This window comes from Aythya fuligula, chromosome 1, assembly GCF_009819795.1.
Source record: "Aythya fuligula isolate bAytFul2 chromosome 1, bAytFul2.pri, whole genome shotgun sequence".
Classification (NCBI taxonomy): Eukaryota; Metazoa; Chordata; class Aves; order Anseriformes; family Anatidae; genus Aythya; species Aythya fuligula.
The window spans coordinates 88,431,843-88,718,379 of NC_045559.1; the positions used below are offsets into that span (position 1 = coordinate 88,431,843).

General features: G+C 42.6%; 9 protein-coding genes across 12 annotated transcripts; 5 read left to right on the forward strand and 4 right to left on the reverse strand.

Moving 5' to 3' along the window:
• Positions 1-2,830: 2,830 nt before the first annotated feature.
• On the reverse strand, positions 2,831-13,356 carry SLC35A5 (solute carrier family 35 member A5). 2 transcript variants are annotated; one of them, XM_032205172.1, is made up of 7 exons: positions 13,039-13,356; positions 12,157-12,255; positions 10,627-10,760; positions 7,823-7,890; positions 5,694-6,489; positions 4,487-4,590; positions 2,831-3,337 (listed from the first exon to the last, which is right to left on the reverse strand). In XM_032205172.1, exons 1-6 carry the CDS (start codon positions 13,166-13,168, stop codon positions 4,522-4,524), a joined length of 1,296 nt encoding a protein of 431 aa, XP_032061063.1. In that variant the 5' UTR covers positions 13,169-13,356; the 3' UTR covers positions 2,831-3,337; positions 4,487-4,521. The 2 variants fall into 2 exon arrangements, with proteins under 2 accessions (XP_032061063.1, XP_032061052.1); XM_032205161.1 differs by having other exon boundaries at positions 2,831-4,590.
• Positions 13,357-13,623: 267 nt separating this feature from the next.
• Positions 13,624-36,328, forward strand: ATG3 (autophagy related 3). The gene is made up of 12 exons (XM_032207939.1): positions 13,624-13,771; positions 15,808-15,849; positions 19,001-19,050; positions 20,214-20,284; positions 21,927-22,034; positions 23,993-24,042; positions 25,874-25,955; positions 26,482-26,516; positions 27,206-27,361; positions 28,008-28,135; positions 34,118-34,186; positions 36,066-36,328. The coding sequence occupies exons 1-12, from the start codon at positions 13,700-13,702 to the stop codon at positions 36,145-36,147; spliced, it is 945 nt and encodes a 314-aa protein (XP_032063830.1). The 5' UTR covers positions 13,624-13,699; the 3' UTR covers positions 36,148-36,328.
• Positions 36,329-49,588: 13,260 nt separating this feature from the next.
• On the forward strand, positions 49,589-77,374 carry F5 (coagulation factor V). The gene is made up of 23 exons (XM_032193347.1): positions 49,589-49,679; positions 51,624-51,767; positions 52,530-52,751; positions 53,492-53,657; positions 53,970-54,147; positions 55,212-55,314; positions 55,699-55,910; positions 56,679-56,829; positions 57,207-57,419; positions 59,313-61,218; positions 62,887-63,049; positions 63,914-64,150; positions 64,641-64,851; positions 65,798-65,977; positions 66,485-66,601; positions 66,974-67,045; positions 68,113-68,204; positions 69,518-69,673; positions 70,435-70,579; positions 70,735-70,883; positions 72,042-72,224; positions 73,020-73,029; positions 77,289-77,374. The coding sequence occupies exons 1-23, from the start codon at positions 49,631-49,633 to the stop codon at positions 77,372-77,374; spliced, it is 5,145 nt and encodes a 1,714-aa protein (XP_032049238.1). The 5' UTR covers positions 49,589-49,630.
• Positions 77,375-84,023: 6,649 nt separating this feature from the next.
• On the forward strand, positions 84,024-94,626 carry SLC19A2 (solute carrier family 19 member 2). Its single transcript, XM_032201300.1, has 6 exons — positions 84,024-84,185; positions 84,268-84,873; positions 88,172-88,394; positions 91,939-92,131; positions 92,996-93,137; positions 93,356-94,626. Exons 1-6 carry the CDS (start codon positions 84,024-84,026, stop codon positions 93,479-93,481), a joined length of 1,452 nt encoding a protein of 483 aa, XP_032057191.1. The 3' UTR covers positions 93,482-94,626.
• A 2,247-nt stretch (positions 94,627-96,873) lies between these two features.
• Positions 96,874-106,692, forward strand: CCDC181 (coiled-coil domain containing 181). Of its 2 annotated transcripts, none has more exons than XM_032184197.1 (6): positions 96,874-97,041; positions 100,588-100,748; positions 101,302-102,276; positions 104,309-104,455; positions 105,097-105,251; positions 105,825-106,692. In XM_032184197.1, the coding sequence occupies exons 2-6, from the start codon at positions 100,611-100,613 to the stop codon at positions 105,985-105,987; spliced, it is 1,578 nt and encodes a 525-aa protein (XP_032040088.1). In that variant the 5' UTR covers positions 96,874-97,041; positions 100,588-100,610; the 3' UTR covers positions 105,988-106,692. The 2 variants fall into 2 exon arrangements, with proteins under 2 accessions (XP_032040088.1, XP_032040097.1); XM_032184206.1 differs by lacking the exon at positions 96,874-97,041 and adding an exon at positions 99,494-99,511.
• A 101-nt stretch (positions 106,693-106,793) lies between these two features.
• Positions 106,794-114,161, reverse strand: BLZF1 (basic leucine zipper nuclear factor 1). Of its 2 annotated transcripts, none has more exons than XM_032184219.1 (7): positions 114,079-114,161; positions 113,276-113,332; positions 111,807-112,246; positions 110,919-111,118; positions 109,835-109,963; positions 109,025-109,244; positions 106,794-108,208 (listed from the first exon to the last, which is right to left on the reverse strand). In XM_032184219.1, the coding sequence occupies exons 2-7, from the start codon at positions 113,292-113,294 to the stop codon at positions 108,023-108,025; spliced, it is 1,194 nt and encodes a 397-aa protein (XP_032040110.1). In that variant the 5' UTR covers positions 113,295-113,332; positions 114,079-114,161; the 3' UTR covers positions 106,794-108,022. The 2 variants fall into 2 exon arrangements, with proteins under 2 accessions (XP_032040110.1, XP_032040123.1); XM_032184232.1 differs by lacking the exon at positions 114,079-114,161 and adding an exon at positions 113,421-113,475.
• Positions 114,122-207,245, forward strand: NME7 (NME/NM23 family member 7). The gene is made up of 12 exons (XM_032184243.1): positions 114,122-114,192; positions 132,404-132,511; positions 136,001-136,167; positions 141,821-141,931; positions 145,661-145,711; positions 148,145-148,352; positions 151,271-151,376; positions 164,636-164,700; positions 165,568-165,636; positions 167,875-167,976; positions 190,262-190,369; positions 206,982-207,245. The coding sequence occupies exons 1-12, from the start codon at positions 114,190-114,192 to the stop codon at positions 207,012-207,014; spliced, it is 1,131 nt and encodes a 376-aa protein (XP_032040134.1). The 5' UTR covers positions 114,122-114,189; the 3' UTR covers positions 207,015-207,245.
• Positions 207,059-220,741, reverse strand: ATP1B1 (ATPase Na+/K+ transporting subunit beta 1). Its single transcript, XM_032184283.1, has 6 exons — positions 220,527-220,741; positions 218,622-218,750; positions 212,054-212,209; positions 211,067-211,251; positions 209,156-209,236; positions 207,059-208,487 (listed from the first exon to the last, which is right to left on the reverse strand). Exons 1-6 carry the CDS (start codon positions 220,624-220,626, stop codon positions 208,221-208,223), a joined length of 918 nt encoding a protein of 305 aa, XP_032040174.1. The 5' UTR covers positions 220,627-220,741; the 3' UTR covers positions 207,059-208,220.
• A 58,415-nt stretch (positions 220,742-279,156) lies between these two features.
• On the reverse strand, positions 279,157-281,158 carry LOC116487373 (actin, cytoplasmic 1-like). Its single transcript, XM_032184256.1, has 2 exons — positions 280,145-281,158; positions 279,157-279,418 (listed from the first exon to the last, which is right to left on the reverse strand). Exons 1-2 carry the CDS (start codon positions 281,078-281,080, stop codon positions 279,227-279,229), a joined length of 1,128 nt encoding a protein of 375 aa, XP_032040147.1. The 5' UTR covers positions 281,081-281,158; the 3' UTR covers positions 279,157-279,226.
• Between the last annotated feature and the right edge of the window lie 5,379 nt (positions 281,159-286,537).

Below are 286,537 nucleotides of genomic sequence, written 5' to 3' on the forward strand. Positions count from 1 at the left end.
GGTAAAGCAACAGGTTCACCCAAAAGCAGACACTTTCCTCAGGAACTTGGTCATAAGAAGTCAGACCCTGCTTGCCTTTCGTAACGTCAGAGAGGCAGACAGATGTCAAGGGGTCACAGGACCTTGTCACTTCTTCCTTGGCAGTACAAAGTCACCCTCCATGCCACCAGGTCTAGGCAGCACAAGACACAGTTCATCTTACCCCTCTCAGGTTCGTGACTGGAGCTAACTGGGGGAAGGCAGGCTTTTGACAGACCCATTTTGAGAGGACTGCTGCCTGCAGAGTGCTTCCAAGCATTCCTTTGGTTACAGCACTTCCACAGCTGAAAGCAGTGGACAGGGAAATTAAGAAAGAAATTTAAGAGGAGTGAAAAAAAAGAATCACAGAACCAAAAGGTTTCCAGAAGAAAGATCAAGTCCCATAGGTTAGCTTCAGAAAACAAGTACTTACTGTATCAGTGTGTTAAAGTCAGCTGCCTAATTATTTTTGCTTAAAGCAAAAGCAGAGGAAGAAGTACCTAACAGTCACCTCCTGTAAGCAAAAGGATGAACTCCTCTGGATTTTCTTTCAGGTGTTCATTTCAACTTTCCTGTAATCTTGTTTTTCCACACGACATACTTAAATGAAAGCCCTTTTAACTCACATTACAAAACATCAAACCTAAATGTCCTGTGCTGAGCAGGAGGAGGAGACAGTTAACTAACAAAACAGAGAGCAATGCTTAATCCAAATGGCCTTTTTCTGTTGTTGTTGAATATTTATAAAATTTGCAGAAGACTTATTATGATTCTGGTGCTGATTTCTGCCTTCATTACAAACCGTCTCAAAATTCCTAGGAATTTTTAGCAATGGTTTAAAATCCTTACTTTGCAACCTACCTCTCACTATGGAGAACTAAAAGCAAGGCTTGAAGGAAAGAAAAAAAGTTTTCAACGATGTATAGTTCTGTCGAAGACTACACGCATCAGGGAGCTACACTACTCCAAACACAAATCAGATCCAAAGTACTGGATCTGCCCCTGCAGCATCACTCTGAGCACAGGTTTATTGAGATTAGCTACTTCCATAGTTCTGAGCGGGCAGGTTCCACACAATGAGGAAAACTTCAAAACTTTTTCTCATACATATTTCTGGGATTTGATTCAGCTGAAAGACAGCTGTTTTCATCCTCAGGCTGTCTTTCAAGCACAATGGCTCAGTTTCTACATTCACAAAGTGGATGAAATTAAACAAGATAAAAATCACTTTAACTGGCTTGTTATAAACAAGAGAATCCGGGGGAGACCTCTCTTCCCAAGAGGTTTTATGAACTAATTCCTCAAATCTGCAGGAGGAACATAACATTTTCAGCAGCTATTAAATTCAAACATTTGTGAATCTGGGTTTTAACTCACAATGTAGAAGGAACTCTCTGCCCAATGCTTTCATTAAAGATTATGTGCCAAAGTAATGCTGGTCTCCAAAAAACTTCCTCATAAAAACCCCTATTACCATTTGAAAAGAAAAATAGTAAGCTTTCTGACAGAGTAGGTGAGCAACTATACAATGGAAATATTTAACCACTGTTACTGCAGTAGGATTCACATGATCTATTCACAAGGTATAGCTCTACAGAACAGCTCCCCCCTTGCTGACCAGAGCTGTTCTCCAGCTGTCTGTGGTTTGTAGTCACTTCCTCTAACAAATCTCATATACACGCTAAATTTGACTATTGCCATGGACCACATGGCTGCATAGAACTGCATGGTTATATTTTTGGGTTACTTACTTGTTATTGCTAAGTTTATGCTAAGTCCTTACCCATTTTTAGACAGCTGTTAATGTTCCTGTTGCTGTATAGGGGATATACAGTTCTCCTCCATTATTAAAAGAAACCTGCCTGGCCAATCCAACTGAATGTCTCCAAGACCTCCAACCTGTTCACCTGAAGACAACAGAAAGGTTTCTACATGTTAGATAGGATCTAACTCTAGAAGGAAAGTAAAAAAGTAAATGCTTCCATAGACCTCCATAGTTACATTCCTGTTATCTTTGTGAAATCTGAGACTTTAGCAAAACAAGTCAATCATGACATCATGCTTGTGATGGAAGTTATTAAAATGAAATTTATAGAGGGTAAAACTGACTAAGCAGGACAAGAGCTGAAAGCAAGTCTAAATATACTTTATAACATTTGCAGATCAATAATTTCCAGCTCTTATTTCTCTTAAGGCATACATTTCATGGCAGGAAAGTCAAAAAAAATGTTTAAAGATACTCATCTTTGGTTTGATGCTCTATCATTTGAGGTATGAGGCTAATTTTTATGCTCTGACTTAAGGCAAGGCAAAGCTGCCTGCAAAAGTTGATGTAAAAAGCTACCACTAGTAATGCAAAGCAATCTAAAACTAACAGTGCTTTCACTTTTCATGGGAATGTCTGCTAAAGTTGGTAGCTGTGACTGAAAAAGACAATGAATTCAGGCAAGTATATACTGCAAACCTGTATGTAATGGAAAGAAAAAGAAACCATCTTATTGCAACTAAGTCTTGAACAGTTTGAACTTTTTTTTTTTTGCATTGAAGTTTCATTTCCCAAAATAGAATATTACACACCAACAAAACTCATGTTTCTGGAATTTACATTCAAATATGCTTTCTTATTCATTCTGTACAAATCCAAACAACCAGGATTCCTTTTGGTGAAATGAGCTACTATGGTAGTACAACAAGATCAGCCATAAAACATTTTTCAGCTCAACATATTTACAAGGTTAGCTCATATAATCAAACCACAACAGTAATTTCACTTTGTGTAATTCTTAATACATGCTAGAAAAAGTTCATACTCCTGAAAAAAAAAAAAAAAAAGATGGAAGAAATCAGAATAAGAATTTCACATGCGTGGTTTATAACTTGACAGTCATCGGCCACAACTGGAAACAGGCTGCCCTGCTTGATGGATCAGTGACAGGAGGTATGTTAATTAATATAGCAATGAGCCATCAAGACAGTATGCGTAAGTAGGCACACAGAGCCTGGAAAAAGGATGGCAGAGGGGAACAAAGGCAGAACTGTCTTCAGTCCATGGAGAAATGCATCAGTAATTGATTAAGATACGCTGTGGTATGAGGCTCTGACACTGAACTCATTGCATACCTTCATAAGAATTCCTTCGACAGCTATCTTTCCATTATCAAAGCCTTGTTTTTGACTGTTCCCTTCATCCTCCAATTTCTAAAATTCCTTGAATTATTTTGAACCCATTTTTCATCTCACTGAAAATACAATCCAGCAGACTCCTCAACAGCGATTCTGAGTTCACCGTGCCTGACATTCCGCAGAATGATTTTGCTCTCTGCAAAAATGAATGCAAACTCTTATCAGTCTGAGTTGTCAGAGCAACAACAAATGGTATCAACACCTGCACCCTCCTGCTCAGTGTTCCAGATATTGCAGGGCATTGTTGCAGCTGCATAACATCCGTTTTCAGATAGTGGCCCCAGTGCAAAGTCAGTCTCTCCACACACCCTTTCTAAATGCAATAAAGACCCTATGATACATTCATACCAAGTAACACGCTTTTGTTTTATTCAGGATCTTTCAAAGTGAAGCCATGTAAGTTGCCAGTAAAATCTACTATTTTCTACAAAGGCATTCCAAATTTCAGTTCCCCCAGACATCGGGAGACAGGCACACACAAGTCTCATACTGGAAATGTGAGAGTGAAATTTGCTTTAGTCACATCAGAGAATCAGAAAGGACTCCACAGGAGCCAGTATGGAGTTACACTGGTGTAAAACAGGAATGAAAACAGAATTAAGACCATTCAAACTGAAAAAGATTCTCCTAGATTAAGAATACATTGATCCTTCAGACAAATTATCTGATTATTATACATTCTCAGGTCAAGGTTTGATGAGATTGGTTCAGGGGGACTCTCTCACTCAGCAAGGGATATTTCAATGTGAATCACCAAAATACAGTAAAACAGTCAATTTGCCTCTTATTTATGAGGCTATTAGTAACATCTTAAGCCCTGGAAAGAAAACTTCATGAAGCATTTTTACATTGGAAGATGCCAATCAACCCTTAAATCACTTCTGCAATGTGGACAAGTTTTATCATCTCTGCTTTGCTAACCAAGGAATTCACACAGGAGCTTGTGCAGTGACTCAGGACAGTCAACCGAAGTGATGAAAGACATACGGTTAGAGCCCAGGACTGCCCTCCAATGCAGCATGTCACCCAGACAACTGAGTCCAGGGTCCAAGCCTCTTCTTGTCCACTTCAGGTATAAACTCTGTTTATTTCAGCAGATTTTGAACTCCTAATTTGCACAGATGGAAAGAGGGAAAACAGCTCTCAAAAATAAATGGCTCAAATTAAGAGCTTGAATGTTTTCCTCATCCATCTCTGACATCCGGACCCAAAGTAGTCTCAATTGTTCTGCAAATGGGAAAAAAGGACCCTTCGCTATGTCAAGAAAACATTAACATTCTCTCACTATGAGTAATAGCATTCCTCTTAGCCAGCTCCACGCTAGAGCGAATCTTCATCTGTATCGATGTCACTGCTTGGTTTGTTCAGTCTCTCAAATTCTTCTCCATCCTACAGAAATAAGAAGAGAACAATGTGAGCAAAAGACATCTTGTTATTAATACATAGAAAGAGGAAGAGAGAAAGAAAAGAAGAAAGTTTATTTATGGTATCTCTATGATATTAACACCCAGTAATTTACATGTTTTACCAGTATGTTAAAATCTTCCTCTAACATATACACGTTCATAAGAAACATCCCGTTCATCTTTAATACTTTTTAGTGACTTGTCTCTAAACAGCTTGTAGTATTCATCAGGAAACTTGCTCACATAGCACTCTTTGTTTTTACCACAGATGCTCAATTGTAAATGCTAAAATAGATAATGCCAGCTACCCCAAAAAAATACATCTGTATCATTTACTGCTTGTTAAACAACAATATAAAAGGGTACCATGTAGAAGTCCTTGAAAGCATCTCTACCAAGTTTAATTTTTTCTAGAATTAAATGGAGACAGCACTCTCTGCTGGTTGCATCATGTGTAACAGAGCGGATCTGTACAGGCACAACACACAGACATTAGTTCCTTCCCACTCTGACTAATTTCTCAGCTCAATTAAATGAGCTGAACCTAAAGGCAAGCCCTCTGTGTCATGTACTAGTTGTCTAGATTACTATTCAAATTAGGGGGGAAAAAAAGTACCTGCAGAAAATGTTGTGTATGAAAAAAATCATGTTAAAATGTCTTCAGATATCTTTTGACTGCTACAGTATGAAGAATCTTAACAATTAAAAAAAGATAAATTTCTTTATGGGCTCAGCTACACAAAGATTTATCAGTTCTACATAAGTACAATTAGTTCCCAGGTGTCAGTTCCAACTTCTGTATGCCCAGGGCCAGTGGACAAATATATCTGGTCAAAGAAGTCACAAAAGAGGATTTGTATAAAAGTTGCTGAAGTTGCTCACAGCACTGTCTGTAGTCACGGCAGAAAAGCAACACTTACCTGAGCTTCATGAATTTAAAAAGTGGAATACACAAAATAATTTCCCAACAGTTTTAAAGATTTATGAGTCTGGTCACATGCACAACAAATCTTCCAAATATGCCATGGTGGAAATGGAGGTGAAACAATGGAGAAACCAGAGAAGAGGAGTACTGAAAAGCCTTACCCCACTTGACCTCTCCCACGTGTCTCCTTTGAAGAGCTTGCCCCTTTCCCGCAGAGTGACAATTTCCAGGCCTCTTGGTTTACTGGCATTATAGATGAATATGGAAAGAAGCACCACAGGAGCTTCCAAAAAGAATTCTAAAGAAGGCCTGAAGTCAAAAATGACGAAAGACACTGTGGTGATGATGACAGTGGTGATCTGAGCAGTCATAACATGGAACATGTTGTCTCGGAACTTCAAGATGAAGGCTACGGACAGCCCCAGGAAAGCTGTGACAAATATAAGAGCCACTGAGAAGACGTTGTGCCCATAAAAGAAGCCGCAGTTCCCTATCTGCCTCCGGTCCTTGGCCCGCAGACCCAGCATCAGCCCATTGAACAGCACCCCGAAGGCATACAGTTTGCTGTTCTGCGTGAAGATGCTTTCAGCAAGCTGGTCCCCGTCTTTCAAGATCTTTTCGTTGTAGATGTTAGCCAGGGCAGATATGAAGCACTGCACTAGAATAAGCAGATGTCCCAGACTGAGGCGGAGAGGTTTCAGTGCTCCTGCCATGGTGCTGGTGACGTTCCACTGGAAGCTGGGAAGGAAGCTGGGTGCTCCGCAGTTGCCCTTTTCAACACACGGTTCCTCAGGTCCCGTATAAAGAAGGCAGTGGTTAGATGGACTGAAAAACATATTGTGATGGAATCCGTGTACAGCCAAGCTTTGCTGATGGCCTCCAGTTCCCAGAGTCAGGGCGACAATGGAGAGGAATAAGATGACCAGAGACGCCCACTGTACCCAAGAGAGTTTTCGCCTAGGAGCAGACAAAAAAAGCCACTAACTTTAGAAACACAGTAGCACAAATTAAACGACAAGAGAACGAGCTCTAAAAAACACACAAAAGACATCATGCCACAGGTAAGGAGATGTAGACAAGTACAAAGACACATCTTGGGTTTTCGTAATTGACAGGAAAATGCCAAAACGTAGGGTTCTTTTCTGTGGCAAGTAGACCCCAGCCTGGTGATCACAGAAACACAAAAGGGAGAACACACAAAGCGCAGAGATAAATTTAAGGGAAGTCTTTCAAGATGGTAGTTCTAGATGCCAAACATGTGACCACTAAAAGCAACTATTGTCTCGGTGAACACAGAACACAGGTTTGATGAATTCAAAGAAAGTCAGACGTTCAAATAATTCTCTTTCTCTGGGAAACCTTCACAACATTTCACTTTTCCCCCATGATTTTGTGCACCTTTCTAATATTTTATGATGCTAGGAATGCAATTTAGAAGACCTAACAGTCTTAGCTATTTTACACTTTTTCACCCAAGGAAATCCTGTTTATTGCATGAAAAAAATAATCAGAATTTTGGAAGATTAAGCAAATGGTGACATTTTGAGATGTAAATCTAAAGAACTAAGAAAAAGCCTTTTGGTCAGACCATCAGATGCTCTTCTGGAATATTAGCGCCTGTAGAAAAGGCATCTTTGTTCAAAGTTGAACACAAGTAACCTTTTAGGTGGAGTATGAAAGCTAATATCCATTTCCCTGCTAGTCTTTTCTGAATCTAAACCACACCATAAAGAGCACGAGTCAGCCGAAGAACACGCCGGACAGAGAAATTGGCTTTTGTCATATGAATAACAAAGAACAGACGTACATATTTACTTTTAAAAACACACAGTTGACCAGAAACACATGAGGGCTGGCATAATATTACAGCATACAGCTGTGTCTTTCACTCTTGCATATCTCGTTCCTTCTCATTGGGTTACATTTACATTCAATTAGGAACAACAAACTGGCAAGAAGTACTGCTCATCACGAAATATGAAATTTAATGAACAAATGAAGGAACCCAAAACCAGACCTTAATTCTGGCCATTCAACAAGTATATAATCATGATTTCACTCGTTTTCTGTTACAGGTGACCAAATGTAGACACGTAGGAGCTCCTAACAAGCTATTATTTCCAATGCCTTGGTATGCAGAATACAAAGCCATCTCTCATCAAGTTGGTATAGCCATAAGAAAACAGTATTATGGCGCCTATCAGACACAGAAAGAATGTAACATAACCTCTTCATCAATGCTAGAAAGATAAAAAATTAAATCTCATTTATCTTCATAAGTACTACTTACTTTAGCACTATCCTGAAGAGAAGAGCTGTTGTTATAATGACAAAATTTGAGAAAAGTACAGCCATTGCCTAGAAAAAGAAGGAGAGCAACATTATAGTCCAGACACCACGTTGACACCAAAAGCCCACCAATTTTGAGTGGTCCTCTTTCTGCAAGGTGTTTGGAAAGCATCACCCTGGTGCCGAGTAGCACATCCTTAAAATGAAATTCAAGTCCCACTTCAAAGTATCAAGCAAAGTGTGGAGATTAAGTTTAACTGCAGCAGGAAGAGCTCTGCTGAAACAAAGATGTTAGGAAAACAATCCAGCTGGAAATGTACTTGGCCAAAAAGAAAACTGTTTATTTTTCTGGCAGATCAGTTTCCCCGTCAGGCCGACCACTAAGCTGCAAAATCAGCTGTGTCAGCACAAGTGAGAAAGGTGCTCCAAAAGGAAACTCTGAATAGGGGAAGGTGAGGCTGCTTCTGATGGCAGCTTGTAGCATCCAGACTTGGGCAGAAAATATACTTTTGCATGTCAAATGCATCTGCTTTATTGATTATAAAACATAAAGAGATGCTCACCTTGAATTTCATGACAGGATTATCCTGTATAAACAGTATACATATAAAAAAAGGCATCTGAACTCTTTCCTCCATTTCAACATCAGAGGGAGATTGCTTTTTAGACAATTTTGCACAAAAACATACACATGGATTCAGAAGTGCAAAGTGACTTTATCTTGTACTTTCTTATCTACATTTCCACACTCTCAGCTATTGCAGAGCCTTTCTCATTTATCAGAGGAAAAGCATATGCCCTTTTCCCATCACCTTAGGTGTTTGGTTTTTTTTTTTTTGGAATAGATTGGCACTACATGCTGAATAATAAATCTCACGAAGCAGTATGACAAGGTCTCAAGTAAGCTGAAGACTGACACAAGAAACACCTGCCTAAGAAATCACAGCTTTATTTTCTGCTTTGTGAAATTACAACTCAGTAAAAAAAAAAATATGTTAGATGAATATTGTGGAAGAAGGAAAAACACTGAATAAAAAGATGAATCTGGAACTGACAGAAATTACTCTGGAAAAATGTGGCTTGGTGCAAAACTGATATATAAATGATATGCAAAACGTTCCACGTATATTTTTGGTCTCACAGGCTAAGCCCCAACCATCTCTGGTAAAGTAATATGACCAAAATCTGTAACAGAACAGTTAAAAATGAATTGATTTTGAGTTTCTTTGTTCTCTGAGGCTTCAAGAGACCTCTGCTTTAGGTAAGTACAAGTAAGAAACAAATTAACCACAGATTACTATGCTACTAGCTTGCATGCTGGAAGTAAAGTTTCTAAAAATAAGTTTTACCAGTAACAGATTGAGCACAAAAGGGCATCCACAGTTACTGCTGAAGCCTCAGGAGAAAAGATCTCAACAAATCAACTGTATACCTCAGACAACTGCTCGCCCAAGTAATTACATAGTCCAAAATCTATTGTTTTAAAAGTCACGTGAAACAAAGTTCATCCAGGCACAGCCACCTTCTCTTATGCATCTTGCCTCTGCCTTTTCACTTGCGGGGTCTTGAACTCTTTCAAGGTATTCTACCTTATACGTATTTAGTTATCTCATCTATTATTTATGTCTGTATTACAATTTCAGCTGTCACTTAAAAGACACCAAAAATTCTGGAAGAGCACACATGCTCTCAGGGAAGAGAGACCAGTTTTGCAGTGTGTCCGTGTGCAATATACAAGCTGTGCATTTCACAAAAAGATCACCTTGACTTGAGCCAAAACAAATTGCTTAAGAAAGCAACAGTGTGGTGTAATCTTTTAAGTATCAGGTTTTGGTATTACAAATGTTATAGCTGAATTGCCTTCCCAAAGGAGAAAACATCAACTTATATTAAAACATCCAGAATGTTCATTTTCAGTATATTTTTCCAGCCAAGCCCTATTCCAGACTGTTCCGTCCTTGTCAAAAATGTACACCTAAAAGGGCATCATTTTAGAGGAGAAGGCCTGAATGAAAATGAAGAAACATTTATACAAATTTTTAATGTCAAACAAGTGTAGCCATGCTATTTATAGCAAGCACTAATCATTTGTTTCCACCTAACCGGTTTGTGAACCAAAAAGTACCCTAGCATGAAAAAAGAAAGCTCAAAAACTGTATGCTGAGAATCTGTAGATTTATCCAGAAGGCTGAATGTAGCTAGAAGAAACTAGCAATTAAACTTTATCCTTAAACACAACCACATTTAATGCACAGCAACATAAAAATGTATGTAAATATTGAGATTCAAACAGTTTTCTTCCTTCCCAGTTCACTTCCTATTGCTCACCTGCTTTAGCAGGTTACATTTATTTGCTTTTCTTTGGAAACGGTGAGGAAAGAATGCAAGTCAACATGTGAAGTCACGTACATAAAGCAACAGAAGACAGAAAATTGAGACTCAAATACTAGCAAAATGAGCAAATACATTTAAAAAGAAATACAGAATTGAAGAAAAAGAAGTGTAAGCACCAAAAAGACCTAAAAGACCTGTCACACTCTTAGGCAATTCAGCCTATTCTTAAATTATTTAGGATGGAGAAAATACAGAGACCTTCCTCTACTGACAGCTGTAAAACACGGATCATTGGCAGGGAAAAAAAAAAGAAAAAAGAAAAAAAAAAAAGAAGGTCTAGCTGAAGATCTAGAGATCATTCATTTACCTGCAAATCTTGCCTTGTCAATGTTACAACTGTAAATAGCTTAAGGTTAATGTTACCCATTAGTAAGACATCAGAAGATATTAATTCAGTACATGCGTACTTACTGGCTGGAGGTAGGTCAGCACATAGAAGACAATCAAGTTGTCCAAGAAGTAAAGAAAGGCAGGAATTGACCATTTCATGGAATTACAAAAATTCTTCCAGGAAAGACATCCAGAGGGATGATCCAAACAACCCTCTGGAAGGAAAACAAATTAAGAGGAAAGACATTTTTCTTGTTTTCTTTTAGTACAAGTCTATTCCAAACCCTTTTGAACAGGTACCACTGTTGTGTTCTTAAGAACACTGCTGGACTGCAAAAAGCCTCAAGTACTATAGGTCTCTGGCAACACAGAGGACACACCCAAGGCAGAACACGTAGCTAGAGAGCAATCCATCGCCTATGGGCATTCACCTTCTTGTTTCACCAGAGAAACCATCCAAGAATCCTTTAAACCCCCCATGAGAGTATTTGCCCACTGGAAGCAAAAAAACAAATATCAATCATTTGCTGAGGGCCAGAAAGCACTCCAGAAAGTCCCCACACAATAGTCACATCATTACTGGGCGATTATTAATCACATCTAGACCTGAAACAATGACTCAAACAGGGGATCTGTTCATATACCACCCAGAGGATGGCCAGTAACACCAGAAATACAAAATGAATCAGAACTCGGTATATATACAACACACAATCCGAGTCAAAAGAGAGCAAACGGGAAGAAAGCAGAAAGGACAAGGCACAAAGAATGACATTTTCTTAGGTATTCAGGACACGTGCTTTAGGGTTGTGCCAAACCTTAGACTGGTCTAGAGTTGACAACAGAAGCACTTTGTTAGTACAGATTTAAGATTACAGAATGTTATCTAATCCTCTTCTGAATTAGTCACACACTGAGATCAATAAAACTCAGAAATCTGGTAGAAAACAAAATAAAAAAAGCAAAAGAAAGCAGTAGGAAGGCCCAAAAATAAATTAGAAAAATAGCCTGCAATACGAAACTGGAAGGTAATGAAGCCTGACACCACTTTTCCTGTACAGACAGCAGCCCCAAGATTTGTCTTTGTAACAAAGCTACTTTGAATTCTTACATTCAAATGCTGCTTCTGACTGAAATACCACCACACACATAATCCCCTCCAGTGGAAGGTGGTGGCACTTTTAAATAGAAGCACTCAGAAGATTGGAAGGTAAAGCCAAAACCTTTAGTTAAAGCAATTTATAAGATTCTGTTCAGTCACATCTTCACAGTGAGGTGAAGTATCTATTATCCTACCCTGATGCTGTGCTAAAATTCTTTAAAAAAAAAAAAAATAGATTGTGTCTTCATTACACTATCTAATTCAGCTTACCTGTCCTCATTTCAGCTATCATACCAACAACTTGAGAACACATTAATTTATAGCACAAATTACAGTTGTAAGGAGTGTTGTTATAATTCTGTATGGAAGACACAATCCCAGAGAACATTACTAGCAGGACTTTTGCTACACTATTAAAGGTGAATCTTTTAGTCAAAGGAAAAAAAAAGAAGTACAGCAAATCTTAGAAAAATCAGTACATCTTAGTTATATTAAACATGCGTACTTACCTTTTTTCTTAACCCATAGTGCCAGTATCAAACAGAGGAACAATTTCACTACTTCAGAACATATGTTCACCGTTGTAGGAAGGTAATCGTACTTGTTATCTGTGGGATTCAGCAAATTGTAGAGAGTACACGGTCAGATTCTATCTCCTGCATTCACAATTAGAGAAGACACTATTTTAACCCCTCCAGTCAGAATTTTTGCTACTCCCCATAAAAACAAAAGGCTCTTTCAGCACTTCAATTATAAATACTCAGGTTGTGATGGTATACCACTGCCTGAACGCTCCCCTTCCTAGGTGAAATCCTCCTTCATTTGGTCTCGGTTTACAATGAAACTTTAAGGAAGAATTCAGGAATAACACTATCTTAAAAAACTAAGGGGAATATCTTCCCCCAGACAGCAAAATGCTATTTTTTCCCTCCAAGGAAAAGGCTTCCAGGATGACACAATATCTTTTAGGATTATACCTGCTCTTTGCTAGCGCGTTTTGCTAATATACACTGATGGGGGAAGCGTTACAGCAAGACAGTTATAACATGCACACTATTTCTTAAAACGTGTTGAGAAACATTGGTCAAGACGTTCACCCCCAACCGTGCTTGCACCATTTATTTGCTGACAAACAGCTCCTGAGGCGTTCGTTCCCTGCCGCACCTTTCCAGGGACGATCTCCACACGGATCAGACATCTTGCAGCCGCAAGGTGCTACTCTGCCTTAGATCCCGCGACATTTATGCCAGAAACCACGAAATTTATCCCGCTTTATGTAACAACAAGACGTTGGCGCTAAGAGCTCTGCAGGCTAGCATTTTGGGGACGCCTCGCCCGAAATGCCCGCTCGCCCCTAGCTGAGGCACCTTACGCCCACCGCCCGGCAGTACCTTCGTTGGCAGAATACTTCATCAGGAGGATGCGGCTGGAGCCCAGCGCTATGAACACCCCGCCGAGCAGGAAGGTGGCGGCGGTGCTCTTGGAGCAGGGGGCGAGGCGGCGGCAGCACCTCAGCTCCATCCCGCTGCCCTCCGGGCGAGGAGATCCTAAAACAACCGGCTCCCTAGGAAGCCACGCAGCCAGGTGAGGCTGCTCGGTGCCATCCCTCACCAGGGGCTCACGCCACGAGCCATGCTGTCCCCTCGCTTTTGCATTTAGGAGAGGGACGCACTATGAGGGGGTCCGCCATCATCGCCACCCCGCCCGCCGCTCCCTCAGCGCCCGTCACGGGGCCCCTCCCCCGCGGCGCTGCCACCTCACCTCACCCACCCCTCCCTCCCCTCAGGGCTCTTGCCCTTACCCCGTTACGTCACCCGTGCTGGCCTCTTCCCCCGCGGCGCGCATGCGCGGGGAGGCCCGGCCGCGCTTTGCCAGCCCTGCGCTCCGCGTCATGGGCGCGACCAGGGGGACGGAGGGAGGGGAGAGAAAATGGCGGCGGGTCACGTGACGGGAGGGAGGGCGGGCGGTGGGAGGTGGAGGAGGGGGGCGGCGCCGCGGCCATCGCTCGGCGGGGCTGAGCTGAGCTCGGCTCGGCTTGGGGCGGCCGGCGGCATGCAGAGCGTCATCAACACGGTGAAGGGGAAGGCCCTGGAGGTGGCCGAGTACCTCACCCCCGTGCTCAAGGTGCCGCAGGGGGCGGGAGGGCGCTGCAGGCGGTGCTGGGGCGGTGCTGAGCCGTGCCCCCCCCCTCCCCGGTGGGAGCCCGGGCTGGGGAAAGGGCTGCGGGGGGCGAGAAGGGCAGCGAGGTCCTGGAGGGTGTCCAGGGCAGGGCTACAAGGCTGGTGCAGGGCCTGGAGCACAAGTGCTGCGAGGAGCGGCTGAGGGAGCTGGGGGGGTTTGGGCTGGGGAAGAGGAGGCTCGTGGGAGACCTCACTGCTCTCTGCAGCTACCTGAAAGGAAGGTGTGGGGAGCTGAGGTCAGCCTCTTCTCACAGGTAACCAGTGATAGGACTAGAGGGAATGGCCTCAAGTTGTGCCAGGGGAGGTTTAGGTTGGAAACAAGGAGACATTTCTGCTCAGAAAGAGCAGTCAGGCATTGGAACGGGTCGCCCAGGGAGGTGGTGGAGTCACCGTCCCTGGGGGTGCTCAAGGGGATGTCCCTGGTGTTCGGGAGCCTTGTTTATTGTTTGACATTGGTAGGTGAGTGATGGTTGGACCAGATGATCCTGGAGGTCTTTTCCAACCTTAATTGTTCCATAAATCTCCTATTTAATATTTCTACTGTTAGTTATTTACAGTGTCAATCTCTCTGCCCGTAGTTTTGTAGCGTGACCTTCTGTATGCCTTACACCTCACCGCTTAGATCTCTGGGTTGAAGGCAGCGATATGCAGCTATTAAATGAGCTTGTCCCTTGGAGGTATCCTGCCTGGGTAGTGGATCTTCCTAGGCTCAACCACCAATGCGTGCTGCAGTGAAGCTGTGGTGTGGAAACATGAAGTGATGTGTTCACCATGTACGCTTGCTGTGGAGCAGCTGGCGCTTTATTCTGCTGTGAGCAGAAGAGGAATCTGTGTGACCAGATGTACAGCTAGCGGCCGGGAGGCAAGGTGGACCCTCCCACATGGGGGAGGTGATAATATTATGTGTATGTGTTCCCTTTACAAGGGGCCTGAAATAAGTGCTCCCATTCCTTACCTTCAAAAATAAATCAGGCTTGTGTCTCGCACTAGCTTGCATACCACAGGATGCTTTGAGATGAAAAAGATGAGATTGTTTACCCTCGGGGAGCAGAGTGTGGGTATTTTACATGTTTCCTTCTGTAATTCCAGAAGCACAACTTTGTGCGTGTTGCATAATGCATGTGGTTAATGTTGAGGTTTTAAATAGTAAGCTGACTCTAGTGTGATATTGCATAATGTGTTATCAGGAGTTCTTGGGTTTATGGTAATTAAACTGCTAAACTATAGCTGTTTGGGTTTCTTTGGTTTTTGTGAACTGCACAGAGTGATGCTATGATGTCTGCCCAGCAGCCAGTTTGCTTTTCCTAATGTTGTTCTTAAATGTCTCTATAGAGATATTATGGGAGAGGAAGGTGTCAGATGTGTTCATGAACTAGGTGTGCTTGTTCCCTTTATATAACACAGGTGGTAGAGTGCACCAGGGTTAAGTGTCAAGAATAGTTAAGTTAAGCAGTGGCTGGTTTTCTTTAATGCTTTCCTAGTGATTGAGTAGGCTGAAGTTGTAGCCAAATACCAGGTTTCTTAACTAAAAGCCTTCATATCAATGCATTGCACTGCTGTTTGGTGCTAAGAAACAGTCCCAAAGCCCTGACTGAGAGGATCATTAAATTCTATCTGGTTTTCTGTATCTTACTGGTCTCTTACTGGTGAACATAACACAAGGTGTTAAGGAGTCTTTTTTCTTAGTTGTTGATATAATTGGCAGCATCAAAAAAAAATACTTTGTATATATAATACACTCTTTTCACAACTTCCCCAGATCCTGCATCTAAGTAATTATGTCAGGCCTTACTTATACATCTTGCTTCCATATTTTATCAGCCCAGGCAAAGGCTACCTCCAAGTTGCTTCAGAGATCTCTGTGGACTGAGCTGGTTGCAAGATGAAAATCTCACAGATGTTTTTATTTACCAGTAAAGTGGGTATGTTGATTTGCCAGCAGAACTCACAACTTCTAACTTTTTTTTTTTTTAATTGTAGGAGTCCAAATTTAAAGAAACTGGAGTAATTACACCTGAAGAAGTAAGTATTTAGAACCTCTGAAATATCAGTACTTCCATATTTTCTAAATACAACTTTTACTCCAAATGATCACGCTCATCTCAAACTGTTTACACCTTTGTCAGTTCCTTCTTGAAACAATTTCCATACTGTGGAAGTTCTAAATGGCCTTGTTACTCTACAGTTGAAGTAGATCAACAGCAGAATTTTTGAAATGCAACGTGGCATCTGAATGTGAATTATCTTTTCCTGTACTACATCCTAAAACACTAATAAGGAAGCTCATGCTGGGTCAACAACTCCGTATATATCATGGAAGTAAACAGGAATAGATTTGTTTCAAAGGCCTTTTCCATAAGCAATTCAAAGGAGAACTTGTACTACTGTGTCTTGGAAACGGTCTTCTCTTTCTTCTGTTTTGGTTCCTTCCAGGGCTGTGGCTAAATCATTATATATGCTTGTTCACAGCAAGCATCCCTCTCCCAACCCCAAGAGGCTGCTTCAGAGTGATTGTGTTTTGGATTAATGCCAAGCAGTTGTAGTTTTTAAAGGAGTCTGCTATGAAGAAAAAACAACAAGAATTTTTCTAGAATATTAGCACTGATTTTGCAGTGCTATTTAGGCTTCCCTGTTCTGCTGTTTTTCATGTTAAAATGCTACTGTTCTGAAAATACGTTGTCTTTACAGAGGTGTAAGAATAGCGTTCAGACTGTTAGGTAGAATGAAAGAAAAGTGAGACTGTATAAATGTGAAGATGGGAGAGAACAAATTACAACTGGTACAGGTAGTGCATGTGGGCAAAAGTGTCTTTCCTAATGTCGGTAGCGAGCATTTTTCTGCTCTGTTGCAAGGCATGCAAGCGCTTGTGGTTTCTGTGACCCACGGGAGTACTACTCAGAAAAACAGGCTTAGCAACATGGTGTTCTGATAATTGTGTGTGCATAGGTGTCTGTGTATTTTATGTACTAATGTATTATAGATTAAAAATAACAGTTTATGGAGAAAGTGGATACATATCACGGAGGAATTAAACATTAGTCCATGTAGGAGAGAATGTTGCAGCAGGACTGAAAGATCAGATACCTTCTATAGAACATAGGAAGAACCATGCTGAGTTAAACTGCTTGCAGCATTTAAACACCAGTAAATGAATGTAAATAGTCTGTTATAAACATAGATGCTGATAAGATGAATAGAATGGATCCTTCAAAGCCATATTGAAGGGAAATGGTTATACAGTAAGACTAATAGTCCTGTTAAATTTAGATAGGACCGGAGCATGGATATGCTGATTGTCCCTTTGACAGTCTTTCCTATTCCCTGACGATTTTGATCTTAATATAGTAGTGATTGCTAAAGAACTGATATCAACTGTGATGATGGTAGGATGTTATCTTTGAATGAGTTTGGATTTCGTGAGTAATGAATCTCAGTTTAACCTGCTCTGCCTGTATGTTAGTCTGAGATGCTCAGCTTTGTGATAAACTTAGTGTGGTTGTTGTGGCTTGTCTCTGAAGATGAGTCTGTTAGTGATGAGGCTAATGATGACTAATCAAATTCAGCATCTGTATTTTTTCCATTTATCAGTGCAATTGATTTAATTTTAACAAATTCTTGCCTGTCATGAGTTCTTACTAGCTAATGCTTCAGAAAGGTGGCCATTTTCATTTCATATGTAAGTACAGGCAAATCTCAAATTGTTTTCTTGCCATTTCTGCTATACCAATTCAGGTATGATAATGTTAGTGCTTTAGAAATAGAAAGTGAAACCAACTTGGTTAAATTTGCTGTTTAGGAGAATAAATTTAGTGTTGTTTTTATTATTATTATTATTTTTTTTTTTTTTAGCATTCATAGACTTCCAAAGAATGCTTTGAATTTTTCATCTTAAATAATGTCCTTCAACATTGGAACTACAAACACTGTTCCAGTTCTCTGAACAGAGCATTTTAAGTGGTTCTAAAGTTTCATGTGTTATTTATTATTAGGTAAAGCCTAATAACGTGTTTTTTAATTTCCATGTGTGTTGGAAGGGATTACTGTTTTCTTTAAAATGAGTATTTCACTAGAGATTTTTCTTGGAAAATGATTGAAAGAAATCATTTTTGCAGAGATTAAATCTGCTAATCTGCATGCAATACACATTGTGGTATTTTCTACTACACTGATGTGCCTTGCATTGGAAGGCGTGATGAGAATATGACTGGCACTTACGCTCCAAGCCTGTTGTGTCACTCCATAACAGATTGTAGTCAGCCTGGAAGTACATTATTGTAACCTGGTGTTTTAAGACAAAGCAATTGCAGCAATAGGCTTGCACCTTCTTTTCAAAAGGCACTAATGCATACAGCATGCAAACTGCTATTCTTAAAGGCAGGTTTGCCTTCTACCATTTGTGTAGAAAAAACTAAGTCCAGTGGGTTATAATTTGCTGTGTGGATTTTGACTTGGTTATACAAGTCTAGCACAGCATACCCAATATTGCTTTGAAAAGGTGATGTGATTTTAAAAAAGCCGTTATGTCTGATAATAAGAACAAGTGGAGTGAAGATTGTTAAAAGCTATTTCTTTAGAATGAAGTTCTACACAAGTTTTTTCAATGTTCTAAGTACTTGGTTATCCATATCTAGTAAACGTCAGTCGGTGATACATGGTGATGGTCATTATCAGAAGCGTACTATTTATTCTTCTGTTGCAGTTCTCTCACTAGTTCAATGAAATGGTGGCAATGTTACTTCCTCTCTTGCTGCAAAATTGTTTTGAACACTAGAAGAGAAACACCTTGTAGCTGAAACTCAAGTAAAATACAGAAATATTTTTTGGTTTGGTTTTAGGGGAAAGCTTAAATTCAAGTATTCATCTTCTCATGTTAATCTCTTGAGTGTCTTTGTAGAACTTTGAGGAGTAGCAAAGAAAAGCAGCTTATTCATCACAAAGTAAACAGTGCTACTTGACCTAGGAAGCAATGCTTAGTATGCATTTCCTCCAGGTGAAGTTACTTTAGTCTTTGTGGGTCTTTATGGTTAGCTGAAAAGTTGTTAAAGCAATGAAATGATATAAACAGATAATGTAAATAAGAACTATTGGAGGAATATATGACTGAAAAGTCACTATTGCAGAAATTGCTTCCTTACTCTATATTTAACAGTACTTTATTTTTTTTTCTTAACAGTTTGTCGCAGCTGGAGATCACTTAGTTCACCACTGTCCTACTTGGCAATGGTAAGCGAAATCAAAAGAATTAAGGAAAGTTAGCATCCCTACCTATGCTTTTGTATGTTTCCATTGGATACAATTCATCGTTTCAGAGTAGTACACTGACTCTCACAGTAGAACTTATGCTATTTCTGTGATGAAGTGATACAAACTTTAAGTCAAGCAGGTCTAATTTGTTGTTCTGTGTGGTGGTAGTGGAAATGAGGATTTGTTTGGGGATCTTTTATTTGTTTCCCAAAGGCTGTAGAGGAAATAAGCTACCATGCATGCTTTCAGTGTTCAGCTGCAGCATCAGTGTGTCTCCCTGAGTTTGTCTTGGTAATGGTGATTGAAAAAGCAAAGGCCATGTCCAACTGAAATTGCTAAGAGCAAGTTGTATTTGGTATATTTTAAGCAAGAGCTTTTTGGTTAAACATTCTCAAGTTGGCCCACATCAGGTAACTTTGTGCTTGTCCTCAGAAATCCCTTATCTTCTGTGTATGGTAAGGGTGCAAATACGGTACTTATGTTTTATTAATGTCTTGCATGATAAAACTAATCAGTCTGTGCAGTTGGTATCATCAAGGTTCTTGGCTCTATACTGGGCTGCGAACAGATGAAGGAGGAATTGTTATGCTCGAATCATCGTTTCTTGCCTTTTTATTGTCTACTTCAGAGAAAATGTTGAATCAGGTCTGTGTGTCAGCAGTTGGCAACAGACTATTTAGAAGCTTAGACTCTTATTCCAAACCAAAAAACACAGAAAGCAAAAGCAAGTGCTTAAATAATGTAAGCTCTGGTGACTGTTGCCGGTTTTTATATCTTTACAAGTCTTTCTTGCTTTTTCTGAAATTAATCTCTACAAATGCTTGGGACTGTGTTGTTGCTGATCCTAGTACGTTTCATATAGACTAGATTCCTCTGTCAACCCATCTTTGCTTGTAGTTCCTAAGTAGCTATTGAAGCAGCAAATAGGTTTTGATCCAAGACTTTGTAGTTTAGGAGTGGCCAACCTTTTTGACCTCATACCTAGATCAAAATCTCTCTGTAGCCAAGAGTAAAGTCATAGCAAACAAATTCTGAGAAAAGGGCAAGAGAAGTATGTAGAATGTTCTTCATATAAGTTGAAAATAGGGTTCTTTTGCACATCACCAAATTCTCAACCTTTTATGGTGCACTTCATTTTGCAGGGCTTCAGGAGAAGAACTAAAAGTCAAGGCTTATCTGCCAACAGACAAACAGTTTTTGGTAACTAAAAATGGTAAGGCTGAAGTTTAAATATAAGTGTTCTTAGGATTGATAGCATGACTGATTGTGCTATCAACTCTACTGATTGTCTGTATTGACAGGGGAAGCAAATATCTTGCACTTTGGATGTTTTGGCTTTGGGATATTAAAAAAAAAAGTTCTTCCTGCGCATCTAAAATTTCTTCTTTAGACCAGTTGCTACTAGGGCTTTATACTAGTAATGCAGTTTGCCTTGCTGAAGTAGAAATGAAGCTTAAGTATAATAAACCTCCTTATCTGCCTGTCCTTTTTTTTTTCCGCCCTTCAGCTCACGTTCAGTTTCTAAAAAGAAAATAGGTTTATTTTCCTCTTTTTTGGGGAAAACCTGGGTTATGGAAGTGTACCTAGAATGTCTTTCATGGTAACACCAATGCTTCTAGTTCAGATGTGTAACTAATGTCAGTATTCCTTTCAATAGCAGTGATATAAAATACATTTATAAATCAAATTTTGATCAGTTTCACGGTTATGTATATATAATATTTGTGATTACCATGTTTTTAATAAAATGCATGAGAAAGATAAGGTTGCAACACAATCACGGCAAAATCATTTTCTTGAAAGAAAGATCTTGTATCAAAATATGTCAAAGATAATGTCATTAGAAGTACTTGCAGAACGGAAGGGATCCTGAAGAGATTTGCGCTTGCAGTGGGTTGTAATTTCATTCTTTGATTTCACTTGCAGGCTTTCAGAGTCTTGCAGGAAACTGTCATGTGAAAATGCTAATAGTAGTGTTGGATGGGCTTTGCTGAAATGGTCTTAATGGCTGCACGGCCAACTTTATTTCTTTTTCTCCTGGTTCCAGGGTCCCACATTGCTGTGACCCTTCGAGGACACATTTTAAAATGTTTCCTGTTCATGCCATCTGTGCTGGTAATGATGCATTGGCCTACCACATGAGTAAAGTTATGGGCTAAGGGTGAAACCAAGAGCCATGCTACAGACTTCATTTTGGAAGTCAGGACAACCTCTCTTCACTCTGACTTCTACACCCCACTCTTCCTGAAAATAAGCAATTTTTGACATAATTCTTGCTTTCTGCATTCTTTCTGTTATTTTTTCTGGAAACTTTGTTTAAATCTGGACTTGATGTACAGTGATATAATAATTCATGTGTCAGAAGTTACTCTAAATAACATTAATGCTAACCTCTTCAAAACTTCTAGATAATTACCATGATAAATTAGGTATGTTTAATAATAAATTGCTGATTCAAACTTGTAGCAGAAGACAAATCAATTCAGTAAACTTACGCTAATGTAAGCGAAGTTGTTCTTGGACTAGAAATGGTTTAGTGATGCGAAGAAAACTAGTAGGTTGTCTCCAGTTGTTAGTGAATGAATAGGCAGCCTAAAGAGACATGAGAGGTTTCTAGTGGGTTGCAAGAATAAGCTTTTTCCAGTCAAGTCAAGTGATGCACTGCTGTGAGATTAAACACCTTCTACTATATTTAAGTTTGTGCTTTTGCATTTGAAATATAGCTATAGAACTTCTTAAATAAAGATATACGAGAGACTAGCATATTTCAGAAGTCTTTGTAGAATAACTTCATACTTCCATCTGATTTTGTACAGAATGGCTGCAATCATTTTGATGTGCAATTTTTTTTGCAGTTCCGTGCTACAAAAGATGTAAGCAGATGGAGTACTCGGATGAGCAGGAAGCAATTATAGAAGAAGATGATGGTGATGGGGGATGGGTAGACACCTTTCACAATGCAGGTATTCAGTCTTGCTTCAAACTTTGCATTTGGTAATTGATAAGATAATCAGTTTCCACTATTAAAAAGTAAAATCTTTCTCAGATGGCTGTGTTCCATTATCTAATCTGGGAAAAAATAAGTTGCAGTGCCAGCTACCCACTTGCTCTGCGTATGGCTGCTTAGGTATTTAACTGAGTGCTTGTATGCCTGAAATAGGCTGTTTTTCAGGGGGTTGGTTGACAGTATTTTATTATTCTCTTGTTAAAGTACAACTAGGCTATTGCTGGGTTTAAGAGCTGTGTACCAGTTCGCTCCTTTAAAAGATCTTGTTTAGAGAATGTTGCTTTAAAATATTAATTTGAAGAATGTGCTAATTTCTACCGATCCTTTAACTTAGTGATGACCCAAAGAAACTTTAATTATTGTAGTATTTCACATCTTGTTAATTTGTTGTGTTTGAGTTAAAAGGGGAATCGTTAGAAAATAACTCTTATTTTAGTATCTGAGGTGGACTAGGGGGCTGAAAAAGAAAAATTAAATACAGTGATCACTGTGAGATGTGGCCTTTCTCATAGGAAATCTTCAGATGGGCTTCCATTTATAATAAGACTAAAATTACTGCTTAAGTGAATTTGTCTCGTTAGTATTTCTGGCAGAACCTCTTAAATCATATTCCTCTTCTCTTGAGAACTGCTAATTTTATTAGTTTTAGCCTTTCTTCATGTTTTGTCATAAGTTAATCAACTTGTCTTCCAATGATGCTGTTTCCTACCGTTTCCAAGGGTAGAATGTACTTTAGTCAGTACTTACTTTCTTTGGTGTATTTCATTTTGCTGTAGATGTTCTCACTAAATTGTTCAGCCAAGCTGAGAAGAGGAAGGGTGAAAGAAGATGCCCTTTTTTCTTTTATGAAACTCTTAAATGCATTGTACTTCATAATACAACACTCCACCATAAGGAAATCTTTTTGACAAAGCTTTGTCATATTCTTGAATTAAATATGCATTCCCCTTTCCTGCTTTGTCAAGTTTGTGTGTTTTTTAGGGTGGACTGATTTTGGTCACTATGCTGGGCTAACACAGCTGCAAGACTCTTGACTAGATGTAGCCAGGTTTCCAAACACCATCAGAGGAGATAATCTATTTCCACCTATCTGAATTTATATGCTTTATAGCAACATATTTTTCTGGTGGGTGGGAAACACTTTCTGTAAACAATCACACAGCCACTGGAAATGCATCATTTCACGGCAGCGTTGACCTGACATACCTGTTTCCCAAACAATTGAGGTCCAATCATGCACTTCTGGTGGGCAGTAATTTGGTTCCAGGTTTATTTTCTGTAATGATGAATTTCTCAGCTGAAGAGCTAATAAGTCTATACTGAGTCAAAGCAGATGTTGGCCTGTATCCCAAAGAGCAGCAGATGAGAGCTGCATTAAAACTAGGAAGGTAATGGGGAGGTACTGAAGAGTTGATACTACTGTGATTTGGGGTGGCTTTTTTTTACCATTGCTTCCTCAGCTAAAAGCATCGTGTCCTGCCATGATATTGCTTTGTCACGAACACTTTGCTTTCAAGATGCTTCAGAAGTACTCATAAATGCAAATACTCACAAAGCTGAGTATTATTGCAAAGTGAATGCCTATGCTGAACTCATTTTTTGTGTAAAAACTCCTTAAAATAAAAATCCAAATTACTTTGTGGTGTTCCATCAACAAAATTTGCTTGAAGTACCAGAACTGTGCTATTGTGTTCTACGTTAAAAGTATGGTCTCATTATAGATGTCCATCTCCATGCATGCTACCAACACCAAATAAACAGCCTTTCAAATGTCTAAAATCGTTGTGACATGCAACTAGAAAAATTATACACTGCTTTTGGTTGCAGGTCTCACTCTGCAATGTCTCAACCTATTTCCATAGTGTTCTGTGACAAAGAAACTTCTTTAATGCAAACTTCTTGTTCATTTAACAGGTGTAGTGGGTGCAACAGAAGCAGTTAAGGAGATCACACTAGACAGTAAGGTACTTGTTTTGAAATTTCTTTTGCTTTATTATGGGATGTAAAGGTAATAGAAGTCTTACCTGCAGCAATCTAGTGTTGCTTCTGAAAGGTTTAAATGTACTTTTATTGCTAGATATGTTGCCAGATGCTCATTGATCTTCACAGCCCACCATAGTAGCTAAAGCATGTGCATCTCCTTATTTTGATGTTTACCAAAGCAGTATTCTTACTGCAATGTCTTTAGTTAGTCTGCCAGAAATCTACAAACTGAAGATGATAATGTGTTTACAGTGATACTGTACTTGTGTCTCAAGAAGCTAATGTTTGGAGAGCCAGTGTAAAGAAATTCTTATATGGAAAAAATAATGCAGGAGTGTGAAGTATTCATTCATAACCTTGAAATACTTCTGCAAGCAAGTTTAAACACATTAAGTTCTATTCAACAAACTGGTGTCCTCACATCCACATGAACTAAAACTGCTTAAATATCTTAAAGTCATCACTATCGGTACTTTTCCAAAAAGTCACTCTGTAGCAGGTGCCAAATCTGAAACTTAAGCCCTTGGGAAACTGAGAATAGTTGGAAAAAATTGAGGGGTGTGTGTACGTACATATTTCTTAATGTGCTTAAGAGAGCCAAAGACAAAGTGCTTTAAGATTAGCTGATGGCTCAAGTGGAGTTCCAGCTATGCCTTATGAGAATTTGTGAAACTATCCATAAATCATTAGATTCTGAAGTTTAGGGGGGAAAGAGAATGGGCTCCCTCATATTACTGCACAAATTGTAAACAACTCAAAACACTATTGATATGATGAACTGTGAAATTCAACCATTTTAAATGGAACTGTGCTGAATATAGTAAAAAATACTGCTTTTTCACCACTTGGTTACATAAGGGTTGAAGAAACAGCCTTAATGAATACCTAAAAGTGATCTCTGTTTTTACAAAACAGTACTTTTAGAATATTATTGTGATGCGTAACTGTTGTGTTATGACTTGGATTTCAATTTTTATGTTTGGTATGCAGAAAAAATCTGCTTGTTGTATAGTACATCATTTCTTGGAGTACAAGTCCAATCCAGAATGATGAATCCTTTTATGATAATATGCTGTTTGCCAAAATACTTGACAACGTATTTTTGTACTGTTTTTTTTTTTTTTTTTTTTTTCTAGTGAGGAAACCAGTCTGGTAATGCTTACAACTAGGGCAGTTTCTAATTCTTATCATTTTGAGTATTGTCCTAAAGTCTTCATGAAACTAGCATAAACTGAGACCTCCTCCTTCTGAATTTCTCTAGAATTGTCTGTTGGATTCAAATGTTATATATCAGCACAAAATTTGGCTGAGGACTTGTCATATTTGTCATATTCTTCACCTCTGTTGGGCTCTGTTTCCTCAGACAGTGATATTTAAAAAAAAAAAGGGGGGGGGGGCTCTTAAATGTTTCAGAAATAATTATGGAACTGTTGCACAGTTGTTTGTGGATTAATTCACACAAAATACCAGTCTATGTGTTTAGTCATTGCCTTTCATTTGATGTAGGTAGATTGTTTGAAAAGAAATTGTCTGTTTAATACTATGTCTACTCTTTGCTTAATAACACAGTCATTCTGGAATACAAAGTCAGAGGAAAAATTAGTAGTGGATTTTTAACGTTATGCTAGGATGTCAAAACTAAGTTTGTTTAATAAGCAAATATGTGAGTTCAGCATAGTTGCTGAAATTGTAGGAGCTATTTTTCTGTATAGCTCAGTTGACTGGACCTAAACTTGCTGGGGCTGTTAAACTGTGTAGATGCATCTTAAATGCAGTTGTCTTAAAGCAGTGCTTTCAATTTAACTTCTGAAGGATAATATAAAAATACCAGAACGATCAGCATCTTGTGAAGATGATGATGAGGAAGATGAAGGGGAAGCTGCAGACATGGAAGGTATTTTCTTAAATTGGATGAGGGGGTGTATTTATTTCAAGCCTTTAACTATAGAACACTATAAGAAAATACAACTTTTTAATGGAATGCGTGTTTTGTTGTTTTTTTTTGTTTTGTTTTGTTTTTTAAAAAAAAAGGTCCCTGTTCGTTGTTACCTTTTGAATGGTATTATTGATGCATGTTTAACTTCTGTGATAAAATTTCTGTGAGTGTTGAGTGGCAAATTAGTTTGAGTAGCAGCACAGATGCAAGCAAAAAATAGGGATTTTGGCACAGCTTCGTTCTGGTTTCATATCTACGTTTAATCTGTCTACTAAAAACTACGTGTTTAAGGATTGTTCATTGTGCTTGTTACGGTCTGTCAAATTGTGTTAAGAGGTATAATGTGGTTTAGGGGTTGGGAGATCTCCCTGAATAAAACATCTTTAGGTATGTGTGGATATTTTTTTAATGGAATTGTTTATGAATGGGAAATATGACAGCTAACTATGAGCTGAACACAGAATTTTATGGGTCTTCTTTTCAGAGTATGAAGAAAGTGGGCTATTGGAGACAGATGATGTGAGTGAACAGTTCTGTCTTCTCTGTTGCAATGCTTATCACCAATATGAGCACAAAATAAAAATAAGGATGACAAATAGTTCACATAATCTTATTATAAGTGGTGGGATTTCTGAACTTGGTTTCCTGTGGATTTTTCTCCTGCCAGTCCACCCTAATTCTTAGGTCCTGAAATATTTCAGTTACAGTAATTTTGCTTTCTTTGCTGATCTGCTTTGTTCTGCTTACATGCAATGTTCTATTCACATGTGATTGTTCTTGAGGCTCACATGTGGTGAATTGAGTGGCTTGTGGGTTAAACTGACTACATGGATGCTGGAGTGTTACGAGGGAAAACAGGGTGTATAGTTATTTGGGGTACTTGCTTAAGATCTTTGTGACGTGCATAAACAGACCTCTGCCTTCTGAATTTCATTGGAATCATCAAAAAGTTCAAAAGCTATTGGTGAAAGAATGGAGGGGATAGGACTATGTAGTTGCATGCTTTTTTTGAGAAATCAGACTTAGGAAAAAAAATTGAGTGAAATCAGTATTCCTGCTTTGAAGACTAAAGCAAAACCCCAAGTCCTACATTTCTTAATATTAAGAATATTAATTTCAATTTTACGACCCTTCCTAACTGCTTAGGATGTGATGATGGAATATAAACAAGACTGTACTAATATTGTCATTTTTACCTTGAAAACCAGGCAACACTTGACACAAGACAGATTGTTGAAGTTAACAAAGCTAAAGTTGATGTTGGAGGGGAAGATGCTATTCTACAGACTAGAACTTATGACCTCTACATCACTTACGACAAATATTACCAAACTCCAAGGCTCTGGTTATTTGGATATGATGAGGTATATCTGTATCTTTTTCCTCACTTCTGTGAAATTAGATCATGTCAAATAACAAGGCTACTTTGTTATTGCTTTCTTATTCACTGAACAAATTCAAAGAAATGGTGAGAAAACCCATTACACAGTCAGGGTTGCAGACAGGGCTTTGGGGGTTGCAGGAAGTAAAAAATATTTTGCTGAAAAATTGTACTCTGTAACCAAGCACATTTGACAGAAAGAAAATCATGCACTGCTATTTCTTGAGCTACCAGAAATAATCCCAGTCAATTTACGTAAGTAAGCAGATGTGTGTTTTCATGACCTTTGGGGAAAAAGATTAGATAAATCACTTTTCCCTTTTAATGAATAAGTTTGAGTTAAAGTTGAGGACTTACGGCTCAAATGCCTAGATGAGAACCAGGTTCTTGGTTCTCAAATACATTGACTTTGCCATTCACCTTGTGTATTGTAAACAAAACATTGTGCAGTGCTGTTTCCATACCATATGGATCTTACAACAGTTCCTTTGACATACTTTCAGATCTGTTGTATGTTAGTTACCTGTAATTTACGGTACCTCATGTTAATGATGATAGAATTATTGAGAAGGAGCAGAAGATTCTTTGCCAATAACGCTTTTGTTCAAATGTTCCCTTTTTTCTTGTAGCAACGGCAGCCTTTAACAGTAGAGCATATGTATGAAGACATTAGTCAAGATCACGTCAAAAAAACAGTGACCATTGAAAATCATCCTCATCTTCCTCCTCCTCCCATGTGCTCAGTTCATCCATGCAGGTAAGTCTTTGTTCCTGGTGTGATTCAGGATGCAGGTATAAGGCATTTTGCTGGTCTTGTTAGGAATTCTGTTTAGATTTTTTGGCTGTATTTCCACAGGTGGCTGCCATAGTGGTCTGCTCATTTCTGAGGAAGTGTGAAAGGCAGATAACAGCTTTTCTCTGGAGTCACTCCCAGTGTTTGCTTCTGCAAGTGTATTATGAAGTTAGAGCTCTCTTCTGTGCTTAACTTGCTTTTCCTCCACTTCCCTATAGACTCCAGAAGATGGCAGACTACTAGAACACTTTTTTAAAAAAAAAAAAAAAAAATTCTATGCAATAAGTGGCTGCATAATGTGTACTCTGGGAGAAGAAAAAACCTATTTCATTTCAGTTTGAAATAACTTTCCTACTCTGTAATTGCTGCCTTCTTTTCCTCCAGCAGTCCTTGAAATTTTATGCTGATAAACAAGTCTTCTACATGCCACACTGAAATATTTGTTGAACACAAGTGCAAAACACACTCATGTTCTCAGTGTTTTCTGTTGCATTTTCCATGTTTCTCATCCAAAATGCAAGGAGTCTGTAGTTAGACTAGCTGTGCAGATATTTTTTCAAACGGGTCTTTGAAGGTACCTTTCATCTTAGATACTAGGCCTTTATCCCTTCTGAAGTGGCTTGGTGATGCAGAGCCAGTATCCTAGCGTAACTCCTCAACCTCTTGGTAGTATTAAGATCTTGGAGATGTGAGTTTGGGCTTTCTCTTAAAAAAAATAAAAATACATGCTTTATAATCTTGTATATATTTAAAATATAAATAAATAAAATCCCAGTTGCCTCTTTCAGTCTTGTAAATGTCTTTGTACCTGAAGAAACGTACATGGATCTTATGTCACTAGCTGAGATGTCAAATAATTAGCTTGTCATTGGCAAGCTTATGGTAGCTTTTGCAGACTCAAAACACTCTTATTACTGGTTTAGGCCATCTTTAATTGTATGATTAGTCTTGGGAAGAGCATACCATTCTTAACATAGAAAGAGCAGGGAAGCTTTGCACCGGTGGATGGCTGCTCTTGATCTTGTTATGAAGATGTATATTCACGTACTTCAGAAATCTGCATCTTGTCTTTCTTGCAGATCCTAGTTCTTTAACCACTGCTTTACAGCAGTGTTTGCTTTCATCAAGCACTAGGGGTTATGTCTGAACAACATTGAGCAGGAAAACCAGTGTACAAGTGGGAAACAGCTTTCTCCCCTGTACACCTGACTTAGAGAAATTTTTAAATAGTGAACTTCATTTTTGGTCTTTAAATCACAAGGTTTAAGACTGCAGTAACAATAGATTTGTCAAAGCATAAGCCTTGGTACTCAAGAGCAGTACAGGAGGGCAGAGAACTATTAGGGAAAGAATAAAAGGTGGAACAGAAAATGTCATTAAGCTTCTGTGATTAACGTGTGGCACCACCACCTGAAAATTGAATACTGCAGTACATTTCTGGTCATCAGTTCCACAGTCTGAGGTAAAGGAAGACTAAAACTGGAAGAGGTACAAAGAGGGTGTTAGAGATAACTGCTATCAGTTATGAAGCTTCTTCCAAATAAGGAATTACTTGAATAACATGCCACCCTTCAGCTAGCAAAATGCTGCTGAGGAGGGAGTTCTGGTTTCTGAGACCTCCATCACAAACCCTACAAAAGGAGAATAAATGATAGGTGGTTTTGGTTTTTTTCTTCTTCTAAATAGTGAAAACTAGTGGCATTGAATGCAACTCACTACTTGCACACTGAAAGCCAGAAAAAGGAGTAAATTCTGCATACATCTAATTAAACTAAAGTTGTTCAGGCAATATAATGAAAGAAAAAGACTGTTAAGAGTTGTTACAAGTGAAGTTACTGCTTCAGTGCTAGGGCGTCTCTGGGCTGTGTACTGCTGGAGACTTGAAGTATTACTAGGTCGCTCAGGCTTCTTGGGCATGTACTATGAATTTATCAGATAAGGAGGTGGACCTCTGGTGTGATGCAAAGGTTCTTGTAACATATGAAGATAAGAATCTTAGTATGTCAATCTATTTGTTACTCTGTCTTGTTTGCAGTAAGTAGGGCTTTAAAAAAGAAAAAAGTGCAGCCAGCTCTTTGCACAGCTAGTGCTTTTGAAGGAGTATCAGGTGGGATGAATGTAGGAAGGCTTAAGACTAACTAGGAAGATGACTATCCAAAGCAAAGACAAAAAAAATAATGCATGAAGCCATGGCTCGGTTTAGTCACTGCTGAAAGCGGTGCTGCTAAGTTGGTTGTGAAGAAGCTTCTGTTGATGGATGCAGGTTGGAGGGCGCTCAGAGAAGAAACAAAGATGACATCTGGGAACGACAGCCCTCATTAACTAGGTAGAGTTTATGTAGGGCAGTGACTACAACGTAATCTGTTCAATTTTGAAAATTCCTTTGCAGAGTAAGAACCAACTTAATACTAGCTTGTGAACTTGGATTGAGTTTTCTTTTCCAGGAGATCTGTGAGCGTATCTTTTCATTTTTTTCCTGTGAAGTGAATGAAGTTTCAATGCCTTTGTTATGTATTCCATATGTACTCTTGAAGAAATAACTTGCATCATTAAACTTGCTGCAATTAGTCTTTTAAGAACAGCAACAACAAAAAAAGGATATTGCAGTGAGACCAATTTGTCAGTAATCTTAAATGTAGCCTTCTCAAAAACAAGGCAGTCTAGTTGATTGGCACCTGCTTGACCTGGGAAAGGCCTGAGAATGTGAGAAGTGACTGATAGCATAGCTAAAATGGATGTTTCAAATGGGGTTCTATGAATTCTATGAGACTGCTAGGTACCAGTGCTGTAAAGACCTTGGCTAAATTAGATTCTCATGCTATCTGACTTTTGAAGCATTAGGTATGTTCTCTTGTTCTCCAAGGCAAGCTATTCCATCTTCCATCTCCTTAATATAATAAGGCTTACAGCTAAGAAAGTCTGGACTTCTGAGGGTTTTTTGTTTTTGTTTTTTTTTTTTTTTAAAAAAAGGCCCAAAGTACTGTTTTTTCTTAATTTAGTTGGGAAGTTCCAGTGTTTATCTAGCTCTGCTGCTGTTGCTTCCCTACATGTTACAAATATTGTGTAATGTAAGGTATTTGGATGGTGCTAACCTTGCTTGGCTGTTCTTGTGATGCATTTATCCCTTTGTCCTGCGTCAGAGAAAAGAGAGAAACGGGGTGGTAGAGTGAAGATGATTGCCACGGGCAGCTGCTTAAGATTGCTTCTATTCTGAGTAATTAGTTGAAACTGTTCATCTTGCAGCCCTGCTGGAAGACAAATTTATTGTCAGCATTTTTATGGTACTGGCAGGAACATACTCAACTTCCTCATTAACTGCTGGAAACTTTTAATCACAGTTCTCAATGTTCATATCAGTTTTATGAATAAATTATCAAACTCGTTAAGTAGGGCAACTCAATCACTTCTGGTGGTTGTATGTGTTTTGTGGGGTGTTTTTGGTTGTTGTTTTTTTTTTTTTTTTTTTTTTTCCCCCCCAATATGTCCGGATGGCTTTTACTGTTTCCATTTACTTTCCCATGTTATGTTTCCCTTGTGAAATTTATTTCTTTAACCAAAAGTTTTATTCACTTACAAAGCATGGGAGGGGGTTTCTTCACTTAAAAAGCAAAAACTCCCAATGACAGCATAAATGGTTGTCTTATCAGTCTAAGAAATCAGCAGCTTTCAATTTATTTATAGCCCCTGAATGCATGGTCTTAACTCTACATATTTCAATTTCTTTTCAATAGCAACAGTGGTATTTCTGACTTGGAATATGAATAACTCGTATCAACCAACTCTTGAGGTGATTCAAGTAATACCTGAAAGTAATTTAGGGGATTTTCGTAGGTGGTTCAAATGACTGACCTATTTGTTAGCTCAAGTGATCTAAAAACAGGTCCTGGAACAAGCATTGGTGAGCACCTAGTATTTAGTCACCTTGAATTAAGACAACCACTTGTCTCTGGGGAGCTCTTATTCAGAACTAAAATAAAAATAATCTTTGAGCTTTGAGACTTCTAGATAGGATATTTTAGGTTACATTTCTCCCAGTTATCGCATTGCTTTTACATGGAGGGGGGGGTATATGCTTCATGTTAATGCCTCAGAATTATCTAATGGAAGGAAACCAATTTCTGAGAATTTGCAAGGTTCTTAAAAAGGTTCTTAAAAAGCTTCTCCCAAGTAACTGTAAGAATGACTATTATGATGGCAGTTAAAGAATGTGAGATACCTTTAGTCCTTTTTAAAAAAAAAAAAAAAAATCATCATTAAGATGTATGTGATTGAACCTGTATCCTGTAAAACACTTCTAACAGCTGTGGGGCAACCTGGACTCTGTGCCAGTACAAAAAATAGCCCACCATTACAGATGAGGTCAAAACTTAAGCTTTAACAGCAGTGAGGTTCCTATATTGAAGTAACTGGCCTTGGTACCACATACAGCATGTGTTCTGCCATGGCATCGTGAGGATCCAGAATTGCAATCAACAGTAGCTGGCATGTACGGATCAACAGTACAATAAATGACAAATGCTGACCTTCTGTATTTCCCCAGACGTACATGTTCCTGTTTACAATGTGTCTTGGTAATTTTGCAACAGCTTCCTTCCTTGTGTTCACAGTCACTGTCAGAATGATTAACTTCAGAGGTGATTGCTGAACGCCAACAATTAGTCAGTTATTTAGATTTGCATAACAACATCAAAGCGTGTTCAGTAAGTTACGCAAAGTGTACTTGCCACTCTTTCTAGATCTCATAGGCACATAGTTGTACGGGATGGCTTCTTTAAACTGCTATTGTTGACTAGTTTGAAGTCTTGGATAACTGAGTGTCCACAGCACTATATGGTCTCTCTGATTGTGATTGCCTGCAGAATCATGAATTTAAAATAGGGTTGATGCATAGATGGAAGTAAGGTGAGTTTGGGTTATGAGTATATAAATAAAACTGCAATTAACCATACAGTAGTCCTCTCCTCTGATTTGGTATGTTCTTCATCCCGTAGGTTATGAGGTAGAAGAGCTATCCTGAACACAAGACCATTAGTCCTAAATTGTAACTGGTCTTGAAAAGATTTGAAGCGTTCATTGTTGGAGATAGTCAAAGCTAAACCAGACAACGTCCCTGAGTAAGCTGTTCTAGGTCACTATTCCTTGTACAGGGAGGTCTGGACTAGATGATGACCAGAGTTTCTTCTAATTCTTCTCATCTCAGCTCTTTTGTAATTCCATGTCATATTCCTATGATCAGCTTTGTACAGAAGTATTTGTGCGGTTCATAGTAGGTCTGGTAAGTCACTGACTTAACCTCAAAGTACAGTCACATGGAGAAATGTTCATCCTCCACTGCACAGTAGTAATCTGATTTAGAGAGTTTGTCAGATTAAACCTTGTCATGATTCTAGTCATGAGTGAGCAGAAGATAGTTTAGAAACTGTTGCCATAGAACCCATTGCCATAGAACTACAGCTGTAGCCGGGGAAAGTTTCCCTAGTCAGTCCCAGAGCATAAAAGTGTTTTATGCAGGGTTGGTTTAGCCTGGCTTTCCTAGGAAGCTCTGTGAATTATGTAAGTAACTTCCTCTCTTAACTTAAGCAAATTTGAAAGTTTATAGGAGGCAGTGAAACAAGTTGCAACAATTTCTAGTCATCTTCTAAAGGGGGTTCATCTGGGATTAACCCTCATTTCACAATTAACAGATATACTAGCGGCAAGCAGAATGCCTCTCACTATGCTACTCAGAATATATTGTAGTGTAGCCCATCCTCCCCTTTCCTTGTCAATGTAAGGGGCTGGTAAGTAATGTTATATTCATGACAATATTTTCAGTTATTATTTAATTTCTACCTTAATAAACTGAAAATTTCTTCCTCCTTCGCTGAAGGTAACCATCCAAAATTTAGTTTATGCAAAATGAAAAGGAGTTGTTTTATCTTTAAAATAATTTTTACTGTTTTTCAGGCATGCAGAAGTGATGAAGAAAATAATCGAGACTGTTGCAGAAGGTGGGGGAGAACTTGGAGTTCACATGTATCCTTTTTCAGTACTGCATGGTATTTCTAGAGACTTCTTTGCACTGTAAGGAGCTGTTACCTAAGGGTTCCTAAACTGAAATACAGCGGTGTGTGAAAGCAGTAAACAGCTGTTTTGGCAGCACGCTACAGATCTGGGATGAGATCTGTCCAAACAAACACCACTAATCAGTTGCGGGGAGTGGGGCAGGAACCACAGGGGAAAGTAGGTAGTGCTGAAGGGACAAGCGTTGAGTCTCTATACAAGTGGTAAGGAAGTAGCTAGAGGGTGGAACTGATAGTGTGATGCAGGAGGATGTATTAGGAGGTTGAGCTGGAGGTTCATAGAGTGTGGTCAGATTTGGTACGTGCATAAGTGTAATTTGGGAATCCGTGCTATGATGTTATCTCACAGTAAAGACTTAGAAATATGAGAGATCACAGAATCATCTAGGTTGGAAGAGACTGTCAAGATCACCCAGTCCAACCTCTGACCTAACGCTAACCAGTCCTCCACTAAACCATATCCCTAAGCTCTACATCTAAATGTCTTTAAAAGACCTCCAGGGATGGTGACTCAACCGTTTCCCTGGGCAGCCCATTCCAATGCCTAACAACCCTTTTGGTAAGGAGATGCTGCTTCTGTGTTAGATTTGGCTCTGAGATTCGTTTCTGACAGCTGTGGAGATCCTATTACTGCTCACACGGAGTGAAGAGAGTATTTGACAAACCTTGCTTTGGGAAAACACTAGGATGACAAAGCAATGAAGATGACATCGTTCTGAACATCAGTATAGAATGCCTAACAATTTCCTTTTAGTTAGGTGACTGGCATTATGCTTGTATTAATTGGTACTGTGCTTTACAATCGAAATAACCTTGGTATTAAAAGCAAGTACGTCCTTTCAGAACAGTAATCTAACTGCTTTTGCAGCTACAAGGCAAGCAAGGGAGGGGATTACTGAGCAGCCAGAGGCCCTGAATCAGTAAAATTCATGTTCACTGAGTTGACACTTGCTAAATTTGTGCAGCAAGCAACAGAAAATGAACTGGAAAATACTGCTTCTCAGTAGTTTGAAATAGCTTATTTTCAAGATTTTTATTATTTTTTTTGCTATTTCTAACATAATTGAGTGTTTTTAGCAGACAATTTTGTACATCATTATTGTGTAGTTCATGTTTGTCAAAAAGTACCGGTATAACATAATTATTGTAAGTTGTGATTTATTTTTCTTTTTGGTTGTCTGTCTGCCTCAGCCCCAATTGGACAGACATCCAGCAATATCAGACAGCAATTATCAGGCATATTCCACATTACAGATTGGGGCACAGCAAGTGTTTGAAGGTGACTCATTGAAGATGACTCATATAAGGGAGACTAGGAAGACTTCAAGGAAGGCAGACTTCAAAGCTTAGCAAAGCTAATTTCTCTACTTTCCCCCATCAACAGGAAGGAGCTTTTCCAAGGAATTGTTCAGAACAGCAACTTCTTTTTCTGAGCCACTGAGGAGCCTGATTTCCTTGCAGTTACAGGAAGGTAGCTAGGAGTTAACCTTTCTAGGTGCAGTTTACCTTGGCATTTGTTAATAGCAAATATTAAGTATGTAAATGGGATTGCAAATTTTTGTGTAGTTTGTAAGATTTATTGAAAGGAACTTCGGTTTCCGTGCTTTAACTTGAAAAAGAAAGGTCTGTGTATTTGGAGGAGCATCAGATGTTACTACTAGAGTTCTACTGTGTAAATTTCCCAGTCTCTGACTGTATAATTTTTAAGTACTGTTTTCCTATTAGCAAGAAAAACTGTTGAGCAGACCATTGCATGTGACTGCTGGTATGTTTAGGGGTCGGGGGGTAGAGGATTTCTAGCTGTTGCACCTTTTCCTTAACACCAAACACAGGTACCTTCTTATTTTCTTGAAATTTGTACAAGCAGTCATTCCGACAATAGAATATGACTATACGAGGCACTTTACGATGTAACTAAAATGAGAGATCCTCTATCAAATCTTTTTTTAAATAACCCTTCCATGTGACATACAACATTACACACAATTTCTGTAACTAACCTTTTATCAAGTCAATGCATTAAAATAAAATGTTCCATTACCAGCCTTTTTAATAGAAGTCTGTGTGTAATAAATAAATCACTTTCATTCCTATACGTATACTACAATAAAAGGTGGATTTTTTTCTCCATAATTCCTTCAATTTCCTTTCAACAGAAGACTCTTTTTTTCCTCTATATTGGAAGTTAAAGTCTACTTTACTAGTATTAGTAGAAGCCTAATCTTCTTGGCTTCATTGCTAAGATGATTCCTGAAAACGTAACATATTTCTGTGATTTAAATTCACTTGAGAGACAAGTTGTTTTTTCCCATAGTTATGAATGGTTGTTTCCTCTAAGTGGAAGAAGGCTTTGAAAGTTGAGGAAAATAAGTGATGATCTTATTAGGAAAATTTAACTACGTCTTAAACTAAAGCAAACAACATTCTTTGAATAACGTTCAAATAAATGACGTTCTTTGAAAGGTGAGTCAGATTTACACTTGAGTAAGACTAGCATTTGGAGATGGCATTTTTGGGGAGACAAAGGAGTATTAGTATGTAGCCTGTTCAACTTGTAATAAATGCAAGAACAGTCTAATTACAAAACTACAGATGGAAGGAGGGAGAAAACTGTGTTAGAGCAGGGTTCAATCTTGACAATTTGTCCCAACCTAGACTATGCGAACTTGCAGCTGAATAGCATGATTTCCATTTTAGGTTAAAGCGTCCATAATGTTTGAATTCAGGTATTGCAGACGCATCCAGGCTTTGGCAGCTATCTTCTGCCCTATAGAATGCAAGTTCATCATTCATCAAGATAGGAGAAAAGGACTGTCATGTATATGTCATAGCTTCACTTAAAGTCTTCGTAGCTTTTGCAGCAACATCTTTGTCTCACAAACATCCAGCTGTCATGCTACAGGATAATCCAAAATTGGTTATCTACATTTTCTGAACGTACAGTTGAGTAGGAAGCTTGGCACAACTTATGCCAAGTCTTGCCTGTTCTCTGTACCATGTTCTCACTTATCAGGGTCTATAATCAATTTCTCTGTTCCTTGCTTAAAACAGCTTTCCTCTTTTGATACCAATTTTCACTTCTTTCTTGGACAATATTTTAAGCAGTGTCTATATAAGTGAGAGTAACGCTGGCTGAAACAAGTTAAAACTTAGCCACACCCTCTGAGTCATGTCATAGGATTTTCCTATCAGATTCATTTCAAAGATGTGTTGAATCCTTTGTTAACAAAGGAAACAGCTGTTCTCCACCCAAGAAATGTGGGGGGGTTGATTTTATTATTTTTTGGGGGGTTGGGGACAGCTTGCTCTGTCAGAATGTTTTGAAACCTCCTTCTCCCTAAAAGGTGTCTATTCTCTTCCTTCAGGAAGGTGAATTAGCCTTTCAGTGGTCTCCAGTATGTTGAGATAACAAATACCATGTTCCTCTTTGTCAGGCTGTTGACAGAAGTGGCATGATTATAGTTTTTTTTTTTCTTTTTTAGTAATGGAAGGCTTTTTTCTCTGACTATAGGAGAAAAACAGATGGGCAGCAGCAGTGAAGCAAACTAATCAGTGGCTTCCATCAACACCATGATATTTAACATCTTACAGCAGTTGTAGCACAAATATACCCTGATATTACAAAACCTTACCCACACATGAAAATAAGTGGATGCTTGGCTGGGTATCAAAGTGGCTGGACCTGACCTGACGGAGTTGTGTGCACTTGCAGCAATTTTTACTGCAATTTTACATTCATACTTTTCTATTTGTGACTAGTATTAAAAATTCATGTTAGAAATGAAGACTGCTGCTGTTGGAGCTGCTATAAATGTATGCAAACATAGTAACTTCAGTTTTAGCTTCTGGCAAATCCTATGCAGTCATTGTCTGAATTTTGCTTCTTTTGAAATAACTCCTGAGAAGTTCTGCTATGCTGGAGTCCTTTTCCTACTGTGCATCTTCTGGTTTACGTGCCTTCTAGATCTCTATGCATTGATTTTAGACTTTTTTGAGTACATTCTAGTTTACAGGTACTGCAGTCAAGACCTAGGTAAAATCTGATTCCGTTGAATATGAAGTTTGTTTGTTCGTTTTTACTGTAGGGAATGGATTTTGATGCAAAAGGAGTATTTTAGGTATTTTAAATGTTGTCAAATTTGATGTGTATTCCTCATTTTATGTGAAATGCTTTGAAAACACAAAGTTTTGTTTCCAATAAAAAAAAAAAAAAAGACATCAGTAACTTCCAAGCCATACATGGAAAGAGCATTTATTTGTTTAGAAAGTTCAGTCCAAGTTGAAGCTTTAAATAATGTCGAGTGGAAATAGTGTTAAAGAACAAGGGCAATTTCAACGTTGTCCTTCTGTTGCAGCTTTTTTTAGGTGTGGGAAAGCACAGCTTGTTTGATGGGCCTAGTAACAAACAGCCTAATCAGTTGCTGGAGAACCAGACAAATTCAAGGCATTCTTGGTGTTACAAAGTCCGTAGTGACATATGTAATTTAGTATCTTATTTTCATTAGCTTATTGATTTGATGTTTCTTCCTGAAGCATGCCTATCTGCTTTCCTATTAGAAAATAACCTTATCTGCAAGTAACTGTAGGAATTGATTCAGATCTCATTTATTTTTTTTAAAGATGCATTTAGGAAACATGGCCATGTGAAAGAAGAGAGAGCAAATTCATCCACAAAGTATCGTAACTACTGTTGGAAATACACATGCATGTAATTTTACAAAAGACTCATTTTTTGTTAATAAATCTCCTCCTGGTTCCAGCAAGGATTTATGATTAAAAAAAAAAAAGCAAATCTTCCAAGTTGGAAACTTGCAATCTTACATCACCTGGTTAACATCGTATTATAAGCATTGGTGTGCTTGCTTTATTCTGTACAGAAAGAAAGTCAAGTTTAGCGTGCTGCTAGACTGACTTAGCATGTGGGCAGTTGGTCCTGTTCAGAATATCAGTTGTCAGACTGGGCAAATACAGAAGTCTTAGTACAGAAGTGAAACTGGAGCACAGAACACAAGCAGGGTTTAAAGCAGGAGCAAAATTCTTTGTGGAATAAAACTGAAAATTTGGGTGCAAAAATTAATTTTAAAATTTTTGAGTCAGACATTAATGTAGTTTCTGAAGAAAGGAAGGTAATTCATCCTTCTCTTTCTTCTATGAATGTTTCTTCAGACTAAAAGGCAATGGTATCAGACAAATTTGCTGAAGAATTGAAGTTAAATTTTACAACGTTTAGAGAATTCACGTTTCTGTGAAACTGAATTCAGTGTTTTTGTACAAATAGTACTGGGTCTGGCTAAAGAATAGTTTCTGGAAAACATACGGACTGGAGAAATACCCAATTCTAATTGAGGAATTGCTTTTCTCCGAAGGAAAAACAAGATTAGAACATGTGGATGTGTTTGTCTTAATCAACGTGATGATTTATCATCTGAAGCCGTTAGTACCAGAGCAGTCTGAAAATGCTGCTCTTCTATATTTCTACTGTCTTGTATGGTCACATATATTATGTGGTCTGCCTTTATTTAAGGGTTATGCAGAATGTGTTCTTTACACACGGCCATCAAATACAAAATGCATTAACGTGTTCCTTTTTGCATAATTTGTTCCTAGAAAGAAAGCCTAAAAGTTTCTCTACCAACTGTTTTCTTAGCTTGCTCACGTGATTTTCAATATAGTACATCTTATCTTAAACTTCTAAAATAACTCATTTCACAGATTAAGTTTTCTTGGCTTTAGTGCCTTCTTGCAAAAAGAGAAGATATTTATTGATGGTTTCTCCCTCTGCATTGTGCCTGGTAGATCTGGTACGTACGTGTCTATCTTTTACCTACATTCAGAATCATGTGTTTACTGCTGATCAATAATTAACTCATTGTTTGCCCATAGAAGTCCTTTCGCCCTGCGCTAAACAAAGTATGCTTGCTGGACACGTTGTGCATTGATTTGTGTGTCTGAATGAGAGAGAGAGACAGACCTGTGTTAGGGCATTATTAGCAACTAATTCAGTAATTATTTTACAACTTTATACTAGCTCGCTATTAGTCACTACAGTGTAATTGTTGAAACTAATGGCTGTCTTTGGCATATGACTACCTGATAGTACTCAGACAAATGAAGTTTGTCTGTAATTTACTGAAAGCTGAAAATCACTTCATAACTCTTTTGAAGAGTTATCTGTTCTTGATTGCTCAGACTCAGCCTAGGCTATTCTGGGTGAAAAACTAGCAATACCAGTTTGTTTTAGTGGTCAATCTTTAATAGGACATCACTTCCTACTACTCTTTTAGTATGTTTTCACATGTACTATAACAAGAACCAGCACCTAGGCGTCAGAACAGATAGTAAACTTCCCCATTTAGTGGGCTGGCTTTTAGTGTTAGAAAGTACTGTTTACACTTCTCTTCCCATGCTTTGTTTTTATTTTGCATTTAAATATCAGTACATCCCAAAGGTACAGCTTAGCTTTGAGAATAACTGTGTTCATAGTGCTGCAGATTGCTTTGCCAGTATAGAACCCCCACATTCATCAAAAGGGATAAATCAGAAGTAGCTAATTGATTATCAACGTTGATTCTCAGTTAACAATCTCACATCAAGGGTTTCTAACCAGGTTTTCTTGGTATTAATACTTGACCTGCATTTGTTTTGTTTTGTTTTGTTTTGTTTTGTTTTAATTACAGGGAAGAGTTAAGTTTTCCCTTATAGGTATGTTTCTAATACTTAAACAGATCATCAAACAGTCAAGCCAACTTAACTTGTATTTTAATTTTGTCTCATCAGCCTATCACATCAGAGTACAGCGAGATCCTCAAATCTATCTATGAGAGGGAGCTTTAGGAATAGTGTTGTAAAGTCCAATGGGTAGAGATTGGACATAGACATGAATCAGTTTTCTTTTTGTCAGAGAAATGTGCAGTATTTGTATATGCTTCTGTATGAATGTTTAAGAAGTAGAGACGAGCTAGCTTAAAAGTGAACGTGCTTTAGGTTTAAGAGAGTGTGATAGGCACTTCAGCACTAGCTGCTCCCCATCAGTTCCGAATAGAAGGTAAGAATAATTCATTTGCATGGAGATAGTGTTTTTGTTGTTGTTTTTCATAAAATCCAAATTATAGGCATTTTCATGCTGTCAGACTCTTAAACACCCGCACTGAAAGAGATCCTGAATCAGGGATGAAATTGGGACCAGAGCAGAAATAAGACAAATATTACGACTTCTTATTTTAAGATTATTGAAGCAATGTGCTAAGGGTTGTGGTGGGTTCTTTAATCAAATCAAGAATTACTTAGTAATAAAATAGTATTGGACTGCGTTTACCTAAGATTTTCTCATCAATATCAGTGCACACATTATAGTGCAACCTAGCTTTTGCTGGATTCTGGATTTTGAATCCATTTCATACGTAATGAATGTGTTGAAGTGGATAATGGGTGCAAGTGATGAGCTCCATGCAGATGCAGTAAGAGGTAACTTCAGTTCAATATGCTGCCTTGAAACTGTTCCATGATGAAAACTTTCCATGCCTGTAGTCATATGCTGTACAAGTGATCATGATTGTTTTCAGGTTTAGGCATCAAACTATTTGGACATTTGGTAAAGGAATATGTAGTTATTAGTCTTATTTGATTTCTATTTCTTTTATCTGTTTCTCTATTACTTTTAAGGCCATGCCATGCCTGCTGGAATAGAGTTATCATATGAGCTGCCGATTAGGCCATTCTGCTGTTGAACAATGTATCAAAACTGGACTTCGTCAGGTTTTGTTTTGAAGTACTATCATCCTTACTTTGAAGTAATATCATCCTTATTTATGTCTGGATCTGGAATTGGATAGTTTTGGGTTTGTGTTTTTAGGTTATTTTTTTCTTGCCGACAGTCGCAAAGCATTCTTGTAAAACCGTTGTAAACTTCTATTCATGAAAAAAAATAAATATTTTCCTTTTTCCAGTTATTGCAGTGCACAAGGATAAAAGCCAACAACTTTCTACTTGCTTTGACAATTTTTTGAACACTGGCAGAAGTGGGGAGAGACCTTTGTTAGTACAGCTGACATTTGTAATTAGCCTATCAAAAGGTATTTTCCTAATAATTTCTCTTCAGATAAATTTTAACAGATCCTTACCAAGACTAGATGAGGAGGATTCTGACTATGCACAAGTCTTCAAGCTGACCTGTTAGCTGCCACTGAGAAACCAGTTCATTATCTAGTATGAGTTTCTTGAGAATATAGCAGGAACAAAACCGAAGTCGGCAATGTTAAGAAATTGGATAAGCTGTATGAGGTAACCTCAATTAGATTTGAATTTCATTTAGCTCTGCATTCAGTTCTAGTCCCCACATCTAATCCCTCAGCATTTTGCTCTCAAACTGGGAATGTTTCCACAGGTCTTAGGAGATGTTGTTGCCTATCTGGGAAATTTCCACTATGCCAAGTATGTGCCGAGTTTCTGTTTCCTGGTAAGACACAATATGTGCCCCCCTCCTTCCTAATCAAGTAAGTCAAACATCTTGTAAGTAATCTAAGTAATTATTTCCTCCTCCTGCTGCTTCAGTAGACAATGGCCCAACCGCAGTCTGTAGCGGGGCTGAAGCAGCTTCTCTGTAGTGCATGTCTCTCAGTGAAGATGAAGTGGAGGAGGGGTGGGAAGGTAGTTTAAACAGTTTTTTTTTTTTATCTCTATTGGATCCCTGTCAGCAAGGGGAGGAGAAGGTGAAGAGCAGTGACCTGAGCGTAGTGAGCACTGTTACCCTCTTGCGTCAGGATTATTTCATTTCTGAGGGGAAGTTGGAAGCAGCAACAGCAATAAAAGCAGCAGTTTCTGCCTCGTCTTCCAGAGCAGCATCTGCAGGCATCTGTACCATGACACTCCACTGCATACGTCTTTTTCTCTTGCTTCTTCTTGGTTCATGGTGGCCAGACTCAGGGAAGAATGTGGTGGGAGCTGCAAAGATCAGGGAGCACTATATAGCTGCTCAGACCATAATATGGACCTACAAACCAGAACCTGAGGAGAAGTCCAGGTAACAAAGTACGGGTTAGGAAGGGTAAAATTAGTTGTCTTTTGGGACTGGAAGTGTTTTGATTTTCATGGAGAATTTTGGAGCTCAGGAGAACCTCAGAGCCTGATCTGTTGGCTTCAGAGGAGCTGTGTGATCTGAACTGGAGACAAGGAAGTATCAAAAGTTTTTTGTTCATTAATTGATAGAATCATTTTTATGTTTTCAGAACACTTGTTGAATACATACCAGGGCTTGTTTTTATCATCATCTGTGTTTGTCTTTTTTAAAAATGTCATTATTTTTAGATACATAGATTTTGAGCATTGCTAAGTTTAGCCATGATTTGATAAGATTATTCCTTAAAGTCTGATAGGTTTCACAAATAGGTCCTAATTTGGGTACTATCACTTTCACTTAAATCGAAGCCTGATGAACTTTGGAACTAGTTGTTGTTTCTGAGTTGTTCGGTAGTTTTTGTGAAATGTTCATCCTGCGTTCTGCTGAGCAAAGGTTGTAGGATCAAGCATTACTATACTTTAGGTGAATTTAAACTAATTTCAAAACTCTTCTTTTATATAGCATTGCTGAATGGCCAACCTACATGCATACAGAAATCAAGCATGTAAATAACTTCTTTATATTACCACTGTTACACTGAGAATTACACACATTGCAAGTGCAATGCTACAAATGACAGATCTTAGACCTAACTTAGAATTCTGTTTAAATTTATCTTGGTTCTTATACTGAGTTTACTATGGTCATAATACATAGCTTCTAGCTATGAAATGAAATGGTACAAATTACTCAGATGAATTCTTCTGTATTCCCCTACATTGAAGGGTGTATTTGGATATTACAACTTTTTTTTTTTTTTTTTATATATATATATATCAGTGAATGACTTGTTTTCTTTATTTTGGTTTAGTCTGTGATTTTTTTTTTCTTTTTTAATATGTATTGGATTTCTGGATGCTGTGGCAAGGACACTTCCAATTCAGTTTCCAATTTTCTACATATTCCTTTTTCAAAACTAATTCAAACAAAGTTTCTGTGTTTTCTAAAACTTCTCCTTGGAAGTTTAATACAGCGTACTGTGACCATAACATCAAACTGGCAAGACAGAAGAATACAGGTTTTAAACATAGGAATATGAAGTCAAATGCCATGTAACTGTTGACCTGGTCATGTGGATTCAGTATTTAGAACTTCAATATTATCTGCACTGAATGCATCAATATAAGCATCGACTACTATTTCATTAAATGTCACGTTTTGGATAGATTGTTTTCATGCAGTAGAGATTCAGTAACTGTCTCAAACCTGAGTTTGAGGTTTTTACACTGTAATTAGGTAAGAGTTTTTCATGAGCAGTGCCTATTGAGATATCTCATGTATGTGTTTACAGTAGGTTACATACTGTGTGGATCCAATGAACTTTGTAGAACTTTTAGAAATATAAAAAAAAAAAAAAAAAAAAAAAAAAACTCCACAAAGATACTTACTGAGGAAGGGCTAATTACTTGAATCCCAAAGGCATCTAACTTGTTCTGATTTCAACAGGAACTGAATATGTAAATACAGAGAAGAATCCGATAGTTTACTTTTTGGAGTTCTAAGTAATTGGAGAGGCTGAAAAGAGAATGGATTATTCCTGAACTGCTTCCTTAATCTTCCAACCATTCAGGCTAAGGACACTTAACTTCTCTTCAGCATCAGTGTTTTTATCTTTGTATAGGTTTAACGATTACCATGACTGAGTGATATTTATAAGATAGTTCAAAACAGAATGAAAATGTATTATTTGTGCATGATGTATTTGCTGATGCCATTGCTGAAGGTTATGTAACTAGACTTAGTTGCACAGCCTGAGATTTGTGAAGTGTTCCTTTTACCAATACAATGGGCATTAGTAAGTTTCCTCCTCCACCCCATAGTCTTACATGGGTATTCTATTGAACATTGCCACATTAGCGCAGTACCAGCCAATGAAGATGGTTTGTGTTCTTCCCCTTAAGAAAGAAATTAAATTTTATCAGTGATTTCAAAGAAAACATAAGGAATTGAGGAATGGACCACTTCTGCCTAACTGCAGGTGAAAGAGTGTTCCAGAGGTATTTACAAAAGATCTTTACAAAAACAGATCTCCCCCTTCTGGATGCTGAATGCCACTGAAGCAAGTTCACTTGATAGTCTCTGCTCAGCTTCTCTGTGCACGAGAGACCCATCAACTTCCCACTATCAAACGTGCCTTGCTTAACTGAAAGAGCATTACAAAAATAGTAAGTGGAAGTACTGTTGGATCCAGCCATTGTATGTACTAGGAAATCAGCCCATATATACGAAACTAAGTACAGATTATTCTTCCTTCAGCCCTCATTTCATCATTTTCATTCCGGAAATGTTGTGTGCTGGTTTCCTTCTGCTTGCTTCAACATTTGCTGAGAAAACAGTGTGTGGTCTACTGGGTGTGTATTTCATTTATGTAACAAGATTTGGAAGAATTGTCTGGTATCCCAAAAAGCAGATTTTTTGGCTTTCTGTGAGCTTCTTAGTTGTTTTCAGGGAACAGTTTTATGTTTGTCTCAGAGGTTATAACTACTACAGGTGCTTGCTGTTTATGCTGTTATGCAATTATTGTGGTAAGTCTTAAAGTTTAAACAAGGAGCTCACTAAAGAGAAATACAAGTTTTTCATGATGTTTCGTCAGGTGCTTTCTAGGTAAATATGGTCAGGACATCTTCTTCTCTTAAATGGAGAAAACCAAGATGTCTTCATCACAGAATCAAAAGGACTATAGAAACCACAAGCAGAATCAGGGATAAACTGTGCTAGGTACTGTAATTGTACGTTTAATAGGTATGATATGGCCTAGCTCAACAATGTCATAGACAATAGAGTAAGAGGGAGAAGGGAAGACAGTAAAAAGTGTTAGACCATGTGACTTACCTTCAGCAAAATGTGTGTTTAAATGTAATTCCAGAATTTATTTCCTGAAATATCTGTTGAAAAGCACTGACATCTCTGAGAATCTGTCCTTCTAATATTTTTTTGCAATTCTTCTGATTTCAGATTGGTACATTCTGATCCTGTGTTTAAGAAAATTTCTTACAGAGAATACGAAGTGGATTTTAAAAAAGAAAAGCCAGCAAATAAGTCTGCAGGTAAACAGGAAAGAAAAGTTCTGAACTATTTTTGTTTGTTGCATGTCTTAAAGCCAGTAAGCTACTAAGCAAGCTTGTTCTTGCACATTTAACCAAATAGACACAGGGGATGAGGTCTCTATCTACAGTGCACTAGGCTTTGAAAGGCCATTGAGAAGCTGGATTTTTCAGAGGCTAGGGCTCAGTGCTATCTGCAAATAAATTGCATGGTACAGAGCTGTTCCCTTCATTTTCAGCATCAGGTGAAACCTGCCATACACATTTAGAATTGCATGGCACAGTCACAGTGATGACACCAATAAATTCATGTGGAATTGGCCTAAGGTCTGAGACAAAATGTGTTTCTGATAGATCACTGGAAAGGAAGAGACAAACTGTGAAGTCAGATGTGAAAAATATCCCCTTGCCTTTGCTGTCCTTTACTGCTTGAAGACACTTTAAATGGATGGAAGCAAATTCTTATGCTATACATGAGCATTGTACTTATGCAGGGTACTTATATAGTCTATCTGTGCTTCATAAATAACTTCTAGATGGTTGAAACCATCTAAATTTCAAAGCAAATGTGAGGTTTGTGATATCAAATTGTTACAAGTCAGCCTGTAAGGTCAAGTCTATGATCCGATTCTTTCCAGAACGTGTGTTCTCCTATACTTTCTGAAAGTGCTTTTTCTTTACAAAGGAAGAAATTTACAAAATGGTTTACAAGAAAAGACTAACAGTCCAAAGGTTGCCTTAGTGATCCCTTTTAAGAAGGGATATAACTCCCTCTTAAGACCTGTTGCAGGCTATGCATAAAGAAATTGCAATATGAAACCAATTATTTATTTGGATTACATGTTTGGATCTTTTTGTCTGTGACTTATGACACAGAGAGTGTTACTTAAATGTTTGAATGCCTTTATAAACTCTTAATCTGCCTTCCTGAAACTGTATGATTGAATTCTATGTGAAGGATCCCTAGAAATTCCGAGTGATCCTCAATGTGAACCTGTTGATAAATACTTTGTATCTGGAAAATAGCTTTTTCTTTGTGTTAGTTTCCAGATACACAATTCATAACATTAATGACTGTGAACTGCATGCTTTACACCTCCCATGTCCCTTTTTATGGGTAAAGGTTCATTGCAATGGTATTATATTCCTGTCTATATTTTGTGCAACTTGTACTTTAGCAGAGCTCACACTCTCTGATGGAGAACTCTTCCTTTCTCTAAACAGACTGTTTTGCTCACAGTTTCCTCTTTTCTTATCTTGAATATCTACAGGACTTCTCGGACCAACTCTGCGTGCTGAAGTCGGAGATACTTTAGTAGTTCACTTTAAGAATATGGCTGACAAGCCGGTCAGTATTCATCCCCAGGGCTTAGTTTACAATAAAAAGGCAGAAGGTAAATGCTATAAAAGATCTATGTCTTATTCTTTTAGACTATTGCATGAAATATAGAAGGGGCCCCAGACCAATGTTTGGGGTTATGTGTAACACAAATATATGTTGATTGTGGATTAAAACTTCACACTCAGTTAGCTCCTTGTTCATCGATATAATACGAGGAATATGAGTGTCTTTTGACATGTACATTCTCCTGACCAGTTCCCCTGTCTGTGTGTCTAATACTTTTTGCTCCTCAGGAACCTGAGGAAGCAAAGGGAGTTGAAGGGCAGTGGGCTGTATTTCCCAGCAGAACCTGAACGTGCATGTTTGGATAACACTGATATAGTCCATTGGTTTTCCAGAGTACAACAATTGAACCCCATCTGGGCAGAACTAGCTTTTTATTGCTCAACTTGATGCTATCTGGCCATTTACCTTCATCTAATAACCAAATAAAGAGTAGAACAGAGTTTAATGTAAGGACAATTTAAGGGGTAGTCTGGGATATTACTTCTCAAAGAGCTTTAGCTGTGGATATTCTAGCAAGGAAGAAGGTGGCCCAGGGAAGTGTTGAGGCTAGAGTTTCTTTAGGTCTTCTGGACTTTCCTTCCTGGAGCAGGTTTTGATGAAGGAGGAGGAAGAGAAAAGAATTGTAAACTTTAAAAGCTTTTCAGAACAACACTGATTTGCAGAAGCAAACACTGAGAAAGCAAACAGTCCATGAATGGATTTGTACATACATGGGGATCTGACAGCTTTTGACCTTTGAATCGAGTAGGTGGTTAGCTGTGTGTGAAGCAAGTGAAACTCAGAACGTTGTCTTGCTCCCTCACATACTATTTGGAGTGAAGACCCACAAAGTTTTCTGAGACAATTCATCCCATAACTGCAAAATGATTTATTTAAGGAAATGTAAACTCATTGACACAGTTTATGATCTTATGATGAGTCTACAAACTGACAGTTAAATGTCTGCTCTAACGCAGTGAGTTGGAGTGATTGACTGTGTTTCTTGGATTGCCTTGCCCTAGGTGCTGAACCAGAGCTCTAAACTGCAGTTTTCAAACTTATTCAAGGCTTTCTTTATTATATGACTGCAAAAGGAGTTTTGCCTTCATCTCATGGGGTTGGACAAAATATGTTATTGGGTATGATAGGTAATTCAGTTTGACTATCCTATTAATATGCCTTTTGCACCTAAAATTTTCATCCTCTGACTCCCCTTTGTCATACGGTATTGGGGAGGGGGGTACTGGGTAGGCATAGATACGAGAGATCACTGATATCCAGTGCACAGAAAGTCTAAGGCAGCAAGCCAGTGCTTGTCTGCATGATGGCTTTATTAGAGATGATTAGAAAGATGACAAAATGGGTAGTATTTATCCACAAATACATCCACAAAGGATTAAGTGAGCAGAGACAGCTTCATGCCATCCTAACCCTGGTCAGACCATCAGAGAGCCCCACCTTTTGGCAGTGAAAAAAAGTCCCAGGAAATTTTAGATTTGTAAGAAACAGAAGAATTGAATAGGTACTCTTCCCTATGCTCCCCTACACAATGTGAATAGACATGAGTTGTTCCTATGTATATGGCAAAATAGAAATCAGACTTTTGAAATTGATTGTATGAGCTTTACTTACCTCATGCTTTAATTATTCTTTATCTTCATGTGACCCTACTGACTTTTCTTGGCAGGCTCCCTGTACGATGACAGAACGTCATCTGTAGAAAAACAAGATGATGCTGTGCTTCCAGGCCAGGTCTACACATATGTGTGGGAGATAACAGAAGAAGTTGGTCCAAGAGAAGCTGACCTTCCTTGTCTTACTTATGCTTATTATTCTCATGAGAATGTGGCAATGGATTTTAACTCTGGTCTGATTGGAGCACTGCTTATCTGCAGGAAAGGTAATGAAACACTTTGACTACTGTAAGGTAATGTAGGCTTATTTTTTAATAATATTAATGTTCAAGTCAAACGTGTTTTATAGACAGCAGATGGCATGGACTTGGATCTTGACCCTTTCCTGTACAAGGAAAGGATTATACAAGGGCACTCTTCTCACTGACAGACATCTGTTCAATTGCAGAACTTGCCTACTCATTATTACTGAACAGGAGTGTCATTAGTACTAACCATGATCCTCCTGAAGTTTTATTTATTTATTTATTTATTGAGAATTGGTGCTTTTAGTATTAGAACAGAACACAGTAATTAGTTGGAAGGGATCACTTAGTCCAACTGACTGACTGCTAACTAAACGTTACGTTATCAAGAGCATTATCCAAATGCCTCTTGAATGCTGGCAGACATGGGCATCTGCCACCTTCCTGGGAAGCTTCTGTGTTTGACCACCCTCACAGTGAATAAATTTTTCATAATGTCCAGTCTGACCTGGTGCAGCTTTGCTGGTCCTGCATGTCTGCATGGCATCAAGACTTCCTCTTTTTCCAGCTCTACCCTGTCCAGCAAACTGACTTGGGGTGAGCAAGTGTTTGGGAGGGGACACAGCTGACAAGCTGAACCAAATTAGTAAAAGATATTCCCTACCATGTAACATCATGCTCTACAATAAAAAATGGAGGTAGAGGACAAAGAAGCGGTGGGTGGAGGTGGCAATGGCTTCCAAGGTGAATTTTGCTTAGACTGGCTGGCATTGGTCTGCCTGCGGGAGATGATGAGTGATTTTGTTCATTTTTGCATTCATTTTTTTGTTTGATCATTTTTTCCTTTTTCCTTAATTTACCGCTATCTTAACCTACAAGTGTTTTTTTTTTTATTCTTCTTTCTGTTCTCTCTTCCATCCTGCTGCAGGGGATGGGCAGGAAGTGAGCCAGCAGCTGTGTGGGGGCTTGCCTACTGGTTGGGGTTAACCCACCACAGTCTGACACATTATGAGCATCATAGATTGTGTAATGTGGGAAGGTTAGAAAAGGGGACTTTTGAGTTAATGCATTGACTGAATGAATATTCTTTGTATGACAAGCAGATAAATTCCTCTGTTGATCTGAGAGTCCTTCTTTGCAAGAATACAGGAGTTTGTAGCCTGATAAAAGTGAAAGAATTATATAAAGATAGCTGTTTCCACTGCAGGTGCTTCCTCCTAAGTAGAATAATCTGTAACCTCACAAATTTTCAGTTCCGGCAGTCCAAATAACATACATTTTAGTCTTTAATTATGTACATTTACTGAAAGTAGCAAATTGAAGTTTTTGATCTGAGCAATCTATAGAAAGAATTGGTGAAATCACACCAGTTCTGTGTGGCAGTTAATTATGCCTAAAATTAATTCTGCTTATGGATAGAAATCTCACCTGCATCACAAACTCAACTTAATAGCTTCCTATAACTGATCCAATTCTGCGGTATTTGTGATTCTTTTATACGCAGAAGTTTTTTTGCTTTTTAAAGGAACTGATGATCTCATTGTGGTGCTTGAGAAGGCAGTGTTCACACTGCAGATGGCTCAGACATCATTCTTCTCTTTGCCGTGTATCTCAGAAGAGAAGCCAGAGTCCGACTGTGGACAGAAGGCTGTTTGATTCTCCCATTCATTAAGGTGCTATCTGCAGTGCATTGCCAGAGTTGTCAGAGTCAATTCATTGCATGTTTTTAATCTTCCCTTGGATATTAGAGACTTTGGTTCCATGGTTACCCAAACCCAAAAGCAGTGGAGAAGTCAAATTAGTTTATGATCATTATTAAGATCTTTGGTTCTTGGGCAAGCTCAGCCAGCACATGGTAACAAATGAAGCAAGCTCATTAAATACACAGAAATGCCGTTACATTGATGTGGAAACTACTCTACTTCTGCTTCAAATTGAGATCTGTTGTTTCTTTCTTCTTCATAGGAAGCCTCAATGAGGATGGGTCCCAGAAACTTTTTGACAAGGAGTATGTACTCATGTTTGGTGTTTTTGATGAAAACAAGAGTTGGCAAAGATCAGCATCGCTCAAATACACAATTAATGGGTATGCTAATGGAACATTACCAGGTACTACTCAAAGCTTGTGTGATGTGAAATGAACATTAATGAAGACTGAATGTGAATATGAAATGAATGCGGCTAGAAGGAAGTTATGCTATATTGCTGATAAGAAGAACAGGATTACTAACTTAAATAAAAAATAAAATATTTTTTACTCAGCTAATGGGGAAATAGTGATGTGGCTAGGCAAACTGCTGATTTTAAAGCATGTGGAACATAGTAAATGGAAAACTTCCTGTAAGTGAAAAATCGGTTGCTGTTAAATCAGATAATTAAGTGGGAAGACCTTGAGGGTAGTAATAGGATGATTTTGTTGCTACTGTTTCCCCTTATCCTAAGGAACTACTTTCATACCTCCATCCAGTCCATCAAGCAAATAAATGACTGTTTAGAGTGTTTTGTTTTGTTTTAAACAAATACTGGATAGGATGGTTACTTTCACTACATTATGTCCACTACACACAGCATCATTCTTTAGCTTGGATCATTTTTTCAAACAAGGACAGTTTGGTGCTCTGAAAGAGAGCTACTGGCTTTCTTCCTCCTTCATCTCACTGTAAGTCAGGTTGTCACTTGCACGTAAGATTTAAATATCTACATGTATCTTCCACTGCAAGCTTCTGAATCTTCCTCTTGTTGCAATTGCTAACCACAGGTATCAGAGATTTATTTAATGTTTTGAGCAAAGACTCATTTCACACCTAGTGTGGCATGGGTAATTTGTATGATTTGCCTATATTCTGAACACTACTCTCACTTTTCTTTCAGATTTAGAGGCTTGTGCATATGACAACATTAGCTGGCATTTGATAGGAATGAGTTCCAAGCCAGAAATTTTCTCTATTCACATCAATGGCCAGGCCATGGAACAAAGACATCACCGAATTTCTACTGTTAACCTAGTGGGAGGAGCATCAACCACAGTAAACATGACAGTGAGCGAAGAAGGAAGGTGGCTGATTTCTTCTCTCGTCCAAAAGCACCTGCAAGGCAAGGAAACATCTATTTATTAGGCAACTGTAGAGTTGTCCTCTTCTTCTTTATGTCCCAAAGAGCTTCTGTTCTGCAGTGGTACAGTAACCGTGTTTCAGATGGTTGTCATTTCACTAAGAAACCAGCAGAGAACAGGGCATTTTGTTGGAGCTGGAACTGTAAGATGAACTAAAAGGTGTTCTTACCTGCAGCTTTACTGCTGTGTGCAGATCACAGAGCAGCAGTGAATCTGAACTTGAGCTTCTAAGTTTGTGAGCTGCTCAGATGAGCAACATTATAAAATAAGTGAGGAACTGCCTGTTTCCTGAGAAACTGAACACTTTTAGCTATGGACCACTCAATGTAAAGAAAATACTTGCTCCTTGTCATTTGAAAGTGGGTATAATTAGTGATCAAAACTCTGTTTTAAAGAATGAGAGAAATCTGTCTTATGAGAGCTGGAAGACATATATTTTGAAGGGGGGCAGGAAGGAGGAAAAGTAACTTTCTATCAGTTCAGCCTTTTTCAAAAAGGATTAGTTGAGAGAGCTGCTGTATTCAGTTTGATTAATGTGGTTTCCTTAGAGGCCTCCCCATCCATATAACCTATATGGATGCAGCTTTTTTAAGCCTGAGAAGATAACAGTTGTGGACCAATGCTTGCAGGCCACCTTAGCTGAAGAGATGAGAAATGCAATTGAAATGGTAAGATTTCATAAAATGGAAAAATCACTGTGGTACTCTTTTTTTTCAACTAGCTGGAATGCATGGCTACCTCACCATAAGAGACTGTGGGGACAAAGAGGCGAAGAAGAGTCGTCTCTCCTATAAAGAGCGCCGTATGGTCAAGAACTGGGAATATTTCATTGCTGCAGAAGAAATCATTTGGGATTATGCCCCAAATATTCCAGACAGCCTTGACAGGTAAAATAATATTTTGTCAACATAATAGAGAATGTTAGTACAAAATCACAGAATAATTCAGGTTGGAGAGGACCTCTGGGGGTTGTCTCACCTGAAATTGTACTCAAAGCCATGCCAACATCAGTTATTTCCAACTGCAAAATTAGACCAGGTTGCATATCATTGAATTTTCAAGGCTGGGGACTCCTCAGCCTGGGCACCTTTTTAACCTCACAGTGAAAAAGATTTTCCAACATAATCTATTGTTATGTAGCAGCTTGCATCCACTATTCAAATTTTATTGATCAGTTTGTCTTTTCCTTTATTTTTAAGACACTATAAAGCACAGCACTTGGACAACTTCTCGAATCTCATTGGTAAAAAGTATAAAAAGGCTATTTTTAGGCAATATACTGATGGCACCTTCACCAAACGTCTGGAAAACCCTCGTCCCAAGGAAACTGGGATCTTGGGCCCAACTATAAGAGCTCAACTTAATGACAAAGTTAAAGTAAGTAACATAAATTCAGAGATATATACTATAGCATAATTTTTCTGTTGGGCACAGTTACATGAGAACTAGTTTGATTATTTTTTGACAAATCATATAGCTAGTGTTATAAATATTGGCCTTATTAAAAGGTATAATGATGCGTGATAGTGTTTAGGTTAATTTTTTCAACATTCTGTCCATAATTTCCATGATTGTGCTTTATTTTACAAACACTATTCATTTACACTTTTTGTGAAGTATATTTTTATGTTGACAGTGGTCCAAAATTTAAAAAGTCAGACCCTGTTGGACTTCTGGGGAAATGTAGATCTGAGGCTGAAATTAATGATATGCTCACTCTTTTTTTTTTCTTCTTTCTTTTTTTTTTTTTTTTCTGGCTGTTTTAGACAATGTTACGAACTTTTAATAGTTAAATGTTCTTTTACTGAGTTATCAAATGAAACTACAAAGCATCATAGGCTTGTGCTGCTGTTTTGCAGTATCACATCCACCTGCCTTTTGGTTGTCACTTAGGGATACATCACAAGGTTTCCTGGCCTTTCGTTGCTACCATGATTCTGAATCTGAATTTAGCACGGTGTTCCTTCCTTTTTTTTCCCTGATTTTATCATGAGTAGATAGGACATCTTACCTTTTTGCTCACCTCCCCTTTGATTCCTGGAGTCCGGGAAAAGACAGACTTTTAAGTCAGACTTCTCTCATACTGTAGGTAATTAAGAATTTAAGTCAATAATTCCAAGTATTTCCTGAAGCAGTATGTGCCTAGAATCTGGAAGAACAAGTGTTCTTTTTAAGTTTTCCAGAAAGTTTGTGTAAGAAGCTGAATTTCACTTAATGGACTCTACAAAGTGTAGAATTTGCGAGATCCTGACAAGTACCAGCAGCCTTTAGACATTGGATTTATAATGTCAGACAATATTTAAGGTATCCCTGTGCCTTTCGAGCTCTTCCAGAGCTGAAACCAGGCAAATTCTACTGTAGTTGAATCTTTTGGTTATATGTTTGGACACAGATTTGTGGGGTACTGAATTATTTTTGTCTTGTTTTGTCTATCAATACAGATTGTGTTCAAAAACAAAGCCAGTCGACCCTACAGTATTTACTTCCACGGAGTGACACTTTCAAAGAACGCAGAAGGAGCTAATTATCCTCTGGATCCCACAAGTAAGAAATCTGTGGGTCATGTTTTACATACCACTAACTGTTGCAGAGGGTCTCATTGCTTTGAAAGAGATGCTGTAGATAGGAATGCATGTCTAGGAGACCTGAATTCTATGCTCTGCCTCTGCTGACCTGTTAATGTTGCTTTATAGAGAAACCAGGGTAGTATGTGCAAAGCATAAACAACTGTTCTTTTTTTGGTGTCTTGATTTTCTGTTCTTGCTTGTGATTTTAGAAAGACCCAAATGTTCCTGCTGAATTTACCTCAGAGGTAGCTTGAAATGGTATAACTACACCAATTTCATTAAAGGGTGCAACCTGACGCTGTATAAAGGTCTGTCTGTAAGTTTGTATCATTATTGTTTTCCCTCTATATTTTTTCCTTAGGCAATGACACCCAGAGTAAAGGAATTCAACCAGGGAATACCTACACTTATGAATGGCAAATTGCTAAAACAGATCAACCCACTGCACGGGATGCACAGTGTATTACTAGGCTATATCATAGTGCTGTAGATATTGAGAGAGATATAGCATCTGGACTGATTGGCCCACTTCTGATCTGCAAAAGTGAAGCACTGACGCAGAAGGGTGTGCAGGTAACGTGTCTGGCAACCTTTTGGAGAGATTTTGCTTATTAATTTATCTACAGTGAAATTTGGTTTTGCTTTGATTTAGAGAAGTGTCTCGTGAAGAGCAATCAAACTAATATTTTTCTGAAGAAATCACTTGAAGATGTAGTAATCATCCACAGTTGTGGACGAATTATATTCTGATTTTCTTAAAGCAGCATTTCAACAAGAAGTCAGCCTGATTTACAAGTCTGTTCCTAGACTTGATGCTAATTTTTCCTGCTGCTATTATGCCTTCATACTCTAAAGACATTCAGACCTGAGCTGGTTCTTGTCTGTCAGACCCTATTGAGTTACATCCATGACAGTCTCAGGCATCACTAAATCTAAAGCAATGCGACAGGATGGGAGAGTTCTGGGAGACTGATTCTCTATTTGCCATTCATTGAAATCTTGCTGGCAAAGACTGGAGCATTGCTTTGGAGAAAAAAAATGTCAAAAACTTGTGCTCAGGTCAAACCAGAAGGCTGGTCCTTTTACAAACTGCCCTGTTGCATACCATCTGCATGTAAGTAGTGCTAGTGGCTCGCTCAGTGCTCCACCTCAGGCTGGCTGCTGCACTGTCATCCTGAAGTCCTGACCCTCTACTCCCTTTCATTGACCCCTTGAATCACACTTACCACAACTCTGTTGAAGCTGACGTTGTTTACATAGTAAATAAGATAGTAGAATTGAGTACTTGAATAAGTGCCTCTGCTCATAAAATGCAATTGTGCTCTGTTGGTTGTCTTCCAGAAAAAGGCAGATGGGGAGCAGCATGCAATGTTTGCTGTGTTTGATGAAAATAAGAGCTGGTACATAGAAGATAACATCAAGGAATATTGCAGCAGCCCTGCCACTGTTAAAAGGGATGACCCCAAGTTCTATAACTCGAACATAATGCACAGTGAGTGGGATATCAAACTGAAGATTATGAAAGCTCATGTGAGCCTGAGCATTCAGTGATTGATTGATCACAGATGTAGTGCAATCAGGGAATTCTGTTGCCAACACTGGGCTGGCTTTCAACCCAAGGCAAAGGCAAAAGTTATTCAATTTTGATGCAGTTCTCTGCTAATTTGGAGATGCTGTTTCCAGAGTTGGAATCCCCATCAAGGCTATTGGGGTTTCAGCCCTGTGCCAGTCTCTCTTTGAGTGTAAATATGAGTCCCATTCAGTGGACTGACATTGAAGAACGAGAGACTTTCAAAGTCTTGCTCTTTAGTTTTAATATTGGTGAGGCATGAAAATATTGAGCCACCTTTTATTTTGCTTTCGTTTTAGCAATAAATGGCTATGTGTCTGACAGCAGTGAAATCCTTGGATTTTGCCAAGATAACGTGGTTCAGTGGCATTTCTCCAGTGTTGGCACTCATGATGACATTGTCTCTGTTCGTCTTTCTGGGCATGCTTTCCTGTATAAAGGAAAATACGAAGATGTGTTGAACATTTTCCCAATGAGTGGAGAATCAGTCACAGTAGAAATGGACAATGTTGGTAAGTGGCAAGACTGCAGTGTTTATTTGACAGCTCCTCTAAGATACTATTTTATTCTCTAGTCTGTAAAGATGTATCCAGATTGAAAAGGTTTTCAGATAAACATAGTGGCATAAAATCATGATTCATTCCCCAATGCTACTGATATGTATACAGTTTTGTTGGCTAAGCACATAGCATAGTGGTTGTTTGTGTTTTTCTTGTTTTGTTTTTGTTTTTTTTTCACTTCACAGTTAGAATTAGGGTTAGCAACGATTGCTTTAAGGCATTTTAAGACTGTCCATGCAAACAACCCAATATGAAGTCCACTGCATAATTCCCAACTTTGATTCCCAGCTTGTCCATCCAAAGTAACCTAAAATGAGCCAAGATTGTCAAATTACACTGGTCATTATTGAACAAAGTGGCTACGTATTACCTCTAGGCTTGTGGTCATTTAGCAGCAGTGAAGTCTGGCAGCCTGAATCAGATCATTAGTTCATCAGTATCTATGTCAATATCTAACTAGGATTAATACCAGATCTTGAAAAAAGTGGTATTACAACCCATGTAGTCCACACATAAGGAATTAGCTATGAAAGGATAGAAATATGTTTCTCATTGAAGACTCTGTCCAATGATCACCTTAAAATCTCACAGGGTCTAGGTATCTTTATTTAAAATATCAGTGTGCTTTTTTTCCTCTCTTTTGTGTGTTTGAATAACTGATTATTTTTGTCCTCTAGGTTTATTTTCAGTGATCTTACAATCTCAAGACCTTATCAGTTAAAAATGCATTGTATGTTAAGAGTTGTTTTTTTTTTTAATTATTGTTCAAGTCTGGGGGATTATAGTAACTCCAGCAGACTTGCTGCAACTTCACCAGTTGCAGGGCTGCAACTGGTAGCAGGGGCTGCAGGGCTGGTTCTCATTCCTCACTCCCAGCTGCTGTTGTGCAGCAGGTTTTATCCATCTTTAATCTGCTCTCACAGAGGCACAAACCAACAGTGGTTATTGGCTCAGCTCTGGCCAGCAGCAGGTCCCTTTGGAACTGTCTGGAGCTGGTTCGGGTCTAACATGGGACACCTTCTGGATTCTTCTAACAGAGGCCACCCCTGAAGCCCCCTGCTACCAAACCCTTGGCACGTAAACCCAATACACGACATCCTTCTATCTTCCATCACTTCTGCTAGTTCCAAAAGCAAGCTGCAACAAGCAAAGAACTTGATCTAATGCTGTTTAAGGAATCGGATTTGTATTTTGTTCTCTGCATATCCTAGTTTCAAATGGAGGAGTTTATCTTCTAACTTGATTTAATAATTCCTCCTTGGTTTAATAATTCCTCCAAAACCTAGTCATTTAGACGCTCAGATTGGCAGCTTAATATTTTATGTCCATATTAGAAATTCAAGTTACTTCATTTTTTGAAGATCATCTATCCTTTATGCATTCATAAGCTTTTAAAATGCTGTGTTTGTCAAAGGTTTGTCTATGTTTTCTCAAAGTGTTTGTTTTGTTTGAGTTCTTTGTGTGCGGCAATATACGTAACATGAAAGACAGCTTAAAATTAAAATTTTATCTCAGAAGACCAAAATCTTGGATCCTGCTGTAAACATAGGATTCTTTATATAATTTATTTCTTTTTCATGAGATATGTTTGGACTCAGATCCTTGGTGCACCTTAATCACTGGAGATCTCCATCTGTTATTTATTTGCTGTTGTTTATTTACATGTATTGATTATTTTTCACTGCAGTGGAGCTCATAGGAATCCCAGCTGAGGATTAGCAGTCTGCTATAACAGTTGCTGTAGAAACAAACCCAGCAACTTGCCCTGACCGTTTACACAATAGGCAATATCCGCTCCAATAAATACTGCATATTAGAAAAACATTTTTTTTATTTTGTTTGCAGGCACTTGGCTTTTAGCATCCTGGGGTGCCCCAGAAAAGAGTAACGGCATGAGGCTGAGATTCAGAGATGCCAGATGTGAATACGAGGATTATTCTTCGTTTGAAGTTGTAGATGTCACATACACGAAGACTGATAAAAAGGCTGCTTCCACCTCAGCTGAAGAAAATGTGGGAGAAGAAGCAGAGACAGATAATTTTGAAGATGATTACCAGGAAGAGCTGGCTGCTCTGTACTCCATCCGAAGCTCAAGGAAGTCAAAAGGAAATGAAGAAATGCAAAACCTCACAGCACTGGCCTGGGAACACTATGAAGACGCTGCTGCAAGTTCTACGGTGGCTGGTGACTCAGGTCTGAAAGTTATAAACACCAATGAATCCACACAGCTCTTAGAAATTCATACCACTCCTCTTCCCCAAGTTGAGGCTGAAACATTCCAGTCAAATTACACATCAGTGACAGCAGAAAAGGATTTATTTTTAGCTAGCACCAGTGATGGAAAGCCTGACTTAGTATTTGAGAACAGAAGCCAAAGCAGTTATGCAATAGATCACAGTAACATGTCTGCAGCTGAACACTTGCTGAGCAATGGGGAAGCCCAAATGGAAGTTGCAGAAGAGCCTTTGACTAATGGAAAGGACAGTAAATTTTCTTCAGAAGAACATCAAACAGAAAGCACAGGGAAAGGAAATGACAGCATTAATAGTAAAAGGAAAAAGCGAAGCTCACTGGCTATTAAGTTTTACTCCATCCAAAAGATGAATGCCCTTCTAAATCATGTAAGAAATAAAAATGCTTCATTTTCTGACGAGACAAGTGCACCTCATTCCATGCATCACACGGAGAACACCACCAATATAACTTCTGTGGGAGATGGACAGCTTCCAAGTGATTACGATGATGAACTGGAAGAGGAGGAAATGAAGGAGGGAAATGCTATGCAAGCAGTTAATTTGACACTTGAATTGGATGTCTTTGTAGAAGGAGACGAGTCTAATGCATCCAGCCTCTCTGAACTCGAATTATCCAAAGACAAACAAACAGATACTTTCTCTTTAGATCATACTTTGGGCAATGTAAGACCTAATTCCAGCCCTGCACTAGTGAAGAACTTACTGGAAGCATCATTGCCCAGGACTGTGAAGTATTCATCCAAAATGACAAATGAGGAATGGAATTTGGTGTCCGCAAAGGAGAGTCTGAGATTAGAGGCAAACTTAGATAAGTCTGTTAGTGGTAAATTCCATCGTGGTGGCAGAAATGGTACATTATTCATAAATAAGCATATGAAGAAGGATGACAGGTTCTCAGGTCTAATGGGAGGAAAGCGCAAAGGCAGCCACCGGCACCCAACTCTGAAAGGAAAGCGGGGAAACAGGAATGATACTTTGAGTTCATCTGGAGCCCTCATCAGGATCCGAAGGAAAAAACAGGAATACCCCAAAACTGCTCACTTGTTGAGCCCAAGGAGTAAAAAATCCCAGAAATTCCCCAAACCTGCAGCAGAGTTTGGCCGCGCACTGTTTCCGATTGAGGCCAACCACACAGCGCCACCGTGCTGCACCAACACCACAGAGGCGCTCAGTGAGGCCAGCCACGGGGGGCTGCCAAATCACACACTCTCGCCACGGCAGTTTAAGCCATCCATTGTGATTGGTCTTCCCCATGGCAATGGAGACTATGAATATTTTTCAGGAGAATATTACGCTGAGGATACGTCAGGTGGTGAATATGAATACCATTATGTGAGCTTTGATGACCCGTACATGACAGACCCAAAACTTAATATCAAAGAGCAACGTAACCCAGAGAGCATTGCTGAACATTACCTGCGTAGCAGAGGGAATGAGAGGAGATACTACATTGCAGCCAAGGAAGTCTGCTGGAACTATGCAGGATTTAAAAAAAGGTTTGGCTAAATCCTTTACATTCTTTTTGCATACCATCCTCATATGTAAAATTGAAAATTCCTCTGTAAAATTGAAAAATCCTCTGTAGTACGTCAGGAGGGAAACTTCCAGTTAGTTTTGTTATACTTGGACAACATGTTTTATGTCCTTTAATTTTTGGATTCTGTAGTAGAGACAGCATAAAGACTTCCTTGCACAAAGCCTTTCCAGTGTTAATTGGGCTAACTGATTTAATACATGAAGGACGTGCTTAGAGGCAGCATGAAATCACACAGTTTCTAGCACTAGCAAGAAGTGATTCTGGTGTCTCAGTTATCTCTTGTAAAATTAGATAATACTTTCCAACCTTACAAGGTCATGGCACTGAAAAATACATGCAAAATGATTAACCATGCTAGTGATGGAGGATGCCTTATATTTAAAAGTGAAAGCAAAGCTGCATGAATTATAGCAGTGTTGTTCTTACTGTTTAGAGAAATCAGAAGGTGACGCAGACCCTAACATTGAGGATTTTTCTTTTTTTTTATTTTTTTTTTTTTGACAGTGCCCCCATGCCACAACAAAAAGTATGTGACTTGAGAGAGGCTCATACTAAAAATTTAACTTAGTTCATCCAAATTAGGGTCACTGTTTATCCTACAATGTGTAGAATTCCTAGTAATTTTTTCATCAAAAAGCTGAACTTTGTGGTTCTTGAAATGAACAAGACCAAAATGGCCTGTTTTGCCACAACTTCAGTTTTTATCATGAGCAGAAAAAGCAGGAGCAAGGAAACTGTCAGTACAGAAAAATCAGCTCTGAAATATATTATTTTTCAGATTGAATTTCTAATTTATTTGAATGATATTTTCCTCACTCTTTCTGTATCCTCCGGGTTTATTCCTGCCTCACCTCAGTCTGTGTAAATGGCATTTGTAAAAATAGCAGAAACCACAGACAGTTTCTCAGTGCGCTTGGAAAAATAAAGAAATCCTTATGCTCGGAGCACTATACAGACCTCCCCAGTGCGATTCATTCTCAGCTGCTATGATGTACATAGTTTCAGTGAAGTTAACAGAGCCCATGGCATATGCAGTGTCAGTGTGCTGGAGAGCTGAAAACTGTCATATTAGGTGACATAGGTTAAGTTTCTATTTTTGCAGTACTAGTAATAAGGCAATGTTTATATTTTATCAGAATAATAACCTCCTGATGCTTCTATTTAAGACCTAACGAGTGGTCTGAGTGATTAAAAGCTTACTGGTTCTTGCCATCTCTGCTTTTGCAAAATACAGATATAATTAGATGTAAAATGTGTTTGTTAATTTTCTGGAGATGGTACATCTATGAGAAAGTAAGGTGTAGGTAGCACAGTAAATCTGAGCTAAGCTCTGATTTAGCTTATCGAGGCTAATGGTAAAAAAGGGAAACAGAGCTTAGATGGGTTTCCAGAGGCTATCTGGAGTTTTTGCCACTGACAAATGACCAAATCTTTGAAGGATCTCATGAACTCAAGAAGAAGAATTGCTTAAGTATTGTAAGTTACGGTTTTCAGAATCCTCTGATATTTGTGTACTTATTTACATTCTGAAATGTTTCTGTTGTATGAGTACTCAGATTTCATCAGAGCAATTTCCAATTCACTTGTATGACTTATTATTTTTTTTCTGGTGGGAATTTCCTTTCAGTACAATGAACGACAAAGCCTGTAAAGATGGTACCACATATAAGGTGATTTTTCAAAGGTATACAGATAGTACCTTTACAACTCTCCAGGATGAAGGCGAATATGAAGAACACCTTGGCATCCTGGGACCAGTTATCCGGGCTGAAGTGGATGATGTAATCCTAGTAAGTCACTGAGTATGTGTACAAGACAGGAGTTTCATGGTGATCTTAGTGTGATATAAATGGGTCTGAAAATACCACATTTTACAAGATGATAGGGAAGTATTTTTCAGAGCTAGAAATTGCATTGTGGACAGAAGAGCACAGTGAGCACAATTTGTTGTTTCATTGAAGGGGTAGGATCCCCCTTTTCTCCACTATCCACAGTAAATTCACTTCTGTTTTTCTAGTTTCCAACCATTAAATACTCCTCACCTTTCTCCATTCAGTCTTCCAACACACAAGGATGGAGTACATACAGTAGATCTCATACATTTCTGCTTATTTCCATGAGTCGTATACAATAGGAACACATGGAGCTACATTAAAAACATGAGTATGAAGAAAGTCTACTTTAGCTTGGGGAGGTAAATATGGAATCTCCCTATCCTCATGTCTCTTCTCTGGGACAAGAGAGAAGCACTGATTTCAGTGCGAGTGACACATACAGAGGTCTAATGTTACTATTTGCTTATCTTGCGCCCTTCTTTACTGCAACCACGCAGCAAAACGTAAGTAGAAACTCCCTGCTTGCTGTAAACAAGCATACCCAGAAGTGAAGGGCAACAGCAAGAGACCTAGGAAACTGGGCTCAGTAGAAGACAGGGAGTTGGCTCATGTTTCCTACTTTGTAATTAACTACCTGCATTGAAGTATGTGACTTTGCATGGAGATCTCAAAAGAAATCCCTGCCAACTTTGACATGAACAGTGTGGCCTGTAGTCATACAAATCCTGACCCTGGTTTGAGGCTATTGAAATGTATTGTGTAGGTGCTGTGGTTTAGGCCTGAATTTGCTCAACGGATTTTTTTTTTCCTTTTCTCTAGGTTCATTTTAAGAATCTGGCATCCAGACCATATTCTCTCCATGCCCATGGACTCTTCTATGAAAAGTCCTCTGAGGGAAGCACTTACGATGATGAGTCTACTACTTGGTTTAAGGAAGACGACAAAGTTCAGCCAAATAGCAGCTATATATATGTATGGTATGCAAACAGGCGATCAGGACCTCTGCAGTCAGGAGCAGCTTGTCGGTCCTGGGTCTACTACTCTGATGTAAATCTGGTAAGGAAATTGAAATAGCCATTGATAGCATTGCAATCGATCACAAAATCATTTAGGTTGTAAGGGACCTCCTGATATCATCCAGTCTGATACCCCCTCACTGACTCTGGCAGAATCAGGTACAGTGGGTTGTCCAGGACCATGTGCAGTCAAGTTTTGAACATCTCCAAATGATGTTACTATACAGCTGTGGAAATTTCATAAGATGCAGAACACTTTTTAGATATCTGTCCTTTTTATCTGGCCTAATGTTCCCATCTGACATTTAATCTCTTACATTCAGCTAAAAGAGGATATATGCTATTGATAGATTCAAATTAGGAAACTCTAGTTGAGATTGAGCAGAGGAGAGTAAAGATACAAAGCAGTGGAAATGCAGGCCCCTTCCCTCAAAGTTTTAGGACCCAATGCATTTCCATAGAATGTTATGCTTTTTGACATCTTTTGGGAAGTCCACTCTTATATTTAATGTGGGTTTACTACCTTCTAGGAGAAAGATACTCACTCAGGTTTGATTGGACCAATACTGATCTGTCAAAAAGGAACCTTGAATACGTCAGACAATAAAAGAACATCCACCCGAGACTTTTTCTTACTTTTTATGGTCTTTGATGAAGAGAAAAGTTGGTACTTTGACAGACGTTCTAGAAGATCTTGTACTGAGAAGACCCAAGGAAATCAACAATGCCACAAATTCTATGGTACTTATTTCCTTTTGTCAAGTATGCAGTTTATTGGGGTAGAAGGAAAGGTGTTAGGGAAGTTTTCTCAGCTTACCCTACCTTTGGACATGCATAAATCCTGCACATTAATTATGTGAATGTTTTTGTTGTTGTTGTCCTCCATTTTACCTGTAATAGTCATAGTTTTATATGCAAAGATTATCATTGGCTGGAAAATTGATACTAAAATCTAGAAAGGACATGTTAGACAAAGTTTCTACAGCAAGATTCTTTCACATGCATTTACCCCCTGCATTTAAAACAAACAAAACTGTTTTCAGAAAGAAGCTAATACTCTGGAAAAGTGAAACCTGCCTGAATTGTAGAAGTACAATAATAATTTGGCAAATCAACTAGTTCTACTGAAAGAATTTTAAGCAGTCCTAGGACAGCCTTGCATATTACCTTTCTGTGGATACAGAGATTTTAGTTATGTAGAGTTAAGTAGCTATGTGTTGAAAGGTGATCTGTTGTTCTGTTTGAAATAATGGTCATTAATGAAAGCCTATGAAAATCTGCCCATTATGTGAGCTGTCTTTAAAAAATCTGATGTTTTTGTGCCATAAATCTTAAGTGATCATGTTTGAAAAAGGCATGTTGAAAAGTAGAATCTGCCATTGAAAATGTGGTCTCTAAAATCAGTTATTAATCAAGGGTGTCAGTTGTGACAGAACACATCATTATTCTCCTACCTGCCACATGTTGCAAGCAAACTGAGCTCAAATTCTGTGATGAGGTCTAGGGATTTTCTGAATTGATGGTACATAGACTATATTGTGTAGCACTTTAGATAGGAAAAAGTTATATTTTTTCCCCAAATACATTACTTCGTTAAATATTTGACTCATTTTAATAACTGCATTCTATCACTTTATAAGACGTATTTTGTGGAGTGTATCCTTACCAACGGTACGTTCTTTTTTAGCCATTAATGGAATTACCTACAATTTGCAAGGCTTAAAGATGTATGAAGGTGAACTGGTCCGATGGCATTTGCTGAATATGGGAGGGCCAAAAGACATTCATGTTGTTCATTTCCATGGACAGACCTTCGTTGAACAAGGAGAGCCAAAGTATCAGCTTGGGACATACACACTCCTTCCAGGTAAGTATCAGAATAAATTCTAAGGGGTGATGATTGAAGTCTGTCATAATTATACCAATGTAAGGGAGAACAGAAGTTCGCTTTGGGCACAGGGAGAAAGAGTCTGAGGGCACTAACAGTTCAGTTGTCAGTGATGGTAAAAACTCATCATTTTGCATCTCCCTTAAGGTGCAAAGGTGCACTTATTTTAAGAGGGGGAAAGCAAAGGTAACATTGTCTTCTGAAACTGGAGATATGAGTAAACTTACAGACAAAACAGACAGTATGGGCAAATATCTTCCTGTCAGATGGCCAGGGAGGTATATGGAAGATGAGTAGTAGAATGAGCTATAGCACAATTGACACAGTGGTGATAGTTACTGCTTTCTCTGCTATGTTTAGTGGGTTATTTAATTTTTCTGGATCAGGCCACAGTATGATCTTTAGTTTAACACCCAACCTCACTAACATCAACCTTACAATAACGCTAACACTTCTGATATGTTTCTTTCTTCCATTTTTTTCAAGGCTCATTTCAAACAATTGAAATGAAACCACAGAGACCTGGCTGGTGGCTTCTAGACACTGAAGTGGGGGAATATCAGCAAGCGGGAATGCAGGCATCCTATTTGGTTTTAGAGAAAGGTACTGAACTAAGGTATTTTTTGTCTGGAGGAGCCAGGTTGTAAAGTGATGTCTTCCCTCTCAGGATTGCTGAAACAAATCTGGGAGATGTTTTCAATGAGGAAGAAAAATATTCAGCCTTTAGCATAATAGCTTTGAATTTGTTGTGGTGTTTTGTTATTTTTATTTATTTATTTATTTTTTTCTCACAGTGACCAGTAGATTAATCTATTGAAAGAAATTTCAGAGATTTATTTTGGTCTTCTCTGGGAAAAGAGTGGTGATGTTACAGTATTATTAAGAATTGTTCTGAGTGCTGTTTTAGAACATTCCACCAAGATGTACATTGGAATAGACAACTTTTTTAAAACAAACTTCTTGTACTCTCTCTAGAGTGCAGGATTCCGATGGGTCTGGCAAGTGGACTTATACTTGATTCACAAATCAACGCTTCGGATCATATAGGTGAGTTAATAGTTAAAAAAGTCTGGGCATGCTACTGAACATCCCCAGCAAAGTACTGCAGTTCCATATTTTTTTTTTGCATCTCATGATACTTTGTAAAAGATCAGTTCATTAATGAATCAACTTTCAGGTTAAAAAGCTCTTCAATTCTGTAGGCAGAGATTGTGACCTGTACTAGGTAGGCCTCATCATTGTATTCCAACACTGTTCTGGGTCTTCTGTCAGCATTATAAGCCTGAGAGTCAGGAAGTCCTCTGTCATGGGTCTGCTGGATGACATGGAACAAATCTAGCTTCAAATTTTTGTCTTCTGGGTTCCCTGCTTGAGAATCAACACCAAATGTTCAAAAAAAAAAAACAAACACTGAGATTTGCATGTCGTATGAGCTGTGAAAGTGCAAAGTGTATCTGTTATGAAAGATTTGGGAAAGTATCATCTAGAGCAATCACAGTCTTTGATTTACCAATTTTATTCCTGGTATAAAATTGGTATCATTTGATAAGAAATATTGATTGGATTCTACATAGACAGTGGCAAAAGAAGATACACAGGTTATTCACACAAGCAGAAACACACCATTTCCCTTGAAATAACAAATAAATTACATATTTTGAAGAATTTGCTGTGGATGTAACTGCATTTTTTCATATTCTTCCCCCCTTCTTGTCCCATCCATTCCCAGTGTTATGAAGGCTTGAAAGCTGATTCATATATATTCAACATCAGTTCTTAACGTGGAAACTTCCTTATGTATAGGGGAACTCTGCCATGAATATGGCAATATAGAGCATGTTTTGTCTGATTCTGCTTGCAGCCAAAACTTGTTTAGCCAACTCTAGACCCTGATCCCAAATGAGTAGAGTATATTACATAAAATGCTGTTATTTTTTTGAAGTTATTCTTCTAACTATAAAGCTTTGTAGAGTAATAGTTGACTTGCAAATGCTGGCTATGTCCAAATTCTCCCCCCTTCCCCCCCCCCCCCCCCCCCAACAGATCTGAAAAGAACTGAAGCACTTAAATTAGCATCTCCTTAAATTCTTGCTTTATTCATATTTTCTCTGTAGACTATTGGGAACCTAAGCTAGCCCGATTAAACAATTCTGGAACATACAATGCTTGGAGCACAACAATGAAAGATGATCTCCCTTGGATCCAGGTATAAAACAACACGTGCTTGGCCATCACTGAGTCTGGGCATGGACATACAGTCCTGTGTTGTGATTTTGTTGTAACTTTTGTTAGAAGGTCAAGCTGCTCTTGTTCTTGCAGAGAAGACTGCTGGGGAAAACTGAGAAGATGCAACAAGTTTGGTGATACCATAAATTGCCCATCTCCTCTGAGTAACCTCATCTGTAGTGTTATTGAGGCTCAGTTCCTGGACAGTTACCCTTACAATTTAGGCTGTAGCCATTTTGTGGGCAAATTAAGTCATTATTTCCACTACCGTTTTTTTCTACTGTCTACCTAACAGTTACATATTTATTTTTATGTAGGTTTGTTGGGGGATCATTTAAAGTGTAATACTCTCTAGTATTACTTCAGATAGTTTTGGAGGTTTTTTGTTTTTACTGGATGTTCCTATGTGCAGTTTGACGCATTACGGGGAAATGAAGCTTATGTGATTATGGCTTCAAGTACTACATTAATCAGTTGCATCACTTCCATCTTCTATTCCAAACACTTTTGCAACAGATAGCCAATTGAAACCCGTATCTACAGAATGTAGCTAATGTCTTAAAAATCAAACGAAAATGTGCAGTTGGGAGAAGAGAGACTCAAACTAGTGTTGCAGCATAAGTTCAACAGGTTGCTGTTACATTTGGCTTGCTAATGTTTGACATGCTATCAAGTTAGTGGAGGTGAAGTAGGGGAACTGTAAAAAAATGTTGAGAGAAGAAATAATTTAATAAGGGACGTGGTAGTGAGAAGCTGAGGTTATTGCAGGAAAGCATGCAGAGATGTGGGGTGGAGGGCATATGACAGAGAATGAGTTCCACTGGTGACAGGAACGTCTTGCTAATTTTTTCTTGGGTGCCGAGTGCTTGGATCTGTTGTCAGAATGGATGGTGGCTTTCTAGCACTTCAGAACGTCATATTTCATTTCTCAGCCTGAATATCCAAAACTAGAGTTGGCTTATGAAAATATGAACCTTGACTTTCTCTATACTATTTTCGCCTATCTGTAAAATGAAGATAGCAATTCTGCCTAGCACAGGTGAAGATATTCTGAGGTGTCTTTGTAGTGCTGTGGTGAACACTGTGAAATAGACTCTGAAACTAAATACACACAGAAATTCACAAATATTAGTGAAAGCATTTGTTTGGACTCTGCCATCTGTTTGTATTCCTCCTGAGAGTATTAGTGTTGTGGGTACAAAAATGCAGGGCTCAAAGCAATTGTGTAGATGCCAAAGAATGACGCTTACTTCACTATTCAGTATTCACTTTATAAACACTCTTTTTTCCTAGGTGGATTTTCAGAGACAAGTTCTGTTAACGGGGATACAGATGCAGGGTGCCAAGCAATTTTTAAAGTCCTTGTACATCCAGAAGTTCTTTATTGCATACAGCAAAGACAAACGGAAGTGGAAGACCTTCAAAGGAGACAGCTTTCAAGCACAAAAGGTCTGTACATGCTATGGGGGTTGCCACAACCTTGGTAACCTTACTGGATGATGCAGCGAGGTGATAACTTTATTTTGGTGGTCTTCAGAGACTTTAATAATATAGTGCTTGAATCAAATTATCGAATAATCACATTCAGACCAGAGGACAAATTACAAATTGAGGAACCTATGAGGCTGGAGTTTAGATCAGCTCTCTAACCTTGACTGTAGATTCTGGCTTTCTTACAAACATCTCTCCCTATTTTTATTTCTGAAGCCCACATTGGCTTTTTGAAGCAAGCAGGAAGATGAACTAAAAATTAGGCCTACCAGATCCTGTTTCCTTTCTCTTCCTTCCAGCTGTCACAATGGTTGAATTTTAAACTGTCTGAAACACTTGCAGGAGGCCCGTGTAATAAGAATGGTCATACCCTGCAAGAGGCTCGTTTTATGCCTAACCCTACCAAATACAGCTCCATTCCATTTACTCTGAGGTGTCTGTGGTGGAACTCCTGAATCAATAATCTATTATCTTACCTCTCCTTTTGCCTCTACTAATATGTTCCTACAGTTCTATATAGCGCATAGCAATGGGTTGTTTATGTGAACTGAGGCCTACAGGTGCTTCCAAATGTGCTAAGGTGGAAGTGTGAAATATTTCAAGCGGCATAGGATGTCACAGGGGAAGATGCTAGTGGCATAAAAGACTACTTTCATAACAGCGGGGGCTTTCAGTTTGTGTTTGCATTATATTAACTACATGTGATTTTTTTTTAATAGATTTTTGAAGGTAATTCTGACGCCAATAGTATAAAAGAGAACATCATCGATCCCCCTATTATTGCTAAGTATATCAGAGTCTACCCAACGCAGGCCTATAACAGGCCTACTCTTCGCATGGAGCTCCTTGGCTGTGAAGTAGATGGTAAGAACAGATCATGTGTTGGTGCTTCCTTTCTGGATAATTTTTGTGCTAATAGGTTAAATTAAACTGAAATTGCAGGTGTTCTCAGTTCCAACATTGTTGCTGAAGCTATGTCTACTTGGATGAACAGAACTACAAGGCACTTCTCTTAACAGGTTGCTCTTTGCCACTTGGAATGGAAAATGGAGCGATCAAGAACAGCCAGATAACGGCCTCATCTGTTAAGACATCCTGGTTTAACACATGGGATCCTTTCCTTGCTCGTCTCAATCAGAAAGGAAAGATAAATGCCTGGCGAGCTAAGGTAACAAGTGAAAAAGAGGGACAAGGGCAAGGCAGCTACTGTTAATAAATTTGTGCTGCCTGTGTACTTGTGGGATTCCTGCACACCATGTCCAGTGCCAAGTGGACTTCACAGCTATTACTTACAGCTTACTTCACAGCTCTTTTGTCATCCTTTGAGAAGAAGCCCATTTAACTCTCTTTCACTAGAAATCTTGTTAAGCTTTTGGCAACAGCACTGAAATCATATTTTGGAGAGATTGATGGTGTCCTTTGGGCCAGAGCCTGCAGCACTTCCCCGCAGAGAAATAGCCCTTTTAATTTCAGGAGTTGAATACAAATTGAATATTTGGCTCCAGGGGGTTAAAGAAACCCTTGCTGGATTGGTCGATAGGCAGAGCAGCGTAATGGATGTGGGGCTGCAGATTCTGTGGTTCATTCTGCCACTGTTCTGCTGAATGACTTTCAGCAAGGTGTGTGAGCTTCTATGTCTGCAAAATGGAGCTGCATTTATTTACAAAGCACCTGGAGACTTGCTCGAAGCAACTGTTTTCTAAAGTGTTTGGTATTAGTATTATGTACAAGGCACTTTGAATTTTGCTGGAAGCTACTGTTTTTGTATAAGCATTTGGTATTTTTGTGATATATTGCATTTTAATGCTGGAGAGAGAGAGTCTGCTGCACCATGGTCTTCTCCGTTGGCTGCAGGGGAATCAGTTCTGGTGCCTAGAGCACCTCCTTCCCTTGTGTCTGCAGGGTTTTTTCTCTCACATTTTTGTACTCCTCTCTGACAGCTCCTGTATGTTTTTATCCTTTGGTTATCACAGAGGCATAACTAGCATTGGTCATTGGCTCAGCTTTGGGTCCAGCTGGAACTGGCTCTATCTGGTTTGGGGCTCCTGGTCTTTTCTCACAAAAGCCACCCCTGCAGCTCCCCCCTACCAAAACCTTGCTACATAAACCATTGAAAATAATGTGAAAAGACTCCAAATACACTATCTGCAGTGAATAAGTTAGTTGTATGGGTCACCAAGAATGTTTCTGACTTTAGCATAAGATAGTCTTAACTATCTTTAAACAAGAATTTTCAATTAAGCAAATAAAGCATTATTTGCTTTCAATTAAGCAAATAAAGGCATAGACATGTTTGCTAATAGATAACCCTTTTTATCAATTGTAGTCGAACAACAACCAACAGTGGCTGCAAATCGATCTACTCTCAATTAAGAAGATAACTGCTGTTGCTACCCAGGGGGTCAAGTCCATGTCATCTGAAAACTTTGTGAAAACCTATGTTATTCTCTACAGCAACGAAGGCTCAGAGTGGAAATCCTATACGGATGGTTCAAGCTCAGTGGCAAAGGTATCATGCTCTGCTCAGACAATTCTGTCATTGCTTGGTTTTAGATTCTGAGCACTGTCAGGGCCCAAAAGCAGAATAGCCAGCCAAAAAGATATTCTCACAGGACACTAAATTGTTTGGGAGCTGGGGTTACTACAGATAACTTCATAATAGCCATCTGATTTTTCACAGTAATTTACAGTAATAAAAGGAAAGAACACCAAATCCATAGAGTCAACAGTGTGATAAAAGGAACTGATGTAATGAGTAAAGGAGGGCATTCAATTTGAATGCACAAGGGCTTTTAATTTGAATGAACAAGGGATTTTCCAAGGCCTCTTTCCAGCTTTCTTATTTTTGCCTTTATTTTGTAATTGAAATTAGTGAGCAGTTATGTTGTAACAGATCTGGAAGGCTCTAGGTACACACAGCTGACAGGGTACTTTATATTGTTACCTGTATCACTTTACACCAACCTGACCCACAAGGGCTGTTAGTGGAGGTAAAATAACCCAAGTTTGGTTTTGTTGTCCATCCCAATTAGAGTGGTAGCTTTTGTGATATGGATGGAAACAGAGGCTGTTTATTTGCTCAGATATTGATATTGCTGACCTAAATAACTTCGACCCAGCATTTTAGGAAGAGACTGGATCTTAAATAAGAGCAGATAATATAATATAATAACTCTTAAATAAGAGTTAACCAGTCCATCCTGTCCTGGTTGGCTAACGCAACAGCTAGGAACTATTTAAAAAGAAAAATCAGCTTATTTTTAATGTGCTGCCTTTTTACTAATTGTGTGTTTTGTATTTGCAGGTTTTCTCAGGTAATGAAAACAGCGATGGACATGTCAAGCATTTCTTTAACCCACCCATCCTCTCCAGGTTTATCCGCATTGTTCCAAAGACATGGTATCATGGAATTGCTCTTCGGGTAGAACTCTTTGGGTGTGATTTTGATGGGGGTCTGGCTGCAAAAAGGACTGAAAAATCTGGGAGCTCTTAACCCTTCTGCAATCATCAAGCAGGGCAACTTTAAAAAAAAAAAAAATCCTTAAAGCAATCATACTTAGTAGTTTGGATGTGTGCTTCATCAAAGGACCTAATGTTTTGCCAACAAGAATTGAGAGGGTTCTTTTGCAGATAGTTCATTCCTATAAATATACACTTCAAAAAACAGATTCTTTTCTCTAAAGAAATAGCAGTCTCTTCTGTTTTATATATCACTTCTTCATCCTAAGCAGTATAATCTTGCTTTTTACTTAATTTTAAGTTCTAAATCCCTGGGAACAGAGACTAGCCTTAGTCCTGAGCCCTGATTGCCTCCATTTTGTAATGCTTCTGCAGCATAGAGGAAGAATAGACAGCTACAGGCAGATGTTCTCTGTACATAGTGCTTGAGATGGAAAACAAATGCAGATACGGAGCTGTCGTGCTGCATTCCTGCAATGCCTAGGTAAGAAGAGATAGTAGGGGTAGTCTCACCTCCACGTGTCTTTTATGTACAGTATGACAAAGGTAGAATGCATCCCAGTACTGAGGCATATGCAGTATCCCTTCTCTGAGAACGTGGCTTCACATTATCCATTTGGTTCTTACATACCAAGCACACTGGAAAAACTATTGGTTACACATCGTTTATCTTCAGTGTCCTGGCAAGGGGAGGAAGAGTCAGCCATATCTTTCTTTCCCAGAAGCGAGAAGGGAATTGATTTACCCCAGGTCATGGAATGGCAGTGGCAGAACCAGAGGGAAAATCCAGAACTCCTTACTTTCAGTCTCATACAAACTTTTAGACTATGAGGAGCTCCCTGAATAGGTAGCATTGAGAACTTCAGCTGTTGAGAATACAACCTGGTGGTAGCGGAGCAGCAGATCAAACTGGATAATAAACACCTGCATCCTATTTAGCACTGACAGTGCTTTCACTAGAGGAGCTACTCTTGTGTGTAGAGTGTACACATATTTTTCCCAGGATGACTACATTTAGTAAAAATACAAAAGCAGTCCATGAATTCATTCCAGCAGTTTTAGCTAGGCTTTCACTAGTGTCATTGGATTCTATCCTGTAAATTAATTGCAAAACTGATTTATCACATGGTTTCCTTGGGAAGGGTGGAATTTTTGAAGTAGTTTGTCTTTGATCCTCATATAGTATTATCCAAGTTATTTCAGTAGTTTTTCAAATCTTGCATCTTACAGACCATTCAAAATAAAGATATAGAAAAGGAGTGTCAAGAAGTATACAACTAAAATATTTTTTCCTTTTTTTTTTTTTTTTTTTTTACTATGTCACAAACTTGTCATTTTTCACTGGAAAATAAAGATAATACTGCAGCATGAAAACCATCAATATTTCAATATTTTAATTTGTATATTTGCTTTGACAGTCATACCTCTTTGGCAATAATTAGTGGAAATTTGCATCACAAAAGTAAAATTTCCTGCTCAGTGGGAAATTTCAGTGCTAATTAGAACTAACTTCAAATTGTGAAACTGTATGGAAAATTGTCTCATCTTAGAAAATATTAAGAAACTGATCTTTTAATGGTGCTTAATTTATTTTTGTTTGATGCAATGATGAAACTGCAATAAAAGCCCCCTTCACTTTTTTTTTTTTTTTAAGTAATTTAAACTGTAGAGAAAAGTTTCACCTGAGAATACAAACAACGAATGCTAGCTAACTTTGGTCGAATTAGAATTTTGTGTGATGAGTGCTAAACAAATCTATGTTTAAGAAGGCCACGTTCTTAAACTAATTACTTATTTATAACCTTTATTATATACATGTATGTAAAGTTAGACAAGTGCAGAGCAGGACTAAATACATCTGCATCAGTGTTCCAAGTTGGAGGCTCTGCTTCTGCTTGCTAATGGATGGGGCAGTGGTCAGTTTGGGGTCAGCTGTCCTGGTTGTGTCCCCTCTCCACCTCTTGTGCACCCCCAGCCTATCACACTGGGGAAAAAGACAAGACCTTGGCACTGTGCAAACACTGTTCAGCAGCAGCTAAACTACTGGCATGTTGTCAGCATTGTTTTAGTCACATATCCAAAACACAGTACCATATGGGCTGCTCTGAAGAAAATTAACTCCATCCCTGTCGGGCCTAGTACAGTCTCTACTCCTTACTCCGTAACATTTAGATCATGCTCAATTCCTATACTACAATACATCAAGATCCTCATTAACCACCACTTCCCTTCTCATCTGTTGATACCTACACAGATGTTATTCCCTTAGCCTGTGGTCTGTCCCAGTTAAATGTCCAGTCATAGCCCATGACGCAAGTTCCATCTGCTAAAGTAGCTGCTCAGACGTGGTGCATTGTGTTGAGTTACTACACGCCAAACCTAGCTCAGGTCAGGTCACTGCTGTGCTTGCCTGGCTTTTTGTGATGCTCATTCTCTGTTGGTTCAGGTGGTTCACATTGTGGGACTTCCTATAGCATGCAACTCAAGGCATGGGTTACAGCAGCGTGTATCTGCTTCAGTGTGGACTTCCTCAATGGTCACAGTCCCTTTGACTGCAGTTCATGCTGGAGTTCCTGTATGTCCAGTGTGGCAGCATTGCCCAGGCCACCTGCCAGCCTGGGCACGTGGCCATTGCTGTTATCACAATATTCCTGGGAACAGCGCAGTGAGATGATAAGGGCTCAAACAGCAGAAGTCAAAACTAGTCACTAACAACAAGCACTAGACTCTAATAAACAGCGAGGCCCAGGACCCTGCTAATTAGCAGTTAAACAGCTCCAACAGCTATCAATTCCATCTGGCACACTGATCTGTCATTGTCTTGGACCCCTTTTGCCACACATTGGGCAAGGAGCATGGCAGGTTGACCCTAGCCAGCAGCAGAGCTCCAACCCAGCCACTCACACACTGCCCCTGGCAGGATGGGAGAGAACTGAAAGGACAAAAGTAAGAACAAGCTGTGGGTCGAGACCAAGACAGTGTAATAAGCAGAGCTGTGCATGCAAGCAAAGCAAAGTCAGGAACTGATTGACTATTTCCCCATTGGCAGGCAGATGTCCACCCACTTTGTGGAAGTTGGGGTCTCAGCATGCACAGCGGTTACTTGGGAAGGCAAATGCCATGACTGCAAATGTGCCTCCCTTCCTCCTCCTTTCCCTCAGATTTTATTGCTGAGCACGATGTCGCACAGCACGGAATATCCCTTTGCTTAGTGTGCATCAGCTGTCGTGGCCGTGTCCTCTCCCAGCCTCCTACCTCTCACTCCACAACCTACCTGCTTCGGGGGCAAAGTAGAAAAAAGGAAAGGCCTTGACACTGTGCAAACATTGTTCAGCAATAGCTAAACCATTGGTGCCTTGTCAATACTGCTCTAGTCACAAATTGAAAACACAGCACCCCGTGGGCTACTCTGAAGAAAATTGACTCCATCCCAGCAAGACCAAGCACACAAAGTATTTCCATATGCAAATGGAGGGGTCAAGTTCTTGGTCTAGGTTTACAGCAAGACGTGAAAACATATCTGTACTGGATCTGCCATACTGAAGGTAAGCTGTGTTCAACGAGCCCTTAGGTGACTGGAAAACAAAGAACTTTTATCATGTCTATGAAGCAGCCAGCTTAGGTTGAATCTGCCAAGGCTTTTGGAAATATGTAGTAAAAATGATCAGGTTTATACCACCTTTTACACACCACAGGATGAAATCCTGCGTACATTGAAACTAATTGTAAAATACGTAGGGAGAGCAAAAACTCCTGCAGTTCTCTAAAACTAAAAAAACAGAGATGCGTATCACTACATGAAACATTAACAAACACACACTTTTGGACCAAGGGAGAAACGTAGTATCAGAGTTCAGAGTATTCACATCTTGCCAATATGTCACACAGGACTCCGGGTGGGTGCCTTTATGCTGGCCTTTTGATCCAAACCCCAGCGTTAACTGTTTGTAGCCTCAAATGGCGTAGTAATGGAGTTGCTGCTCTGTAGTTCCAGCTTCCAGGAGGCTGCAGGGTGTCCAAAGCAGAGCATCCCCAGACAATAGGAAGGGATGGGTGCACATGAATCCCCATGCTTTTCTCACTAGGTGCCACTATGTTTCCTTTTGCTTTCCAGAGGTGGTTGTGGCTGGACTACAGGCAGAAGCTGTGAAATTGGTCATGTCTGCATGTCGGTGGGAAGTGAGGAGGAAGTGTGTGTAACCACAGCTGAGCAGCCGACAGCAGCACTGCAGTAGTTTCTCCAGACCCAGACGCGTGAGCCCAGTACTCAGACAGGTTTGTACAGGTTGTGCTGTAAAGTGCAGCTGTAAAGGCACAGCAAAGCACGATGGAGACACAAAGCTGCATATTGCCCATGGATTCGAGTTGATGCAGATCGTGTGTCTGTGTTCATCTACCCAGAAACCTCCTGAGATATGTAAAGGTGAATCTGGGCTTCGAGGTACTTCACGTATTAAACACCGCTGAGCATGTGTGGCAAAGGTAAGGCATGCACATATGAAGCACCAGGAGAACTCTACAGAAAAAAGCAACAAGTGGGAATCTGGCTAGGGCTTCAGGCAAACATCCAGCCTTTTGAGCACCCTCCGGTGCACCCTGGTATGGCCATGAACACTGGTGTTTTTAGAACAGTGCTAAGGGTCAAAAAAAGGGATTGCAACTTGATAAGCAGCGATGTGCAGGAGGTATCTTCTATGACAGGAAAAGACCTTTTGGAGACATACCTGAAGGAGGAAGGTAAAAGCTGTGCCCACGCACACAGATGTGCTAGGGAAGACTGTTTATTACGTGTGACTATATAGCACCACAGAAATGAGATGCAACAGTGTCCTGGGGTGACCAATTGCTGCTTGGTATTAGTGAGTCAGTCGTTCCACTTAACGAGCATTGAGTGTTCCTCTTCTTGCTCTCACTCCTTTACTTTGTTATGTTTATTCATGCTAGTTGTATAGCATCCACCCAGTTCATCCACCCACACTTTCCTATCATTACTGTGCCCTACTCTGCACTTGTTTGTTACACCCAGTACTTGCATCACGCTTTAATTATAATAACCTCCTCTGGGTAGAGGCTCCATCGCCTTGGAAGTTTGTGCAGCACCCTCCAAAATGGGCCACGGAATCGTTCTCAGTGTTCCTGGGAACATCTGTAACACCTCCCCTAGTGGGACAAATGCTACACTAAGCGCACTGAGAACTGGATATGTCCAGAGGCACAAACTAATTCAGTCTGATCCTTGTGCTTTTATATTTTAAAAAAGTACTGGGTTTGTTTCTTCTAACTCTACTTGATCCACTGTTTGCTGTTCTTTATAACTGCCCTCTTTAGGCACTTACCAGGAAAATTTGTACATCAGTGTCCCCATCTGTAGCAGACTTAAGGGACTTTTCCTTTTTTTTTTTTTTCCCCAGTAGCCTACTGAAAAACATTTCAAAAATGTTCTGCCCATAATGGAAATGCATAATGCTGTACAACGTGATCTATCTTAGGCTCAGGGGTAATCTGATAACCCATGGCAAGTGATTCCACAAACGAGTCCTTCAGCCATAAATGTCATTTCCAGTGGCCATGTGCTTCAGCCTGCACTGTGTCAAGTGCAGAGTGCCATAGTGTCCAGTGGATAGAGCTTCTCCCAGAGTTTTTAGATAGTAACCTGCCTCCTAACAGCTCCTATACTTCACAGAGGTGGCTGCTGTGTGTCCTAAGTGTGAAACTAGAGGTGATGAAGACAGCACTGAAGGAGATATATGGAGGAACAATGTGGACAATAAGGCATGAACTACAGGTAAAAAGCGGAGACATTTCAATAATAATAATAATAATATGAATAATATGAATTTGCATGGAACTAGAGTATTAAAATGTCTTGGACTCTTGGACTTCCAGATTGTGTTGTAGTAAAGTAGAAGCAGAAAGTATTTGTCATTGGTCCATGCTACAGAGAAGAGCTGTTGCATTCCTTCAGTGAGGGACCTTTTCTTACAGTTCAAGAGCAATTGATCAGATTGTAGCAATACAGCGATAACAACAAGCATTGACCCTCACTTTAGCTCTGTAAAATACAAGATTACAAGGTACCCCCAAGAGATTTCCTGCTCTCAAAAGCCAGAATGGCTTCAAAATGGCTGTGGCATTGGAAGAATATTCTAGCAAAATCTGTGCATCCTTTTTTTTTGAAAAGGGGAAGGAATCCTAAAAGAGGAGGGGGTCATGCCGATGAGACAATTTTGTTGTCTTTCTAAAGTTTTTTTTTAAAGCAGTAATTTACTGCTTGTGGTCCTGACATGGGAAGACACTGTGTTCTTCCCTCCAATTAAATTATTTTGTTCCATTGTTTTTGACCCCAGAGAAACACATGCTCAGTGCTTGGAGGACAGGCCTATTCTCTTGAATTGGGGTGCATATTTACTGAAAACGTGACATCTTAAATGTTTGGAACTAACAAACCCTAGGAGCTCAGGAAATAACAGTAATGAAGGCATCTGAGTAAAGAAATCAATGGCAAAGCTTTTTAATTAGCCCTTCATGACCATGTAATTTCTGTAAGTCTCCTGTTGAGAGCCCCCAAATCAAAGGATCAGCCAAGGGGATCTTGAAGAGATGGACCTTCAAGGTTGCAACCAATCTTCTATTCTTATAGGTAGCTACACTCTATAGGCCTTGTTGTAAATTAATCATTTCAGATTTATTTTTTTCTTCTGTTCACGCTACTGTTGCATTCCATCATACATGGTAATTAATAAAGTCTAATTCCTCAAATTAATTAATCAGCCAAAATCATAAAAGCACAGAAATTAGTTCCTGCCTTTTCTCACAGTTACGTCCATGCTCAGCATGGAAAAAAATCTGGTTTGCTGCCTGCTTTTGGTGAGTTTCCAAGTTACTTGCACCATCTTAGTGCTTTCACCTACTGGCTTCACAAGAGCGCGTAAGGTTTTTAACTTACAGAAGCTTTTCTCCAAACAGCTTGGCAAGAATTTAAGAGAACTTCTCTCGCACATACATTTTATAAAACCCTCCGCAATTAAATACAGGCCAGAAGTGGTTAACAGTGCTCCCCTCTGGTGCATTTCTGTGTGAAACTTAATCAGAGTTTATGGCGCAGGTAAGATGTGACCTTAAAATGCTTTTTGAGTCTCAGACTGTACCGTGCATTTAGATGAGTTGCTTGGATCTCGTGCCTCATCAAGCATCCCCTAGGGGTGATTCCACCGCAGATTAAAACAAAAAGGGTTCTTGGTCCTTAGCACTAAGGAAAGCAGCAACAGTGCCCTGCTGAAGGAGGGGCTTGGTGTTATTCTTTTCTTCCAAAGTGCCAACAGCAATTCCAGAGATTGGTCTGAGGATCTGGAGAGTTCTGGGCAAGCACAGACAGATGTCAAGCTTCCTTTGTGCTACAGAGGAGCAGGAAGAAGAGCGGGCATGTACCCTAGCCAGCCAAAGAGCCTCCTACTGTACTACTGCCCTACGTTGAACGAAGGTGAGGCTCCTCCTAAAGAGGTTGTCTGAGGAAACCCGTACACTCTGAAGGCAGCTCTGGGTGGTGAGGTGGCACAACACAGAAGGTACCACCAAAAGAGTGGACTGGGTAAAGGACAATGGATCTGTCCCTCCAGGCGAATCCAGCAGAGAAGGCCCCCTGAGGCACTGGGCACTGACCCAAAGCCTGCAGCCCCCAGGTTGCGGTGGGATTCTCAGAAGTTCACATTTCCTCCATTACACTTGCTTGGGCTTCTTTGTAGGCCAGCTGAAGATAAAGGCCTGCTTACTGCTGCCCAGCTGGCATTCATTTTAATGCGAATTAATGTATCCAAGATCAGACGCAAGTTTTAAATGGATTCCTTATGGCTTTGGTTTCTGTTAAAATTTGGAGTGATTGCTCAAACCGGTCACGTTTTTCCAATAAGAGAATGCTTTTCTCTGGAAAATGGTTTCATCCTGTGTGGAAGGTAGTCATTTTCAAAACAGTCTTCATGTTAACTGATTAGGAAGATAGAAATGAACAAACACATAGCTTTGGAACAAACCAAATTATTTTCTAGTACTAACATAAGGTGGTTTTTGGTTTGGAGTTTTTAAAAATACAGCTAAAAGATAGGAGTTCCCCTCTATTCTTATTTCTTTATTTTTAAACTTTCTATTACTCCTCTTTTCTACCAAAAAAGGTGTGTGCTTGTTGAGAGAGGTAGGGAGCAGGCAAGATTAAGGGGAGAAAGTGTGAGAAATCCTACTTTTCATAGCTAATGCTTTCCATCTTGGAAGAAAAAAGAAAAAAGGAAAAAAAAAAAAAAGGAAAAAAAGAAAAAAAAAAAAGAGGTTTTGATTTTTTTCTCTACTAGCAAATGCCTTTGACTTTACTTTTCCTAACAGAGTGGGGAGATAGCAAGAGAAAATAGAGAGGAAGACTGGGGAAGGAAGGAAGTAAAAATCTGGGAATAAAATTTTGGCTTGTTTCCAAAGGATGAAAATGCTCTGAAAACAAAATAAGGCGGGTGCTTAGAGAACAAAAGAAACCCTGGGAAAACCCAGTGTGCTTCGATCAGAAATCTGCTGGCTCTTTTTCTTGCGCAGCTTTTGGAGGACAAATCTAGGTACCCTGGCTACTGTCTGTATCGCTTCGAGTAAACGTGTTGAGCTGCAGTGGAGCTACTCTAGATGATTGCTATTTTGGAAAGGACAGAGGCTGCCCATCAGATCCTGTGAGCAGCCTGCAAGCTGCTGCCCCTAGGCAGGACGTGCCATGGGATCTCCGAGGTTTCACTCCTTCCCTCTGCCCCTGCTCAGCACGAAGCGATGGCCCAGGTCAGTAGGCAGGTGCCACAGGCTTTACTTACCTGCTGCTCAGCCACATGCCAGCAGTACAGAGGGGATGCTAAGAGATAAGTGAGAGGGAACCGTACATTTCTGTCCTCTTTCCCACAGCAACTTGTTTATCAGTCATTATTTTGTCTCATTTCATCCTCACCATGCTATTTTATGAGATAAGCAGTTCCTTGCAAATGGCTGGGGTGGAGACCAGTACTAGCACGACCTGATTTGTTCTACTTAGAGTTCTGCTTCAAGCTAAAGTACAGCGAAGTGGCTATTGTCATTTTCTTTCTTCCTATTCTTTCTAACAAATCTGCAAACAAAAGAGGGCATGAAACTGCTGAGAGGCAATGGCCTGAGGGCAAATGAAAGGAAATTTTGCAGGACCCAGAAGACATCCAGAAAGCAGCAAACCACTGATGCCAGACGATACAGGACCAAAATGTTTAAAATGGTTAGCTGAGTTTTACACAGCTGAGTAATCTTATTAACCTAGAACCTTTTGTAGCTACATGTGTTCAGCTATAATGATGGAGATAGGAATAAAACCCTGCAATTAAAGGAATCTGTTCTGGGTTCAAGAAGAACCTGTTCTTGCTTGCCCACCTGTGCGTAGTCAGATGTCTTCTAAGGGCTTTCATTTTGCATCCTCACACACTGTCCCCAGCTAGGAGGCAGGATATGCGATTGCAGAAGTGGGAGCCCTGACCCCTTATGTGAACTTTCTAAGGCAACAGTTTGGAGAACAAACTGTTGGTACAGAGTAGGAAGCCATAGCAGTGGTAGCAACGTGGTGGAGATCAAAGGGAGGCAACACAGAGGTGAAGGAATTGGCTAGTAGGGGGTGGTAAGGGATAACATAGGGTAGAGTGAGTAGCAGTACAGCCAGTAGATTGGAGGAGGACTGTAATCCTGGATGAAGCTTCACTGACGTGCAGAAAATGGACTCCACAATCAGTAAGATTGTAATTAGGTGTGTTTATTCAGTGTTGGGCAGCACAGGGGGTAGTCCCACCAAAGTTATGCGCACCCCAACACAGCAACTTGCCTTGGTTATATGCAGTAAAGAGTTACACATGCATGAAGTTTCACAGTGTGTCTATACACATGCATGACCTATCCCTGCTTCATACTAAAATTAGTTCCAAGGAGTCATTTCCAAGAAGTCATTTCCAAGAAGTCATTTCCTCCCATCTGCACTTGTGTAGTGTCTCCTGGTGGTGGTTGGCAGGGGTCATGGGGATGAAGGCTGATAGCTCTTCATCACTGCTAGGTGACCTCATGTCTTTGTGCAGACTCAGCTGCTCCTTGGCCCTTGTCTAATCCACAGGGTTGGTTTCAGATGGTTCTTGTGACAGGTTCCCCATTTTTGTCAGGAACCATCCTTTGTGAGGGGCCCAAGACTTCTTATTTCGATTAATTTGCACAGGAGCAAGCAAAGTCATTCAGCAACATGTGTTTTTAATACAATAATCCAGGTATTTGTTAGCCAGCACCCTGTCTGCTACGATTCCCTCCACTCCCTCTCTCACAGCAACTGCAGGAGCCGGGGCCAGGCAAGGCAGGACCGGCACAGCAGGAGGAGGCTGATCTCTTCGCAGAAATCCTTCCCAGGAAAACCTCGTGCGTGCCCTCAGGGGTAGGGCGAGACGGGGCAGTTTTGGGGGCACTTTTGGGGCCAGCGGGCCCTCTCCCGGCCTCTTTCCCAGGGCGCCCCGCCCCGCCCTGCGCACACGTGCTTTTCTCCCGCCACGCCTTCCCGCCACGCCCCCCTCTCCCCATTGGCCGTCTTTCCTGGGGGGAGGCGGTCCCACCCAATCAGCAGCCGGCGCGAGGGCACGCCCCCCTCCCGGCGGCGAATGGGCTTGAAGAGCGGCGGCGCGGGGGCGCGCCCTGAGGCTGGTGGCGCCGGCGGGAGGTGACCGGGGACGGCGGCGGCGGTGACACAGGCGGGGACACCGCGGGGACACGGGGCGGCCCCGCGGCCACACGGCGCTGCCTGCGCGGCCCCTGCGCGGCCCCTGCCCGGCCCCTGCCTGGCATGGCTGTGCCGCGGGGAGCCCGTCCCGGCGGCCCCGGCTGCTGCTGGGCGCTGCCCACGGCGCTGCTGTGCGCCTACGGCTTCTTCTGCAGCGTGCGGCCCTCCGAGCCCTTCCTCACCCGCTACCTGCTGGAGCCGCACAAAAACCTCTCCGAGACGCAGGTACCGGGTGCCCGCGGCTCGGCTCGGCTCGCGGGGCGGTGGCCACGCGTCTTACCATCCTGTCTTCTTCCTCCTCCTGCAGGTGTTCAACGAGGTCTACCCGGTGTGGACGTACTCCTACCTGGCGCTGCTGTTCCCCGTGTTCCTGGCCACCGACTACCTGCGCTACAAGCCCGTGGTGCTGCTGCAGGGCCTGAGCCTCATCGTCACCTGGTTCATGCTGCTCTACGCCCAGGGGCTGCGGGCCGTGCAGCTTCTCGAGTTCTTCTACGGGATGGGGACCGCCACCGACGTCGCCTACTACTCCTACATCTACAGCGTCGTCGACGTGGAGCTGTACCAGAAGGTCACCAGCTACTGCCGCAGCGCCACCCTGGTGGGCTACACGGTGGGCTCGGTGTCCGGGCAGGTCCTCGTGTCTGTGGCGGGGTGGTCCCTCTTCAGCCTCAACGTCATCTCCTTAACCTCCGTATCCATCGCCTTCGGCACGGCCTGGTTCCTGCCGATGCCGCGGAAAAGCCTTTTCTTCCACCACGTCTCCAGTCAGCCGTTCAGCATGGAGATGAAGGTCATGGACTGTAAGAACGGAGCGGCTGTCCAAGATCAGCCCAGCGTGCAGAGGACGCCGGGCTGGGAGGATGAGACTAAAGTTCCCTTAAACGTGGAGGGGAGTTCGGCAGAGAAGCAGGTGAGTTGTGCCCTGGGTGTGCTTCAAAAGAGGATGTAATACTCACGTGGTTGTCATGCATGCCTAGGTGTATATGTGTGCACACAGCAGGAGAGGTACAATATCCAACAGCAAAAAGCATCCCTTTACTTACACAACTTCCTGATTTATGGTACAGGAAAATCTCCTTGTGATTTCCCTTCTCTGCTAGAGCATGGTATTTTCATTCAGCATGGTTTTGCTGAAGTTGTTCTGCATGCCTTTCAAGGATTTGGTTAAAACCCTGGGTATCAAATTGCTGTTCAACCCTACAATGCCAGGAGTATCTCGGGGCACTAGAAATTTGGTGCTTGTCCAAATTCTGTGTATGCCTGTGACTTGTAGGGAAAAAAACAACTCTTCCAGCATCCACATCTTGAAAACATTTGTTCCTTCAACTGTTGTGTAAGCTGTGTAGTAAGAAGATGTGTAGCAACTGGATTTTAACTTACAGTTCTGGAAGGACGCTAGTCCAGGGAGGAAACAGCAGCAGTTCTGGGGAGTGCTAACAACTGGTGTTGGTTACCTGCAGAGGAACAGGGCATGGGTAACTTGCAGGAGATACTGTTGGTAATAACTTCAGCACATCCCGTGAGCACACCACAGGTTATGCCAAGTGCTCTGGGCTATGTCACCTCTAGCAAAAGTCCCCAGAGGGCTGCTAGCTGTCCTGGGGCTGTTCATTACAGACAACAGCTTGCACAGAGAGCAGCGTGCTGCAGGTGCCAGCACTCTGTGTGGGGCCAGGTGTGCTGTCCGTGGATTGAGAGGAATGAGGAGCTGGGGGAAATTTTTTTCTTAATGTGTTTGAAGAGAGCATCTGTGCTGCTCTGTGCATGTGTCAGAGCTGGGGTTTGCTCACTGATAAGGAGGGAGCAGAGAGGGGCTCTGTGCTTTGGCTGGGTTGAGGGGGCAGCGTCCTGGGCTGCTTTCAGCTTCCTTCAGCTGCCACTGGGAATTAAAGGCATTAACATTCCCAGGACCCGATCCTGCCCCATCCAGCACAGCCTGTCGAGACCCAATTGCTGAGATGGCAAGGTGCTTAAAAAAAAAAAAAAAAAAAAAAAGTATAAAGATTTTTAAAGAGGGGTGGTCTTTATTTTGCTTTTTCATCTGGTGGGAAGCAAGGAGAACATGCCAGGACAGAGTGGCACAGCAGCAAGCCTGAATGCACGAGGCTGGTGCTGAGGGCTCTTCCCTCTGGCCTGTTGCTCTGTTCTGTCCCCAGGTGCCAGCACCTGAAGGGTGCTTTCCTGCCTTGTCCTCCTGGTGCTGGCGCCAGGGAGGGAGCCGTGTGGCCACCCGAGAGCTAGCATGTATGTGTTTCTGCAGACTCTGTTTTTAGGGCAGGAGTGGCTTTGCTGAGGCGATTAAAAACAAAAACAAAAAAAAAAAAAAAAGAAAATGTCTTTAACCATGCAAACTCATATGCTGAATGGTATTTGTTAACCACAGAGTGCCTCAGATTGGGAGGGACCTTAAAGATCCTCTAGTTCCAACCCCGCTGCCACTGCGCCAGGAATGATGAAGGGATGAATGTCGCTTATCTTCCCCTTCTGTTTATCTTTCTCACACAGCAAGGGGCAAAGCTGCTTCAAAATTAATGCTGGAAGGGGGAGGATGCAGGGGGAGGGAGGTACCTGTGCTTTGGTGGTGGTCATACCAGGTGCTGAAAGCTGGGAAACACTGGTGTCTGACTGTAGTCTTAACTAAGGTAATGGCAACTGCATTTGGTGAACGTGCATTAGAGGCTGTACAAATAATTGAAGTGAGGCATTGCCGAGCGATAGGAGGGTTGATGGGGCCCTTCTGGCTCAGCGGGCACCTGCTCGCATCGAGCTTGCTGAGTCAGTGCTTGCAGTGTCTGTGGCAGTTACCTTCCCTGGTTTTCTGCACCTCAACTCGTGCTTCACGTGAAGCCTTCTGCGTGGGAGCCATGTGCTAAAGCTGGCTCGCTGTGAGCTGACTTCTTTCTGAGTCATTCTGTTGGGCTTTGCAGAAATAGTATCCAGAGCAAGCCTCTGGCAAAGCACCAAAGGGACCGCGTGGTATTTAATAAAGGTGTTCAGAAACTGGTGGGACTCTGAGGGGTGGAGAAAAGGGAGTTCAGGATGGAGTTAGGCTGCGGTCTTTGTTAGGAGTTTGAGCAGCGATGCCTTAAAATAAGTTTTATTGCTTGAGGAGAATATTCTTTCCAAGGCACAGGGTAAGTGATTCCCCTGGGTCAAGGGCATGCTGCCAAGAGCATGAAGCTGCTGCTGACGGGGAAGCTCCTCCAAAACTGGCTGTGTGGTGGCTCAGTGTGCAGTAGCTCAGTCCTGTGACAGCTCCGTATGTTATCCCGCAGGGATTTTAAGCTATTTTAAGCTACCCATTGATGCTGGGTGGGCTCAGGAGCTCTGTCAAGGCCCACGTGAAGTAACTGCTGTTCGGGCTCATGTGAGAAGGGTCTTGCTTGTCTGCAAAGAGCGTGTGCACAGAACAAACACAATTAGCAGCTCTGTCTACAGGGTGAAGACCTCTTCGTTTCCTCTGCTGATCTGGTGTAAAGTGGTCTAACAGCCTGTATGTACAAGGCAATTTTCATTTGTCACCATCCCGTCTTGCCAAGACTGACCTGCTTTCAAAATTTTCCAAACCATTTTGTGGGTCTGCCCCCCCCCCCCCCCTTTTTAGTGCTCTTTCTAGAAAGATCCGCAAGAGATTCATTTCTGTCTCACTGAGTTGTCAAAGCACTTGCATAAACGAGAGCTGCCATTTGTGACAGGGTCTGAGGGAAGGAGCTTTCATTTCTCTGCAGATCCCCAGGCAATACCTCTCTAAGAGCCTTGGTGAACATTAACAGGAATAGAGTAGTGGAATGATATTGCTCCTTTGAATAATTCATTCCTGAACGCTACTGCTAGGGAAAATTTACTGATTTATGAGGGAGAAATACCCTCATCTGGTCACTTCCATGCTCTTCATGCTACCTAGTTTGGCTGAATGTGGATCAGGACTTAACAAATGAAATGTCAGTGGTGCTTTTTCCTGTGATTTGAGTGACTGGCTTTCTGAACCCGTTTCTTCAAAATAAAAATGGGCCTGTGCCTCTTCTCTCTGGCACTCTTCGGTTGCTCTCATGGCACTTCTAACAACCAGCAGCTATGGCTCCATGTGAGAGAGCTGGAGGTGGAGTGGGTGCTCGAGACCGACCCCTTCCTTTCCATATTATGGATAGGTGCATGGTATTTGTGAATGGAGACTAACATTTCTCTCCCCCTCCCTCCTCTTCATGCAGGAGCAGAAAGTAGACATCGTGAAGGTGCTCAAGGATCTCTGGCGGGACTTCCTGCAGTGCTATTCCTCTTGGACCATGCTGTGCTGGTCAGTGCGGTGGGCACTGTCCACTTGTGGCTACTTCCAGGTCATCAACTACGCTCAGGGCCTGTGGGAGATGGTGCTGCCTTCTAACAGCACGGAAATCTACAATGGTGGCGTGGAGGCCGCCTCAACGCTGCTAGGTAAGCTGCTGACGTGGCTCCTGCTCTGCTGTGAGATACACCTTGTGTCCCTCAGGGCCACCAGCATGTGATTTGGAAGTGTCTTAGGTTCCTCCACACATGCAGGCAGGGGAATCTCTGCACTTGGGCAGAGTCTTCCCTGACACGCGTGGTGTGGCACTCGGTGCAGAGTTTGCTGTTGCATGCAGCCCTGGTTCTTGTAATCCAGCGTGTAGGTGTTTAAAGGAACCTCCCAAGTCAGTTGTTCTGAATGGTTTGTCAAAAAGGCTCCAGCTGTGTGATCGACTCTTCTTGGCTGTCGCTGTAGCTGCAGCCCTGAAACAAGTTGGGGTTGTGCTTGTTTTAACCACTCAAAGCCTGGCTAAGGATCCTGTGCATTTATTGCATTTTCTCTGGCAGCAGAGGGAGCACGTGAAAGTTTCCTGTGCGTGCACAAGCACGCGTGAGCCACTGTGGAGTCATTTCAGCAGTGTTAAGCAGAAAGGCTATTAAGATGAGAAGTCACTTGACTTGAAAGGGCCAGGTGGGTCTGTCAACAAAAAAAAAATTGTTTAATAAGTTAATGCTGTTTCATTACCAGAACTAGGACAATAGTTCTTTTAATATAGCTAACGTATCCTTGCAGAGGCTGGCTAGGTGTTGCTCTACTATGTTCCTTTTCTTTGATGGAGTCATTGTTCCTCCACGTGCTGTGAACTTTACCTTCTTGGGGCAGAAGAAACCAAGGTACCCAAACAAGCAAGGCCTGGAACCTGTCTTTGGCATGCTCAGACCCCTCTTGGAGTTCAGTGGGAAGCTGAGACTCATTTATAGCTCTAGTAGCTGGACTAGCACCCATTATTAACTGTGTTTGAACCTGTCACCACCTTTATTTAATGGTCAGAATCATCATCTTCGGAGTGCACTTAAATAGCATGTGGTCTTATGCTATCACAGCGTGATCTTGTGGCTCTTATTTCTTGTTTGATACAGCTTCCCCTACCATCCTGCCTTGGCCACAGGAAGGAGAAGAATTTGTATCAAGCAAAAGAAGTCAGTTTGTGGGTGCAGAAATCACAGGTCACTGCTACACAGAAGATGCTCATGCTTCGACTGGAGCATGGTCTGTAAAGCAGGGAATCTTCAGAGGGCAGTGTCAGGTTTTCAGAAGTCTTTACCGAGCACATTAAATTATTATGTTAAGGGATTATAGCATGGCCAGATGTGGACAGATTGGGGGAAAAAAGTGAGGAAATATTCTTCAAAGCTTGTTATGAGCATCTGTGATGTCAAGGTCCTTTTCAAGTCCTATGAACAGTGGCCCTGTTGGAAGGAAAGGTTGTTGGCACTTAGCTCCAGGAAAATGGAAATTGTTGTTTTCCCACAAAACAAACTTTGTTTTTTCCTCTATTGTTTTTACTGTAAATGGTTGAATTATATTGGGTGAGGTCTTCTGAAAGCAAGTTAGCTTCTGTCCCTGAGCTGCTCAAAAAAAAATAATAAAAAATCCTTCTGCTTGACAGATTCATTACTTGGAACAAATGAAGTTGAGTGAAGTAATCTCAGCAAAAAGCCTTAAATATATAACAAGACTAGAAGTGATCTGTTGAGAGTGAGCACCCAGTGAAGCACCCACCTTTTCTACCTATTCTTAAGTAAATTGAAGTTCTTCATTTGCTGTCATCTTACAGGCCCCTCTTTGCACCAAATCTGGTTTGAATTGCATTCTTTTTGAAGATGGATGACTCCTTGAATAAATCTGTGTGCAGCTGTAGTCCTCAGATCTGTAGAAGAACATGAATGCTCCTTACTTTTCTTATTTTATTGGAAATCCCAGATTCCATTGGCCATTGTCCTTGCTCTCGGTCATTCTGTGGTCTGTTATGAGCAATGTCTAGTAACCTTCGTGAGAGATGCTGTTGCCATCCCTGCCTGTAGCTGTGGTGTCTGGTAGAAGGGTTTGAGTAGAGCATGGTGACTCATGTGGCTGTCAGCTTCCTGTCCTGGGCAAGACAAATATTATTCTCTGCTGTGAGGCCAACTGATGGTGTAGCTGTGTCCCTGCAGCTTCTTGGGACTCTGTGGCATTCCTTTATCAAACTGGGATGGGAACCACTGAATCAGCTGTAGGTAACTAATTGCAGCACACAGATTAAGTTTTCATAATTAGGTGTCGGGCTGGTGTAACGTTGAGCCATATGGGGAGTATGACTTGGAGTTGCCACTAAATCCCCAGAGTGAGATGTAGAATCTCTCTCCCCAAGCTTCTGAATGTCTGAGGCAGTAGAAAGAAGGCTCTAGGACCTAGCTGTTTTTTGCATCTGAGGGTTTTGCTACCAGGGGCTCCAGGCTTCCAAAGACCACTGAATGTCAGTCTGATAATGTCACGGCAGGCACTGGAAAGAAGAGTAGAGGGGGAGGGACAGGGAATAAATTCTTTGTCCTTGGCACAGCTACCTGCACTGGTCTGGAAGGTTGTTGTGAGATCTGACAGGATTGCCGGCTGGTACACTGATGGTACACAAAAAAACCTTTGTGTACTTGAAGGGTTTCCAAGAAAGCAGGCCAGCCGAGGGCTACAAAGCATAAATGCTGCTGGGTGGCACTTCTGCACAGTGGTGAAATGCTGAATACAATCCTGTTTTTCAGAGATCTCCAGTGAACCTCCCATTGTCAGCATGCTGTTTGCTGTATGCAGCAGCATCTTTATGCTATCAGTTGCTCTTTGGCTTGTTTGCAAAACAAAGCCTACTTGGAACAGGAATTTACTTGTAATATGTATTTTGGTTTCTCAGAAGTTAGAGCTGCAGCAGTGCATGAAATGGACCCTGTCTACTGCTTGAAATGTGCATGATAATTCATGCCGCTCACCTTGTGATCTGTCTTCTCCTCCCAACCCCACCTTTCTAAAATCCAGCAGGAGGTACAAACCTGTTTTGATTATAAAGGATTGTTCAAGCACAGTTAGCGGTGAAAGATTTTTTTTTTTTTTCTTATTTACAGCCCCAGTAGCTTTCAATGAAGCTTCATTCTGGTAGAAGGAGGGGTTTGAACGCATGCTCTTACTGATACAGCCCGGTGTGAAGATGACAGTAAACGCAGGTTTTCCTGCTTCCTGAGTTGAGAGCTCTTAACAGCTGTGTATTAAAACAGATTGTGTCTTCTTGTCCCCACCTGCAGTGAATGTAGATCCGAAGGCACCACAAAATCATTAACTGGGTGCTTTTGTGAAGCAGGGTTTGCATTTCTCTGCCCAGCTGATACCTCTACAGTCAGCGGCAGTGGTATGAGTCATGGGGCTATTGTACTTACGAAGCTAGGGAGAAGATTTCAGGAGGGGTCACCACTGACCTATTTCTGTTGCTGTTGTTGCCAGAAATGCGAATGGGAACTTACAGCACAGTTCCAGGTAAAGGGGAGGTCAGGAAGGAGAACTCCTGAGGTGTGCACATTAATATCTTTCACTTCGTTAATGATTCTCTAACAGAGGCCATACAGCTCCTAATCCGCAGTGTCCAAATTACTTGAATTGCAATAACAGTTATGCTTTCTTTCCCTCTCACAGGAGCTGTTGCCGTGTTTGTTGTGGGCCATATAAAAACATCCTGGGCATTGTGGGGTGAAGTGGCACTTGCCCTCCTCTCCTTTCTTATTGCTGCTGCTGTATATATCATGGACACTATTCGCAACATCTGGGTGTGCTATGCATCGTATGTTGTCTTCAGAATTATCTACATGCTGCTAATCACAATAGCAACGTGAGTATTTTTTAATGTAAATTGCTCTTGAGATGACAGCTGTTGGGAAAGCTGTCCTGTTGTCCGTGTAAGCATGGTCTCACCTGCCAGGAGTCTGGAAGTCTGTTGCAAGGGTTTGTGTTCTGATTCAGGTTGGAAACAGAGGCATGGAGATGTGTATTTGGCTGGCAGCCTGCCCAGGCTCAAAAGTCTCATGACACTAATGTGACTATTTCTAAATATTAGATAGTGCCGCTTGTTTTGTAAATGTGGCTGGATTGAAGTGTTAGCAGATAAGGAGAGGACAAGGCTTTATCTACATTGTGGGATCAATTTTTGCTAACCTGTGTGTAGGAAAATGTCAATGTAACTCCTGTCTTTGAGAAGGAAAACACAGCTGTTGTTCAACCACACATACTCAGTGCTATGTGACAGCCCAGGCACAATCTGAGGGGAGATGTTGAAGCTGGTAACTGCAAAGGGAGTTCTGGTCAGAAGGATGCAGGAGGTTACGAACCATACTGCAGTAGGCTGATGTTCATAGATTGCCAACAGGTCTCTGAGATTAGACGGTGTTGCACCTTCTCTGGATGGTGAGGCCCTTTGTAGCTGCATCAGACGGGGATGTTTCAGTCTTACTGGAACCTACAGACCTTCCCAAGTTTTTGCAGCCTTTTAGATGTCTCTGCAGATCTCCTGCTAGTCTGTCATGAGCTTATTTCTCAAAACACACTGTCAGTGCAAGCTAACTTAGCTGTGGAAAATATTGGACCAATCTATGTGACTCCTTAGGTTGCACAGTTGTCTTGTACAGAGATGTCCCTCATATTCTTGTTCCCTGCTTCTTCCCCATCCTTACATTTTTGGTCATCCCTTTCTCTCCAGGTTCCAGATCGCTACAAATCTCAGTGTGGAGAGGTACGCCCTGGTGTTTGGGGTCAATACTTTCATTGCCTTAGCACTTCAGACTCTACTCACATTGATTGTTGTGGATGCCAGAGGGCTTGGGCTGGACATCTTCACCCAGGTACGATAACCTCCTTTAGCTTTACGCATGGGAGGGAGGAAGGTGAAACAGGCTGTAAAGCGCCTCAGCCACCAGTTTCTGGGTCAAGGGTTTGCCAACAGAGGAATGTTCACTAATTCTTGACATTTTCAAAGAGGAAGGAAGCTCATGAATTAACTTTCTTATGTATTTGGTAACTGTTTTGTTTAACCACTTTTTCTTTCTCACCTTCTCTGCAGTTCATGATTTATGCATCTTACTTTGCGGTTATCTCCCTGGTGTTCCTGGGCAGTGGCATATACACTATTATTAGAGCTTACAGAAGACAAGAGCAGATGCCAAGCAGATCTCCTGAAAGCCACTAGTGCACCAAGTGAAGACCTTCAGTGGCTACGTATGAAGATAGAGGTCTGTTTTTTAATCTCTGCCTTTTCTTCCCAAGGCAGTCACCTTAATGGTACTTGATCCATATTTATACTATATTAGTAGCACATTTTAGAAGGTAAATGTATTAGGTCTTACATAAGTAAGAACAAATATCTTCTTTCTAAAATGCCTTTTGTTCTTCTGTTGCATATATGGATGTGCAGCAAAGAACAGTAAGTTTTCTCAAAAAATGAAAGCCTTGAGAGGCTTTAGTCTAAAGTCGTGCATCTGGAGACTGTTGTTGAAAAGGCAGCTTTGATGGCCTGGTAAACAGCTGCTCTCTTTGTCATTAAGATGCTGCTGTGGTGAGGGCATTCTCCTCGACCTCTTTGTGGAGAGACCTGGGCCTGGGAGAGGAGGTGGCCTTAGGCCAGTGCTCTTGCCGTGCCTGCCCTGAGATGCTGGATACTCTATTTTGAGGACTCATACACTTACATTTCTGCATATACACATGCTTCTTTTAGTTTAATATTATTTCTGCAGCTTATCTGCTGTCCCTGCTGTCAGAGGGACCTCCACAAAAATCTAACTGTCCTGGGGCAACTTGTGACAGCGCTGACTTGGCTGCCAGTGGCGCTACTTATGCTGTGAAGGTCTGCACCCAAGGGACTGTAAAGCTGTAGGGAAAGCCTAGGGAGAGTTCAAGTAGGCAGGATGCTGAGCTGCGGAATTGCTGGGCATCTTTGCCTTTGTCCTCTAGGTCTGCAGATTCCTGCAGTTATTAGAGTCACTGACTCATATCGCAGAAGCCTGGGCTATTTCAGTGAGAAGGTGGATGTGATTGTAGCACCAAGAAGGAAGGTGACTTGCAGGATTTTAAGCTGTTCTTTGTAACCTCAGAGAATCATGACTGCAGTGACTAGACACCTTCAGTTACTGTATTTAACAAAATGAACACTGGAGGCCTTGAAAAATGCTGATTGCTGATCTGTTGCTTCTTGCCTTTTTAAAATGCCTTTGTTTCTGGTGGGTCTCTATCCACTAGCTCTACCTCTTCTTTCCACTTTTTAAAAAAAAAAAAAAAAAAAAAGTGTTTACGGAGAGGTTTTTTTATTTTCTTTTGTCCAGTCTGAGCAATTTTGGACTTGCCTCATATCTATTTTTTAAAATGCTTTTTTTTTTTTTTTTTTCTTTCCCAAATTGCATCAGCACTGAAGGAGTTGCACAGAGCTGTCCTAGGCTTGGGCACCTGGGTACTCAGGCATCATGACTGGCACAGCAACAGGTATCTGTAGCACTCTGGTCATGGCCTATAAACTGTCCCAGTTGCTGTGCAGGTTGTAGTTTTAAGTGCATGGGAGAACTGGAAGGGAGAACATGCTGTGCAGTGTGCTTCCTTTCCATGCCTTCTCTTTGTGTGGTATTTGGAGTTTATTCCAGTCAGCCTGAAGAAGCAGCTTCATTTCATTACTTGGTTTGTTTAATGCCATGGAGATGTCACAGCTTTTCTCTCTTGGCTGGGACAGATACGATCTTCCTCATCATTTCTGAGAGCCTCAACCTTTATGACTCAAGCTGAATGACTAATGTGTTTGGGATGTGCTCTCTGGGGTCTACGGAGCTCTCTAAGGCTGGCTTCTCAGGGAAGTGCACTCCCCAAAGCTTCACTGTGTCAGCAGGCTGCCTTCTGAAACTTCTTAGGGGCTCAGCTTTATTTATACTTGTATGTGTAAACTTAACTGCCTTATCCTGAAATGGAAACTTGAAGCCAACTACATATATATTCTGTTCTTTACTGTATAAAAAATAATCTGAAGCTGTGAAATGCTAGCTGACGAGCTGGCCTGAGAAAGGGTAGTAAGGGCATACCTTGTCCTTTGGGTTCCTTGGCCTGATGGCAGCTGTGATTTGAGATGAGGCATGGATGCATGGCACTTGTATCAAGTGACAGAAAGAAGCAGCTCAGTTTTAATTGCACTTTTCATACATAGAATAAATCTTTGAAGGGGAACAACCCAGTTAATTTTCAACTTATATTTAAGGAACTAATGAATTACAGCAATAAATTTTTCTACCAAAGTCATGAAATTGTGACAGCTCTAATAGTGATGTGCTACACTGTGTACATCTTCAGGCCTATTTATGGAAACTACACCTAGATGTTGTTCTTATGTTATGCTGTTGCTGTGGTGATGAGGTGTCAGAGTGTGACTGTACGTGGAATTATTGATGCCTATGAAATTCTGTAAGCATATTGATGTTGTTGGTAGGACCCCTTCAGCTTGTTTCTAATTGAATAGCTATTTTTGTTAAATAAAAATATTTCAAGATATGTGTGGCCAGTGTTTGTTTTGTCTTTTTGATAACTTGCTAATCCACAACATTGTTGCTGCAGTTGACTAATGCAGGTTGTTCTGAGCATCTCTGTTACAAAGGGAAAAATTGAGACAAACCAGGAAAAGAGAACTAAGTCTTAAAGAAGATGATGGCTGAGTGTTTTGTGTAGTTTTGTAGAACTCTGTGCAAGTGTCTTATCTTGAAGTTCCTTAATTGTCGATCAGTTCAGCAATTCCACTCTGTAGTTCCAGTGCAGGCTGGTGCGGTGGGGGAGAAGCTTACTCACTGGTGTAGGATCACCCTGATCAGGAAGCATCAGCATCACTGAGGGTGACTGTAGGGGAAAGCAGCTGCAGGTTTACTGTACAGGAGGACCTTTCTATTCACATCTACCCAATTATGAAATTGAGGCCCTAAGGAAGAAACACTATACATTACCTCTCCTGACATGCCACACTTGACTGGTTTAGAAAGCTGTCCATTCCTGTCTTGTGATTCTGGAAGAGATGGCTTGTACCTGCTTGCGCAGGCTATGCTGGAGGTGAAACTGGTCTCTGAATATCCACTGCCAGTTTGTAGCCAGCAAGCCTTCTGTAGGGCTGGGTGAAAAATAAAAAATGGGTGGTAGTTGGAGAGAATGGGTGTGTGCTAGGAAAAAATGCAGTCCTTGCTAGGAAAAAATGCAGTCCTTGCAAGTGTTTCTTTGAGAGCCTTATCCCTGAGGCAAGATGGATAGGATTGTCAGCATGTTAGGCTTCTGAATTTCATTCATCAGCTTCCTCTGGGTAAATACAGGAGTTAGCTGTAAAGGGATGCCAGCCTGAGCTTCTTGGCTGTGCAAGGGATTAAAATCTATGCTTGCATACAGCAAGAGGGTAATTAGTAGCTCAGATAGTATAGCATTATGTTTCAAGGCAGATTCAAGCATTGCATGTCGCTGGTACCGGTGAAAGGTGTTGTGACAAGAATCCTGAAGCTGCTCTTGCCTGTGAGCAAAGCAGGTCCACGTGAACCGTGGCAATCCCCCTTGCTCCTCCCATTGCATATAGTGAGAGCTGAGAAGAGACGCCTAGCTACTGCCACGGAGCTGAATCCCTGCCTTGGTGGTACAGCGCACGCTGCGGTTTGATAGAGACGAGATAAATACCACGCACGGCCAGGGTGCCTCCCTGGGACACAGTGGCTGTTTCTCTGTTCCAGCTTGTGCCGGGTGCTGCTGGAGGTAAGTGTCAGCTCAGTCTGTGCATCCTGCGCTGGGCTTGCTGTGATGCTGGTCATCCTTGGCATGGCTTCTGGACTTTGGGATCCTTGTCAGGGGGAGAGGCTTGCTGTGTCCAAAAGGTAAGGCAGGGTGAGACCTGCTGGAGGGTGCTGTTCAGTGGGCAGTCCCCACTGTGGTGACCCTGGGCTAGCACTGACCCCGAAAGCCTGCCAAGGCATTGCAGGGTTTTACTCTACTGTGCTGTGTCTCTCTGTGTCTCGAACAGCAGGCTGTTCTGGCAGAGCTTTCAGGGGAAGGGGAGGGCTCTGCACAGATGTGATCACATTTTCTGTTCTATCAGTGTCACCATAACCAAGCACTTGGGAAGGAAATAGGGACTTTCCTTATGGAAAGGGACGGGGGACTGGCAGCTCTGGACCTTATTCCTAGTGACTCTTGACAGTGTCAGCTGCTTCCTACAAACCATATAAAAGGTGTTACGGTGCTTGTTTAACCGCTCTCTGAAGGTGTTATGCAGCCTTTCTCTGTTCCCTAAAGGTGGCATCTGATGTATTAGTGACACGGAAAAAAGCAACCAACGTGTTGGGGCCTGTCCCTGAAGCACTGCATTGCTCAGCTATTGTTTTCATTGCATTTCTTCACAACTGTGTTGTGTAGCTCCCTTGCAGAAAGGAACACCTGAAAACATAAACTTAATGACATATGGGTTCACAAACACAAGCATGCGATAGATTGATAGATTGATCCTAAAATACCATTTTTAAATGTCTTACATTCTTTAAATATCATTATTAAGGATTATAGCTTGATATTCCAGCAACTGGGTCTAATCCTTGTTTTAAAATCACACCGATGTGTAATTAGTGGAATAAAGCATCTCTTGTGAATGAAAGCGGTAGCACTGGCTTGTAAGATGAAAGATGGTCTTACGATAAAAGCAGAGCACAAAGAGAACCGGGAGGAATATCAAAGCTTTATTTTAGTCTGCTGTGAACTTGTCTAAGCCACCTGTCTGTAAAATGCGGAAAATTGAAATTCCGGAGTGTCATCTTCATGTACGAGATACCTAAGTGACCCTGGGTTGCGGGTCAGTGGTTGATGTTTTTCCAGGTGCAGCAGGAACCATGTATATCTCAGGTAAATACCAAGGAGCCCTTCCTACTTGCTGAAAACAATGTCAAAACCCATTTCTCTTCTTGCTGTATGTAGCACTAGAGGAAACCCCTGCACCAGAAGCCTTCAGAAACCTCCTGAAACCCACCTTGAGGCAGTTTAGCCCCCTGCTATGAGTGCAAGGGTAACTGTCCTCATGACCTTTAGAGCTATCGATGCCCAGGCTAAATTTACTCCTGGCTGTTTTCTGCCTGGGTTTTATTTTATTTACATAAGCCTTTGGGACACAGAACATGTTGTCCCTGAGGTGTTTGGCCTTCTGGTGTACTTGTAGATTGTCATTTTCAGCTCAGTTAATGATGTGGGGTTTTTTTTGTTTGTTTGTTGTGTTTTCAAAACGGGGACCGGGCGCCATGTTGGGGATGAGGTGATGGGCGCCATGTTGAGGATGAGGTGATGGGCACCATGTTGGTGCTGCCAGCCAAGACACCTCCCTCCTCTCTGCCCACAGCCATCGTGCTGCTGCAGCCTTGTGGCGGCAGGAGGCCTGAGGGGGGCCATCCCCCTGGATGCCATGCTGGGAGGTACAGCGCCATGCTGTACGTGCCACAAAGGCAGGTGCCATTGCCAATCCAGCCAGCATGGACGTTGTTTCAGTCAGTGCCTGCACCCACAACATGCAGCCCTGCTGCTGCGCCTGCTGGCTCCTCCAGTGCAGAACGTCATTTATTTGGGGTTGTGTTTTTTATTATTTTTTATTATTTTTTATTATTTTTTATTATTTTTTATTATTTTTTATTATTTTTTATTATTTTTTATTATTTTTTATTATTTTTTATTATTTTTTATTATTTTTTATTATTTTTTATTATTTTTTATTATTTAATTTTTATTATTTAATTTTTATTATTATATTTATTTTTAATTTTTATTTTATTATTTTTTTTCACTACATTTCGAAGTTCAGTGAGAACGCTGTGTGATCTGAGTGACGTGATGCAGCAGGTCAAGCTCCCTGCAGGCGCAGCGCTATTTTTACTGACAAAAGCTCCGATTTTGACACCGGCAGCTCCCCCCTCTGACCCTGCTTCTCGCCAGCAGCGGGGTCCAGGAACCAAAAATAAATAAATATATAAATAAATAAATAACGCCATGGCGACGGGGCGGCGCCACACGGACTTTGGGCCTCGGGGGCCGCCGTCGGCGGGGAGCGGGGCCCGTGCTGCTGCCATGGCGACGGCGCCGGGCGGTGCGGAGCTGGGGGGGGCGGTTCATGGCGGACGGGGCGGGCGGCGTCTTGGTGAGGCGGAGCTGGGGTGTGGAGGGGCTGCGAGGCTCTGCAGGAGCCAGGCACCGGGTACATTGCCTCTTCCGCCCTAAAAATGAAAAATAGGTGGCAGGTGTGCCTTGAGAGGACAAGGGGTGACGGCTTTAAGCTCAGAGAGGGGAGATTTAGGTTAGATATTAGGAAGAAATTCTTGTCGTGAGGGTGGTGAGGCACTGGCACAGGCTGCCCAGGGCAGCTGTGGATGCCCCATCCCTGGAGGTGCTCAAGGCCAGGCTGGATGGGGCTTCGTTGTCATATTCTATTGACCAAAATGCAGTTCCAGCAAAAAGAGGAGCTTTTGTAAAGTTTGCATACAAGCAAGTTCGCAATAAAAATATCCAGCTTTACTATTATTCTTCTCTTGTAGCTAAATCTTGACTAAATTTTGAGGTCTAAAAGAGCAATGCTTGTCAACTGTGGTACATAGGGTTTTAAGAGACAGAGCTGGCGTTCGTGTGAGTAAATATCTGAGAACTCAAAGATGCTCACCAGAATTTAAAACCTTGAAGGAATTTAATCAGCAGCTTCTGGATGGAAGAGTTTTTACAAAACACTACAAAATGCTTACAGGTTGGGAAGTCCAGATGCGGCCCTTACTGTCTGGAAAGGCAGGAAAGAGCTGTTCCAGGGCCATTTGGGGTCAGAGCTAATTCTTACATCCCGTGTTGTGTTGCCATCTGCTATGCTGTGCTCGTGTAGTGGTGTACTGTAAATGATGCAGGTTTATCCTTTGAGAGAGACAGAAGCAGCAACTCCAGCAGACAGCAGTGGGTACAAAGAGAAAAGATTGTGTGCCAGATCCCATCCTTATAGTGGCTTACCCTCAGTTTTGTCATGAATTTGACTATAGCCAACCTGATTGACTGGTTACTGAGTACATTTAGTTTTGTTTTGACTTAGATCTTGCCCTGCTAGCCAGAGCTGGAAAGGCCAAAACCTTTCATGTTCAAGGCCATTAATGCTCCTTAGTTCTGAGGTGCTGTAGCACTATCTAGCGTGGTTGTGTTGATTCTGCTCCCAAGTTTGATATGGGTGCCATGGGAGATATCAACATTCTGTGCTCGTGTGTCACTGGAGTTTTAAAACATTTTTTCCTTCTTTTGTAGTATTACTCTAAGGCATCACCAAAATGAGTGAAAATGATGACCAAGGTGATCCGGCAAATATGGGTGATATAACAGAAAGTGGAGAATATGAGGATGACTTTGAAAAAGACCTTGAATGGCTAATTAATGAAGAGGAAAAAGAAAACCTTGGTGAAATAGAGGTATTTGTTAAATTAATTGCTAGTTTTCTTAGTTAGAAGGACGAAAGAGTAATATGAAAGCACAAAAGCACAAAAATCAGTGTGGCTTGAGATGTGTAGGTACGTTTGCTGAATTTTGAGAAGGAATATTATTTGGAACTGTAGTGAAAAATAATTCAATGAAATTATTAGTTTGCTTATAATTGTCTTAAAACAGAAAATTCAATGTTCATTGAAAATAATATGTTCAGTACAAAGTACTTCTGCTTTCAGTGCAGGCTCCTTTAAGTATTTGTGCAACACATTGTTCTCTTTTCGTATTGTCGCTGATTGCTTTACTGCTCCAGCCATGGTTGGTTAAACTTTGTATAGATGTTAACATGGAGAAACTGTAGCAGAGATGTTAGCACCAAAAAAAGCTATTTGTTAAGACACTCTCTATCTGACAGCCTGTTTAAAAAAAATAGTGTAGTTAGTACTGCTTTCCTCTCCTGCTGTTCCTTTTCTGTTTCCCTGATACTGTTCTTTGTTGGGAGAACGGTTTGAGATAAATAGTTGATTTTTATTTTTTCAGAGTCCTGAAAGAAATGAAGGACATATCAAAGGAAAAAATGTTAAAGTTGTGGAGACCTTTGAGGAAGACAGTGAGGAAATGGAAGAAAATCCAGATCAGCTTTCAGAAGCTGGTATAGATGTGAAAGTGAAACCCCGCAATGAAGAAAGTTTGGTATCTGGGTCTGACATGAAACAGGGGGATCATCTGTCTGATACAGATAGTGAGTGCTCTATCCAGGAATCCAAGCTAGAAAACCAGCAGCAACTGGATGAGGAAGAGGACGAAGAAATAAAGCGTTACATCTTGGAAAAAATTGAAGAAGCCAACAAGCTGCTGGAGAATCAAGCTCCTGTGGATGAGAATAGAGAGCGGAAGTTAAAATTTAAGGATACGTTGGTGGATCTTGAAGTTCCTCCTCCAGAAGATGCTGAAGTTTGTAAAACAGACCTTGCAAGAGAAGATGATGTCTCAAATAGGCTATCTCAGTTGCATATTTCTAATGAAATGGGACAGGAAAGCTCATTGTTTTCACCACATGCTGGCAAGAATGAGGAGCAGAAGGATGGTAAAATCCTGGTAGAAAAAGATGGGAAGTTTGAACTTCTAAGTTTACGTGATATTGAAAGCCAGGGATTCTTGCCCCCAATAAGTGTTTCTTTCACTGATATTGAAACTCAACGTACGTCTCCAAAATCATACCCCAGTTCTTCTGGTGCTGTCTCTCGAATGAAGGAAGTACCTCCTGTAAGACCAGGTGTACATTCTTTGTCTCCTGCTGGCGAAGAGTGTGTGTATTTCCCTAAGCCCCCATCTAACCCTAAGTATCGTCCAAACTCTGCTATCAATGCTGCAAGAGGTCTGGGAAAACGGAAGACTCCACCAAGAGCACAATCTGCAAATGTGCCCGTGAGAAGTTCCACTTACTGTCTTTCTCCCAGACAAAAAGAACTGCGGAAGCAGCTAGAACAAAGGAAGGAAAAAATGAGGAAAGAGGTAAAGATACAGAGGCAATGAGCAGATCACAGTGACCATCACGAAGGCCACATGATCAGGGCATTTACTCAGTAATAATAATAGTAATTCTCTGGAGTTTGTACAGAATCTCTCAAAACTCCTTTCCTTTCCTTTTATTTTTTATTAAGAAACAAAACAAAACAAAAAGCAAACAAACAAAAAACAATACAAAGAGACACCAAAACCATGGAGTGGTATAGGACCATCCCTTGCTCAAAGCAGAAATTAAGTATTTATTTAATACATCCTTTATAAATAAGCCTTTTTTTTTTTTTTTTTTTTTGTTGCTTTATTGTACTTACAGCTTTTTCGTATTGACTCCCTGTAAATTCCATTACAGGTCCACTCTTTGCTGGAACATTGTACACAGCATCACATCTACATTGCAGTGTGGTCTGTGGAGAAAACTAGCATTAACCACAATAATGCAGGTGCATGTGTGGGTGCTGATGAAGTATGTAAAAGGCAATTATCAGATGGGAGAGTGTTTAGTCATAAAGTAAGATTTTACACAGGAGGGTGGCTGTGAGATCTATGAACAAAGCAGTATGTGTGTTTGAAATGGAAGGAAGACTTCAAAATGGGCATGCATTTTTGTTACTGGTCAAAAATGAGTCCAGAGGAGAGCTGCAAAGATGATCTTTAAGGTCTTTTCCAACCCAAACCATTCTGTGATAATAGTGATCGCGTCAGGAAGCTATGCATATTCATTCAGGACAGGATAGGCGGTTTGCATTCTAACCAAACTGTTCACACTTCCCTAGGGTTCTAGTCAGGTGCATTAAATGTAAGGTCATGGTCTGAATAAAAAGAACGTGTTTTTCTGTGCCGTGATGTTCTAAGCAAGCTGGAAATAGTTCTGGCCTGTTTTGTGTGAAAAGTTTGCTGATGGCAGTGATGAGGGGCATGAAACGTGGAGAATTACTGATGTGCTATATTTGTACACACAAGTCTAGATCTCTTGACAGCATTCTTTGCACATTTAAAACAATTAGTGTGGTGGAGGCAACCTTCTGTTACTAGGCTAATGTAGTCTGCACTACTTCATTGGCTAATTCCTGAAGAAGGTAAGAATGTAGTACTGTATTTCTTCATCTGTGAAGGTGAACTAACACTGTGGATTTCACAGGCACGAAACGTTTCTTGACGTTATTTGAATCCATCTGCCTCATTTTGGTGCTTGGGTTGTTTTATTTTTTTTCATTTCAGTAGAGTGGAAATTGTAAGTTTGTAGGATGCTGTCTGCAAGTTGTGTGTGAGTGGGAGGAATATCATCTATTCACAGGAAGAGTAGATTTTGGAAATGAATGGGGATTACAGCTTTTGTGTCAGAGAATTAAAACCTGATAAACTGTCCTCCTCAGTTTTCTGAAGCATTGTTTGAAACCATTTCTGCTATTTATAGATACTTGTTAGCTAAAATGTGATTAATAATTACAAGAAGTGTTTTCAATTTTGTAAAAATCATTTTTTTAAATATTTTTTTAAACTTGAGAAAACTGTTAAGCTATTAATAATCCTGTGAATAAATGCATTTCAACTTCATGTCCAAAAAAAAAACTCCATTAATACAGTAGTGCCAGCAGTCCGTGAGCAGTTAACTATCCTTTAGGGTTTAATGGTCTATCAAGCCTGAGGGTTTATTTAATATTTAAAATGCATCAGTTAGCTCTGATTGGCTTCAAATCAGTTTAATTAGGCAGATGTCATTTTGTTATGGGCAGATGACCTGTAGCTACTGAAATGCCCATGAGTTGGGATGTATCATGGAAATGGAGGTAATCACAAAAAACAGGTAAATGCAACATGCGCTGGGGAAGTGCTCAGACTAATTTCTTCCTAAAAACAGTACCAGCTTGCTGCAGTCTGAGTATTCCTGTTCCATCAGTATTTTTGTGTCAGATATAATTCAAATGGCTCATTTATTACCCACTTTGACAAAGAAGCCTTTGCAGATTAAGACAGTTATCTTAATGAGCAAGATTTTTATTCACTCTTAATCTCATACAAGGAAGAAGAAAGGAAAAAAGAACAAGAAGAACAGAAGAGAAGGGAGAATGAGATGGTATTTCGAGCCTGGTTACAGAAGAAGAAAGAACAAGTGCAAGAAGAAAAACGAATTCGTCGTGCAAAGGAGCTGGAAAACTTGAACAGCAAAGTAAGATCATCATAATGTGAGACTGGGAGTTATACTGCTCTGGTTAGATAGGAAAACTGAATTCTAAGCCCCTGTTCTTAGCAAAGTTTATGAACATTCATAGTGATAGGAAATGTTTTTGTCATATTGTTTCAATGAAGAGCTAGATTGACTTGCATGTTCAGGATGGTTCTGCCTGCCAGGCTGGCTTATGCCGTACAAGCTCCACGCGTGACCTAATAGCTATAAAATCACAGGAGGTACAGCAATGCCCTTTTTTAGCAGGTGAATGACTTTACTGAGCCCAGCAGTGAACAAGCCAGAAACCCCTTTGAAGTATATTCATTACCATCAGAACTTGCTGGCCAGCAGTTAATGCATGTGACGTGACCAACCATGATGATTCAGATACTCTGAAGTTCCTCTGTCTTGCAGCAACGGGCTTGAAAAACTAAATTTAGTATTTTTTTTTAAACATACTGCTTTGTATGCTTGTTCGTTTGTGTATTCAATGACAGATTAGCATATGGTTGTTTGCCTATAAAATACATTTCCCTAATGTGGATGGAAATGCCAGTGGAGTTGAAAAATTATAATAAAATGATTAATATAAAGGTCATTTGATGATAAGTCTCATGTATGTATGTCTTTTATTTAAATAGGACAGGAGTAGGAATCCAGAAGAAGCCTTCAAGTTATGGCTTAAAAAGAAGCACCAAGAACACATGAAGGAAAAACAGATAGAAATTTTGAGACGGCAGGCAGAGGGAATTGCCTTTTTCCCAAGAACAGAGGAATGCAACAGAGCTTTCAAAGAGTGAGTAGAAACATTCCTTGGGAAGCCATTTTGAAATTTTTGTAGTGTATCAACTTAGGCTGTCATTTTATAGTACATCTTGAATGCTGAAGTCTTTTTTTGAGCGAATATGCCCTCATTAGTTTATACTGTAGAAAAAACACATCAGTTCTTTGATGTTTGTTCATTGCTGTGAAATTAGTTGTCACAGCCTGAGCTGAACTAGGGCATTACTTCTGCTGAAAAAGAGAGATCCTTTTCCCCTAGCCCTTTATGCCTGTTTTAAAGCAGTCATGTGCCAATTTAGTCTATTAAACGGGCACAAAGTTTATCTGGTAAAGTGATTTTTTTTTTCTTGAGTCTGCAAGTTGAATCAGCTCAACAAAAGGGGGTAGGGAATGTGGATGCAGAACCAGGAGTGCTGGGATAGAAAAGTAGTACCTCTCGTGTTTGGGAATGATGGGCTTTTAGTTGGCCCTAACATCTGTATCCTGAAGCACCAGGTGACTCTAGTTACTCGCGGTCCAGCCTCCTTTGAATGGATGAAATAAAGATTTCAGTTGTTACCTGTCAGTCCTGTTTCTCTCTCCACAGATGGCTAAAAAGAAAGAGAGAAGAAAAACGAGCAGAAGAACTGGCTGCTAAAGAGCGAGCGAGGCAGCTTAGATTAGAAGCCAGAAGAGCAAAACAGATGCAGAACATCCACTGCATTAGTTCAGAGCCTAAATCCTTTCGCTTCAGAGACCATTACTGTTGAAAATTTAGAGGTAACTACAGAGTTCTTGGGGGCAACCCTCTTAATTTTTATGGCTCTTTACAGCTACTGACTTTGTGGTGTTTTTAAAGCTTTCAAGTGAGTTTAACAATTCCCTTCATTGACAATGGTTTTGCTATTTATTCGTAATGAATTTTGTTGAAAAGCCTGCTTTTATGTACAACTCAGGGATCTTCTTGGTTTGACCAAATCTAAATGAGAGCGAGATCTGTTTGCGAGGGTGGCAAATACATACTCCCCTTTCAAAGGCACTTTATTACTGAACTCCACCATGAATTCCCAGATGCAGGCTATTATGTAAAATGGTGAATTTTTGCTGGATTAATATTGCTGTTTTCTGCTTGTGATGATGCCTGTACAACTTGTTGTGTTGTTGGAAAATGCTATTTCTTGAATCTTTGAGTTACTGCTTTCTACTGGCTTGTGGACCAGCTGTCCTGGCTAGGCCAGAGGACACTTATTTCAGAGGAAGTGGTGACTGAAGGCTAACACGTATGTGAACTCGCATCGTTTTTTCAGAAACTTATTTATTTGAGCCAGACCGATGCACACATATTCAGTAGTTTTATACTTCATGAAATTAAAGATAATGTGAATTATGATCTTTACCACTATTAAGGAAGCTGGATTCCTTGTCTACATGTCCATGTTTGCTAAACTTATTGAAATAAACTATGTCACCCTTGATGCTGTGTACTCTTGATACAAGAGAATATGCTGAGGTGACTGATGAAATCAAAGGAAGGCAGGGTCAAAGATACAGCTGTATTAAATCCAAAACTGTAACGTTAAAGTAAGCAAAGAAAGTTTATTGTAGTTTTCTTCATGCAACCCAAAGCATGGCCAGAAACAGTAGGAATTTGTAACTTACATACTCTGAGCATGGTATGAGATTTAAAGAAAAACTGGGGGAAGGCAGCCATTGTAGAAACCCTTTCTCCTAACTAGACAACTACATATGATAAATATGGGAGAGAAAACAGATCAAAATGTGTATTTGCGTCCTCCTAAATTTCCTCTACATGTGCAACTTAAATTTGAATAGGCTTCTTTGGATTCAGCAGATTATCTGCTGGACTATCTCTTTGAACCAACATCAAGAAAATAAAATCATAAAAGTAAAAATACTTTTTTTTATTAGTACTTGTGCAAACTTAGTGCTTACTATCAGCCTCCTGTAACATCCAGGAAGACTTTGGGCAAGGACTGAGTTCTTAATGCTAGGTCAGGTTTCAGCACTGTGTACTAAAGGAGCTACATCAGACTTTCTTTGCTGAGGTTCAGCTACCTAACAGCTTGGCTCTGGAAGCTGAAATAGATGGAAAAGGCATCATTTTATCACCCCTCTCCCTTCCCCCATTTTCTAGAATCCATTTAAAGCCAGGTCCTTTTATATATTATAGATAGAGCTCATCCAAGCTCTTTTTCCCTTCTCCATATGAGGAGGGCAGCAATACTGCATATGCTCTTTCAGAGCTTACAGCTGTAAAGCCTCATTGCACACACTCCTTTATATTACTAAATTTAAAAGGCTGAACATAGACTTGAGGTCAGTTCCTCACTTTGAATAATATTAAAAAAACATGGAGCCGACTGTATTCCATTGTCTTTTGATTTTTATATTATTATTTTACCATATAATACTTCATTTACTTTGGTATAGCTTATGCTTTTGTCTCCCTCTAACGAGAGATTCATTAAGATTTGTTAATGAGACTGTAAACCTCAACTAATCAAGGGGATCTCTATGTTCTACAACTTGGACCAGCATAACATTTTGGTCTTGCCTTTGTAGAAGGAAATAAGTAGCTTTTCAGACTGAAAAACAGTAGAAGTATTTCATAGGCTAAGGAAGTCCTGTCAGTCCCTGACTTCAAGTGGCAGAGAAGCAGAAAGTGCAGGATTTCCAATTTTAAATGCGCCCCTATGGAAAGAAACAGGAAAAAGGAAGCCTGCTGAACATCAACTAGTGTTATTCTTCAGAAAGAGTGCATGTGCAGTTGCGTTTGCTGTGTTTTTAAAGGGCTATCAGCTCCCCTTGACAGTGATTGCAACAATTGAAAGTTATATCTTCGTATCTTGTGTAAGGATGAAACCTTCCAATATTCTTCTTTGTGGAAAGGAAGGAAGATGGAGAAGTCTCAGAAAAGGAAGCTTCTGCTGATGTTTCTGTACAGGCAGCTGGATCCAGTACACGTAAAACCTAAAGATGGAAAAGCTGAGAATGAAAATGTATCTATTAAGGTTAATAAGAGTTATCGTTCTGTGACAGCTAGGAAGGATTTCTGCTCAAAAGCAGAGTTTTTCAGCTTTATTTTAAATTTAAAACTAAAAAATGGCCATCTATCCAGACTCTCAATATAAAAGCATTAAGTACTGTTTATGAATTAGTAATATCAATCAAAATTCAAGGTATGATTTTGAGAATAACAGAACTCTTGAGCTTAGTTGAGCAAAAATAAGTGAGGCCAATATACATACATAAAAAAACTAGGTACTGTGAGCCTTCTGCTGCTAAATTTCAACTACTTCCAGACTAGACTGTTAGTCTAGTTTGTTATTTAAACATCAAGCTTTTTTGTAGTGGAACCCTATCTTGGAAGAGATACAGCTTCTCTCTGTGTTTCCTCCCACCTTCAACAATACTGTTTTTAGGGCAACAGAAACTACTCCTGAAGTAGTATGATTTATTCCTACCTGAGTTAGATCTCTTCTCCCTATCATTTTTTAAACTTAAATATTTTCAGTTGGCTTTCTCCTGACACACTAAGTCTAAACAAATTTTGACACAATCATTTGTGGTGCTATGGACAGTAAAAGAAAACAGTACGTATTATGTTGTCCTGCTTATTCTTCCAGATTTGTTTTTTAAATATCAAACAAAAAGCTCCATTGCATGTTTCCCTTGGGTGTAGCTTTTAAATAAGATATTAAGTAGTTTGCAGAAAGAAAAGTCTTGCTTTATGGCAACACAACCCAGTGCTGTGATGACAGATGGAGATACATGAAGGGTTCTTACCCTTTCAGCCATTTTCTCAGCAGGGGTATTGCAAAACTCCACAGCTGTTGAAGTCTTTTTTGGACTGCTAGTTCCAACATTTCCAAGAAGATGTGAGCTTACAGCTTTGGCTAGCTTACAGTTCACAGTTGCTAGCTCTGTTGTAGTGTATGGTTGGGCACTGGGGTAGTATGTCTGCTGTCTCCCCCACTGAAGAGAAACCATCAGCTCCTCCAGCAACCTGCACAGAAAGGAAAAAAATTTGTGTTTTTTTTTTTTTTTAAAAAAAGCATACTGTCAGCAAACAGCACGCTTCAGAGGAATTGTCTCTTCCCAAAACTTACTGCACAAGTCAAAATGTCCACCAAAGAAGGTTTACTATTTAAACAAGGAAGCAAAGAGGCTATTCTCAACGGCCATGCATCACCAATACAGAATTTTAATACCAGTGAAACTTATTTGATATCTGTCTGGATAAGCATTAAGAAGTCAATACAGGTAGAAGAATCTGTATGCTTTGGAAGGAGACAGAGGAGACTTGAAGTCAAGACAGTAAGCGATTAAATACAGGAGGTCAGTATCTGAGAGGTATCAGTTCCCCAGTATACGACCCCTGAGAACTCACACCTCCAGGGAATGCTGCAGTAAGAATTAATGCTACTCTGGATATTTCAGTTCCAAGATTAAAAAGCAACTACACTATCCATCAGCATGTTGTTGTTGTTAAATATCACAGGAACAGAGGAAATCTATTTGATTCTTCTCCAGCCCATAATAAACTGAAAGAAATGAAAGCTTGCAGAGAGGTAATCTGGATTAGAAAGATCATACTTTTGTGTCTCAATCATTTCTTGACGGAACTGATCGCGTTCATTCAGCAGATCCTGGATTGCGCTCTGTGCATCCCGCGTTTGACGCTGAAGAATTGCTCTGGTATTGGTTAGCTCATCGGCCATAACCCTGCAGAAGAAATTTCCAATCAGTAATTTAAGTGAGCAGTTTCAAAGTCACCTTAACTCTACGACAGACAGTATTTAATCAGCTCAAACTAAGGATTAAGCTGCTGTTCCTCTTCCTTCCCTGCCACTCAGGGCCTATATCAACATAATTACTAAGGACATGTAAGATGGCTACGGCTACTTACCATTCACTCTATGACAAAACTGCTAAATACCAGCAACTTAAATGAAGGAGACTATTCTATTACAGTCTCTTTGAAGCAGTAAGGCTTTTCCACAATATGCATTAAACATCACTAATTAAAATTTAGCGAGTTATACATGGCTACAGTAGAAGATTAAAATCATATGATGCCATTTGCCGATCTGGTAAATCAACTACACCTAGCAAGTTAAAAGTCCAAGGAGATTTTGACATTCAGACCAGTTTAAGATTTGCTCCTGACTCTTGCTACCCATTAGCATACGGTTAGAGAAGTATCAGTAGGGTTCTTAGTAACACGAGTATTTAAAGAAGAGATCTTCCTCCTTTTCCACTTTCTGCTGTTCCCAGTAGATCCCTGAATCGCTGTAAAAGTTTATCAAATCAACTTCTCCACAAATTTATTATTTTATGGGGATTATTTGCGGAAAAAAATAGATGAGTCAAGACAGCTGTCCTGGAAGATATTTTTAAACCCTATACTGGACATGTCTTACTACATTGACAAGAAGTGGAGTTAAGATTTTAGGAGTGTTAGGACCCACTCTACTACCTTTGAAAGGCAGAATTATTTAGACTTACAAGGAGTTTACTTTCTTTATATCTTCGAAGAGACTGAAACTTCATAGTAAGTGTCTTATAGCTGTTGCGGCTCTGCATATATAAATAAGAACACCCGCAGGCGTTGCAGTGGGTGTGTGAATTAAAAGACTAAAGCAAAATGCTGCTGTAACAGTTCTGTGAGAAGGAATACCTGCTCGCTAGGAATTTGCTTCGCCACACATCGCACTGTATAGACATGCGCTCCAGTTGTTCAGACAACTGAGACATATTCCGGCCCAAGACTTCGTTTTCTAGGATAAGCTGATTTTTCTCACGAGCCATCCGTTCAAAGTGATACTGCAGGTCATCCCCAACAGAAGCAACAAGCAATTTCTTCAGCTCCCGATTCACCTAGAATTAGACCAAACTATCTTATTATTACCAAAAGAAGGTTGAAACACCTTCTGCTTTCTGAATGCAGCACAACTTACTGCAAATACCAAACTGTAAGTTGCCTTCCTCCTTCCAGCATGGGATCTACCCAAAGCAGAGTATATTAAGCCTCACAATACACTTCAGTAAGCCATACATTTTTAAGACTAATACATGTTAACACTTTCTTGCTTAAATTTTAACAGTGTTCAAAGAGGAAGAATGAAAATCTGCTACAAGAAACAAAGAAAGTTTCCGCAGCGTTCAAGTCCTGACTCAGTTAAGATAGCAAAGGAGGAAACAAGACATCCATTTATTACTTTTGAAAGTTACAATCCCCCTTTCTACGGTAACATTTTTTACTTAGCAGTTGGGTTGAGGAGTAAAGACTTTTCTCATGAAAGATACATTTCCCTGCAGCTCTCTAGTGTGTTTCTCCCAGCTTTGTGCCTTTGATACTTTTATCTGCTGACAGAGAAGCCCTACTGGAGTCCTCAGTTGCACTTTTACTCCATATTTTAGCTGATAAGCTCAAAAGGAAAACTTTTTGTTTCAAGGCTACAGTGTCACAGCAGTTAGCTTTGATTTTATTCACAAACTGTCTAAATAAACCAGAGCTGCTCATCTGTGTGTGAGGAAAAAAAAACACAAACCTTTCATTTCTTACCTCTGTCTGTATACGAAGCTGATTAGAGAGACCTTCTTTATCCTGTAACAACCGCTTTTCTGAATTCTTTAGCTTTTCAAGTGCATTTTTCAACTCTGTCTGTTCTTTCTTGGGATCTACAGTGCCATCCGACTGATGGAACAGATCTCCTTTATGTCCCACTGATTTAGCTACTTTAGCATTTTTAGTTGGAACAACATGGGTGATAGCTGCTTTTGGGACTAGTATACGCATAGCTTCGATCTCTACTGATTTATCAGCGTGTATTTTCCCTAGCTGCAGAACTCCGGGACTCAGCGAAGAGACTGTCTTTTTCTGTGGGCTGTGGTGGATGACATGGTTTGTAGTGTTGGCTCCAGTGCTTGCTTCCACTGATTCAGCCGTCTGCTCTGTTTCCATGCCATCTCCAGGTCCTCGGATGGGTGACGAGGCATAGTCAACTAAAATTCAGAAAGAGTGGAAGGAGAAGTTTACCACCTTTCATTTCGTTATGGTTTCATTGCAACTCTTCCCTTTATTTACTCTAAAGGTGGAGATTTTCATTTTACACTGCACGTTTAAAATAGTCCTATACAGCACAAGTTAGGATCTAGGAAGTCATTACTTAAGTGTGTATTGCTCATTAAGACAAAATCATTGATCTGAATTGTATTAATTCTGGGATGCCATACAAGATTGGGTAGATGCAGACATGATAAAGAACTAGTAAGGAAAAAAAATCGTGACAACGTTACCTATAGGCTGACAGCAAACTTCACATTTTGGGAGCTTGACAGAATGAGAGCAGGCCTATTTTAAAAGCAACAATAAAAAGCAGCTACTAGCTACATAGCTACTAATGCCATAAGAAGTTTAAGAGGTTTAAAGTACTATCTGCTGTACGTTTTAATTGTGAACGAGTCAGTTTCACTTCATTTCTAATCAATGGCCTCCAGTACTCCCAGCGAGGCTGCAATCTGGTCTAGATTGCCAAGTAAACATAACAGTCACTGACATTCATTTTACTGAAGTTCACCAAGTTTTCAGTTGAGTTAAATATTAAAGTTTCCTCACAATGGGTAAAGGCAGGAAAGTGTCTTACAACACAGCTACACATGCTGCTGTTACTTCTCAAACTGTGGGCGGTAACACGTGTCTGCATCCTCTATCCAAAATTTCAAAAATACCGCAGTGGTGCCGTTACACTGCCCAATTTTCAAGTGGGTTGAATCAGTACCACCAGGTTGTAAAGACCACAGTAGGACTGACAGACAACCGTAAAAACAAGTGACAGATTTGGTTTTCCATACAAAACTAGATTACGAAAACCCATTGCATTAACTGCCCCATCCGGGCAGCTCTTTGTTTTTCACTGCAGCAATGAGGCCACACAACTGTTTCCTAACAGCTAAATAAAGGGAATAAGCCTTTAGAATTCAGGTTAAAGTACTTGTAACCCAGTCTGCTTAGACATCACGTGAACCACCTACCTTTTTCTAGGGATGTCATTTTCTCTTTAGCACTCAGTTCTTCTTAACTACATGAATCTGAGGAGAGGAAAAGAAGGAAAAAAAAAAATCTTTAGCGAGATAGCACCGATGGTTAACGTTGGGTTACCCTATTTTCTAGTACAACCTTGAAAGTTCAGTTCAGGCACGCTGATAACGCTCTTTGCCATGAGCTGGAAGTTGTAACTTATAAGGGGAAAAAAACACAACAAAACAAATTAAAAATAAGTGAGCAGAAAAAACACTGCAGGACCCAGAAGAGCTAAAGGAAGGCCACGCAGCTTCCAGCATTTGCTTCTTTCACTGAACTTGACCTCCCAGCTCTTGCTGCTCGACCTCCACCCCTCAAACTCCCGTGACAGTACCACAGCCCCGCAGCACAGCCTGAGGGGCACGCACAGACAGCCTGAAATCACCAGGGAAAAAAGCCAAATCCGCGCTGTGCTCGGGGCGGACAAGAGGGGAGGGACTGACGGCTCCGACACGGCGCTGGTGGCAGGGAGCAGGCCCCTGCCAGCTTCCCAGGCCCCGGGATGCGTTGGGAGGGGTAAAAAAAAGGTAAAGAAACACAGAAAATGACGGAAAACGAGGAAAGCAGAAGCGCAGCCTCCCCTCCCCTCCCGGGGCTCCCGCCGCCCCCAGCTAAGCCAGGGTACGAAGCCGTCACGGCGAGACGGTGACGGGCCCGGGTCCCGATCCGGATCCGAATCCAGCTTCGAATTCGAATTCGAACCCGACCCCAACGGCCGCCGTTTCTCCCCCCCCCCCCCCACCGCGGCCGTTACCGTCGGCGGCAGCCCCGCGCCCGGCTCCGCCAGCGCCCGCCTCAGCTTCCGCTTCCGGCCGCGGGGCAGGGCCGCGGTTGCTAGGGAACGGCGGGGGCAGGCGGCAGCGCCATGGTGAGCGCCCGGCTGGGGATGGGATTGGGATGGGATTGGGATTGGGACTGGGATTAGGACTGGGATTGGGGTTAGGGGACGCAGCGGAAGGCCGGCAGCGGGTTTTAGGCGGAAACACGTCTCCCCGCTGGGCGTTGCGGTTCCTCAGGGGGGCGGTGGGGCTGTAGGGTCGCGGTGGGCGCGGTTGGAGGGACCCCAAAGGCCTAACCCCAGCCCCGGCCGTGGCAGGGACACCCCCCCCACCGGACCGGGCTGCCCAGAGCCCCATCCGGCCCTCACGCAGCTGGGGTCTGTCCCTGCTGCTCCAGCACCCACGCTCGGCATCAGCGCCTGCTGCTTCATCAGGGGCACCGCAGCTCGCTTCCACACACAGGGCTTCTGCTGAATCCAGGCTAAATTACGCAAAAAGGCCCTTTTTGTATTTACCCGTGTCAGCAGAAGTCCCGCTTTCTGAGTTTATGCAGATGCCACCTAGGTACAGAGTGCATATCATAGCTGTTTCACGTTAAATATGATGTGTTTCTAACCTTTGCAGCTGAGGTGACACCAGTTAACCGATCCATTAAAGTGGTGTTGAATCCTACAGCTATCTCTAACGATACTTTCCATAGTGATTTTGTTTAACTTGTTTGGAAAAGCCTTCAATGACAGGGACTTCCTGATGTCCTGACATAGCTCCATTACTTAATGATTTTTATAGTTACTGTTTGTATTTTTTTCCTTATACATTCCTCATTGCAGCTGATGCCAGTGGTTACTAGTTCTATACATGGCAGGCATAAAGATAACCCATTTTTGTCTGTTACATGCAAAAGAACTTGAAGATTATTACTTCACTATTCTGTCTTTTCACGTTACTCTACACTAAACAGACTTTGTTCTCTTAGTATTTTCCTATTGATCACATATGTTTAAACTTTGGATTTTTTCTGTCTGCAATTTTCTCTAAATGTGGTGTTTAATCTGCATACTGTACGCCAACTGAGGTTTCACTGCCGCTGACCAGCATAAAATTCTTGTTTCTTATGTCTTAGATATTCAGTGGCAAATTAGCCACATTTTTCTCTTCTTTCCTGGCTGCATTCTCCTGTTGAACTGCGATCTTCTGTAACTTTCAGATTTTTCCTGTCTTTTTGCTGTCTGGCTAGTATTTCCCCAGGTATTTGAATTTATTTTCTTGATCATCATTGTAGTAATTGGCCTCTATAGAATTTCAGACCATTTCTCAGCTAATCACTTTGAATTCTGCTTCTATTCACCAAGCTGCAGTCTCTCCCAGCCTATTGTGAGCCCAGATTCTGAATGTGCACCTCCTCTGTTTCATTGTCAGTGTAACACTGAAATAAAATATGAAATAAAACTAGATGTGGGACAGGCCATTTCGGGACTCCACCTGAAATCATCTGCCAGTTTGCAAGTGAAGTATTCCTAATTGCTTTTGCATCCAGCAGTCAGAACTGCTCTTTAATTCAGGCTGTGATTTCCTACTCTGCTTGTCAGAATGTGGTATGTCTTGGATTAAAAGTCCTATCAAAGCCAAGTGTGTCACATCAGTGACTTCTTTACTCAATTAGGTCAGTTACTGTGCAACTAGAAACTAGATGTGATAGGATTTGTTGTTGACACGTTAACATTTTCTGCTTTTTATTATCATAATTGTCTTAGATGCTCAACAGTTCTCCATTTAATAACTCATTCCGTTGTCTTCCAAAGGCAGCAGTGAGGCAGCTGTCCCAGCCTCATCCTCCTGCAGGGACTGGTGGCCTTTCTCTAGGTGTGCTCAGAAATAAGAGTGTTTTGAGGTTTCTTTGGCTGGTCTTGGTGGTACATCAAGGACCATTTTACATGCTAACATGGGTACGTCTAACTTCTTCAAGCTGTTCTTTCTCTCCCCGTTTGGCAGCTCTGTCCCCTGATTAAAACCAAATGTGTTACTTCTTTGGTCATAAGCTGCTTAATTGCTTTGGTAAGTGCTGAAGTAAGAAGTGTATTTCAGTTTCCTCTTCATTATATATTGTCTGTTCTCTTTCCCTGTAGTGTAATGGGCTGCTCTTTTGATTTTCTCTGACATTTCATGTGTTACAAAAAGAGATAAGTTACCAAACTTTTGGGCACAGTGACTTTATACACCTGATCCATCTCAAACATTTTCAAAACATCTTTTCTTAGACACCATGAATTAAAAAATGAACGACTCCTTCCAAGGAATTCAAGTGTTGTTCTACAAGCCAGGTTTTAACCTCAGGAACCTAATTAGTTTCTGAAAGCAAGGACTATTCTGGTGGAAAGCTTGGTAGGCCCATGGTACTGTGTTACTTACAGTCAGTAGAATAAATTATGAATTATGATTACATTAGTTGTAACACGTATATCTACTCAGAAAAAAAAAAAAGAAAAAAGTTTTAAGTCATATAATGGCCACAGAAAGAAAAGTATAGTAACTTTTAGTTGTTTCAGGTCAGTGTACTAGTGTTAGACCTTACACTTGGCTTGCACAGAGCCAGTGCACTGGAGACTTGGTTGGGTGCGTTGTAAAACCAGGCACATAACTGGGGGAGAAGCTAAGGTAAAAGAGAAATGTTTTGAAACATCGTGCAGTTGTCTGCTAGCTGTTGGAAAGCAGTTTTCGTTGACATCAGTGGACAGGATTTCAAATCAGCTCTGATGCATCTTGAGTGTGCATGTGTGACATATGGCTGCTGTGGACTGTCGGCAGTAAATGCCCTGAGAGAATCTCACTTGTTTCCCTCTCCAGAGGTGGTGTTTCGCCTGGCTGCTGGAAGCAGTTACTCTTTTGGGGTGCCTTGGATGTAATCACACGCAGAGACATACTGGAACATCATCTTGAAAATGTTTGTTTCTTTTTATTAATGAGTTTGTTGCACTCTGACACCTGAAAGAGTTCCAGATGTAGAAATCCACCATTTGCCAGAGAAGAATGGACTCTACGTGCAAGCAGTGGTCATACAGATACAGAGCCTTATCGCACTTAGGCTGTCTGGAGGTGCAGTTACATGCTTTTGTTTCCCTCTGTTCTTTAAAACCATTATTCTTGCCCCCGCAGCTCTCACAGCTGCAGAGTACATCACCAAGACTCTTTTCATAGCAGAGCAGACAAGTAATACTTCCGTCTTGCACGTGTGGCTTTGTCTAATAGGACGTCATCTGGATGTCATCCGGCTTTGGTTTTGTGGATGTGCAGGCACACAGTTAGTGGAATTTGAGCTTCCAACTACCTTTGATTGAAAAACATCTTTGATTCATCACTGGAAAAGACTTTGTGTTTTGGAAATGAATCTTAGAAAATAGGAAGCAAATCAGCCATTTCTAGAACTTGACCACAGTGAGCTTGCTCATGGTCCAGCGTTATCGTGTTGTGATCAAGTTTTCGGCTGAAGGCATTATAAGGCAATACAGCTCCTGAGGCAGTTGTGGAGTATACCTTGGTTTACTGGAATTTCATTTGGGAACCAGTAATCTCAACCATACTGGACTAGCTTGTAAGATGGGATGATTTGGTGAAGAGTGGTCATTCAGAGATGAACATATAGACAGACAAAACTCTTTCCCATTTAATAGAGTTTCCTGAACAAGGGCACATTTATAGAGTAACTTTTCTTTTAGTCATTTGCAAATTATGTACTTTTGGTTGCAAAACAGTTGCCCTTAAAAAAAATATCATTTTCTTTTTTTAAACTTTTGTGGAGGAGATGAAAACCTCTCCCAGAAACTTCCTTAATGTTTGAGAAGATTTACTTCTTTGGTCTTCAAACAAGGGACAGTTTCACTGGAGTGCCAGCTGGTGATTACCCTGGTTTTTCATCTGCAGAGTAAGTGGCCTGAGTCTTTTTGTTGTAAGCTGGCATGACAGAAACAACCGCAAAGACCAGTTTCCTTAATGGCTGTCACTTGCTGCATTTAATTGCAGGGAAAATAAAACATTGTATTGCATGGTGAGTCTTATACAAGCATGAGAAGTACGATAGCGTTTCTTTTTGAACCAATGTTTCTTAGTATTGCTGATTTCCTTCTTGGGCAAGGCAGCCTATGCACGTGGCAGAAGATGTAGCTGATAAAATAACAGGATTTTGGGCCTGTGCAAGCCAAATGAAAACTGCTAAAAGAATGCAGCTATATTTGACTGAGCAATGTGAAACATTGTTCCAGGAATTGTTTTGGGTTTGATGCTGCCGTCTTTGTGGCATTACTTGCTATACAAAATACCACCCTGCATATATAAAGTTGACAGGTTCAGAATCCATGGGATAAATTGCCTCCTACTCCAGCCAACTCTCGGCTGTGGCTTGCAGGAGTTGCCATCTCTCTAACAGTAATTTTAGATGCAGTGAGAGCTCTTCTGACTGATGTGTCTGAAGTAGCTGACAGCATGAAAGGCAAAGTGATCTAGTTATCTAATGAATGTATCATTACATAATGATACATTCCATATTAATCTCCCAGAATTGTCTCTCAGGATCCTTCAGATTATAGGTGCAGTTGTTAATAACTTTGGCACATCCATTCTAATTACATGGGTTTGTTTGTTTTATTTTATTTTGCCAGAAACCAAAGAAATTCAGGGACAACTCAGTAAGCCACTGTCAGGAGTGAAAAGAAAAGTTGACAACTGAAAGTTTGTAATAAAGGAATAATGGGATTTGATGATAGAGACAGTGGTTATTTAGAAAATTGTTCCAGGCAGATTTCATGTGGATAAAATTTATACTGAAGGATGTTGTATCAGAGGTTTTAATTTTGTTGAAAGCACATCTGGACTTGGGTTATTATAAGAACCCAACAGGTCTGTGTAGGACGTGGAGGAGTGCAGGAGGATGGGTGTTACCTGTGGGCAAGAAGCATCCAAACTGACAATAAAAATCATGGAATGGGCATTTGGGTTGGAAGGGATCTCTTGGGGTTATCCAGTCTGGCCCCTTGCTCAAAACAGGTCTAATTGGAGCAGGTACAGGAGTCCTGAACATCTCAAATCCTCTCCTCCCGGCAGCCTGTTCCAGTGTCTTGGTTAAAAAAACCAACCAACTGACCGACCAAAAATGCCATGGGATTAAAAATCCTACTGTGTAACTGGAACTTCCCGTGTTTCAGCTTGTGTCCTTTGCCTGTTTTGCTGTCAGCATGCGTCCTGTGCAGTCTGGCCCCTGCTGGCCCTATGGGCTGTAGTTGGGCCACCCTCACCCTCTCCTTTCTCTGGCTGGCTGAGCAAGAAGGCACCAGTGTCTCAGCTCCGTCTTGTGTGTTGTGTTTGCCATCCCCTGACTTTTCTTCCTCTTTTCAGTCAGTAGTGTCCATTTTATTTAAGCCGAGGGAATAGGGAGTCTCTGAAAAGTGGTTTGGGGCTGTTCAGTTGAGCAGCTTGACTGAGTTCCTAAAGATTAGCAGTGCTCTGTATATCCAGGTGGGGGGCTCTGCTAATCATTGACAGGTGAAAAACAGATGATGAGGAATACCTGTTGCTGTGAGCCTGGAGCCGTGAGGCTTTTTCCATCAGCATCGACCTTTAACTACAGCTGTGGCCACCAAGAGTAATCACTAAAGGTCCTACCTCATGAATGTGCTTGGCCTAATCCTCCAAAACTGTTTTGTGTCCACCTGTGGCCTTACACAGGTGGAAACCAGGTGCACTGGTGCCTAAGCAACCTGCCAAGGTCACCGAGTACCCTTTGGTGAGTGGAACCCAGGAGTTTTCTCCCAGTTGACAAAATGGAAAGAAAAAACAGCATAAGGATTGATGAGTAAATGTACCTGTAGTCTCCGGAACACAGTGCCACAGCTTATTATTGAGAGCTTAGCAAGTATTTGTATGTGTAACGAAAATATCCCCTGATAAAGTGAGCACATACAAAAGGTAGACGTTCGTTTTTTTCATGCTAATACCTATAGGTAAATACATTTCCTCTGTGAGGTTGCCCTTGCAAGCTGTCGTGAACAGTTCTGTTACTCCTCCAAAACACGTGGCATTGGCATTTTTTGGAAGCTGGGTATTGAAGAAGGCTGTGTGACCCCGTTTCAGCCACTTTCCTGTATTAAAAGGACTTTATCTCTCAGGCTGTGGGAGTCTGTGCTTTATCATTTAGTCTTTTTATCTCGTTTTGCCATTTAGCTAATTTTGAGGCATAGTGTACTTGGAAGTGGTTGAAAGGAGGTGTCCAACCTCCCTTTGAGCACTAGGTGGTGCTCCGATATTTGCAAAGAAGCGGCTCTTGGCGATGCAGTCCCGAGAGCCTTGTTGCATCTATTTGCATGGGATTCTTCATTAATTTTAACCACCTTTTTCATTAAATAAGTCATGCTTTCGCTGCAGAATATTCTAACGTGCTTGGAAAGAGCAGCCACACACCAGAGATGTATACACATGGGAAGGGGAGGATGTGTGCGTGCATACTTGAGGCTGTGTACCCGTTCTTCCACATGAATGCCATGCATATTTAGGTACGATCTTTCACTAAACCTAGTACCCCTTCTATTTTTATCTTTTCTCTGTGTTCATTCTCTTCCTGTAGTATCTGGGAATGGCAGTTGTGGAGCAGGACTGCATTATGCCACCTGTTTTCTAGTTACCTAATAGCAATGCTGTCCTTGCCTTGCCTGATGTGCTCTCTTATGGCACACTGTAATGACCGAGTTACGGCTTCAAAGCCTGAACATCCCCAGTTCACTGGGGAGAAGGGATGAGCAGCGGTGTGGATCCAGTCCTTGCAGCTGCCGGACCAGCAGAGGTTGCTCGTGGCAGCTGCAGAGCCAGCAGGCTGGGCAGGGACAGCAGCCCTGTTCTGGCTCCTTCTGCAGGTTTCTGCACTGCAACAGAGTCTGCAGAAGTGGGAAAGGTGAGTGAACCACATGAGCTGCCTTTGCCTTGTTTTTGGGAAAAACAAGGTGGGGGGTTATACTTAAGTAGCCTGGATATTTAATCCATTAAATCTTGCTGTCCTTCTGTGGTTGATGGTTGTTCCTATTGGTGTAATAGACTTTGATGATGGTTATTCCCATTTTACAAAAGGATGAAGTGGGAAATACAACCACCTTTTTGTAAAAGTGCCGAGCATCGAATGCACTAATGCAGGGGATAATCTGTCAAGGTGAAACCAAGCTATTTGACCAAAACCATGTGCAGGTTTATTATTCTTCAGTCACTGCCTGCATCGAGCAGAGACCTTCACATCTCTGGGGACTAATGCAGGCTGCTCAGAACTGTGATGACAAAAGTCCTCTGCTCTGGAAGAGAAGTAATTTTTGTTAGCTCATCAAAGAAATCTTCATAAAATTGACCTGTAAAAGGCCAGTAGGAATGGCAGAGTTTAAGAACAGGATTCAAACTACCCACTCTGCTTCCACTGCCGCAAAGGATTTTACTTTCTGACAACTTTACTCCTGGGAAGCTGCTGAACAGCTTTTGCCATGAGAACTGTTCACAGCTAACTTGTCATTAGCCTGACAGCAGATTAAAGGGTATATGACCACAACATCTGTGCTAGCTGAGGTCTGGATTTAGTCCACCTACGTTAGAATTAATATTTGACACAATCTAGGAAAAAATCTAGGAAGTGTGTTAACTTCAGCATTTGGTTAAACAGTAGTGCAGGCAAAGTACTTGCTTTACGTGCCCATAGTAGTGAATAAGAAACCTGTCAGCAGGGTTGTTTGCGTACTTCAGGGCATCGTAAATCTTTACTGCACCGTTACATGCTCTGACTGTTCAAGCTGGATGCAGCACGTTTGGTCTTTGGATCGTTCACAGACTCCTGGGTGTTAACGCTCACTGGTGTCAGCGGGCCGAGGGACACCCTTAGCTGTGATTCCAAGGCAAACAATTGGTTCTTGCTAAGAGCAATTTTCAGAACCTTATTATAAGCTGAGATAATTTCAAGATGCTGAAGGCATTAGGTTAACCTGAAGTGCTCGTGAGAGCTTTCGTTCAGGATTTGTAGGTGTTTTCCTTTTGAACCTCTACTTCCAGCTGCCCATAATGATCTGAGACTTGAACCATTCTGCTGGAAATTTTCCAAACAGCTTCTACTGGGAGTTGAAAGTTGAATGGAAGACTTGAATAAGAATGTGTGGAAAACAAGTTGAAATATTTTCTCAGTCCTAATAAATAAGAAAACAGACAAATAATAAGCAAACAAACAAAATTAATAAAAATTCAGTGTTCCTCCAAAGAGCTTTTGTTTTGAAAGGCTTGGAAATTGAAAGCTGGAGTTTTGACAGAGGAAAGGTGTATGAAAGGAGACTACCTTTGAGTGTGACTATCAATGTTAATGTTTGGATGAGTTTTGAGCCTTTCAAAACTGTTTTTCCTGTACATACAATACAGGAAGGGTTGTGTAATGGGATGTGCACAGGTATCTGAGTGTATGTGCAGCCCTGTTGTCCTTTCTGGGGTCACATGCAGATGCTAACCTCCTATTTCAAAGTCAGAGACCCAGCATCCAGCAGCTGACCATGGCAGTGTGAGTTCTGCCACTACTGATGGATTCTGCAAAGCACCTAAGCTGTATCCTGAAATGCAATTATGCAAGTGCCCCAAGTCTGTGAGATGAGGAGTGTTACAGATGCTTTTCTGAGTCAGGGAATGGCTCTGCTTTCGCTATAATCACTGTCACACTCTTCCTGAGTTGGTGGAGGCAGGTAGGAAAATGCTGAGCACTACTGACTACTACTAGAGAAATTATATGGGCCCATGTAATTAAGGAGTACAATAATATAACTTGTGATCTTCAGCTTTATAAAGTACATCATGTAGCATGCATTAAATGGAGAGATACTCCCTTCAAGATGAGGTTTAGCTGGTCTTCTAAAGCTACACCTGTCTTCATGGAGCAGGAGCAGCAGTGTGGGGTCCTTCATGTGTTTTAGAGAAATTGCATTCCAACATCATTAGAAAAATACCATGAATCCTATAACTAAGTACTTAATTATGACATGTAATTGCAGAGGGTTGGAGTTAAGGGTTGAGGATTTCAGTTCTTGACTCTCTTACATGAGAGACTGGAGGGGGAAAGAATAGGTTACACTAATCACGCCTACATACTACATAGAAAGCCTGCAGAATTTGCATAATCTAGTAAAAGCTGATTTCTTCCTTAGCAAATTGGCAGAACAGCCAGATAACGTTGTTGTTGTGAGGTGGGAATGCAGATTTCTAAATCTGGGAAGAAAGTTTTGGGTCTTCAGCCTTCAAGGGCTGTGCTCATCGAGAGCCCTGCACATATGGAGTGGATTTATTGAAATCCCAGTCAAAGGTGATGATTAACTTGGTCAGTGCTACACAGACAGAAATATCCCCACATTACTTGGCAGCAGAAGGTCTGGGCAGCAATGGCCATGTGCCAAAAGCATGTGCATAAGCCAAAAGGTATCTGAGAAGCTGGGTACCAGTAGTAGTGGGAGTCAGGTAACTGGATCTGGAGGAAGTGGCACCTGTTTATGGCAGGGGAAGCGTTCTAAATGCAGCAGTGTTTCACCTGTTTAAAAGATTTCCAGTGTTGATTAAAATTTTTGAAATTTTAACCAATCTTAATTAGTTTCTAATAGTTGGCTAGGACTTCTGTGAAATTTTCATTAGGTAGGATTTGCTTTATACAAGGAGAGGGGGGAAAAAGAGACTTCCAGAATTCACCAGTGAACTTCTGAATGCGAGGTTTAGTTTGAGAATTGTCTGTAGTCGAGACATTGCCATAGAAATTGCAGTTGCCAGATGTTTCTCAATTTGAAAGTGATCTTTCTGACTCTCTGAAGAAAAGCCTGTCGAGAAAGTGGTGGGAGGACCAACAGCAGCAAAGGGGCTGTGGAATTGGAGCTACAAAACTTGTACCAGTGCCTGTGGCAGAAACATGGACAGGGGAGGAGGAGGAAAATGAGATTTGAGAGACAGCTAATTGAGAGCTCTATCTGCACAGTGCTGTGGATTTATGTTGTGCCTGGAAAATATCCTGTATTAAAGGAACTGTGAAGGGTAGAAGATGGGTTGAATTGCACAACATAATAAGTGTGCATTGCTGAGGATTCATTTTGGGTCTTAAGGTGCATTACAATGCTGAAAATGAGAGCACTTTCTGCCACTTAAAATGCTGTTCGTTAAATGCCACCAGTATGTTTGAAGTCTTGTTTCTTGCAAAATTGTCACCAACATTTAATGGCTTAGCTGTTTCTGCACCTTTTTTTCCCTTTCCCTTTTCTCTCCTAAATGGATATTTTTCTTTTAAAGAATTATTGGTGATAGGAAATTACTCATAATGTACAAATGGAATTTTTTGTACAGCTGCTTTCAGCCTACTTGCCTCAGAAAAACAAAATTTATGTGATTTTAGTCTGCATGTTATGTGTATCTGACCACTGTCTTGTGTCCTCCCTTTTCTCCCCAGTAAGTCTGAAATTACTGGCAGATTTCAGGCAGAGGGATAATGATGTTCCTCCAGGTTTCACAGTAAAGCAAAGAGGGAAGAAACCTTCTAAGGCATCTTTAAAGAAAGACTTCATTGTGAGCTCAACCCTAGTTACACATCAGAGAGTCCAGGTGGGTTTCAGCCTTTATTAAATGCTTGAGCTGAAGAGAAGTTACAGGTAAAACAGTTGGGGAAGGGAAACAGGAGTAGAAAGAACCAGGGCTCATTACTTCTTGTGTTTGCTTGTCATTTAGTAAGGACAAGTAGTCCTAACGGAAGGCAGAGTGTAGTGGTACAGAAGTGTATTTGCCTAGTACTGTTGCCATCTGAAGTTGTGCATACAGGCCCTCTTGTTCAATCAAACTGAAGGGCATACAGTGCCTGGAAACTAAGAAGACAGACATGTTTGATGAAGCAGCAAGTGCTTTGCTCTGTGATAAAGTGACAGTCACTATTTTGCTCACCGTCCCTTTGCTCTCTGAAAGGCATCTCGCTGTAGCAGTCCCGTCACTGACTGTATGAAAGGGAGTGATGCTGTTTGGTTTGTCTAAGCTAGAATTGCTTGACAGCTTTTAGAGTACAAGTATCCCATTTATTCATAGAATCACAGAACGGTTTGGATTGGAAATGACCTCAAAGCCCACCCAGTTCCAACGCCCCTGCCACGATCAGGGACAACTCCCACTAGCCCAGGTTGCCCAAAGCTCCATCCAGCCTGGCCTTGAGCACCTCCAGGGATGGGGCAGCCACAGCTTCTCTGCGCAGCCTGTGCCAGGGCCTCACCACCCTCATAGGGAAGAATTTCTTCCTTATGCTAAATCTCCCCTCTTTTCGTTTCAAGCCATTCCCCCCTGACCAAGAGTCCCTCCCCAGCTTTCCTGCAGGCCCCCTTTAGGTACTGGAAGGCCGCTGTAGGGTCTCATTTTCTAACTTCCATCACCCTTTATTTAGCATGTCAGAAGACTGGTCATGTTTTTTTTTTTTTTTTCCCCTCTCCTGGGTGAAAACTGTTTGCACAAATGGAGTTGGCCAGCTCATTAAGTATTTTGGCATCTATTAATGTAATTTAGCTTGACATGTCTTGTTTGATGTTTCAACTTCATCATTTTACGTAACATTTTTGTAGAGACTCCAATTGTTTTAAATGGTTTTGATTTTGCTCTTTCAGCTTCATGGTTTTATCCGCAGGGGACTGTCACATCTGAGATGTCCTTACCTGAAAGAAAAGCACTCCTAGCCCACTGGTTGAGCCCATTTTTAAAGCTCACTGAAGTGACAGCTTTTGTCTGGTGTTCTGAATACATGAGAACGCAGCGCTACTTGAAAAGCTAGGTGTCCTGTTCCCTGGGGAGGTAACACCTAAAAGCATTCAGCTGAAAATAAAGCGAAGCTGTCTGAATGTTAGAATGGGAGAACACTAAAGCTAATAACAGCGAACAGTTTAAAGCAATAGAAGTAGTATTTCTGGGGCTCTTCAGCAAGCAGGTGATGCTGTGACGGTGCTTCTACCTGTGGCCTGCTGGGGGAGCATGAGTCTGCGAGCGGCTGCTTTGGAGGAAGGTGGAGGTGGATCTGGCTGCAAGCCCTGATTCCAGCTCCACAGATTAGGATTTTATCCCTGTCTTTCTTTTCAGTTTCTATGAAGTCCTTTTGTGGTAAAGGTAAATCTGAAGTGGTGATTAGTCCAGAAGATTTAATGATCTGTGAGCTCTGAGGAGCTGTTTTAAATAACTCATAACAGGACTTAGATACGCACTGTTAAGAGATTCAGCATACATCTACAACAATAACTTCTGGATCCGATTCTGAGACTCTGAGGAAGGCCGCTGGTCAGGTCCCACACTTCAGCCTGTTGTCTGAAGAGTATGAGGCCAACATCTACTAAAGGAAGGCACCAACACATACTGCAATAGTTCTTTGTAGGTTCTACAGAAAAAATAGGAAAGATGAGAAGAAAGATACCCGTGGGCTGGCCATTTCAACAAAGTCTAATTTTTGCCAAAGAGAGTGCTCAGCAAACTTGCATGCACTTGTAATTTATTTATTTATTTCTAAAAAATGTAAGTACATGTTAGTGCATGTTATAAATTCTGACAGTGCATAACAGTGCATAAGCAGATTACCTTATATAGGAGTCAGATTCATGTCTTCACCCGAAAAGTTGTAAATTTTGTGTTTTTGTCCTTTAATACCATCTAATTTTTTATAAAAATATTCTTGCTCTCCCAGAACATTTCAGAGAGTGCCTACAGCCTGGCATAGGAAGCAGCAAGGTTGTTAAATAAATGTTTCTCCTAAAACTGTTGCCAGAATTTTGGGAAGTTTCAGGGCTCTCTTTCCAGAAAGTTTTCTTTCTGTATGAGGAGAAATACTCATTCAGTATGAGGATTGTTCTTGCTTGCTGGCCCAACCTGTTCCCAGTGATTTTCACACAAACAGCTTGATCGCTAAGACCAGTGTTTGAGCACAGCTTTTTCCTGGGACGGCACAGAGTTTTACAAAATACAGAATCAGGAGATCAAGACGGGTCTTTTTGACTCTGATCCAGCTTCTGCTGAGGTTTTATGCAGTCTTTGTATTGTTTCAGTGGGAGTTGATTCAGGTCCTTTTGATTTGATTTCCCTCAGATCGGATTTCGGAGTCACTGAGTCACTGGGAAAATCGAAGGAGCAGCAGACACGAAGCTACCCACTTAAAACAGCAACGTGCTTTGTGACTCCTAAACTTCCAGATACGTGGGCAATGGGCCCTGAGCCTGTGTCAAAATTTCATGCATGCTGCCGCTCCTGATTGCATATATAACCCTCAGTAGAGGCAGGATTACTAATAGCATGTAAAGGTGCACTTTCCAGATACCTCAGAGCTTTTGTAATTCCAAGAAATATTTGGATAGTTTCATGTGAAATTTCTTGAGTAATAAGCTGAAGGAGTCACGGTGCATTGCAGGCTGGGAACTGTTTTAAGCACAGGTGGTTGCTCCTAGTCAGCCAGAGATCGTAGAGATTACAGCTAAGAGCACGGATTGGCAAACAGGTAGAAAAATATTAACTTCAGGCTCACTGATGGGACAGAATTATCTGTATAGTGAAAAAGAATAAAGCCATATGAAAGGCGAGATCCTAGTAAAAATTAATTGCCTGTATGTTAACATGGGGAATCATCTCAACTGCCCTTCTCTTAGACTGTGATGAGGCAGAAATTGCACATGACCAGTAGAAACAAATGGCCTGAAACCCCGATTTCCTGTTTACTCCATCGTAAGAGATGGATTTCATCTCTAGGATGAAATTTCTAGTCAAAACTAGAGGGAGAGGACAGAGATGCTCATCCTGGAACAGTAGAATAGTGCGGTACTCAGGAAGGACCCTGAAGTTGGGATAACTGTATGTTACCAGCTGCATGTTCTGCCTAGCTCAGAGCAGGGTGATAAAATTGTTCTTCCACCTTCCCATGCAACCTCTTTACTCCCTGAGCTGCTGTTCCACCACTCTGTTGTTTCTTATGAGAAGCTTTGGAAGATCTGCTTTTGTTTTACTGCAGAACAGAAGCCCTTTGGAAATCTGCGAGCTTTCCAGGACAAGAGATCATTTCCTGCCCAGCTTACCAAGTGCTCTGCTTTCTGGTTATGAGCTTCCTTGGCAGCCACCTTCCAGACAAACTGTTTCTCCCTGCTGCAGAGTTTTTTATGAGCACAGTTCTGTCAGAAATGCTTAGGTTTAGCTTCCAGAACTTAGCTTCATGCTAACAGAGTGCCTGCTACTCCCATCAGTTTCAGAACTAAGTACAATATATATATATTTTTTTTATTCAGCTGTACTTCAATAAATGTTTCTCCTGTGCACAGAGCCATAGAATACATACTCCTACTGCATATTCACACATAGAAGGATAAACAAAAAGCCTAAGCTAGCAAAACCTACACATATATCCAAATGCTTTTCCCTGCTGCTTGCGAAAGAAGGAATAAAGAGAAAGATTATTCTTTTTGTCTTCGCAGTAGGTGAACTGAGATCGCTGATTTCAGTGGCCCTGGATTTTACCATAGAAAGGGGCTGCGAAAACTGAACTAAAGACAGCAACCCTGAAACTGTCAGTATGTGAATATAAAGCAGACAGTCACTGCTGGGTTTTCTAATGCTGGTAATTTTTCCACTGATGTGAAAAGCGTAAGGAAAATTATTTCTGTCTCAGTAGGTATTGCTTGGTTAATAGTGTGGTCGTGATTGAAGAGGCTGTGTGTAATTGTGATGAGGGTGCAGATACAGAAAGGAATGGAAATAATGTTTTAAGGGGAATTTTTTTTGGAGTTATAAAGTATTCTTAAGTTGACTTGATTTGTTGCTATTTGAGCTGTTCATGGTGACATGATTTCACTGGTCCCTAACCACGTCAGCCGTTTCCCTTCTGGTGCACTGAGCAGGATACCACCTGGCAGATCCCCTCTGGTCTCTGATCACCCTGTTCTGGACATGTGTTTTCTCTGCAAGTTGCCTTTCTTAGGAGGAGGAGCAGAAGGCAAGGAGCAGCCCCAGCACATTTCCCATAGTACCTGCCCGTTTCTGAGACTCCTTTCCATGTGGCAGCCTGGGACACACTCGTGGAAGAGTACATAGGAAAGTTGTCTGCCATAGCAGTTATGGGGATTGTGCACTTGAATGGAAGATGAAAGTAAATATTTGTAAAAGATAATTTCAGGGTTGTGAAGGCTTTATATTCTATTGCAGTCCTTACAGTATGTGATGGGAAGTGGACAGATGTTTGTGTTTGGTATTTGCCTTTGAAATCCTGTGGCATTACGTAACTAAACAAAAGGCTCACTTCTCATTTAAAAGGATTTATTATGAGTCTAGTATGTAGTCAATTTTTAAAGCATACGATTTGAAATCGGTTGATGTCTTTGATGAGTTGGAGTGGCAGTTTTACTGCGATGCCTGGGAAGGGCTCATCTGAATGTGTTTGCATTATTCCATTTCGTGATTGCATTCTGGGCTGCCTTCTGTCAGTTCTAAGGCTATCCGTATGAATCTCGAATAGTAAAATTGCAGTCCTGTCATGTTTTACATTGTACTTGCTTGGCAGAGTCCGCACGTTGCTTTTAATACTGAATTTCTTCACGTTGCAGTATGGAACAATTTACCTGTTCACAAATGTAATCTGTTTCAGTTATTTTTCTAATGTTTTCCTGAAGCTTGTAAGCTTTCTTCTGATACGGTTCTCTGCACTTAAAAATGACTTATTGTGATATTTTTATGTCTGTAAAGCAGAGAAAATTCTAGTTATGGCCCAGCTTTACAGATTTAAATTTGATCGTTTTAGAAAGCTGTTAGCTCTGTGTGTTTTCCAGATAGAAAATAATAACCAATTCCTATTTACCTGCTAACTGATTCCATTACTGGGCATTTGGGGGTTAGCTCAGCAGTGCTTTCCGAGTCTAAGCAGCCTTTATTACCTTGGGCTTGCTTGCCATCCTAAAAGAAGGTAATACAGAGTGGTCATTTCTGCCATTGGGCTAAATAAAAAGCAGTGGCCAGAAGAGCTTGCTAAATAGCAAATGTGAATAGCTCGGACGTTGGGTAAGATCTCAGAAAATGAATTTTGAATGCATCTTAAAACCAAGGATATGTTAAAAGAAATAAAGAAAAAGCAGGCCAATTCCTCAACAGACAAGACACCATGCAGTTCCTCACTGTAAATGCGAAGATACTGGTGACTAAATGAAAAATCTAAACACTTGTTCATTGCTTGTTCATCTAAACGTGTTACTTGCCTGAGACAAGTAAACATTTGGATATTTCCAAATTTTTACATAAATGAAAATTAGTAGCTTCTCTGTCAATTGCTACCTAGCAAACATCTTTGAAAGTGATGCTATAATATAAAATTGGTAACGTAAATACAATTGTATCGGTCTTGGTGTTATGAGGAGTGCATCTTCATTTATTTCATATGTCAGTAGTGTGTTTTTTTTCAGAAAACCTCTGTGGTAGACAGCTGCCTCAAAGTGATTGTGTGTACCATGCATCCTTGATCAGATGGTGGTCAAATTTATCAGTCAAATGATTGTGTTGTCTTCCAGCAGTAGGAGTGTATTTAAGATCAAGGGCGAAATTTGTCATTTATTATAATCTGTCAGCCCTCCGTGTTGTTTATTGCCAGTGACATGCCTATATGGAAGAACTAAGGTGTGAGTTTTCAGGTAGGAAGGTGTTTGTTCTGGCTTACATGTGTCTAGAACGATGGTGATAGCAATGAAGACACGAGCAGGACTAGCGTGAATAAGGGCCTGAAACTAGGCTAAGTCCTCAGGGAGTTTTTGTGCAGGATGCTGCACCTAAAACATATGTTTAAGTAATGTCCAAGGCTGTAGCGCAGAGATAAGGCTGTGCTGCCCCCACTGTGCAGGTCTCCCTGTGTTACAGTCATGTCTTTGTTTTGCAGTGGAGGGCACCGTACGGGCTGACAGTAGGGTGGGGAACTCGCCTCAACACCTTTAACTGACCAGACATACGTGTTCATCACACTGTGAAATCCTGAAATTGTTCTTTTTTATCTCATTCTTACCCATCGCTGCTTCTGTTGAGTCTTTAACCTGCAAAAGCTCTTATGTCAGTTTTAAGCTGAAGATGTTGGAAGAAAAGCTGCACTGACAACAAAAGCAAGATCGCGGATTTGTTTGGCTTAATGTCTGTAGGCTTCCACTCACCACAGAAGTGATTACGATTCTTTATCTTCTGATGTTCCGGAGTAGGCATTGAAGCCCGTGGGAACTCCTTCTGTCTGGTTGCTTAGTGGGCTGTCTTTGAAACAACTGAAATACTGCTGTTTTCTAAAATCTGAAGGACAAAAAAAGCCTACTTGGCTGCAACTTCAACTCCCAGTTGTACCTAAATGTTTAAGATAAGAGAGTGCAGGTACCTCTAAAGAGTGGAAGCCTGTGATGAGACCATTCTTGCCCTCAGGAGTAGCAATCAGATTTAGCAAGGATATGGAAAATAAAAACGTAGAGCTCCATCTAGCAGTTCTCAAACAATTGGTATTTGTAGGACCAATAGCTACCAAACACACACCACTAAGAGGTGCTGGAGCTGCGCGTCCACGTGCACTGCATCGCCTTTGTGCTTGCTTCCCCAAAGGATGAGTGGAGACAAGCTAAGCATGTAGCTACAGTTTCATAATTATTGCAGTCTACCTTTCAGGTCACACTCCGTAATGGCAGAAAATGAGGTGTAAATGAGATCAGGTTGCTTGTGCTTTATGTAAATTTCAGGCATTTAAGTAGTGAATTGAACTAATGTCCTTAGCTTGAATATGTTTATCTCAGCATTAACAGAAGTTCAGGTATCACTGGTCAGGAAGAGGAAAGTGTTTTCCTGAAAGTTGTGTGGGAAGCACGTTAAAATTCAGTATTTTCATTGTGAGCAAACACACTTTTTTAACATACCAAAGCACATCAGATACCTGCCTCAATTTCACAAAATTAAGAAGTCTAACAAGAACTGCTACAATAATTCAGATTTGATGGGGGATGAAATCAGAATAAGATTTTAGATTGCCTGGAAAACTGCCATATTGTTTTTATCATACTTAGAAGATGAGAGCTGACAAGCGAAAAGATGTCACCAGCTGTGTTAAGCAGATGAAGATGTGCAGGCTATGCATTTACTAATGAATTTTTTGACTTTTCTGATAGCAAATGCAAGGAAGTTTATTATTTATTATTATTATTACTACTACTATTACTGTTATTGCTATTTGTATATTTAAAACCATGTATGGTTGCTCTGATAGCCCTCCCATTTTTGTTTCAGAGTCAAGATGATAGATATGCTTTCACTGCTGAATGGTATGACCCAAATGCTTCACTCTTTCGGCGTTATGAGCTTCTCTATTATCCAAAGGATGGATCAGTTGAAATGGTAAGAATAAAAGAAAAATAACAGTTATTATAAGCACAATATGCAATTAAACAGTCTGTAAAATGGAAGGCCACTAGCTATGCCAATGAATTTTCCAGGTAATGAAAATGTAATTTAAGATGTACCTTGCTCTGTTTCTAAAACTAAACAAAAAGCAAAAACACTAGGTCACAGTGGAGCACATGGAAGACCTTCCATGTTAATGATTTTTACCTTAAATCTTATTTTGGCGTGGAGAGATTCATTTTCACAAATCTGTTTTCATTCAATCTCTACTTGGGTTTTAGTATTGGAACTAATCTGTGCTAACCTACTGCATGAGAAACACAAATTGAAGCTAATTCCAAGCAGGGAAATAAGCTTCAGCTGAAATTCCAGAAGTCTCTGAAGAGTAAAATGTTAAAAAAAAAAAAAAAAAAAGTTATCAAAATAGAAGAAATGGTAAACTACTCTTAATTTGGTTTTAAAGCAAAGAAGGATATTTCAGACAGTGGGATCCAAATCTTTCCATCAGTGGTGCTTGCTTTTTGACTTATGGTTCATACAACTAATCCCCTCTGTTTATTAATAGGTTAAAACAAGGATGTTGCAGAAGCAGGCACATATATAAAGATGAAGTATGGATAGTACAGATTAACCTACTAAAACAGCCAATTCTTTGTGCTCCCCTTTAGGAATGGGGGAATGGTTTTGACTAGTCTTTTCTGATTTTTAATGGCGATCTAAAGGTCTGAGAGTAGACTAGGTTTGGAAATTCACGCTTCTAAATTTCGTTATGAAATTTTCTTTTTCCTGCTGTAAGTATCAAATGCAGAAATCAGAAATAAGAAAACTAGCAAAATGTGCCTTTTCTTACCCAAACAATTGCGTACTGAAACTGTGGTACCCATCAGTATGAGGAGATGCACTTTGCACTTTTTACTGATAGTCTCTTCAAACAAACTCTACCATGATGTTGTCCCTTTTAAGTTAGTTATTTGTATGATGTCTGTGTGCACAGCTGTCAAAATGTGAAGATTTTTTTTCCCAGAGACAGTTTAGCTAATCAGTCAGGAGCCGTAATAATCTTCCTACACAACCATGTGTAGGCTGACAAAATTGTTGTTCATTTCACCTAGATGTCTCAAAACCAAGAGCTTTCAAGGTGTTCTTGAGCTGTCTTAACACTTTCTGCATCAAACGTTTTTGACTTGGTAGAGCAGCATTTTGCTATTGTGCTCTCATGTTAAGAGAGTACTGTGTGTTCACAGTCATGAGTACACAGACTTCGTATGATCAAGACAACCATTAAAAAAGCAAAAATGCTTGTAACACCTCTATAGAAAGAATTTTTGGGTGAGTTTGTGGACAATTATTAAATTTAGGATTGCCTTCTTCCCTCCTGGGTCTTTTTTTTATTTCCTTTTTTTTTTTTCTTTTCATTTTCTCTGAAATTTGATGAGTCTTTCTTCATTACTGTCAAATTCTTCTGTATCTTTTGGTGTCTTTCCAAGAGATGATGACTGCCCACCCTTACCTCTAACATGCTTTAGGAGAAGGGAGGTAATGGATGTGAGCCTGCTTCTCCCTGCTTAAGAGAGATACTGATAGAGAGATCACTTTTCCTACTGTTGCAGTGATAGCTCTTCTTTATCACACACCTCAGCTGAGGGTGGAATGGAGCATTTGAGGGCTTATGTTATGTCAAATCCTCAGCTTTTATTTTCTTTTTTAGTTCTTCATATCTTGGTTGATCCTGGAAAGGAAAATTGCAGTGGGAATAATGTGACAAGTTTCCAGCTTGCCTTGCAGCCATTAGAAGACAACACAGGTTTTTGTCCAAGAACAGCAAGCAACTGTTGTGATCAGACTGGATGCCTTGACAGAGATGTGCCCAACTGTCCCAAGTTTTCTGTAGTTAATAACTCTCACAGGAAATTCCTGAGGCCTGAACAACTTTTCTTTCTACAGAAGATTTTCGAAAAAGAGAGAAGTCTTTAAAATGAACACGTACTTAGCAGAGAACTATTTTATTTTGGATAATTAACCTGTGCATGTACATGAGAGAAGGGTGAAAAAACAATCACATTTGTCTCACATCTCTTCTGTTGCAGTTTATCATTTGCATTATAAAAAGGTATTTTAAACAGATCCAAAATTCCATTCTAAAGAATTGTTTAACACAGATAGATATCTCTCTTGTTTCTTCTGCTTGAGAAGAGAGAAAAAGCTGGGGAGGGTGCCTTTCTAGAAACTGTTAGTGAAATAACCAAGGAAATGTTCAGATTTTTAGTCAAGATGTTGAAGAATTTTAATGTTCGATTCAGTTAATAGGATTCCTGGCCAAGTCTAGGAAAAAACAAGTAGCTGAATTCAAGTGATTTTTTTTTCCCAGTATGTTATTGTTTCATTTACCCCTATGCTTATAACTGAAGGGCACGTAGTAGGATTGGAGAGGGTTGAAGATATTTCAGCAGGGAAGGGTTCTTCCTTGTAATTCTGCTTCAGCAGAAGGAAGCATCCAAATAACTTATATTCTCTGATCTCTAAAGTTTTAGCTGTTCTGGAAAAGCTCACAATTCATCTAGCTCAAGCCTAAAACAGGAGATGAATTCAAACATTTCAGAACATGGAGTATGTAATTTTACTGATTTATTTTTTAATCTGAGGCTTACAGGAATGAAGTTTTCTTTTAATGCTGTTCTAGTTTGTATACCGTTGCAATGGAGGACAGTACACATAAATGAAGAACAGAAGAGAAGTTTAGCCTGAAGAGGGCAAAAATTTTCCTTTCATAGGATTCCATTTCTCCAGGAAACTGAAGGGATCTGTAATATTGACATGGAGCAGAGAAGAGTGTGTTCATCAGGTTCTCTTTTGTGCTTTGCCAGCCCATCCAGAAAACTGCACATTACCGTCTTTCTACGTGCTGAGAAAGATGATACAAAGCTGAATTATCTTGACAGGCATTTGAGCTTGCAGCTCTAGGCAGTGAGAACTTCTCAACCTAGTGCTGCAGCCATCCATCCATCCCTAATTCAGAGTCTTATGCAGTCAAATAAAGCGTAATATCACTGGAACAATGCCCTGAAGAGGAGAGTTGCCACAGACAGTGTGCATCATGGTATTTACTGGTGTGAGCTGTTGGCCTGTGAAACGGCACAGATCTGCTAGGGGGAAATTCTCAGTGAGACTGGGCAGAGATATCCATAGGCACGTGAACCATTTATCACAGTTTGAATTAGCACGAGCAAATGGTAAAATAAAAACTGCAAAGACAGCTGTCACCCTGAGACTATTTAAATGGAACCAATTTTAATCGGGTTTTAATCTTCTAGGCATTCCCAGTACGCATGCAAGTTCAAATGGTTAGGAATTAAATCAGTTTAGTGATCAGATTCAATTTCACTGTACCATGGAAATTTCTGAAAGTTGAGTAAAAATTATGTTGAGTTTGCCTACAGCTTAGATCTCTTGCTAAGGTAAATCTTAACCTTCTTTTCTCTGCAGTATGATGTGAAGAACCATCGCACCTTTCTGAAGCGCACCAAGTATGAGAGCTTACACCTTGAGGATTTATTTGTGGGCAACAAAATTACAGTTTTTTCTCGTCATCTTTCCTTAGTGGACTATGGAGATCAATATACAGCACGCAAGCTGGGGAGCCGCAAAGAGAAGTAAGAATACCTGGTTTTTGAAATCTTACTTTGTGGTTGGGGATTCAAAGTAGTTGTTGTTCTTTGCTGGAAATGAGATAAGATTTCTTTATTGTGGTGAGAAGATGAATTACTCACAGGTTTTCATGCAGTTGGAAGGGATCTGGCATACTGATGGCTGGAGGAAAGCAAAGTGTTCCCTGCTTGTGGGAAAACCCATGATTGTCCCTCCCACGTGATAAATCTTCAAGGCCAGCTTATCCATGGTGTCAAGTGCTGCCTCCTCCAGGTCTCTCAAAAGAGGAGAGGCTGAGGAGAAAAGCATGGGCTCCAGTTCAGCTTTGTTACTCCCCTCAGAGCAGGCAGCAACTGTACTGTGATTTCTGTATTCCCTTGGGGCTGTATTGGTGTCGTAACCATGATGCGTGCTGCGCTTTGAAGTCCTGAATCTTGCAAAACTATCACCCGTCTCTCTGGAGTCTGTGCACAAACCTAGCACCTTACCAAACAGATCTACTCTGTGTTAGTAGTAGTAACTGAAAACAGTAGGAACAGGAATGAGAGTCCCGTTCTCCATTGCTTCTCCAAGCATGAATATGTTTTGTTTGTTTGTTTGTTTTTTCCTGAGAATGTTTTCAGCATTTCCTGAAATGCATCATGAGGATGGGAAGGGTAGAGTGGGAGTGTCAATAAAATCGTCAAGCTTGTTTGTTAGGACAAATTTCATTTATAATGGGTAAAGGTAAGACTCATTGTCTCTTTTCATTTGAAAGACTTGCTTTGGGAAGGACATTAAGAGCCCATCCAAGAATAAAAATATCATGAGAGACTTAATAAAATGACAAGAAGATTACTTTACAAGGAATTTAAATCTGATTTGATTGCACTGCAGGTAATTTCTGAATTTGCAAATGAGAAATTTTCTATAATTTATGTAATTTGCTCCAGCTTTTTTTTGAAAAGAGTACAGGATATTTTCTTAGGTATGATGTTCCAGGGAGCCCTATTCAGCTCGTTGCTTGTTCCCTCCAACTATGTGGGCTTATTTTGAGCTCTTGAAGAGGTGTAAATAACTGGGCACACAGGAAGAGCTGCAAGTTTTAACACTCTTCTTAGTCTTAACCTCACAAAAACATTGACTTGGAAATAACTGCGGTAAGTTTCCAGAGGGAGTTCTTCAGGTACTTTTTCTTCAAAGTGGAGTTGGGAATGGTGGAAGAGTAGCAAAGCAGGTAGAGAATAGCAAAGGAGGGCTTCTGTATGTGTTACTGCTCTCGGTGTGCCTTGTTGGAGCCTTGGGTAGATGACATCTGTCTTGTTTAGGGTTTTTATATCAATGTAACTTTTTATAGCTGCGTATTTTCTGCTCTGCCTAAACTAGCATAAGCCCTGGTGCTGATGCAGTTAAACCAAGAAAAAGTAGCTTGTGATAAAATGGCATGTTCTTCTCATCAGGGAAGCTATATGTGTCTACAGCAATGCTGCAGTCAGCAACACCAGAGTTGTGTCAGTGAGGTGGTCCTGGGAGAGTGGGTGAGGTTTTACACTGCTCTACAAAAGGAAGGAGGGAATTTATGACATGTCAGCTGTTTGGAAAACATTTTAGGAATGTCGACTGAAAGATAACATAGATATGCAAGTGGTGTTACATATTCAGAATGGCCTAGGGGAACACAGTGAAAGGCGTCTTAAACAGGCAAGGGATCCTCAAAATCGGCTTTCTTCACAGAAGCTAGCTTTCACCGGATAAACAGGGTCATAGTGAAGGAGCCCTTGGGCAAAATGGTTGCATATGGGGTGGTTGTCCCTTTGGCCTGGGCCTAGCAGCCTTTACAGCAGCTATTAGAGCTATTAATTAAATAGATACAGTAAGATTAACACAGTACATAATAATTCCTAAAGGTAATTTTTAGTTGAAATTCTACTAATGATTTTGTGGATGTCGTATGAAGAGAAACATTTCCCTGTCTTTTCTTCCCTGTGTGCTGTACAAGACTACTTGTAGTTTATTTTGACTTTGGAGGTACAGTCATTGGTGACTGAATATGCGCAGAGACAGGGCCAGAAAAGACCTATAAAGAAGACTGAGAAATGTACATAAAAAAAAAAAAAAAAAAGATTTTTCAATTAGGGGCCTTTGTTTTTTTCAGAAAAGCAAGTGTGACTCTAGGTACATGAGGCACAAAACAGATGTATTAAGAGACCAGTTTTTACACAGGCCCTTTCTTGATTTAGGCTAATGACAATTCAATGACAGTTCAATGACAATTCAATGTAGCTTCAGATTGTGACACTTATTTTTCTTCTGTCGTGGGTCAATTTTTAAAAACAGCCATATTTGATTGTTTTTCTTTCCACTCCCATCCCAGTGCATTGTAAGGAAAGGATCACAAACCATGCCCAAGATGGGTAAGTAAGCACATGCTTGCCTACCCAATACTTACCCATAAAAGTGATTACTGTTTCTCTGGTCCTCCAGTTGTGATCCCAGGTGGTTGTAACCTGACATAAAAAATTGTCTGACTAGTGTGTCCTTTCTAAACAGACTATACTCAGAGTCAGTTAATACCTTCGTTTTTGAAAATTGTATGAGAAAGCTTGTGTCTCAACCAGAAATACTCAAATTCTTTTATGATTGGATATGCTATTAATATGCTTCCAGTCATCGACATAATTAATGGTTCATCCCCTACCAGACATAAGCTACTGTAGATGTATAAGTCCTATGATTAGGAATAAGTAGATCTCACAGGCATAGCCACATCATGGGTTGTGCACCATTCCTTTGATCACTTCCCATCTTCTGTTTTTTCAGTACTCACTGGAGTACTGTCATCCAGTCCTTCTGAAAATGTAAGTAAACATGCTTAATTCTTTCTTCTTTGTTCCTAGACATAAAACTGTTTCAAAAAGTACTTTGCAGACTGCATCACGTCAAACCACAAAAACATATTGCTAATTAAAACTAAAAATAGGGCACATGAATCAAAATTCAATCTCAGAAACAGTCTTCAGCATCCTGAATTATGTTTTTTCTTACCCCATGTGTCTCTGAAAAGCTCATACTGAAATGTTACAGCTTATACAGCAATGCTCGAGAAAAGATAATAAAGGAATTGCTCAATGCAGTATTTATTAATGTCTTCTAGGGAAATTACTTGATAATGTAATGCTTCATTACATATTGCTAGGAATTACAGTTTTACTGGAAAGCTTGAAATTAGAAAAATAAGGGTCAGTTTATTTCTAGTATTAGCAGTCTGTGCTGAACAGCCTGTGTAGTAACATAGATTTAAAAAAAGTTCCTCAAGGAAATGCAAAGTGCACTGGAGATCTTATTCCAGTGATTTGATCCTTGGTGTTCATGGTAAACGAGAAAGTTGAGAGCCTCTTAGGCCAGGGTGCACATCATGCCTCGTGTGACTGTGTGTGCACATCAGTCTAGCACACAGCTGCTCCCCCTCATGTGCCTTGATTCACATGGCACATCCTGTCATATGATAAAGTGTCCCAAAACGAAGTAGAGCTGTGATATCCTTGGGAAAGGTGTTGAGCAGTCTGTGGGCCATATGAGTTACGCTGGTACACTTTCCTGTACAGTGGCCAGAGGTCAGCTTTCCTGGTCTGAAGACAAGGCTAAACCAGTTTTGTTTTACACTGTGATGGACGGAAGCATAGGCTCAGCTGACTACTCTACTGCAATTTCTGATAACTGCCTGCACCCTTAGTCCACAAGCCTTTTGGGTTATTTTTCCCAACAGATCTGGGCCTATGCTGAACTGTGTAAATTAGTTTTCTGATGCTTGAGGAAATCTATGCTTGTTTCTGAGCCGTGAAGGTCATCTATGCCTCTCGCTTGCTTTCAGATGAAACGTTACATGCATTCAAATTTCCCTCTTTCCATTTCTTGGCCCTGACATCTCCCTTCCTTTACACTTGCTGTAGAATAGATAGTCTGTCTATTCCCAAAGCATCTGACAATCTCGTGTCACTTGAGGTTCAAAGTAAATGTAGTGAAAGTTCATCCGTTTTCTGTAGCCTCAGCATATTTGTTCTCACTAGAATATGTTGCTGCAAACCTAGAGGATGCTTTCTGTGCAATGCTGGTAAATAAAATGAGAAATTTGCAGTTATTTACCTTGCGTTTATGGAAGTACTGCAATAAAAAAACCTATCTTGGGTAACCTTCGTTATTGGAAACAGTGTAAAAGATGGAAAGAGCTCTTTAGGATTGTTGGAGACGTGGAGTCTCAGAGATACGGGGCTGAATAAATCATCTGTTGATTTGTAAGCTGAGCACATTTGAAGCTGACTCACCACAAGATGAATGCAAATAGAAAATGCCATTTTACAGACCTTCTTTTTGTGCGTGTTACTTTTGATTAATAATACGTTTAGTGCTGATGGTGTACTTGGTCCAATGCAAAGCACACTAATAAAACCGTCCTAGCCTTGGGGATGTACAGTATAAAAAGATAATTATTGAGAAGACAGGATGTACTTGGAAACAAAGATGTGGGGGAGAGTGTAGAGATTTGGGGATTGGTCTCCCTTAGAATATAGCTGTCAGTCAGTAAAAGAGATGTAAAACCTCCCTTCGTAACCTTTTATTGTGCCTGTTAACAGTGTCAGCCAGTTGACAATCCAACTGCATAATATCATGAAGTGTATGTACCGTGCTAAGCACAATTTGATCCTCTTCTCACTGGGACATCCAAATATTTAAAAAGTAGTAATAAAATAATCATTTCACTTTGAGTTTTATGGAAGAGGCATATGTTTAAGTAATATTTTTAGAGAGAGAAGTTTAACAGCTTTTTATGTATGTAATGATTTACATAGGGAGCTGAGCAAGGTTAAGGAGAAGGAAACAAATGAGTTATGTTCTAACGAAGAGCAGGGAGTGGGGAGCATAGGGAAACTACCTGTCCTTACAGCAGGAGAGAGATGTGCTTCAGCAATTTGATAAATGTATCATACTTCCTTCTGACGGAATATTCCTCATAGCTTTTGTGCACCAGGAAACAGTTCTTTTCTATCTGTTGTTAAAGACCCAATTGTGAGACTGTGAAGTTACCAACTTTAGATGTTTCCTTGGATCCTTGCAACTGAAATCCCTGAATAAAATCTCTCAGACAAATTGCACTTAAAAAGCAATTTAGGTGTTAAATTATGTGGATTCTGTGGGAAGAATGTCAAAAAAAACAGACAAGTTTTCAGTATGCAAGGAATTCCTCAAGTCTGAAAGAGAAGCAGCAAACTTCAAGTGTTGATTGTGAAACAGTTGCTCCAAGCTCGGGGTAGGAAAGGTAGCTGTTACTGCGGAACAGAGGTACACACCACTCCAGGAAGCAGCCAGATTGTTTGCTCTCAGAGTGAGGGGAGAAGCCAGCAAGTAGTGATCCCTGGTGGAACACTGTGGGCTGACTTGGCTTAGGAGCCATGGAAATTGGACTGTGCAAAGCTCATTCTTATCAGAATAATGTCTTGCACAGGCATTCAAGAACAGCGTGGAAATTGATGAGACACTGGGGCTGGGATGCTTAACTGTGGCAGAATTTCTCTCTTTGATGTGATGTTTTTCTGTCTGAATATAAACTCGACATGCACACTAAAAGCTTTAAGGAAAGAAGTGTTGGCAGTCTCTCTTCTATTTTTTTTTTTTCTTTTCCAGAACACTGGCTTTGATTAAACCTGACGCAACACCCAAGATTGGCGAGTTAGTAGATATCATTATTAATGCAGGATTTACAATAACTAAGGCCAAAATGATGATGCTTTCAAGGTAAGGAATTTTTAAGGTCAGCTCTATTGTATCTAAATATTCTTTGTGCAGTTAAGGCCATTCTTTCTAGCTATCCCATGTTGTTCCACACATTAAATCCATTCCAGTGAGTAATAAAGGGAAGACTCATCTGTTTCATAATCATGTGTAGGTTTCTGAAAGCATGTAGAGAATTAAGCTAAGTATTACAAAGTTCTGTGCAAATGAGTATGGGTGATTAAATATAGAATGTCTCTGGATGAATCCAAGGTGACTAGCATTACTTTAGCAATTCAGTAGTGTTTATTACCCACACGTCTGTATGTGCTCACCTCATGGATTCCTGATACAAACCATGCTGCTGATTATAATTCAGTTGTCTTAAAAGGAGTGAGTTTCTGCACTCTTAGTCAATCCATCATCTTAATTTCTGCTCCCACAACCTTGCTTGCTTTTTAATGACTAAAAGTCCCAGGCAAAGCAAGTGATCTTCTGATCTCAATGCAGGGTTGAACAGAGTTTACTCATGCATCTTTCTACTCCTCCCCACCCTTTGCTGCTGTCCACCTGCCTCACTCAGCCACAGGAATATAAGAAAGCATTTTGCAGAGGAAAGAACACAGATGGTTAATTTATCCTAGAAGAATTCCTCGAGGGTACCATACAGTTTCTCAGTTGCTGCTTTGCCAAGCCTGTTGATATAGAACATCTTTATCAAAAGAAAAGCTATCCATATTAAATAATATCATTTTAATGGATTCTTGTGGTTTCTGTGTGAGGTCAGGAGCAATTTTGCCCCAGCTCAAAACCTTTTTGGCTTTTTGAAATCCTGATAAAACAACTATGTGACTCCCTCCTCCTGACTCTGTGTTCATCTGCTGCAGTGTTTGATACTGGTCCCAGATCCTCCCTCAAACAACTCCTGTTCATGAGTTCAGGTTTGTAACACCAATTTACAATTCACAATGTCTTTCAAGCTAGCATTTTTTGGCTTGCTCTCCTGCAGTCTGAGATATTTGATCCTGAAGTGTTGGATGGTTCTTTATTTCAGTTTCTGAGAACTTGAAGAACTGTTGAGCCAAGTCGTGTGACTTGAAGGAAATGGAAACTTGGAGATTTAAACTTTTATTGCCTATTACTATTTAAAACATCCCTGCTCGTCTTATAAAATTGAAATTAATGATTAATAAGCACAAGATGGAGCTGCAATACTGGATATATTTAAATACTATATGAGAGTTTGTGGTTTCTCTGCATAATATACTCTGTTTCTTGTGACTATGCCATTTTAAAATGATAAAACCATGGCTTTGCCAAAGTCTTCTCCCCCTGAGAAGATCCGTCATGCTTGTTCAAACTGTCATCATCTATTGCTTTCTGTAAAGAAATTATTACTGACATTTATCTGGCAATCTCTGTTAACTTGATTCATGCCTTCTGTAAAAATTGTAGCCAAGATATAAAAGTGAGGGCAGGCACCTGCTTTGATAGGTCAGCTCTCTAGTCACCTAAGTTAATCATATCTCAGTTGAGTCTGCTGAGTCTATTATTCCCACATGAACACTGTTTTCTTTATAAGCAGAGAAATAACGAGTGAGATGAAATGAAAAAGGAGCTAAGCTATACAGCACAATTGCAGTTTTGTATTTCTTGAAATAGGAATACTTAACTGAGTAGTAGAGCTCAATTTGTTTCAGAAAAACATCCCTCAAATATTTCTTCATATTCAGAAATAATAATGCGGAGTACTGCATACTTTTTCCCATTTGCTTTCCAAAGTTATTCGGTGAATTAGTTTCAGAAGAGGATATTCTGATGAAGTAGTGAATTGGAAGCAAAAAAAATCTAGACTAATTTTCAGAGTATATGTTTGAAGCTTCAGATCGCAAGAATTCCAGTGACTAGCGTCATTTTTGAACAATGTCACTGCCAGAGTTACGACATGGAAGGAAAGCATGTTATCTGTGTAGTCAGTGAAAATCTTTTGAATTTTGAATGGCCCATACTTACATGGAACTGAAACTATTCACTTTCAATGTGCAGGCACTCATTTAGTTAAAAAAATAAATAAATAAAAAAATAAAAAAAGAAAAAAAAAGTTGAGGCTGTTCAAATCTTTGTCGAGGTTAAGAAAATTGAAATATTTTTAGATTCTTCTTTAGGTTATTTCTTTCATCTGGTAATATCAGGCTTAAGTCTGGACTGCAAATGGAGAAAGATATGAAAAGTTGCACAGCAGATGATGGTATTTTGACTTTGTTCAGACTTTGAGTCTGTTATTTGGAATACTTGCAGGTCATTTTTTTCAGTTGAGGGGGCTGCTCAAAGTGAGCAAGATCATGGAGACCTGAAAATTTCAGAAGACTGTTTCTGTAGGTAAAAAAAAAAAATTCAAGATGGGACTCTTTCAGTCTCTCTGCATCTCTGCTTTGATAGTGAGATTTGTACCCAGACTAGGGGTGGGCAGTATTGCTTGCTTTCAGCTGCCAGTCCACCTGCAGAGCTTGTCCATCTCCACAAATTCCCACTTCAGAACATGGTACACACCAGGACTGTACACAGCTGGAGCAAGCCAAGACCAAGCCTGCACTTCCAAACTGGAATTTTGAAGTTGCAGTTGCAAAATAACAGGGCTAGACTTGAAAATCCTTGTGGATTCTTCTAGCTGTTGCCATGCGGAGAAAGCAGTGGATGTAGCAAGAGTTAAACACGGGAAGCAGCTAAGGAAAAAGCAGGAGGAGAGTAGGCTGGCTAGCTGCAGCAGGTGTAAGGTGGAAAGCCAAAGAATGGTGTGCCCACAGGTGGATGGAAAGTGGGTCTGCACCATGGTCCCTGAAACGTGCATAGTCCTGCTAGCTGAGCGCAACACTGCTAGCAGCATGGCTATGACAATGCAGAGCTTAGAGAGGGCCACCACCCCATTCGAGTGATAAATATTCTGGCATTTAGCCTGCAGCAGCATGTGCTGTGCTAGCTGGGTGCTTAGGTACTGAGACTAGGTAGCAGCTGGAGCCCAGACATACCGTGTATGCTTGCTGGCCTTTATTTACCTGACACCATGAGGAGCCCTCCTCATTACGGAAACCCCTTGCTATGGGAGACTGCAGTGTGTAGTAACTGGTGTTTTCCCCAAGGAGAAGTGCAAGACCAAATTCACTGTTCAAGTAGAAAAGTATAGGAGAAATAATTTTTAGTATGGAGGACATTGTGCTGCCCATGTTATTTGTAATTTTTGTGGCTACTGAGTAGAAACAAGGTTATGCAATATTCTGTTGTGCTCCAGTGTAATCAAACACCAGCCTCAATAAGGAAATAAATTCCAGTGAAGCAGATAAATTGTTTATTTATGTTTTAAAGCCAGACCTCATTAACTAGCTTACACACTGAAAAAGAGCTGAAAGATGAAAGCCATGTAACTGTAAATGGCTTATCAAGAGGGTGTCTGTGTTTGTTTTCCAACCTGCGAATGTGGGGACCAGCAGTGACCCTGAAAATCCGTGTTTACGGGCTTCAGCGATTACTTCCTTTCCAGAACAGGCTTGTAAGGGGAAGTCAACTACACCTCTAGCCATGCTAAATATGACAAAGTTAAATGTAATTTCTGTTACTGGACGTGAACACCCCACAAGCTGTCCATCTTGTGAAGACATTACCTGTAGAAACATATTGATGAATGGTAGTTTGTGGCTTTCAGGGGTTTTTATATGTACATACATGCATATATGTATATGGATCTTTTTATTCTTCCAGAAAAGAAGCAGTGGATTTCTACGTAGACCATCAATCAAAACCTTTTTATAAGTAGGTATATCATTTTCAGCTTGACATACATATTTATTGAATGCACATGATTCCTTTGCTGTATTTGTCACTGCAAGACCATGGGAACATCAGGGCTTGTCTTTAGTTGAGTGCAGCTCTTTGAGAAGTATGCACACTGCTAATCTTCCTCCAGGGACAGATCCTTATTCCAGCTATCCAGGGTTTTAACTCTCACTTTTACAGCCTGATGATATCAGGGGACTGTCTTTGGTCTCTCTGAAAAGAAAATGTTCCAAGCACGGCAAAACTTCAAAGCCAAAAGAAGGAGCATCTTCAGGATCAGAGTAGAACTTGCAGGTAATGAGAACTGTGAGGAAATACTTACCTGTGAGAACTGATTTGTAGCAAGTATCCCAAAACACAGGTAACTGAAAGGATGGTGCATGAGGCAATTGTTTACCATACTGCTACTCTTGGGCAAAATGTCAAACTTTGGTGATGCTGGACTGCTTTTCCTAACATGGAAAACCTTAGTCTTTCTGTAACTGATCAGGCTGACACTTATGTCCCAGACATTTTCAACAACCACCTTTCTTTTCCCTCTCTGCGTTTTATAGTCTACTTCTTTCAGGAAGAGAGTGTCACTCTGCCTTGTGTTTTTTGTGGAACATGGTTTTGCACTGTCGAAAGATCTGATTTCAGTGCTGTTATGAAGTGCCTGGGTATAAGGATCCGCCAACTTTTTTGCAACAGCAACTGATCTATTTTGGATCCAAACCCAAGCCCTTCACTGAGACATGTGACTCTAGGCTATGCCTGACCACTTTGGAGATCAGAGGAAGATTTAGAATTGCCTTTTCTTCACAGACTAAGTTTATTTGAATATGTTGATAAATAAGCAAGAGTTTTGCCTGTGGTGTTGTTTCACAGATACCTATCTACACTAACAGTAGCTATCTGAGGAACCACGAGCTTTTGTCCTCTGTGATGTACCTGGTCTCCCATCCTGCAGTCCTATCAGCTACATATTCTGTACAGGACTTTTCTCTAATTTACAAACAAATAGTTATAAATAATTACAAACCAAATAGAGCAAAAATCTTCAAGCAGGTGAAACGTAAATTCTGCGACCCATTTATATTTAGCATTTTATTGCTTGTCTGTAAAGACTACTTTCAGATTTAATTTGCAAGTTCACTAGTCAATGCAAGTTTGGTGAATAGTAAAAAAACCAACAACCCTACTTTGGAAAATAATGTTTTTCATATTAAAGAATTAAAATTATAAAATGAATGTATTTAATATTCAGAATTAGACTGCACAGTAAAGAGTGTTGTGGAAATCAGTTTCCTTCTTGGGTATGTATATGCATAAACCATTTAACTATCCTAAAGAAGCAGTCTCTCAAGAAGAGAACGTGAGTTCTAGTAGTATCCAGTAGCTTTTCCCACTGTAGATACTTTACGTTTATGTAATTCTTTATAGTTTTAGTATTTTTCCTTTAGCAAAGAGCTAGTAGTCTTCTGTCATGCCCACTGATCTGCACAAATGATCATTAGGAAAAGGATGGATGGAGAAGCATTCATGTCCACAAGTAGAATTGTGTAAAGCCTTTAAAAAAAAAGTAGTGCAAAAAGCATTGAATAAACTTTCTCTTTTGTTGGTTCTGTCCAGACTACACAGTGAAAAGACAGGATTGTCATTATGCATGCTCTGTAAAGATACAGAATTATAGCTGTGAGGTTTTTTTTTTTTTCTTTCTCTTTTGAATAGAACATCTGGGTTTCGAATTTTGGGTGGTTGCTTTTCTTGTGAGATGGTCAGGATAGGAGGCAAGCTGCTCCTGACAATCTCTTCTCCTTTCTCATATTCATCCCACCAAAATGAGATAATTTCTGCTTATGCCAGAATGTGATAACTTATTTGTGTTTAAGTCCTGCCTTCCTCCCAAACTTTCAAAATCTTACTTCTCCCTCCTCTCCTGCTTTGGATTTTGGCTGTACAAGCATTGACTTGGCATGCACAGAGGCCAGGCAAGCGAAGCACTCCATCCTAACAGCAGCACTGAGGTTGTGTCAGTGAGGACCATGCACAGGGCAAATGTAAGGATCCTGAAAGTCACTTGTGCAGAAGAGATATGCTTAGGAATCATTTCTGTCAGAAAAATCACTAGCAGGGGGCTTTTTCACCATCACCAGTACTGATCTTGTAAAATTTATTTTGAAACCTAACATACTACACAGTAGCTTGAGCTAGTTTGTGTTATCTGATTCTTTCTCTACAATCATAGTAAAAAGAGAGACTTTGCACATGACCCAGTCTAACCTCCTCCCCGAAGCAGGACAACTTCAAAGTCAGATGAGGTTGCTCAAAGCCTTGCTGAGTTGACTTCTGAGCATCTCCACTGGATAGTATGTTTTTGTTGGCTTTAATTTGTAGCCTGTATCACCATATGCTGTTTCTGTTTTGCAGTGAGCTTCTCCATTTTATAACAAGTGGTCCCGTTGTTGCTATGGAAATCTTGGGAGATGATGCAGTTTGTAAGTGGAAAGCGTTACTGGGGCCTGCAAACTCTGCAGTGGCTAAAACTGATGAACCAGACAGCATCAGAGCAAACTTCGGACATGATGGCATTAGAAATGCAGCTCATGGCCCAGATTCAGTTGCTTCAGCTGCACAAGTAAGTTTTTGACTGGGTGTATTAATTAGCTTTCTTACTAACATAATTTGGTAACATAGCTGGGTCAGGAATTCCTCTTTTTTTTGTTTTCCCATTTGAGTTCAGAATTAGTTTAGGTATTCTTCATGGATCCTTCTTAGCATGGAAAAATAAACTGTCTGTAAAGATAAATCGTGTTTATGTCTGTCACAAAGGGAAATCTTGGGCACTTTGATCAGGAGAGCATGCCTGGTCATTTTTACCATCTTCTACGTTTCACTTACTTGTTCTCCTCCACAGTCCTCACTAGTCTTCTGCTTGCAGCCCACTTTTCTCTGCTGTTATTGTTCATAATGTATATTTATGAAGACAGGACATTTTGTATTGTTTTGTGTTTTGAAAGGTAATACAGTGGGCCGGGCATTGATGAGTTTGGTTCTCTTTTGCTTTGTTTGCAGTCTGTGTCTTTTGTTAGAGTTAAGAAAAAACCCTGGGGCTGGGTGATAGATATTACCAGCATTTCTATAAGACTTATGCGCCTATTCATGTGCATCGATGTGGGGTAGATACGCTGATAAGCAATGGCTAGGACAAAGTTTACCTAACAGTTATTTGGTATTGCACCATGGTACCTTAGCTCTAGGCCAGCCTGGCCTGCCGGGCCTCTTTGCATGTCCCTGGTTTTGACAAGAAATCACGTTCAGGACCTGAAGCATTTTTTCTGATGGCAAGTTTGGTGGAGATGGTATGCATTTGGAAAGAGTTTGGATGAAATTGGTCTCTGGTGAAGTGACTTTTTTAATCACAAAAGTCTTTGTAGTTCAGATTAAACAGCCAGATGCCTTCATGTACAAAGGGAAACGTTTCTCTTTGTTCCTGTGTACTGCCACGACAGCTATGCCAGCTTTTGAACTGAGAGTGTAGGGGAGAGAGCATCTTTTAGCACACGACTTTGATTATAAATTTAATTAAGTGTTTTGTCTTAAGCTTGTTGTCCTTCTTGCATTTCATTATTTTTAAAAGGCAGTTTGAAAGCCTCACTCATCAGCGGTATTTCTTTGACAGGAGCTATTATATTGCTGAACTTCTGCAGACGTGTGCATCTTTGTGGTGTTACTGATACCAATCTCTGATAAGTCCACTGAAATTTTGAATTTAGCAGCCCTGTGCCTATTTTAATCTAGTAGGTCCAGTATTACATGGTTGTATTGCAGCTGCCATGGAAACTAGCTGGCTGCAGCTTGCAGAAGCTTTCCTGAAAAGAAAGAAATATAAGATAGAAGGGCCTAAACAAACTCTTCTGAAAGAAAACCAAAGTCCCAGCCACCTGTAATGAATGTATTGTGAACTAAACAGTTAAAGAAGAAGACTGCATTATTCTTTTTTGGGGCTAAATGATAAGTGAAAGTAGCCCTCTAGTGCAAGGTGGTGTCTCTCTTTCTGCAGGCCAAATTTGGGAATTTGTTTATATTAGGCATAAATTAAATATATTTTATTTTTAAGGCACCATTGGGTTTTTGTTTGGCATTTCATTATCCCAGTCCATCAGCATTATATATTTGCTTTACTCTTCTGGCTTTTAAGAGGCAAAAGAAAGTGTTAAATGTTTTATATATTTTGCTGCCTTTTCCTGGCTGCTGCTTTTAGAGCAAACATTGGTTAACGGAGTGGGACAAGGTCTTCGAATCATGCAGCATGTCATCAGAAGACAGATGTAAGAAACTAACCCTTTTGCCTCAGATATGCAAAGTTAAATTGTAGATCATTTTCTAGGAGAAAAACAAAACACACTTTCCCTTCCATTGGAAGATCCATTAGTTAAAATTGTATAATTGTTCAAGTCAGGATTACAGGAATTGTCAGAATGCCATGAGGTAAAGACTGCGAGATAGTTAAGTCTATTCCATCTGAATTCAGCTAGTAAATTAAATGAGACAATTCCAGGAAATGGCCTTTAGCGTTGTTACTGTAACACACAAAAAATCAGATAAATTTGGTAGTAATATCTCCAGGATATTATTATTTCCTTTAAATAGAAATTCATCAATTCTCTTACTTAATTTGACCAATAGGTCTTAAATGGAATCTGTGTCTCGAGCGTTTGGCTAATGTTTATTGGCAGATTGTGTAAGCTATGTGAATAAATGATATGGAAAGAAGCGTGAAGCTGGTAGTGAACAGTAAAAAAAACATCACTGAGGAAAAAAGTTTGGATGTCAGGCTTACCCCAGTATGGTCTAAGACCCAGGCTTCATGATACTTGAATAGCAATGGCAGGAAGAAAGGAAGTAATTGGAGGCAAAGAAGTTCTTTTGATCCATCCCAGAAATCAGAGCAATTGAGTTCATCAGCTTTCATTCACTAAGACCAAAAAAAAAAAAACGGAGGGGAGGGTCAGTAAGTCATAAGAAGGGAGTCAACAATTTTAGATGAAGTTCAGTTGTTTAAAACAAAAGGAAAAAATAGTTTTAAGCAGGTGGGATGGAGGTCAGTTTTGTATATAGAAGAACTGGATGCTCATTGCATTTTTGCTCATGTGGAAGAAAAAATAGTGTGAGAAAAGGGAAGCAATGATGTGTCTATTTGGGAGTTGATTTGGGAAAGATGCTGAGGAAAAAGAGAATTCAGAAAACTGGGAACACCTCTGCCAACTGATTGTGGCAGCAGCATTTTGAGTGCTCTGAATGGAAATAGATTGCATTGTAGAAGTGGAAGGGAAAAAATTGCAAGAAATATTCAAACTGTGATTTTATGATTGTAGTAATGTTGCCAGAGAGGGAAAGATATGTTTGAGAGAATATTGTAGGGGAAAAGTGTTTAGCACAAAAATCCATAATTAAGGTTTATTTTCTGTGACTATGGATACTTATGGTAAAAGTTGATGTTTGATGTATGTAGCTAGATAAAACTAAAATGTGTTAAATTACTGTTGTTTTCAGGAGCTGGAGTTGTTCTTTCCCTCCAGTGGAGGTCGTGGACCAGTCAACAGTGCAAAATTCACAAACTGTACTTGTTGCATTATTAAGCCTCATGCAGTTAATGAAGGTAAGCTATGCAGATAGTGGAGGTGAAACCAGCGTGTGCTTTGCTGTATCCCATGATCGTTCCTGTGCTACTTCTTTTTGCAAAAAGTGAAATTGCAAGAACACAGAATATATTTCATAGTATGTGCAAAAGTATGCAAGTACTTCATCTTTCATGCATGTTTTTTATTTCTGCAGTTTACTTCCATGGGTTGAATGCTGTTTGGGTGCTTTTTAATTTCAGAATAAGCAGTGAGAGGTGAAAATAAGTAAGAACAATCAAATTATAAATGAGATTCAATGAATCTGGCTGTGACAGCTTACCATATCTTTTCTCCTGTCTGTCCACCAGACTCATCTATGGGAGGTTAGCATCCCCCCAGCAAAATAAAAGCAAAACGTCTGTCTATATTGCAGGGCTTTCCGTTCACACAGTAACATGTTACATTAAAACTGCTCACAAAGGGGTATTTGTTCTGATACCAATCTTGTTCTGCTGACTGCAGTGAGGATGGAAAGTAGCGAAGTCTTATTTACTCTGTGAAAGGGAGCCAGAATCTTGAAACATTTGTTGGACTCCATGATGCTTTCTGTCCCAACTGTTGCCACGCAGAAATAATCTCACTTTTGTGTGCTCTACTTAGATAGAAGAACATGTGTAAGAGCAGTGACTGCAGTAAAATATTTTGGTTCTGGCACTTCAAAAATATTTCTGAATGCAGGATAAATATTGCCACGTCAGAACATTGAGGTTTTTCATGGTAAGATGTGGACCACACCACAACATTTTAATTACTTCTCTCTGGTTAGCTGAAATAGAAACAGCGGAAGTGGCCAGAGCAGTTTCCAGGCCTTTCACACCTCAAGTCTGAAGGGCTTGGTGAAAGAAATGACTTTTACAAGAAAGAGTCTTGCATTTACTGTTGGTAAAAGGCCTGTTATCTCTTTGAGGCCTTGCACTGTACTTGCTACTGATAAAGTCAGCAAAGAAAGAATGATGTTCCTCTTACCTGGACAGCAGGTGAAACTATGATATTAGCTGAACACTTGCAAGAGGCAAACTTTACTGTGGCAGGATTGTTAAGGTCCTTAATTTTTCAAAATGGCAAAGTGGATGGCTTGAGCTGTGTATTCTCATACTTGAGATGTAATTTCTATTGCATATGGGGGGTCAGACTCTTACTTAGTGAGCCCAGGCCTTCTTCATTTTAATCCTCTTCGTTTCTGTAGATTTCATAGTGCCCTGTCTGACACTTTTCTTTTGTCTTGAACTACTCAGATTTTTTTCTAAATCAAGGGACAAATTCTTGCTCCATTTGCACTCCCCTCTGTATGTTGGCTTAAGGGAGGGAAGAGTCACTGTGGCTGGGCAGCGATCTCCCCTTTTGGTGGAGAACATTGGTGTGGCTTTGCATTGAGTCTGGACTGTTCCCAGTGGGCAGCTTGAGGTGAGATGAATCCTTCACAAAGGCTGCAGGAACTCTCCGGCATCATCATCCCGATGGGCCAGGAACGTCCCAAGGAAGAGGATTTGGCTTTTTTAGCTTGTCTTCAGTCTTCCTTAGTCTTTCTTGTCCTCTTTAGCCTATCACAGAGTGGTATCTCTTTTGGAAGTCTTGGTTCTCGCAGGAAGCACTTTTGCACCATCACCAGTTGGAAGAGCTGTGCACAGCAGAGTAGAGAGCTACGTACTCACTTTACAGCAGTTTTTGGAAGACTTAATTCTGAAATAACTCTCTTGCAATTAAACTGTCTGGTTTAAAGCTGAAGGAACATAGCCTTTTTCATCTATTGATTCCAGAGCTTTTATTTTTTTTTGCATGCTATGTATCCAGTGACAGGCTGTCCCAGCAGAAGTGCCACCATTCCTCTTTCCCCTTAGAGACTGCTTTGGAGTCAAAAGAATTTGGGGAACCTGTTCAGACTCAGTGGTCTGTAACAGAGGAGTGAGGCCCTGCTCATCTCATCTCCCTTTTAACAGCTATTAGTAACTGTTTGATGATACCTGAGACATTCTGGTAGTTCCAGCAGCATCTCCTGTATCTCAATTAAAGTAGGTGCTATAGCAACTAATGAGCTTCCCTCTAGGCAAAATAGCATGTAGGAGACCGTGTGGTCTTAAAGAAAAGTAACTTGCCTCCCCCTAAGGAAACAACACCTCTCACTGTGGCTGTCCACTTCTGCCATTTCTAGCAGGAAGAATGCAAGGTGAAATGTGGCAGCTGGAGAGGGGACGAAATCCCACGTAGCCATCAGTGTCAGGCAGCAGTGCGACTGAGGCACAGAGAGGAAAGTTATGTGGGTCAGAGCAGCAGAGCCTCTTATGCATTGCAGATTTGATTTGTGCTCTACAAATTTTCAGTATTGAGTATCTAAAAATAAACCTTTTTGTAATTTCCTATGCACTGCTGAGGCTTTGAACTTATCTAATTACCATGAATATAATCTGCTCATTACACGTGTACAATTATGTGAAGTTTCACTTACACGCTTGAGTTTATACAGAGCCGTAGTCTTCTGCAGGAACATTTGACTGAATTCATGATTTGAATTCTACTTTCCTGTCCTTTTCCCCCCCTTTTTTTTTTTTCTTTTTTGAGCTGAGTAAATTGCATAACAAGTTCTTAGAAGGAAATAGCAGATATTTTTCACTTCCAGAAAATGGTTTCCTCAAGCCATAGGTAAACAAAGAAGCTTTTCGGTGAGCTTCCCTTGCTGTCGAAAGGCTGGATCAAACCTCCAGTTTGCATCTGTTAATTCAAGGACAGAGCTACTTCTTAGTAGCTGAATTTGGTTACTGTAGAGGTTTATAGGATCCCGCCCAGTGCTGAAGCGGTGGAAACTCAGTGTGTTTTATCTCCAGCCTTGCCGGCCTGCTCCCAGCCAGCACACAGCAATGCCAGTTGCTAAGCAGGCCGCCATGTGGTGCCGGGCCCTGCCACCTGCAGCCTGTCACTGGTGGGTGACAGGTAATGCAAGTGAGAGTACCCAGAGTACCTGGCAGGCTTCAGAGAAACCCTGGGGCCTGAGGAGGGGTGTTGGGGAAGTTAGGTGATGCTCACAGAGCTGGTGGTGCAGGGGCAGGGAGGGGTGGTACCACCAGCCCTCAGAGAACATGCATCATGTGTGCCCCTCAGAGCAGGAAAGCAATAGCTATTTTGTCCATGTAGTGTCCACATAATTTCTGTTGAGGGTCAGCAGCTGGGAAATTGAAGAATTATCTGGGAAGGCCATTGAAATCTGTGCCCTGGACTAGGCAGCTTTAGCTTGCTCTCTAGCAGCTCCTCCCAGTGGACTTGAAGCACTTCCCTGGCTGGCTGGGAAGCTGGCAGCAGCCAACTGGCTGGATTTGAACTTTGAAGAGGGCTTGCAAGAGCACTCCAGTTCCTCTTTGCTGGGGATGTGAAAGAGTGAAAAAGCAACGTGACACAGCTCCATGCAGACTCAGTCTGACCGGGGCTGTGTCTGAGGGATGCGGCCTGGTTTGACCTCTCTGGAATCTGCCACACTTTTAGGTGTCTTTTAGCTTCCTCCTTCTCTTGTCTTGGGACCAATTTTCAGCCAAGGAAGATGGTAACTAGCAAGCACAGCTCTTTAGCACTTTAAATGTAACATTAGTTACAGCACTACACTATCTGTTTTGTCAGCAGAAACAGTGTTTTGTAGGTCACTGAGTGGGATTAACTTTAATTTATTATGTGTAACAGGTTAGTCATGTTTGCTGTAGGAATTAGAATTTGATATTTCATGACTTTCTTGGCCTAAAATTTCTTTAATGTGACTTTTTCTTGGTTCCCTTGTGAAACAAACAGAAAAAAAAATGATGAAAATAATGATGATCAGGCTATAAAGGCTGAGATCAGAAGTGTGTTATATTTCACTTTTTCGTGTATGTAGGTTACAGCACAGAGCTTGAAAGTTGAAGCCCTGTCTTCCATTTCTGCACTCCCAAGCTAAGACAGGGGTTCTAAAGACAGAGTCTTGCCAAAAACAGATTTGGGGCTAGAACTGTGCCATGAACTTGAAAAACAAAACTTCTAGTTGGGAATTCATTAGACCTGATGCAAACTGAAAGGCCTGCCTAAAGACAAAGGAGCTTCTGTGGTCTCATAGAATCACAGAATGATGGACTCAAGGGCTTCTGGGTGTGTGGCTGCCTACACAGTTACATTTGTTCTCCTAGGATGTGCTAAGCTTGAGATTTTGTTCTAATGTTACTGGTAAATTGTACCCCTGTACCTTATTTGTACTTAAAAGAAAAAGTTAATGGTGCTGTCTACCACATTATTCTTCAATTAAGTCTCATAGAAAACAAAAGGAGCAGGACTGTTTTGTTTGTTTGTTTGTTTGTTTTTCCAAATGGAAAAGATATTCAATGGAAATATGATTTTAGACCTGCTCTGAGTGGATGATAAATGTTAAGAGAGCTATCGCCAGCTTTCCTATCTTAATACTTTTTGGACTGCATTAGCAAGTCACAGAGCTTTATATTGATCAGCAAAATGCTGCATGACAGGTGACAATAAGAATCATATTTCCTTATTTATGTAAAGACTTAGTCATAAAAAATGTAATTGAGAGTAGTTCTTTGCTCTAAAGACAAATCTAACTTTGTCAAAACGAATACCAAGGACAGCAATTCAGTCTGCAGCAGGTGCAGAAACACGGTTTACTTATGTAGGACCTCAAATGCAGTTACTTTACAAGAGATGGTGGAGAGAGGAAGACTAAAATCCAGCATTGCAGTAGATTATGTGTATGACTGAAAACAACCAGAGAGCTGTTCCTGACATGCAACAGACCTGTTGCTCTTTGAAAGAGAGAAGACGTCAATGTGAACCTGTTCAATTCACCTCTGTAGTGTGCTAAATTTAATTATGTGCATGGGGTTAGGAAAGGAAATAAGCTGGAAAAGAAAAAGAGGATGTAATAGGAGAGGTGCGAATCTGTCATCATTCTCAGGTCAAGATATTTATCTCATTGTGTTTTAGCAAGCTAATTAGTGTACATTAGATACAACTTTTAAAAATCATAAACAAGCTCTGGAAATTATTTATTCTCACCCTGGGTTTTTAAATAGACTTAAGTTTGCATAACTCATTATTTTAATTTCCAGGAAACTTCAGAAGTAGAACAAGATTTTCAGAAAGCTGTTTTCTCATACTTTAGAAAAAAATAGCAATACAATTTTTTCATAAGTAATCCAAAAGTATATATTCTGTCTATAAGTATACATTATAGAAAGGTAGAAGGCAGACATTGTGGACTTCACCTCATTGTAGGCAGAAACTTGTACCTTTTCTTTGTGTCTTGTCTACAAGGTTGAGTGCAGAGAGGCATCAGTGATGAGAGAGATGAACACAAATCTTTGCATGAACTTCAGAGAAGTACAGTGGATCATTTGCAGTGTGACCTCTGGATATTCTCACATGCAGTATGGCAATTTCAGTGCTACAGTTGACTGAAACTACTTAGTAAAGCACTGCACTTTCAGATGCAGACCTTTTTGCAGATAGGTTTGCACAGAGAGAAAATGCATTTGTATAAATTAAATGCACTCTGTCTCTTAGATTTTCCTTGAATATATTATAGACAGGGTGTTGCAGTGTTCTGAAGTGTTTGGTGGTCTGGTGACAATTATTTTTTATTTTTAAGGAAGTGAGAAAAAAATAATTAAAATAAAAACAACTTAGTTTTCAACTTCTGAATTAAGAAAAAAAAATTACCCTCCGTGAGAACAATAGTCCATCCACTTACGTCTGTTTTTTACATTCTTTGCTGTAGTTGTAATGATGGATATTCTATTCTTGAGGTGTTTGTTTTTTGAAACCAAGCCTATGTTGTTTCTTGATTATTTCCTGCATGACGTTTTAGCAACTTGGCATTGACTTCCCAGCTTAGACTGACTTTGAATTTCAGTGGCTAGTGGGGAAGCGGCATTTATTTTTCCAAGTATGAAAAATATTTTTTACCTTTGAATCAATTAAGGTAGAGGAGAAAGTGGACTGAATCTGGAATTCGTTTCTGACATTTTGATGCAGGAGGGAAGAGAAGGAGCTATACTTCATTGGAAGAAAAAATAATCAAATGGCACAGCCAATCTTTGAGAAAGATCATAAATATCTCATACTACTGGAAAGTTTTCCAGTAGTGTTCAGTAGACTTATGTAAGTGTTGAACATCATCTTTGTGCAGAGCTTTTAATATTTTGGAAAAAAAGATATGAAGAAGGAGTATTTATTACTGCATTTGGGGATTTCCATTCTTAATGAGTTAGAGAAAAGGTCATACTATAGTTACACTTAATCATTTCTAAGAGTGGTGCTGCAGGAAATTTCAGGTTAATGAAACTACTTTCATTCCAAGAAAACTGATAAATCAAGACTCTATACATTCATTTAATTCACTTACATAATGATGATACAATGGACATTTACCAGCATGTCTGCTGTGAAGGAAAAACATGCTTTACTGATCTTTGAGTTCTCTAAGTATGTTTTACAGAAAGGAAGGTAAATCAGAGCCAGATAGTCTAATTCGCTTGAACATCAGTGCTTTCATCAGAGGCCCTTGGTGTTAGGAAACCAAGATTTTCCTTCAGTGAAGTAATTTGCATGTTTGGATCTGTGCAGCATAAGCATCTGCTTAGCTTTAATTTTTTTTCATGAACGCTGGACTGGAGACATAAGCATGTCAAATTAAAAGAGTTTTATAAGTCTTGGCATCTATCCTTGGGCCAGTTCTTGTCAATATTGTAATTGGTGACTGGAATGGGGAAGGACAGAGCATGCCCACTACCAAGCACCTACTGCAGTTTTGGAGGATATGATCAGAATTCAAAACTGCAGAAATGAAGCAATGTGAAGAAGAGGAAACTGAATATAAACAACTGCACAGCATGTCATGGAAAAGGGAAGACAAACGCACAAATATGAAATAGTGGAGGGCAGGATGTCAATGACAAGTGTGTAGAGAAGAGTTCAGAATAGTGATGTATCATAAGTACAATCAGCATCATTAACGTTGGACACACTTTGTTTAGTTTAGTTTAGTAACTTGTTCTGCTCAGTGCTGCAGAGATCCCAACTCGTGTATAGCATCCAGTTTCTGGGCGCTCTGTTTCATGAATAATGTAATCGGCTGACAGCAAAAAGAATAGGAGATTCAAACAAATTGATTTTTGCTGAAAAATTGAAAGGTTTAATTTACTGAACCTTAGATGGAGAAGACATAGATACACAGCTTTCCATATATAAAATAGAAAATATGTGCATATTTATTCCTTCAGACGAAAGAAGATTTAATCTAATCATTATGGAAAACTCAGAAGTATATTGCTGGCTTGATAAATGGGGATGTAATGGAACCATTGTTACCAGAAGTTTTTGAGAACATTTTAGAAAAATTAAAAAAATACAGCCATACGTAGTCTAACTTCACCGTGCCTGTGAGCAAAAGATAAACTACCTAATATCTTGAAGTCCTATCTTACTGCCTTTTTCAAATCTGTGCATGAGGAGAAATGCAAGGTATTGAGCCTTAAAAAGAGTTGAGAGACAGAATGCAGGAGTATGTGAGTCTTTTGCCAAGGCAAAAATAAATGGTAGAGCATACGGTGTGTTTACTATTGATCTAGGGCAGTGATTTGGCAAACTTTCCATAGGAAGGGAAATACAAAATTAGTAAAGGCTGGAGCAGATACTAGGGGATCTCTTGAGGATTTTAACCTCCAGAGTTGAGTTAATTGACAGTGCAATAGTAGATTCAAAATATTGTTTATAATTATGGGCAAATGCATAGTGCAAGGAATGATTTTAACCACTTCCTCTTTGTAATTGGAACCATTCATGAACAGTCCCATGCACAATGTTTAGTTAGGGATTAAAAAAAAAATCTATAAGCATATGAATGGTTTGGATGATAATACTATATGCTATCATACAAAACAGTGGTACAATCTCAATTAAAATATTATGTTTCATTTTGTTTATGCTCAGGAAATAAGCAAAAGTAAATTAAAATCATGATATAAACATTCTCCTAGCCAGAGTGATTGAGTATAGTCTTTTCAAGTGAAAAAAAAATCACAGTTGATGTGAGAATGGAGTAAAAAACAATTAACAGCCCTAAAAAAGAAAAGAAGAAAAAAGAACAACAAGACGAATATTTCCTTTTAAGTCTTCTAACACAAGAACAATGAAGAACAGAAACCTAAGCATTTCTGTTTTGTTGTTGTTGTTGTTGTTTTGTAAACATCAATATGAGTTCATCATACGTGTTGCAGAGGTATTGATCTTTCCTTCTTAATCTTTCCTTTTTCTGCAGATTCTTTTCTCTAACATCATCCACTGCACAGTCAACTTGCTGGGCATTTTATGTAGCCTGACAGTGATTTTGACTTGACTTTTTGTATAGGCCTTTGTATTTGAATTTTAAGTGTGATTCTTCTCATCTGTTCCCATACAATAACTCCCAGAATTATGATGATTATTATTATTTTCCTACAGGTTTTCATCATTTTGTGTCTCAATGCCTTGTCTGGAACTCACAAGTGTGGTTTTCCCTTGTTTGTACTGGTTCAGAAAGTTGAGTCAGGGATTAAAACTTTGAGCCGTTCACTCCCTTTGAATCTTTCCGTTGGCTCCTTTTCTCAGTCACATCACAACCTTGGCCATTTGGGTTTCAGGGCCCCTAAGATTTACTCTCTCTATGTGTAATATTTCTTGTACCATCTTCTATTCTCCAGTCAAGAAGTGGCAATATCTTCTGTCTTCATCCTTTCATTATTTTCAAATGAATAGTTTGTGAAGATTTTCACCAAATGTGCCCTTGTGTGTTGATAGAGTTCTCCATAAATATCTGTAAAGCTTCCCTTTAAACTACTTTTACATCTCCTTTAATGCAATGCCTAGAAAGAAATCAGGAGCGATGGAATATCTTGGATTCAATCAGGTGAACAACATTCTCTATCATTTGCTTGTATATTCCTTTTTATCTTTTGTCAGTTACCCCTTTTTGTTAATCTGTGTAGCTTTTGAACTTCCCGTTTCTTCTCCATTTGCCCAGCATAAGGCTAGGAGATCAATAGCTGCAGATTATCACTATGGTTTTGCGGTGTCTAGAGAATGCGTGTTTATGTTGTTTAATAAGAATGCCCAGAGTTGCATGGTTCTAAAGTGGAAAAGCAAAAGAGAAGGGATAGATAAACTTTGCTCTTCAGAGGATAGGTTGGCCAACTGATAGGAAGAAATGCAGAAATGAAGAAAGATGGCTGTCAGCTTCCTCCTTTTGCACTGTTGGCTGATCAAGTGAGAACTTCAGCTGAAACACATTGAGGAGGGCCAGCTCTGAGTCCCACTTTTTCTTCTTTTGGAATTAAAAAAAGACTTTGTTCAGAGTCAAGCCTGAGCCTCTGGGACAGGACCTTAAAGCTTGGCAACAAAGAATCAGATAACCTTTTTCATTTCATTATAATGCAAAGGAAAAGTGCATTTCAAAATGTCAAAAACCAGACATGAAATGAAATAGCTACTTATACTTAGTGGTATTTAAAGTATCCAGTACCGGTTACTTTTGAAAATATGTTATTGGATTAGGTAGATCATTGATATGATCGGTCATGGCAGTTTATATATTCCCGTGAAAAATCGTTTGTTGTTCCTGAGAAATTATTTGTAGTTATTGGAAAGGTATTAAATAAATGACACATAGAGATTGAAATGAAGAAGCCAGTTCTTGACTTGCCTTCAAGGCAGTCTGTCTTACTTAATAAGCTTTTAACAGTGGAATGGTTAAATTGGGAAACAGGCCAAGAACCAAGGGAAGAGAATGTAACGTCCTTAGTCATAGGGCTGGTGGTTGGTAGTGCCCTGGGACTGGCAGATCTCGGGAACACAGCTGTGACATCCCAATAATTAAAATGCTGTTAGGTCAAAAGTGACTTTTGTGAACTGTTTTATTTTTATTTTATTCCAATCCACAATTCTGCAAAAAGTTGTAACATTTTTCAGTCTGATGTCTCCCCTGCTATTTTCTGCTCCTTAATGAAGTACAATTTTCAAATATTGTGTTGTGAAGAAACAAATTGTTGAAGATCAATGTAACTGATGAGATCTTGGTGCCTTACCATTTTATCTGATTAAACTGTGTTGGGAGATTATCTGTCCAGTATGAGGTGCATAAATAACATAATGCTGAGAGATAAAGTGCTCTCTCTTTCTCTCTCTTTCTGTCATTTGTTAGGATTAGTATTAAATTCCCCAGTTGTATTTAGTAATGCTTGTGATTCTTTTGTGTGTTGTGATAGAAATTCATCATAATTAGTGCCTAATCTACAGCTTTGATTTGGGTTCTTACTGTAATCGCATTTTAAACATGCACTGGCCCTGCTTGAAGGGTCCTTAAAAAGTTGACAAAGTTGTTTCTTTCACTGCAGATCTGTATTTTAAAGTTGAAAACAAATTGTGGAAAGCTGCTGAAACGACGCTTTATCTAATTAGTTCTTCTTTCCCTCAGCCTTATCTGCCCACAAAGGAGAGTACATGTCCCAGTTCAGTCATGCAATTGGCTGAAAGCCCAAAACAGATCCCAGGCTGAACCTTGAGCTTGTGCTCTTCAGCTCTCTGGGGATTGCCTCTATGTTTTTTGTTCCTATTTCAGCCCAGGTAGAATTGGAAAGGAAAGCATCCCAAGGAGAAGTGGTGCTTGCATTGCCTGAGCTGGGACAGTGGAGGCCAAGTCACTGGATTTGTAGATCTGCACTGCCACTGACAGCTCACCCATCCTCTTGTGCCTCGATTCCCACATTTGGGAAGTGGAATTAACGTCTCATTTTGCAGACATAAACGAGATCTCATGCCTCTTCCTCAAATCACTTTGATTTTTATTTTTTTTTTAGCAAGACATCTGTCTGCATGCAATGGGGACAGTAATTCTTGTGGTTAAATCGTTTAGTGCTGCAGTCCTGGGCAATCAAGGCACTCTGTTGCTCTGATGAGTGATAGTGAAGTAGGAATACAATGTAGAGGACAGTCTTGATAGGTTTCCTCTCTATAGGGAAGACAATTCTTAAAAACTTCAGTGGAGAATCAGCCTAGAAAGCAAAATGCTTCAGTCCCCTTTCGCTTCTCTAAAACATGGATTTTGCTTATAGCTCATAAAACTGCTGAGGATAAAATTCTGTAAAAAGCAGGCTTTCCTAGTACCTCAAAACCTGATAGTTGATTAGTGTTTTAATCACAGTTCTTGCCAGCTGTGAAGGCCTATCCAAGCAGGCCATTCTTTACTGACACAGCCTAAAATGGAGATTTGCAGCTGTCAGACAGAGCATCTTTCTCATGCCAAGGTAACTTTGTCCCTGCAAGTGGTGATTGCCATTTGCCTGCCACCGTCCTTTCCTCCATCTCTAGTGGCTTCGTGTAAAGCAGTAGCTGTTAACTGGAGCAGTGGGTCTGAAGAATGAGAATGAGGAAACGTTCATGCTCTGTCACAGATTACTTTTTTTATATGTTTATGTCGTGGATGATGCCCAGCCTCACCATTCATCCCTGAAGTCAAGAATTTTAGGCTTGCTGCCTCCCTGAAACCAACGTGTGGAAGTGCTGAGCTGCACAGCCTTTTCTGCAGTGCAGACCAAGAGAAACTAGAGGTCTGGTTTCTCTCTGACATGGTTTTGCATTTCCTCTGAAAACTTGTTCGAGTCCCTTCATTTCACTGCTGCAGGTTTTTTGAATTGATTTTTTTCCCTTGAAAAGAAGGAGAAATATATTTTCCTGGTTTTACAGGAGGGTTACAACGAAACTTTTGTCAGTGTGAGTGAGCCGTGTTGGAACAGAATACTGAGACAAGAGGAACCATGCCTGCCTATGTTATGTGTTCTGTAGACCCAAAATGCTGCCTGGACTGAGCACATATACAAATCTCAGGCTTGCCTGTTACCAGTTTGATGATTTTTTGGAACAAGTATGCATTGTTTTATATGGGAAAGGTTTTGGTTTTCCTTTTTTTATTACTATTATTATTATTATTTTTTTTTTTTTTTTTACTTAATCCTTAATGTGAAAGTACTGTGGCAAATACTGCAGGTACAGCTTTTTTCATTTTCATTTGTAAATAAAATTTTTAGATCTCCAGCTATCTATTGTATTTGCCCAGAGCTTCCACTGCCCTTTCATTGTGTAGGAAGCTCACCAATCCTATGCTACAGATATTAGCAGACTGTGTACAATTCAGGTCTTGAGCATGCCAGAACCTAGATATTGTTCTAACCTTTGTATTATACTAATTTACTAAATTTTTATGCAGTGCTACAAAAAAAAAAAAAAAGTTCAATTTATAGTCTAGTTAACAAAAGGAATTAATGACTAAGAGTCAAATCTTGTTGTTGTCATTCATTACAGAATATTCTTCTATTGTTAACTCTGCTCTGAATAAATGTCTAGAATTTATAGTTGCTCACAATTTTTACTAGAGGACAGACATTTATGCTCTATAAAAACACTGATGCTATAAAATTCTTTCACATGGAGTACTGTGCTTGGCTGACATGATCTAAAATACACATTCAGTGGAAAATCAGTGGTTCTTGTTCTCCTAAGTTTAGTGTTTTGCTTTTTACAATGCCATTCAGCCTTGGAGGATGCATTCTGGATCGTATAAAATAAACAGTATAATCAGCAGTAACATATTTGTGAGTTACAACCTTAGAAACAGCAGGTTATTTTTCACTAATGTGCTTTTCCCACAGAAGACATGAATTTCTGTGATGTTTTATTGACAATGTTTATCATTGTCCTGCATTGTTTTTAGTTCAAAATTGGACCCTCTGTTGAATGCTGTACAAAAACAGCAAAATAGGAAGCCTGTGCCCTGAACTGATTGCTTTCTAAGCTGCAATGTTGGCATTGGAACATTAAATATATAAATCTTGACCTTGAAGCTCCTGGGTGTCTTGCAATTGATCTTAGAAAAGCAAAGACTTCACTAACTACCATTTTTGGTAGAACATAATGAACCACGTCATTTCAACACCAGGATGGAATTTAGTTGTTTGAAGTCATCACTGCATCACTTTAGATAGGAAATGCAGATATTATTATAAATTTATAAATGTAAATTTAGATAGAATATTTAGGCAGAGAGCTCTACTTTCTGCTTCCCTTCACAGCATTATACAAACACTGTTTTCTGTTTGAAAATAGTTAGTATGGTGGCATAAATACCTTCCAATTGGAATTTTTTTTTTTTTTTTAATTGAGTACTGTTTCTTGTGTTTTTCTTCAGGGCTGGCTGGGAAGATTATAAAAGCCATCACTGACGAAGGATTTCAGATCTCAGCTTTACAGATGGTAGGTTTTCTTTCGTATATATTTCTCTGATAAACAGAGACTGGAGAAGTGCTGTGTACACTTCACAGCAATGCACAGGTGTCTGCCTGCAATACAAAACCCTTGTGCAGACTGTGTAGCACTGTTTTGGGATCAGCACTGTCCTTGTGATATTTGTATTTTATTGTTTGATTGATCAGCTGACCTGTTTCTCCTTGCTGGTTGACCTTGAGCCAAGACACTTTACCTCTCTGTGTCTCAGTTTCCTATGGTTAGAAGGGAAATAATGACGGTCTTTTCTGGAGCAACTGGGGATATCTTTACAAAATGCACTAGTTAAGATTAGGGAAATAATTGTTAATATAATTCCTCATTTTTTTAAATATATAGCTAGCATGAATTTATGGGAAGGTTTTAAAAGATACTTACAGGATTGGCACCCTCATCACTATCACAATTTAAAGGATGTTGGCAGAGATTGTTCCTGTGAGTATCCGTTTAAGTTCTGCTCTTTGTATTTTGTGGTATTCCTTAGATCTGAAATCCCCTCATGACTCAAATCCCCACTGCAAATGAAGAACAGCCCCTTCCCTTTACTATGCAACAACCAGCTCCTCTTGTACATCTTAGTGGCATTAGTTGGCACTGCAAATTAAATACAATTTCAACTTATGCTTAGGGTAGAAAATGATACTGTATGCTCTTTTGTATGTAGCAACATTGGCTAAATGTTGATGCTAATAAACATCATATTGCAGCTGTAAAACCATTCCTTTTATCTAGTGAAACTTAAATGAGTACTCTAAGTTCTGGTTTGTTAAGAAGGGGTGTCTGTCTAATTTTGTTTTTTTTATTTGAAGCAAATGGCTAACGTTTTTGTTTTCTTAGTTCAACATGGAGCGTGCAAATGTGGAGGAATTTTATGAGATTTACAAAGGTGTTGTTGCTGAATATATGGTAAGCATAAGTTTGAGAAGAATCTATTTAAAAATAGAGGATGATTAAACAAGGAAGTGGTCACCTCTGTCCATTTTTGTGACTGTGATTGGGTTTTCTTTAGAAACTTGTCTTTGTCCAATTCTACCTTGTTCTGAAATAACCTAACTCATCTCAGAAAGTATGCTACATGTGTTGTAGGAAAGGAGACTCTTGTGTGAAAATTGTTGAGCCAAGGAATTTGTAATATACAACAGAGTAAAAAAAAAAAAAAAATCAGATAAATTATTTTATTGTGGTAGAGCTACGAGAATGATGAGAATGTATCACATATATATCTTTGGCCAGTTTGATATTGCAATAGTGGCTTGGATCAGAATAAGTATTTATTATTTTGTTTACAGTAGGGATGCTGTATTTGAATGCTTTCCTAATGACATTTTGAGCCATTCTTAAATTTATTGATCTGTATTCTGTGGATCTTCAGAAAATTTAAGAAGCTAAAGATATAGTGTAATCCTAGTGGACATCTAAGTATAAAGATATATACATAAGACCCTGAATATATTTATGAGACCCTGTTTGTGTGTGTGTATATATATATATACATAAGACCCTGTATATTACTATGATTTGTTGTACTGCAACATAAAACTTCCGATGGCAGATAGAACAACAGGAATGCAGGAAGTCAACTTTTTCTGTATCACCTTCTGTCAGAGAATTGTCATTAATTTTGCAGATCATAACAAGTTTAGTTTCACTCTCATGCTATGTACTATGCAAGTTATCTCTAATTTATAAATAGTTAAATTATTAAAAGTTTTCTCTGCAGTTACAAATATTGCTCCAAACAATTACTAATATTACTGGGACAATGTGACTTTTTTTTTCCTTTATGACTGTTGAGTCCAATTTACTTCAGCAGAGTTTGTAGATTCCTCTTTGGATAGTTTATGAACTCTAAGTTAACTGTCAGATTAGGAAATGCTTATAAAGTTTCCTCTGCTTAACATCCTTTGAACTGAGAATTCAAGGAAGTTTGGACAGAGAGACTTGTAGGTAAGTAGCAGAACTCAAATGTGGTGGCATTGGACCAGTATTTCAAGACACAAAGAATCCTCTGGTGCTGCAAAAGTCTATGCTTTGAAGCAAATTGAAAATTCTCAACCATTTTCTGCATTTTTATACAAACTCCAACCCTCAAATAAGTTGCAAATTTATATAATTTGATTGGAGACTTACTCAGAAGGGAAATGACATTTAAACAGGGTAAGTCAATAAAGACGCTATGTTTCAGATGAGATTTGAAGAAAAGTAAGAATCTGGGGCTCTGTCCTGCACGCCATATGTGCTTGACGCACTCAGTTGAAATTAATGGGATATCTTCATGCACTCAGGGTATCTGTGAAACAGGAAAACGTGGGAAAGCTAATCATGATGGTAAAGGGATCCAGAGAAGGCGCATATGGGAACAGCAATAGATACTGTCAGTGCAGGCCAAATAGGAAGATGTGCAATAGGGTATTGAAGAAAGAACATGACCTCTTGTGTCTGTGACTCAGAACCGTCTGTTTTGATCTGAATTTTATTTATAACTTTCAAATAACCCAGTGCAGAAACAGAAGATACATATAATCCTGAAACCCTTTTCAGGAAATGTACTTCTATTTCTTCTGGTTACTCCTTGTAGGTGAGGTAAAGGCTTGCTGTGTGGCATATAAAGCGGTTCTCCAGGAAAAGAGAATGCTGAACAGTTGCTAAAATGAAAAACAAAACAAAAACAAAAACAGCCTTCTTAGTTTCTTCTCTAATCAATGGGTCCTACGTAGGATTACATAGGTAACAGATATTTACATAACAGAATTCAGAGAAAACATACAGAGTAATGACTTTATGGCAACTTACTGCTTCTTAACAGGAGCAAATATATTGCTCTTTGCCTGTTGTTTTTATAAAAATGTCCATTAGTGATGAGGCCATGTTTTTAAGTGAAATATTTATTTTTTTTTTTTTTTTTTTTTGTAAAATGTGAAACTAGTCTGCTCTCTATTCACATCATAGAAAGTATCACAGGAATATTTCTACCTACATTTCCTAGGATCAAGCTGATGATAGAGGCACTTAGCTAAAATTCTTTCCCATTGATTTCAGAGTAGTGAGATTAAACATGTGCATTCAGTGTGATATTCATTACAAAAATACCAATTCTTTGGAACCATTTTGCTCAGATTTGTTTCATTCATTTTTCTTTTCCAGGAAATGGTTACAGAGTTGTGTTCAGGCCCTTGCATAGCAATGGAGATTATACAGCCTGAACCTCCAAAAACGTTCAGAGAGTTCTGTGGTCCTTCTGATCCTGTAAGTACTCGCTTGAGTGATAAAGAATGCTAAAAAAAATAAAAAAAAATAAAAAATAACTGATGCACTGCCTATGTGAATTAAAATATCACAGCATGGTATGGCTGCCATGTACTTGCTGCATTTCCTCAAAGCATGTGAGCATTACCTTATGGACGTGAAATGCTAGATTCTGGATCAGTTTGCGAATCCTCTAACAGATCCTCTGATCTTACCTAAGCCAGATGATAAAATACCATGATGATTTTTTTTATGATTATTTATGTGAAAAGAAAGCCATTTAGGCAAAAATCTTGCTTAATGATTCATAAATACTCTAACAGAAGGCTTCAGAACCCTAGAACAAATAGTTATTGCTTTTGCATGCCAGCGTAAACCAAATGTTAGCCACTGCAGTCAGTGGCACTGTCCTAGGACAGAAGCGTAAAAGGAGAATCAGTTTCAGTGGTATTGGAAGGGACCAAACAAACAATGATGTAAAACTTAGTGTAGCTGTTTGCCATGCTAATGCTTCTAGCTTTTATTTTTCATTTGGTGAGGTAAGTAATTGGATGTGCATGATACTGCAAGCAATCTGGAGACAAACGTAAATGCTGTCTCAAAGGGTTTGCCATTTTTTGTTAAATAATCAAGGCCACACAGGAACCATGAAGTGAAGTATCAAGATGGAGGCAATGAAGTCACATCGGATGTTATGATTTGATGTTTTAGTTGCAGACAGGGTTTACCAGTTTCAATGGGGAAAAAAAAAAATCACGTGGCTTTGTATTAGAAAGGCAGAGTAAGTTGTTTGGGATGTATTTCTCTTCAGACCTGCAGTTTTCATTACAGAAAGAATGAGTTAAAGGCATTGTCCGAGCCTGTTTTTCCTCTTCTGTTTGGTCCCATTAAGTTTTTCAAATGTTCCTCTGCTGGGTTAGCATCTTGTAAACAGAGCATGTAACATATTTTATCTCACTTAGTTTTAACTGCAGAATGATATATCAGTAGTAATGTGTCTGGTATGTTTATTTCGGATTTACTTCAAATTCCATGTTTTAAAGTTTCCAGTATTTAAAACTTTCAAAGATGCAGTTGCTTTATTTGCACCTATTATATCTTTTTCACGTTTCTTCTAGTTTAATGCCTGATATGTTAAAATTGGAATGTATACACAAATGTGACAGCTGCTTTAAGTTACTAAAGACAAGTGCACCTATACAAGGGGAATTTATTTTCACTTGCTATATCCCATGAAAAGTTCCATCATAGCCATACATGTGTGGCAGAAGGAATTGTTGACGAGTTGAGGAGCTGAGGGGTGTATAGACTGATGGTTTCTGTGGGTAGCATAGGAAAACAGCAAAGGAGGGAACTAAATTCCTGTTTCCCAGATTTCTTGCTAGTGATCTACCTATGCTGTTTGCCTTTCTCTCTTAATGTTTAACTGTGTGACCTGTGAAGTAAAAATGAGTACCCTCCTGCTTCCAGGGGAAGCAGATGTCTGTAAGTTTTGGACACTGACATCATAGCAGTTGTGCTAATGTATGTTTGGAAGACAGGCAGCTGTTACACATTTCTCTCTACTGTTTTCTATAAGAATTGCAGAGAAGGGCGACGAAGCTGGTGAGGGGCCTGGAGAACAAGTCCTACGAGGAGCGGCTGAGGGAGCTGGGCTTGTTCAGCCTGGAGAAGAGGAGGCTCAGGGGCGACCTTATCACTCTCTATAGGTACCTCAAGGGAGGCTGTAGCGAGGTGGGGGTTGGCCTGTTCTCCCACGTGCCTGGTGACAGGACGAGGGGGAATGGGCTTAAGTTGAGCCAGGGGAGTTTTAGGCTAGATGTTAGGAAGAACTTCTTCACTGAAAGGGTTGTGAGGCATTGGAACAGGCTGCCCAGGGAAGTGGTGGAGTCACCATCCCTGGAAGTCTTCAAAAGACGTTTAGATGTAGAGCTTAGGGATATGGTTTCGTGGGGACTGTTAGCGTTAGGTCAGAGGTTGGACTCGATGATCTTGAGGTCTCTTCCAACCTAGAAATTCTGTGATTCTGTGAATTCCAAGCTAATTGATTCCTTAGGCACTTAAAGTGCATATATAGTGACTACGCCTGTTTTCAAGAGGGGTCTTTGCCTGAAATTTATGTATCTCTTCGGATAGTGTATGTGGCTTGTCCTTGAGGAAGAGGTGGCTAAGATATCTCCATGGGCTTTTGTCATTCTCAACTTGTATTGTCAGAGAAGCTCCTGACTGAATTCAGTGGTCAAAATATCTGTCTCAAACAGAGGTAGCAGGAACCATAACAGCAGTTACGTTATGTGGCAAAGTTATATACAGACTATTAAGATACCAGGAATTAGATGGTCTAGTGGTTAAGTAAATGTACGTATCACGCAAATAGTGTGTTAGCTTCGAGAGATCTGGATCTGTCTGTAACTTTGTTGATTTAGATATGCTGGATCCTGATGCGTATACAGGCTGTTTATAAATGCAGGTGAAGACCAGTTTGTACCCGTGGTACAGAATGTATCAGGTTGGGTCACTTTGGCTGCTGTTGGGTAGTGCCCTATTTGGCAAGTAGTGCCATTGAAATCACCGTGATTGCTCTCAAAGCAGGGTCCTATTTGAAGTGAGTAAAGGTGTTGGAATTTGGCTTATATAATGAATCTCAGTCACATGTGCTGTTAATTATATCTCAGATACATTGCAAATGTAATAAGCACTTTGTGGCAAGTCAGGTATCGTAACTGGGTCAGAGTAGTCAGCCCTCTCAGTCTGTCCTTGGTTTTGCAGGGAAATAGTTGGGAAACACCTCAATAAAAGGCATCCAAATCAAAGCAAGATGTCAATAGAAATAGGTCTGGTTTTGTCCAAGCCCCTGGTATTTAAGGCTGAAAAAAGAATCAGATTTGTTCCATTTTGAGCATTATATTTTAATACACTAGCAATTTATACCAAGCGTAAAATGCTAAAAATGAAAGGGGGCTTTGTGCTATTTTCTTGAACTGGGTAATATTTTGTTAGTACCGCAGGTCAGTAAAGCTCTCTGCCAAAAATATCCTGCATTATAAAACAGCTTATAAATACTTTATTAAAACCTCTCATGGGGTAGTGGGGAAGACTGCTAACCAAAAAGCTGTTTTGAGCTGTTTTGTAGTAGTGTATGAACAGTCCATGAAATCTGGAAAGTGGGATAAAGATATTTGTCTGTAAGGAGCTGTGCTAGACATGTTCACTCTCAAAATTACTGTCCCTGACTTGACAGAAGGGATCAGTGCCCCAGATTCCACACCCATGGGTGTGTGCGTCCCTGCTGGGTAGCGGATGGACTAGGAGTAATGTTTTTCTGCAGGTCTTGCTGCTTCTTGCATTCTCATACACTGACACATTTCCGATGAGTGGCTGGCTGGATCATTGCACTTTTGGTGAACTGTCAGCATCTTTATACTTGGCTTAACCTTCTGGAGTGCAGCCAGATTTTTTCTGGTTTTGGTGGTCTCATCTGAGGCTTTTCTGTACTCTCACATCAGCTGTGCTGCTTGTTGATTTCTCCTCTGGTTGCAGGCCTTTAGCTTAGCTGTTCTTCACAGGCAGATCCCAGACAGCTTGTGTAGCTTGAGCTTGAATTCTCTTTGCACCTGGTTTTCTCTGTCCTGGAAGGCCTCTGTACCTACTCCGTACCCTACTCTGTAGGGCATAGAAATGGAGGGCTCTCCACATCTACTGTAATAAACAAGTATTCATAACTTGTATGTTGTTGCAGCAACCCCATAAAGGCCGGTAGGCTATTCTGATCCCTATCTTGAAAATACTGTTTCTTTACGACATTAATATGTAATGTTTAAAAAAAAAAGGTCTCTGAATTCCATGCCAGACTCTAACTTTTCGAGGAGGGAAAGCTCCCAAAGCAAAGAGGTATGACGTATCAATATCCTATGAGCAGCTGAGCACTTTTATTTAGATATTTGAATTTCAAGTGGAAATGGGATTTCTGAAATGGCGTTGAGTTCCACAGATTTTCCATGGTGTCTGAATCAATCAAGCCCTTTTTCAAAATATACTATCAAATCTTGTTATGCAGATTATTAAACTATGTGTGTTTTTTTGTCGGTTGCTTTTGTCTCACTCTGTTTCTGCTGGTGTGGTTCTCAAGTTAAGAGAAAAAAATACACCTATGGCAAAGCGGTAACTGCTCTAGAAAGCTAGGAAGAGGAGTTGAAAAGTTAATTAAATCAGATTAATAGAGCACACAAGCCTTTTGAACTTTCACTGCACGCTATCACTGAGAAATAAAAGAGTTGCTAACTGCAACCAAAGTTAAACAGAAAAGCAGCTTCTTGAGAAATGACAGTGCTTGGAGGAGTACGGGTAAACGCAACACAGTGTGCTTTATCAAGAATGCTCATTGTTGAAATACAGTAGGAAAAAAAACAGGAAACTATTTTAAAGTGAATTGAGAATAGAGAAGAGAATGTGGAGGGCTGCTGGGAAGAGTAAAAGGGCATGGGTATCTGTTGTTTCACACGGATCAGGAAGCACAAGCTAGCACAGAAAACCTCAACCTCTGAGCAGGGGGATGGTAACCAGGGAATTCTGTCCCTGCGTAAGCTCAGTGGCACCAATCAATGTTTTAACTGGTTGGTGGTTGTGTATTTTTGGTCCCTAGAACACTCTGAGGCCTTTTGTTAATACCTAGATCTGAAGCTACAGCTTCAATTTCACATCATCTTCATTTAGTTTATGCTGAAATAGCTGCTGGTAGCATATTATCATGGAATTGTTGAGAAGATTAGTTAATATTCATAAAACACTTGTAAAATACATTAGAAATGGAAATAGTGCTTTTATTTTTTGTTCTTCTTATTTTTTTTTTGAACTTTCCTCATACACAATGAAAAGGGGGGTTATAACACGTGATTCAAGGAGTCATAAGCTACATGCTCCTGGCAGGTTACATAATTTTTAGTAATCTTAAGAGCTTTTAGTTAGGACTGGCAGTACACTAAAAGTGACTCAAGTACCTTCTGCTGTGAAATATTGTTAAAGTGATGGGACATGGTGCAATATGTCTGCATGCAGTGGGCTGAAAAAGGATTTTCATATACTTGCACTGGATCCTAACCTGCATTCTTTTTGCGTTGGGGATTTGCAATTTTAAGTGAAATAGTGCATTAATAGTCTTTTGTACTTTTGCATCAGTGACAAAAGCTGAAAGGGAGAATAGATGGTTTAAAACAAAGCAGTGAACTGAAAGAGCTGAAGTCTGCTTTAGCTCCATTCCTGACCTCAGTGTGTGACCTTGGACAAAAGATTCAATATGTTTCTGCCTCAGTTATCACATCAGTTAAATAGGATAACGGTATGAGCCAAACAGCACTGTTGCTGTAAGAGTCTCATTTTGTGTAGTCCTTCTGTGAATGTCTAGCGCTGAAAAAGATCTGCATAAGAAGCCAGGAAATGTTCATGTTCAGCCATTTATTAGGAGCACAACATTTTTATATTACATCACATAAAAACTAGTTCAGAGGAAAATGTAAAGAAATACAAAGACTGATTTTGAGATGTCAGGTATGCCTTTTCTGGTAATACCTTTGTAGCTGTTTCAGTGTGGGTTCTGATTCTCCCTGTAGCCTGGCGAATCTTGATCAGAGTGTTGACAGTGAAGCGCATAATGCATTTCAAGAGAAGTAAGATTTATTAACCTCATTTCTGATGAAGACTTTCATATCATCAATTACCTGCTCAGATAGCCTGAGTCATGTAATAATAATAAAAATTTTCATTCAATGCCAGACCATTATCAGCTAGAGTAGCAAACAGATCAATACCAGTTAGGATACCCTGCTGTCTAGGCCTGCAATGGGAAAGACATGATTGAATTGCTGAGATGTTATTCAGGGTCAGTCATCTGACTCTGTCCTTTCAGTTTATATTCTCCACGTCAGCTTTTGCAGGTCTAATGAAAATGTGACATAGACAGGGCTGAGGCCTGTTAGATAGGGGACGTGATGATTTTTGACTGAGAGAGAGTCTGTAGAGGGAGATTTTTCCCTCTGGTGCTTTTGCTGAGCTGACACTGCTGATTCATAAAGCCCAAAGTCTCAGTGAACTCAGGACTTGTCCTTTATTCTGTCTCACCCCTCTGTGTGTTGGGGGCTTGTTAACGCACGATCCAGAAGAAAGGAAGTGTTAAGACTGCTGTGCGCTAATGATCCATTAATGAGCTGTAATGGGACTATGACCATGAGCTGCCACCACTGCTTTAGGCTATGCCAGATGTAGTGGTGTATGGTGTGAAATTTACCTCCAAAAGTGTCGCAACTTGTCAGTCAGGCCCATATCTTTGTGGATGCCAAACCCCAGGCCTGTAGCAGTGATTTGCTTTCCCTGGTTTAAAACAGACGGAGTCTGTACCAGAAACCAGGCTGATACATAAATGTCATGTTTGTTCTTCCTTTCAAAGCTGGATGTAGCCCTGTGAACAGCTGAGAATTACGAATCCCCCCAAAATATTTTTCAGGCATGAAGGCAGTGTTCAGAGTAAGTTTTCCTGATGTATTCCTCTTGCTTCTGGGTGGGTATTGCAAAGGTCTGTCAGCAACCTGGCACCCTCCCGCCCTGAATATTTGGTTTTATCATGCATGTGTGTGCTTTGTAGTGGCAGGGATGCACAATCTGGTTACAGTTTTGAGGAGACTGAGCTCTGCTTCTGATGTACTGACTTCTCAAAGTCACTTTTTGCAGGTGACAGGAAGTCCTCTCATGAGGAGAGGGACGTCAGGCTCACTGAAATATGCCTTTGTGAGGAGATCAGAACGAAAATCAGAAGGCTAGTGGTGGAGAAGCCTTTTGCTTGCAGATACTGCTTTAAATGTGGCTTGTTACTGCCCAGGGGTTGCTGTCATATGATAGCTGTTCGGTGTCATGTGGAAATGGAGTTTGTAGGCTCATGTTGATTCTTAATGCATGCATGTTGAAAACTGCTGTTATTAGTGGTGATTGGCAATCACCATCAGGATACTGAACGCTGACAGAGCCCTGCAGACTGAGCTCTGACTTAAATTCGGTGTGACTGAGGCATGTTGGCAAGGTTATGGTTTGAACAAAACTATCTGCCACTCCTTGTCTGAGGCTCCAGAGCTACCAGACCTGACAGTGTCAACACTGCGACATTTTCTGCCTAAATAAATTCTAGATGGGAGGTCACCGCACTTAGATTCAGTGGTCACAAATTGCAATCATTTGGTAAAATAGATGATAAGAAGTATTGCGTGGTCTGGTATCAAGCCCACTACCATCACAGAGGCATGATGCTGCTGGTTTCATTCTCTGGAGAGAAGATTCTGAGGGCTTCTGGAAGACTGCAACTAGAATACATTTGCATCTTGTTTGTGACTGCTGCTTTAATTTTTTTCCCTCAGTTGTCAACAAAGTCCATTTAGCCCATGTAAGTTCTTTTTGCATAGTTTCCTTTGCTATCTAGCACTATGGTATTTTAGTGTCCCCTGATGACAAGGGCCCCTTCTTAACTACAATTTCTGGACATCTTCAATGAGTTACCAACATTTGTCAGTGGTTCTGTGTGTCCTCCTGGAAAGCAGCATCAACTTCAGAAGCCTCAGGGTTCCCATCTGCATTCCCATCCTTTCCTTATGTCAGGTTGTCTCTGGCTTTGAACAGGACTCCTCATGCCTGGTCCCAGGCTGGAATAAATAGCTTGCCTTATTTTAGCAAGAGGAGGGAAGCTGAACATGAGCCCAGAGACTGAAGGAAAACAGGGTTGTACCACAAGGCATTAGCAGCACTGGTTGCTGATCTTCATTGACTTGCTGCCATAGAGACCTCCTACCTAGTCCCAGAATGCATAACGTGCCAACGTATCCTGAAGCCAGGTTGATAAACTTTTCCCTTCAAAGCATCTTATTAAAGCTAGCCATTTTTATAAAGAATTAAGCCACATTTAGAATATTTACTAAGAAAACTTTATTTCTTGGTTAAGAGCTTTGTTCCTTTCAGCTCTGCAGGTGCTTCACAGATAAATGTGCAGACATTCAGGCTCATCTGCAATCACAAAGATTTAACTGTATCTATAGGTAGGTGTGAAAGAAATCTTTAAGGATGTTTCAAGGATCATAAAGGCTCCCTTTGCACTCAGACTGAATGCATCTCAACGTAGTAGGTGGGTGTTATTAAAAATGTGATTTTTTTAGGCTTCTTTGGTGAACACAGGATTTTTATAAATGCTGTGAGTTATATAAATTTGTCTATTCAGCCTTTAGGAGGTGGATTTTTTTTGATTGTGAGGAGTTTTGATTCTAACTCTCCCTCTGCAAGTCTGATTTTACAAAATTAATGTTTCCATATCCTGTTTTTGCTTTACCTTTCTGTTTAGGTTCTCATTGAGCTTTCAGTATATGCAGTGGTTTAGAGAGTGTGATGTATGTGATTTAGTATATAATATAGATGGATCACATTTTATTTATTTTTTAGATGCTTGTCTTGCCTAGCTTCTTTATGATTTGCTGTTGTTTTGTTTTGTTTTGTTTTGTTTTGTTGTTGCTGTTTTGTTTTTTTAATAATGGTAGCTAATACCTTTCAAAATACCATATGTTTATTGTTTCTCGTCTTGCATATCTTAGCTGGATTAAGGAGAGAGGTTTTGTTTCTCACTACTGTAGAGAAAGAGGTAGGCTTTTAACTACCAGGTGGTCATGTGACACCAGCCTGATATAGACAAATACACGATGTACTTTTACCACTGGTAGGCTGATCAAAGGTAGCCTGCAGGGTTCTCTCCAAGGCTTGTTTCTCCCAGCTACACTGGGTTAAAAGGTGTCTTTTCCTATGGTAGGGTTTTAACACTCTATTCTAAACAGAAATGTATTCTTCCCTTGGGAAAAAACAGTCTTTGCCAGTAAAACACAGAGGTGGTCATCAGAATTCCCTTCCCTTCCCTTCCCTTCCCTTCCCTTCCCTTCCCTTCCCTTCCCTTCCCTTCCCTTCCCTTCCCTTCCCTTCCCTTCCCTTCCCTTCCCTTCCCTTCCCTTCCCTTCCCTTCCCTTCCCTTCCCTTCCCTTCCCTTCCCTTCCCTTCCCTTCCCTTCCCTTCCCTTCCCTTCCCTTCCCTTCCCTTCCCTTCCCTTCCCTTCCCATTTCTGAAAACAGATTCATTGAAATGCTCAGTCCATAAAAGCACGAGTTAAGAGACTTCTTGAGAACATGCTTGGATCAGGATTAGTTTCAGTCTAAGCTGTTGGTTTCTTTGTTTCCCTTTTATTCCATTTGATTCCAGCAGGCAGCAAATCACTCTTTTACATTGAACAGTAATGTTTTTGAATATAGGAAAGTTACTCCCTGAAAAGAGGCATTTAAGCAAAAACTAAAATTCCATATGACCTCAGTCCTTTCTTGGAAAAAGGGAGCAGTGTTTTCAGAAGATATGGGAAATGCTGATGTCACTCTGGGAAAGAAAGTGATACTGCTACTGTACTAAACTCTTTTTTCCTTCTCCAGTTTCTTAGTAAAGAACAGATATACATCCTGGTCACAGTGACCTTGTGTTTTTGCAAATTCTTTGATTTGAATAGATTAAAAGCATTTGCCTACATGCCCGATTCAGGCTTTTGTTGACTGTAGATAGGCTTGTCCTTCGCTCAGATTCTTCCTAACTAAAGGTCGGAGCACATTTTGGTAGTGCTGTTAGGTATACTTCAATTTGTGAAGTAACATGAATTGTATCTCCTGTAAAAAAACAATGCAAGAAAATAAATATGCCAGGCTGGAACTTTGCCAGGCTGCAAGGGTTTTTTTTCCAGAGGTCTGTACAAGGCTGTTAGAAAGAGGCAGCGCACGGAGGTGCTTGTTGATAATGTACAATAGAGGAAGTTATAAAAACACAGGGGAAGGGCAGTGGTGCACTAACTTTTCCATATAACCATGATGATGGGGTGAGCTTGTGTATCCTCAAGTTGGCTGCAGCTGTCCTAAAAGATTTCCTGTCTTTCAGTTGGCAGCTTATCAGTAGGTAATTCTTGGATGTACATGACTTTTTGTTTTTTTCTTTTTTAAGATCCTTTGGGCTAAACAGATGGAGAGGATGATCAAACTTATGAAACTCTTATCCCAGAGGGCTGCTTATTCAACCACTGCTTGGTTAATAAATGGGTGGTAGTGCTAATCATAACCAAACAGTAAAGAAGCTGCAGATCATAGTATATTTTATGTACTCTTGGCGATAAATTTGTCTTTGAGTACACAAAAGAGATTGATCTGTGGGTAACATATCGTTGCTAGAAGATCTGTCAGTTTCTCAAGTGGGTTTCCCCTAAAAGGGATCAGTTGGCTTTCTAAGTGGCATAGGTGGTTTCCTTGCCACTATACATTGCAGCAGTGTGTGTGTGGACTGAAATCCCCTAGGTGCTTTACATGCCATTATAGTAATTCAAGAAGTACATGCTATAATCAGAGCATATCTGAACTTTCTTTCTGCTTCAGCTACGTTATTGAAGGCTTAAAAGTGGGCAAAAGCAAAGCTGTGGCCTCAGACTTCCTTTCTGTAAGAGACAGAAATAATCTGGTTTTGCTTTTGTTGTGATGATACCTATTTTAGTTATTTAATTTTCATTACTGTTTTTTAAATCCTGCTCTCTGCAATTGCTGATGGCCTTGAAAATAGCTGTGATAAGAGTTTTCAGTCCTTAGCACTGGTCTTACTTTTTCTAGATGCTATTAACTAAACAAAAGTGTAGTTTAGTTTAAGAACACTGGATTTAAAATGAGTAATCCAAATGCTGAGAATCCAAATAATTGAAGGTGCTGCTTGCTGGTGTGCCTGGTTTAGGCTGACACTTTCTGTTCTACTGCAGGGCCACCTGATCAGAATTTTTAGCAGCTTCTTTCGTTTACAGTATGATGGACTGCATCCGATATGCGCATGAGACTTCTCCTGAATACTCCTGCTGAGGAGTTTTCCCTTTCTGTGCAACCTTTCTGCTGGTCCGTGATATAGAACGAGTTTGGGGTGGAAGAAGGGTGAGCAGCAGTTCTTCACATTTACGGGATAGCCATGAGGCTCTGGATAGTGGTAGACAAGGGATGTGAAAAGATGGAAGAAGAATTTGTGCAGGTTCTCCCACCAAGGTCGGATCAAGCAACCCCTCGTAGCAAGTGCAGCATCAAGGCCTTTGCTATGAAGAAACAACAGTGAATGACAGCTGTAGGTGACTCCCTGCTGAAGGGAACAGAGGTTCCTGTCTGCAGGTCAGGCCCTGTTTTAAGAGAAGATTGCTGTCTCCCCAGGGTCTGGCTCAGGAATGCTACCAATAAGCTGACAAGCTTAGTACAGCCTTTAGATTGTTGCCCGCTCCTTCTCTTTCATGTGGATACCAGTGGTGTTGCAACAAGAGTTCTGTGGTCAATCAAAAGAGATTTCAGGGCACTGGGAAGATGGCTAAAGGACTCAGGAGCACAGGTAGCGTTTTCTTTGATCCTCCCAGTAATGAGTGACATTGAAAGAAACACGAGCCCAGGACATCAATGCCTGTTTCTGAGACCAGTGCCTCTGCCAGAATTTGGGGTTTTATAATTGTGGAAGAGTCTTTGAAACACAAGGTCTTCTGGGGCCTGACAGGATCCACTTGTCTTGGTAGGGGACGTGTTTCTTGGCTTGTAACCTGACAGTACTGATTGAGACTGCTTTAAACTAGGATTGATGGAGGAAGGAGGTATCATTAGGAACACCGAAGTTAAGTCAAGGGGTGGTATGGCACCACTTGAGGGTGGCAAGGATAATGGGAGGATCTATGCCACTCCAGGGAGCGCTGAAGGTTCAGGAGCACACCTGAAATGTTTGTTTACCAATGCACACAGCATGAGGAACCAATGGCACGAACTGAAAGCTTGGGTCCTTTCCCAAAGCTCTGATATCATTGGTATTAGTGAGACCGGGTGGAATGAGTCCCATGAGTTGTGCTGGAGGGCTGCTGGCTGTTCAGGATGGGTAGGCAGGGCAGGCAAGGTGGAGGTGTTGCTCTGTATGTCAGGGAGAGATTGTGCTGTACAGCCCTTGCCATTAGGGATGATGTTGTAGAGAACCTCTGGGTGACAGTGAAGGGGATGGATAGCAAAGCAGATGTCTACTGCTGGTCATCCAGCCAGGATAATAGCACCGAGGAGTTATTTAATAGGCAAGTGTGAGAAATCTCTGGATTGGTAACCCTAATCCTTGTGGGATGTTTCAGCTTCCCAGAAAAACTGGGAATATCATACTACTGTGACAAGAAAGTCTGGGAAATTCCTAAAGTATGTTGAAGATAATTCATTGTCACAAGTACTTAGCCAACTAGGAAGGGTGCCCTGCTAGATCTGTTGTTGGAGAATAGAGGAAGGCTCATGGGAGATGTGGCAGTAGGTCGCTGTCTTGGCCATGGTTATGATGAGTAAGTTGAGTTAAAAATGTTTGGTGTAATGAGAGAAAAGGACAGCAGAGTTGCCACCCTGGATATTAAGAGAGCAAATTTTAAACTACTCAGGGAGCTATTTAACAGTGTCCCATGGGAATCTGCTTTAAGGGTTTAGGGCAGCTGTAAGAGCTGCTCACTTTTTAAGCACCACTTTTAAAAGGCCAGGAGCAGGCAGTCCCGCTGTGCCACAAGTCAAGCAAGCAGGGCAGAAGACTGGGCTGGCTAAAGATGGAACTCCTCGTGGAGCTAGGGCAGAAGGAGAAAATGTATGGCCTCTGGAAGCAAGGTCAGGCTTCACAGGGAGAGTACAGAGCTGCAGTTCACATTTGTGGGAAAAAACACAAAAAGCCAAAGCTTAACTTGAGTTGACTCTGGCCAGTGTGGTGTCAGACAACAAAAAAGGCTTTTTGAGTATGTCAACAGCAAGAGGAAGTCTAAAGAAAGCACTGGGCTGGTACTTGATGAAGATGGTCACCTAAGAAATAGGGGTGAGGGAACATCCTTTTTTTGCCTCAATTTTTAATACTAATGATAGATCTTGAGCTGCCCAGTCCTCTGAGATGGAGGATGGAGGATCCTGACTGGGGAGTGCTGGCTTTCCGTTTGTGGTCACTGAAATTGTAAGGGACCAGTTGCAACAGTTGAATATTTGTAAGTACATGGGGCCTGACAGGATTTATTCCAGAGTACTGAAGGAGTTACTGGATGTTACAGCTGGATCCCTCTCAACAATTTCCCAAAGGTCTTGGAAGTCTGGGGAAGTCCCTGCTGACTGGAAACTAACCAGGGTACAAGGGCATGAGAGAAGACCCAGGGAACTACTGATCTGTTAGTTTAACCTCAGTGCCTGGAAAAGTTACAGAGAAGGTTGTCCTGGGTGCTATTGAAAGGCATTTAAAGAACAACGCTGTTATCAGGCATAGTCAACATGGGTTCATGAAGGGAAAGTCCTGCCTTAGTAACTTGATCTCCTCCTATGACAAGGTCACCTGCTTAGCAGATGGAGGGAATGCAGTGGTTGTGATGTAATCATGCTGGATTTTAGTAAGGTTTTTGGTACCATCCCTCTCAGCATCCTTCTGGACAGACTGTCTGACTGTGAGATGAATGGGTACATGCTATTCTAGGTGATGAACGGGCTCAACAGCAGGGCTGAAAAGGTGGCAGTGAATGGGGCTACATCTGGCTGGTGAACAGTCACTGGTCTTGTTCCCCAGGGCTCAGTTCTAGGCCTGCTTCAGTTCAAGGTTTTTATCAATGATCTGGATGCAGCAGCTCCGATGGTGATAATGAACTCGGAAGAGCTGTTGATTCTCTGGACGGATGTGAGGCCTTGCAGAGGGATCTGGACAGATTGGAGCACTGGGCGATCAGCAGCAGCAGTGTGAAGTTCAGCCGAGGAAGATAGTGAGTTCTGCTCCTGGGACAGAGTAATGCCAGACACGGGTACAGAGAATATAAAAAGGACGTTAAGGTGCTTGAGTGAATGCAGAGAAGGGGAACAAAGATGGTGAAGGGGCTGGACGCATATCCTGTGAGGAGAGGCTGAGCACACCTGGGTTGTCCAGCCTGGAGCAAAGGAGGCCGAGAGGTGACCCCAGGGCTCTGTGCAACTCCCTGAGGAGGGGAAGTGCAGGGGAGGTGCCGGCCTCTGCCCCTGGTCACCAACGTCAGGGTTCATGGGAATGGCACAAAGCTGCCAACTGGTGAGACTGGATGGTAGGAAAAATGTCTTTATCACGAGGGTGGTCAAACGCTGGAACAGGCTTCAGAGGGAGGTGGTTGACGCCCTGTGGTTGTCAGTGTTCAAGAGGCATTTGGATCATGCCCTCAATAACATGCTTTAACTTTTGGTTAGCCCTGAAGTGGTCAGGCAGTTGGACTTGGTCTTTGTAGTCCCTTTCCAACTAAACTATTCTGTGTTCCCATGGCAGCTCTCCAGTTCCCCTCAGTGACCACGCATGGCCTGGGTTTTGCAGGCTGTGACTTATCATCAGAGCACTATGCTGGAATTTAAGCACCGATAAATCAGGGAGAGAGAATAGTTGAGTATCTGAGCTAAGATCTAGACATTGAGCTTATGATGCATGTGAAATGCATATTTCTTTGTGTTCCTGGGAAATCAATGTCTCCCTTTCTTGCTTTCCCATGCTGAAAAATGAGCTCCATTTTACTCCTATTTTATTTTCTTCCTTGTGTCTGTTCGTACAGTAAGGTTTTCAGGCCAGAAGCCATCTCTTCGTAACGCTGACTAGTACAACTGGTCCTGAACACAGGAGGGGCTTTTAAGAAACAGTTACAACACAAATACTGACCGATTCCTTCCCTCACAACAGAGCTACTAACTGTGTGGGAGGAGATGGCAGCATTACTGCCTCCAAGGAAAAGCTTGCTGTTGGACAGGAGAGGCTTCAGGGCACGGAGCTGAAGGGAAAGCATTCTCTCATGGTAGAATTTTAGAAGCCATTTTCTCCGATTTGCAAAGTGTGAAGTTCAGCTACCCGTACAGCCTTTACAAATGTACAATTCTGCCTCTAAGATTTCTGAGGAAAAGATAATTTATAATTATCTTGTTCTTAGAGGGGAGAACTCAGCCAAAATATCTGCAGACTAAAAATAATGTCTTGCAACTTCATAGTGGCTTTCACTGGAGACTCTCCATATATTTTGCTAACAGGAATTAATGAAATCCCAAAATATCCCCTGCAGCTTAGTATTTTTTTTAATCCTTATTTTACACGTGAATTAATAAATGGATAAAATTCTGGATGCATTGAAGGCAGTGGAAAAGCATCAGTAGGACCAATATTTCACCCTTAAAGCTTAAAGTAAAGCAACTCATAATCAAATTCAGTTATACTATATTTTCTGACGTTCTATAGGGTTAGTTGTTTTGGGTTGTTGTTAAATGCTTTCTTTTTCCATCCTGTCAAGTAAAGTAAATATCTGTTATTCCACCCAGGTAATACACTAAGATAGCTAGATATTTTGTCTTTACCCTTATTTTGTGACCAACTCATATTTGGTGTGTCAGTTATCCTCAAAACTTCACCATCAAATATAGTTTACACTTAACTCTGAAATGTGCCCGCTTACTCTTATCTAAATTCAGCCCATTGACTGTGCCAGATATGCACACGAATGCAACAGTAAATAAATTTCGTAGCAGGGCGGTTATCATTAGAATTGCTCAGGCATCCACGGGAAGTGCCAAGACCTTTAAAAAAGCTATCTCAGGCTGGCAAATGTGCCACGGTTGCTGCCCACAGAAAAGTCTGTGGAGAGCTGGTGCAGCACCTTTGGGCCGCCAGTGAGAAGGCTCGGTAGGGAACGTGTGGGAGTGAAGCGGAGAGGATGAAAGTGCCTCAGGGGATGGAGGGTGAGAAGCAGACAGTATAACAACTTCTACAGACTTGTGAGCTTCAGGAAAGCCTGCCAACACTGGAGCATCCGTTAGCCAAAATTCCAGAAGATACAGGGCTTCAGACTGGTAGTTCAGGGGTAGGCTGACTTTAAAGTAAACAGAAGAGCAGATAATTTATTTTATTTTTTTTTCTCAAGCTAGAGCGGGCTTTTGTAACACAATAAACTATGGTTTGATTACTTGCTGCTACTGTTGCAAAACTATTTGATTTCAGAAGGAGATGAGTCTCTGACGCACTTTCTACAGCTTTGCAATTGAAAATTTGGTTGCTGTTGCCTGGATCAGATGATTTAATTTGCTGAACAAACCTTTGCAGCCACAGTATTTCAAGTACGTAACTGTAGGCACACAGGCTTGGCTCCGTTGAAGCTAAAAGAAACTTGTCAGAACAGCCAGTGATTGAGGGCATAAATATTTTATCATCAATCAGGAGAAGATAACCTGAATATCTAGGTCAAATGTGCAGTGCTCAGAGGATACAAGATCATGCTAAATTTTATAGAGAAATTTAGTATAATCCGTGTAACCTTCCCAGATTCTTGGGGATCTTGGGGATCAGTTCGTTTTGTGATAACAATTAAAAGGTGAGGGCTGTGTGTGTTTGGAGGGGATTGTTTTGGTGTGACTTTTTTTGTATGATTTACAGAACGTACAAAAGCCTTTCTGATAACATTGGCTCCCTTGGAAGTGTGCATAAGGCCTTCGATATTCAGTCCATATATGTACATGACGTTGCTGCAGCCGATGTGGACACAGAGAAAAGAAAATGTGTCACTCTGTCAACAGGAGACTTCTGTTCTGGATTGCTTTGTAAAATGAAAGCTGAAGGAAACCTATTGCATTCTCTTGAACATTGACCTGGTTTTGTATTTAGAATCTTTCTGAAACACTTGTCAACAGAAGGGCCCCAGCTTTCAGGGCAGAACGGTTTCTTACCCAGTTAAAGACTGTACAGCAATGACAGATCCATCTTACGTAGGTTTTTCTCTCAGTGATAGAGACAGAAGGCTTAGGACTGCATTTGGTGAATTAAATAGGCCTCAGATGTCATGTTCTTCTGCTGCAGTCGATGTTGAGTGTAAGGTGGCTCATTGCATGAAACAGGAACATAAACCAGGTCAGCACCGAGGTAGTTGCAGGGGAAGCATCCATATAAAACTTCGTTGCTTAGATTTTGAGAGAAGTATGGACTTGCAGAGAAAGCACACAAAGCAAAGGGAGGCAAGCGAGCCCTTGTGATATATTGTGTGCAAAAGATCATCTGTGACCACAGATTTGATTTGGAGTTCAGCCTTTGTCTTTAGATGGGAGGATCTTCTGTGAAGGACGTATCAGGCTGATCAAGCAAAGTTGTCCCCACTGTAACAGTAGCATTCAGGTGTTTCTTTAGCTTAAATGATCATTACAAGAGACTTGTCTAGTATTGTGTTCTGCATAACAGAATCTGTGCTGCTTTTATCATTTTACTTCTTGCTGATGGCTTCTGTCAGAGCGACTATTCTGTGCAGCGCCCTGCTGCAACCAGCAGTATGTCACTGGTGCTAAAATTCCTGAAAATAAAAGTCAACTGAAGAGCTGTGATGATGGGAAGAGAAAAGAGAGGTGCTTATCCTACCTGCCTTACATAGCTGTTGTGCTCCACTCATTTCAGAGGAAACTCAGGTGCCATCAGCTTTCAGATGGCTAAGGTTTGGCCAGACAAATTCCACTGAAAGTGCTGGAATTTTTATTTGTTCCCAGTAATCGTGGGTTCTGTTCTCTTGAAAAGGGCGTAGCTGCTCCTTGAAAGGAGAAAGCACTTGCTTTGTTTGCCTGGGTCTGGCTACTGCCTTCTAAATCGTTTAGCACCCTTGCAAGGAGGGACTGTCTCTTTTATGACAGCAGCTCACCAGGGTGAGCCAGAGGAGGAAGAAGCTTCCTGAGCACAGGGTGGGAGACCAAGTCAACATAAAGCTTTCAGAAGGGGTGGTGATTGAGGATGCTGAGAAGAGCAAGGAGCAGATGCACAGTCAGAGCTCAGGTGGAGAAGGAAAACAAAATGTTTTGCTGTGGCTTTGAGGTGACTGCAGAGTTTCTTGCAGCTCAGGAAGTCCTGTAAATGCTGGTGGTCTTTAAGCAAACCTAAAATAATGAATCTGTGCTGGTAGCACACCATGGGTAGGAGAGGGATGGATTGTGAACTCTCTTATTTTTATTCTGTTTTGCTCAGGAGAAGTGGCAAAAAAAAAATATAAATTCAAGGTTCCTTTTCTAGTTCGTGTTTTAGTGGAACATAGTTCTAGGCTGTAAAAGTTCCTCTGTGTGTTTTTGGTGATGAAGGCACCAAAGAGTTTGATTTTTCCCACTGAGGAAGGAGGGAATGGTTGCTACACAGAGTCAGTGTTTGCTTCTTTGCTTTTAGCTTGAATGCCATTTAAACAACAACCAAGCAGACAGAAGTGTTTAAGAGCACTTATTTTTCTGCCTTTCTAGGTTCCCAAGTAAACATTCAGGACAGATGCTTTAAAATACCTGGTTGTATTTACTTGAAATCTGCAGTTTTGGCTGGAATATATGCTACTGGTCTATACAACTTTGTGTCTAGTCCATCAAAAAGCAGCTGTTTGAAGGAAAAGTGGTTCATGAGCTTTGCTTATCAAGTATGTTTATGATTTTTCAGTCTGATTTTGACGTAGTATTTTACGGATGTTATTGGTGAATTTTTTGTTTCCTTTTGCTCATGTAGAAAGATTTTAGAATGTGCTAAGCAGTTCATACAAGCAATGTTGCACAGGGCACAATTATATGATATAAACAAGAAATATATGCGTCCGTAACTTATGTAGGAGGACAAGGGTCTTCAAAGGGCTGGATGTAGATCAATGCCCAGCCTATTATGTGTGATCAAATAGCCAGCTGCACAAGACCAGAGAGGATGAAGCTTTTTGGTACAGCACCCCCTGTTTGATTTGTTGCAGACACAGAGTACTCTTCATGTGAGATGCAAGTTTGTGGCATCCTCATTTGCACATGTGCATGAAGTTCCTGCACACACATGTTCCTCCCCTCTTATGCATATGGTAGAGCAGCTGGAGCTGCTCTTAACTGCTCCCTTATCACATCCTCATAGACTCATTTAGGTTGGAAAATACTTTCAAGATCGTCAAGTCCAACCATCCACCTAATACTGCAAGTTGACTGATAAACCATGTCCCTACAAGCTGCATCTGCACATCCATTAAATACCTACAGGGATGGCGACCCTGCGACTTTCCTGGGCAGCCTGTCCCAGTGTCTATCCACCCCTTCTGTGAAGAAATTCTTCCTGATACAAATCTAAACCTCCCCTGGTGCAGCTTGGAGGCGTTGCCTTGATTCTTTTGAAAAAGTTTTTGAAAACCACTATGTGAAACATATTCTGAGGCTCAAGCAGCAAGCTTATGAAAAAAAAAATAAATAAAAGGAAAAAAAAATACACCCCCAAGCCAAGTATTATATTTGTATCTATTTGCTGTTGCAGTTGAGGAACTATAAATAAAATGCTTGGCAAGCATCATGTCATAGAGCAGAAGAGCATATATTAAGACGTGCTATAAGGACCAAGTTTTGTAAGGAAATCTCTTCCCCCTCCCTGAAACATTCCCAAGATTTTCAATTGTACATACACAACAATGCCTATATCTGTTCACATATCTCTTTGTATCCTCATCCTTTACTGATACCTTATTCCCTGGGGGGTTCTCAGTGGTGTTATGGGATGGACTAGTGACACTTTGGAACTGATGGTTATTGCTCTTTTTTTTGGCTATGTAAATGTAAGCAGAGAATGCCTTACCTCTCATCCTGTTTATTAACTGATGGCAAGAAAGGTTAATTTAGATTCTTGTTAATCTCGTGCTAACAATGTAAAGAGCTGCAGGCCCAACTTCTGTGTGCTTCTGATTTACTCCAATGCCAGGCAGAACAGAATCAGTCCCTTTTGTGCAAGAAATTTCAGGTTTTGTGCAAGATAAGTTTTAGGAGGGCAGGAGAATGTGTCACAACCCGTGTAGAAAAACTGAGGGAAGAACAGGAGATCATCGGTGAGAGTGAGTGAGTCCAAGTGAAGAACAAAAATGAAGTCTTCTGTTGTGAAGTTGTGAAGCAGAAATGAGAACGCAGGACAAATGATAAATCAGGAGGCCATAAGTGTTTTTAAAGGAGAACAAAAAAAAAAAAAGAACAAAAGAAAAAAAAAAAAAGAAACATGGGCTTGGTGAGGAAGGAGAGAGAACTTGGGAAAGTTTCAAAAGAAGCGTCATTTTTGGACCTGTGGGAGGAGGGAACAGTTTGATGCATAAGAGATAAAGTTTGGTGTTTCATCTTCTGTTTAATTTTTGAGATCGGAGCTATTTCTTACTAAAGTATTTCTAGAGATTCCATAGCCACAAGCATTTTTTCTAATATGCCCAAACTTTACTTAAAAGAATTGATATCCTAATGCTGTTGCCAGTTTCCTGACGAGGTAGTTATTACTGGAATCAACAGTTGTTTCAAGGAAGGCTTGATTTAAGTGTTGTGTAGCTATAGTTGACTGGTATGCGACTTTTGTTTTTCCAGCGAATTTTCTTATCACAGGGCTTTAGTGAGGAGAATAAGGTGGCTTTTTTCTACTGTAGTCTTTTTTTTTTTTTTTTAATATGAGACTCTTGACCTTTCCTCTGAAACAAAATTTGCCTGATGTCAAGATTATCTTATTCAGACATCCCTGGCAGGCATCCATCTTCAAAGATCCGGTATAACCTGCAATACACACATGGTAGCAATGGGGAACTGAAACATCTTGTAGTACATTTTGGGTTATACACATTTCAAACATTAAAGCGATTTGCCTTTCAGGTGGGTAGCAGATCATCACAGGAAATGGATCTAGGTTTATTAGGTCACCATGATTGTTAATTGTTATTACAGGAAAACATCTAGGGCTTGCTGGGCTAAGAGGAGGTCTTGCCCAGAAAGTCCAGTTGCCTTAGTTTATGAATGAGACGTGACAAGTGGGTGAAGTTGGAAAGCAGCTGAAGGTTGCTGGCAGATATATTCTTCTGAGGTCTTCTGGGACTAGCTTAAAACATTCACTGCCTTCTCAGATGAAAGTGTGCATCTTGCAAGTGGTCCTCATCTGTACCCGTGCAAAGTTTTCCAGGTCAGACAGGAGCCACAACTGAAGTTGTTTTGAACCCACTTGACACCGAAAGTTAAGAAACGCTCAGACAATCCAGTCTGGTGACTCGGCTGTGGGGGCAGTAACCTCTGGCTGTGACACTGAAACAAACATCTGGGAGGGGCACAGCAAAACTGCACTGGCCACTTCCAAAGTGATTACACCCTAATAAACCTGGTGTCTTGTCAGAAAGTGGCTGATGTGTGCTATGTTGGCAAGGAAGAATATTTTGTTGTTGTTGTTCAGTAGCTATAACCTCAGCTTGTCATCAGCCTTGTCCCCTTGCTGGCAGCAGTGCTCCCTAGAAACTTATGGAAGAATGTCAAAAGGGTTTTAAGGAGGGGTAGTTGGGCTAATGCCATCAACACTTAGTTTTTAAAGGAGGCATATTGTCCATGAGGGACGTTTGGAAAAAACCTCCATTGCGTTGGGAGGAGGGACCAACAAGGCTTAGCATGGTTGGCGTAGGATAAAGGTCCAAAGGTAAGTCTGCAAAGAGGTAGTGCAAAAAAGTGCAGCATGGCTGCTGCACTTGAAAGAAAGAGCACAGTGGAGGTAAGAGCTAATGAAAGCAGTTCTCTGAGGTAGAAGATGGGGAGATTCACCCTGCTGAAGAGATGGGAGAAGAGTGTTGTCTCAAGATCTGAGTGGTATCTGCTATAATAAAAAAAAATATAGTCAGGGAGGCAAAGGAGAAGTTTGGTATCATGGAGAAAGAAAAGAGGGTTGAAATGTCAACTACAAAGACCAGGGCATGTTGTAAAGAGTCTGGAATCATACTGCATGGAAGCACAGCAGCAATGAAGGCTGAAAGCCTGGCTGCTCAGTAGTTCAGTCTCACAAATGTCAAGTACTGAGGCAGAGAGTACAGTGGTAGCGGAGGCAGTCTGCAAGGTGGCATGCTAGTGTCTGCTCACTCAGGACAGGAACATTCTGTGCTTGAGAGCTGCAAAGTTGTCAACACGAACTAACTACATTAATACAAATGCCAGAAGGGTGGATCTGTAATATGGAATGTCCTGCATCCCACCCAACGTGACTTATTTAGCCCAGTTTCAAGCAGTTTTCACAGGTTTGGCCATGGCTTTCCAGCAGTTGTGCCTGTGTAGTGCAAGCTGGAATTTCCCTCCTCATTTTCTTTTATAGTGTACCACACATGCTTGCATATAATAATAATGTTTTGCTTTATAAGATTCTACTGCATCAAGTCATTCACCAGGTCTTTTGATTTTCTTGTGTTCAACAGGAAATAGCCCGTCATCTCCGACCTGGAACTCTGCGTGCTGTCTTTGGGAAGAACAAGATTCAGAATGCTGTCCACTGCACAGACCTCCCTGAAGATGGACTTCTGGAGGTAAGAGCTGCTACATAAACATATGCTTTTATATTGTAGGAAATTTTAAGTGAAAAGGTGAGCTTGACACTATTTTAAGCTGTTCAAGTGTTTTATATGTGGAATAGCCTTGCTGGAGACCGGTGAACAATGAGAAACAAAAGCAAAGAGCTTATTAAGGGCAATTAACTCATTTAATTAGGATACTGTAAAAACGTATCCAGGCACTTTTCTTGAGCAAATATAGTACAATAAAATACTTGCTGAAATGAAAGTTAAGTCTTCTGTGTGGCTGAATGTATACTTGCAACTGGATACCAACGCCTAACAGTGTTTCTGTAAGGACATCTTCTTGGATAACCACCGTCACTCCCAGTCTGGATTGTCTCTACAGAGAGCTTGTGTTGAGCCAGGGATATCACAGGCTCTAGGGATTCAAGTTCTCCACATAGGCAATGGTTTTCTTGGTAGATGGTGATAATTATGCACATCAGTTGGAACTTCCTGTGTTTTATGGTAACTTACTAATTATTACTTGATGTTGGTGTTGTATGCTTATATTAAAGTTCAATAAAATGAGAAAAAATAAATTAAGGGAGTTCATAAAGACATAAGTACTCACTGTGAAACCCAGAACAAGCTGACTCACCTAGTGCCATACCCCAAAGATGAGGTCTGAACAAGGGGGGCTGAAGTGTTGTGTCAGCATATCTTGGATGTGTCTCTTCATCACTGCGGATGTTTCTCCAGTGCTTGCATAGCTTCTGTTGTACTTCCTACGTGTATTTGCGAGTGGTTTGCTGTCAGAGTGTATCACTATGATGGAGCAGCAAGAGTTTTCCTAGCTTGGATAATTTTATGCTGCCAAAAGTGTTTTTTCATTGAGGGAAGAGGAAGAGCTAACTGCGTCATGATCTCCCTTCATGAAGTAAAATTAGATGTGTGGGTTAAAGTGCTGTTTGCCAGGAAATTGCATCTAGCTTAAAGAGTAGCATAGTGTTAACTGAGAATTGCAGCCAACATCGACAAAGTTAAAGCTTTTTAAACCGTTTCCAAGCTGTCATTAAAAGTTGACAACTTTTCATTTCTGCCCAAGGTGTCTGGATTTAAACAAGCAAACAGGTATTTATCACCATGTGCCTAAAATCTATCCGTCATGGCTTTTAGATGGCAGCAGTAAAAAGGTGTAACCTACAAGGGAAAAATAAGTCTCATCAACACTGACAAGGCATTTTAGTACTTCAGCAGAATTCTCTCTCGTGTTCAGTCTGTCTCCTTTATGCTGCCTACAGGTGCAAAGCAGCTAAAACCCCATTTTGCTGGTGGTTTAAAATGAGTATATAGCTACTGTGAGCAAGGTGTGTGGGACAAAGCAGTTGAACTGCTTCTCCAAAACAAAAATTAAGGCTGGAGTTCCTTCTCAAGTGGAAGTTCTCCACTACCTGTGTTTGTCCTTTGAATCCCACAGCCTATTCAAAACTTCTTGATCTAGTATTGCTCTTGACTGCACACTTCGCAGTTCCCATGGCAGACTGGTCATTTTAACAGTTTGTTGTTTTTCCATCTAAATCTAAATCTTTCTCTCTCTATTTTTTAAAATTATTTATTTTTTAACTTAGGCATAATTGTACATGGAGTGTGGTTCTTCATCTGTCTGTAGTTTCTTATATACAGTCCATGTTAAACCAGCAATTTTAAAGGACATCAGTTAGCGTTCTTTAATGAATGTGACAGAGCAGCAAATGTTTTATTGTCAATGTTTAGCAAATTAATGTTGTCATGTAAAATATGGAGACCTTTTTACTGCTGGAACTGTACGTTTTGGAGTTTCCTTAAATCTGTGTTTTGTAGGAAATTTAACTTCCTGAAAATGTTGTAGGTAAGCAAAATTAAAAAACAAAACAAAACAAAACAAAAACTTCTGGATTTGTTTAAGTGGAAGAGCTTGTCACAGCTGATGAAGAAGAAATGATACAGTATGTGCAGAGATAATCCTTGTGAGAGACTTCCTTCAGAAGCTTTTCTGTGGGAGGACCTCAAAACGAGTCACAGATACCTGATTTGCTTGTCAAGCAGAAATCAGACCTTCCACACTCTGAGCCCCAGTAGCTGTAACAGTGCCACATGCGCTGGGCTAGAGCAGAGCGACTCTGTGGCGTGCAAGACAACCATAGAAAGAAACTTCAGCCAAAGGCACTGGGACAAACTGATGTTTTTAAGAAATATGCCATTCAGTGAGTGATAGTGAGTGTTTTAATTCTTTAATGGATAACTGAATATTTTAATGTATTGAGTTTAACGGAGCAATTATCCCCAGCCTCAGAGGAGGTGAACTCAGATAAGGAGCTTGTTGTAGAGGAGAAGGACCTCGGCAGTCTTGTGTTGGCTTGGTGTCCACATGTAGCAGTGGAACTTGATTCTTTCAGCAGTGTTAGTGTGCACTCGTCATGTCCATGTTCTGGTAGCAGATGTTGTTATTGCTGAGATGTTAAGTCTGCTGCTCCAATAAAAACTTTACAATATCATTGCTGGATAACAGATTAGTAGAGAGGGAGTCTGGAGTAAGTGTACCCCTGCTATATCTTTATAGACTGAAATTTCAGAGAGAAATCTAGGCTACTGGGTTTGTACTACAAAGATGAACGATCCTTTTTAAAACCCCGATGAAAATGATTTAATCATTAGCAATCTCTTTCATTTCTTCGGGTGGCATTGTTTGTACAGTGTTACTGCTCTGTTTCAGATATGACTCAGTATAGCTTGAAACCCCAGACTCTATGCAAATTATTGCATTCCTTTTTGCTGATGGAAAAGGTAAGTTTGGGATCTGAATTCAGGCCAAAGAACCTCAGTTTCATTTTTAACTCTGGTGCTGATTTTATGTGAGCTTGGCCAAGCCACTTTTCAAATTTTGGCATGGAAGTGTTTGGCTCTGAAATTCTGTATGAAGATGCTCTGACTTATATTTATCTTCTCCAAAACGAAATACTAAATGCAACTAGTTTTAGAACAGAAATTGCAGAAGCTTTAGTACAAATAATGGCATGAAATTGTTAACACTGTTTTTTTGTTGTTGTTTTTTTTTTCCTACTTACTAACACATCGAACTTTTCTATTTATTTTTTTAATATTTTTATTTTTTCTTTGCAGAATAGGAAATAGCTTAATTACTCTTCTGAATCCTTCCATGTTCTGCACCTCCCCTAAGACCAATAATTTTTATTTTATTTTATTTTTTTTGAGAGAGAGAGGATGCTGTGTTGTAAGCTTTCTGAAACTCTTGGTCAACCAGAGAGCTAGGCCTTAGCCAACTGCTACAGGCCCAAAAGCAGGCAGAGCCAGTCTGATAGACAGTGAATAATGCTGTTTACTGCCTTTGATTCAGAGCTCCTGTACAACCTTTAACATATCTATGGCTGAATCATCCCTTTCCAGATGTTCCCATTTCCAATGCAGCCTCTTCTTACAGGCTGAAGAGCTGCAGAGTAGATCCTCCAGTATCTCGGAGCTTGAAATGAGCCCAGCGGGTTTGTACAAAGACAGCCTTAGCTGCGTCTGTCAGCCAGCGTGCAGACTACTTACACTACTAATGCTAAAACAGCTTATTAGGGGTCCCTGCCACAGCCCCAGCTCTGTTGTGGCCTCATGTTGTGTGTGCACACCTGCAGGGTAAGCAGTGCCCTGAGGAGCTTAACTGTTTAGAGGAGATGAGTTGGATAACTGAGGATCAGGTGCTTGCTGAAGTTAATAGTCAAACTCTAGGTAACTTCAGTGGTTCATACTTAGTTGATGGTCACTAGAAAGGGAAGGTAGTGAACTTTCTCCCCAAAATCATGACCAAGGAAGGAGTACTTGGGGGAAGGAGAGAGAGCAACTCTCAACTCTTTTCTCAGGAACAAGGGCTAATTAACCAGGGATCAGCTTACACACCTAGTTTTAGAACAATGTGTGTTTAATTAATGCAGTGCAGTAGTTTTCCAGTGTTTTCTGTTGGACTCCTTTTCCATGTACCTGGAAAAAGGAAAGTTCACTTTTTAATCTAAAAAACAAGCAAACAAACAAGCCAAACCCCGAAAACCAAACAGCAGCACTCGCTCCCACCAGTTTGACCCTTAACTCCTGTCTTTGTTCTACAAACTACTTCATGTTTTGGGCAGTGACTGAAGCATATCAGAGTTAATGAATAACTCACTTTGGCGCAGGAGATGAGGGGAGATGCAGTTGAGTCTAAAATGCAACTGGCCATGTGGAAAAATCTGTGTATTTTCAGTTGTAAAGCTGTAACTACTTTTTTTTTCTTGGTATGCAGATACAAGAGGAAGGAGAATATTGCCCTGAATGCTCTTGGATGAGCACTTTGACTTACTGGGCCAGGCGCTTATTTATTGATTTCATATACTTGTGTGTCTTCTGTCAGTACAAAATGTATTTTCACAAGTGACAATGGACAGACACAAATAGCTCAGAACAGTCTGTTTTCTCAGCTTTGCTGTAAGTTTTCCATTGTAATGGGGAGAGGAGAGGAAGGAGGAAGTAGAGAAAGGATTCTGTTAGACATGGAGTGTTTACGAGATGGTGGGGTTTCACAGGTAACAGCTAAAGCCACACATTCTTTATTTTTCATATCCTGATGTTGTTGCCTAGGATATTTGTTCAGAGCAGGGGTTTGCATTTGTTTCCCAAATACAGAGCAGGTGCCACTCTACGTCTTGTCAGGTTTTTTCTATTTTATGTAAAGCAAGTACTATTTCAACCAAGCAAACAATTACAGTATTCACCTGGATTCATATTCCATCTGAATAGAGCAAGGACTGGAACATGCATGTTTTCTATGCCAAATACATTCTCTTTTTAACAGACCAGGGACAGTTTTGCATCTACGCACTGACTCAACTCACCGTCTTGGACCTGAGGAACATTTCTGATAAGTGTCTTGTTGAAATAAGCGTTTGCAAACTATCAGATCTAATGAATCAGCATTCCCTAGTCAAACAAGTTTTCTTGAAATTAGTCATTTCTAGGCTAGTTTTAATTGAAGTACTTGATATAAAGTGCTGTGGCTAATAGGCTTTATGATTTATATGTCCCCTTAAAGAAGTGAAAGAAAATTAAAAATCAGTCAGTGAAGGTCTCACATCACTGGAGGTAAAATGAATGAACTCTCCACAGGAGGTGGTGCTGTACGCACACCTTAGCTCCTTGTTATCTTAAATGGCAGAACACTTTCCAGATTATGCAGGAATCCATGTAATCTGAAGACATTAAAAAACTGCTACCCTAGACCCTCAGTTACTACAAAACCAGTATTTGGGGATTTTGTCGTGCTCGGCCTGCAAATTGTTGCTCGAACTGTGCAGTTCAAGGTATTTTTGTTCCTGAAGGGCATTTGTACTGCAGCCAGACACTTGGGGGGCGATAGACTGCATGCCTCTGGGGTAACCTGAAAGGTCTCCTCATTGAGATGCAGCCTGAGTGTCCGAGCTGTCCACGTGAGCTTTATCTTCCTGTGCCATCCTGTATGGGGCAGAGTCGGTCTCCTGGGGCTTCTTTGCATTGCTGAAAAATGCTGTCATACCTGTATATACATGTGTGTGTGTACATAAATACATATAGGGAGAGGATGCTGCCATTGGTGCAACAACATGGTCGAAATGTGAATTTTGGGTGGGATAACCTCCCCATTGCTGAGGGAGATAACGTTATTAGGTGACTAATTCTTCCAGTGGCCGATAACATGGCAAGTGCTGTGGGAGTGTGCTTACCTGTGCCTTTGTGTGTCTGGTAGGCCATGTATGAAACAGCAGAGGAGGGTGAGCTGCTCAGCCAGTTTTTATGGGAGTGGAGGATGTGCCAGCTTTCTTCTGGGTCTTGTGTCTCCGTCAGTGCTCTTTCCACTGACTCCTCAGAGCTCCACACGGCTGCCGGGTGCTGTTGGGGGCAGAACTACTGCTGGAAGCTCTTCTTTCCCCTGCACAGCCTCACACCGGTGAGATGGGCTTACTGTTTCTGAGCAAACAAGTAGTACCATCCACCTGCACAGGCTACCTGTGGTGGTCTGACAGGCAGAGACTCGGACAAGTTCTGGCAGTAGGAAGTTCAGCTGGTTGAATCCAGCCTCGGGGAGATGGGAGGCAATGTCATACGATAAGCAGTGACAGGATGGGCCAGTTCACCAGATGCATTTTGTCCAGACAAGTGCTGTGGGCGATGCAAAACAGCACTGTTTTTCTTGGACTCTGTATTACCTAAGTGCTCTGATGAGTGTTAAGAGCTGTGCTGCTCCTGGGCTTTTAGCGCAGCTGCCTTCCACCTGCCAGAAGCCAGCTGTACCTTGCTCTGGTTTTCCAAACAGTGCCGTGAGAAGCACACCTTGTACCTCCTTTCCCTTTGCGTTTATTTGAGGAGGCTGGGAGGAGGGGGTTGTTCTAGCAAGCTGTTCAGAGTGGCCGGGGAGGCACTCACCTTGCGGCGGGGGAACACGACAGATGCATCCCATAACCATTTCCCTAAGCACGGAGTCCTGTTACAGAAGCACTCTGCTCCCTGCCAACTCGCCTTTCTCTGCTCGCTGCTTTCTTTCCTGCCCGCTGCCATTGTCTCGACACGTGGGTGTGCTGCAAGGTGGTGGCTATCATCCACCCTGGAAATGCTGTTGTGCCAGCAGGGAGCTGGTCGCTGGGTTTAGGTTGTAACAGTTTAGGACGGAAGGCATCAGAGGGATGCGGCTCTGTTACACTAATCTTGTTGGTGCATCAAGGTATAGTCCAAGCAATTTAATAAAGCATGTCAATGAGTAACTCTCAGAAGCGTCAATGTGCTTACTGTGGAATTTGTGTATGTCACATTCTGAACAAAGGTCTCCTGCATTGCTTGTTACCGATTAACTTGTCTGGTATTATGCAAGCTGCCTCTACCAGCTGAGAACTAACTCTCCCCATTCACAGGGCAGCGCAGCTTGTAAAACATTACACAGCAGAAGTGCATAGCATGGCAATGAACCTTTCACTGAGGGCATTTCAGCCGTACAGCATTTCCCTCAGGAGTCTTTAAAATATTAATAAAGAAGCCATTGTTTCACTCAGTCATACGGCAATTTTGCAATGAAGTCTTCTATTAGGGGCCCATACTGAGCTGCATAATCCAGGGTAAGATGCTTTTAATAATTTCCAGTGAAAAAAAAATACAAAATTGGAAGGTTTGAGTTGTTGGTTTTGTTTTGTTTTGTTTTTCAAGTTTTCATCAAAACACTATTTTTGGCTGTCATTTGGAAATTTCAGTCTCTCCTGGTACAAAATGATTTCTAGAGAGACCTGTCAGATAATGGTTATTATGATTCAAGTGCGTCTCCATTTTAACTTTTTGACACTTTTTACCCAACAGCTGTGAGAACAGGTTGGAAAGAATCTGGAGTGTAGGAAAACTTCATCTCATTTGGTGATGTTTTTGCATATCAGCAAATGTTAGCCAGCACTGGAATTCTGTCTCAAAACGTTTCCTGAGGCTGTATATACACTTATAGAGAGAATTAAGTAATCTTTTTGTGTAGGCCCATCTGAAAAGAAATTAAAATTAAAAATAGCAATAATAGAGAGATGGATTTTGAACACATGTTGGTGATTTATCCTTTTTTAAAATTAAATTATGATATTATTGGGTCACTTGCAGCCTAATTTTGAACATCAGTTGTATAATTATTATACTTGTGGGCCAGACAGGCAAACTAAACTAGAACCTTGTTTAAACAGAGTTGTGAAATAGTTGAGCTCTTGTGCTTCCTCTTCTGGGTAAGATCCGAGGTCCAGCTGCCCCTCGCTCTGCCAAGTCGGAGGTTTATAAGTGCCAGAGAGGAGAAGTTAACGAGTGTGAACCAAGCAGCTCCCAAAGCTCTTTAAGTTTCACCTTACCCCGGAGGTAACCTATGTGATAAACAGGGCTTGGCTTTTGGCATGTGTCCATGTTGCACTGAGCAAGGTAATTTTGCAGAGGGGAGGTCAAGGCAGAGGGACAGCTTTGCACTTCTTTATAATTCATCTGAGGCCCAGTTTGTGTCTTTGAGAGCACTGCTGTCTTCTTTCGCTTGACATATTCTCATTTTGAACCAAAAACCTCAGGTCCTATTTCCTCTACCCCTGTGCTGAAGTACAACAGCAATTTATGTGCAACTCAGCTGCTCTGTGGGCAGACTAAAGGAAAGAGGAGAGAGAAAAGCCTGCGGTAATACCTCATACAGCAAAACCAATAAGCAGTGCTGTCAGTTGTGCAGAAGCATGGTATCTCCTTTTGTTTCTTAAGCAAGGAGTTCTGCACCTTTTCTCATGGTAAGAGAAGCACTGTTTTCATGTAGTGCACACTGCTGGGTGGTGCAAATATATTTTTACATGAATTCCTGTTACCGACCTCAGCCAGCTGTGCCTCCCACCTCTCTCTCAGAGGTCAGGTAGGTAAATAATTAGCTATATTTGTACTTCCTGTATAGCGTTTGCACCTTCTCTCATCAATGCAACTCTCTTGACTGGATACTCTAAACTAGCAGTAATTATTAAGTCAGCCATCTGCATATATGTGTTGAAATGTACATGGAGCGTGAGGGTTGAGCGGGGGAACAAATCCAAACTTGTGTTAATATGGATACAAGACTGCACAGATGCTTTCCTGTCCAGCATACATGTAGATCCTAATGATGAGGGTTATCTTGAGTTAGGAGTTTATCAAGCTCCAGAAACCACTTTGTCTTTCATTATTAATAATAAGCAATTAATCAAAGTGTGGTATCATTATCAGTGTCGGTTTTGTGTTGTGTTGTGATAACACTGCAGGCTCAGGCCCTGTGCATAATGACCGTGTGCTAGCAGCTGTGCCAGTCAGAATGGTGATGGTCACCTGAAAGGATGTTGGCCATAGTCTAGGGCTCTTTGAAGTCACCAGCATCTTCTGGCTTCAGTAAGAGCAGGATTGTCCCTCTCCCTCCTTAACCCTGAAGTGCATTGGTGTAGAGATGGGGAATGATAAATCTGTAAGTATATCATGTTACCATGTGGGCAAGTTTCCCTCTGTGTTGATCTCAGTAGTAGTTATTGCCGTTGTGTTGGAGAGGGACAGTGTGCCGAGAGTAGCTAGCCACAATCTGGGAACTGTGGCCTGCCTGGTTTACTCAGTCCAGCTATTGAACGGGGACGTGGTCAGCCAGGTGCCAGGAGTCTGGTCCTGTCATGACAGTTTGGGGTTCAGACCACAGCAGGAGTGTTGTAATCGCAGAGGATCTCTGAGACTTGAAACAAGCTCTTGGCCTCCCCATACTGACCTGTCCCAGAGGGGTATGGAGCTTTCTAGGCTCAGTGGCCTCATCCAGAAGGCACTTTGAACACGACTCTGTGGGAGGGTTGCCACTGCCTGGGCAGGATGATTCCTGTCAGCACAGAGAGCCATGGTCTGCACAGGGGCTTGTGATGGTGCATGCAAGGCCACTGCTTGTGGATGGGGTGGTGTTCTTGTTTTGTTGGGCTTTTGTAGGGTGTTACAGAGTCACAGAATGATGGAATGTCCCAAATTGGAAGGGACCCACGAGGATCATTGGGTCCAACTCCTGGCTCCACACAGGACCATCCAGAAATCAGACCCTATGCCTGAGAGCGTTGTCCAAATGCTTTTTGAACTCCGTCAGGCTCCATGCCATGACCACTGCTCTGGGCAGCCTGTCCCAGTGCCCGACCACCTCTGGGTGCAGACCCTTTCCCTAACCCCCAGCCTGACCCTCCCCTGTCCCAGCTCCATGCCGTCCCCTCGGGTCCTGTCGCTGTCCCCAGAGAGCAGAGCTCAGCGCCTGCCCCTCCGCTCCCCTCCTGAGGGAGCTGCAGGCCGCCATGAGGCCTCCCCTCAGCCTGCTCTGCCCTGGGCTCAACAAACCAAGGGACCTCAGCTGCTCCTCACACATCGTGCCCTCCAGACCCTTCACCATCTTGGTAGCCCTCCTTTGGACACTCCTTAAAAGTTGTATGTCCTTTTTATGCTGTGGTGCCCTGAACTGCACACAGGTGAGGCCGCACTAGCACAGAGCAGAGCAGGACAACCCCTTCCCTCCACTGGCTGGCTGTTAGTCTGGTCTGTCATGACTCTCACCTTGTTGCCAGGTGTAGCCTGTTGGGTCTCATGGCCAAATGCTTCCTTGCAGAACATCTTGGTTGCCCAGGAAGAGCTGTAAATGATGGCTGCCTTCTGCTTTATTTATTTGCTTGTTGCTTCCTCACCTGAGTACATGGCGTGGGTGAAAACAAGTTCTTGTTCTCACTTTGTGACCGCTTCCTCCTGTATTTGCATTAATCTGTCAGCTCAGGACCGCGACTTTCCATGCTCTCAGAGTAGGTTGGAGAGCCTTAAGTCGCTACTGGCAAGAAGCCCTCATGGTGTCTGTGGCATTGGAGAGCTTTACCAAGATACTTCAGGTGCTGGCAGCAGGGGCCTCTTTCAGAGTTTTTATCCAGCATTCAGGACATGGTTGCAACTTGTGCCCTTTTATCAACACCCGTGTTGTTGCACCTAGCATCTTGTCTGTACCGAAGGTGACTGGTTCAAGGGTGTCACAAGCATGTTTGTAAGAGCTCCTCAGCTTTGAGGCAGGCAAGATATATGTCCCTCAAGATATAGGTGAAACGCAGAGGCAGTGATCCTGGTGGCTCAGTGAGTTACTTGGGAACCTTGTGAAAGCCGTACTTGCTGCCATGTTGTAGTTTTTTCATGTGAGGTGGGTGCCAGAACCTTCCACTTTGTTTTTTTCGAGTGGCTCTTCCAGGCCAGTGAGCTTTCCTGATGGTGACCAAAGAGCAGGGCTTCTGGTGAGAGAGCCCTGGGATAATATGTTCCACCTCAGCTACCGAGCAGTTAGCTTATGCCATGGAGTAGCAAGATTTACTGAAACTGTACCTTCTTAGCGGGCCTGCGGATATCTGTGCTTCAGAAATCAGTGGCTTGAGTCAGCACATTAGTTATGCGCTGTGTATAAGCAATGTTTCTTTGTTATGTTAAATAAGCTTTTGGTTTCACTTGTTTTTCTTGTACTGTTACAGAGTCAATAGCATAAATCTTGCTTTCTTGGCGTTTTGTTTGTTGTGTCATAGTGGTGATTGTCACGTCCTCTCATTTATACCCGGCTTGAAGTTCAGATTTCTCTAATGTACTGTTCAATTTCCAAACAGCTTCCATTGCTCTTCTCTTACCATATTTTCTGAGTTGATCGTAACCATACACAGTGTTTGAGATGACTCTGTTATCAGCATGTAGTATAAAGGCAGGATATCTACTGTTATTCTCTAGTGTTTCTTTAATGAAACCTTCTGTTACAAAGTTTTTTTTTGTTTGTTTGTTTGGTTGTTTTTGTTTGTTGGTTTTTTTGTTTGTTTGTTTGTAGGGTTTTGTTTTTGTCCCAGCTGTACTTAAATTAATCTGGACACATGAAGAGTGTGTGTGTGCTTCAGAAATAGTTCTGTCTTGGGCAGCCTGAACAGCTCTATTTCTTACAGTGTGTGATGCTTTAGAGAGGGGCAGGAGTGACTGACTTCTGATTTTTTTTTTTGAACAAACTTTCTGGGACTAAACTCTCTTTGGGTACATGTGGGAAAATAATTCATTATGAGCAACGAATTAGATCCTCTTATTTGACAACAGTTTTCATTCCTATACTGCTTTTGCCTGGAAGGATGGTAGGTTTGGGATGTGTTAGTCTAATTATTTCGTGAAGTGCTGAGTGAAGTGTAGCTGAAATTCATTTTAGGCATTAGCAAATGCACTAGAGACTTCATGTTCATATTGATGTTCAAAACAAAATTAATGAGTGAAGAGATTTTTGGCTCCTAGTAGTGACCTCAAAATGAGATAACCTGTGAAAATTATAAGACCGAAGTGTTTTGGGAGAGTGGTATTTTTGGTATTTTGTACGGATGCTGAAAATTGAGGTCAGCAAAGATTCTCTGTGTCATGTGCATGGATGCCTACACTGAGTCAAGACAATAACGTTTCACGGTGATTTCAGGGAGAGGGGTCTGTCCAGCTGCTTGAAAGGTGCTGAGATGACTGACAGCTCTAAATTAACACAGGGATCAAAAAGCTTTCCATCTCCCAGCTGCCAATTTCGATTCAGCAGATACGAGGAAGGACCGGAACTGCCATTATCTTATGGATGATGGATGTGAAGTGAATCGGTGATCTCAGCATGCGTTTTTACCAGTGTGTCTCTTCATCAGCCCCCTCACTTCTGACACAGGCGGTATTAACAGGATCTCTTGTCCAAAACTGCCACCCCAAAGGTCAAGGCGATTGGACCCTGAGTGCTGAGGTACCTCTCAGTGCCAAGATTTTCTCTGGAGCACTGCCTGTGTCATGTGCTGCTCACGGTGTGCCTTGCTCTGTCCCTATGGAGAATCACAGGATGTCCTGAGTTGGGAGGGAGGATGAGGATGAGGTAAGAGAACTGATGGCATCTAGCTGCACTGGTGCAAAGCATTTGACACTGTCCCACACAGCATCCTTTTCTCTAAATTGGAGAGACGTGGATTTGACAGATGGACCACTTGGTGGGTAAGGAATTGGCTGTCTGGTCTCACTGAAGGAGCTGCAGGCAAGGTCTCAACGTCTGAGATTGGTGATGAGCGGTGTTCCTCGGGGGCTGGTACTGGGACTGGTGCTGTTTAACGTTTTTGTCAGTGACATGCACAGTGGGATGGAGTGCACCCTCAAGCAGGTTTGTGGACAACACCAAGCTGCGTGGAAGGAGGAGAGGGGCCTGGACAGGCTTGAGAGCTGGGCCTGTGTGACACTCATCAAGTGCAAGAAGACCAAGTGCAATCCCAAGCAGAAATACAGGCTGGGCAGAGAATGGACTGAGAGCAGCCCTGAGGAGAAGGACCTGGGGGTGGTGGTGGATGAGAAGCTCAACACGAGCTTGGGACTGGATGGGCTTTGAGGTCCTTTCCAACCCAAACCAGTCTGTGATCATCAAATCAAGCTGTGTTTGGCTGACACCTCTCATCAACCTTTTTGCTTTGTTTTCTGGGTAGAAGGACAATTAAATTGTAGATGTCTGTAACTTCTAGGCTTGAAATCCTCAGGACACTTTGTGCCTGCACTGTGTCCTGAGTTATTAATGAGAGCTTTTGCTCTCCCTTGAAAAACTGGCTGCCTCACTTGATTTGCTTCCTTTTCTTTTTTCTTTTTTCTTTTTTCTTTTTTTTTTTAATTTTTCCTGGTTCTCCATGCTCTGAGAGCACACATTGTTCAGATGATAATTGTTTGTGCTCTGCCAGGGCATTAGACTGGATTTTGCTGTTGCCTGCTGCATTTACTCCTGACAGTTTGCAGGGACGTTTGGAAGCTTCTGGAGGGAGCGGCTGACTTCATTGATGTGAGCTCTGCAGCGTGCATGCGACTGAAGCAAAGCTTCATGGAGCTGGAGCAGCTCTCAGCCTCTCCTGGCTGAAGCAGTTTGTGGGGTCAGAGCCAGAAGGTCACAGTTCTTCATCCCTGTCACTACTTCCTGAACATGACTGGTGTTAGTCCCCGAACAGGAACTAGAGCAGGCATAGCTGCAGACTGCAAGGCAGGTGGGTGGCTCCAGGGATTTGTAAGGAGAGTGCTGATTTTAAATTTAATCCTGTTTCATCCCTGGCAAGGAGCAGACACACCTGAATGTTCAGCATCCTTTGAAGGTCATTGGGTGGCTTCTGTGAAATGCATTGGGTAGGCTTCAGGCCAGTTCCTGGTGTGAGCTTGTCCTCTACCACCTGTAGAGGTCCTGTAGAGAAACCAGAGGAGTGTTTGGATGACAGAGACCTTGCCCTTGGTCCTCGGGGTGTGTTGAGGGGCTTTATGCAGGCACAGCTGCTTTTTTGGTGATTTATACTGTACCTGGAGCCTGGGAAAGAGAGTGACTGTTTCCTGAAATAGGGGGTGTTTCAGCATGCCTAACCCCAGCTGGGATGCCCCGGTTGCCTTGGCACTTTTAGATCTGGGTTCTTAGAGCTGTCTCCAGCTGGGTCTTCTAAAGATGGGGGCACCCCAAATCTCTTGGTATTGCTGAAGTCCTTGCTGTTGGTTCTTGCCTTCTGCAAAGCCCCGCATGTGTTGGCACTGAGTGGGATAACTGGTGGCTGCTGGCGCCTGCTGGCTGGCGGCTCTCGTCTGAGCTGCTGAGGGCGAGGTTCTTGGAGAGCCGCAGCCTCCCGGCGCAGCTGTTAGCAGGTTTTACTGGAGCCGGGCGGCACTGACCCACCTCAGAGTTACATGCGAGGAGGATCTGTCCTCAGCACCCAGCTCCACACTTCATACAGCACGCACTGTGCCTGTCCTCGTGGGTGAGCCTCTGCAGAGCAGGCCGTGTGGCTCTGAAACAAGCCAATGGAAGCTGGTTGAGGAGGACGTTTCCTGTAGGTTGTCAGCAAGCTGAGGTTGTTGGGCTGCTCAGCCTGGGGCAGCGTCCTGCAGCACCTGCCAGGGCAGGTGGGGGCCTGGCCGCGGGGTGCAGGATGTGGTGGGAGGTGGCGGAGCGCCGCTCAACCTGCCCACGTTCGGTGCTGTGAAAACTGGTTCCTGGCCTTTATTTGTATGCCTGTGCCGGCACGGGCTTAAAGGGGCTTGGTGTTAAATGCGTTGTTCTGCTTCTTATTTTATAAGGATTTTAATGCCTCGCTCTACCCCTGAAATCCAGCGGCCCTGTATCAACAAGCCAGGAGATAAAATTCGCATTAATGGTTACAGTTGTACTGAACTACAGTGAGCCAAGCTGGCAGCAAGAACAAGGTGCTCAAACTGGCAGCTCATAATGCGGTGTCCTGCTGGGCGGCGAGGAACAAGGCACCTGCCTGGAGAGAGGGGCTGTTACACGGGCAATACAGCGCAGGCCCCACCCCCAGGAAAATAAAAATCAGCCTGCAGGTGCTGTTAATTTTAGCTGGATGTGCTCGTTTACGTCTTTACCATCCCCAGCTTTTCACTGTGTGCATAGCAGCACACAGCGGCTCTGGCAGTAGGACTGTGAAGGTAAAGTCTGCTGTGTAACCATCATTGCTGGCTCCAGTGCGTGAGCTGCCTGTCCAGAAGTCCACGCGTGGTTTTCTGGTGTGGTTGTGGGTTGGTTTAATCCCTGCAGCCGTGTGGTGCTGAGCCTCCACTGGGGCTGACGAATGAGTTGCATTTTGGGGCAGCCTGGTGGTAGCCGAGCTGTCAGGAAGCCCAGTCTCATCAGTGGGCGGCTGGCAAGCGTGAGGACAGGGCAGCCACTGCAGTTAGTGCCTGGTTAATTAGTGAGCCGAGCTGGCCAGCCTGCTTTCACTGAGTCCGTGCTAGTGATTTGTGGATAAACGCTTGTTTTTTTGCATTATTTTATAATGTATTACTCAGGGTACATGCTGCCTGTGCCACCTGCTCCCTGAAGGAAACGCAGGTGCCATAAGCTTTCCGTGGTGTTTGGCCAGCCCCCTAGAATAGGACACTATCTTTATTATTGGTTTACACTTGGACTTTGCTCTTATATAGTAAATTAGCCTGCAATAAATTATCTAACTATGAGTTGGCTTTTCTTAAACTAAAGCTTTTTTTTTTTTTTTAAAGTATCACCTGCCAAGCACATAAGGTTTGACCTGTAGGGGCGAGGCTGTGCCTAAGAAACCTTGACCCGTGCAACCCCCATCTCCACCCCATCTGGGTTGTAAAACAACCACCTGCCGGGCGCCCACACGGCCAAGTGTTCCCGTAACACGTGTGACTTCAGCGTGCCTTTCAGGGAGTACTTTGGTGCTTCACTCACAGCGGCTTTGTTTTGTTGAGCCCTTGCCTATATGCATACAGCAGCAAATTAACCAGCCGAAGGTGAGGTTTCAGCTAGCTCATGCTCGTTGTTAAAAACGATGAAACACTTGTGCTGACTGCTGTGGTGTACAATAGCTATGTTTGGCCTTCGAGCAGATGGCTAAAAGTTCAGCAGATTGCTTTTCCAGTATATTGCATTCTAATTATGAGGGCTTTTTCAAGCAGCTTGCTCTAGGATATTCATGTTTTGCCACTTTACCCAGAGAAATTCTGCCTGGGATCTGCTCCATACAGCATAAAGGGATCCTGACTCCGGCAGGAAGCTGGCTGCCAACCCGTCACATCTCTGAGCAGCCCTCTCAGGCGCAGCCTGTGCTCAGAGCAGGGCAGCTGGCCCAGCAGCAGCCAAGGACAAATCCCGGCCCTGCAGCTCCCTTTCTTCTGCTTTTGTGACGCCAGCTCTCTCCCCGCCTGGCCCTGCAGCACTTACCTCTGGCAGGCGGTTAACAAACGGCTCTTACCTGACCTTACCACGGGAACACTCAGCTGGTGCCGCTAGGCCTGGAGCACATGCAGTGACAGTGAACACCGCAAGCCTTCACTGAGGATGTTTTAATGAGCAATGCAATCAGGGCACACATGCCTCTGCAGCCTCTAAGGCATCAGCTCAGGGCGAGGGGAGAACAAATACTTAACCCCAAACCGCTCTGTTATGGAGCAGAAGCATCGTGTATTTGCTCAAAGGTGGCAGCAGCGCTTGACAGCAATCCCAGTGCGCGTTCCAACCACCTCAAGCTCGGATGCTCTGGAAATGATAAAAATGTATTTTGTTTTTGACTAGGTGCAGTACTTCTTCAAGATCCTGGACAACTGAGAGCCTCTATCCCCACGCAAAGCAAAAGCCGTGGACACCAAGCAGTGTGTTCATTCATTTATTTGTCCAATGTTTCAACCTGACTGAAATACAAGATCAACAAGAGCACTGTACTCCTGGCTATTATTACATGTTAGAACATAGAGTTTTGCACTTCAGACAACATTTAACACCATTCTATGGGGTACTGCATTGCTTTTATAAAGTTTAAAATAAAGATTTATTTTCAAACATGTGACTTTGGTTTATTTCATACATTACACTTTCTTGCAGAAAAAATAAAATTGTACAACTGCATAAATATAAAATTCGTCCACCATGAAAATGGTTAAAACATTCAATAAAGACATTAGCACCACAGTGTGCGATGCCTCCAGCAGGAAAAGAAAAAAAAAAAAAGAAAAAAGAAAATATACAAAGCAAAGAGTTATGCCTATCACCGAGGGGAGTGATAGTCTGACCCAGGTCTCTCACACAACATACTGGAGGATGAGGGAAAAGGTGGAGAGAGAGAGAAAGAGAGAGAGAGAGAGAGAGAGACAGCATTCGCTACAAGCACAGTACACAATCATTTATTCTCTTTAACTTCACTTAAGTTAGTTTCCCCTGCCACCCCTCCAAATAAAATACCCTAACACCACAGAAAAGTCAGAAGCCTTATGGAGTGCTGTTAAATATAGTCTCACAGGTGGGCCTTTCTTTTAAAAGGAACAAAATAATTAGAAGTATCATGCCAGTTCTAGTCCCATTGAGTATTTACACCTTGGACAGCAAAAGTCTTTGCTCACGAGAAGTAGAAAACAGATACAATACATGGCTTGAAAAATGACCAGAGTATGCACCTATAGTACTGTACACTAAATAAAATACACAAGGCAGCAATACTTAGGGGCCAGAAACACTGCTTACTACAAGTCAGTTATGGAATCATAATTTACAGTAAAAATGGGCATGTCCCAAGGCTCAATTTTGTTTTCTTTTGTCATTTACAGTAGAATAAATATTTGTCGCTATTGCTACACTTTGTTTACATTCTAACCTAGTAAATGCAGAAAGCTAGTGTAAAGCATATAGATTACGTGTAGGTCCCATACGTATGACAGTTTGTTCAAGACTAGTAGGTTTTCTTTTTTGTTCTTTTTTTTTTTTTAAACCTTTTTAAATGGCTAGGAGGAGGAGAGGGGGGAAAGAGAGTTGTGCTTACAATCAGCTGCTTCTTATGTCAAATTTAATATCAAAGCGTCCCTGGAAGCGGTCTTTGTCGCTGTACTGGATGTTCTGCCCGTAGGCCCTGCACTCCACGCGCACTTCCACGTCGTAGGTCAGGTTGGTGAACTGCACTGCCACCAGCGGCTGCAGGTACCGCGGCTGCAGGAGCTTGCCGTAGTAGGGGTAGTACTGCAGGGCAAAGCCGGAGTAGCCTCCCATCCCGTAGTACTCCACTGTGCCTATTTTGTCTGCATCTTCTTCTCTCTGAGAGATGGGCAAGAACAAGAGATGCTCGTTATCCCAGCGCTGCATTTTGCAGCTGTTTTCCCACCATCTGCTTTTCACCAATGCTGTGCGCTCTCTTTGGTCACCACCCATCCTCAGCCTGACAGCACAAGGACCGTCCCCATAGTGGAAAGGACAGTCATGAGCTGTCCTACCAGCAGCTGCAAAGGAAGTGCCTCCAAGCGTGTATCATCCAGGAAAAGAGCTTTTTTTTAAAAAAAAAACTCAGCCACTTCTTTGTACATAGAGAGGACACCACAGCTGCTTGTCATACCAATGCACCATCTGTGGTTAAAAAACTAATGGAACAAGAAGCCTCTGCTGTTCCTCAGCAGTTCTAATATTCAAGGTAAAGCATCTCCGCCAGAGCCATTTTTCAACCATCCTTGCTAAGAACTCCAGCGTATCACTTGGAAGCTATTCTGAGGATCCCTTTTACTCCTTGGCCCTGCTGTTGCCCCTCTCTGTGAGGAGGAACAACACTGCTGTTGTTCCTTCCTCAGCAATGACATTTTGGGAAGAGCTCCCAAGTGAAAACCACCCCAACTGCCTGCAGGAAGGCAGAGCGAGGAAGCTCCGGCTGGACGAAAACTCGGGGAGTCCCTGCCTGCAGTATGCTGATTTTGCCTTCGTTGCATCTCACTTACCTTGGGAGCACAGTGCACGGGGATGAGGTACGGGTTGTATTTTGCCATGACCTCTGCAGGAAGGCTTTCGTTTACCGGAGCCTAGAAGAAACCCAAACCAAGGCAACGTTACACGCTGAACGCCTCTTGGCAGCAGCAAAGCTCAGTGGTACCAAACTAACAGCTAACGGGGATCCCTTCCAGCTCAAGTTCAGAGGCAGCAGCAACTGGTGCCTGTTCCTGGGAGGACACGCAGCGTAACACAACTACATGAAGCACAAGTTAACCCACGTAAAGCTGCTCTGGCTGCCAAAGCAAGCACTTCAGGGTATTTTTCATTTCACTGAGGAAAGCGTCTCATGGTAGAGCACCAGCTGCCAGCAGGGTTTGTGCAAATGTCACGCAGTGGCAGAATGAGACGCTCTGCTGGAAGCTTTGCTACCTCTGCGCCAGGTGAGTGCAGTTAGGACTGGAAAGCGCAGCGCGGAACAATAGAGGCAGGCACACCCTGACGTTCCCCAGCTTTGACATCACCGGCACGGAAGGACAAAGGCTCCAAGTGTCTGAGGGAAAGCTGGGAGCGTCAGCTCCGACGTTGGTCTCTTACTAAGAGGAGTTTGGCTTCACTTGTGTTTGGCAACACCAGAGCTGTAGGGTCCCTGATGAAGCGTGGAATGGGGGAGACGAGGACTGCCTTGGACATGTGCGCCATTCCTGAGGGAAGCGTGTGAAGTCATACCTCCACCAGACCCTGCTCTCTAACGCAGCCCGGAGCTCTGCAGAGCCCTGTGGCAAGGAATGGAGGCAGGCACTGACCCCTTCTCTTCCCCGATCATCAAACATGCGCCATCCTACATCCTACAAACATTCCTGCCATCCTACAACCGCCAGGTACCAAGCACAGCATGTGCCTGTTCTAATGCACCTGCTGTTGCCACCCAGGATCAGATGATTCAAAATTCAACTGGATTTTAGCACAGGGCAGTCCCCTTTATAAAACATGCCTCAAAACACGTCAGCTGGCCAGTCAGTACCCTTCCCCCTGCTCTCAGAGACACTGATGGTGGTGATGAAGGCTGCTTGCCGCACCATTTGCACTGCTTTCCCCCCAGAAGACGGAGAGGCGTGTTTTGCACAGTGCCTCGTTCAGGAACATGCGCTCTGCTGTCGAGTCCTTACAGAACGTTTTAGCATTTAAACGTGCTGGGGAAAAACCTGCAAGTAAAAGCGGTTCCTGTGCAGCTGAACTTCCTTCAGCGTCAGTGCACACCTGCTATCCAGCCCAGCCCGAGCCAAGGGTGACAGCAGACATAAACCAGCATTTCTGAAGCTGCATTAAATCACCTAAAGATCTCCTCACCTTTCCTGCAGTAAGAGCTTTGCCAAACTCTCCGATGTAGTTTACGCTTTACAGACATGTATCAGCCTAATGCCTAATGTAGCACTACTCCATTTAATTAAGTGGTTTTAGCAAGCCAGGCAACTCCGCACTGCCTGAGGAAAGAACGGAGAAGATGGAGGCGTGACACAATTTGCTGAGCTCATTACAGACATGGTAGGTCTGCAACGGTCACGCAGAAGCGCAGGGTTAAAGTGGGTTTTACCAGCTGAAGAGAACACTTCCTCAGAGCAGGCCATTAGCAGGCTCTGCGAGTCACCAGGCAGTTCACCAGCAGCTCGTGCTGTCAGAGCTCACTGCTGCTCGCCATAAGCTTGCAGTGTGCAGTTTGCTTTTTAAAGAAACGTACTTTTAAAGCCAGTCATTCAAACGGCCTCACAGTCCCCCCACTGCAGAACGGGTTTCATGCTTATCTCCCTCCAGAGACAGAAGCGCAGGCACAAATTCAGTAACTGCTCCAGAGCCACAGCAAATCTGCAGCCAACTCCCCATCCTTATCAGTAGCTCCTGTTACAAAGGGAAGGGATACTTGCCTTAGGTTTGAAGCCAATAATTCTGTTGAGCTTGACGAGGATGCATGGTTTGCCATCCTTGTACCCAAAGGTGGGATCCTGTATTCCAGAACAGTTTTCCAGCCATTCACGTTTGAATTTGCAGACCTTCTTCTGGCCTTGGGTATCGCTGTATGGTCCTCTGTCTTTGTAATCCATAGGCATATCTGCCATGGTGGAGGAACGGAAAAACAAACGTATGAAACTCAACCTTCTGCTCGTCAGGAACAGCTATATTTGTGCTTCACCATGCCGTCGGGATTTCCCACTTGCCCAGGCAGGTGACGCCACCTTCTAGAGGCTGACAGCACAGACCTGCACCCAGCCACTCCCCCACACGCAGGCTGATCGCAGACCAGCAAGTCTGTGGGGGCTTTGTTTTCTATCTGAGGCTTCCTACAGGCTACCAGAGAGCAAACACATTTGCAATTCGCTGGCGCAGAGATTTTTTTTTATCAGCTTTTACGAGCGGGTCTCCCTCAGATTTCACATGCACGTCTCACATGAGGCGACAGTCTGATTCCCCATCATTGCATATAATCTGTTAAAGATTAACATCTTCCTGATGCTTTGCTGCATTGCATCAGGAGGACCGACACTGGCTTCAGCAAAGTCACCTGCAAAATTCCCCTGTGGCTTGCAGGGAGGATATAAGGTCAGTGCCAGGCGCTTTTGAGAGTCAGCTGCACCTTTGGCCAAGTGAAATCTGCAAGTCCCTGGCCACATACCCATTGCAGTAAGCTTCTTAGGTACGTCCCTGGCCAAATGTGGTCTGTCTCAACTAATTGTTTAATGAGCAGTGATGCGACTGAAACCAAAGTCTACCAGTTAAAGTTTACCAGCGTGGCTCTGGTAACAATGCAAGGAACAGCTGAAGACAGAACACCGCTGCTAACCCTCCTTTTTTGATGGGCCTGACACAGAGGCACTGGTCAGAGACCTCAACCGTAGGAAACCACCCAGACTTACCCCCGCAGTCCTGAAATATGATGTTTTCAGTTTGCTGATCAGCGCTGTAGTCCTTCAAGAACTTCTCAAGATTCTTCACGTACGGCTCGTAACTTTTAGAGTCGGAGGCAGTGAAGGAAATTTCTGTCTTTTGTACCTGGGGGACTTGGGTCAGTCCTAAAGAAAGCAAAATCAGAAAGAAAACATTAGGAGCTGCACAGCCTCCGGGCAATGCTACACACACCGAGAGCATAAAGCGTTCTTACTAATCTGCATTTTTCAGACCTCAGGACTTGCACAAAACAAGCTCACTAGAGGGGAGGTTCTGAAGGGCTCTTATCTCCTCTTTCCAACAACAGTCTGGAATATTCGTCACGGTGTTTGCATCACTAAGCAGATAAAAATCACAGAGGCAGAAGGGAGGCTACAAGTCAAGGTTTTTCTCCAGAAAAACAGCCAGCCGCAGGCCCCCTGCCCACTGCTGCCTCCTCCCTGAGGGCAGAAGGGAAACTGTGTGAGAGAACATCACACAACCAAACTCCCCTGGAAGGCTTCTCCAACACGTGTCCCTAACAGGGTGCAATGCTACACGTTTAGGGTGCATCGGGGATGCCCATTCATCAACCCCTGCAACAGCAGACGAGGGGGGCTCCCTAAGTTAGGTATGGCCTCTCCACATTTCCCTTGTGGGATGCAGGGCAGGAGACATTTTCTCAGTGAGTTCATCAGCCTGATCATTTTGACTCGTCTTTTCACTCCTTAAACATCATTTCTGGCTGTAGAAATAGCATCCTGAGCTCTATAATCAGAAACACACCACCGAGCAAGAAACACCTCCACACAGGAGAGACGTTCAAAAGACTGCCCTACATTCTGGGCTGAGTAACCAGCTCCAATTTCGACTTTCGGAGGATGAGTAGAAAAAGAATGCATGGGCAGAAGGCACTGGATACAAGTAATGGCTGCGGATGATGAAAAATGCCAAGCCCTTTGCTTGTCATTATGGGACTTGGAAATAGCTGCTCTTGCGTGAAGCTTGGGTCACGTTTTAATTGAATGCATTGATGCACGGCTAACGCTTAAGCTTAAAGTAATGGGAACTGGAGCTCACGCTGCCTTTGCGGCTGCCACTGTAATTATTGAGGTCTCGACTTGTGTTCAGTTTGTCATCTCCACTTTAGCGAGAACAAAAAAAGGAGCAGGGGAGCAGCATTTGCTTTGACAGCAGGTCTGTTGCCAACAAGTTCCTCCAGCACAGAACTCGGGCAGCTTAGCTGGCTGGCCCCAGCCCACAGGAGCTTGTGACTCCTGCCGTTTTTCCAAAGCCACTTGAGTGCTTCTGCTTAGTCCCTCCTCGGGCCAGCTCACCACTCCCCTGCCCACTGAGGTGGAATTTGTAACCCGGGACAAAGATTAGCTTTGTTCCCCTAAACGCAGCTCTGAGTAGCCAAAGATAGCGAGACGTCCAGCGAGCAGCTTGCGGTTTCGAGTTTTATTCCAGGAAGCAGCGCTGCCCTCTCCAATCTCCCGGTGGTACGAACAGGCTGGGGCGAGCGTTACAAGTTTAGAAGCAGCTCGGTGCTCCACCAGCAGAGTTAGGGCTCACCCTACGAAATCAGTTGAGTTTTCAATCCCTTTTCAATTAATTATTTGCTTTCTTGCTTCACAAATGGTTATAAACATATAAACTGTGTTCAGTCTGTGCTGCCAGCCTCTCCTTGCATTTATAGCCCGCTAGGAAGCAACAGGCTGAGAGTCGCTTCAAGTGGCTATCTGGGTCTGCCTCCTCCAGAGTTCAGGTTACAGTTATCATCTGCGTGTGTAAATATAACATTCAAGAAAGCTCAGCCAGGCCTTAATAAGCTTTGGCCAGGCAGCTGAACTATCGGCTGCGCTGAGGACCCCTGGCAGCAAGTCCCCACCCCTGCTTTTTATCTTATCCAAGGCAGTGCAGTGCGTAAAGGCACCCGCGCAGGCGAGGCAGAGGTGAGGGGAAGGGCAGCACGAGCACCTGCGGAGGCCCCGGCAGCCTGGCCACCAACATGCCCAGCCCAAAGCCAGTCTTCTGGCCAGTGACCTGGAGAACAGGCTCCCGACACAAAGGGTCTGCCTTTGGGACAGGTCCACACCCGGGTGCCGATGTGCAGAGCAGCACTCATCAGGCAAACAGGACAATCCATGTGAAGATGAAAGGTGCTTTATCCTGATTCAAAAAGATCCATCACTGGTTTTCACCACCACTTCCATACTCACATGCCTGTGACTGACTGCACGGAGCCCTACGCACAGACTTATCACTTATTTCCTTCCTTGCCATCCCTGCTGTGCCACCTCTATGTTCATATCCAAAATAAAAGCTTCACTACCAGTGAACCCTTCCTCTCTGAAACACTTCTGCAGCCCTTCTGAAACCTTCTCTCACCCCTACTGCGAGAACTGAAACAAGTAAGGAAAAAAAATAAGGAAAAAATTTACCAAGTTGAGCCATGCCAGAGCTACCTACCAGGGGCCAATAGGCACGTAAGGAAATATGCAGCACTAATGAAGTACAGGGATGATTAAGCTTCTTAGGGACTTGAGCACACGAGGAAGCCATTCATGAGCAAGCTCTAGGGGGAAAGAAATGAAGTCTCAAGTGTTCCCATAGCCAGGAGTCCAAGCAACGCTCCCTCACTGTGCAGTGATGTCCTGCTGGCCGCGGTTCGTCTCATGCTATCACCGGAGAAGCACCAGTCATGTGTAGTGATGCTGCTGCCCACAACATGGAACAATCAAGTCACTGATTGCTAGGAAAACGGTGACAGAGCTGCTTTTGAAATACTATTTCCGCAGTTGCCTTAGAGGACACTGCTAGGAAGTCAGACTGCTGTTCGCACTGGACTGACACCAGCCACTAAGCAACGAACGATGCCTTGACTTAACAACACGACGCCTCTTTTTGTTGGCTAACTCCGTGACTGCATCAGGATATCTAAAATGAAGCAAGTGTGAGGCCATTATTTTTTCCAGCTACCATTCTACTTCCATAACGCTGTTGCAGACTAAAGTCACATTTATCCCATTTCATTTAAAACTCAATCCCTACACAGACCTCGTCGCTCTACGCTGCAGGAGCAAGACTTCAGAAAAACGCGTCTGGAGGGTGAAGGGGAAGAAGCCAGGAGCTGTAGGTCAAGCTCATTATTAGGAATGGTTGTGCAAGCCTGTAGTGACAACAGCTGCTTCATCACGCTGTGCTCACTTCCCAGCACCACGTTCTCCTGGTTCACGCTGTGTCTGAGCACCACTCGGGTGACACAGATCACCAATTTAGCAACCACTACGCCATCCCTACCCAACGCACCCCCGCCAGCCTCGCTCAGTGAGGACGGACTTTGAGAGCCCCCACACTCATGGATGTCCTTCCCAGCTCCTAACCACTGCCTGCCTCACCACAGAAGTGCAGAAAGCAGGTGCAAGTTCTCTACAAATGCAAGGTCTGCTCAGCTGGAGGCAGGTTGTGTCTCTGGAGCTCGAGATCCAGGTATTTCTCGTACTCTGGTACTGCGACAAGAGGCAGCAGCAAAGCGTGACTCAACAGGAGGTGGCACTTGCTCCTTGGGGCTTTCCTGTCGCTCTCATTTCCACCTCCCAGATACTATCTGAGCTAAGTAAGCCAGCTGGGGAATACACACCACACCAGCACTGCCCAAGCACATCGTGGCAAGATGGTGTTTAAACCAGCAGGGACACGAGGACATGAGATCTCCTGACCCTTTGCAGCCACTCCTGAACAGCCTCAGGCAGCTGTGGGCTCCCCCCCCACACCAGCTGTAGGGCAGGTGGACTGTGTTCCGCAGGGCAAGCACCACAAGATGGCAGGATACACAGCCCGATTTAGATTGGGTCGGGAAAGAAAATGGATTCAGGAAAACACTTGGCACTCTGTGTTTCAAAGGCAATTCCCCCCCCTTCCCCCTTAGCAGGGTAAGGGCTGTGGCAAAGCAGAGCCCGAGGCACGGCACAGGTGGAAATGTACCAGGAGCAGGGGCTGTCCCCGTGGCAAGGGCTGGACAAGGTGAACTGCGCTGCCCCTTCCCCCAGGAGGGAAGTTATCCTGGAAATGCACAGCCAAGTGGTGCAGGAACCAATTAGCATGTTAATGATATTTAAAAATAGCACTTTGTGGCTTTCAGTGCTGTGCCCCTATCAATAACTCAATGAAACATCCTGTAGCTTCTGCCACTGTTAGTGAATTTGTGTACTGCAGAACAGGAATGAGATTGCAGCAGCCCCTACAGCGTTTTTTTTCCTGCAAACCTTGAAGGAGAGGTTCATGTGAGCCCAAGACGGTTAGGGAAGGTGCAAACTGAAGGGACTTGCCCTCTAGTTTTCAAGCTGCCAATATACTTGGCTTGCAACTCTCCCCACAAGAACCAGGAACTAGAATTGCACCACATTTTATTTTAAGTAGTTCACAGTCCGCACAGCTCCCAGTTCATGGGAAGTTCGATGCTCACTGTGTACATGAGCAAGCGTGCTAATCGTCAGAAATGCAGTTCTGCTTGCAGTGCAGGAGACCACAAGCAGCATGGGAACACGGGGACTGCTGACCTCCCGCAGGCAGCGGTGCACAACTCAGCACAGCCTCGATAAAGCCCTTGTTAAAAGTTTATTTGGGCACATTGTGGTCTAACGGGTGCCGTGCTGCAGGGCTAGAAACAAACTTGACATTGACAGCACACCTCACGCAGGTTCATCCACACTGGTAGTAAGTCAGATGATGGCTTGCCAAGGGCCCTGTGCTGTTAGCAGGTAAGTGTCCCCTTTAAATGGTATTCATGTGCCATTACAGTGGGTTTGAAACCCTTTCCAAGCAGGCTGCCATTTGTTCAGGAGTTAGATTTTTTTTTTTCTGGTTGATTTAAGTCCTGAAAGCCCATTTCAAACTCAAAAGATCCCCCAAAGCCTTTTCAGCCGTCCTCCATTTTGCTTCCTATGGCACCCACTACAACAGCATCTTGAAATTCTTTTTTTTTTGGTTGCTGTTGTTGTTAAAAAAAAGGACAAAGCTCAGAGAAGTGGTGCAGTATTTAATTAAGAGACAAAACCCTCTGCAGGCTGAGATCTTGCACAGAGATTTTACTACCAAGTTGCTTTGAAATTAGCTTTGGGTAATGGGGGTTTGCAATAATTCTAAGTTACCTAGAATGAGTAATTATGTGACATCAGGCTAAACAGCATGTCTGTCTGGATGTGACCCAAGATCCAGCTTCTTTGCTAATTATTTCATGTCTGGTAAGACCACTGGGCTTCAGCCGAGGAAAAACACATTAAAAAAAATAACTCTTCCACCATTACCCATGTTAGTCTTCCAAATGCAGCTAACAGCTCTGGTCAGCACCAGTGACAGTTTAGTCCTTCCTGCAAGCATCAGAAGCCTGATGCAGAGCTGGATACAGTGCTCCAGACAGCACTTAACCCAGCCATGCTGGTACCTTAAATGCCATATACTAAGACAGCAATTTCAGTCTGTTTTGTTTAAAAAATGCTGGTGGAAAAGCAGTTATCTGAAAAAGATGATTCTCTGCGGAGATTAGCACCATCTGGTGAAGGCAACGCTCCCCGTGCTGTCAGAGCAGGGAACAGTTGCAGCATAGCAGCACTGCAGACAGTGGGGCTGTAAAACACCGTGTGACACTAGAGCCAGCTTCTGCAGCTACAAGCCGTCAGCCTCACAATTGTCACTTAAATACCACCGTTATTAAAAGCTTCTGAACTGTTTTACAGAGCAACTGGAGGCAGATCATTACCATAGCCAGTGCCAAGCAGCCTCAAGGTCATTTGCAATGTGGGCAAGCAGCAGTTGCGCAGCTCCCTGCCACGCTCCGCGCGGCCGCTGGCTGCGGCAGGAACCAGCGCAGCAGAGCCTGACCTGCGGCAGTGGCTGCTCACCCCGTCTGCAGCAACAAGAGGGGGGCTCTCAGCACGTTTGCACCTCGAGCAGGGGCTCCTGTTTTGTCTAACAGAGAAAGGCCGTCCATCAGGAGCTGCCTCTAACCCTCCCCACTCAACATCAAGGGAAACAGCCCTCTGCAGATGCCGTTACCTCCTCCGGCTCACACAGCAGAGCTCAGCATTAACCAGCACAATTCAGCAAGCACATCCACAATTGGTACTGCCCCCTCTCTCCCTGTGCACCCCAGTTTCAAGGATGAAGCCAGCATTTTCCCTTTGTCCCTTCATTTTCCCATAGGAGCGCAGTGGCTATGAAGAAAAACTGAACCCAGTTCTGTCACAGAGCTCATTCCTGAGCAAAACCTGAGCCTCACTGCATCATTTCTGTTTAGGGAAAGGGGAGAGCAACAATCCAGGTTCGAGTTCCTCTCCGAGAGGAGGCACACTCCATGTGATGCAACCTTTAATTCTGTCTGGATTGCCTTCGATTTCCCGTGCTGTTAACACAGAAGGCTTAGAACATACCCACCCCCTACAAATATGTGTTGCAGCAACGAGATGCTTATTTCATCCTCCTCCTGGAGGTGAGTAACCAAACCGCCTCCCCAGAACAGCTTGCACCCGGGCCAGCACGGGCCTCCTCGTTAGTTACCTGGAGGTGCCACTCGATCCTGGTATTTGGGTTCAAATTCACTGACGGTGAGCAACATCACTTGGATGGTCCCAATGAAAATACCTGCCAGGCAACCGTAGAAGATGACATAGAAGAGGAGGATCTTAACTGCAAGAGAAAACAAACGGAAAGATGAATCGAATCAAGCCCCAATTAATTTGGGATCATAAAGGGTGAGGATTACAATGCGTTCTCCCATATTTTAATGGATCCTTTGGCTGACCAAGGCTACCACAAGGTGCCAGGCTTTCAGCAAAGCACCAGCCCAACGCAAGTCAACGTGCTATAGGCAGTGCTACACACTCCACACCACTCTGGGCGTCAGAGCTATTTCCACAGAGCCCAGAGAAGCTGTTAGATTCAGGTTTACAAGCATTGGTCAAGTGTGACCTCCCTAATAATTCAGACTCTGGCCTCCACCAGAGACAACAGAGGCAGATTTTAGGCCCAAATCAGCACCAAGGCTCAATCTCAAATGCAGGCAAGCACTTCAGCATGTCACAGCACTCCGCATTTACCAACCTTGCGCATCTACAAAGGCACGCCAGCACCGCTCATACCAATTAAAAACTGAATTATGTAATAATGAAGGACTAAATTTAGTTTGGGTCTGAAAGGAGATGCCTAGAATAATCCTAGCGGGGGGGAAGAGCCTGAGAGGCAGCGCAGCTCAGACTCTGGGTATCGGTTACCAGTTTACAGGGATTATCTCAACTGATTAACTGCACAGTAACACGCCGTACTAGGCATCACCAGGCCGCCTACAGGAAGGATAAGCCAGCCCATGCCAAGCAACTAGGGGCTAATCAGGCTGCGGGAACAAGCACTGCAGCGAGGAACACTTCAAAGAGCCTGCTCAATCCCGGCGTCCTAGCCTAATCGCGAACGCGGACGAGGTTTACATGGAGGACTCAAGGTGAACAGATACAAGGGCAGGGGAGGAAGCAGTAGTGAAGGTATTCCTCCTCTCCTGAGCCCCATCACAAAAAAGCTCCATCAGTGGAGAAGCCTCCTCATTAAAGCAGCCATTTCTGGTGGATTTCGTTTTCCATTTGTGAAAGAAAGGATCAGGAGGGCCAGGCTCAGAAAGACACTCCATCCTCTCGTCCGCCGGACAGCGGGGCGGCAGCCATGGCTGGTGAGCAGAGCTCGGTGCGGATCGCGGTGCTCCAGGAGTTAAAGCACTCTTTGGTATCCAGGCAGCGTAAAGCAAATGGTCGTGACGTCAAAGACATTTGGAAATTTTTTCCAGAGCACGGTCATAGGAGGTGCTGTTGTAACAAACCAAACACTAATGCTGTTGTCCGCAGCGTAACGCCTTTGAGTTTTTGTAACATCAAAAGGCCGGCGCTGGGAGGTAGCTTATTGAACCGGTCTCCCAGCCGGGATGCTCCTAGCCCCAGAGACACCTTAAAGGTCACGGTTTCAGAACAAACACACGGCAACCCAGCGCGAGGGGGTTGCGCCACACAGCTTCCCACACCAGGTAGGCTTATGACGGAGGAACGGGACGGCCAGCCTGCAGGTTGACATCGCTCCTAGGCGGCTGGGCACGAGGAGGGCTCGCTCTGCCTCCGTGCTGCGAGCATTGCGGAGCCTCGGGCGCAGCGGGCACCCATGGGTGCGCACCCACAGCCCCATTCAGCTCACGTAGGGGCAGGGCAGGAGCCCGCTGCGGTCCAGCAGAGCCAGGGCTGGCACCTGGGGCTGCTCCCTCACGCCAGGGCCAGGCTCAGCATCGCGGGGCACCCCAGCACCCGCGGGGGGCTCCGGCAGGGCCCCGCTGCCCTCCCTGCGGGGCGAGGCAGCGCCAAGGACGAGGCGCCCTCACAAGGTCGCCCCGCCGCCGGCTCCCCCCCCTTCATGCCCCCGTCCCACACTCACACCAGCTGCCCCCGGTGCGGCCCAGCAGCTCCTTCTTCTCCGAGTTCCAGATGAATTTCTTCCAGTTGCCGTCGCCGTCCTTGGCCTTCCCGCGGGCCATGGCGAGCGAGCGGGGGGCGGCCGAGGGGATGGGGAGAGGGAAGGGGGGGGTGAGCGCTGAGGGGCTCGGGCGGGCTCCGCGGCACCGGGACGGGCTGCGGGGAGGGGGCTTGCGGGGAGGGGAGGGGGCGCTGGAGGGGGTCCGGGGGCTGTCGGAGCACGGAGGAGCGGGGGGTGAAGCAGCGGAGCCCAGCGGGCACGGAGCGGCCGCGCTCGGCGCCCTCCGCAGCCCTTCATATAGGGCGCGGGCCCCGCCCGCACGGCGCCGCAGCCACTGGCAGGCGGCGGGGGGCGGGCAGGGGAGGGGAGGGGACGGGACGGGAGGGGAGGGGAGGGGAGGGGGCGCCGCGCGGCACCTGCCGGGATGGTGTGTGTGTGTGTTTTTTTTAATTAATATATTCTTTATTTTATTTTTATTTATTTATTTATTTATTTATTTATTTATTGAGGAGGGCGCAGCCGCCCTCGCAAGGTGACCTTCAGGGAGGGGCCGGCCCGATGATGGAGGGGGGGGGGGAAAGCTGCGGCACCCTGTGGGGGTCCCGGCCCCGCAGCTCGTTGTGAGGGGACCCCAGGAAGGGGCAAAGGGCTCTGGTGCAGCCTTGGGATCCCCATCCACGATGGAAGTTCACCAAGATGCCCAAGTCCCACAGTGTCACGACACAGCTGAGTCACACGTGCAGCCCGGCTGCCGTGCCCCACTGGGATGTATTTACCTCTGAACTTCCTCCTGGTCACGACATGGCGCCCCGGTGTCTTCCTGCTGTTAAGCTGCAGGCTTGCTCTGTCAGCCTTCCCTCCGCCCGTTCTGGTTGCTCAGGAGGCTAGGCAACCGCACGCCAGACAGCCCGCTGTCCCCAGAGGCCAGCCCCAACATGGGGCCCTTCTCCAGGCACCCCATGGCCACCACACAAAGCCAGCCCCTGAAGCGATCTGCTCAGGCCTGATTTTTTGGGCTTTGGTCTGCTGGGAATGGGCACCTCGAGGTGATCACACCCTGCAAGGCTGAGCATGGCCTCCCCATGCCTAGGCATGCAGCTGGGCTCCTCAAAGCCTCGTGGGGTTAGGAAGAGGAGTGTCACACGGGAGTCAGTGCACCCAGGGGCAATGTATGCTGAAGGCTCTGTGGTACATCACGTGTGGTCAGAGGGAGCCAGCCAGGTGTGCCTCAGGGATTTCCAGCCTGGGTCTGGGGAATCGGCCCTCAACAACTTTGTGCGATGGAAAATGGCCGATCAGATGGCTGAGGACAAATGGCGTCTCCCTTCTGCATGGTGGCTGGTCAGAGCTGGTCTTTAAAGAGACCTGCTGATGGTGGGCGATAACGAGAGCAAACAGACAGCAGTATCCGATACCCGAATGAACATCATCTGCCGTGTAGGGAGGACGTATCATTTACAAGTTAAGAAGGCTGTGATTACAATCAGGCCAATAAATAGAGGAGCACCACAGGAGGAACAAGCGGTCACTTTTAGCACCCAGCGCCATTGCTGCTGTAGCCAAGGCCGTGTCTCAGCCGCTGGGCCACCAGGCCTGCCGGGTCACTTGGGAGCAGAACCTGCTCTCCTCCTGATGCCCTGGGTGCTGTTTTTGCTTTGGCCCCCTACCCTACAAAAACACCACACTGGGAATCGTGTGTAGGTTGCGGTGTGGTCACCCAAACACAAAGCCCGCTCCTTAGCCTACCTCATGGATGCTGTGTCCAGCTTTACCCTCGGGTCAGGACCCATCTCATCCAGTCTGCCGGGTACAACCCCTCACAAGCTGGTTCAGGGCAGGTGGAACAGCAGCAGCTAACGCAGCCCTCCCTGCCCTCTGCCCAGGCAATGGGGTCACCCAAAATGAAGCCAGCATCAGGTACTCAGGCAGGTTCATGGTGATATCCAAATCAGAGAAGAGAAAGGGACTGCGCACTCTCCCACAGTGTTAGTTCCTGAGGCCACAGAAAGTGAGTTTGGAGAAAGCAACTCGAATGAATGATCTGAAAAACCTGAGCAGTCGTATCACGGTTACAGACTAAATGGCTACCCAGAAACACGATCTTCCCCCGAGCGTGTTCTCACTCTCGCTACGGGAGCTGGTGGTGCCTGTGGGAGCCAAGATGCAGGAGCTCCTGGCTTCATCACTGTTTGTTTAAGGATCACCAGGAAACTTTCTCCTCTTCCCGCAAACGTCTCTATTACTGTACAAATACACAGAGAAGTGGGGTTGGCAGTGCCAGGGGTACCAGATCCCCGTAACTGCACAGGCTGGGGCATGCAGGATCTGGAATGGGCAAAAGGCACTTCATGAGGATTGCACAGCACTTCTGCAAACCCTTTTCCACATCCGCAGTCCCATGGATGCTCGGGACACGCACTTTGCTTAATGTTGGCAAATTATCCTCTCAGAATCAGCAGAACTAATAGGCAACAGGGTGCCATATTTTATTCAAATTTACCATTTGTTCAGCTGCTCCGATATCAATCAGGCCGTCTCTAAGGCCACCACTATATGATCTGATTTTTTAAGGTGATAAGAGCCTCAGGCAACTTTCGAAACTGCCAAGAACAAAATGTGCAAAGATATCCGTGTTCAGATTAACTGCAGGAGGAAGGACAGGGCCGGGGAAAGCTGTGCACCGGCACCAAGGAAAGAACAACACGCGAATGGACTTTGTTAGGGGGTTATCTCAGCGCCCTTAGGAGCTGGTGCATGAGGAGCTCTCTGGTTTTCTCCAGTGGGTTTGGGCACAGCCATCTAATGACGAGATCCCAGCTTCCTTTGGGTTTCCTGCTTTACAGAAGACCCAAAGAAAGCACCTCAGGCGGGCAGAGGTGTCTCACTGCAGTGCAGGAGGAGGGCAGACACAATTACTTTTGATGCAGCAGCAAGAGAGAAGAGCACAATGTAGAGCAAAGCCAAGCCATGATTTATCCAGCTTGGTGACTTGGGAAATGAGACTGTGCAGCTGATGGTGACCGGCAGAAAATTCGGGTAATGTGTGATCTAGAAACATCTCTGACGGTGGCTGCGGGCTGTGCTGCGACATGCAGCGGAGGAAGGGGAGAGGCTGGCTGTGGGGAGGGACTCTCACCGGCTGCGGGACCGAGTGCTAATTATAAGATGACAGAAGTGTGCAAAATGGCCTTAAGTAGTTACTATTCGTGGGCTGCCGCTGCAAACAAACGGGGCTGGGCCTCCTCGCGCTGGCATGCCCGGGAGCTGGAAAAGGGCAGCTGCTCAAGAGCTTGGCACCAAGCCTGCATCACACACAACAGGTGAGAGGGGGCGAGGAACGAAACGGGTGGCTAGGGCTGCTGCAGCCCTGCAGTGCATGGACTGTCCTCTCTCGCAGATGAAAAGCAAGAGGCTGCATGGCACACGGGCAATTTGCACCCCTCTGGGAGCTGCAGGAGGCCTTGAAGGGGACAGGAGCAACCCTCAGTGTCCCCGCAAGGGGAATACCAGCATGTGGTCCCCTCAGAGCTTCCCAGTCCCATAGGGCACTGCCTGAGGCCTGCCCTCTGATTTTCTGCTTTGGAGATTCAGGGGAAACCCAGGAGCTGCTGTACATTACCTCATCTCAAGTGGGGTCTGTAGTGTCCCAAAACATGGCGTGACAAAAATAGCTTTCCAGTCTTCTTCCTTCTCCTCCTTGTCCCCCACAGATATGGGGTCACAAGAGATTAGGCTTACAGACATATGTGTCTGGTCCTCTGAGCGTGACGACACATTTGAATTATCAGATGGAGCTATGCAAGCTGAGGTAACTAAGTTCAAAACATTGTGAACTGTAAGCCCTGAGAAAATAGATATATACAGAATATAAATATAAAAGTATATATATATAAATAAATATATACGGAACTGACCTCCAAAATCCAGCCGTGTTCTTTTCTCTAATACAAGCTTGATGGTTGTGTAACATCACTTGTAGGGGTGCCTGCACAGCTCACCCTTGGCAAAATGACATGGACAACAGCTGCTAAGATTGAAAAGTCAGTGTAAACACCATGCGTGAATGGGAAACCCAAAACTGTCTGAGGAAGCATTTACCCCAAACTGATCTTGCTGCAGGGGGAAACAACCATCAGACCTCAGCTGATCATGCTGAAGAAGACACCCACCATCAGCTGGAGTAAGTGGTAACCAGGGAATGACAGAGAGAATTTTGAAACAAAGAAGGTGTCAATCTGAAAAGATGTACACAAGAAGCACCAAAATTTGTAAGGGAGTGGGGAGAGACCCAGTGAGCAGCAGTGAAAACCCAATCTAGCACCGACGGCGGTCACCCTGCTGGCATCACACCTCTGCCCAGACCCAGCGCAGCAGCCTCCTGTCTGTGGGACTGCTGGTGTCCTGCTGGGCTGCCTTCCCACCAGTGGGTGCATGGAGTAGTTGTAGGGAGCAGCATGGGCACCCCTAAAGCAGGAGTGGCCACAATCCCAGCAGGAGCAGGTTGTAAGCAGGGGAACCCACATTCCCAGAAGTGACCCCTTTTGCTGCAAAGAGAGGGGTGGGTGTCTGTGTGTCTGGGATGAATACTTTGGAGATTGGTTATAGAAACATGCTGAGGAGCTTGTAGGAATGTATTAGTGTCTAACACTGTGGTTTAACTGTTGTGACATTGGTCCTGAACATATAGTTCACTGATTGTCAGGTAATTACACATTTCTTAATCAATAAACCACTTCAGCCCCAATTTGGTTTAACCAAAAAAAAAAAAAAAAAAGTGGTTGTTTTTTTTTTTTTTAATATTTTTTTTTTTTAAAAAGATTTTCCTCAATCTTGGCAGGGGGAGGCCTGCATGCTCAGTCATTGAGAAAGCATTCGCTTCATGGTGAACTAGTGGTGGAGCAGGGCACTGGATGGTTTCTAGGGTGGCCTGGCTGGCAGGAAGGTGGAGACAGAAAAGGGGGATGCGTGACAGACAGTGCGCTGTGTGCCTGGTGTTTGATAACCAGGGCAAATACCACTGGTGGACAGTATAGAGTTGCCCTGGCTGAGCACACTCACCGGCAGTGCAACTCGCCAGCTATCAGCATAGTTCTGATGGAAGCAACAGCGACTTGTTAAGGCAGCAGTAGCCAAACCATATTGTCAGACTTTCTCTTTTTGGCTGGTGAGGGGAAAATTACCCTAATCTCACTGAAGATAATATGAAAATAATTTCCTGCAGGAAATCCACCCTGTTTTCACACAGGGAAGAAGCATTACCCAGGAACTAGCTATGAAGTTGGCAAGAAGAGCACAGTTCTGTGCCAGTGGGCACCCGGAGCCCTTACTGGAGCAGCAGCCAGCTTTCTGGTACCCGGCCACCAAACCCTGGCAACGACACGAGCTTCTGATGCAGCCAGCATCTGCACGGCTGGGGGAGATAAGGAGCCTGCATCTGCACGGGACTGATTCAGCTTCACCCCTGCTGGTTGACACAAAATGGCTCCTATCGGAGACAGAAGCAATATGCGCCATTAAAACAGGTCATCATTAGTTTTCTGTCTTGGCAGCAAGACTGTAAGGTTTCAGTCTCTGCTTGCTCCTGACCATGGTTTGTAAGAGGTTTCCAGTGGTAGGTTGTGTTTGGGCACCAGCTTGCTCGGCTGCCCCAGTTAGACCTCTGCTGTCTCCAGGGCCAGCGTGTCTGGGACTTCCAGCACTAAACCTAGTCAAAGAATGAGAACTAAACAAACTCCAAAACTATTTTGAGGCCTGCCCTAATACTCTTTAAGAAGACAAACAAGATCAGAGTGGAAAACATTTCTATCTTTAGCCATCAGGAGCAAGACTTATCTGAACAGCTCCACACAGGAGCTGGCAATGGGAATGGGTAAGTTAGGGTTTGACTTGTTCCTAAACATCTTGTTTTAATTGTTCTGTCAGGGCCACAGTGGGATTTGCAGTGCCTGCCAAACGCCTTTCTCTTTCTTCTCACGGGAGGTCTTTTCCCTAAAACAACTCAAAAATGTCTATGATTTTAAAGGTCACTCCAGTGTTGTCCACACTAGAAGTCCTTACCGTATGAAGGTAGATCACCCTACACACTGGGGAGCCTGTTGTCCTCTGTTGGCTCCTTGTTGGTCTTTGCTTTGGTTTGGGTTGTCTGGTAGGACTGCAGTGTCCTGAGATGACCAGCACTGCCGAATGGCTGCACCCTGACCTGAAACACAATAAAGAAATACAAGAAGACATTTTGAGTGGAGAATCTCTCACACAGATATGGCTTCATTCTGCTGGCATAAATTCAGTGTTGTGGTAGTCACACTGGAGTCTGAAATCATGTTTTCTCTTTTAACTGGTCGTGCATGGACCACAGCACCTCACACAGCCTCATTGCCAGTTGGGAAAGGCCCCACATGAGAGCCATTAGCATGCAGGCCAACAGAGGCAGACACACACCTAACAGGATTTTAAAACCTGCTGAAATTTTTCTCATAATCAGTGGGAATTAAGGGCCTGACCTGTGCGGTGTATTCAAAAAGCCAGACGGGCCGCAGTTTATATATTTAGATGCTCGTGTACCTTGGAAAATCTGCTTGTAATTTCCATGGTTCAGCCTTTCTGCTCAAATAGGCAGGCTACCTTTGACGTGGATATTTGTGCCAGACCCATGACAAAGCTGCTATGGCACAACAGGAGCTGGGCCCTTGTGACACTGGTGTCTACAGATGCCTCAGGTGTTCCTCAGGAACGATCAGTTCTTGCTGAATACGAAACCACAGGTTACGACAGGGAAGTGAACACCATGAGCAAACCACTCCATCACGTCTGGTCTAACAATGCGACAGGTAGAGGACAACAGCACATGTGATACCTCTGCTCTTATTCACACGAGGAAAACCTTTTTCTGTTATTTAAACACTACTTATCGATTGAATAACACAAACCCTTGCAGCATATAATTGTGACAAGACAAGGACCTCAAGACACAAAGTTTTGAGTTGCACTATTTTCTCACTGGAAACCCTCCCAGAATACCAACATGAAAATCTGCTCTGCTCCGTGTTACAGTATTCCCCAGGCTAGCAGGATTGGGGACTGAATAGAGATTCTCTTTTCTCCCCACCCGTATTTCCTTTTGAAAAAGGAGTTTCTACTGATAATCAAAGATCGGCTATTACCAGCTGATGTTCAAAGCACTTCACAAACAATACTCAATACTCACTTCACACTCAATATGATAACAGCCCTGGCTAAACAGTTTTATTACAAGCTAGTTTTCTCAATTTCATACATAAGAACATCAGACTGGCCACACCTGGAGCACACCAAGGGGCCATTTAACCCAATGTGCCTTCTCAGCTGTGGCCAGTAGCAAATAACTCAGAAGAAAGCCTAAGAACAGGGGAAGTACAGAGTGACCGATGTGACCTCCCAGGTGCCAGCAGCCTGCTGCCTTGGGATTTCCCCAGCCAGGGAGTACACTGACAGCTAAGGGTGTAGTCCCAAACCTAATCTGTCTCTCGTTTAGGAGAAGCAGTTCGTATCCAGCATGTGGCACCTCGCCCAGCTCAGCAGTGGGACTGCAGCCTCTGCAAGTAAACCTTAGAGGCCAGTAATTGCGCAGAGGTGAGGACAGGTTTCATAGCTACACACTTGAGGAGCTATAACCTGCACTGGGCTTTGCACTATTACTTGCCATCGTGGTTTCAGTCAGAGGGTTTAAAGGTGTCTCTGGTGTCACTACATAAACCACCATCAGCTTCAGGGGGCCCAGAGATCAGCCTTCCCATGGGGTGAGCAGCACGAAGTGCAACACAGACTTCAGTGCCCATGTGTTAGAGTGTGTGATGTGTGAGGTACCTAGCTATGTCTTCACCTTACTATCATTGTGGTGTTTCAGCCATCACCTGTATGGCAACGCCACCAAAGAGCATACTAGCTAAGAGTATAAGAGTATACAAAGAGCTCTGAATCTCCCACTTGGAGTTTTCTCCTCTGAACACAGTCACAAAGCACATACGAACTACTCCACTTTTTGTTTTTCAGCTGAGATGACCAACTGAGGTGGCCTGCTCGTCACTCATGGTGACCCAATGACCCACAGTCCTTCCTTGCTGCACCACGAGACGAGGCTAGCCACACGGAATGACGCGCTATGCTAGGCACATACTTAATTTACAAGTGCTAATTAATTGAATAACGGGTTGGTTAGCAAGGCCCCCGATCTATACTGTATTCAAAACACCATCTGGAAAACGGCTGGTGAGGTTAGCAAGATGGATGCTCTGTTAAATCGGATACCTTTGTAAGAGAAGCTGTCCCAGCATAACTGATGTGACGGTATTTAACGGTGAAGACGTGTATTTGCTCTCCAGGAGAACTTAGGTGAGATAGCAAACGTTTGGTCATTGGGATGGTGATCAGCGTGACAAACAGTGCAATGAATTTCCTGTTTTAAATGGAAAGTAAACAGTCTACTCAAAGCACTTTAAATGTCATCAGTCTCTTAGGAAGTGCACATCAGGAGGTCGTGACTCTGAAAGCAGTTTAGCTCTTCAGTGTAACTTTTGCCTCCACCTAGGCCCACTGGATGCACACAGCTGAGAGCAGCCACCTTTACACTGATTTCCTTGTTCCAGGACGGGGAGGTTCTGACTTGCCTCCGAATTGAAAGGCTGAAGCTCTGGACAGATTTTGCTGTTTCAGTTCTTCCACGTTTATCTCAGGGATCAAGTTTCCAGGAATCTGCTGCAGTTGAGTTCCCATAACAAAATACCATAGGAGAAGTCACCCACATCAGGTGCTCACAACAGGCCTGTCAATCCGTCTCTCCCCTCTTGGCACACTGAAGAGTAGATGCACACTGAAGAGTAGATGCACACTGAAGAGTAGATGCACAGTGCTATAGCCCCTGTTTTCTAACAAGTGGGTACATGGCGGCATGTGGGAAGCTGGTGGCAGAAGAAAGAGCAGAACTGGTGTTTTGTCGCCTCAGGTATGGCTCCAGGCAGGTGACGGCAGCATCCTTGGTAGGTGACAGGCACCAGAGAGGGGTCCATCTAGGAGCCTCGCACAGAGCCACGGGCAGCTGCCCAAAGCCAGCATCTGCTGGGCCCCTGAGAGAGAACGATGCATGTTTTGCCTCATGTATGGGTTTGACTGTATGGAGATGCTCTGGAAACCTAATTTCAATGAACTTTTGTAAGCTAACAAAACATTTAAAAACTTAATTAAATCACGTTAAAGCCCCAACTGGGCATTTATACTTAGATTTAAAGGTGTGTTTATTCTCTGCAGTATACTTCACCTCCAAAGCAAATTGAGGAACATTTAATGTAGTCCACCCTAATTCTTACTAAAGGTGTCCACTATAATGCAGTTGATTCACCTGTGTGAAATTCATGCTTTTAGTTCACTGAGATGACTTTTTCCTGAGATTTCTTTTGTAAAGAAGCCCTTCCAGAGAGAGAAGAAGGGACTTGTTTAGGATCATCCAAAAGAAGCTCCAGGAGCAGACGCTGGGGAGCCCAGACATACACAAGTACTCAGAGAAGCAGCTTTTCTCTCCACCACCCCTCTGTCACTGCTGGAAATGTTTTCAGTGGATCTAGCCCTGCTGTACTCTTTATCTACCCCTACCACAGTCATACCTTGCTGCAGACCTGAACAGCAGAGGCAAGGTAGGACGAGCAAGCTAGCAGGTGGCTCGTCTGGCTGCAAGCAACACTGTACAGAAAATTCATGGAAATGCCACTGTCCTTTCAGACTGCAGTCTGTGGATCATTTATTCTGCCCTTTCAGCATAACGCAGACAGTATAATTTCATTCCATTACTTCTTCAGTCAGCCTGATAGCTTATCTTTGACTGAAGCACAAAGTATTTGCTGCAGTCATATTGTTCCAGGCATTTTGCTGGATGCATGTTTTCCATTGAAACCAATTTTCCTTTTAGTAAACTACTTTTTTTATATTTTCCCCTCTGACAGATATGCTGTTCTCTGCAAATCCATAGTCACTGCATTCTTGGGATTGCGGCTTTGATGTGTAGCAGCTTAAAAAAAAAAAAAAAAAAAAAAAAAAAAAGAACAGAAACCCATTGCTTTCCAGGGATCCGAAATTATTAAATCAGAGTGAATGCAAATTTCTGCAAACTGTAAACACCTCTCTGATGACATCACTGCTATATCTAGGTTCTTAAGGATGTACAGTGGCTCCATTTGGCCACCTCCCATGTCAGCAATGCTGCTGGAACAGGAACACCAAAGTCTTGGAGCTTTATAGGCACCACAAAGCTCAGGCACTCTACAGGAGCCAAAAGGAGAGCCTGGCAGGCAGATTCAAAGCAGCTCTGAAACCCATGAATTTAGTTTCCTCCCTACCCCAATGGTGGTGTGAGGTTGGGCAGTGCAGAGAGACTCAAATACACAGAGGAATAAAGCATAAAAACGAGGAAGACAGAAATATACAGGATTGCCTCTGTAGAGTAGATAATTCACTCCTATAAATATTTTAATCTTACCAGACTAGACTTAACCACACAACATCAGCATCTTGGGACAGCATCTTGGGACCATCAGTAATACTCAGAATTTATGTATGAAGTTTACCAATGCTGAGTGTTAACATGATCAAGAAGCAAGAAGCACTATTGCTTACGTTTTCCTAAGGCAGAAGCTGAGAGATGGTAAAAAGTGACTTGACTTTGGTGTTTTCTAGGGAACTGGGGGCAATGCCCAGAAGTCAAATTATAATTACTGTGTTTGGTGCCATGATTCACACACCTGTCTGGCCAGAGCTCATGGGGTCCACAGCAGAGCTGAGTGCAGTGGTTAGGTAGAGAACTGTGGACAAGATCCTCTCTAACAACAGTCCTAGATACCCACCCATCCCACCCTCTCTATTACCAGGAACCCTAGGGCCCAGACCTTTCCTCAAGCTTCCAGTCCTCACTGTGGAAAACTACAGAGCTCTGACAAAGCCCTGTTGAAACAATGTTGGAGTTGTCATTAACCTGTCAGGGACTTATGCCCAGACCTTTATTATAGTATCCTTACGTGAAGCTGAATAAAACATAGGATATTCAGCGGAGTCCTTGACAAATGTATTACATTTGCCTAATTTTCTCATTTGCCACAGAAGGGAGTTGGAATTATTCTTTCTGAGCAAATGAGTTTTAGCTTTTCTCATTACCTTTTAATACTCTCTAGTGCACAGAATGAGAGGAAGGGTCTTTCGGCAATTTTGGCTGAAAGTAAAATGACTAAAGGTTAGAACTGAGAGTATGAGGGAATTTGCCACCATTGTAGAGAAGTTTCCAGCCTTCTTCTGCTAGTCTTGACTGTATGAGGAGTTTAAAAGCAGAAAAGAAAAGAAAAGAAAAGAAAAGAAAAGAAAAGAAAAGAAAAGAAAAGAAAAGAAAAGAAAAGAAAAGAAAAGAAAAGAAAAGAAAAGAAAAGAAAAGAAAAGAAAAGAAAAGAAAAGAAAAGAAAAGAAAAGAAAAAAGAAAAAGACAAGAGACAGAGAAATCCTTATCCAGGTAGTAGAATGGGCTGTTCAGGTGATTCACATAGGGTGATCTAATGTAAATAACCAACTTAAAAATGGAGGGTTTATCCATACACAGCTGTCACTTTCAGCCTCTGTTCAGTCAGCACATATCACTCCAGTGAGTTAACTTTATGGCAACATTAGAGCTGTGAAGTCTTACACGTTTTAAGGTAAAGAGAGAGACGTATTATATTGAGTGGGGCATCCCACATGCATGAATCTGTCATCTGACCTAAAGGAGTATCCAGTCTCCTCCAAACCACTGCAGCTTCCACTGCACAGGGCCCTGCCTGTTGGAATTGAAAGAAGCTGATGTGAACAAACTCCAAGCACGCGGCTGCAGTATCTTGCTGATTAAAAATACTAAATCAGAGGCAGGTCAGAAGCCTCTTGCACACCCTCCTCAAGCCTAGACTTTGTAATAGGTGCATGCCATTCCTAGGAGTTCCACCAAGGTCATCGGACTACTACCTAGGTTGAGCAGCTGCCAGAACCATGCAGGCTGAGTCACCGCCCAGCTGGACTGTATACCTTGCCATCGTTGCACTGCATGATCCTTGAAGGTCTTTTCCAACCCAGAGGGATCTATGGGTCTCCGAGCTGCTTGAGGCAGGACTTGCCAGTACAGCAGTACAGGCCACAGCTGAGAGCAGCGACAGAACGCATTCCCCAAAAGGAAACCAGTTATCCAGACAAAAATGCTTTTTTTGCTGACATAACTGTGTCAACATCAGGGCTTTCACAAGCTTTGTTGTTGTTGTTTTTTTTTCTTTTTCTTTTTCTTTTTTTTTTTTTTTTTTTTCACACTCCTATCCAGCTCAGCTTCACCAGCAAAACTGTGAAATGTAGGCCAAATGCCCTGAGACAGCTAATCCTGCTTACTTATATAAGAGCAATCAAAGATGTATGGCTGATCACAGGTAGCAAACGTTGCAACACACAAGAGCTTGCAGGAGAAGGAAGCAGAACACACTCCATTTTGCAGTGTTTTCAGGGAAGCATTTCCCTGCGCACCTTGCAGAGCGTGGGCAGGGCTTCAGGAACCTGAAGGTCACCCCGGCACACCTCCACGCAGCATCGCCTGCCTCGCCCTGCTCTGCGGCTGCGGGACACCGGCCCAGAGGACACCGGCTGTGACAGAGGCACGTGTACGAGGTGCACAGAGAGTGGGAGGAAGGAGCAGACCCGCGGCAGGCTGTCAGCAAGGCAGCCCTTCTGCACGGGGGCACGCACCGGCCCCCAGACCGCTCGTTGTGGTGCCGTGGATGAAAGACAGACTTAAGGCAGGTGATGCCGCATGTAGTGCATATCCTATGGCAGACGACCTGTAATTCTTTGTCTGTATGATGTTAGAAAGCGGGGGTGGTGTTTTTAAAGATATTTTCTATAGTGGAGCTAAGAATGGCAGGTTTCACAGTGAAGCTGTTGTTCAATTAAATGTGATTCAATGTGTTTGCAGATCTGACTGAGACAGGGAAGTAATAAAACAAAGATACTAAAACTTATCAGTAACTCTTGCCATTTCTTAATGACATTTCTACTCTATGCCTTTGACCCTCTGATAATTCTACTTTGTTCCCTGCTGCTGTAACATTTAGAAAATAACTGGAAAACTTTATGCCAGTTGCTAGCTTATCATGTTTGCTTTACGACAGCCCAAGACAAAGGCCAATATATCATAAAATAAAAGTCCAACTCCATATTTAGACTCCTAAGTAGATGCCTTGAATTTCAAATGAGCAGAGATTTGCTCTCTCACTGCTTTTAATAGAAACTCAAGAGTTCCTGAAAAATCAAGTCTTTTATCAAACTGTCAGATATGGACTAGGGAACAGAGCTTTTTAATGCAAATCAGAGGCACAGGCCTCAGCGAGTGCTGTGTCATTAGTACAGCCATTGGAGGGTGGGGACTCCTTAGGATAGGAAGGGACCTCAAGCAGATACCTGTGCTTCTGCTTTCAGATGGCTTCAGGGACAGCTTTACATGCTGCCGGGCTGGCTTAGCCGCAGGGGCTGTGCCTACCGCTGGAGATTGCTGGCCTACCTCCCAGGCAGAGCAGCAAGGGGCAGGTTGCCTTGCTGCCATCCCTCTTCCATGTGGGGTCTGTGGGGCAGGAACACCTCCTAGGTGGGAGCCACGAGTTCTGGGAATGTGCCTGCAACAAGGCTGCGGCTGAAGGACTCTTCTGGCTGCACCTGCTCGGTGAGTGAGCGTGGGCATGCTCCTACACCCCTGCTTTGCATGGGCAGCACTTCCACTTCTGAGGTGAGACGGGAGCTAAATCAATGGCAGACATATCCGGGCTATTATAATGGAACTGAAACTTGGAGTTATGTTGGTATGGCCTCAGTTAAGTGAAAAAAAAACTCCTATTACATGCAGGTAACCACAACAGTCGCGCAGGTATGCAACTGTAGCTCAGGCACTTAGCCTAAAATGTTTCTTGGTGACTGAAAGAAAGGTGGGAAAATAGGCAGTTCCTAAAAGCATATTGCAAACTTTTATAGATCAGCACTTCACCCCATGAAAGTTAACAACACACACCTTGCTTTGGCAATCTTCTTTGTGGAGCAGCCCTCTCCACCCAGCACACTGAACATGCCTGGGAATCCTGCTGCAATGTTGGTTATTACCCGGAAGGCCAAGCTCTGTTTTACCATGGAATTTGTCCCAAGCTGTAACATGGACTGGACTTGCGTATACAGGCGAGGCAAAAACATGCAGTAACATGGTTAACAAAGAATTGCACTGTAACGTGACTCCTTGGCAGAGATCTGCCTGCGTAAATGCCATTTGGGGCTTGATAGATGGAGGGAAAGGTTTTAACGCTGCTGCATTGTGCTACTGCTATCAACCTTGACAGATCCCACCGTGACTCCTTAGTGTTTTGCCTGAACCACTGTGCCCTCTTACTAGGTGCTACCAGCCACAGTCCCGTCTATGGGGGCAGGAAACCCCACAGGTAACTCCCTGAGGAATACCAACGGGAACCCCAGGTCTAAGTCCTGTTTGTGCCTCAAGATTTTCTCACCATCGCTTAGGAAACCAAAAAGGTGACATCTCTGTGCCCCCATTTCTCTTCTGTGAAGCAGGCAGGGCTAACTGCAGTTTTTAAGTCCCAGAAACGTGAGGTGAATGCAAGGGAAGCCGTGAGGTGCTCAGGTGGGGTGGTACCAGAGACCACCGTGGCTCATGGGACTGTGAGCCCTGTGGATAGTGTCCATGGGGAGAACCTGGATGAGCTTCTCCCCGACGTGCAGGGCAGGCAGCCGCAACTGAAGCTCACTCACCCTGCCTGTGGAAGACCTCCTGTGTGAGGTGAGGAAAATGCAGATGATGTCTCTTCCAGACCGCTCAGGCTTTACCCTAGGAGGGGACTCTCCACCTCCCTCCATGCTGAAGCCTCTTTGCATCAGGATCACAAAACGCCTTGGCCCGGCACAGCTGCAGAGCCCAGCACCACATCTCCCGGCTCCCCTCCCTTGCTGGGAAGAAGCAGCTTCTCAAGACTTCCCGGAACAACCATACAGCGTGTTACTGAACAGCTTGTTCTACCTCGAGCCACACGGTTATTTCATCTTGTGGTGGGCCTTGGGGGAGCTCCTTTATCACCAGCTGCAGCAAGCTGAGCTGTTTCCTATTGTTGATTAAGGAAATAAAAGTCACCAGTCGGAGATTTTCCTGAAGACCTTGGGTGAAGCTCTTCCCCTTTGATTGCTCTTCACTGCCTTGCTTTGCCAAGCCTTGTTAAGGCTTCTCCATTGTTCTTCGCGTGCTGTCAGTCAATCACGATTGCCTGCACACCCTGGCAAGCTTTGCGAAGACGAATATGCAATTGAGATCCTTAATTAACGCCATGTAACATTCAGATATATTCACTGGGGAAGGGACATGTGAAAAGAATCAAGCAAGAAACCTAGCAGAGTGGGGGAAGGGGGTGGACCCCTTCCAAGGATTTTATCTGCAGAAAGATCTAATTAAGCTAGAATAATATGCAAGCTCGCTTTAAAAGAAAATGAACATCAAGACAAGCTGAAGCTAACAACCAGCTGTCTCCTCTTTGAGAGTTAAACGCATTAGCTCCAGAGGCAGAAAAGAAAGAGAAAAACAGGCTTAGGATTTGTGTACCTTAAAACACGTGAAATCGACACCCGCTGGTGTAACACTGCAAATCTTCCACCTCCTTTGCATCACAGGGTAAGGTCTATTCACTGAAAGTGAATGTCCCTCGATTTTCCACGGAAAAACAGAGGCTTTGCTGCCTGCTGTTGACAAACCTAGTCCTGCCCTTCCAGGCACCAATGGCACTTTCTCCCCAGAACAGCACAGCCCAGCCCAGGCTTCCTCTCCTGGCTTTGCTGCCTGGGGGGTGGCTGAGAGCCCACGCTGAAGGCAGGGTGACCAAGAGGTGGGTTATCCTGGATCTGGGACTGAGGGGAGATAATGCCACGTTGGTGACAGAGACCTCACAGTGAAGAGAAATAGTGTAAACTATCAGATAAAAGAAATAAAACAGGCTTTACATAGCAGTGATTTCAAATGCGTCTGTGAGTTCAGCACCTAAGTGATCTTCCCATGGAGCTGGAAACTTCATTCCTCGAGGGTGTGTCTACACTAGAAGGGGTTTTTCAGCATATATATATATATATTGCTAGAGCCATGACAAAAATATTTCAGTAATAGAGATGCCATTCATACCACTGAAGGAGCTATTTTCTCAGCTACCTAAATAGACTAAGCTGTACATTTTTATTTTTGCAAGCATAAATGCAATGTTAGGGCCAGCACTGATATGAGTTGGATGTATATTCTCCCAACTAGTGCAGCCAGGCCGTACAGCAAAAATTTTCAACATGGACTAACTCACATGCACATTATCAGTACCACCATTACACTTCACCAAGTCACTAAGGGAAAAACAAACCTAGGAAAAAGCATTCACTCCAGTATAAGAAGTTGGACAGCTCTGCTTGAGAGCCAACAGTAGTAACTCAAATTCTCCCCCACTTTATTTTACTTTTCCATTCATTGGTCTGTCCTCAAATGTCAATACCCCGAGGATGTCAATGGTTCCTTTATGGCTGGAAAGATTCTACCTCTGTCTGAGCTTTACCAGAAAATACATTTCCACCCATGTACTAAAAACATCATGAAATCACAATCAAACCCACATACACTGCAAGACAACGGAGAACCTGAGCAGCCCTCAAAACACAAACCAATGCAAAGTGCTTGGATTACCCAGCAGTGGCTTATCAGGGATGCACAGATTTATTCGCAGGGAGATATAGGGCTGTTAGTCCAGATGAAGACACAGATCAAAGAGCTTCCCCTCATTCCTGTAGTTGTCTATTAAACAGACACGTAAAGCATTACATTATTATAGACAGACGTGCTCAAATGTTTGCTCTCCCCTCTTTCTTGGTTGAAAGGTGGAAGTTAAAGTGTTTCTATAGTCCAGGATTCAAGACTGTTTTTGCTGAAATGCAGCGCAAATCCAAGGATCGATCTAGTTTTTCAGCAGACCTACTGTCTTTTGAAGACAAAGCATGTAGTGCTATGATATGACCCAAACAATTTCCTTGCCCTTGGGAACTCCATTTGAACCCTCTCTGGTCTGGTTGAGATTTTTACCACTCTTGACAACTTCCCAGCCCATTCACATGGGCGATGCACTGAGAATTCAACAGCAAAGCAGGGAGTAAAAATTCCCAAATGCCCTTGTTCAGACCTGCTCTAATTCACAGCCTGATCTACCATAGATTCCTCTAGTGGAGAGCAGTGGGAGTGGACTGGTCAATACCCACCAGAATATATATAGATTAAAATGAGATTAAAAATACAGAGATGTGAGGTCTTGATTATACTGAGAAAAGGTGAGCACAACTACTAAAGCCAGCAGGTTTTGAATACAAGGATGAGCACTCCTAGTGCTGGGAGGTTATTAAATAGAAAATGAATTAAGGGACAAGCAGGATAACAATGTATTATTGTACACTTTATATGCACATGTATAAGGCCGGTGTTATTCTTTAAAAAAGGGCAAATAGCCTATGAAGAAAATAAACAGCTACACAGTGAGACCTAGACTCATAACTGACTCATCAAGACCTCCCCTCTCTCCAGTTATATTTGGGAGAAATTGTTTGAAATTTCTTAAGATTTTTATTGTGGTTTCCCAAGCTTTCCTAATGGGTCATGTTTTAGCTGCAATTTAGTGTTTCTAGCCTTCTATTTAAGTAATACTTTGTTTTGGTGAAGAGAACAAGCACGGCCTGAAAACAGACTGCAACCGCTTCCAGTCAAATTCACAAATGTAATTCTATGGCTTTTGTCTCCTGCTGCCGTCTGCTGCTGACAAAATACATTATTATATATGTGATTATTAAGGCAATCATAAAACATGACATATTGTTTGATTTTGTTTTGTAAACCAATAAAGATCCCCTCTCTGATTGGCAAATACCATCTTTGTCTACACTACATCTTTGTCAGCCCCGGCTGGGAAAACACGTCTTCCTCATCAGTGGCATACCAGGATACTTCATCCTGGGCTTCACCCTTACACTCAGGAATGTTTGACATGACTATAAATAATTCAGCCCTGACACGTAGTTTTTCAAAGGCTCGGTCTCAGTTATCATGCAAGATAAAGCAAAGTACCTGGTAGGAAGCAGGGAGCATGAGAACCATGCTCTAGCCATTCTCTTTACCTGAGTGACTTTACAATGAAGATGGCACTTCTGAGGCCACATCTTTGTGGGAAAATGCACCCAGCTGAGAAGCTGGAACAGGCAGAACCAGTGGAAAATCCCCGGTACAACACGCAGCCCCTGATGGGAGAGCCAGTGCCAAACAGTTAACACATTCCTAGCCTAAAGAAATTTCCTTTCCACAAGTCCTGGCTTGCTGACAGCAGGGTGATCTGAGACAACACGCTTACAGGCCACCTCTCCACTGGAATGCATTGAAAATAGGGGTTAAAAAACCTGTAGGAAGGGAGTGGGGAGATTGCTTTCTCCAGGAGTACAAGCAGCATGTGCAGAAATTCAGAGGGAACCAAGGAGAAGTGTTTTTTTGTTCTTGTCCACAGCATCAGGTCCTTGAGACAAAAGGAATTCAAAAAAAAAAAAAAAAAAGAAAAGCAAATAACCCAGTTTGGCTTTGTCCTTCCAGTGTGATAGAAGTGAAGACGAAGTCCAAGTTCAAGGCTTAGGATTTGGTATTTCTGCTTGCTCCAATGAGGCTTCTGCGGTTTAATGGTGAACTCCAGAGCAGGAATCTCCTGCTGAAGCCTTGATTGGCAGAAGAAAGGGGCTACCCGTCCTTGCCTAATGCTCTTTGCATCATTTCGTGCCAGTCCTCAGAGCAGGAGGAGCAGAAAAAGCTGTTCAGGATAGGATCACACATCTCTGCCCCCCTGCACAGCTGGACTCTGCCCAGCCCTACTCACACATCGCTGCAACACAAAGTGTTCAGCCAACGTGCTCCGTGCTCGGCTGCGCTGTGCATTTAGCCCAATCCCTGTCAGCCAGGCAGAAATGCCCAGCGGCCAAGCGTGGCTGCTGCTGGAGACCACGGCCCTTTACAGCAACATCACCTTGCCTTCTGGAGTTCAAGGAGAAAATGCTGCAGAACAGGACTTCCCCCTTGGCTTTTTCCGCTGTCCCTCGGGGCAACAACTTGGGACAACAAAAGAGCGCAGTGAGAGTCATTTTCCTACAAGGAAGCCTTGTAGAAACCTTGCTCCCCTGCAAACCAGGATTGTGCACAGCTGGAGGCCGATGTCAACCGCTTCCAGCCTTCTGCTTGGCCTCGTGGAGGCACCTAAAGCCCCATGGCCATGCTGCTGCCATTGGCACATGCTCTCTCCCACTGGTGCCGATGCCCTGCTGGCTTTCCACTGCCCACGTGGTGGCACAGGGCCTGTGGTTGGTGGGAGCCTGCTCCCTCACCTGCATGGCCCTTCTCTGGCTGGGCAAGGAGCCCCAGAGGGCACACGGTGTCGGTACCCAGTGGCTGCTGTGCCCCGAGGAGGCCCAGGGGAGGAATCCGCTCCGGTGCAGGCAGCTGGAGTCGGTGCCGATCAAACCAGTTACACCAGCAACACTGTCCTCCCAGCCCCCATGCTGGGCTGGCAGGGACACGGGGAGGCCTCCGGGCAGATGAGAGGTGGGGATGGGACTTGTGGAGCTGCTACGGCCATCTCTTCATGCATGCTCACCACAGGGCCCCTTGACCCACGTGTTTGGGGCCAGCCATTCCAGCCGCTGGTTTATGCTTCAGGTTAAAGTTGTGGCATAAGCCACACTTTTTTCTCCCAGTTCCAGGGAAGGCAAAGCAGGGATTTCCACTCTGGAGTTGGTGGAGCTGGGACAAACGTGCTTCTGGGTAGGGACAAGGTCACAAGAGAGGAAAGGAGACACAAAGACTGACAGGGCAGACATTTGTTTTCCAGGGCAGGCTCTTCTGAGGGCTGACACAGCAGGTGGGTGGAAAGCAAATGGCTTTCAGAGATAAGCAACCAGCGTTTCACCAAAGGTGAGAAGGAGCAAGCACAAGCAGGCCAGATGTGAGGCTCCAAGCCCTCCTTTGTGTCCCAGCCTTTCCTCCACTCCTGCCTGTGATTCTGCTGCTGCAAGCCCCGGACCGGCTCCTCGGGCTGCGAGACATCTGGCTTACACTAAGCAGTGGACTTTTCATGAACTGCCAACATACCTAACTCATCCTTACAACACGTGTGGCAACACCGCCTCGATGATGCGCCTGCCTCAGCCTGCAGCTCACCTCTTATCAGCCCTTGTGCAAGCGCCTTCTGGAAATCCCAAAGCATTCTTCCTTGTGAAGCTGACAGGGGACCGAAACCGGGTCAGGTCGTGAACATGGATCACTGCTTCAGAGGGCAGTGCACCTTGGGCAGAAGGTCTTGGTGCAGCTGAGCTTACTCTTGATGTGATTCAGGTTACAGTGGGACAGGAGCAAAAGCCTCACCTGCTACCTGCGAGCTGCAGCCAGGCAGCCCGGGCTGTTCACGAGGCAGACTGTGCAAGCATGGCAGCCGAAACACGCTCCCAAGCCGTAACTTGTTGCAACACCGCCGGGGTTATAACCTAAATCCGTGGGCACGCGTTGTGAAAACCAGGCCATGGAAAATGGCGAGAAATCAAGCTGCGTGTGAGTGTCTGGGTGGCTCCTGTGTGCTGTAACAGCCTCTTCACCTCCCTGTGCTACTCCCGTTGACCTTGACTCCAGCAAGAAGGCCGCCAGCGTAAATCAAACACAGACTAGCAGTGCTTAGCTGTCAGATTCCAGCTGGTGACTGCTGGCACGCTGAGCAAAATGAGTCGTAGGCCTCAGGGGTTCGTATCTCGGTTGCAATGGACTCAAATCAGCTGCTCGGTTATGGGGCTAAGATCTGAACAGGCAACTGAGATTGCTCTAACCCAAGGAAAAGGACAAGGATCTGGGAGGCTTCGGCATGACTGTTCGCCTTGCCACAGCCTGACATGTAACCTCGTGTTTAGCCCCCTCACCTTGTTTCAATGAATTCAGGGCAAGAGCTGTGTCAGCAGGGTACTGGGGGCTGGTACTCTGAGGCCTGTGCAGTTTGGTGACATTACAGGTGACAGTAGCCCCAGAAGGGTCCACAAGAAAGAACCTGAGCCTTTCCTGCTCCTGCACTCCCATGGACCTGCACTGTCATGGCCACCTGGAGCAAAGGCAGAACAGGTATGTTTTGCTCCAGCCTTGCCTGTTCTCCACATCCCTGTGAGCGAGGCAAGGCTTGAAGAACCAGGGTTGTGAACAAGTTAACTCTCATCAATGCTATATTTGCTTTAAAAGCAGCAGCATCTGTTTTTTTCTCACCTCCTCCATCCCCTGAAGTTCCTTTCAGGTAACAGGCCACAGCCAAGGATTCCTCATGATGTTAGCACAGGAAATCTTGGGTTAGAGACGGCTGCTGTTGTTAGGACAACATGTAGCATAAATGCTGTCATTGCTGTGTACTCCCTGCCTGGTCCCAGCCACTCTCCTTCTGCTTCACGGCCTCTCTCCCACTTGACAGGCTGCAAACGAGGTCAAATGCTCTGGAAATGGTTTGCAGCACTTTTCCTATACGTGACAAAAAGCCCCAAACGAAAGCATTTCTCGAGTCAGCACTGTATCAGCAAAGATGCCTAAACTGCAGTGTTGAATTAAAGGCAGTGTTGATCAAACTGCTGCAGGTGACTGACTTTGCACAGACCAAGCAGTCCATCAGTCTGTGAGGTGGTCACTCACCGCTGTAAGGACTGACTGAGATGCCTGGGGTTTGGTTAACGATAATCCATGACTTGTATTTGCACAGTGCACCCACTCCATGCAATTAGAACTACTACCCAAAAAGTTTAGACCTCATGATTACACATCTCATGGAAAATGTGGCCAGTAGCATGGATTTTTCTAGTGCTGTCATGGGTCTTTCCTGCTTCAGATATAAGATTGCCACCTACTGACCAGTCCTCCCTCCTTTGGGCTATACCCCAAATCCCAAAGTCCCCTCCATTCCCCTCCCATGATCAGCAAGACTCCACTTTATTTATCTCGCGATATCTGATCAGATTGCAACCAGAGGTCATGTAACTGTACAGACCATTAAACACCATTTCACCCGGGCAGATGCAAATGGCTCCATTATACTGAAGTGCCACTACTCACACAGCTCACCTTAAGCATAGGGCTATCATCCGAGCCAGGCAGTAAAGGCAATAAAAATGCAGCCTGCCCAAGACATGGTTCTTGCTGGGGAGATCTGGATGTGGGAAGTATTTCCAGATACTTCCAGATCTGTTCTGCTTAATGTACAATGGGAGCATATTGCCAGCGGCTAGATTTATATGTCTGGGACTAGAATATCGGGACACGTGGTGTTGGTTTGTGGTACCCTGTTCCTACCTAGGGAGCACGGGCTTTTAAATGACTTCTCATCCAAACGCATGTGAAAAAGAGTATCCCTGCTGGAAACTTCTCACTGTAGCACAGTTATGTTTGTGCTGGAAAACCCAGCTATCACCACCCAATATACCAGAGGAGTGATCTTGGAGGGATTCTTTTCAGCAAATGTCCAAAAACAGCAGATACCGCAAGAGGGTAGAAGGTCACGTAACACCCATGCTACAACACTCTTCTGAGTCTTGTTTGTTACCTTCAGCAAGCCAGACACTCTCTGCTATCCTATTTTGCTGCTTCCTAGGCAGTTTCTAATACCACAGTGTTTCTTTAGCCACTGTTTGCTGAGTATCTCATACATTTTTGAGGCCTAGTTTTCTTTCAAGAGCTGGGGTAGCCGCATTGGTCTGAAATCTGTGCATTTCTGAGTTTTCTCTCTCATTTCAGTCACAGCCCCTGCCTCTGACTCAGAGTGGTGTTTCTGATAGGAACCCAGAGAGGGAGGAAACAAGAACAGATAGCAGCACGCCCTCCTCGTGTGGGTTGTGGTGCGGAGCTGAGACAGAAGATGAGGAAGAGCCTGTGTCGGCAGGGGAGAGGGCTGAGCTGAAACTAACCTGCATCTTGGTGATTCCTCTACCCTAATGGGGTGCTGGAGCAGGGGCATGACCAGCCTCTCCTTCTCTCATACCGGGATCCGAACTGGCTATTACTAGTTCCTAGCTATTGCAAGCATGAGCTGCCCGGCCTAACCTCCCAGAGCTGTGGACAAAGCCGCGCTAAGAGGCAATTAACGCTGTCGGGCAGGATGAGGGCAGGTTAGCATGGTAAAGGTCACGCACAGAGGGCACCCTGCCCTGACCGAGGGTGACGTTTTGTTTGCTTCCCTCTGGAAAGCGACGTTAAGGAGAAGTTGACTAAGTGGCACGGGCCACTTAGAGTAACTCTGAAACGGTGGTGGAAAGCTGAATAGCTGTACTGGCAAGGAAGGATAGAGAGCTTAAGGATTTTGACAATAAACAACTGATCTCTGACCTACTTCAAAACCTGGTCTGGTAGGAGTGGATGGTGACTCAGCCTCCGAGGACTGATTAGTACTCTGCATGCCCGGATGTGCTGGCCTCAATCTGGTTCTTCAGACATCCATGTGATGAAGAGCTCCTCGTATCTGGCACATATTGAGAGTTTTAGGAGGCCACTAGGCTGAAACAGAGTCAGCCACTTACTATTACAGCCAGAAAGGCCTGATGCTCTCCATACCAAGCTGTCCTTGGTATCCCAGCCTACACAAGCTGGGACAAGAAGCCCCATACTTAGAGGCATTATGCAGCTCTCCTTAGAAAGGTCCCACGTGCATATGGGTGTCCTCAAAATGTGTTCAGGTGCTTTTCTTAGGTGCCTGCAGCTTAGTTCCTTCACTCCTCATGGTGCTGCAGCTTCTACTAAAATATATTTCTTGCCTCACTGGTTGCACAGTTTCAAATCTCACTTTTTGTCACCACCAAACAAGGCGCAGCTACAGCTGTAATGCTGTAACTAGCAAAGTTCATCAATGCTTTTGTGGTTTATTTTCCCAGGTAGTAATAAAGAGCCACACCAGCAAAAAAGCTCACCATGTTTTTGCCTGTATCACTGCACTTACATTAAAGCTTTTGCTGATTGCAGTTGCCTGGGGCCTGGGGGTGTGGTGGGAGGTGGGGGGGAAAAGGTATTTTCCGCATTCTTAATAGCTCTATGATTTCCCAGTTTGAGATAAGGCTGGGTCATGCTGTTGATTGCTGTAACTCAGGACAGGCATCCCAGGGTAGATGGAAGGTAGACAGGAGTCAGGCTGCCCATTCTGTGCACGGGACAGAGCTTCACAGAAGAAACAGAGCCAAAGCCCACACAGGACTGAATCCACACCATGGTTTTCCTCTTTTCATTAGAGCTATTTTGGTGGAGATGAGCTCTAGTATGAGGCAGGAGCAGCTCTTTTTAATGCTGTGTGCTCTTTAACATCTCTTTGATTAAAATGCCAAAATAAGCTGTTGGAAGAAAATAGTCTTGGCTACCTTCTGGCTAAGAATTCAAAGAGCTCCTGGTCAACATCTCAAGTCCACCAAGAAAGACCTCCAGCAACCAGACTCAGTGTTCATGACAGTTCTAAAGGTAGAACATCATTCTCAAAACCTATAAATTTTCGAACTTTGCCTATACACAGTAATGCAACAAAACAAGAGAGAATGTCTCCTTGCCTCCAGATCAGAGTTCTCTGTCTCAAGAGGGGAAGCAGGAAGAGGAAAAATAAATATTTTTCTGATACACCCTAGCTCAACAAAACAAGAGGGAATTTCTCCTTGTTCCCAGATGAGAGTTCTGTCTCAATAGGGGAAGCAGGAAGAGGAAAAAGAAATACATTACATTAGGAAACACCCAATGCAATATTTACCTGTCTGGTTACATCTTTTTTCCTTTTTTCTTAGCCTCTTCTACTGCTGGCTGGCTTTCTGCATGAGCTCTTTCACAGGAGCACTTGACTCTTGATTTGGGAGATTGATTTGATTTGGTTGTAGTACTTTCTAGCTTTGCCAAGGCCCATCTGAGGAAAAAGAAAAGGAACAGCATGTGATTTTGCACCTTCTCCACATTCTTTTTGGACTTTTGCTATCTCAGCCTCTTGCACCTCACAGTTTGAATAACCCTGCTCAGCAGCCTGGTCATGGGCCAGGCATGTGATCCTGAAGGGATTTTCCCTCTGCTTGTGCTCTGAAGTCAGAGTATGTAGGCATCTGGGTGCCCCTGGGTTTATATAACTCTGAGAAACATCTGGGCTTTAAAAATCCTAATGCCTCAATTTGTTATGGAAGTAAAGCACATGCTTTGGTGGATAAGGATGCTGTTCTGCAGCTTACACCACTTGTTGAGTCAGAGGGAGGAGTAGAAGGAGGAGGAGGAGGAGAGGTTGGGTTAATGTGTGCACTTCTCTGTCCCAATTCTTTTGATAATGGTTCTGGGCAGCTGACTGTGCCCTTCCTGAAGCACATGGGAAACATCAGGAGACTGCTTCTGCCAGCCCGGCCGAAGCTCTCTGCACCAGTGCGTGCAGAGGAGTGCACATTTCACAGAAGTATTTTTAGTGCTGGGGAGCTGACAGACCTGGAGAGGGAAGGCGCCTTTCCAGAAGCCACACTGGGCAAGCGTGGGGCACCCGTCCATCCAAAAGCACTGCCAGGCTGGAGGGAAGCTGCCTTTCGCAGAGGTGAGCACGCTGCTTGCCCAAGTGCCCGGGCTTCCCCTTTCCTGCCATCCCTCTGCACTGCTGGCAGATTTGGGGCCACACACACCTGCCTGGCAGGAGCCCAGCCCAGCCAAGAGGAGGTGCCCACAGGTCCTTGTCCAGCCCTGCGTAGGGCTTGCACCAGAAACCTGGCTTTGAGCCACCAAGAAGTGTCCACTCCTCCCAGGAAGGGAGCTGATTTTTTTTCAATACCGTTTCTATTGTTCAGGAGATTAAGGACGTGGTTGAGGCTTGTGGCGTTTTTCCTCTGGGATCTAATTAGGGAGGAAGAACAATGAATCCATATACTCATTAACTCTTCAGAATCCAAAATACATCAGAAATGCCAGAGTGGAGCAGGGCAGAGGTTTATCTCGCCCACTGTCCCTGCTCTGACAGCAGCTAACACCACACATCTTGGGAGATGGACACGGGAAAATATGCAGTGGGGCACTGGGTCATCCTCCAGTGCTACCGTGCACCAGTGGCAGCATGCCAGTAAGTGAAAAATGAGAAATGTTACAAATTACCTGCATATTTTTATAAAAGCAAGTTTTGCAATATTTGGTATTTCTCTTCAAGCTGCAGTTCCTGGTGTCAGGGGGTTTTGTTCGAAGGGAAGGGGGATTCAAGCTGTCATGACTACACCAAAAAGCCTGAAAATCTCTCTGTGCACCAAAAGCACCCATATAAAAAACTGTGTAAAGGTATAAAAAACTGTGTGGGGGCTCCATGTGTTTAATAATACTTAATTTCTAAATGTTGAGGGCCCACTCCTTGATGACTGAACACCTGAGATTAGCAGCAGTGCAAACAAATACCTTTTCTTTGCACAAAGATACGCATTTTTTCTTGACATTCGCAACACCTTGGCTCTTCGTTTCAGAGGGAGCAAGCACCTGGCACTCTCACGATCGCTGCTGAGCCCTCTGCCCATAGCATAAGCAGACATCTGAAAACATTCAGATATCCAAAAGCAGACCCACAAGTTAAACAAAAGAAACAATCAGCTTTGAGGCCACCTGCAGATATACATAAGCCTAACTAGAAGAAATACTGCTGAAATGCTGTGGAGTAGATGTCTCTTTTATGGCCACCAGTATATTTTAACCAGTCAAGTCGCTATTTAGCAAATACAGCTACATATAAAATGCAAAATCTGCAAAATTTTGCAAAATGCAAAAAAATTTCTCATGCAGATTTAATCATCTCATCTGCACTCTGTCCCAACTCCAGCAAGGGCTGCTAACCTTTAGTCCATATTAAGACAGATGAACATTCAGAAAGAACCATCTGGCTAGGGAAAAGTTTCCTTTGTGTCCCCCTTGCAAATGACACTGACATCTAGTATTTGATCTTCTACTAGCTGCTCTGGGATTTGTCCCATGAGAATAGGAAAAGAGCTTCTGCTCCCAGAACAGAGGCAGGCTTTCCAGCAGAACAGGCGATGCTTTTAAGATCGCATACTATGAAACCTCAAGGCATAGTCCAAGGTATTTTAAAGGACATTAGTACTACTAATTACTTTTGTTCTCTGCTAGACTTAGATTACTTGAGGTTTTTTGTTTTGTTTTGTTTTTGTATTGTCTTTTAAAAAGAGGGCGGAGTAAATCACAACATACATTTAGGAGTGCTTTACAGTGCACTTTGACAGAGAACACATCACATGCAAATGTACCAGTGTGATCTACCGATATTCAGCTGTGAGCAGCCCAGGTAAGTTATTTCCCATTTTGCCATTTCTAAACCATGCAGGTATTCCCTGACTGTTTTCAGATACCTGCATATACCAGATATATGCTTTCAGATAGCTGGGTATCATCACACAGCATTTTATTTAGGGTGGGCTTTGTCTGTCTTGCAATGCGTCCAGTTGCACTGGCATAGGCTGACAGGTGATCTGCTCTTCCAGCAGATTTCTTGCTGGGTGTCTTCCTCCATGACTCAGCTATGGAAAACCAAATTCTCCCTGGAAATCGGTAACAGCAGGGGACATGAAAGGGACACAGAATTTTCCAGTCTTAAAATTGTTACATTCAGGAGTCATTAATGACAGAGGCTTATACTGGCCTATATGTAAATCTTTGATCTGTAACTGTGACCTCTTCCAAAACATGGCCAAGGTGAATGAGATCCTCCCTTCAGCCCTGAAAAGACGTGACTTTAAATTTATTGTTACTTATTTAATCTGAATACCAAGTTTTTCCCTTTCTAATTACATTGTCCAACTCTGGTTATGCAAACTGTTGTTTATGTAAAGCAATCTATGTACATCTGCATGCAGTGCCCAGAACTATATACAAAATTACAATTCTTCTTTCATTAAACTCCATAAATGAGCTTTCACATATTTATTCCAAGCAATCTTTTAAAAAGAATGATCTTGCACTGAAGAAAAAGAAAAATGTTTTCAAATAAATCCAATTTTCATGAGAGAACAAGCTTTGGAAATTATTTTTGAGCATAAATACTCAAAAAAAATGTAAAAGTACTGTTTGTGCAAAAATGACAGAGGCAAACAAAAGAACTGTAATTTGTTATTATCTCACACAATCTTAATTTAGGCAACAGTTTCCTCAGCTGATACTACAGGAAGAAACTGGAAAGGATGAGGTTAAACTTTTAATTGGTTGTTTACTGTTTCAATTCCAGGCAGTATTTACCTATCTGCTCAAGGCTGGGATGGCTCAGGGATGATACTGGGTGTACTGACTGTACATGTAAATAGGCTGCAAGTTTCAAGCCTGTGAACCAGCCACGATCTGATGTAATAAATCACAAGTCAGATGCTCTTGTGGTTCCTGACATCATGGGCACTCGAAGCTCTATTTATAAGCTCTGCCGTGCCCTGTCAGAGTATTGCCAATTCAGAACTGCCTGCTAATTAAAATGTTTAGGATTCTTTTCTTACGCTCTTTCGTAGATAGGGTGGGCGACCTATTTTCAGCAAATTTAAACCAATACAAAGAGAGGATTGCGCAGGGCCACGGTTGACGTGGGGCCAGGCACTTGCATTCAAGGGGGGCCTGGTGGAGCTGAGTGTGCAGGAGCTGGGCCACCAAGCCGCCAGCTTTGCTCTTGCAAAAGCAGATTTCCCTCCTGCTCCACTAAGGTGATCTGAAGCACTGACAAAGAAATATTTGAAGAGTGCAATGAGGACAACAAAGAGAAGGTGAGTGAAGATAAGATGACAAGAAAGAGACTGAAAATGATCAGCATGGGCACAAGGCTAGAGGAGGCCCTCCTGTTAATGCTCTGCTGTCCCACTCATGCAGTTTAGAAATGTTCCCATCCATGCTACTATTTATTGGGGCTTTTAAGGGTCAAATTCTTCTGCTATAGCACAGAGCAAAATGGGTTTGCCTATGTCTGCTCTGGATGTAGCACTTCAAGCTGCTCCAACAAGGCTGCAAAGGCAGCTGGAGCACCTCTGGGGGCTGGGAGAGGCACTGCTTGAACTGTGCCCGCCCTGGTGACCAGTCAGAAAATATAGCCCTCATCAGGGCAATGCTGAGCCTTACCTCCTATGCGTTAGGCTGCTCTGTGAGCAGCAAAGCATCAGCTGCTTCTACTGACCAGTTTATTCAGATCAGGATCAACTAATTTCCAGGATCAGCCCCTCACACAAAACCCAGAGGAGCAGCGCAGGCACCAGGATGCTGTGAGGTGGCCGAGGAACTTCAGGAAAATTGCCCTCTGTGTGCAAGGCTTTAGAGAGCAAGGCACCACAAACACTCCTAATCTGATGGAGGAGAAACTGCAAAATCCTCAGGCATACTCACTGATTGATAAAGCAGACAACAGGAAAAGAGATTTAAGCGAGACAGGAAGAGGATATTAGCAAGCCTCTGAGGTTTATAACTATTTAATTCAATCAGAGAAAGGTAACAGCTGTTTAGTTAACACCAGTGTCCCCATATAATTAGTGCAATTACGCTGAAATATATTACTCTGTTTACATCAGTTTGGCTGTGCAATGTTCAACACATTTGCACTGCTAAGAAAGCACCAGCTAAACACATCTCCATCTGCTGTGCCAGCCCCCTTCCCAGGTCCCAGCTCTCCTGGGACTATCATGATGGTCAACACACTGCTGTGGCTAGGAACTGGACAAAGAGTACCATTTTAAAAATCATTAGGGAATGTAGGGCTCCTTCCTGGTGCTAAGCTGCACAAAGGGTTACTGCAGTTTTAATTTGCTGCATTGCTAAAGCCACAGCAGTCTCCTGTTATCAGCAAGGTGATCTTTGGAGACCTACCCGAACAGCTGGAGGAAAACGGGACATCCCCAGGCATGAAGTTTTTCCGTGTATCTGTCTGCGCTGGCAGACCAACCTATGCACAGTATGTACTTGCCTGATCTGTACAAGGACTGAGCTTGCAGGACTGCCACTGAGGCCAGTGGACACTGCTGTTAAGCTCTTCAGAAGAGGAAGCCCAGCTCTCTGATACAAAGGCATCGGTATTGCCAGCTGGAATTACAGGCAAAAGGACAATCAGCAAGTGCCAAAGAGCTAAAAAACAGATACTTAAGCAAATCCTGTATGAAATATGAATGATACAATTTCCTTCTGCTTTCAGGATCAACTGACTAATTGTATTTAATTGAATTGTTAGGGTAAGGCCCATTTCCTAGAGGAACTTGTAAAGGATTTCCTAAAATAGCCCGCTGAGACTTCCAGGCCTCTTTCATGTCCAGCCAAACAAAACTATAAAGCAGCCAAGTAGCCCTGAACTGAGAGAGTCCCCTCCCTTCCCCTGCTTCAGAAAGGTGGAGGTGGTGCTCTCCTGACCTGGCTGCTGCAGTTTTCCCCTTGAAACGATTCCTGTATTTCACTGGCATAATGCTGGAAGGAAGCAGGAGTGACTTGTGGCTGGCGTGATAAAGGATCTCTGTACGAGCATCGCTGCTGGGGAGAGGCCGTATCAAGGAAGAGCGTTGTGCTCTTGCACTTGAACTCGGTCCATCTTAGTTTCTGACAATTGCTTCCAGCCAGGACTGACGACTTGAAGCTAAAAATTGCCGGTACCCAGCGGTGCTTAGTTTGGCCCTGGCGTTTCCTAAATCCATTCATCCCCGTACAACAGACTCTGCTATCTCAAGGGCTCGAAAGGGAAAGCGAATGCCTGGGACCTGCACGGCGGGCGGGTCAGGAGCCTGGCTAGCAGGCTGCAGCTGAGCACCGATGGCTGGAGATAGCGACCAGAAGCTGTTCCCAGCTGGCAGCGGTTCAGCTTCCTGTGTGACATGAGGTAGTGGCTTGGGGCCAGGGACCAGTGAACAAAGTACCCTCAGTACAGCAAACAGAGATGCCAGGGACTGGGTGGCTTAGCAGAAGATGGGCTCTTCTCTGTTTTTTTAGACATAGCCTCCCGCTGCCGGGGCAGCAGCGCTGTTCAGGCTTTTTAACGACAGGGAACACGAGCAGAGGACAGTGGGTGTAAGGATATTTGGAAATATCCTTAAACTGAGGTGAGCATACAGAGGTGAGCATACAGAGAAGCAAAACTTTATTCCTGGCTTGTTGATACTGCTATCCCATCCTCTCCACGGGCCCTCAAGGGATTTGTCATCCTGAACAGCAACCTTGGGAGGTGTCCGCCCCTCAGCTCAGCAGAGAACAGCAGGAGGTGCAGTTTGGGCACATGAACCGAGTGCAGTCCTACAGAGAGCACAGGAGCCATGTATCCTGCCCAGCCCCTTGCACCCTCTTCTCCATTACGCGTGGACACAGTGTTCCAGGTCTGAACATGGGACTGGGGACGCCTTCATCTTTAAGCAGCTTTCCCATTTCTGTGAGGTCTAAAACGCCACACCTAGAAATTGCTGAGACAGGAGGAGTTAGCGATTCCAATAAGCAGCCTGGTATTCAAAGCAATTGTCTGTCAGCTTCCAAGTCTTTAAAACAAGGTTGTGCAGGGACATGAGAGAAGAGAAAACACTCGGATTAATGAGAGAAGTGAGTAACAATAGACTTAATTAATCAATAACCACACCGACACCCTTCGGAACCACTGCCAGCCAACTGGAAAGTTCCTCTCTTGCGTAACAAAGTCAAACTCTAAGTGCTTTATTGCTCAACGGAGAACTTTTTTTTTTTTTTTTTTTTTTAAGCCCTAGCTTTGCATTTCATTGGAATTACTGACCTTTCATAAACATTGACCCTTTCATGTGCACTCTTTTTTTTTTTTTCCCTCTGGTGAAAGGACGAGGGAAAATGTCAATTGACATTGAACTGATAAATGAAGTGTAGTGCCTCAGAAATACCTGTGGATGATTTCTCCAGAATGAACAATGTGTCCTAGAACACATTTTGAAACACAGACTATCTCCCAAGGACATACCTGCTGCATGTGCTCATGAACACATGCTAGAAAACATCAAAAAATATTTTCTTCCTTTCTTTCTTTTTTTTTTTTTTTTTTTTTAATGATAAGAGGCCTCTCTCTTCCAAGGACTATACCAAGAGGACTAGACACAGAGCAAGAAACAGAAAAACCATCAACCTGAAGAGACAAGATGGCCATAAAAAAGGAGAGAGAATGGTACTGAAGAGACTAGTCAAGATAACACCGAGCAGTGCCTACAATCTAGTGCAGAAGTGGCTTATCTTAAACCAGAAAAAGGCACTCCTTATCAGGGGTAACTACACCCGCAGGTAGAGTCAGACATGCCAAGGAAGGGAGCCCCCAAAAGAGAGGAAGAAAAACACTATTTTTACTTAAAACAGCTCTTTTAAGACTCCTTCCTGTGGCAAGGAGTTTTAAGACAGCCCCCCACAGCCCCAACCCACCTCAGTTGAACAAATCAGATACATACATACATAGGACAGAACTCCCTCCTTATCTGACCTAACGTATTATCCACAGTGGGATACTCCAACTTGTTGCCATGTAGGCAGACAAACTAGATGTGCAGACATGGATTCACTTGAAGAGCAGTTTCTTCGTTCCGCTTCATATCCTGGCTGCATGTGACAACACAAGTGATCCCTCGGACCCCTCCTCATCTCATCTAGGGAAAGAAAAGGGGGATACTGGTCCCTCAGCCTTCACTGGTGATCTGGTGTTTAGGAACCGAGACCTTGGTATTTCAGCCCCTTTTCCAGAGTTCTCAGCAAGTTCAGGAGGAATAATTCACAGTACCCTTGGGCTAGCTTTGATTCACAAATGCAATGAAAAGGCGCATCGTATCTCCTTACCAATATTTCTGAGTCTGCATGTTTCTCCTGCAAACTATTTTGCAGTTGGCAGTATTTTAAAGAATAAAGCTCCCTACTCTACAGAACAGATTTGCCGCCCTTAAGTCATCTGATGAGGCTTTTAAGATCCAAACCTTCCCCCCACGCTCCTCCGTACACCTTCATTCTCCCATGTCGTGATAAGTGTTGTGAATCAGCCAGATATTTAACAAATACAGAGAAAACCCCACTGGAAACAAGTACACATTTATAGAAGTTTTAAAGCTATGGTAACTGCTGAGATTCTAATCATTGCATCTAATAAAAAAATCCATCAGCCAAGCATCAAATTCCACAGTGACATCAACACTGTAAGTTATGCAATGTAAGCAAGAATATTTTACAGACTAGGAGACTACAGAAGGGGCAGGGAGCAGCAAGGAGAGCAAGCAGTGGAGGATTGGAGGTGTCTGTGAAAGAACAGTATTTTTCCTTCTTATTAACCTTTGTGTTACTTTTTTTTTTTTTTTTTTGTTCCCTGTCAACATACAAGAAGCACCCACAATTACACTTCTGAATGTGGCCCTGTAGCTCTGCATCAAGCTGGGTCTTTCTGGATTGATAATGGGAAAGAGGTGGTCGTTTGTGAGGATGGCTGACCAGCTTTCAGATCCAGCTTATGCAGCTTGCATAGGAAAGGGAGAAAAAAGAAAGAGTTCGTTTGCCTTACCCGGGAGCTCTATGTTTGTTGTCCTATGCTTTCATTAATCTTGTTCGGTGGTCCAAGCACTGCTACTCTGAAGCAAGAAAGGGATCAAAAATAGCTCTAAATGCATTTTAAACGCATTTTAAATGGATCTAAGTGTAGCAGCATATTATAGGAAACTTCTGTTCATCCAAGGAACTCGAGAGAAAGCAGAGGCCACATGACTCAAATAATCTTCTGCATTATTTATTTCTGGGCCACACTGAACAATAGGCAGAGAAGTGGTGACAAACATTTAGACCCTAGGATAGATTTGCACTCTGAAACAGGCTGGTCTGTGGATTTGCCATCAGGTCTTGGGCATCTCTAGACCATGCATGGGCAGTGCTGAGCTGAGCCAAGGCTTCCTTGCAGATCAGTGCAGCATGCTGCTATGCTGACGTACCCGGTTTGAATGCAGATGCAGTACGGTCACTTTTATGCACCTCTGGGCCACGACATACAACTTTCAGACCTGAGCTGGCTGGGGATGGAGAGAGCAGAAAAAATGGAAAACAGAGAGATCGGGTAGCAGGGAGCAACAATAACAGTATCTGATACATAAACAGAATAGTTTATAAACAACATAATTACAAATAACATAGTTTATTCTCAGAATATCACGTCTATGGTAATAGCATCTGTCAAAGGCCCTTATGAAGTACTTCACAGCTTCATGATGCCTTTACAGCTAAGAAGCCACATCAATCTGCTGTATCTCAGGAGAGCCTTAGAAAATAGGATCATCTGTCTAATCACATAACTCTGGATGCAGGGAAGCTGGAATTAAAGCTGCAATCCTTAGCAGGCTAGCAGCCTTAGGCATTGCCTCAGTTTTACATCTCCCTGCCTCAGAAGGTTTCCAGAATCACAGAATCACAGAATTTTCTAGGTTGGAAGAGACCTCAAGGTCATCGAGTCCAACCTCCAACCTAACGCTAACAGTCCCCACTAAACCATATCCCTAAGCTCTACGTCTAAACGTCTTTTGAAGACTTCCAGGGATGGTGACTCCACCACTTCCCTGGGCAGCCTGTTCCAGTGCCTCACAACCCTTTCAGTGAAGAAGTTCTTCCTAACATCTAACCTAAAACTCCCCTGGCTCAACTTAAGCCCATTCCCCCTCGTCCTGTCACCAGGCACGTGGGAGAACAGACCAACCCCCACCTCGCTACAGCCTCCCTTGAGGTACCCATAGAGAGCGATAAGGTCGCCCCTGAGCCTCCTCTTCTCCAGGCTGAACAAGCCCAGCTCCCTCAGCCGCTCCTCGTAGGACTTGTTCTCCAGGCCCCTCACCAGCTTCGTCGCCCTTCTCTGCACCCGCTCAAGCACCTCCATGTCCTTCTTGTAGCGAGGGGCCCAAAACTGAACACAGTACTCGAGGTGCGGCCTCACCAGAGCTGAGTACAGGGGGACAATCACCTCCCTAGCCCTGCTGGTCACGCTGTTCCTGATACAAGCCAGGATGCCGTTGGCCTTCTTGGCCACCTGAGCACACTGCTGGCTCATATTCAGCCGACTATCCACCATCACTCCCAGGTCCTTCTCTGCCTGGCAGCTCTCCAACCACTCCTCTCCCAGCCTGTAGCTCTGCTTGGGGTTATTGCGCCCCAGGTGCAGGACCCGGCACTTGGCCTTGTTAAACTTCATGCAGTTGACCTCAGCCCATCGGTGCGGCCTATCCAGATCCTCCTGCAGAGCTTTCCTACCCTCAAGCAGATCGACACACGCACCTAACTTGGTGTCATCTGCGAACTTACTGAGGGTGCACTCGATGCCCTCGTCCAGATCATCGATGAAGATATTAAAGAGGACCGGCCCCAGCACCGAGCCCTGGGGGACGCCACTAGTGACTGGCCTCCAACTGGACTTGGCTCCATTCACCACGACTCTTTGGGCCCAGCTATCCAGCCAGTTTCTAACCCAACGAAGCGTGCGCCAGTCCAAGCCAAGAGCAGCCAGTTTCTTGAGGAGAATGCTGTGGGAGACGGTGTCAAAAGCCTTGCTGAAGTCAAGGTAGACCACATCCACAGCCTTTCCCTCATCCACCCAGCGCGTCACTTTGTCATAGAAGGAGATCAGGTTCGTCAGGCATGACCTGCCTTTCATAAAGCCATGCTGACTGGGCCTGATCGCCTGCTTCCCCTTCAAGTGCTGCATGATGACTCTCAGGAGGATCTGCTCCATGAGCTTTCCTGGCACTGAGGTCAAACTGACAGGCCTGTAGTTTCCTGGGTCTGCCCTCCGGCCCTTCTTGTAGATGGGCGTCACGTTTGCTAGCCGCCAGTCGATTGGGACCTCCCCCGATAGCCAGGACTGCTGATAAATGATGGACAGTGGCTTGGCCAGCTCCTCTGCCAGTTCCCTCAGTACCATTGGGTGGATCCCATCTGGCCCCATCGACTTGTGCACATCTAAGTGCCGTAGCAGGTCACCAAACAGTTCTTCATGGATAATGAGGGCCACATCCTGCTCCCCATCCCCTTCCACCAGCTCAGGGTACTGAGTATCCAGAGAACAACCGGTATTGCCGCTAAAGACTGAGGCAAAGAAGGCATTGAGCACCTCCGCCTTTTCCTCATCTCTTGTAACTAAGTTTCCCCCCGCATCCAGTAAAGGATGGAGATTCTCCTTAGTCCTCCTTTTTGTGTTGATGTATTTATAGAAACGTTTTTTGTTATCTTTAACGGTAGTAGCCAGATTGAGCTCCAGATGAGCTTTGGCCTTCAAGAAGGTTTCCTCACTCACCAAGCGTGTTCACCTGGACTAGCTGTGAGTTCAACAACAGGCTATAGGCTATTGTGAGATGGACTGGGGATTATCAATTCACACCAACCTGTCTAAACAGCTCATCCTTCCAAGCCATTAACAATGGGAGCATGACAGAGCCTACACCTTTCACCATGGTAGACTTTAGACAGGACTTTTAGATACTCCAAGCTTAATAGCCTTCTTGGAGGAGGTGTGCTAATTAGGTTCTGTTAACTCACTGAATTTTTACAGAACGTGAACAACTTCTTACTGTCATAAACTAGTGATAAGTATCTATTATCTCAATTAACTGATGTCATTCCAGGTGAAACAGATCATGTTGTAGGCTGCAATCTCAAGTGAGTAAGGATCTTATGGACCCAGAACCACTTTCACTTACTCTCGCATACATTAGAGGAACTGCACTGAAGTCAATGTGGTGGCTGTTGCTATGATCAGTACTGGAGTGCTTCTCTTCATCCCAACAGGTCCTGATTTAATTGCTCTCCCTCCTAGCACACAACTAGTTCAACTGAGTCAGATTATGCTCAGGACAAATACAGCTTGTTGGACTGGACCCACAGTTCTTGTCTTCTTCCAGAGTTAAGTCCACAGTGTTTCAAGCCTTATGTATATGCTTGAGAGCTTAAGGTAGGGCCATGGGTTGTGATCTACCACTGTTTAGGAACTTAGGAACCTCCACACTTGACAAAAGAAAAAAAAAAAAAAAAAAGAAAAAACACTGAGACCACAGAAATATGAAATCAACGAATGACTTGGGATGAACAAAGAAACCTAATCAGTATTGGATCAACCAATCTCAAGGAAAACAAACTAGATTTTCACGTATACAGTGGCAATTCACATGTAGTGTTATTAAGTAAGAGATTATACACTTGAGTAAATCTAATGTTTTAACTCAAGCCCAGTGGATGCTGTTTAAAAACACTCAATCACCTTAAATGTAGTACTTATACCATAAGTTACTGATGATGCAATTTAAAATCCATCTGTTTTACCTGTGTGCCATTAAACTTTCCCCCCTGGCTTCAGAGAAGAAATAAAGGCAGCTTAATTTCACTAAATCTCTCTCCTATTCCAGCTCTGAAATAGTGAACCACTTTATCTATGTCAGGGTATTTTCATTAATAACATTTTGTTACTGTGGGTTTTGTTATTTGTACATTTCTAAGTGTAGTCAGTGTAGGTCTGGATCCTACTGGTAGCCCTGGATCCATCTATTTAATCACAGGACAAACCTATTTCCTCCAGTTTTTCCCTTGAGTTCAAGGAGTAGCAGTTTTTGCCCACTCAATCCAAGTTCCTCTTCATAGATGCTCCTGAAACTGAAGAGCCTCGTTACACCTATAAAGATATAAAAGTTCTTGTAGCCTTGGTTTTCCCAAACCTCCTGTTTCCCTTTCCTGAGTTAGTCATTGGGAACCCAATGAAGATTTCCATTTATCTTTACTTGTATAATAAGATCATAGCTTGCAGCCTTGCTGTTACAACAACAGACTTAGTAGAAATCATAGAAATACCAGGCTGTAAAGACTTCACTGATCCCTTCTTTACAACAAAGTGAATCTGCCTAGGCCATCGTTGACTAATACAGCTTTGTTTTTAAAAGACTCCATAAACAGGGACTTCACAAGCCTCCAGCGCTGCCTCACTGCTTCTTCTCTTCCTATTTTCAGAATAAATCTACTTCTGATACTTAACCAAAATCTTTGTTTATGCAAACAAAGCTGCCCACTATCTGTTGTATAACCCTTCTGCCACGGAAGCAGGGAACAACTAACTCCTGTTCTTTTTAGAACGCCATCAGAAATGGTTTTCCTTGTTCCCCCTCAGTCTTCTTTCTCCTAAACCCAGAAAAGCCATTTCTTTCAAGCAGTCCCATTTCCACCAGGTTTTCTGGACCTGTCACCCTCTTCATTGCTCACTTCTAAAGCCACCTCACTTTGTGTTTCATACAGAGATGTGCTATAGGTAGGCTGATACTTTCTTTTTTCTTTTTTTTTTTTTTTTCTCATATTAGCAGAGAGCTTCTTAAATACCTCAGATATGTCAGATGACACCACAAACTGGATGAGGTTTTCTCCAGCAAAGAGAGCAATTGCATATAGGTAATTCAGTAACTTAGAAATTTTCTGGTATTATCCCAAGAATTTCGCAGTACCCTGGGGTGTGCAGCATACCATCATTAAAATCATCAGGATGAAAATACCACAACTGAGCAACTGCGCATGTTATGTTACTTTTGTTACCTTAACTCTTGGTCCCATTACCTCGTTCTGTTTCATCCCCAGGTTGTATCTTGTCTCCAACACCTTGTGACCATCTTGTGGGAATGACTGTCCTTTAATAGATCTATAAACTGCCAATAAACTATTAGGATTTTAGCTTTGTGGGATTGTGGGCATTAAAATGTTTTCCCTACATAAGAATGTATTGCATGACAAATCACCTAACAACATAGACAGCAGAGAGAGTTAATCTGGTACTAGCAGGACTGACGGAGGAAATCCAGGCTGGAGAAGAGCAGAGCAGAAAGCAGGGGACAGCAGGTCCTTTGCCTTCCCTGGCACCAGCCCAGGGAAGAAGAGCACTCGGGGAGGTGCCAGCCCAAAGAGCTCCATGAAATCACTTGGTAAGCCGGAAGGGGAAGAGGTGAGGTTGTGTTCAGCACGCTGATGCCAGTCCCTTGGCAGAAATGGCTTTAGTCTTGGATTCTCATTGAACCTCTTTGTTCTCCTCTGTTTTTTTGAACAATGTGGTTCTGTTTCTCCCCATGAATGTAACTCCTTATGGCTAACTGCAGTTGTGTTTATTCTTTGCATAAACCTTAGGAAACGATGTTTTTTTTTTTTTCTTTCTTCGCAGCAGATGAACTTACCTAGTCTCCCACAATGGTTCTGGGGTTCTCTAGAACAGCAGAGCTAGTTGGGTCCTGTCTGGATCATTACCATAAAATACAGCCAGGAGGAGAGTTAAGGGAAGTCAAGTGGTGGCATATAGTGCCATACGATGTAGGACAGCTATTTAGGTACTTCCTTCTTCCACCACAGGGGTTCACGTTGTCATCAGCCTGTTCTCTAGCTTGACAGCACAAAACCACCAGGAGCCACAGAAATTGCAGGCAGGCCCAAGTTTAACAAGGGCTGTGCATCTCTGTGAGATGCAGGGAGGGGAGCGATCTGTTTAACAACAGAGGTGACAAGTCACTCCACAGTCAGCAGCATGGCACACTTTTTGCAGCAAGCCAGCTCTTTAGGCCTCCTGTTCATCGCTGTCGGAGGGGCTGGGAGAGAGTGTCAAAAATGCGTAACAGAAGAGTGAAGGTCTGGGGCGATGATTGGGCCATTTAGTGCAATGTGCTTAGCTACTTACATATTTTCCTTCCACTCAGCCCTTCTTTCTTACTTTTCCCTGAGATCCTGCGATTCTCCCCCTTCTGCCTGCAGACACAAAGCTCTAGCTGTTGCTTGATCTCATTTCTGTGACATTTCAGGCACTCTTCCTGCTGACTTGTTCCATCTGGTTATTACCCTTTGAGTGAGAAGTAGCTCTGCCTGCATCTCTGCTGAGTATCCCAGCCTGTGTGCTGAGCGTTTCGGCTCCTCCTCCCTGAGCAAGCAGGCTTGAGCAGGTTTATAAATAGGAGTTTTCAAATTAATAAGAGAGGGTGCGGGGGTGAGGAAGAGAGAAACTGCACTGAAGTCACTTTAGAGGCAGATACTAATACTCTTCAGAATGACGGCTTTGCAGGCACAGCGGCACAGGGACATTTGGAGACAGGATGGTTGAGCACCAAGAGGGGGAAGGGGGCTAAGGTTTGGCTCTGCCACGAGTTTTAATGTGACATAGGAAGTTGTAGCTCCTCTCGGTTCTCCGTGAGCTGGATCCTTCTCCTGCTTCTCTCCCAGCAAACGTGCTGTCATGGTAGTGGGGCAAGAATGGCATATTGCTATGCATTGGCTTGCAGATCAGTAAAACAAGGCTTGCCTCTTGCTGGGCTCTCCCAGGATCACTACAGTAACACACACTTCTATTTAGAGGCACTGCAGAGACATTCTCCCTTCTGGGCAGTGCCCAGGCTGCACCCTCTCGCTGGGGCAGAATAAACACCTTGCACTTTATGACCTTTTCCCCCCTTTGTTTTTATTATCTCCACTTAGGGCCAGTAAATCAAACACCACAAGCGCTGCGGGGAGTAAAATCCTTGTGGTGACTTCCAGCCCACTTTCCAGAAGGATAAGGCCCTTATCTGTACAGTGAAGACAAAACACAGCCAGTATGACCTAATTCATACAGCTGGCATGTGGGTCAGCAGCCTTCTATCAGGACAACACTCTGCACAGGTTACAGCGTTTTGTAAATGCCAAGTGTTACTGTATTTGGTCTCTGAACCAAAAAAGCAGGGACATACACCGAGGTGAAAGCTGAGGAGTAGCTACAAGGCGGCTTTCTAATGGTGTATTGGTTCATGTCATTAAAGGGAGGGGGGGCCAGACTCACAGTATCGGACCTGAACAGCACATTCTGCTCCTGGAAAGCCTTCCAGGAGTAACAAGATTATTAGACAAGCACTCTGTACTTGCAGGTCCTAGGGCTCAGCGTGACATCTGCAGTGTTCAGCAGATACATGGAGGGGATGTGAGGTCAGATGGTAGATGTAAAATCTGCATACAGGCACAGTGGGTCATGAGCAATTGTCTGGGATGGTCCCTGATTGACTCTGAACGTGAGGATTCAGCTCTAACACACAGCATGTTCTGTCTTTCTGGCTGCAGTGGAAACAACTTAGATTTATTCTGGTGCAGGACAGCCAGAACACAGAACATCATGCTTGAAATACTCAGTGTACCTACAAAAGAAGGGATGTTCCTGAACCTCTTATCTCTGGACCTCACACAGGCTAACCCCCAAGCATGCCATCCTCTTATTCCACCAAATTAGGACTGATTCCTTGCAGAGAACAGAGCACAGGCCTCTCCTCCTTGTATCTTCTTTTCTTTTGGAAGGTGCTTTCTGAAAAGGCTTGGAAGCTTTCATTTCCAACCATGGAAATTGTTTGACACCTTCCTGTACTGTCTCCCCTCCTGGGACAAATTCTCATTCAATCCATGATTAAAACTGATCACTAAAAACAAATCCTCTGGTTTCCAGACATCCAGCTGTAAAAGTCAGCCATTCAGAACAGCAACAAGTACTAGTTAAAACGTGCCAGTGTTGTGAGACATGAAGAATTAGCCACAGATTTGCTGGAACCTCCTCAGCATCTGGAAGCATATCCAAACAGCAAGAGTGCAGATCTCACTTACCCAGCTTAGAAAAAGAATATTGAGATGGATCCTATGTTTTTGCCCAGTAGGCTGATGGCATGTTCAGTAGGAAGACAAGACATTCTCCTATTCCTGGGTATTCAGCTTTCCACAAAACTCCTGCAAAAACTTTCCTGACCTCTCACAGATAGCGTCACCAACCCAGTAATTTCACAACGAAGGTAAGACATGGTAACGATGTCCTGCCAGCAGGTTGTGATCTGACAGCAATTCAGAGTGGGAATGGAAAATTTAGCCCTTGTATTTTATTAGTTGAATGTGGTGCTCTTCCAAAGCCTGTTGGCAAAGTTAAAAGGTTGAAGGCATTGTTAAAGAGCAGGCTGAATTGCAGCCAGCTCATGCAGTCTTAACTGGAGATGTGCTGAACTTCTGAATGAAGTATTGTGTTCCCACTGCCTCCTGCAATACAGAAGAAACAAGTCTTCTACACACTGAAGAGGAAATTCCTTCTGATGGCACCAGGACATGGACAGGCTCTCTCTGTCACACAAATGTTAAGCGCTTCTACCACTGTCATCACCCTAGGAAGCCAGCTTCTGGTAATGTCACAGAAAAAGGTCTCTCTGTAGTTACGCAGGACCTCAGGAAAAGTCTTTTTCAGAACTTGCCACAACAATAACCATGCCTGTCTACTTGTCCTTTTTGGAAGCTGGTTTTCTATTTAATATTGCTTCCATGGCTCCAAAATACTGAGCTAGGTACCTGTCCCATCTCTCCACAAGCATTAACCACGCTTTCTGCTTTGCAGAGCACGTTGCACAGCCACAGGTCCTGTTTGCTACCCAGTCTCCTGACTGCTACAGCAGGGCCTTATCCACAAGAACACATTACCAAACAACTAACAAATAAAGCAGGACCAACTCTGCACCCTCTTTCTGCACTGTTTGCATCTGGGATTAGACCTGTTCATTTCACCAGTGGATCTGGTTATTGATCTAGTACTGTAGTTTTCATCCCATAGTATGTGAGACCCCAAGGCTCCACAAATTATTTTTAAGAAGACTACGGATAAAAACCAAGAAAAGGAAACTAACTCGGCCCACAGGAGTCCACACCTCTGCTGGAATTTTTAGTGGCTGGCAAATTGGAAAAAGGTTAAAAAAGATTTGTCTGGTGAAATGAAACAGGGTATGTTCCCTCAAGCATAAAATTTTGGGGCACTGCTGAGAAACTCTGCCAGGCTGTAATAGCTGCAGTGTCTAGTTAGCACCTGTCTCTGAAGAGCAGTATCTGTGAAATTGCTGGAGGTGCACTGAGTCCACAGGAGCTATTCCAGGGCTGGACGAGCCACCCCATCTCAACAGCAAGTGTTTCTTTGGGTCATAAATCACACCAAATCTGCACAGTGCAGGAAACTGCTCCTTACATAGGGAGCTATTGCGGGCTCCTCTCACCCTTCCAGCTCCCTACAATGTAATCAAGCCTTTTTTAGGGGCTGTGTGAGCCATTCCCAGAAAAAAAGACCAGAACACAATTCAGTAGCAGGTCTTCATCAGGAAAATACAAGGCAAAGTTGCACTGTCTCTGCAAGAGCACACATCGATGGCAATGACATGGCATCTAGCAGAACGGAAAGAAGAAATTTTCCATTTTTAAACTTTCTATGAAGCAAAAGGTCAACAACGAGAAGAGAAAGCACCCTGAGTCACTCCGACTGCTCCAGCTGAACCCAAATGATACATTTGAAAAATTATAACTTTGTAAAAGCATGATGGTTCTGTGTAAAAATCACACACAGAAATAGAAAGGTTACAGCATGAAATTCCTGCTCCTTTTGGTTTTCTCCCCCCAGCTTTAGTAACAAGTCACTACCCCAAAGTCTTTGCAGGATCAGCCCCTTCAGTTGGCTTATTTTTCTTCCCCTCACAAGCATGCTGCTCTGGGATGCTGCTGGATGCCCATCCAGCATCTTTACTTGTGAGTCTTCCTGCCACGCCTGGAAGTTCTCCCCCATACATACACAGCCTCTGCCACTTTTCAGCTTGGCCCTTTTGGTTTTGGTGCAACCAAGGAGTACTTAGGAAGCCACAGAGCTCTGCACAGGAGCAGCTTCTCTCTTGTTTGGATAATGCTGCTATCAGCACACAGCTGTTCAAGTCACAGCCTTAAAAACGAGCTGATTATAGTTACTCATGCTCTGCACAGACCTACTGAATGGTTTTTATCAGCTGTTCAGACTATTCACTTCTAGTATTTTGCTGTTTGTGGCAATATTTGCCATTAAAAGTGTGTGTGTGTGTGTCTGGGGGGAAGCACTGATGAGGAATGCTTTTCCTTTTAAGTCCTGCCCATTTCTAGCTTTGTTCACAGTCTAAATGGTACCTGCTAACTGAAACACAGGAGAGCTGTTTTCTTTGTGACGAGGCACCCCTTGTAGCCATTTGCATCTGATGAAAAATGCACACAGTAAAATACCATGAGATGTTAAAAAGCAAGAGGATATTACTGGAGAGAATACTAGCTTCCAAGTTTATCACTGCGTTGTGGCATATTAAAGAAACACTAGAGAGGACCCATTCAGAGCAGCTGTTACATAAACACATAGTAGTGAGAGAACCAAGCCCAAGCTGCAACCTGGTTTATACAATACCCCAGCTTAAGAATTACTGCAAGTAAGGTATTTATCTTCCCTGCAGTGCTTGACAGCATCTTAAAATCCTGTTAAATGCCTGTGTCTTTACTTTGTTGTATTGCTTGAAAAATACCTGGTCTTGCCTGTAAAGCTAGACCTATTTCAAGAGTGATATACCTCCAAACAAGAAATGCCTTAGTGGGGACAGTTGTGAGGCAGGCTGGCAGCTGCTTCTGCTGAATCAAACCACACTGGCTCTCACATGGCCTTTGCTAGCCTCATTTAGAAATCATCTTTAAGTCAGGACTATACTCAGCTGGGTCATCTCTATAAGCTGGTGTGCATGTGGATCCATAGTGAGGCTTGGGTGAGGTGTGTGGGAGACCAGAGACTGCAGCTACTGTGAAAAATGTTGCTACTGCAGCCAAATTCTTGAATAATGTCTGCTTTTCTGTTTATCCTTACTCTCCCATCAGTGAAATTACCTGTCATAGCTTCTCAGGACTAATAAAAAGAAGTAAGCTTTACTAGATAGCACAGCTGAGGATTTCCTCAGCAGTGATTTCTCCAACAGGCATCCCCTCCTGCGTGTTCTCAGTTGCCTGCAAGAGTCTGACCAGAGGGTTTTGCTTCATCTTTTTTGGATGTATTTCCAAGGTCACAAGGATTTTCACACCTTTTACTGCTGGCTGCTCAATGGCAGGTAAATGATGTTGTAGCTAATGGGAACACAGATTGGAGCTAATTATAGAGTGATTGACTTGCCATGGACTTAATTGCTTATTAGAAGTCACACTGATCTCTGAAATGAAGTCTCTGAATCTTATATCATGCAAAGAAATATCCACCATCTGAAGGATAAACCCGCAAAGCTCATTCAGATACAAGACATGGGTATTTGCACACATCTTGCAGTATAAAATATGCAGTAATTCAGCACCACTGCTTGGAAGCCAAATGTAGCTGCTCAGGTGGGAATGTCAGCGCATGAATTTAAACCAGAGCAGCTCTGGAGCTCTACGGTCTTGCCAAGGACCAGCACCAAGTCACAGTGTGAGCCAACTACTGCTAAGTACTCACATATGGGGCAAATAGATTCTGTGTTTTCATGAATCTCCCCTTGTGTTAAGCAACTCTGCAAGCTCTCCTTTCATTACAGGGCACCAGCTCAAACCACCTTCCCTTGCTGCCTTGCAGCACATGCTGCTTGCTGAGCGCTCTCCAAGGCAGCAACCGCACACTGGTGTCACCAGAAGCAGCTACAGAAGGCAACACGAAATCAGGATACTTGCTTTTTATAGAGCTTTTCATGCTAGGGCTTTGCCTAGTTTCAGGACCTTCAGTTTCCTTCCCCATTGTTCTTGCCCGCAGGCACCAGCTGTGTCCATTGCCTTTTCCACCTGCACCTCCTTTTTCTTGAAGTGGCTCTTTCAGGCCAGGCTCAGCACAGGCCAGAGCTACTCCAGCAAGCACTGATGGGACTTGTCCTGCCTGCATTGCAGTCCTGCTTCAGGAAGGTGTGAAGTTTGCTGGGTACTGCTGTGGAGTTAAAAAAGCACCTTTGTTTTTCCTCTCCCAATCATCTCTGTTCATATCAGCCTCCTCACTGCTGACACGGCAACCTGCTTCTCCGATGGCCCCACTGTCCTGGACCTCCCATGGGAGCCCAGCACTGACACACTCAGAGACAGATTCTGCAGGGCTGCCTGGCAGTTAGGCTGCCCTCTCCCACCACACAGACGCAGGGGTACGTACTTGCTATTCCCCTGCTGCATTTCACAGCTGAACATCTGAGTGCACGTCTAAACTGAGAGCAGCTCGAGGCAGTGCTCTTGGGAACTGCAGCAGCTCAGGAGCAGAAATGTGGCAGCCCACCCCGAGGTGCAGACCCCACTCTCTGCTCCCACCTGCCTGTTCGATGTCTTGCACCAAGTCAGGACTGTGCTCCACGGGATCCCTCTGTGGCCTGTGGCTTTGGACATCAGCCCTCCTTGCTCTCGCTTCCCCTTCAGCAGGCTCCAGCTAGCTCCTCTGTCATTATTTCTCTGTTCCTCAATTCATACTCCGTCATAAGCAGCAGGAGACAAAGCCATGCAGAAGGGGACAGTCCTTGTACATCGCACAATACAAACCTGGAGCTGTGGATAACACGGTTTCCCCTTTAAAAAAATACTCCTGGGCCTGAATGGGAGCTCTTTCCACTCTGACGTGTTAGCGCAATGAATTCCCTGTACTGAGACGCTGCTCACAGCCTTGAGACAAGGCACAAAGGGAGTGCAAATAAATGAACAATACGGTGAAAGAAACAAAGGGCAGAATAAAAGCAAGCAATACATAAAAACAAAAAGGGAGAACCAATCTCCAAAAAAGGGAGAACCAAGCCTGCAGTGCTTAAAGCTGTGCCATACGAAAACCACCATGCAAAATGATGCAGAATTTCTGCAATAACCGGGCTGGCAGAAAGCCTATGGGGAGCCCAGTCAGAAGAGCATGCTGACTTCATGAGCAAGGACAGAGCTGGCAATTAAAGCACAAGTGCTGCATGATTTTCACATTGGCCTAGTGCATCCCATCCCATGGGATCCCTCAGGGTTTTACAAGGTCTTCCCCTGCTCCTGAAATACAGTCGTATTTGGGCTAACAGCTTAGCAGTGTACAGCAGCAGCATACAAGTGAAGAAAAAAGAGATTTTTGCTGTTGTAGGGGTCCTCACTTCTTTTGCTTCTGCAAAAGCTCCCCTCAAAACAAATATCCCTCACGCCAGCAACTACACAAGCCCAGCTCCTTTTACAGAGACAAAGAGACATAGGGAGTCTTTTACCCCAGGGTCTTCAGGCTTGTGGGGGAAAACAAACAAACAAACAAGCAAACAAACAAAAGGGTAAGACGTGTATCAAAGAGACAGGTGCACAGGTCGTTGTATTGGAGGCTGGCAGGAACAGATGCAGAACTGTGTTCCCTCCACAAACGATTCTCTCAACTTCTCTTTGGTGTCTTTTCAGAGCAGAGACACTCTACTGGGTTCTCACAGACAAAACATTTAATACACCAAAGCCTCAAATCTCAGGGCTCTATAAAACAGAGGTTTTGCTTGGTTGTAACTATCTGCCTAGCATAACACCTAGTGCATGACGTGGCCAACTATATCCACTGAACACTACCTTCTTGCTCCCACATGAGGTGTGCTATGGGATGGGGAACCAGAGGTCCCTGATCTGCCTCACAGCTGTTTCACAGTGTCTTAAACTTCTCAACCTGGGCTGCTGCATGTTTCAAGCCCTTCACTTGCACTAGATCTAGTGATTACTGACAGGCAAGTTTTTGGCCAGATCAGCAGGGTGATCCAGCTTACTGCGTGACCCAAAGTGCACAGCACAGGGTGTGTGAGTGCGATGGTGACTGCCCCCAGTACCGCAGTGCAGGGTACAGAAGCTCATGAGAGCTGTGAACTTACAGCCAAATTGAGGGACACACTTAAAGAGGGCTGCCTGTGGTGTTGTTGTTGTTTTTTTGTTTTGTTTTCTTTTTTCCTTTACAAACAGATTTCTGCGACACAAAATGCTTGTATAAGATCTTTCTGCCCAACCTGTTTGCTTTTTCCCTTCCTCCTTTTTCTCTCCTGCCTGTAATTATCTGTCAAGTCTTGGTGCATATTTTCTTTATTATAATTTCTTTATTATATTTTCTTCTTGCTCATCTGTCTTTTAAAAATGCAGAAGTCAAGGCTTCTAGAAGATAGGCAGGAGCTCATTTCCCTCTTTTGCTCTGGTTAAACTGAGACATCAGTGATGCTAAACTTGATTTAAAGAGCCTTGATGCTCCTCACCTTTATCTATGCATTCACGCTCCTGCACCACGCTCTTCCTTGACCCTAGTGTTCACACAGCTGCCTGCTGAATTAGCTCAGGGTGAGAAATAACTTTCCCTTCAAAATGGTTATCCGGTTCACAGCATTACGACACAAACACTTGTGCCAGCACCACACATGGGGCAAGTGAGCTGGGGGAGAATGACAACAAACTATCACGGAGTGGGAGATTTATAACATTTACACTGGTAACTGCAAATTATAGCTTTATTGCTGTCAAAAGTCTCAGCCTGCTAGACTAAAATTGCTCAGCCCACCATACACTGAACGGGGTCAGAAGCTTAACCCATAGCTGTGAGTCTCGTCGCCGCCTTCTTGCAATTAGACCACCACCAAGTATCTGCAACTTCAAAACTCCCTCACCTCCCTCCGCCTGCTTCTCAAAATGTGCAGTTCTTACACAAAATTCTTACACAATCCAGGTCTCCCCTTCCCAAGCTGGAGCTGATGCTCTAAGTCTAACCATGACCTGCAATAGTCCTTGTTTATTACTTTCTGCCTAGCAAATCTTGCAGGGTAAGAACAGAGATTTCTGCTCCTCAAGGACATTTCTCTGCATTGTATCCGTAAGGATCTCAAAACACTTTACAAACATCTTTTAGTAATGACTCATGGCACCTCCTTTCATTGCTGTTTAGTGCTGAAATGGAGGCTGTGCTTTGTCAATGTGAAGAATGCGGTGGCAGCAAGGTCTGCAGTGCCTGCCACTTCTGCACCTTCCTCACTCATCCCCTGTGCCACCTTCACCTCCCAGAAGGCCGACCCTCAGTTGCGCACTGCTCCATGAACCAGATGGTGTAACTTCTCCAAACAAACCTCACAATGTCTTTTTTTTTTTTTTTTTTAATGTATATTTTATAGTCTCAGCAGCTAACAGACTGATAATACTGCTGGGCAAACACTGACTGATGAACGCGGCAGTGACACAGGAGCAGGAATGAGCTTTGGAGGGAGGAGAAAGGGAAGGAGAGAATGATGTTGGGAAGTGAAAGAGCAGCACCTGAAACCAGTGTTGCCAAAGAAGACTCTGTGCCATCAAGGCATCACCCCAGGCACATAGGAACTGAATGACTTGTCCACTGGAAAAGAGTAAGTTACTGGCAGAGAAAGCATTATTTTAAGAGATGCTGACACCTCCTTATCCCTTCTCTCAACTCCATGCATGCCTCTGCTCTGCTGTCACTGTATGAAATCGCAAGGAGAAGGTAACTAGTTCAACCTGAGACTGTCCCTCCCAGGTTTACTATCAATGGCTGGCAGCTGGTAAAGTTTCTGGACTTCTGCTTTTTAAGAGAAAAGAAAGAGCTATATCCAAATGCCAGAGCCAGGCCTTGCTCTTAAAGGCTGCATGCACATACACATCCAACTGGTTCATTTCTGCCATCCTCCCTTCCTTTCTTCTCTTTGTCCCTGCTATCACAACAAAAATGCACTGGTTTAATTTAAAACTGAATAAAAAAGAAACTTGTAAGTAAGTTTTAAAGATGAGTTTCAAACCAGAGCAAAGGACTGGTTAACCACCCCTTAGACTTCAGAAGGCTCTTTTGGTTTAGCTTGAGCTGTTCCTCAATTCCTAAACCTGAGCAAAGCCTCTCCTATGAGGGAAACTTGGTAGTGCATAGTGCTCCCTGCGTGCAAGGTCAGCAGCGTGCTTAGCGGCAGCAGGGGCACGGCTCTGACCCAGCCTGCTCACAGATTGCTGTGGGAAATGTCACCCCTCTGGCCTTTTATGAGATCCAGACAAACCTGCTGGTCACACTTTGTGCATCAGAAAACAGGAAGAGGTTAGGAAGCTGCATTTGTTTGATGCTTTGCAACATGTATGCAACAGCAAGGCCTAGCAAATTAGTAAGCAGTTCTGTGTAAATCTATGTAGATATGGTAAACCATCTCTTGGGCTATATTCTGTGAGCTGACTTTTCTTCTGCTCTGCTGCCACTGTTGAAAGCACGGCTGCAGCTTCCACCTCTGGAGTATCAGGGGCACCAGCCTTCTGGCCACACGTCCATCTTTTCCTGCTCTGCCACCCCTCTCCCCCAACACTTCCAGCATGAAGTAGCAGGCTTGTGCCACACTGGAAGAAAACGGGTTTGGCTGCAACACAGGGAAAATGCTCCCCTCACTCTCCTGGATTCAAAGGGACATGGGCGGCCTCCCAGTCGGCGTGGCCTCAGCAGTCAGCAGGTGAGAACTATCCATGCTGTTGCAACACTGAAATGCTGGCAAGAAAAAGAGAGAAATGCCCACTAATAAAGCCACAACTTACCCTCACAGGCAGGTAGGGGGAATGCTCATCGTCCTTTCACACACTTCAGCCATGTGAGACAATCCACCATGTTACTCCTAGACCTAGACTCCTAAAGCAGCCCACCCTGCAGACGTAGGCAGCAGGAGATGGAACCAAAGATGTTCAGTATGACCACACAGACTGCCACCAGTTGAATTAAATGCGCATCCTTATTATGAAGGAGTGCTACTAAGCTCTCCTGATGGACCATACACAAGAATGGGCAGGGATTTAGCAGTGAGTGGGGAAAAAGTGCACTTTGAAGACAAAGAGAGATAATCAAGGCCCTGTGTAGGCAGGTGCAGGGCTGGGGGTAGGACTCAAGACTGCAGTTACCTTCCTAGAGCAGGAAACCAAAGCAGGCAAACCAGCTACGACGCAGCTTCCTATTTTGTCTCTTCTAGAGCACCAGAGAGCCACAACACCTTCTGCAGCCAGCACCTCTGGTCAACTGTGTTCAGAGTGTGCAGACAGCTGCTATTTCCAGCATCAGGGCTAGCAGCATGATCCGTCCTCCCTGCTCTGATCTCTGTGCAGGGTCACCACCACTCCTCTCACCCCTTCCTTCCCTTTTCTGTCACTGGAGTAGAGCAGATAGCTTCACTTGCTTTGTCGCTGGAAAACCTGACACTGCTCTGGAGAGGTGCTGCATTTATTTAAAAGTGCATTCAATTCCCAGCATGAAGCTTTTTGATCTTACCGAGGGCAAGCTCCCATTTAAAAACCAGGTTAGCTGCTCTAGCTCCTAATGGGAAAACAGTTAGGGATGGAGGGAGCAGCCTCACGGCGAGGAAGGCTGCTCATCCCATGCTGGCAGAGGCATGAAAGCAGCTCCACATCCAAGAGCCCAGTAACAAACCAGCTCAGTGTTTGTCCCAGGTTGGCCCCAGCACCTTGCACCTGACACAGTACGTAACTGAATTGCCTTCTGGTGAAAGTCGTCCTCAAGTTCAGATGCAAAACTGGCTCCTAACACAGCTACGTTATTAATTTGTTGAATGACAAAAAGAACTGCTAAGGAAGCAGGTAATAAAGGAAGCAGTATGTTTCAAAACTTAACAAAAACACTGATATGAGATTTCAATAACTTCCAGTAGGCATGTGTCACAAAAGAAGCTCTGTTTGGAGCAGCTCGTCAATGCCAAAACATTTAGTCTCATTACTGTAGATGCTTAAGCAGGCATGGCTTAGGCTGCTTTGTCTCACTGCAGAATTGATCACTGAGGATTACAAATGGAGCAGTAGCAAAGGTTCTGCAAAGGAGGACACAAAAGCTCACTGTTAGAGAGCTACAGACAAAATACCCAAGTACTGGGTGGAAAACACTCAGAAGCGTAGACTTACGATCATATGACACACAAAAAGAACATCAAGGGCTCAAAAACACACACTCACAGGTAGGAAATGCCAGGATTAAAACTACCCATGAAACTCTTGTTCCTTGCTGGAGGTAGGGCACTGTGATATGATCTTCAGCTGCAGGATCACACGCTGTTTTGTCTGAGGAACCTGTACCACACTCCACATGGGGAACTTGAACAGCGACTCCGCAATTATTGATATGCGGCCTTGAGCTACCAGGTCACTGAGTGCTACAAATTTTATCTAGATCAGACGCAAGCACATTTTAGCAATCTTTCCAGTCAAATGGCATTTAAGATTCTTTATATTCATATAGGGGACTTATACCAGCTGTGGAAGGACAGACCATACTTGACTCATCGTGAAGTCAGTGCAGCACAGGCAGACTGCATGATATACAATCTGCCAGAACAGAGTGTCCCTTCACTTCTTTAAAAAGCATTTGACACAGCAGAGTAAGTATGTACTGATTCAGCACAGTGCATCCTGCAGCCATGTTACGGTTGCTCTGGCCCAAGAACTGGACTTACCATCTCATAGAGTCATGGATCACAGAAACAAACATGCTCATTCTTACTGTCCTCATTACACATCTATCGCCGCACCTTGTATCCTGCACACAAGCTGAATCCTTCACCGAACACTCGGCTATTTTCCCTGTGCATATTTCTCCCCGGTACTCTCAGTACAGTACCACACTGCGCATCGCTACAGCACAACGAGCTGCTTAGCCAACTGATTGGGGCCAGCTCCCAACAATGCTTGTGTCCTGTGGCCCCATTACAGCCACCTAGGTAGCTTTACACCATACTGTGAAAACACACTTTTTCTCTGTTACAACTTTAATGGATATAAGAACAACTCCGAGAGCTGGTGGGGAAAAATATCAACCCTGTTTTACACATATAGGATTGAATCTCAGAAATCAAAGGCTCTAACTCTTTCTAGCCAGCCAGTCTAAGAACCAAAGAAAGCGTTTGTTCGTTCATTCTCTTTTCTCTTGTTTTGTATCCTTCTCCAACCAATGCAATTGTCATATGAATACAATTTGTAATCTTCCATAAGTGGAATTCCTTAAGAAAAAATCTATAGCCCATTACAGCTGCTCTTATACATTTCTCTGGCACAGAACTTCAATCAGCAGCACCTGTCCCTCTGACACAATTCTTTTCTCAGACTAGGATGTTTGAGGGGACGTCTCACAGCTGTGTCAACCTGTGGTCCCAGGAGCAGGTGAAACCATTTGGCACCATGTGGCTGATTGGATTTTCCTCCTCATTTCCCTTCTGCTTTCTATCTCTGCAGCTGAGAGCATTAAACTGATGAGGAGGTAAATGTTAGCTTTTGCTTCTTTTGATGTGATTTGTGGCATAGATTTTTCACAGCTTACTGTGGGTGAAGTCCCTGGCACTCACATCTCCATTAGATTGTCCAACTTTTCTTCTCCATGCCTTCCCGTGAACCTGCTGATGTGTAACTGCAAATAACAGAGGATACAGCTGCCATCAAAATTCAGCCCTGAGGCTCAGAGAGAAGTCCTGTCTGATGTCTGCAGAAGGAAAAGTAAACAAATCCAAGGGATGCTTAGAGAATTATTAAGTACCCGTGCTAGAAAGGGAATTTACTTAATGGAAACCACAGCTGGTCTCTCTTTTCCAGTTTTCATATCAAACTTAAAATGACTCCATAGCAAATAGATGTGAGGGCAGAACGTGGTTTACTTCACTCTGGAAGAGGCTGTCTTTTATCGCAACTTCAAGAGGGTACAGGTATCATCCAGTTTTTGCAAATGAGAAGCAGAAGTTTAATACAAGAGATTATCTGTCTCAGATGTAGACATGGACAAAATGCACCTTCTGACCTACAAATCTTCTGTATTTATCCTTCTGACACTTATCAAAAGAATTCAAGCTCCATTCGTTCTTTGAACTCTAACAGCCCTTAAAAATATCTTCTGTTATCTTTCAAATCTTCTTCTCAATCCTAAACTGAGATCAATTTAAAAACAAATCTGCCCTTTTTTTCTTGTCTTAGCCCAAGCGTCAATTAGAAAACCCTTCTGATCAACTTCTTTGCCAGGGAGAATCATCCCAGGATCCACACTTTCAATCCAAGAGTAGTTACTGTATTTCCATGCTCGTAAGACCTTTGTCTAGCACTGTGATAAATCCTCACACCTCCTGGACTCTCCTGTTCTCTGGACCTAGTTTTGACTTCCTTTCCTTCTCTCTCTTTTTGCATCATAGACTATCTCCTTTTCTCTGACTTTCCTCTTGGTGGCAAGAGAGGTAGTTCAGAAGACTGCACAGTCACCTTTTATTCTCCCACTTTCTGCAGGCTCTTCTGTGAAGGAAAGCCAAACCTGATCAGTCACCCAAACATTGCGATGTCCTTCCTACTGACTTCACGGCTTTACACAGATGGGGTGACATTACAGAGCAAGTAAAGATTCTGGTTCTGACATGTTTTTCCCATCTTTGACAGCAGTCTTACTCCTCCAACTCCTCTACCTTTTGATGGAGACTAATTCTTTTCTGAATCCCTATTGTCTCAAACAATAGAGTAGAAAAAACTCCAAGCTTTACATTTTCTTCTTTCACGTTGTTTGTGCAGGTATTTTTCCCTGGATTCCCAGCATGCTTTCCATTTTTGCTTTGCAATCCCAGATACAGTCTTTTGTGTGGCTTTGTTTAGTTTCTCTATGACTTCCCATAATTAGGGATCTTGCTGGGACCATTAGGAACCAGCAGAACTGGGTAGGTAGTTTCAATTTCTGATCCCTCTCACCCATTAGCTTTTTAGAAAAGGTTGATCCAGGCTACAAATAATCTCATGTCCTTTTTATAAGCTGTTCTGTGATTTCTTACAAAATTGCTGCATGCAGTAGAATTGCTACTGTACTCTGCTTCAGAACTGATTACACCTTTGTGTTATGTAAGCTCGGATATATAACCCAAAGCTTTTAGCAGTAAAGTGTGCCTATCTAAAGGCCACAATTAACCTTTGAAATTTAAAGAGTTAATGCATTTGTTCCAATGTCTGTTCTAACGCAAAGGGCCAATTTACTCTATGTACTTTTATTCTACAGATTTTAAGCAAGTGGTTGACAAGCTTCCTAGGAGAAATCAAGCATCCTCTGTTAAAGTCCTGTCTCCTTAAAGAAAGGCTGGAACTTGGGAGACGCAGGTCCAGCTCCCTGGGCAACTCAGGGAGTTGCCCAGGTTTTCAGAGTATCCTTGGATAAACCACTTAATATCCTTGTCATCCAGTTTCCCATGAGTCATATGGATGCAGTAACAACCTCTTTCCTCACAAGGCAGTTGGTGAAGGTATTTATAACAGTAAAGTGGTGAAGTGATGACGGTGCTAAAGGACTGGGAATGACTGGTGAAAGGGGAGCAAGGGAATGCTCCATGTCTCATCCTAAAATGACAGAAGTGAGGCAGAGCCCAAAGGACACATGACGTGTGCCTATGACTAATGTGTCTGTGCCCAGTACACTAAAAACTAAACTAAAGGCCCCAGGAATGCTCGGCATTTTCTCATTCATTGTTATCTAGCTCTCTCTTATCCTCTTTAGTGTTTCCATGCCATTGCCTGAAAACTCAGAACACACAAACATTACCTCTTCATCCAAACCGAAAGTAAACAGACCCTTTCACCAGCTGGAGCTTGTGGCAGAGTTGTCTGTCCCTGGTGAACGATTTTCCTGAAACTGCTCCACGATGAATGGACAATTGTAGTGTTCTACTCCTCTTGCTTCTTTTCTCTTCTGTGTTTGTAAAGATCTCTACTGGAAAGACATTACTACTGTTATTATTAGTGAAGTATTCCCAGCAGTGTGCCAAGTATGTTAAGCATCTTTCAGACATAAATATTCATTCAGCAAGGTCCATTCTTACTTACAACTGAGCCAATGGCAGAGCAACCCCTCCTTCGAGGAGCTCACTGCCAATGAGCACATATACTCTCAGCAGGAGCGAGGAGTTGTGAGAGTAAGATGAGGCTGACCAAGGAACCCTTCAGCATAAGCAACGCTAAAAGGAAAAGCAGGGTTGCAACCCTCCTTTGTAGCTTGAGCTCCAGACAGCCTTTCAGCATTAGCAGTGGTAATGCAGAATATAATTACAATCAATTGGTGCTGCAAAAAGCTGCACTCTGCAGATGATGATAAGCAAAGCTAACATGTTCCATCACGCAGCTGCAGGGATTGTGCTCAGTGTCATCACCTTCGGGGCCCTCTGTGGTCTCCGTCTAGCCCAGGTCTTTGCTCTCTTTTCTCTTCTGCGTGCCCTTAAACTCTTCCTGATGCTTATGACAGTCGTTTATTTTTGCCTCTTACACAAATGCTTCCAGACAGACTGCTAGTCTGATGGGTCTTGAACTTCAGTCCTCGATCCAATCTTGTTTCATGGGAACAGCATGTTCCCTCCTCAAGGAGAAAGAAGAGGAGTTGGGTCCTTCTTATTACAGCAAACAAAATAGCTGTTGCAAACCTTCAAAACTTGGGATTGTCAACTGTGTTTCTTCAAACTGGAGTGGGCAATGCAAGCAGCTACTTTACCGAGCAGATGGTAAGTGCTGCACAAGAGCTAGGCATTATTCAATAATCTATTCCTAGGTGAAAATCCTAAGACAACAGTGAAAAATAAAAAGCAAGGAAATGCTGAATTTCTATGCCAAAGAGCACTGAAGTATTGTTTCAGAATTTCAGATGAACTCCTAGATCCAGTGTTAATATTTGGGAACATTCTTGCTATTGGAAATGCATGTCTGCCCTGAACCTCAGTGCTACAAAGCCTCTGCTTTCACATGTGGTATAGTCCTCCACTTAAAAGAAAAATCAGGAAAAAAGCCTAGAAATTAAAGTTTTCAAAATGTTGAACATTCACCAGAGTTGAACTGTATGAGCTGATGCCTCCTGACCATACATTACTTTAATCAGGGCCCGTCAACCCCATGAACCATGACTGGCACAACTATAAGCTAAACTGCTTAAATCAGTCTAAGCCTTTAGAGCAGTTTAAGATAACTAAGCCACTTAAACTCATTAGTACTAAGAGTTAAGCAACATCAATGGCATGTCAGAGATCTTGTTTTAAAGCTACTCTAGCACTGCAGGTTTCTCTAACATGAACATTTCCAACTTCATTAACTCATTGCAAATTTCTGAGTGCAGCTGTGATCTGCCTTGTGATCTTGCCTTGATGATCACAGAATATCCAAGAATATCCGAGTTGGAAGGGATCATTGAATCCAACTCCCGATGATCAATCCTGATGCAATCCACAACACAAGTGTGAAGTTGCTGGGCTTATCCATCTCTTAATGGATATATAACAAGAGCAAATTTGACCAGAGAATATAGAAAACTGTCTTACTGGTTTTGTTGATATACTTGAGAGAGGTTAGATTTATATTATTTCTTGACATCATTTGTTATATATCATATTCTTTTGTGTGTCTGAATGTGTGGATATATCATATTTTTAATGTAAGTGTGGGGGGGAGAGAATTAAAGAGCATGTACAATGGTGAGATGAGATGGCTTGAGGCTGATAGGACTGTATTACTCACGAGTGGCAAAGCCTCAGTCAGATACATAGATCATTCCTGGAACTCAGTGTTCTGCATTTTAGAGGAAAAACTCATAAATATTTTTAAATAAATGAAGTCATGTTCAGGAGTCTTATTCTAGTACGTCAGTAACTCCACCTTCCCTTACAGAAGTTAACTGAGCATCACACGCAAAGTTATCTTTGCTGCTTGGAGGGGAGAGGCAGGTGTCAGGGCAGAAGGAGGGAAGGAAGAAATGCAATGGGTGCCAGATACACTGGGGACTTGCCCTCGTGCACTGGGTCCTCCAGCAGCTGCCAGGGAAGGAAACCTGGTCCCTGCTGTGGCAGAAACAGCAGCTAAAGATTTTTATTGGCCAAGCAGGCACTTGGCAATCATCACTTTGCTGCCCAAGACAAAGACCTGTGTTGCCTGTGTTTGCATTAAACTTGCCTCTTTAGCTGCTCTGGACTTGTGTTTATATCATATCTTCTTCTACAGCTTCTCTCAGAAGAGGAAAAATGTAAATATGCACCTTAAAAAAATAAAAATTGACTTTTCTTTCTGACACCTAGTTATCATGATGAATGGTCTGACACCTTGCCATAACCCTTGTTTTTAGCCACAGAAGTGTTCTTTATTCACAATGTACTTATGCTTTCATTAACATAAGCCAGAAGCAGAGGAGGCAAGAAAAAGGAGCCTGATACAAAGAAAATGGCAATACTTTGAAGCTCTCTGGGAAGAGTCAGAAGTCCCAGAGGAGACAGTTTAATGAGCAGAGTCCAGAGGTGGATGTAGCTCTCAGGCCTGTCACCTTGACATCATCATTTCTCAAGTATTTCTCTGTATCCTCCACGCCATTCTCATGCCAGAAAGGGGAGCTGAATACTGCTGCAAGGACAATTTTGGGTTCTGAATGGCTGCAGCATTCACGGTATTGTGTGAATTAAATTTGATACAGCTTCCAAAGTATTAAAAGAAATAAGAAAAATAGACCGAGAGTGGGGACATTAGAATTTAACCACAGTCCTCACAAGGTTTATACATTGCTAGAACATCAGCTCTTCATCAACCTTTCACTATTTGAGATAAAAGAGAAACTACTCATGGTGGAAAACCATGATTTAGATAGATTTACCCCAGGAAGAAGCCCTAAAAAAAAAAAAAAACAAAAAAAAAACAAATAAAGCCATGCCAATCTTGTCTTGTTTTACACGCATTTATGGGTTTCATTTTGTCACAAGGGTGTGGGTGTTGGTAACAGTCCGGTTTAGAAGCATTTGCGGTGGACAATGGAGGGTCCGTATTCGTCATACTCCTGCTTGCTGATCCACATCTGCTGGAAGGTGGACAGGGAGGCCAGGATGGAGCCTCCGATCCAGACAGAGTACTTGCGCTCAGGTGGGGCGATGATCTTGATTTTCATCGTGCTGGGTGCCAGGGCTGTGATCTCCTTCTGCATTTCTGGGAGAGGAATGGTTGGAAAGCTGCCAGGCAGAGAAGGACCTGGGAGTGATGGTGGACAGTCGGCTGAATATGAGCCAGCAGTGTGCTCAGGTGGCCAAGAAGGCCAACGGCATCCTGGCTTGTATTAGGAACAGTGTGGCCAGCAGGGCTAGGGAGGTGATCGTCCCCCTGTACTCAGCTCTGGTGAGGCCGCACCTCGAGTACTGTGTTCAGTTTTGGGCCCCTCGCTACAAGAAGGACATCGAGGTGCTTGAGCGGGTGCAGAGAAGGGCGACGAAGCTGGTGAGGGGCCTGGAGAACAAGTCCTACGAGGAGCGGCTGAGGGAGCTGGGCTTGTTCAGCCTGGAGAAGAGGAGGCTCAGGGGTGACCTTATCGCTCTTTTTAGGTACCTCAAGGGAGGCTGTAGCGAGGTGGGGGTTGGCCTGTTCTCCCACGTGCCTGGTGACAGGACGAGGGGGAATGGGTTTAAGTTGAGCCAGGGGAGTTTTAGGCTGGATGTTAGGAAGAACTTCTTCACTGAAAGGGTTGTGAGGCATTGGAACAGGCTGCCCAGGGAAGTGGTTGAGTCACCATCCTTGGAAGTCTTCAAAAGACGTTTAGATGTAGAGCTTAGGGATATGGTTTAGTGGAGGGCTGTTAGAGTTAGGTCAGAGGTTGGACTCGATGACCTTGAGGTCTCTTCCAACCTAGAAATTCTGTGATTCTCTGTGATTCTGTGATCCTGTCAGCGATGCCCGGGTACATTGTGGTACCACCAGACAGCACCGTGTTGGCGTACAGGTCCTTACGGATGTCCACATCGCACTTCATGATGGAGTTGAAGGTAGTTTCGTGGATGCCACAGGACTCCATACCCAAGAAAGATGGCTGGAAGAGGGCCTCGGGGCACCTGAACCTCTCGTTGCCAATGGTGATGACCTGGCCATCAGGGAGTTCATAGCTCTTCTCCAGGGAGGAGCTAGAGGCAGCTGTGGCCATCTCCTGCTCGAAATCCAGGGCGACATAGCACAGCTTCTCCTTGATGTCACGCACAATTTCTCTCTCGGCTGTGGTGGTGAAGCTGTAGCCTCTCTCTGTCAGGATCTTCATGAGGTAGTCCGTCAGGTCACGGCCAGCCAGATCCAGACGGAGGATGGCATGGGGGAGGGCGTAGCCTTCGTAGATGGGCACAGTGTGGGTAACACCATCACCAGAGTCCATCACAATACCAGTGGTACGACCAGAGGCATACAGGGACAGCACAGCCTGGATGGCTACATACATGGCTGGGGTGTTGAAGGTCTCAAACATGATCTGTGTCATCTTCTCTCTGTTGGCTTTGGGGTTCAGGGGAGCCTCTGTGAGCAGCACAGGGTGCTCCTCAGGGACTACTCTCAGCTCACTGTAGAAGGTGTGGTGCCAGATCTTCTCCATGTCGTCCCAGTTGGTGACAATACCGTGTTCAATGGGGTACTTCAGGGTCAGGATACCTCTTTTGCTCTGAGCTTCATCACCAACATAGCTGTCTTTCTGGCCCATGCCAACCATCACACCCTGATGTCTGGGGCGACCCACGATGGATGGGAAGACGGCACGGGGGGCATCGTCCCCGGCGAAACCGGCCTTGCACATACCGGAGCCATTGTCAACAACGAGTGCAGCAATATCATCATCCATGGCTGGCTTCGGGGAGTTGCGCGGTCAGAGGCGGGCGGGCGGCGGGAGCGGGGCACGGGCGGGCGCACGGGGCGAAGGCAGAGCTCGCAGTGACCCTGAGCACCTAGTTTCCCAGGGTATTTCAAAACCGTGTTCTGAACACAAATGGAATAGTTCAGTTGGAAGGGACCTTCAGAGACCCCCTAGTCCCGCTGCCTGACCACCTCAGGGCTAACCAGAAGTTAAAGCATGTTCCTGAGGGCATGATCCAAATGCCTCTTGAACGCTGACAGGCACGGGGTACCCACCACCTCAGTAGGAAGCTTTTGTGTTTGACCACCCTTGTGGTGAAGAAATTTTTCCTAACATCCAGTCTGACCCTCCCCTGGTGCAGCTTTGTGCTGGTCCTGTGCATCCCCATCACTGGTGACCCGGGGCAGAGGCTGGCACCTCCTGCACAGCCGCTCTCCTGCCACTCATCCCCCCGCCTGTACCTGTGTCTGGCATTTCTCTGCCCCAGGGGCAGAACCCACTATTTTCCTTGATTGAACTGAATTCCCTTGATGATTGCACACTGCTCCAACATCTCTAGATGAAAAACAGACCCAGCCCGTAGGCTCTGGATCTGGAGAGGAAAAGCCTCTGCCGGTGGCTGACCTTCCTCTCCCTGGTGCCTGTGCTCTTTGCCTGAGCTGAAGCAGGCACTGCCACAGCTGTGACACTTCAGCTTACGCTGATTTCTGTGTGAAAGGCTGGCACATTTGTACAGAATGATTCCCAAACTCAAAGCCCTTTCTAACCAGGCACAGCCCAGTGCTCTAGTCCTACGCTTTTTTTCACACGTTAAGAGATACCGCAGCAATGACAAAAGGTACTTCTGAAAAGAAGAGGAACTTTGTGGCGACCTCCAACAAAGCCAAGGAGTGAATGCACCAGAGCTTTCCAAATGACAGTAAGATTTCTAACATGAGCACATACACACATTTTGCATCATCTTATTCTCAGAAGTGGGTGATATTTAAGTTGTTCTATCTTAAATTAAGCAAAAAAGGCCTGATGAAGACACCTAACATGGAAAATTTCAGCACATTTCAGCACTAAATTCTGAACAACAGAATTCAGCGAAGTTGTAAGCAACATAGGGAAGAAAAAAAAAAAAAAAAAAGAGACTCTAGCAATGGACAGACTTGTGCAACCTTACCTGTGAGTGAAGGTAGCTATCACTGCCTAGGATGAGCACACTCAGGAGGCTACCTTCCCATACAAGAGAGGCAGAGCTGTACCAGGGCGTTGTTTGGCACTGCATTCCTGCATAGCTCTAGCAAGCACCAAAGACCAAAGACTGGGAGAACCAAGGTAGATAAAAAGTACAACAAAACAGAGGCCTACAGTAAGTTTGGGGAATATTTGTATTTTCTATGTATTTTTACAGGCTGTATGACTGCACTTTACAATTCCTGGAGGAGGGCAGGGCTATGTTTCTGGTTTTGGTGCAGAACAGATATAAAAAGTGGAGAGATTTAGTTTCTAGGTCACAATGCAAGCTGTCAGATATTCCTCTTTCTGCCTTTCGAAGTGTGGTGAGTCTCCAGTTTTGCTGAAGTTGTACTGAACTCCTTTTAACTCTGTGTGCATGCTCTTCAGCTGGATTAAGTAAATGCAACACTACTCAGGAGAGGTCAGGATCCAGTCGTACTGATCATCCTCTTCACTGGCAGTTTACAAATAAAATCTTATTAAACCACTTGATACAGACAGTCTTTATCACTTTCCATGTTGCCATAGCTGCATAATTAAACAGGACTGGAGTGTAAAATGCATTTGAATTAAAAGGTTTGGGCTCTTTGCTACAATTTTTTTCATTAAATGACTCATCTATTGATCAAGTCCTGCAATTACTGTAATATTTTTCGTTTCCCTAGCCATGAAAATGTGGCGGATAATTGGTCACCCCAAACACGAGTGCTGCACTCAAAATGTTTAAAATTATATCTCTTCTGTTTGTATGCAGTAGGGTTTGGATTTTTCTCTATTTTTTCCCAGTAGCTATACATATGTGATGGTTCTTTGTATTTCTTATTTCCCCACCACCACTCTCAAAAAGTATACGTTCCTCTTCAAGCTTCCCATTCTAACAGAAATCCCGACATGTTATAATGAATTAAGTAATGTTGTACTTTTGCACCAAGAAAATAAATTTTATATTTCTCCTTAGAGCACATCCACCTTTGGGAGTTAGATCTTACCCGAGGCTTTAATTTGCTAGTCTTAATTCTGCAAAACTGTTCAACCTCCCCAGCTAGGTTTACGGCCAGGTTATTTCACAGGAGCCACAAGTGAAGTGAAGGTCTATGCTAAGGAGGCAAAATTGTTTACTTTACAGTGGGCTGTGCTCCTGCGAGCACAAGCTGGAAGGGCTGGTTGCTGACCCAACCCTGAAGACCATGTAGCAAAGCAAAACAAAGTCCACGGTGGATCACAAACAGGGAGATTCAGCAGAGAGCAGCTCTCAGGTTTCACTGGCATCAAGACCAACCTCCTGGATACCAGAAGGGGGGCAAACAAACCCTCTTTCCCCAGTGCCTGCCCAGGGAAGGATTAATTTCTCATGCAGTGTTTTGCTGTACCTGAGCGTACACAGCTGGTCGGAAAGGCCTTCTACATGGAGTACAGAAGCAACAGCACAGGGAAGAAGGTGCTGCACCGGGATTTTGCTTGCGTAGCGTGCATGTCCTCAGCAATAAGCAGCACTGAGCCTAAGAGGACAGCACAGTCAGCTTGAAGTGGCATGGCCTGTGAAGGCCACACAGCTCCTGGGGAACTCTTCATTGGTGGTGGGATTACTGATGGAAGCTGGGTTTGCCGACTCCTAAATCAAAGCTATACGTGTTGCAATTCAGTAGACCGCTGCAGCCATGTGTTAGAACTGACACATTCCCAGATCTCTCTAAGGGGGAAAGGTTTTTCAGGGAGATTGTATTTTCCTGACTCCTTGAAGGACTGTGAAGTATGTGCACTTGGTTGAGTGGCCTCTGAGGATTTCTGCAAGGACACAAAGTAACTGGAGGGCACAGCTCAGGCTGCTATTTCATTCCTCCTGTGCCCTGAGGTTCTTTAGGAAACCTGGGGCACTTCAGAGGCCTGTGGTAGATGCTCAGAGCCACCATTTTTCCCTGAATATTCATATGCCCTGGGACTCGTGCATCCCTTGGCTCTGCCTGGAGCTTCACTGGCACCACTGCCGTCAGTGAGCAGTGAGGTATCACCACACACGCTTCAGCACACACTGCTGATCTCCATCCAGCACCATAGCACAACCCCTCTGCATGTCAGACAACCCAGGATTGCCTCTGGCTCTCCAACCATCCTCGCCAGGACTCTCCTTTCTGTACTGCTGCCCAGTTTGCCCATGGCTTCTGAAAACACACTGCTTTCTTTGTTCTAAGCAAGCTTTTGAACTTTGGTATGTTTATTCTAAAAAGACAAAGGATGATACAGGACCAGTTCCCTGAAGATATCAAAGCCCCAGCCTGTCACGGAGATCATTAAGAGTCCAGGTGCCTGTACTCCCTCTTGGACTTGGCCATTTGCCTGACAGCACCTACCACAGCACTCAGTTTTTCACTATGTCCTGCAGCTCACAGTTAAAGCAAACTTCCACAAGTGTTCTGCCAGTGTAAGGCCAGCCTTTTGCAGAGCAATCCTACAGCAATGGCAAGAAGAGACTGGGTAGAAAGCCTAGGCCAGGGATTTTTTTCCTTGAATAATTAAGTAATTTTCAATAGCATTCTCAGTGGTGTTATTAAAATGCCATGACTCAGATATAGCTGTGAGAATGTTAAAGACCTGATTTGTTTTTCTGTTAGGAGCACTGATTTGTGTGCTTGGGATTTGCTCTTTGCAGGGTCAGAACAATTTAGTGTCTTTATCTCCACCACTTGCCTCTAGCCAGGTTCACTTTTTGATTATGTTTTGCTCTCCTCTGCAGCAAAAGGTTTTAAATTAACACCTAATAAACTGAAATGGTGAAGGAAAGCATAATGGATTTTTGTCCTTTACAGAATCGTAGCTAAATTACAGTAAAGTTTTGACCTTGTGCTTAGGGTAGTACTGGAAAGAAATGGGTGGACACATGCATGATTTTTGCAGACAGCCCTTTTAAATATATTTTGAGTCTCAATGTGACATTGTGGGGGTGCTGACTAGCTTGTAAAATACTGGATTACTTGAATCAGCACTCATTTGCAAATTCAGAACCAGAGACCTGATCCTTAAAGTCACTGTTTTGCTGATGAGAACGTGTTTTATTTTTTAAACTGACACAACTTTTCTTGTATCAAAGAATGCATTTTATCTCAGAAGATGTATTAGGTCAGTGATTTGGGCTCATGAGAGACTGAAATAGTAACGTGTTTAACTAAAATAATACAAACCTGAAAAAAGCTTGGTATGGAGGAAAAAACAACCAACCGGAACCCAGCCACACCTAGAAAAAAGATCACCTTAGCTCTAACAGCTTAATTCCTTTTTTTTTTTTTTCCTTTTTTTTTTTTTTTTTTTTTTTTCTGTAGGAAAAACTGTCATTCTGCTCTGCCATGCCTGCAGAGAAAAAGAAGGTGATTCTGGCTGACCTGCAGTATTGTTGCTGAACATCGGAGAACATCATTTGAACCTTTTACTATTCAGGTGCCATCAAAGCACTGCAACACCATTAAGCCATAAATGGCAAGTCTGTAAGACTTCAGGGAGTTTTCCTCTTCCTGTACTAGTTTCATGCTGTATCTCCGCCTTCTTAAGATCACGCTGCCCTGTCCTGTAGTGAGCCTGCTGCCCTTCCTAATCTTCTGCAGCCACCTGCTGTGACAAACATCCAGCCACTTGTTGTACCACCTCGTGTGTTGATATAGTCAATAGTGGCTAACCTGGCAGTGACATTTCCAGACCAGCTCCATCTGATGCAGCTGATACTGCTCCCCAGCCTGAGCAACAACTGGGCACTGTGTACACACACGCAGTGCCAGACACTTGAGGGTACCCTGCAGCCAAAACTTGCAGACCCTGGTGGCAGTGTTGAAGCACCTGGTGCTGCCCGCACAGCTGCCTATGCAACACAAGGCAGAAGTGGAGCGAGGAGGCAGCAAGTGTCTTCCAAAAACCTGGACCCCTTCACCCTCCCCTTTGCCTCTCCTCCAAACCCACCTACCCAAAACTGAAGGCCTGCTCCCCCCGGTCACTCTCTTGGACACCCCAAGGAGATTTCAGCTGCCCCTGGACTCCTCATGCTGGGTCAGTGCTTGCGCACCCCCCTGCGAGCTCCCCCAGGCAATGCTGGAAACCAAGCAGGACTACAGTCCTTGCCCCAAGCCTGGCATTCAATCTCTGCTGCTCCTTTTGTAAGATCAAAGTAAGAGCACATAAAATTACGGCAAGGGCATCAGCTACAAGACTTTGTCCTGTCATATGAATGAATAAGGGCTT

What these genes read in the sequence shown, in the direction of transcription:
- SLC19A2 (XM_032201300.1), top strand. Translation starts at nt 84,024, where the DNA reads ATGGCTGTGCCGCGGGGAGCCCGTCCCGGCGGCCCCGGCTGCTGCTGG. An exon ending in GGCCGCCTCAACGCTGCTAG is followed by an intron (nt 88,395 to 91,938) that starts GTAAGCTGCTGA and finishes TCCCTCTCACAG; the next exon opens with GAGCTGTTGCCGTGTTTGTT. An exon ending in GGCTGGACATCTTCACCCAG is followed by an intron (nt 93,138 to 93,355) that starts GTACGATAACCT and finishes CCTTCTCTGCAG; the next exon opens with TTCATGATTTATGCATCTTA.
- ATP1B1 (XM_032184283.1), bottom strand. Translation starts at nt 220,626, where the DNA reads ATGGCCCGCGGGAAGGCCAAGGACGGCGACGGCAACTGGAAGAAATTC. An exon ending in GGATCGAGTGGCACCTCCAG is followed by an intron (nt 212,210 to 218,621) that starts GTAACTAACGAG and finishes TGCTTTCTTTAG; the next exon opens with GACTGACCCAAGTCCCCCAG. An exon ending in CATATTTCAGGACTGCGGGG is followed by an intron (nt 211,252 to 212,053) that starts GTAAGTCTGGGT and finishes CCACCATGGCAG; the next exon opens with ATATGCCTATGGATTACAAA.
- SLC35A5 (XM_032205172.1), bottom strand. Translation starts at nt 13,168, where the DNA reads ATGGAGCTGAGGTGCTGCCGCCGCCTCGCCCCCTGCTCCAAGAGCACC. An exon ending in TGCTGACCTACCTCCAGCCA is followed by an intron (nt 7,891 to 10,626) that starts GTAAGTACGCAT and finishes TTCTTTTTCTAG; the next exon opens with GCAATGGCTGTACTTTTCTC. An exon ending in CGTGGGAGAGGTCAAGTGGG is followed by an intron (nt 4,591 to 5,693) that starts GTAAGGCTTTTC and finishes TTATTTCTGTAG; the next exon opens with GATGGAGAAGAATTTGAGAG.
- CCDC181 (XM_032184197.1), top strand. Translation starts at nt 100,611, where the DNA reads ATGAGTGAAAATGATGACCAAGGTGATCCGGCAAATATGGGTGATATA. An exon ending in AAAACCTTGGTGAAATAGAG is followed by an intron (nt 100,749 to 101,301) that starts GTATTTGTTAAA and finishes TTATTTTTTCAG; the next exon opens with AGTCCTGAAAGAAATGAAGG. An exon ending in TGGAAAACTTGAACAGCAAA is followed by an intron (nt 104,456 to 105,096) that starts GTAAGATCATCA and finishes TTATTTAAATAG; the next exon opens with GACAGGAGTAGGAATCCAGA.
- ATG3 (XM_032207939.1), top strand. Translation starts at nt 13,700, where the DNA reads ATGCAGAGCGTCATCAACACGGTGAAGGGGAAGGCCCTGGAGGTGGCC. An exon ending in CACTGTCCTACTTGGCAATG is followed by an intron (nt 19,051 to 20,213) that starts GTAAGCGAAATC and finishes TTCATTTTGCAG; the next exon opens with GGCTTCAGGAGAAGAACTAA. An exon ending in AGATCACACTAGACAGTAAG is followed by an intron (nt 24,043 to 25,873) that starts GTACTTGTTTTG and finishes TAACTTCTGAAG; the next exon opens with GATAATATAAAAATACCAGA.
- LOC116487373 (XM_032184256.1), bottom strand. Translation starts at nt 281,080, where the DNA reads ATGGATGATGATATTGCTGCACTCGTTGTTGACAATGGCTCCGGTATG. An exon ending in ACCCGGGCATCGCTGACAGG is followed by an intron (nt 279,419 to 280,144) that starts ATCACAGAATCA and finishes CCTCTCCCAGAA; the next exon opens with ATGCAGAAGGAGATCACAGC.
- F5 (XM_032193347.1), top strand. Translation starts at nt 49,631, where the DNA reads ATGGATTTTAACTCTGGTCTGATTGGAGCACTGCTTATCTGCAGGAAA. An exon ending in TTATCCTCTGGATCCCACAA is followed by an intron (nt 55,315 to 55,698) that starts GTAAGAAATCTG and finishes TTTTTTCCTTAG; the next exon opens with GCAATGACACCCAGAGTAAA. An exon ending in CTATTTGGTTTTAGAGAAAG is followed by an intron (nt 66,602 to 66,973) that starts GTACTGAACTAA and finishes TACTCTCTCTAG; the next exon opens with AGTGCAGGATTCCGATGGGT.
- NME7 (XM_032184243.1), top strand. An exon ending in GTGTTGTTGCTGAATATATG is followed by an intron (nt 165,637 to 167,874) that starts GTAAGCATAAGT and finishes TTTCTTTTCCAG; the next exon opens with GAAATGGTTACAGAGTTGTG. An exon ending in TCTGTGGTCCTTCTGATCCT is followed by an intron (nt 167,977 to 190,261) that starts GTAAGTACTCGC and finishes TGTGTTCAACAG; the next exon opens with GAAATAGCCCGTCATCTCCG.
- BLZF1 (XM_032184219.1), bottom strand. An exon ending in AGCTTCGTATACAGACAGAG is followed by an intron (nt 111,119 to 111,806) that starts GTAAGAAATGAA and finishes GTCTAATTCTAG; the next exon opens with GTGAATCGGGAGCTGAAGAA. An exon ending in GAAATGATTGAGACACAAAA is followed by an intron (nt 109,245 to 109,834) that starts GTATGATCTTTC and finishes CTTTCTGTGCAG; the next exon opens with GTTGCTGGAGGAGCTGATGG.